We start from the raw sequence: 274593 nt of genomic DNA on the forward strand, positions 1-274593 counted from the left end.
TTATGTGCACTTCTACATATATTTACTGTTGGAAAAAAAAATCAGTATATTGTTGTCATTTTTAAACTTTTTAATACAAATTCTTTTAAAAAATATTTTCCTCACTTTATTTTAAAAAGTCTTTATTAACAGTGAGGTGAAAAGTCACACAATGGAATAGAGAATCAAAAAAGGGACAGCACAATGTTGTATGACATTTTAGCGCACTTCGGTGCCACCATTTTTTATCCCCATAGAAATGCAGCAAATAATGAAGAATGCTGCTTCATTGATTTCAAACATTTATATTTTAGATTGAAGTGACAAACATATGATCACTGTTCCTACAGATGAAAATGGGCATTTGCATCTTCAGAGAGACGTAATTGTTTTATTCTACAAATCTACAGACGTTCATTCAACAAAATCCATATATCTTTTCCCTCTTAGAATCCTTCACAAAATAAAATGCCTTAAAAGAAGACTTTGAATGAAATAATATGCCACTCACACAGGCATTTTTATCCTCCTCCACCTTTTGTAGCTAGTCTGTGAAATAGGAATTTTACTAAGCTTTTCCCTTCCTGTTCCTTTTAAAAATTCTGCGGAACAGGGAAAGAAAATATTCATTTGGAAGAAAACGAACTAAGGGATGAGAATTTTCTCTCCATGAAGACCCACAATAAAACTTTACAAGGCAATAAAACTAAGAGTAAGTGATTGAAAAGTTAGGTTTACATTCTTCCAACTTGTCCTGTTGTGGGTAAACTTTAGGCTTTATTAGATTTATATGAGCAACCCTTATATGAGAGTTAAGATAAAAGATGATCTGTCTTTTATCATTCAATCAAAAATACTTTGGTGTACTATAATCATCGTTTTATAGGTTTTGTCCCACATGGTTCCTGCATCCCACAACAACAGAAATGGAGTTGACTGGGACCCATCCCTGCAGATGGATCTGTTGATGTAAGTGGCACTAAAATGTGGATACCTACATGTCTATAGCAGGAAGGGAAAACCTCCTGAGATGCAGAGGCTTTGGTTGCAGAGAAGTCCATGGAAGGACTCCTCTTGAATTTAATACAATTTAGGTCAGAATCTTGAAAAGGAGTTGTAATTTTCACTTTAAAGTAAGTAGATGAGAAGGTTCAAAGTAGTAAACTTAATAATTCAACTAACTTCTTGCCATGACCCATGTGAGACTTTCACCTCCACCACTTCCCATCCACAAACAGGGTATTTTCATCACGTATTAGGAATAGTCCAATAGTCCAATAGTCTGATCTTCCTAAAGGTGACCTCTCATCATGAAGCAAACTGTATCAAAATCCACAGCATGGATACAGTTCTTGACCCTGGGTCCTCAGCCTGATTTATCTATCACAGATGCAAACTGAATTGCAAAAATGAAAACAAGAAAGCACTACATGTTAATCTGAACAATTTACAGGCACTCAAAAAAGGAAATAAATTGTTCCTAAAAAATAAGTAAACCTGTACAGAAGGAAGGAGAAAGAATGGTAGAATTCTGAAAATAGAAAGTAAAGACTAATGGAAGAAAGTAAGTTTTACATGAAAATATCTGTTGGACATTTATATTTACAATTAGCATTTATGTTTCCATGTCTTTATAATGTTGTTAGGCACCTATGAAAAACATTTTCTACATTTCACAATCTAGGGTCTAGCTTTGATTCTTCGAGTAGAAAAACAATGACTGTTCTCATTGCTTTCAATGGGAGTAGATATAAATAAATTCTGGAAGATATTTCGATTTTAAACCCAAGTCTACAAGGTCACAGAATTCCTGTTTGTTTTCTCAGATCCAAACTCTAGACACCCAGTCATCTGACTGGGGAAAACCGAAAAATGCTTTGTGTGGGTTAGTTACCTAAAAATTATCATCTAATGCCATTTATGATGCCTTCCATCCAATTCCTGTATGTCTCTTCCAAAAGACACATACCTTCTGCAAAATCTGTGACATTCACATCAGGCCACATGGGTATCTCAAATACCCTATAGTGTCTGAAGTGACGTTACAATCTTCTCCTTAGACAACTTAAACCTAGCCTTCAAATTTAACAATTTGTACAACAAAATAGATAGCTTTCATTTACTCTGTCAGCATAGTAAGCACCTGTTTAATTTTGAGTGATGTAATCAGACCTTATCTCACAGAGGTATAGTAGGTACTATTAAGAGTGAAGAACAAACGTGTTCATGTAGCAGACACTGTATAACTTCTGTAACTTAGAACAAATTAGATTTGAGGTCTGGAGCAAATCATAGATACAAGAGCTCCAGAGACTACATCCCAGATAGTGCAGGGAGCATTACTTCTTGACAGAAGCATCATCACTAATTTCCAGGGACAGTAACCTTGATCATATTTTCGTGTTTTCACTCTCGATAAATTAACTATTGTTAGTCTATTACTTGACCTTTCCAAGCATAGGTCTTGCCTTTTTTCCCCTCAATCTTATTCAAAATACCCAGAATGTGCATGAGTCTCTTGGTGCCATCGCCTGACCATAAGTGAAAACCTACTGCAAAAAAGATTTTAAAACATTTCAACCCACTGTACACTCTTCACTTCTGCTAAGCCTGCCAAAAGGAAGGGATAATGACAATTATCAGTCCCAGGGGAAATAAACACAGTTCATTTTGGACGCCAAATGCCATGGCTCACAAGCAGATGCTGACACCAGCCAACAACAGCTCAAAAGGCATTTTCACTTTGAGGAAGTAAGAGGGATCACCATAATGCAGCACAGCAGAATTTCTTTAGTAACACAAAGTATTAGAATCTACCTTTCACCTTGAACAAAAATCATCAATCAAATTTTAAAGAAAAGGATAGGAATAAATTCATAACAATTTTCCCATTCAAAAATCATATTCAGTGTGTACATTAAACTTCAGTTGTAGAAGATCACATTAGAACAGTCGGAAACTACCAACAATGAAATTGGTTACAATATCTAATTCACTGTTACATAAAATGCATTTACGGTATAATAGCTAAGAAATGCATGTAATTTAAAGAGGCCCGCTACAGCAATCACTGAGACTGAACATATTGAGTATAGTAAGTCTCAAATCCATTGCATTTAGAGTAGTGTGCAAGAACTTCTTCTGTCCAGTGAGAGCCTCCCTGGTTTAGCAAGAAAGTCAGACTGTCACATTATTATATTAGATTAAATCAAATCATTAATGACAATCAGAAGAAGTATTCCTTTTGATTTTCATTGGCTGTGTTTTGCATGCTGAGCTCACTTTTCAATGCAGATTCAGCACTGTCTTCATTTTCAGATCCTTTTGCCTCATTTTTTGAGTATATGCCTTTTTTTTTATAAATGCGTATGGCTATGGCCGTGATGCAAAATAGGATGAATATGACAACTGCTATCACACCTACAAGAAGAAAAGAGAAAAAAATAATGAGAAAGGACAGACAAATAGTAGGCCAGAGAGCAGAACAAAGAAGAAATTACTACATCACATAATGGAAGGGTTTACAGGAAAGCCTGAGAGATGAGAAGCCGTTATCTGCTTTCAAATCAGAAACAGCATTGTAGCATAAGCTTCATGCTGATTGTTTTGAAATTTTGCACACTATTAATAATAATAATAATAATTTTTAAAAAGTCCACAGAAAATTATGATTTCTGAAGTTTTTGAATGGAAAACCACTAGCGGCCTTAGAGTATTTTCAATGAGAGGGTTTCTTTTTCTCCTTTACTATCCAGCCCTAGATCTCTGCTGGTCCGGAAACTCAAGCCACTGCAGATAAGGAAGTGTAACGTGAGATACTTCTCAGAGAGATAAGCATGACCTTCCAGACGGCCAGCCCACCTTCTCTCTTCCTCATTCATTCTGTCATAATGGTCTTAGGACCTTAGGTTCATGAGACAAGAGGATGGGCAGGAGAGGAATTTGAGGAGAAGTGAAACAGAAGGGAAATGGATCATGCTTGTCACAGAGGCAGAAAGTAGAACTAGGCTGTTGGGATGAAAAGAGCACTAAGCAGTCTGGAAAACAGTTGTAATGCAGTGGCTCAGCTATACTAGACAAAGGGACAATCTATTGTACAACTTGGTCACCACTGCAAGAAAAATAAAAATACCTAATCCCTTAGCACTCTAGATAAAAACAAAGCATCCAAAATTCAGCAATGTCATTTTTCTTGTTCTCTAATATGAGCAGCCATCCATCATTGTAGGAATATAAAGGTTTTAATACAGTATCCCCTTCTCTGAAATGAACTTTGCAATCTAAGTAAATCTTGTTCTCATTTAGATTCATTAGAACAGTCATTCTTTTCTTTCAATCACAGTAAATGCTCTCTCAAAGGACTTTTCTATAAACATGTTTTGGCTTAAGTAGCTGAACTGGTACGATTTTCAGTTTTACTCATTTAAGGGTACTTAACATTAAACTTTTACTGAATATTGCACTGCTTACTTTGTTTTGACTTTTAAACAAACATAGTTAAGCAGTAGAAAAATGGTGAGTGGATATTCCCAAATGTGTTTAATAACAATAAAATGGTACTGTTATTATTATCTTAAAAGGATTGTAACTATTGTAGCTTGAAGTTAAAAAATGACTTTGTTGTTAGCACACTTAAAAATCCCCACCCACACTAAGTTACCTAGTACATAGTGATCTGTATGTACAGATACTTATGTAAAATAATACTAATCTTTTGAAACAGTAAAGCAAGTTTTGACAAAGCTACATGTGAAAAACTCAGAAAACATATTTTTAAATTCTTACCTTCCTGAAATCAATGGTAAAATTCTCATTTGATGTGTATAAAATTATACAGATGTAAGTATCACTTTAAAAGCAGGGAACCTTCTAGGCTTAATAATCTCTCATTTTAGTATCTTTGGTACTACTCTCTTAAAGGTCACTAGTCATGCAGTGTGCTTTTGGCAGGCACTGACCATAGCAGGTTTCACTGTTTAAATCGAAGACACACAGGTGACTGCAGGTTCTTATCTCAACCATCCATAGCCCTAAACATTTTTAACCTCAATAAGAAACCTGGACAGTTTTATTCTACTAAATTCCAATATTTCATTTGTCTTCTGAGGCTTTAAAACTCTTAGAAAGTAAACCTTCTCAAAATTTAAATTTTAAAAGATAGAGGGGATGACCCATTGCCCTCTTTCTGTCAAAGTATCGATGCAAATTGAAACAGAATTATACTGCCACTACATCATCTTCATGAGTGAAAACAAGTTTTATTTCCTCACCTCCTCCCGAAAGAAATGCTCCTTGAAATTCTCATAGAGGATGATTGTCACAGGAGACAATACTATGCCTTGCAAGAAAATTGGAACTGATAGAGACATATACTTGCTTAAATACTGGTAAAAGGAGTTGAGTTTTTCCCAAGGGTCCCCAATACCAAACTGTCCCTATTAGGCTCACTTGAGTACTTATTTCTGCTGAAGAGACAGAACTGGTAGGTTTCATATGAAGATCCATATGAGATGGATTCTTCACACAGGATTCATATGAGATAGATCTTAAGGACAATCATCCAGAAAGGCAGAGTAATGGAACCTGTATATCCTGATTATCAGTCCTGTACTTTAAGCACAGGCATCTGTCCTAAGCTTTATACTGTATTTGTTCTGACAGTCATAAACAGTAAAGGGACTATCAACATATTCACTTCAGAAGTGACTGAATTTTACATGGTTCTTCCTCTATTCCTCTGATAAAAAAAAATTATTTTGAAAAAAGTTATGAATCATCATTTGTAGTTCTATATGAGCTGATAGAAATGTCCAAAAGAAATAGAAATAAAATGAAGAAGAGATATTTCAAACCAACAGCAATTATTTTTATTATTATTGTTTTAACATGCATTTTAATTTTAAGCTGTAAATCAATGCAAGTGAAAGTCCTTCCAAGAGTACATTGCCTTCCAAATAGGAAACCAGGATGAAATTTCCTCAGACTGTCAGAGGATTGATTCAAGCAGTATTAAATACCATATTCTCAAGAAAAAATCTTTGTTGCTCAGATTTATTAAAGAAGATTTTGAACTTGACTTTGTAGCAAAAGGTAATTTTTGGTAAAGTCAAGAAGAAACAATGGTTCTTTCTTAAATACATGCTTTTTTCACAACAAATCCAGGTACCTTTTAAAGTCAGAGACACCACTATTATGCAGGTTGGAATTCCGTCCTTACTACCTTGTTTTTCAGCAGAATATTTCAATATATGGAAACACTTATGGCATAAATTTATGTAAGAAAATAAAAGAGCAATCAATTGTATTTTAAAACAATGCTTGATTTTTATCTGTCTACCAATTGCAGTAAAAGGAAGATCTTTTACTACTCTCTGTATGCACACAAAGCTAAACTGACTTCACGTCATCATTGACAGATTCATAGTTAGAAAAAAAAGTTTCCTGTAGAGTCCCCATTACCTCCAATAATTGCAGAGTCACTTCTGATTGCATTAGCTAAGGGCTTTCCCTCATCTATTGGTCCAGAGTGATCTGCAGCAGGGAAAAAAAAAAGAAAATTACAGAAAAATAGAAGAGCTTTTTTTAAAGAAATTCTCACACTATTACAGCTCATTTACAATGTGGTACAGTGGCAGTAGTGTGGGTCAGTAAGCATGTATAGAACAACAATGTAGATGACACCTTGCAGAGAAAAAAAGAAAAATGTAAACATTCAGACAAATTGAGAAAGGCTAGAGAGAAGGAAGTAAGTACATATAAAAGAGAATTATTTACAAAGTACTCCTGAGATGTTAACCTGCATGAAATAAAAAGTCAGTTGTGATTCAGGTCATGAGTACTCTATTTAGATTTTGCTTCAGAGATCAGAACAAGTGATAACCATATGCTACCTGCAAATGAATGGGTTGTTTCACTTGATGTTGAGTCAGCTCCAGTTAAAGCACCACAGTTGGATTCAGTGAAACGCCCTTTTACAATGACAGGGGCTGAGCTGCTGTGGTGCAGTGCAGCCTTCAAAGGAGCAATGTGGTTGAACTGCACTGAAGAGAGACAGCCAATAAACCCCTGAGAGTTTGCCTTCATAGTTTCCTCATCTACATCGCTGTTTTCTGTTAATCAAAAGGAACAGAAAACAATTAATCATAGTGCGAATGTACAAAATAAAGTGTCAGAAGAATAAATGAATAATTAACCTGTGTTCCTCTGAGTATATTTGAGTTGCAGCAACATATGTAGATTCACAAAAATCCCTTTCTTGTCTGACTTTAATGAAAAGACAGTCAGATATATTCAAACCCCCCTTTTTTTGAACAGATGACAGTTGCTAATCTGCTGAGGGAAATGCTTTTAAATTACTACAGCAAGTTCCAAAGCAAAAAGTTTCTATTGTAACTAAAGAATTTAAATTAAAATGCAACACTTTTTCATTCTGCAAAAATATAACAATGAAGAATGAATTCTAGAAAAATGCATTTTGTTGGACTTCTTCTCATAAATAAACATTTTTGGAACATATTCATTCCATAGATTCCTATATCTACTCCATTCTAGCACCATCAAGTCTGTCAAAACAAAAAAAATTCTCTGAAGATCTCAGATCCTGGAAATCCATCAAGATATTTTTTGTGACATTTTATAAAATTAATAGTGTTCCAATTTATTATACATTTTAAAACATGATACCATTATTATTACAACAAAGGGGGAGGGAAAAAAAAGAAGATACCTCCTCACTTATTCTCCTGAATTGCCTTTCTGAATACATGATGCATGTACACTGAATGTTAGAACTCTCCATTTATTCACCAGGTAATGCTCACTAATGCACCACTTTTGATGTGGAAAACAAACAGTTTATTTACTCTCACAGTTCTAATTTAAGCACAAACTCTGGAAGTACTAGTTATAAAAAGAGGACTCCTAAGGGAAGTAAACTTGCAAATAAAATGGGAATTTCATCTCATTAATTTTCGCTTCCAATTTATCCTGGAATCCACTAATGATGAACCCGTGATCTTTACAATGGCTACCATAATAATTTTAAGTTTTACAGTACACCCCTTATTAAAATCTAGGTTAATGGCGAAAAATGGGATAATGTGTTCAGGCAGAATGTTGCAAAATAGCAGAGCAGCATTTTCCTCAATTAAACTTTCCTTATTGCAGTGATGATATACTAACATATAGATATATGTCAGCCAAAAGTCTGCTCACCTACACTGATGGACTACATAAAATGTTGGCTGCTTAACTGTCTCTGCTTTGTTTGCAGCTTTTCCCGATATTTGCCTCTATGCACTGAAGGATCTGCTATGACGGGACATCTTAAGAAAAAGATTAATACTGGAGTGGCAAGAAAACATTGTCCCAAACCCCCTGTGATAAAAATATATACCTCTAAATATGAGTAAGATTGAAAACCTCAAGAGGAGAGTGGTTGCTACTATTTTTCAGTTCCTATATGAATCATTTATTAAACTGCATATATGTATAATAGGAAAGGAAATATTTAAAATCCTTTGATTTCACCTGACTCCTTAACGAGAAAATATTTCTGGGATAAAGTAAAGCTTTATATTGGATCAGGCAATCTTGATGATGAAAGTGAAAGGGAAGACCATCATCATCCACTTTCATGCTAAAGTAAAATTTAACTGATTGAAAATGACACTCAAAACCACTCACAAGTTGTTTATTGGAAACTGTAGATTACAGTAAACTGAAGTTACACATCCTTAAGTATCTTAACAGCAATTCATTTGCTAAGTGTATCCAAGTTCACCATAGACAAAATTACTCCACCTACATTGTCTTCTTAAATAAAACAAACAAAAAATCCCTCAAAAGCAAAACACACTCAGTAACTCTCTTTATTTCGATGTCTTGAAGTGGCTACCTGAAAAGAGGCTAGACAAGATTAAGAGAATGAAAGCAGGTATGAACTGAGGGCCCTTCAATAGGTACTTCAATAGTCAAAAGCCTCCAAGGGTCTCCACCCTTTGACACTGAGTCATGGGTTTTTCACACTTTTATAAGTTCGGTCTATTTGCATATCAGGGTTAATTCTCCAATCACAATTTCAGGTAATGATGTAATTACCCCAAGTTTGCTTCCCCCATTCAGAGACTTAGTTTACATATTTCTGGGTCTAGGAACACAAGGTGTCGTTGAGTCCAGGCCCAGAGAGGGTTTGTCATGTCTAACCAGGATATGAGAACAGTAGCTAACATGCTATGGAGTTTCACACTAAAGCAGTACAGGATCTGAATAAAAGCTAAATCCTAAGGCCTCACTTTAACTCTGCTTCAACCATTTGTCCTCATGAAGAAGTCAAGCAGAAAGTCAGCAGACACACAGCTCCTATCAGAACATGTTAAGACAAGAACTGTGATGCTTCCTAATAGCTTTAAGCCTTATATTATGTCACCCAAAACTGCCCCCAGCACTCGAGGTGAGGCTGCCCCAGTGCAGAGCAGAGCGGGACAATCCCCTCCCTTGCCCGGCTGGCAATGCTGTGCCTGATGCACCCCAGGACACAGCTGGCCCTCCTGGCTGCCAGGGCACTGCTGACTCATGTTCAACTTTCCATCAGCCAGGACACCCATGTCCCTTTCTGCAATGCTGCTTTCCAGCAGCTCATTCCCCAGTCTGTCTTTACATCCACTACAGATTCTGGAACTTGTCTTTGTTAAACTTCATATAGTTTGGTAACTGCCAATCCCTCTAATTTGTTGATGTCTCTCTGCAGGGCCTCTCTGCCTTCAACGGAGTCAATAGTTCCTCTTAATTTAGTATAATTCACTGTCAAACTTACTGTACCTTCGAGTGCTGCATCCAAGTAATTTATGAAGATGTTGAAGGGAACACAGCCAAGGATGGGGCCCTGTGGAACCCCAGCAGTGACAGGTCCCCAGTCTGATGTCACTCCATTCACTGTAACCCTTTGTGCCCAACACATCAGTCAGTTGCTCACCCATTACATGATGAGCTTATCCAGCTGTGGGCTGGACATTTTGTCCAGAGAGACAGCTTCAAAAGATTTACTAAAAAAGATTACATCAACTGGCTTCCCTGGATCAACAAGGTGGGTTACATTGTCATGAAAGGAAATCAGGTTTGATAAGCAGGACTTTCCTCTCATGGACCTGTACTGGGTGTGACTGATGACTGCATTGTCCTTCAGCTGTTTTTCAATACCTTCCAGAATAATCTTCTCCAAAATTATACCGGGCACTGAAGTGAGACTGACATGCCTGTAGTTTCCAGGGTCAATCTTCTTGCCCTCCTTGAAACCTGGGACAACATTGCCAGCTTCCAGTCAGCTGGAACTTGTACAGATTCCACCATTCAAAAACAACTGAGAGAGGCCTGGCAGTGACATCAGCCAGCACTTTGAGTATTCTCACTTGAATCCCATCAAGTCCCACAGACTTATAGGGATTCAGGTGGAGCACGAGATTCTCACAACTTTTGTTTGAAGAAAAAAACTGAATCATGTTCAAATGCAGAAGAGCTAAGAAAAGTACTTCTCCAACTGAAGATAATTCTTAAAAAAAACAGAGCTTCCTTGTGTGGTTTTCCTGAACAAAAATTTTCAAGTACATGAAATACATTATTTCATATTTTATTAACTCCTTATGTTTAGACATCTTCACTGCAACAAACACTCATTACTTGTTTCCTCTGCCTTCATGAATTCTTCTTCAGTCTCTGGATAGGACTTCATAGGAATCAGAACCCAAAGCAATCAGATTTCTAAAAGAAATAGGAACTCTCCTTTGAAAGGGTGAGAAACATATGTTCTCCTCAGGACAGTTTCTGAGACAAATTGGGCTGAGTTCCCCACAGGTCATTGTAACTGTGCTTTTCACTGCTGTGTTACTGCAAAGCCATCATATAACCAAAGAAAATTCCACCTCTGAATTTTTTTAAGTGTATGGTTCTTTGGGAGAGACAATATTGGTCCTGGTCAAAAAACACTGTTATTTGTCTAAAAATTTACATTTCCATAAATTTAATCAAATGCATTTTTAAGTAAATTGGTATAAGCCTTGATATGCTATTTTATAATAAAGATAAAAGAAACTTTTATTCTGTACTGGTCATCATGGTATTAACCTTATCTGAGTTTCACTGCAATAAACCACTACACTTCAAAATATTATACATTCCTGATTCAATTTTATCATCAAATTGTAAAGTTTGGAAATATTTGTAATAATTTTCTTGTAGTAGTTTATATTTCAGCTAATATTGCTTTAAATTTACGCTTAAATTTTAAATGATCATTCTCTTTTCCATGTTCTGTGCATTTTCTGTGCATACATACCAGTTCTTTTCTGGAATGTGAGTTCTATATATAAAATTTACATTTCAAAAGTGTATGTTTCTGTTTGTGTCAGAGGTACTTAGTTATTTTTCCAGTCAGAAAACAGATCAGCTACACTGAGATTCTCTGAATTATAACTAAAAAACAATTAAGATTTTTTTATGGTCTATAAACAAGATTTCTAAATTTCTTTAATATATTTTAAGCTACTTAGCATTTGGTAATTGTCCTCATAAAAACAACTACCACTGTATGCATTTTATTACATATTTAAAATTATTCTTCCACCTTTTTTAGATAACACTCTCATAACTGAAAACAACAACCACCTATTTGACAGATAAGAATTAACTGGATCTCCTTATCCAAATAGTTGTATGCAACAGCTCAATGTCTAAATAGGGATTGGTGACAGGTAGTGTTCCTCTGGGGCCCACAGTGGTATCATTGCTGTTCAGTATCTTTGCTAATGACACTGAGACTAGGAGACTGAGTGCATCTGAAGCAAGGCTGTGGATGACACTAAACTGAGTTGTTTAGCTGACATACCTGGGAGATGGAATGCCACCCAGAGGGACACTGACAGGCTTGAGGACTGGGACCAGGTGAATCTCATGAAATTCAAAAATGGCAAGTGCAAAGTTCTGCACCTGGATCTGGGCAATCCCCAGTATCAATACAGACTGGGGGGCAAATGGATTGAGAACACCGTTAAGAGAAAGACTTGGTGATGAAAAATAGGATATGACCCAGCAATGCTTGCACTTCAGACAGCAAGTATTATCTTGGGCTGTACATGAAGATGTGCAGTGAGCAGACTGAGGGAGATTATTTTCCTCCCTCCATTCCACTCTTGTGAGATCCCTCCTCCAAGCATTGTGTCCAGTTCTGGGATTCCCAGCACAGGTCAGAGTGGAACCTGTTAGAGCTGGCACAGGGAAGAAACACAAACATGTTCAGAAGGCTAGAACACTTCTCATATGAAGAAAGTCTGAGAAAATTGGGGCTGTTCAGCATGGAGAAGAGAAGGCTCCAGGGAGGCCTTACAGTAGAGACTTATTGCCTCCCACTCAGTCACATGATGGACTATTTCAGATAATGTTTTTCTTTTCAGTAGAAGATTATTTTGGAAAATGTGTTTTCTACTATTATGACAGTGTCTCTGGGTGTATTATGATGGCAGAAACATTGATTTAACCAAGCTCTTATACTATTCCCAAGGTATATGGGGAAAAAAAGGTAGATTTATATGGTTTCTGGAGGGGCCACCTCTGGTATATAGTAAAGGAATTCCTCTAAACAAAACCACATGCAACTTAATGTGAAGAAAAAACTTCTTTGATGTTCTGATTATATAAAGCATATAAATAGTTCCTATAAGCCTGGAGAAACATTATGAATTAATATATTGCCTATAAAAATTTGACAAGAGAATTCAACATCTTCTATGTCACATACCACATATTTCTTAAGAGGAAACACGAAGGGTGCTGGGCCTGTTTGACCTCAAGAAGAGATGACTGAGAGGGGACCTCATGAATGCCTATAAAGTATCTGAAGGGTGGATAGCAAGAGGATGGATTCTGGCTCTGCTTAGTAGTGGCAAGCAATAGGACAAGAGACAATGGGCACACACTGATGCACAGGAAGTTCCACCTCAGCATGGGGAAGAACTTCTTTACTGTGTGGGTGACTGCACTGGCACAGGTTGCCCAGAGAGGTTGTGGAGACTCCCTCACTGGAGGTATTCAAAAACCATCTGGACACAATCCTGTGCCATGCGCTTCAGGATGACCCTGCTTGAGCAGGGAGGCTGGACCAGATGACCCACTGTGATCCCTTCCAACCTTATTTAGTGATTCTGTAATCAGTTTTCTGCATTTATTTCTACAAAAAAATCTATGTTAACACATTGGTTTACTTCAGGAGATTTTTAAAGAATAGGAAACCGCCATTTCTTTGCAGCAGTTTACTGGCTCAATGTTCAAGTACCAATGAGTTTACTTACCAAATTTTGTTTTGGGACATGGGTCATAATTTCTGCTAAAATTTGTGTTTATTAATAATAGACAGAATTGTTTTCAGTAACAGTGGTAACTTGAGTGCCATATCAAATTATAAAAATTTAAGACCTAGAAACTTAGATGTATTTTTTTTCCAATAATCCATATTTTGATAAATTTTTTAGTCTACACTTCCTCTAAGTCTACTTGTGGAAGGGCTAAAATCATCAGTCTAACTACAATATTGTGGAAAGTTTAGGGCAGCCTTATATATATATATGCCACAACCTATACCCTTCTCGTTTCATATCATTTAATAAAAAGTGTTATTAAAGAATCTTTGCTTGATCTGGGAATTTAAAAACATACTTTAAGTATTTAACATCTTCACTAGTGATATTGACAGCTGGATTGAGTGCACCCTCAGCCAGTTTGCCAATTACCCCAAGCAGTATAATGCAGTCGATGTTGGAAGGAAGAGATGACATTTAGAGGTACCTTGTAAGGCTTGAACGTCTGCAAACCTCATGAACTTCAGCAAGGCAAGTGCAAGGTCCTGCCCTGGGGAAGGGCAATCCCCAGCATAAATACAGGCTGGTTGAAGAATGGACTGAGAGCAGCCCTGAGGAGAAGGACTTGGGGCTGTTGGTGGACAAGAAGCACAGCATGGGCCAGTAATTTGCTCTTGCAGCCCAAAAGCCATTTGTATCCTGGAACTGTTCAGGGCCAGGTTGGATGCAGCTTTGAGAAACCTTGTCTAGGGGAAGGTGTCCCTGCCTATCACAGGGGGATTGGAAGATGTTCTGGCATACAGCAGGGGTGTTGGAACTAGATGATCTTTTAAGTCCTTTCCAACCCAAATGATTCTATGATTCTATGAAATTACTTTAGAAGAATGAGGAATATCCTTTAAATTTGCACCAGCACCAAATCTTCCTCTATCACTGGGTTTTAACAATGCAAAAGGTGTGAAAATAACAAGGTCTTGAGAATTGTATTCCAAGCTATTGCTATATTCTTTCAAGAACATAAAAACAAATGGTCATTGTAGATAGGTAAATTTAATTTTGATCATTATTGCAGAGAAACAGACATATTTTGAAGAATCATCACTAGACAAAGAATCTCCAACAAAGATTTGACTTACATTACCATATTCTTAACTGTTTGCATCAAAAGCTAATCACAGGAAGTTTTTCAAGTACGACACGTGATTAATAGTATTATATCATCTTGTGTATGATTTCAATGTGATGATTTTTTTTCTCCAAAATAAAAAACGAAGTGGTGTTTCTTAATGCTTGATTGCAAAATGAGAAGGAGAGAAGTGTACAATTATTTTTAATGGAACCCACGATCATTATTTCAGGAAGCACTTATTTGTGATTATATCTGTATTTCAACAAGACTGAAGTTTCTACCTTGATTGTGACTCTGTGTCTAAATAAATCCACAGCAACAAATGTCTTTCAATGACATTCAGGTTATTATTTTTCATGCCCCGTGATGACATTTTGATCCGTGTTTTAGAAAACCCTGCAGTGTTCCACTTACCTAAAATCTTGCCAAGTGTGAGAGACTTGATTGCATTGAATTCTGTGCCTGAAGACAGAATAAACGTCATTCTTTCATTCTGGTTAACCTATAGGATGACAGAGTGAGGAACAAAGTAGAATAATGGAAGAGACAGTAGTCAATATTTTCAAAAAAGCAGGTAAGATCAAGGGTAAAAATTAAGAGGGTCTGAGGGAAGCATTTGTTATTTACAGAGTAAAAACTCATCAGGAAATAGATTATCAGCTTCCTCAGATCACTGATTATAACTGATACTTCTTAAGCATCCCACTTAATAAGCCTTTATTTATCTTATTGATTTGGCTGATTCCTTCTTTTTCACCGCTAACATAAATAAAAATAGCAAACCTTTAAGAATATGAATTAGTCTCTTTTCATTTAAAAAAGGCACTCAATATTTAACTTTATAAATATCAAATATTATATTGTAAATACTCTGCCTTCTAGGGTACCTCTAGAACAAATTCAAGCCAAGTACCAACACAAATCCAAGCTCTAGCCTCAAAACATTAAATTGTAACATACAGGTATATAGAATTAAAAAAAAAAAAAAATACTTTTTGCACATTAGTATCAACTATTTTCAAAATAAATATTTCTATTTTATCATGAAATTTCCACAAATATAACAAAAATACCCTCCTTAATAGCAACATTCCTTTGATGATGTGAAAGAGACCAAAGAAAGTTTTAAAAATAAATTATTATCTGGGTAGTACTGTATTTGTACTGTAGCTTAATGCATAATTTAAATTAAAAAAACAAAACTCAAAACCCGAAACAAACAACAGTCATACACATTTAGCAAATTTTGAAAATTTAACCATCAAACAATTAACTGCATTTTCATATAAAATTATGAAGTGATATTGACCTTTTGAAATAAAATTAACACCAAAGAGATTGGCTAACATTAATTTTGATTGCGCATCATGAGAATGTGAACTTTGCTTTTGTTGGAACCTGAAGTGCAGGGAATGTTTTTCTGAGGGACCTATTACCCCAGGGAAACACTTTTTAACCTTCGTCCATGGAGAGAGCTGACAAGGCTTTGGGATGAATTAGAATCTACAAGGGTGTTAGTTAGATGATAGTATAATATGTTGTTTGTTACAGAGTGAAAAATTTAGAGTTTTAGGTTTATTAATGTGGTAAGTAGACGAAGGCAAGATGGAGGATCCCTGTCATTTTTCAGGTCTCTTCCTTCTTCTTCACCTACTCCATTTTCTACAGTGTTGGTAGTACAAAATGATTGGTTAGAAAATGCTGCAGTACAGGACTCCGTGAATAGATAGTTCATTAGGCATTGGTAGAAAAGTCAAAATAATATACATTCCTAGTAACAACTGGGTGATTTATCTTTAAAAGGGCCTTGAGTTTCCTGCATTTTGTCTTTTGGTACTTGCTCTGCTTCATGCTATGTTGGCGGTATGTAAATTACTGACAAGATATAATAAACAATCTGAAGACTGAGAAGATCCAAAAGTCCTGTTCATCTCTTACTCCTGACAAGGACTTTCTCCCCCATCCGGGGAGGACATGTGGGGGTGAAGAACTGCCACAGCTTTGATTACTTGAGATATTAAGGCACATTTTCTTTGGGGGTAACTGCCTTGTTGCAAGTATTTACTTCATTTTTCTTATCTACTTTTTTATGATAATCCACTTTTGTTTCCCCCCTAACTGAATTACCTCTACAGAGAGCATTTCCTCTTCTCTATTAATCTTCACATGCTGCAGTTGTCCATCAGCCATGTTTTTGAAACTGATGCTGAAGACATCAGGATTTTGATGGCTATCTAGCTTGTACCTAATCTGTAAACTTCCTGCAGGGATAAAGAGAGCAAAAGGTGTAGCACACTACATACACAATAAGCAGTGTAGATCATATACTGCTTCACAGGGGTACTTCAAGGGCAAAACAAATGCTTGATTTATTTAAGGACTTAGCCATGAGAAATGGATATAAGTGAGAAATTAAAGGCAACAGAACCAGTAATAGCAATTTTGGAAGTAGGATATAGTGGCAAAAATAGTCATAAGCTGTCTCAATTTTGATTAATGAGTTAAAATTTGGGTAGAAATTTTATAAGTACTTTCAAAATTGACCTGAGAAACACTCGGTCTGGTAGCTCTCATAATTGGGACTTACCAAATATAACTCAGTAATTCAGAAGCACTGTTCTTGAATAATGTTTTCCCTGTACAGTCCTGTAAACCTCTGACCTTTTGAAAATTAAATAGAATGCAGTGTACTAACTCCTAGATCACTTTCCATTCCTCATTGTTAACTCCTAGAACACCATCTGTACACACATAATCACACAAAGTAGAACACAGAGGCAATGTAGTTTCCTTGTCAGAAACTCCTTCTCAGCTGCAGATGGACCACAACTTTCTACTCATGCTCTAGAAATCAAGTCCCATGTCACACACAGGCCAGTCATGAGCAAAACATGTTCCATGTCACATGATGGGGAGCATAATACAGCTATGTGGTAAGCACAGAACCTTCCTTGAGCACAGAACCACTGTAACTACAAAGAGTCTTCGATAAACCCTAAGATTTAACTCAGTCTCTGGGGTTTTTTTACTTAAAAAAAACAAAACCAAACTTAGATCTAGATGAGAGAATGGAAGAGAAAGACCTAACTAATAAATAATGTTCATCTTAAATAGTAACATGAATAATGTTATATGTATTTTTACAGGTATGTGTATATATATGTATTTTCTTAGGTATATAAGTAGCTTATGAAATCATTTGAATGAAATGACCTCTGATTAATTTGGGAATTAGATAATGAACTTTCAAAACTATTTTATTTCATTATTTATTTTGAGGATGGCAACTAATAGGCCTCATGAGTAGAACACAGTTCAGATAAATTTTAATTTTCATTTCCAAATTTTAAACCCCAAAAATTTCCAAAGGATTTTCAGAAATAAACATTTTTGGCAACATGGTAAGATAAAAAAAAACAGTAGTGGAAGTTGAAAGTACAGTAGGAAGAATGTTTTTCATGTGGAAAGAATTGCTTGATGCAGCTGAAAAACAAAGATACCATCTAAAGAAACAACAGGACAATATGTCGTTTGTGATTCAGGTCTGGAAATCAGAGACAATCTGAGCTGACAGTTATGATGTCCATTAGTGTTTCCAGACAGGTAATCTGAAAACTCACCGTTCCTGGTGAGAATGACTGAGAGGTATTCCTTGTAGAAGGAGCTGACATAAAGCAGTAAGCTTGGCGTCCGCGTTGTTCGAAAAGCAAATGTAATTGCTTCCCTGGTCAGTGTCATGTCAGCATAAAAAGAAGAAGCATGAGAACTGGAATTTTTAGCTAATGTGTAGTATTCTTGAAAGTTGTATGTCACAGAAGTGCCAGTCCAAAAATAGGCAGAGATCTCTGAAACAAAAAGTAATTCAATATTTAAATATAATGCAAAATAATATCAGAGAATTGCAAAGATCCTACTTTCTTCTTACAGCAAAAAGTAGATATAAGTTCTTCTGTTTCTTGGTTTGTTTTCCAAACTTAGACTTAGTTTTGAGATTATTATTTGAAAGACAGAAATACAAATGTTTTACCATAAAAATATAGTTCCTGGATTTACTATATTATCAAAGAATCAAAAAAGTTGCATGAAGATGCTGATCCTCTCAGGTAATGTGGTTCCTGCTTAAATGGTATATATTGAAGTTATCTCTGAAAGAACAGTGTTTAGCAAAACTTAGAGATATTGAGAAAATTCAGCTGAATATTTACCTACATTATGTAAACCAAATATTTTGCAAGCATTTAAACATATCTTTAAGGGGATGTGAAAATCTTGATCTGGACTGTATGGTCTTGTTTTCAGTAACTCGTAAAGCTAAAAGACATGCTTGCCTTTCTTACAGAATGGACCAGCATAGGCTGAGAACGTGCAGTCACAGGAGAATCCACTGTATTTCTCTCTACATTTTCCACCATTATGACACAAGTTACCATAGCTGCTACAATGCCCAGGACAGCCTGGTTCAACTCCTGGTGTTATCTTTGCTCTCTCTTCCAGATCAAGAGCCATTCCATTCAACTGTAATGAACGAATGCAACCCAAAAATCCTTTCTGCCTGGATGCTGTTCCACCTGAAAATAAATTCATATGAGCTTTTAAAACTTTAAAATAATAAATATGTAAAACCATCGTTATAGTTTACAGACTATGAACAGTATATTAGGACTTTCTGAGACACAAGCATATTCATGTGAAAATATTTATAAGTAGCTTTAACAGTAAACAGATTTCTGTTTTGTCAAGTAATTGCAGAGAGCCCTTGAAGATTCTATTAATTTACAAAGTAGTAAGGTCCAGAAATTAGGTGGGGTTTTTTTCTTTTTTCTCCATTATTTTTTCATTTAAAGAGAGGAGAGGAGAGGAGAGGAGAGGAGAGGAGAGGAGAGGAGAGGAGAGGAGAGGAGAGGAGAGGAGAGGAGAGGAGAGGAGAGGAGAGGAGAGGAGAGGAGAGGAGAGGAGAGGAGAGGAGAGGAGAGGAGAGGAGAGGAGAGGAGAGGAGAGGAGAGGAGAGGAGAGGAGAGGAGAGGAGAGGAGAGGAGAGGAGAGGAGAGGAGAGGAGAGGAGAGGAGAGGAGAGGAGAGGAGAGGAGAGGAGAGGAGAGGAGAGGAGAGGAGAGGAGAGGAGAGGAGAGGAGAGGGAAAAATGAAATGAGGGCATGAGCTGTACAGTTTCATTATTTCAATATTGTATTGACTATAATAACAATTATTATTATTATAATTATTATCTAATATTCAGACTGATAAACTGACCTCTGTCTGTCTGTCTGTCAGTCTTATGGTATGGACGATGATACCTGGATCATTAAAATTTTCCTGGAGAAGCTGGCAGCTCATGGTTTGGGTAGGTGAACTCACTGCTGTTAAAAGCTGGCAGGATGGCCAAGCTCCGAGAGTGATAGTGAAGGGAATTACACCCAGCTGATGGCCAGTCACGATGGCCAGGAAGGTAAATGACGTGCTGGCCTGTATCAGCAATAGTGTGGGCAGCAGGACCAGGGCAGTGATGGTTCTCCTGCACTTGGCATTGGTGAGGGCACACCACAGGTGCTGTGTCCAGTTCTGGGTCCCTCACTACAAGAAAGACATTGAGGCGCTGGAGCATGCCAGGAGACAGGGAATGGAGCGGGTAAAAAGACAGTCATAATTATAAGAGAGTAAGTCATATGAGAAGCAGCTGAGGGAATTGGGATTGTTTGGCCTGGAGAAACAGGAGGTTCATGGGAGACCTTATCACTCTCTACAACTGCTTGAAAGGAGGGTGTGGCCAGGTGGCAGTTGGCCTCTTCTCCCAGGCAAACAGCAACATGACAAGAGGGCATAATCTCAAACTGTGTCAGGGCATGTTCAAGTTGGACATCAGGGAGATTTCTGCACTGAAAGGGTGATTAAGCATTGGAACAGGCTGCTCAGGGAGGTTGTGAAGTCCCAGTTCCTGGCAGTGTTCAAGAAATAACTGAATGGGGCATTTAGTGCTGTGGTTTAGTTGACAAGGTTGTGTTAATCCAAAGGTTGGGCTTGGTGAACTTGGAGGCTTTTTCCAATCTCAATGGTTCTATGATACCCCTCAGCTGGTGTCTGTTCTGATGTACTTCGTCTCAGAAGGAAGCTGCATCTATTCTTCAATAATAGGAAGATTAATGCCCCTCTCCACAGAGGAATACCAACTGGGGTGTACCTGACTACCAAGCATAGGTGATAACTATTGAGAGCAATCCTAACAAGAGTTGTTGATTCATTTCATTTTCACTGCTCCTTATTTTTAGCACATTTCAAGATAACTAACATTTTATTCATCTGTGTTGCTTAGCAAGGTGTGCAATATACATACCATCTCTCTTGTCCTTTTCTTGCACAATTTACTCTAACATTTCTTGTAATTTGTTCTCTTTTAAAAAGTAAAAGCAGAAAATATTCCACAATGTGTGAGACTGCAAACTATAATTCTCATGCATTTCCAGCTCTCTTTTGGATAAATGCTTCCATGTGATCATCCATTCTGAGGTATTTTTAATTTCAGTTTCTGTAATTCTTGGTGTTACATAGAATATCTTGACATAGCTATTGTTATTTTCAGTTATAATGGAACAAAACCACCTGGTAGTGGCAATTTAATATCATTTCTGTTAAAATGGCAATAAATTGGAACTAGATTAAAGTCCCTTTCAATCCTAACCACTCTACAAGTCTATGATTCTATGGTTTTGGGCGTTGTTTTAACCTCTAGTTCTTCTGGTTTTGGAAAACCAGTGTACAACTTCCCTACTTTACAAGAAGTAAGGAATGTTTTAGCCTGAAGAAATCACAGTCTTCATATGTTACTGACTGAGTGATGGGTGACTAAGGAAGGTACTAGATTTCCAAGATGACATTTAAGTAAAGAGTGCCTCTGCTAATGTCATTCTAAAGACACTCTACATTTCTTTATTCTCTAGATACTTTAGTTAATCGCAGTATCTTCATGAATTTTCAGAGCGAAAAAAAAGCCACAGCACCAGACATAAAACAAAATCACTATTCCAATACAATTATTCACCTGAACATTATATGAAGAAAACAAACTAGACAACTTGCCTGTAGGTAAGTCAAAACAGTTTTTATATTGTCAGCTCCATAAAAGAGATGGACAAGAGTATATAAGCTTACTCAAGTTTGCCAGATTATTTGACAAAAAATATCACTCTATTCAATGGCCAAAAAGTTGCCAGAAAGCGCAGCTGTTAATACATGATAGTATTAGATTTTTTAGGAGAAGGATTAGTAGAACTAGAGACCAACTAATTGTCAAAATAATTAGAAAAGTGTTTAGACTTGATAGTGCCAGAACACCTTGAGAATTAGCGCATTTCACTGATCTAATTTCAGGTATTCATATAATAGCAGTTACATGGCAAGTCAAGTCAGAGAACAGCAATACAATTTACTGTAGTAGAACAAGAAGAAATCTGGTCTTTTGTTTAATAAATCTAGTGCATTACTGTGAATATAAACCAATCTCAAAACTTCTAACTCCACTGTAACTAATATATTGGATATATTTTTTTTTTGGTTATGCAATACTTCTCTATGCTTTTAATGAAAATATAAAATTCTTCAGTGTTTGATCTAGTCTCCATCTTCTACCCTTGATACCTTTTGAGGCACAGGTCAAAATTTTTATCAGAGCATACAAGACTTCTCTCTTCATTTTTTCTAAGCATTCACATTTATTGTAGCTACAGTTTAAGAACACTATTTCCCTTAAATGCATCCCTCCCCAAAGCACAGCTAATAAAACATTCATTTAGTATCATTTTCTCAGAGCAGATCTAAAAAAAAGTATTTTAATTTAAAAGTAGGGCCAACTTTAAATGCTCTTATACTGTACAACGTATATTTACATAAGAAACTTATGAATTCATAATAAGGCAATATTACAGTAAGAACACTACTGTGGATATAACACATAGCTCTATATAGCTTCTTGTAATAGCTAAATAAATACTAATTAATTCTTTTTTACTCCATTTCTAGTTTTTCAGCATTTTATCTAAATGCCTTAATGTTGTATTTCAATCTGAGAAGTTGTGAAAAAAGAGAGACTACAAAATTTCCTTGAAGTTACAGAAATAGCCCAGCTTCCTTCAGCAGATTACATCCTCTCAAAAAAGGGTGCAAACGTAGATCTTTGGATTGTCCTTCAAACAAACCTCAAAAGAAGTAAACTTTATTTGAAATTGTGTCCTGGAGTAACTATTGGCCAAGGCTCTCCATCTATAATCTCAAAATAGTGAACATTTCCACAGATTTTTAACAAAGGCTCTCATGTCATCATACAAAGTATTTTTGAAAGATCTGGTTGCCAACTCTTTTTCTTCCCCTCCTCACCCCAGCATTTTCATATTTTTGTGATGATAATTAGGAAGTATTCTGTGGAGCGCCTACCTACAAAAAGCTGGCTGTTGAGCTGCAAGCGAATATGTCCATCAGGTGGAGCACTGTGAGATCGTTGAGGAAGTTGATCTATTTGTAAGGAAGCCTCTTTGACATTTCGTTCAGCCTTCACATAATGCCATTGGTTGTCATTTAAAGAATTGTGTGATTGCACTATGACTTCGGTAGGTCCATTTCCCACATCAAATGAAAAAACCACTTCATATGGAGCTAGAAGGGGGAATAGTAGTAACAGACATTTAAATTACTTCATAGCTAATTGGGTCACAAAATAATTAATAGCAGAACAAGTTACTTTAAGGTTTAGCCTACTGTTTCATGGAATAAGACTGATTGTTTTAGAGGAAGAGTTTACTTCAGGGGCCTGCAGCTCATTCTTCACAATCAATGACAGCAAGAGCAATGATTTATGCACCACATGGAAACCAATCAGTTTGTGGACCCCTAGAGAGCATAGTTGTCAAGAAACACTGAAACGTGCTAGCTTTGCGATTTTTCAGTTTGGATAAAATGCATCTCTTGATTATACACTAACTGATTGTCATTGTTAACTATATTTAAGTTATCACAACTATAATCCAACCAGCATCTTCTACAGTCTATTTGCCTTTGTTATTTATGCATATAGTCTCTACGAATATCAGAGGGAAAATTTTGATGTAATTTATAAATTTATGATCTAAATTGAGTTTTTCTCTAAGCAACTTTCAGTTTATAAAGTTTTATTAAACTATACTCAGTTTTATAGTTTGCCTAGAAAAACATAACTCAATCTTTGCAGGTCAAAATAAAAAGATGAGGAATATGCCAGACAGCTGAAGATCTGAAAATTGTGAATATTCTCTCTGAAAGTCTTTCTTTCGTATATTCAAATACAATCATGAATGAAAAAAAGTAATCCCTAAACAATGGATAGCCACAATTTTGAATTTTAAAGGATTTCATTAAAGGATTATAGGTCTGAAAAAATTCCATGGATCCAAAAAAATGTTTCCCCATTTATGTCATTGAATTCTGACAGAAAAGCAAAAAAATTAGGAGTCAAGGGAATTAGATGAGCTTCAAACAACATTTTAAAAGGAATTTACTGACCTAGAAAAAATATTCCATGCAGTATTTTTACTTTCTTTTTTTACTCTTTAAAAATATATTAGGCCTTTTAAAACGTTTAAATCCACTTTGGCCAGCCTTTAGACTGAATAATACCACACATTTGCAATCCCTTAAGCCCTAACTCTTGTTGATATAAAGTATTTTACTATAGCAGTTGAACCTGAGAGAGAAAAGCAAAATGGGAAATACATAAATTATTTCACTTACCAAATAAAATAAAGTGTGTTGTGCAGTCAATTTATGAACAGAATGACTTTTGTGATAAATTACCTCTTCTGCTTAAAAATCAACAGTTTTACATAATAGTAAGAAATAATTAATATCTAAAAACAGTTCCTCAGTAAAATAAATGAATTTTAGGATAAATTTCCTTTAGTTAGATAAAGCTGAGATCTCACTCTCCCTTTATAGAGGGATAAAAGGAAAAAAAAAGCCAAACCCACACAGTAGGAGAACAAAAGCAACTGAAAGTCCATGTGACTGGCTAAAAAGAATTTCTACTGAATGTTACCTTCTGCAGAGAGGTCTTTGTAATCTTCAGGATACTGTTGGAGTTAAGCCTGAAAGTTCTGCTTTGAACTCATTGAATGGGACTATTAAATAGCATATCAGAATGACAGATCTGATAAATAATGTTACTGTTTAGATTTAAAGGCAAGAAAACACATAATAAAGATTTTGAAATAACACTGAAATAATGACTTATGTTAGTACCACTAAAAAATTAATACAGTCTTGAAAAAGGGAACCAGTCCCTGAAGTTCTACATATGAAGGCCAAAATAACAATGAGTGTATGGTCATCCATTGTATTGTCTGAAGCCTAACCAGAATATGTCAGAAAATGTGAAAATATAATCACTTAACATTCTAAAATGTTATAAATATTTTTGCTAATAGCAATGGCACTGCAAATTTGAAAGAATTTTTGGATTTATAAGAAAATATGCCAAGGGATGTAGAAGGATGAAAATGGGTTCTAAAATTTGTTATCTTGCAACGAAGGATACAGGCAAAGAGTACTTTGGTCATTTCTTAGGCAGCAGAAGAGAATGCATCTGAAGGAGATCACTTCCAGCACAAGAATATTTTTTTGGGTCCTATCTACATTGGTGTTACTTAAAAACTATCCAAGCATTGCAGGAACTCTTGTAACCCTGGTGCATTCAAACATAGGCAGATCACAGCTACAGATTTTTCAAAATGGCGTGGCAGATGTAGTTGCCGGTAATCACGGAGAGTGGTCAGTGGCTAGCTGTGGCTAAAATGACTAACAGAAAGAACAGCCATAGAGAACCATCCAGAGTATTCAGTGTGAGCATCATGTGAAGAAGCAGAAAGTCATTACCAACTAATATGCTACAGAATCCTAGCATTTTCCATAAAGGAAACAGTTGAATTCCACTCATCCTGAACAGTAAGTTACAAATCTGGGCAAAGGCCACCAGCAGTTGCATACTGGACTGTACTTAACTACTTCCAAAGCAACTGCAGAAGCCCAACCAAATCAATACATCATAGTGTTTCCAACCCTACTTTATACTTCTGTTTAACTCATTGGAAATAAACCCTCAGTGAGCACTCAATATAAAATACCCAGACCTTTGGCTAGAGCATATAACCTTTGGTCCTATCAGTAAGTAGCAGTGTTCTCTTCAGAGCTGAATTGTCCTTGTTGCTTTCAACCACTACTTCTGCAGGAAATCAGGAAAAACTTCAACGAGTGTTTTATAACTCAGTGCAAAACAAAAAAAAGGGACCAGATATCTTCTTTGAGACAATTCACTTAATCTCTGTTTTAAAATACAGTTAGGATGCACACATCCATTTTTGCAACAATGTTCTATAATACATACAAAGATGCACTGCAGTGTTTATAACTTCATAAAACCAACCGAACAGCTCTAAGCTTCACATTTCCTATTAAGTTTTTGGACCTGAAATTTTTCGTTTGAAGTTAGACTTCAATGTCTAAAGATCACTACCCCATAAATAAAAGAATTAGATATAAAGTTTGAGAATAATCAATAAAGTATTACAAAAAAATCAGTCACCCCAAGTACTGAATGTCAAATGTTAATGACATAATAAGTTTTAAACATTTTCTTACATCATCATCTTACACAGTGGCATCTGACGTTTACATGATTTTTATTTATGATTACACAAATAAAATACATTAATTTATGTGAAACTAAATATTAATAGAACATCAAGTGTACATTGGGAATTTACATTCACAATTATTATAAAGGATGTGTGTTTTTATATGATGATGAAATCTAAATCATCTTATAGCATATGAAATGCTCAAGCTGAATTTTTTTTGAGAAAGGTACCCTTGATGGAAATATATATTGCTTATTTCTGGTTGATACTTCCCTCAATAAGAAAAGGCAATCCTGGGTCCACCACAAACAACCCTCCATAAAATTTACACATCGCATACAAAAAATAATAGGTCGGTCTACTCAACGTATTAGGGTGTTTATGGAAGTGAAGAAATATCTCTATATGCTAAGCAATAATGAGATAACTTTGCTTTTTTAGATGCTGAAATTACAGACCAATTCAGCCTTTTGCTTTCTCTCATACCTCCCTACTCATAGAAAGCCATTTAAAACCCATAAGTATGCAGTAGTTTGTGTTTATGAATGAATGGGACAAGTGACATGAGTCTGTCTGCATACAATTATTCTGAAGAAAGACTTATGGTATTCTGACAAATGTCTGAATAAATTTAGTTCTCAGAAGCATTCGTTTAATGCTTCCATGATTTAACTGTTTATTTTGAAAATGGAAAATCATTTATCAGACAAGGCTATCATCATTGCTTCAGAGAGCCTTCACTGAAGTGCTGATCCAGTATACTTTCTGTATTGTATGACACGGAGTTTACAATGCTGCTGTCCTTTAAACTGTTCACAGAACTTTAACACAAGGCAGTTCATACTGCCAAAAAACATGGCAAAAACAATGTTGAAAACAGGGTGGTTTTCAAATACAGCACTATAATTTGAGATGACGAAAAACAAATTCATTAAACATTACACAATATTCTATTATTAAACTACCTATGGAACAACACAATAGATGTTTTCCTGTTTGTTTCATTAACATAAGACATTAACATGGACAAAAAACTGAGAAAGCATAATATTTTAATTTTTGTTAAAATATAAAAAATGTTTATATAGCAATATTTTGCAATATAACATACATATCTACTTGTACTCTTCTCTGGAAAATACTGGAGTCTGATAACAAAACTGATTTGGAAAATAATGAGGAACTGTCTAATCCCAAGGTAAAAAGTATCCTAAAGAACTCTCAGAGGCACCAGGCAAGCATAAGACTTTTCAATTAATGTGACATTTCAAATTAATTCAAAAGCCTAATGAAAAAGTGCTTCACCCTTTGAAATACTCTCCCTTTTAATAATGAGCAATGTAAGAGTAATACATTGAGTCAACTAAAATAAAGGCTTCATTTTACATTAGTCATTTTATGTTGGATTTAGTGGGATATTTAATTCTCTCTTACGCAACAAAAAATTATTTCTGCTTGTAAGTCTAAGAATTTGTGTCTGCACAAATAAAATGAAACGAAATTGAAAAAAAAAGATGAGAATGTGGGACTTAGGATACTGTGCCACAGAAGGTCTGAGTCACTCATGATGACTGAGTGATCTCCCAGCAGCCACCTATACTGCCTGGTCTTAAAATTTGAAGGGAAAGAATTTGGCAGCAGAGATGCACTGAACACAAGAAGCAGAAACAGTCTGAGCAGTCAGGGGCTGATTGCTGTGCTCTTAGATTAAGAAACCTCTGAGGCAGAAAATTTCTTCAAATGGATACTTGTACAGTCTTAGTGCTGTGATTTTTCTGGATAATGATAAAGACCTGGTAGTAGAAGTAATAAAAATAGAGAACATTTTTCAAATAGTCCCCCTTTAAATTAAATAAAATCTGATTTTTTTAATAATAATAATAATAATAACAAAAATGCCATCAGTCTTGTTACTTACAGTGTAACTCTATCCTTATGAAGTCTTGAATTCCCAGGTTCTCTAAAAACACTCCTGAGGAAGAAGTAGTTTTAAAGAAAAATGAGACGTCTGCACTGAGTTCTCCATGGAAGGTGGGGAAATGCAGGTAGGATGTCTCTGTGTTGAAGGAAGCTGAATTCCAAAATGTTCCTGGTTATCAGAAGGAAAGGATGATACCGTGTTATCTAACATTGCCAGCGTAAGTTTTATAACTGATAAACAAAGGAAAGTGCCCAGGTCTAAGAAGGGGTTGCAGTGTTCAGAGTCTAACATCCACAGAAGCTTCCCAATTAGCTCATAACACAAAAAAGTAGGCATTATTGGGAATGCAAAATAATGTTTCATCAAGAATTAAGGTCCTCAGCTCAGGCAATGAAAAATCAATAAACAGGAAACAAAATTAATTTCATGTCAGCTGGAAAGTTCAGTTTTGGCCAGATGCATCATCTCATGAAGTAAACAAACATAGCAGCTATGGATGAAGTACACCTACATTATAATAGTACTGGCTGAGGGAGCTGTGGTTGTTCAGCCTGGAGAAAAGGAGAACTGGGGGGACGTTATTGCTCTCTACGACTGCCTGAAAAGAAGGTGTCGCAAGGTAGGGTCCAGTCTCTTTTCCCAGGTTACGAGTGACAGGATGAGAGGAAGTGGCCTCGAGTTTAGATTAAATATTACAATTTTTTTTTTCACTGAAAGGGTTGTAAAGCATTGTAACAGACTTTCCAGTGTGGAGTCACAATGCATGAAAGCGTACAAAAAAAGCTTGTGGATATGGCACTTGAGGTCATGGTTCAGTGGTGAATGCGGGAGTGGTGCAAGGCTGACAGACTTTTTTATCGTAAAGGTCTTTTCCAACCTTAGCAACTCTAGGATTAGTTATAGTTTAAACTAGAACTATCAGAGTTGTTAAATACAATTCTACATAACAAGGAAAAGAGTCTTGTTATCATTGTAATACAGTGTAATTCACCAGGTATCTCAAAGAATGTAGGACAAATATCCTTGTAATTACTGTAGAAGAAATCAAAGAAATAAATCACAAAACTGAATAAACTAGCATAGATATTTTCCTGGTTTTATATATTTTTAAGCTGCCATTCAATCATAATTTGCTAGATTTTGTTATTGATTATTAAAATGCTGATGTAACATCTGTAATATCACCCTCTTCTAATGAGGACATAATCTTCATTTACAGTGTTCAACTAGAAGTACCTTGTTATTATTGCTGAATCCTTACAGATGTACCTGTATTTCTTTATTAAGCTATATTGCTTTCTAAACCAAATGAGGCATTTAATATTTTCATCTACTTGATCAAGCCCATTGCACATTCTCCTGATAATGTTATGGTCTGGGTCTAACAGTTATGCAAAACTGTAATTTTTGCTCCAGCCACGCTCTGCTTTTAGGATGGGAAGGCAGAAGAAAATAAAAAGAAAATTTCTCTCTTCCCTGCAAAATCAAACCCTATAATACACTGTATACAGAGGCCTAGTCCACGGCCAGTGAAGTAACATTAAAGTCCATTCCCTCATTCCAGTAGGGTTTTAACAGTTTTAGTAAGGATTTGGATCCCATACCTAGAAGAGCAGCATGACAGGATTTTCACACAAATTCTGGTAATTGCTCATTGTGACTTTTGACACTTAGGAGTACTGCCAGCTATCACAAATTAAAGCAGCCATCGGGACAATTTTACATGGTTAGGCAGCTGTGAACAGATGGCTCAGGCTGGGAGGGGAATGCGTAGATTTGCACCTCACTCTCCCGTGCTGCCTTATGGGCTTCTTGAAGTTACCAACCTGTGAAAAGCACCACTAGCCAAAAGCAGCAGCCTTACATATTGGGATCAGTTTTCAGCCCATGTTCCTCAACTGTTTCAGGTCATGGCTCCCAGAGAGCAAACTTCACAACAGTTATGACTCAAGTATATCACAGCTATTTAAAAATAATGGGCTGGCTGTTACCACTAATTCAAACACAATAGGAAGTTTAATACCCTAATTTATACAAAATTGGTACAACATTGCCAGCAATTAGAAGAGAGACAGTAGTGGTGGTAACAGTCCAGTAAAATAATGGTACAATTAGCTTCAATGAAGCATTTGAATGATCTTTGTAAATCAAAATGGAGTCCTTGGGAGGGTAGGGATAGGAAGTTTTATTCTTCCTCTCTTAATTTACTGCCTTCTCTTATCTAGCTTTTCTTTTTGTTAGCGCTGAGAACTGTGTGATTTATGAATGTAAAGATACTGTATCAATAAAGAAGGTTAAATACAGACTTAGGGAAAGTATATTACAAAGTATCTTACACTGTTGTAAATCAGGTTGGGAAGAGAATTTCTTTACTTTGTGACATCTGGCTCACAGTCTCCCATTTAGTTTTCTGGAACTGCCAAACACCATGCAATTAGGAAATCAATATTATTTAGCATTTTATCTAAGCAGTAAGACTGCAGTCTTCCTATGCGTAAAAAAAAGGAGGATCCTATTTGTTATAAATGATACATAAAGTAATTTTTATGAATAAATTACATAATTTTTTGGCATATATCAAGTCGTCTTACCAACTTGAAACTATAAAATGTAAAAGGGACAATAATAACAAGATAGATAAATTAGCCCTCTCAAAACAATTGCGCAAATTGCAATTTGTAGCACTCTTCAAGTTCCTACTCAAAACTGAAATGTTCGTCATTTGTATCAGTTCCTTGTGATATTTCTAATTGTTACATTGTTAATTCTTTCAGCAGGGACAATGAGCGCTGAGGCAGAGAATATAAAGAACTTATGTTGCCGAACAATATATTTTGTACTTTGGGGTTTTTTTTAACTGTAAGATCCATAGATAAAAGACCACAAGGGACAATGGTGATCATCTAGTTCAGCCTCTGGTATGACACAGACTATATAAACTCCCTGAATCAATTCTTGTCCAAAAAAGAGAATTTAGTCTAGGAAAAATATTCAATTGATTCCATTAAAAAATGTCAATTTATGGAAAATTCACAAATGCTTTTACTGTCAGTTTGTGCATATATATGTATCCATATACAGTCTAGCTTCAAATCCCAAACATTAAATAATTTTCTGATTTTATTTCCTGCTTTCAAGAACATTATTTGAATTTTCTTCCTCTAGGAAACTCCATTAAGTTTAACATCTCACCTCAGATTATGCCCAAATTCGGCAAAGAGATTTAAAGGCTTTCACTAAAAAATGAACCTCAACTTCTTTAATGCTATCCTTTAACCTTATATTCTCTTCATATATTGTAAAACTGTAATGACAGACTTGTATTAAATTTCTTAATTATGCAGGAAGCTGCAAAGAGGACCAAAACAAGGTTGACTGGACTGCAGTTAGGACAAATATGAATTAATAATTTATATAAAGCTAAATAAGGCGGAAGAAGTGAACAGACAGTTTACAGATATTTGTGCTATTGAGAGTAAAAGACATGTCCTGATTTCTCAGGGTACTGAAGAGAGATGAAACAGACTATTTTTGCTAAATTAGAAATTTACTGTGCCGCTTTAATGAAGGTATCACTTACGATTGGCTAATACAGTTAGTCTCTATTACATGCAAAGCTCATACTATTTGGTTTTTTTTTTTTTTCATTTAAATGTCAAACAGAGAACTCACACTGAATGGATTATCTACTTGCAAATACATGCTTGCACTGTCATTTTGCAGTTGAATTTACCTTTTTTTAATTCAGCCAAGTATATGATACTCTATCAAATACCTTACTAGAGTCTATCAGTCTCCCTTCACCACTATTACATTTACCTGTATTTAATGTAAATTCATGCTGAATGATATATTATCTTTACAATGCATTGTAGTATCCTTGTATTATTTTTTATTAAGATCTATATCATCAATTTTATTTTTGGCCCAAGAATCAGTCTGATACTGACAGATTATAATTACCCATTTAATACACATAATTTTAGCACATTAGCTATCTTTCAGTATTTTGGATTTATTTATATGTCCTAATAATTACTGGAAATTCATAGTAATAAATCAGAATATGTCCACTCAACTCTTGTAATGAAAAGAACAAGAACAAAAAACACCCAACAGAGAAGGGTCGGGCTTTTTCACCCTACTCATACTAACTCACTCTACTAGAATTTATTCAACATCTAGCTTTTACTTCAGTAAGGACAAAAATAATGGAGATAAGTCTTTCTTTTTTGATGAAGGCCATAGAATTTCTATCTATTAATGTACCAAAGACTTCATTCATCCTCATATGCTTCAAAACCTTTCCTGCAACCCTGCTCAGTTGATATACGTTAATGTTAATCTTAACTTTCACTATATTTAGATATATTTTCCAATGTGATAACAGCAGTCCTACCATACAATTTATTAAACATATTGTACTGTAGAGCAGGAAAGGGATTATAGAAATGCATCAGTAATAAATCGGTGCTGGATTTTGAAGGTGAGTGCTACTCATATGCATGGTGCTCAGTGTCACCAAAAACTACTAACTTTTTGTTTGAAATGGCCATATTCTTCTAGAATATCTTTAGTATTTTAATTGTACCTTAGCATCTTATAAATATAGTTACGTAACTATCTCAAATGATGAAAAAAAAATCAGTAACATCTGAATTTAACTTTAAAACTTCATAAAATAAACTATATTTATATTTATATTGCTTTTGCTTTTTTTATTACAGAAGGCTACACCTTCCTTCCTTGCTCTGACAAATATGGTTTGGTTTTCTTGTAAATAGCATACTTCATTGAAGAGATCAATCCTTAAAACCTAAAATAAAGAAGCCAAGTACCGTAATGGAATGTTAAATAAAAGAGTGAAAAAAAAAAAAAAATGCAACAATGAATAGGCAACTTCTGCTGGACTGCATTTGATACATGACTTTTTAGTCATGTACCCAAATAAGTAACTCTGACCTGGAAACTCAGTCAGCAGAGCGCATGGTTTATGACAATTCAATTCAACAAATTATTCATGGCTCTACTTTATTTTGCTGAGGGCATAAACAATTTTCTTTTCCTCCAAGTAAATGTCCTACAAGGAATAGATTATTGATGCAATGAGAATTTATGATCTTTTAGATTCGAGTCAGTTAATGAAGTACTGAATGTATTATAAATACCAGTAAACCTTCTCCCCCATGCTTTTACATGGTATGTTAGTCAGTTATTCTGAAAAACTTAGGTCTGTCACATAGAACAAAAACCTATTTAATAAAGGATATCCCCTGTGAAATACAAGTGTATAATTTAGTTCTGGAGAGCGACAGAAGCAAAAATAAGCAATAATCTCTTTGAAGAGTATTCAAATCACACTGTGAATCCAAGAATATCTATTCTTCCTTGTTTGACAGCATTTCTGAAAAATGGGTATTTGCCACTAGACAATTTTTTTGCATTCTTCACCTATCCCAAAGTAAACATCATTAAAATTATACTTAATTGGACCCTCATGGGTGTCAGCAACCTCAACTTAGAAAAAAAGTCTTAATAATGGTCTGCTTTCTTTCTGCAGCTTCAAATTGCTGCTTCAAATTTGGCCTGGCAAGAGAGTTTAAACTTCATCAGTTTTGTCTAAAGTAAAATTAATATGTAGAACTCAGAAACTACTGCAAGTCATAGCTCTTTACAATTACTGTAAAACTGAATATTAAAGAAAATGTTCATTATAAAAACCACTGCTGATGCATAAAGACCATTGGGAAAAAATCTAGTAAGTCAAACACTCTTTATTGTAATACATAACATATAATATATACGGGGAAATAATAAATTTTAATACAGTCTACACATTATATATACCTAGTTTCCTATGTAGGACCTATCACAGAATCAAGTACATTACAAAAAACCTCTGAGATCATCAAGTCCAGCTTTTGGCTGGACACCACCTTGTGAAGTAACCATAGCACTGACTGCCCTGTCCAGTCTTTTCTTAAACACCTCCAGGGGCGATGACTTCACAGCTTCCCTGAGCAGCTCACTCCAATGCTTAACAACACTTTCTGTGAGGAAATTCCCGTTGATGTCCAGCCTAAATCTCCCCTGGTGCAGCTTGAGACTGTGTCCTCCTGTCCTGTTGCTGGTTGCCTGGGAAAGAGGACGACCCCCACCTGGCTACACCTCCTTTCAGGTGTTTGTAGGGAGTGGTAAGGTCAGCCCTGAGCCTCCTTTTCTCCAGGCTAAACAACCCCAGCTCGCTCAGCCACACCTCACTGGACTTACCCTCTAGACCCTTCATCAGCCTCATTGCCCTTCTCTGGACTTCATTATATATCATGGTATAAAATATTTATATGATAATTTCATAATATGGGTAATATTTTCTATCTTATACACTATATAAAATATAATATATATAACATGCCACAAATTATATAATAACTTATATTTAGATATTTTATTGTATACACTCATACAATTTGTGGTTTTCTTAACAAATTGCACTTTGGGTTTATGCCAAAATTCTATGATACTACTTTTTTTCTTTCAGAAATTCTGTGTTGTTTTCCCAAATTTTAGTTCTTAACTCCTTAAAGACATCTTCTCTTACTGTCTTTATGATGTAAATGACTGAGAAAAATTGCATTATTTAACAATCAAAAGCAATGTTCTCTTTTCAAGCTTTTTGCTGTGTTATGACCAATAACTATTATATTCTGGAACCTTTTCACTGAGCTTATTTCGGTTCAAAATTGCTTCTTTTTGAAGTCAAATACTGTAATGTTGTATGACATTACAAGAATATTTCTCTGACATTCAGACTGACTTCTATGCTTGTTCTCATGATATTTTAGAATTCTCTATCACAGCTTGTCTAGAAATACTCTGATCCTTCATCAACAGTGTGAAATATTGCAGCAATTCAATCACTCAGACTAAGCAAACATCAAATGAAGTCAGGGAGGTCAATGGGTGTCAGAACTGTCTGCTTGTTTTAGAGATTACTCTGGGGAAGCCAGCTGACTTCCATATTTTAAGATCTGTCACATCTGTAATTAATAGTAGTTGGGAACTTGGTGAGCACTGGAATTCAAATTCCTCCCCCAGTTATTAGTACTACACAAGCTCTAAGCGTTTCTGTTTCACTGCTGTCTTTGTCACTGGCTTCATTGCCCATGGCCACAATGGAGGTCTGCTGCATCACAGGCTGAGTGAGAGTGGCCAGTCAACCGAGGGAGGTGGTTACCCCATCTATTCAACACTTGTAAGAGACCATCTACACTGGGCTTCCAATTTCCTTTCCCCTAGCAAATGAAAACACTGATAAACAGGATCAAATACTGTGGAGGCCACCAGAATGTTCAGGTCTGGAGCACTTTTCCTGCCCTTCAGGCTGAAGGAACAGGGCTGCTCCAGCCTGGGGAAGGGTTTTTCTGGGAAACATGATAGTGGACTCCAAAACCTAAGGGGAAACCATCAAAAAGACAGATACAGGGTCTTTGCATTGGTGTAATATGTGAGTATCAAAGACAGTGGATATGTTGAAAACACAGAGTTTCAGGCTTGATATAAGTAAAAAGAAATTCTCACTGGGGACAGCCAAGCAGCAGAACAGGCTGCTCAGAGAAGCAGCACAGGCTCCATCCTTTGGTGCTTCAAGCACCAGTTTGACAAAGCACTGAGACCAGATTTGAACTCTCAGCTAATCCTGCTGATCTCCTTAGGTCCTTTCACTCTGAATTATACCATAATACTACATCATAGTCCCATGGTATGTAGGACAATTGATCAGTCCACAATCAGATGTCAGACTCATGAAATGAAAGAACCCAATGGGATTTTTAAGTCTTATAAATTTTCATAAGAAAACTAGAATGCAGTGCTGAAAGACACATCCATTAACAAACCTTCCAGGCATAATTATCCTGAGAAGACAGAGATGAAATAAAAATAAATACATGCTAATTTATATTTATTTATCTATGTCGTTTCCTGAGTGAGCTTAAAAGTATAAATCGGTACTTTACCAGTATTTCTCTTATTCATATATGCTGAAAAAATTTGAAAACCAAACACAACATCATATGATGAAGGAGGAAAATCACATAAAGAATAAAAATATTTACCAATATTATAATAAATAATAATATATTAAAAATAATAATATAATGCTTATTATATAATATATATATAAAATATAGTAATTATTATAAATAACAGGTACATTCATGAAAATTCATAAGGTAGTATGGCATTTAAAGAAATTAACCTAATTGAATATTGTAATAAATTACTCAATTGTATATCAAATATGGCTCCTTCATTTCTTCAGTTGAGTTCTTTGGGTAGTTTATAGCATTTCTTCTACTAATTCCTAATTTTTGACTACAAAGAGCAGCAGACATAGAATTTTGTGTAATACCTTACTACTGAACAGAAGCCAAACATGTTTTCTTTTCCACTGAATAGGGAAATTATTGAAGACAGAAGTATCATCATAAATCTTCAATAAAGTGTCAGTTTTGCACAAACATATTATTCTGGTTACCACATATATGTATTCAGAATGTAAACCTAGAATTATTGTGTAAATTTATAAAATTTGAATTCTTACATGTAGTTGAAATTTTGCATGTAGATATTGCATACACTGAATTACTCTCCCATGGTATAGTTTTCCTAGCTGCATAAAAATTCAGAGGGGATATAATATGCATAATGTTTTGTGATGGAAACATGCATAGCTAGTGAAGGGTAAGCTCCCAAGACATGGTAACCAGCTATGAATTCCCCTTCATGTAATGCTTTATTCATAACTTAATTACAATTGCATAAACCAAAATATCTGTATGAAAACTATTATAACACTTTTTGTTTTTACTATTGATGTGTGTCATGAAAAATACATTTTTACAATTTCAGTGATTCGCACTGGATGATGGTGTTTTTTCTTTCTAATTCCAAAAGGAACTGGATGAAATTTTCAGAAAAGTCTACCTTAGGCTTGTAACAAACAACATTTAAAAGTTATTGCAGAAAAAATGCATCGTTGTTTAGCAAAACTCTACAGCAGTTACTTACTATCACCACGGCAAAGCAAAGGCCCCAGTTTGTAAGCTGCTTCCGAGTTTGGTCTGCCAGTATCCGTGATCACAATTTCAGTTACTGGTAGATGGTCCTTGTAGGAGAGGAACCCAGTATCATTAGTCCTGAAAAGATAAAATGAAAGCCACAGCTCTCCTAAATGTTTCCCATAAACATTTCATTACATTGACACATTGCTGGGGAAAAGGAAAGAAATTTAGAAAATGTTGCCTAAATATGTATGTGTGTATATGTGCGTGTGTATATGTGTGTTTGTATAGGTGTGATAGAAAAAACTGTGACTAGAAACATATGCTTTGGAGTTGATATTGGGCTCATTTGACAGGACTGAAAGAATTTCATTGGAAGTGGGTAGATTTATGGTTGGCCTGGTTCACATAAACATGAGAAAAATACTTTTGAATAAATGGGCACCTAACTGGCTGCTTAAGTCAATGAGTTTGCTCAAGTCAGTAATTTTATGTTGCTGAGGACATACTGTATCTGTAATTGACTCTGTCATCAATATCAAACATTTAATGGCTTAATATGACTTTCAAGTAAGTCTTTTTTTTTTTATTTTTCCACCTTGAAGTATAAAAAATCAAATAGAAATGTACAAAGTCATGCTGACTACAGGAAAAGCAGTATATGCTACAAGTATGAAACTTGCAGAAAAGAAAATATGCAACTTTGCACTCAGAGCACACAGCCAGTACTTGTAATCTTAGACCTAGTTCCCTGTTTCAAATCATTGTTGACTTAGTGCCAGAAATGATATTTAAATTTCATAAGCACCAGTTTTGGCCCTAAAATTTCTTCCCCTAAACCCATTGAAATGTTCAGTTACTCATGACCATTTGGAAAACTCAATCTGTCCATTCAATCCATTCATGGTTGAGTACTTCCTTTAAAGGGCAAAGCAAACAGTTCAGAAAAAACATCAGAAACTCAGCGAGGAGAGGTAATCTAGAAGTCCTACTGCTCAGAGATTAAACATGAGACACACCTCAGCAAGAAAGCCATGTTTCTCTGAGAATGTTGTTGGGCTTAGCAATCTTGTCTTTTAGTACACAGTGCACAGGAACTAAGACAACAGGGAGAGATTCCACTCTTGTGCTGAATAAAATTAATGACTTTTTTCTCCTCTCCTCTCTCCCTTTCCTAAAATCATCATCTTTCTCCTGCATACAATTCTGTTTATCTGTTTTGGAGCACGGTGCAAACAAATGGACTTTTTTTTTTTAGTAAACTATTTTGCTTAAGTGAAGAATGGAAAACATATTTTTTTTAAATGGTAATTTTTCATGAGATATTGCAGGTTTCTAATTTAGAATTGAAAAAAAATCCATCAAAACACCATATATGTTTGCTTCAGTACAATGATGCTGTAAACAAAAGGAAACTGAATAGAAACTATCTTCTGTGGGGAGGATTTGCAATTTTTATATTTTTAGGACCAGATTTTTTAAAAAGCAATCTTTCTGTTTTAGAATTCTAGAGACTTGAAGTTTTTGATTAGTCAAACAAAGAGTTTAGTTAAATCTATGTCCAATCTATGACATAAGATAGATTTCACTATAAAAATAGACTGTCAAAAACAGTGTTTCAAAACTACAGTTCTCTATGCTCAAAATGCATCTCAAGCAAGCATAGCTTCTACGTACTTTTTCCACCCAGTGAACAGTATCTAGTCAACTGATCCAAAACAGTAGTTTCTAGGGAACCAAATATAATGTTAATCACAAGTTCCAGAATGAGTGTACACATATTCACTGTAACACTGGGGTCACTGGGAAGAATTTCCACTTATAAATGTCAAAAGTGGATAAAAACAGAAATATAAACCCAGAGCCATTATACTTTCAATTTAATACACTCATAAACATCTCAGCAACTTACTCAAAGTGAATGTACATGTGAAGACACGAACATCAACCCCTTATCTGCTGTATTTACAAATACGTTACCATTATAAATTAAACTATATATGTGAGCATGGATTAAATGAATGACAAAAATGAGCAAGAATATATTACATGTGTGAGCAACTATGCTAATTTTTTTCTCAAAATGCATTCATCTTCTAACACTTATTTTCATGTTAGAAATGAAATACTGGTTTTATTTTCATCAGCATAACAATAGGGAATTTTTTAATGTTCTGTGTGTTTCTTTAATCTCTTTATTGGAACAAATATTGCAGATATCACCCTGTGAATTTTACTGCAATAGCAAATTCTTTTCTCCAGAAATCTTTGAAGTTTGTGAAGAATTGTTCTTTGACTACCATTTTCTTGTACGTTCATTTCTGTGTCTGCTGAATTCACTGATCATGTTGAGGGAACAAGCATTTTTCAACCTAACCCACTAGTCACTCCTTTAAAGGAAGGATGGACCTTCAGAAATAAAAATGGTGTATTGCTTGATTTTGCACACATCAAGATGTTCCGAAGTACCTTTCTTATATATTTCTACTTTCAAAAAAAAAGATGCTGATGCATTTTTTAAAATGCATATATTAATGTGCTCACTGAACTTGATTTATATAAGTTAAATAGACTTCACAATTTTAAGACCATAAAAGTTTCTTCAACAGAAGAACTTTCACTTGAAAAGTCCCTCTGCTTTATCAAGTCCTGTACCGCACTGGAGCTCTTGTTGAGAAAGTTGTATCTGGTCCTTTTAAATGAAAAGTCAGGTTTAGATTTGACATTGTAACAAGAACTCATCCATCATATTATTTACTTGAAAGTTATCATAAATTACACCAGAGAATTTTAGGCACAAGTGGCAGATGTACATCCTGGAAATCCATTCATTCTCTTTGAATAGGACTCCATATGAGTGCTTTGCTTCGTTGATAGCAAGGGATCAATTTTAATTATCTATGTTGTAGATGAAAAAAAGTGTGTAAAAAGTCTAACCTTAAAAGTGTAGTTAAAAATTATGCTAAAATTAACTTTTTTCCCAGAACTTTTTATTTTAACTTTAATTACTTTCAGTAGTCTAAAACTAACTGAAGTTGTGGTAAAGAACAATTATCTAAATCTATAACATGCAATATACTAAAAAGACTAGAAGTAAAGTAAACCCTCCCCAAAATTCAGAGTGAAAGAATTAGCAGTAATACTTAATATATATAGCAATATCTTTGTGAAAAATTATGCTCTAAAGCAAAGAATCAGATGACATGATGGCAACTTAGATTTCCAACTGCCCTGGTATTATAAATGTCCTAAGGCCTGTATATTTTCTTCATCTACTTTGAACAGAAAAAAGTATTTTGAATAAGCAGCAGTAAAAAGTCACCATTCATCCCTGTCTGCATCACAGTTGCAGTAATGCTGGGAATCAATACAGTTTCCCTCCAATCCACAAGCACATTTTTGTACAGCAGGCAAGGAACCTCCCCAGTAAGTATGAGTTTCATTGGTTCTTCCAATCCACCAGCTCAAGGGCATCCCATCTAAAAAGCAGATTAGAGAAAATCAGTGCCCAGTCTTGTCTCCTACTTCTCTCAAGTTTCCCATCCAAATAATATTCCAAAAGATTAAGAAGACAAAAAATCCCTGCTCAAATCTAAAACCTTTAAATGACTGGCAAAAAATAAATTACCACCTTTGCTTGGTAAGTGATTATTCATTTTAATACTTCGTTATCATGTATTAAATGATTGTCACAGATTTCTGCTTGCATTAGTAGAAAAGGGAACTCATGGTACCTAGTTCAGCCAGCCATGATATTAGAATCATTTATCTTAAGCTGTCCATTTATATAATTCATTCTAAAATGGTCCATGAAAGAGGAGATATATTCATCCTGAAAATCAGGATAGTTTATATTCCCAAGTAAAGATTAATTTCAGACGTTGGAACTACCAGAAATAGAATGAGGAAAGTCACAGAAATGGTCTCATCCCACTACCAAGAGTACTACAGAGTACTACTACCCACATCTGTGATGAACGTTAAGCAGCTGAATAGTGGTGTTAATCAGAAATGCCCAAAGACAGCTGTTAGGTCATGGACAGCAGATTCAGAATTTATATACTCAGAGATAGCAGAAATCATGGTAATGGTGCTCCCGTAAGCAAGTTGATATATCTGGTGAGCAGAGGTGAGGTTTCCCAGGACTATTACATCTCTCTGTGGTGCCTCCAGTCAGCATTGTTTCTAGCAAAATGATAAAACTGGATGTTTCCTTAATGTTACAGTACTGCAGAATAAGCTTAAAGGTATTGCCAAGCAAGCATAGCAACAGAAGAAATATCTACAGAATACATAATAGCAAAATGATATGAAGCATAAAGATAAGCCATCTCAAATGAGATGGAAGAAGGGTGATAGATGCATGAAAGTCAAGGCATGAGAATTAATGTTAAATTATAGAGTTTCTTATAGGTGCACTTCTTTTTGCTTCTGCTGGAGCTCCATTTTCAGCACCCAGCCCCCACAAAGAAGCTGGAATTTATTCTACTCTCAACTTTACTTACAACTGCTACTGCTTATTAAACCTCACTGTTAGATAAGACCTCTGTTGCACTGACAGTCTTTCAGATCGCTAACATATTGACTGCATTCATTACCACACAACTGTCAGCCCAGCAGGCCAAAAAACAGTGTGAGCAGTTTTTCGAAAAGTCAAGCTTGCATAATGGCATCAATGTCCAATATCAGTGTTTGTGTTTGCAAACCATCACAGGAGGAAGAAAACCCAGAGACCACGTATAAATAATTTATCAGACAACACTTTAAAAAGGTTCTAACAACTAAGAATGTAAAAAGAAGAATATTTCTGCTGCTTTAGCAGCATGCCTTAGGTTTATACTGTAGTCATGAATTAGCATTCCCAGTGTTTCACTAGGGATATTGGGGCATGTTTAAAAGCTGGTCTCAGTTACTTGTTCATACAGCCGGGTGAGGAGAAAGTATTTACTGAAATGCTGCAAGTTCATACTGATTAGCCCAGATTTTTTTTCCCTGCGTTGGCAGAAAGTACTGCCTAAGCAAAATAAAGCCATTAATTAAAACGGTTAGAGATTTCCTCATAATGATCACATAAAAGTATTAAGAGATGACTTCTTTAATGATATCATTTGCAAATGCTATCCAGGCTGATTGAATACAATGCATTCTTAAAATAGTCAGTTAAGAACTACTATGTGAACTGTATGTTCCAAAAAATGTATCATGTAACCATCATCAAATTTTGTACTTGTCAGGCATACCTAGTGAAGATTATCAATAGCAGAAATAAGAGCGATTAAATTGTTTAAACAAAGAATGATTTTAGAAAATTTGTAGAATAATACTTTCACATAACTTTCACATACCTATTTAGCATTCAAAACTGAATTTTAGATGACTTATCACAACTGACTGGTTGCACACTTTTAAAACATTTATTTTAGCACCTTTATGTGCATATTATAAATATGCACCTATATATAATATAAACAGCATAACCATATAAATAGTGTATTGTTTTAGCACATTTACATGCAATCTCCTTAAAAAAAAATATATAGTCTTTAAAATTTCTGCTTGAGCCAAACCAGGCTTTTGAACATCTACTCATTGCTTTAATTTGGAGCACATGGTAAAAGGAAGGTTCATTGGGACATCTTAAGCAGCACGTTCACTTTTTTTGCTGTGGAGGTGTTTTCAAACAGATATTCTTCCAAGAGCGAACACTTGTCTAAGAAGTCCAGAGATGTTCATGCCATAATTAGGTAGAAAGAATGTGTAAGGAAAGAGCTTAGACATGGAACCAGAAAGTGCTTCACGCAGAGGCCTCCTTTCTGCTTGGTAGGAAAGAATGCCAAGGAATCAATTTTTAGCATCCTAAGAGTTTCTGGTGCACAAGTCGAAAAATTTCACTAGTTTTACAAAAAACAGTAAAGAATGAGGGTTTTACCACCACATTATTTGGAATACTTACAACACTTGTTCAGAGTAAAGTCTTTTAACACCAGCTCTGTGCTAGTGACAGTTAAGAATTAAATAGACTACATAACTTCAGTTTTCTTTAAGTAGATAAGATGTCTCTTTATTTCTTAAAGCAATTATAATTTTGTCAATAATCCACATGTAAACTACTGAACTTTTTATGAATGTTTTATTGGACAGTGGAAATTCAATGTTATTGATGTTTTTTGTCAAGTACAATATGCACATTAAGTGCACACATTAACTTCTGCTGGTATTTATGCACTAATTTGTGTTCTTTTAAAAAGATATTTCCTCAGTAGCTCCTTCATTAAAATTAAAAAAATCATGGAAGACCAAACAAGAAGAGATCTGTTAATAACAATCTCTGTTAATTTAAAAGTCTTATGAGAGAAATTAACTTGGGAACTTAATTCTCTGAAAGAAGATCATTATAAATTGACATTTGTATTTTCCTGGTTCAAGTATCTCTTGGCAACCTACAGAAATCTGAGTACTTGATATTTGAAGTAATTCAAACTCCATAGCAGCAAAATGCCGTAGCCTTGTTAGAAATAAATAACTTTAGTAGCCAGTAAAACAAAAGGCACTATGCAACATAAGAGGCTTTGTCTGCTTTACTTACCTGACTTATCTAAAAGCCTTGATTTTTTGCAGTAGTAAGCAAGCTCCTGTTCACAGTGATCTGCAAGGTTTATTGTAGCCTGAAGCTGGTCTAGGCTGGCAGAATACTTGAAAAACACGGTGTGTGGGTTCTCTCGATTAGCACTTTTAACTCTGGTTAGGTTGGTGCTGTTATGCTGTATAATTGTCCACGTTGCATCTTTCAAAACACACATGAAAAGTAATAAAGAATGAGAAAGAGTTGCGTAAGTTAGTAATGGAAAGAACATGTATGATGAAATTAGACAAACTTCAAGATAACTTCTTTGATCATAGAAAGCCTTTTGGGGCTCATGAAACACAGAGATAAAATCACTGAGCAAAAATGAAAACAATTATTTGTTGTTTCTATTAATAGGTAGATTATTGTACCATGACTGTAAAAGTATTCAGCTTATTGAATAAGGAAAGAATATGCGATGACACCCAAATATTTGTATTAGAAATAAAATGCTCTTTACTTCGCAAATTCCAATGAAAGACTGGAAAGAAAAAACACTTACTGTTGTTACTTTCCCCTGACATAAATAATACATAAAATAACACTAATTCTACCCTAAAATCTACCTACATTACATACATCGTTACAGCCTGAATTAATTTATTCTGTATGAGAAAATGGCCTACAGGCCTTTTCTATTATACACAGAAGCAGAAGTATCTTGCATATACTGTATTTACTACAAAACTAAGATTACATGTAGGTGAATTATTATTGCCACCTAAAATTAAATAGTAGTTATGGTGAAGGCTTGTATCATTCTTCTGTTTTATACTTTTGCCAGCCCCTTCACCTGTGAACAGGAAAGAAATGAGCTTATTCTGTTTCAACTCCCACTTGCAAAACTTTGAAGTCTCACTCCTGACCAAAATCCCTTTCAAGGTAGGGGTGAGCAGGCTCCCAGTTAAAGCCAGTCTGGGACAGTCAAGTCAAGTTTAGATTCATGGTTACTGTATTCTTCCATCTTAATGGTCAATGTAATTTGAAAAAAACATGAGAAATATTACTTTCTCTAAATTTTAGTATTGATACAGTATTTCTAACATTGTAATAGTAGTACTCCAACTAGACTTCTATTTTATTTCATCAGCTGCCTATAGGCTACACATGGCAGATATCATAAAATATTCATAAAGAGGAAAGGACTCATGGTCACTTAAAGATAACTACTAGACAGAAAAACTAAATGAAATATTTTTTATCTAATTATAAAGTTTTATTAAGGATGTGATTAGAGTATCAAAAACCAGATAGCTAGATATAAAAATTTAAATTTTGGTTGTTTTCTTTGTTTTGGGTGCTGTTTTCCATGGTTGTGGGGATTTTTTGGTAGATGAACATACACACAGACAAAAATAGACCTAAACATTACACTAAACTTAAAAATGAAGACAAGCAGTTTGGATATTCAACTCACGGTCACACTCCTAAAATTATAAAGAAAAAAGGAAAAAAGACAACTGCAATTTTTGTAGCATTTTAATTGACAGTGTCGACTGTAGGCTTTTGATTCTGAAACTGACCTCCAGGAATAAAATCAGGGAATGGCACCTCCCTCCCAGCTGCCTGAAAATAGAGCCCCATGAATGTTAAAGACAAGGCAGTGCAGTATGAAATGTGGGCATCTGCCTTCCCTGCCACTGGTGGGAAAAGGGAATACCAGTCATGAGGAAACTGGGAACAAAACAAATATAGAAGATTCATCCTGTCACAATGCATCTTGAGATGAAAAACTGATCAATGATGTTTGCTTAATGTGGTGAATAAGGAGTGACTGAGGAAAACAGTAACAGCTGTTCATGGACACACAAGGATAAATCAGACACTGCACTGTACCTTGGAGAGTTATACCCACTTAGAAAAATTGTCATCTTTCTGCCATGATTCCTTGGTGTCTTTCAGTCTCACAGGACACTAGAATATTTCTTTCTAAGAGCCTGTGCCAATCTGAAGTGTGCTTATTGTGAGCTAGCACAGTTCACTGTAGAAGTCAAAGTCAGGAGCTGACATGGTGAGACTAGGTAAATTGCTCAAGTCCATTATCACACTCTTACTGTAAGGTTTCTAAGTCAAGTTCTCAACAGCGCATATCTAAATCAGTTCAAACCTAGCTTATTCATGTATTCTTTTAAACAGTTATAAATGTGTAAAGATATATTTTTGTCAAACAAAACAATAAAATGTTTCTGTGATTTTGGCTGGAAAGCAATTCAAATAAAAGGGGCTAAATAAAAAGAAAAGGAGACAGCCACAAATCCAGCAATATTAAATTCCAAAGCCATTTAAATTTAAGCTTTTTAGAAAGGATTTATACCAATATACCGTACACCACACAGAGTGTCAACAAAACATCAACTGTTTTGTTAAAAAGCAAATCAAACTCCGACAGCTAAAACTTCTAGTTATATACATGATCAGATTCAAAGAACTGATTGCAGAAGGCGAACAGGGTGTCCAAAAGTGAGGCTGCAAGGATCCCACTGGTTGCATTTGTATTCTCCAAAAGATCACCTTGCAGCTTGAGAAATGAAGTTTAGTATCTATATTCCTCTCAACAAAGGCCAGATCTAAATTACAATTTTTCAGAAGGCTATCGAGAAAAATCTGCAAATTTCTCATAAAACATAACTTCTCATTTTCTTAAGTCTGCTGCAACTTCAGTGAGAACAAAGCTGCTTCCCAAAAATGAACTAGTATGACATTGTCTCCATATGGAACATATGCCCCATTTATGCAAAGCATAACAGGAATGCTGTGTTAGCTTCACAGCCTGTTATTGTTCTAATTTTCTGCCTAACTCTTTGCCCAATATCCTGACCTAAGGAGTCACCTTCATTTTGTTGTGCATGTTTACATTAAATTCAGGAACTTCAGAGACTTCTCCCTTGGTAACCCATGTTTCAATATAATGAGCATGCATACAGTCCCAGCTGTAAGTTAAGGAAGTTTATCACCTCACCTGTCATATTGCAGTATACGAGAAATGGTCCCAAGGGGCCACTTCCATCTGAATCAATATTGTAAAAGCCTGAAGTATTCCCTCTGTGCTTATAGGCTTCACATGATTGCTCATAGATAGCTGTAAAAGAACACATTCCATCACAAATGTAATGGCATGATTTTACATTTTTATTCAGGGAATTAAAAAAAAAAGTGCATGAACTGTGACATTGGGAAAAGCAGTTGGGTGTGTTATCTCTGCTAAAGAATGAAGAAAATTCATGTAGTCAAAACTATGCCTTTATTAGAAATTGTTTAGCATATTTGGTTTTATTTATCATGGACATCACAAGGTGCATTTTTAAGCATTTTAATCTGTATTTCCAGTTCAAGACCTCTGGGAGGAAAACATGAAATATGGGTAAGTAAATGGTTGTAAAAACTGCTGAATAATGGTAGAATGCCAAGAATATTACTTAGACCCTGGTAATAAGATTTTGAGGAAACCCCTACTAACTACCTCAACCAAATCAGATTTTTGTTGCTGCTGTTGTTGTAAAGTAAAGCAGAAGGTAACCATTTTTTGGCTTTCACACTTCTTATTTTCTTCCCATTTTAAATGGAAAAGCAAGTGACTTGTCAGAGACTTCAGTAAAAGAACTAAATAAGCAAAGACAAAATGACAACTCCTTGGTTCCTTGTTGTGTATGCTTTATTTCAGTCTAGGTCTGAAAAAAAAATCAGTGATACCTGCTCTATATCAAGTATCTGAGAAAAAAGAAGATGTATGAGTACACCTCTGTAACTGTATCTCAGGAAGCATGATGATAATGCCACAGCTGGACACACTAGTCTAAATTCTCCTTTAACCATTAAGTTTCTTTTGAGCAGTCATAATGTTTTGATCTTTCATTTCAAAATTAAACTGTGAGCTATATCAGTATAAAAACTTAAAAAAAAAAAAATCTGCCAAAAGAATGAGCCATTAGATTACAAAAGTAGTTACAAGTGCTATACAAATGTTTTTTTAAAATAAGCTATTTTTCTTAAGAATGTGATCCTTCTGTTTCTTTGCCTGATGGTTACTGACATTGTAGGGCAACAACTATAAAAGAGACAAACCATTGATTTTACTTACTCTATGAAATATCCATAATAAACAATTTATGCAATTTTCAAATGGAATTTTATGGTTCTTTACAGTAAATGCCCTTAGCTAAATTTAGAAATGAAAAAAGAAGTTCAATTATTCATTATTATTTTTGACAAGGAAAAAATTTGGTAACTTGTAATATTACATTTCTCACTGAGTCCTAATCATCAGGAAACCATAGCCTCCCTCTGTCCTCATAGATATCACCAGATGATTCAATTTATGACTTTTCAAATTGTAATGAAGCAAATCACCTTCATCTTCACTCTGGGCTCATCAGAGTTGAATGGTATACACTGTGGTATTCAAAAGCATCTATACTATTGGCATGTATGACTCTTGTTGACTTTGTATGAGCAAGATTTAAATAGGCCATCTTCTAAAATCAGTGATTTCTCAAAAAATCCCACCTGGGTATACATACATTCTTTTTGTAAAAGCTGCCAAAAAGGACTGTACAGATTTATAAAGATGATTTGTAAGGATAGATATGGGGAGAAATAAGAGAGAATTGGGTTGTGAGCTGTAAAACCTGCCTGCAGAGGCAGCTGGCAGCACAAAAGAGCACATGGTGGCACACAGAGGTTTGTCTCCTCCGGACCCTGGGGGCAGGAGGTGTCACAGGGCAGAGCCCTACGGAGAGGAGCTGACGGACGGGTGAACAGCGAGTGATCATCCCATAGGAGGACACTGAGAAAGTGGGTTGCTGATGTGGCAACATGGGATAGGTCACACCCTATAAGGAAATACTGTGCCTTGGAAAAGTGTATAAAACCAACTCACTCCTTTGAATAAACGATTCAGATTCCCTGCCGGTCTGGGTCCGTGCCTCAATCGCTGACAGATAGAATTATTTATCTGATGATTAAGGCAATCTTTCTATTTAAAAACAAACAAACAAAACAAACAAACAAACAAACAAAAAACACACAAAAAAAGAAAAAACCAAAACCCCAAAAAACCCCAGTAAACTCACAGTAAACTTTCATGTGGATTTTTACTTATTAGAAGCATGTAATAAAAGCCAGTGTACTTACTGTCTTCCCAGAACATGCTGAAAGCAGTACCAAAGTAAAGCATCTCCTGTGAAATTACCTAAGTTACTTTCGATTAGGTTTTTAAAGTTAATTTATTTTATTTTCTCCTAATCTACTTCCTGATCCAGCAAACTAGAAAAACACGTGTATGAGGTTTAGCACAGGATTACCTTTGGACATGCGTGTAGTCCCACTGTCTCAGAAATAATGAGTATTAGTTGTTGTGATGAATAAAGATGAATGAAACATATTTCTAAATGATCCATTGATTCAGAAAGTGGAATTATATGGATGGGAGAGGATACTACTATCTCATGTAAAATACAAAAAACATGAAAGAAAAACACAAACTTTCAATCCATTTTTTTGTTACATATTTTGAGCTCCCAAGGCCTTTCCTCAAACCAGATCATGAGTATTTTTATGACTGAAAATAATTTATGAATGATATGTTCAAATGTTTTTTGGTTTGGTTTGGGTTGGGTTTTTGTTTGGTTTTTTTTTTGTGGTGAAGAAATTCAATCAGAAGTAAAAGCATAGTCAGAAATCAGAAAACATCTTAGACTTACGATAGTGGCAAGTAGCTCCCTTGTAACCAGTATTGGCACAGTTACAGTGGAAACTGTTCCAGGACTGTGAGCACTCACCACCATGTTCACAGTAATTAGGCAAACACCTAAAACAAAAAACAATGTGCATTTTCACTCTTCACTTACATGCTACTTGTACTTAGCAAGAAAAGCAAATCCTGGAAAAGAAGTATAATGTGAAGGAAGTGATCAAGGTCATTGGTGAAGATGTCAATGTAAGTAAAAGAAAATGAAGAATTTCTTCCTTGGTATTCCTTTTGCTTATAGAAAATATCTTCATTATGTAATAAGCTTGTGAGAACAGAAATAAAGTGTAAGATGAAGAATTGTTATTACTGTTCAACTGGCCGCAATTCAATACAGGCTGATAAACCAATGAAAGGTTTATGTGTTGATAATTCGATGGCAAGTTTTGCAATGACTGGAATTTCTTCAACAAGATTTATCAAAACAAAGCAACATCAGAGCAGATTTCTTTCTGTTCTTGTAAAAATAATAATAAAAAATCACCTAACAAATAAATCTGACCACAGCACCTGAGATCTATTTCTCATTCCAAAATTGTATTTAGTTTCTATCCTAGAAAGAGTTCAGTATGTCAGTTTCAACGCAACTACCTATAAAGCCAGTTTCCATTCTGGTAATACAATTAATATCCTGAAGGGTTTGATTACTTTCTTCTATGTATACAATGGTTGACTGAAAAACTGATTTACCTGTATCTTCTTAGTGTTTCAGACTGCAGCACTGTACCAAAGTATAAAATAGTCATGAGATGAAAAAACAGAAATTCTCTTTTTTTATAAACACAGCTGAAAATATGTTGAAGTATACTGGCACACTTCAACCAATTATTAACTAGCTTTTAACCAATTCTTAACTAGCTTTTCACATTAGAAATTAGTAAACATTCTAACTGCACTGAGTATATATGTATGATACAGCTCAGAAAGTGTAAAATAACTTTACTGTTGACATTAGCCACAGTAAAAAAAAACCCCAAACAAAAACAATAGGTCCACTAATATTCACAGGATCTTGAAATACCTTTTAATTCATTCAAGAAATGTTAGGAGGATATTAAATTAGGATCGCAGAAGTCCAAAATTTCACACATCTGCCCTATGAATAATTCAGGGTTTTCATGCATTCAGTCCTCATGGCACTCAAAGAATTTTATCTTCCTTTCATGTTTATAAACAAAAATAAGTGGTTTTCACAGAAGTAAATTAAAAAAAGAAGTAGCAGGTGAAGTGTAGGTAAAGTAAATAAACTGAGAGATGTCACCTATTTACAAGGAAATCTGTGACATTTTTTGGTAGTGAAAGAGCTGATCTTGTATCTATTCTCTTACTCACAAAATGTATTCCTAAGACTAAGTCTATAAAGGATATATGTCTCAATGAGCTCTGTTTAGGCACCAGGCTTACAATTATTTTGATTTTAAATACTTAGATGGAATTACATAAATTTGCTAATGTTTCTTAGGTAAATGTTTTATTTTACTATGGATATAACTAATCATCAGTTATTATAAATACAAATCTCTAACAAAACTGCCATTCAAGACCTTCAGTGCATCCACTGACAGCTGCTCTGCTGTCACAACATTTTGTGTCTGATGCCTTTTTGATAAAGACATCATTATCCAAAAATTGTGCTCTACATGGTCTTTACTGGTATTGACTCCCTGTCCCTACTAATTAATCTTACTAATAGTGTTCACAAATTAAAAAGCGTAGATGAAATTGATGATGATTGAACCAACCTCAATGAAAGTGAAAACAAGAGTGTAATTTAAATCTTTTAACATTAAATTTTACATCTTTCCTCTGCTTCAGAACGTATAATAGAAAGTAGCCACTAGCTACGTCAAAGTAAATGTATAACTAAATTATACAATGACCCTATGCCACAGAAAGATTTAGAACAGAGTTTTCTGTGAAAAAACAAATCTTCTAAAAAATATTTCTCGTATTTGAAACAGTATTTCTAGTTCTTCGTCTGTAAAAATTAATTTTTTGTATTCATCACCATGTCTGCTAAAACCAGAAAAGCAACAGCTGATTAAACATTTACCACATATTTCTTGATAATATGCTTTTAAGTGTAGGGCATCTGAAAATGATATAATATTTTATACTGAGGCAGCAGGCTATTAATAATTATAAACTAATATTGAGAGGAGAATACTGATCCAGAATATGAATATAATTTTGATAAGGGGAAAATAAGGACTTTGTATGTGAAGTTTCAGCTAGACTTTTTTTGTACACTGTTTCTTTATCACTATTCTAAATTATGGTTAAAAGATACTTTAAAAAGAGCAAATAACTGCTGCATTTTTAATCCCTATTATTTCTTCATTCTTCAGTTTATTTAAAAAAAAAGAGAGAAAAAATTTTCAGAACTGTGCAGTTATTTTTGGCTTTTTTTAAAAGACATAAACCCATTTAATTTTTTTTTTTTTTTTTTTTTTTTTTTTTTTTTTTTTTTTTTTTTTTTTTTTTTTTTTTTTTTTTTTTTGTACAAAACACTGCTGCCAGGACAAAAACATGAGAACTCCTGGTAGGAAATTGTATGTTTCTGTGTAGGGCTCAATGTAATTAGGACAGAGTCATCTGGTACTCAGAGACTAAATATGCTTACATTGTAAGGTATTTAAATGACACTGTGTCCTTTAAAGTGATTTTGTGAATGGTTCATACATAATTAGGAGTTATTGAACTGATATATATTTATAAAGGAGCTGAGAGAAAATATATTAAGGAGAAATGTATGAAGGGAATTGTTTGCATTCCTAAGAGAAACATGAGCAATAGAACAATATAAATGTATCATGTAATGAAATGGCTAAATGAAAGATCATGGGAAGACTGGTGACTGGAAACAGTCATAACAATTTAAGACTAGGATAAGGAATTAGAAAGTTTACGGAATTGAGAAAACTGAAAATAGGAAAATGGTATGACATTTATTTGTATAAAAAGAATAAAAAGTTAATAATTTATATTCAGAAAAATTAATTATTAATAAACCATCTCTCCAAAAAGACTGTATATCTCATAAAGAATACTCTTCATATGTTAAATGTGTATATATGAGGTAAAGAATGGATTAAATGGCATTATTTTCAGTTTATTTACTATTGCATATAAATCCAGGTTTCTACTCAAAGAATAAATTTTATTTGTTTTCATGCACTTTAAATGTGTAAAACTACTACATTTAGGTGTCCATCACTTCTGTTCCAAAAGCCATCAATAACTCCAGAATGTGGGTCATGTTTCACTATCTGGAACCGGAGATGTAAAGACTCCCCTAAAGACTCCAAGACAAAGAAGGGATTTGTTTGTGCTCATCTGTAGGGAGATATTTACCATCAGGAACACAGTGGCAAAAATGCTTATTAGCTTAGGGCATTCAAAGACATTTATAAATTATGGTAAGAAGAAAACAGTTTTTCTCAAAAAATATGGTACACAGGATGATACAAGCTACCTATCAAAAATTGTTTAAAACATGTAAGCAGTTTTAATTTTACCAAAGAAGAATGTGCTTTATCACCTGGATTTATGGTGAGACGTAGAATTAGTTTATAAAGAGAGACATGAAGCTTCAAAACGATGAGCTGCAAATATTAAATTAAATGAGATCCTGTGAGGAAACGGGAAAGAAACAGTCCCAGAAGCAAGACTAGCACAAGACCAGACAGGATTTTTAAAAGTAGTCTATTTTGAAATAAAATACAATGAGGGTAATGGAATTTATAAAAATGAGTGGGTGGATTAAACTTCTATGTTGATAAATTAGGAAGACATGCTAAGCCTGCTGGGAGCTGAAAACTAAATCTGGAAGAGCCATGCAAGAAAGGTACAATAGTCAAGGTAGAAGAGACATAAATTAACACTAGCAAATATTAGAGAAAACAAAACCAACCAACCAAAAATCTCCCATGAAGATGTTCTTTTCCTTTTGTACCATTGATCTTGAGAAAAAATACTTAATTTTGATGAAGTATGAAAGCAATATAAGCTCAAGCCCAGAAAGTGCAAGAAAGTAATAAAACACTTTGAAAACCACTGTGGCTTGGAGGTTTAAGTGTCTTACACATGTCCTCATTGGAAAAAAACCCCAACCAAACCCAGAAACTAATGATATTGACATAAAATGAAGGTGGTAACTACTTTCCTTCATAGGCTGTAAAAATTCAGCAAGATAAAACTATGATAAGGGCATATATAAAAAACTTTGCCCTTTGCTGCAATGCTTAAAAGCAACAACAAAAAAGTAATTGAAAAGGAAGGGTGCAGTTCTAAATAAATTGAGCTGCACCAAGTAAGAGTTAAGTGTTATGACACTTGTATACTCTAAATATTGCTGGATTTCTATATACTGTGATTTACATAGTGGCTTTATGCATCATATATTGTTTATTTATACACAAACCATCTTTTTAAAACCTACATGTAAAACTTAAATCTTATGGTCATTCAAAACTGAAAATAGCTGGAATCACTACATATAAAAATGTACCGTCTTCCTTTAAAAATTGTGGTAAGATATGTCTGTGTTCATGAAGCAGGAGACGGCTTCTAAACTGCAACTCTAAGATGAGGATTTTAGGAGGTCCACAGTTGTAGGGGTCCCTTCCCCCCCACCATGTAGCCCTGGGAGAGGGGCCCTGAGGGGACAGAGACAAGGGTTTCCCGAGCCCCTGGTCAGCGTTGTTTGCCATTGGTTGGTTTGTGTTTCACTGTGCAGGCAAGGACTCTCAGTCCCATAATTGCCACAGTTCCTCGGCAGAGCCCCAGCCATGCGGCTGGAGAAATAAACATCTCTCTGAAACATCTACCAAGAATCTGTCCATATATATTTCTTTCCCACGGGACTCCTGGTTTGATATATGCGTGTTGCAGTATCCCCGCTGCAACAAAATGGTAGAGAATTGCAGGCAGAACGATCCCCGATCCCTAAGCGACTGATGTGTGAGCAAACCCTAGAAACTTTTGATTCCTCTTCTCGTTTTTGTTTTGCTATTCCATATCTAAACTATGGAGGAACCGTGGGAAGACTCTTGGCTCTCCAAGCTGCATATGGACATTTATCTTAAACTTGAAAAGATTCTTGAACAACAATTTGTAAATTTTAGCTTAATTCAAGCTCAAAAGGAACTGAAACATTTCCTGGCATGGTTGTTTAAGAACTTTTTCTATGTTTCTATGTTTAATTCTTACCAAAGACTTCTGGAAGACCGTTTGGACACAGTTAATTTCTGAGTCAAAATATATGCCGATGAAAGAATATTTTTGTGAATATTATTTAATTACCGAGACTGTTGAGCAATGTCAGCTGTTTCTTGGCAAAGGGAAGCCTGCCTCAGGGATTGTGGGACCCAGGCCACATGCACCAAGCCCTTTGCGAGCAGCAGTGAGGCAGTTCCCAGGTGCAGGCGGAGCCACGCGAGCCGCAGTGTTGGCAGCAGAGCGAGGCGCGGCGGGACCGGGGCGACCCGGCAGTGCCCACCCAGCCCCACGCAGCGCGTGGTGGAGTGAGCCCCGTGAACGCCCGACCGAGAGGGGCAGTGGCGGTGGAGCAGAGCCGCACCCAGCTGAAACACGCGCCAGAGCAGGGCACAGGGGGGGTCATTGCTCAGGGGCCCAGCCAAGACATGGGTGCAGCGCCTGGCAGCGGCAGCAAAGCTGCGACCAGAGGAGGCGACACGCGAAGAACTGAGCGGCACGGCCCGGCCCGACCCGCGCAGCCCCGAATGCGAACCCAGGAAGAGCTCACAGGCACGAGCAGCTCCGGCGGCCCCGGCAGCCCCAGCAGCTCCAGCAATTCCAATGCAACGAGACAGAAAACAGCAGCCACTCAGAAAAAGGAAAATACCACAGTAGCTAAGGTTTTAGGAACAGTAAAGTGTTATAATGTTAAACAAAATTATGTTTTTATAACAAGATGTGACAACCAGCAAGACATATTCGTTCATAGAACTGCTATTAAAAAGAATAACCCTGAAAAACACATCCCAAGCTTGGGAGATGGAGAGGTGGTATAATTCAAAATTATACAAGATAGAAAAGGGTTACAGGCATCGCAGGTCACTGGGCCTGATGGTGTTCCTGTAAAAGGCAGTATATATGCTAAAAATCGTAGTCATATTAGACAGTATCTCCATTGTATGCCCCCCCTACAGTCTCCCTTTCCTGATCCCACCTTTCCCTTTTATCGTATGTCCTATTACCCCCAGTGTATTCCCAATCCGTTTTTTCATCCATGGTTTCCCTGACAAAACCATGCCTTTGCCAATTGTTTCCCCAAAAATCCCTTTCCAATGCCGAGTGGGGGATGAAAAGGGGGAGGGAAGAAATTAAACCCCACAAAGCATGCTCAGAGAGTCATGTCTCCTTTCTGTCAGCCTTAATATGTTCCAGAGAATCTGTTTGGACATTCAAAGACTCAGGAGGGTGGCTTGTTTTGTTTCGAAACTGTCCTTGTTGTTTTCAATGTTAAGTTTTACATCTCTTTTGTTAAAATGCCGGGGTCTCCTCCCCTGCCGTGCAGCCCTGGCAGAGGGGCCCTGAGGGCACAGACACGGGGTTTCCCTGCCCCTGCTCAGCCTCGTTCCCATGGGTTGGTTTGTGTTCCCTGCACGGGCAGAAGGACCCTCGGGTCCCGTGACTGGAACAGTTCCTGGGCAGAGCCCCGGCCATGCAGCTGGAAAAATAAACATCTCTGAAACATCTACCAAGAATCTGTCCATATATATTTCCTTTCCCTGGGACTCCTTGTTTGATACATCGTGTTACAGTATCCCTGCTGTAACACGCAGTTACTGTGAACATTGAAAAATTCATGGTAAATCAGACAGAAATTGGTATCGATTATATTGTGAGCCAGCTGGGTGATATTTTCCACTCATAATCTTGCTTAGATATCCTTTCATGTGTTTGACTTAAGAATATGCAGATTCCCACATTAGATTATTTTGACCTGATTCTCTTCCTGGTTTTGTCTTTTTACAATCAAGAAAGCAAGCAGTGTAACGGAAGTAAGTTCAGTTGGAGAGTTGAAAAAACAGCAGTGATGCAATGGATTAGAAGCTGGAAGGAAGTGTCATGAGGTCCATCAAAGAGGAGAGGAAGGAGACAGTTATGAGTGAAAAGCAAGAAAATAAGTCAAAGGCAGTAGTATGAAAGAAAGGCAATGAGAAACATCAATGTATGTGGCATCCCAGATATAAGTCCCTAGTAAATCATACAGTAAAGTTTTGACTGAGGACAAACTGTGTTTTGGCATATATCTATCACACTTAGTGCCTATTGCAAAGTCAGTATTAATTCAGTAAGGGATAAATTAGCACAATTACATATATATATGTATATATATATATAGGAACTGCATATGTTTTTAATGAATTATAGGTGTAGAAATACTAATGAGAATACACATTACAAACACAATTGAAAGGATCACATTGTAGGCAGAACTTTTATCCTCCCCTTGGACGTTTCTCTCCTTAAACTTTTATGAAAAATTAGGAAAAGAGCTAGTATTTTTTCTATCTGTCATCTACAAGGAGTAGTGACTGTCTCCAAAATAAGGACTGGGATAGCTGTACACTGTGTTATCTCTAGGAATGGATAGCAGGTCACAGAAATAGGTTTGTGTTACAACCTCAAATTGGCTATGGTCTTGAAGCAGATCTCTGCCTACAGTGTTTTTCCAAAAAGATAAATTTTTGGAAGTCTTATGATTCAAAAGCCAGACTTTTTGAAATCAAAGGCACTTTATGAGGACTAGAAATACAGAAAGTGAGGGAGAAGCGTTTAAAACCACAGCATACCCCTCTGCCTGCTGTGTCCTCTCAGTACAGCCTTTCACCGGATCCAAGTAAACCACTTCTGGATTAAAGACAGAATAGCTGTCTGTGACTGCATTCTTCAGAGTCTGCAGAATAAAACTTCTTCTTCCATTGCCTGTCTGTGTCTTTGCTCCCTCTCTTCTCAGCAGCCTGTGTTGTTCTGCAACAGACCCTCTGCTTTCACCACATTGAAGTCCAGCAATCTCTTTCCATCAAGCATTTCTATTTCTGGGAACGTATACAGTCTTCCCTCTTTGGGGAGGGAGACACTTCAGCTAGGCATTCTTGTAGATAGATGCTAATTGTGAGCTATGAGATTAGTTCCGACCATGGTCTGAAAGAAAACTGCTTACTCACTTCATGGATACTATTGTATTGTGTTTCTGGATAGGTAGAATATAGGAAACAGCAGTAACTTGTAAAAAACACAGTATTTTTAAGTGTGGATGGGACTACAGGTCGCAGTAGGGGATTTGTATCTGCCACTTTACAAAAAAAGAAAAGAAAGTAAGATATTGAAAAGAAAGTAAGATATTTAAAATTTTTCAGAAACATAAAATAATTTTAGGCAAAGTTAATTTTATTTGCAGTTAAAGGAAGTCTACTTGCTATATGCTACATACACTGCATTTATTCTAGACTTCTAAATTCTTACAAAAGAAACAGCATGTCATTTTGTAAGTGTTCTGTTCTTTGTCATCAAGTCACTATCAGAAACAAAAAATAGACATAAATAAATAAACGAGTAAACATTATTTCCTTACCTGTCTGTAATGCCACATAAATCTATCTGAAGACCACTGAAATTGCCAAAAACATTTTGCTGAACAGAGATCATATCCACTGCTTTGTTACCAATGGAAATAAGTCGCATGCATCCTTGAAAACCACCAAATGAGGTATTACATTCAGAAATGTTTCCACTGCTAGGACAACCTGAAAGACAAATAAAAACTGGAGCTGAAAATAAATATTTTATTGAAAAAATGTTATATAACAAAACTAGATTGAACTTCAATAACCTCCACGTTTTAAACTTTGTGGTTGGAGAACTACCGCCAGAAGCTCTTCTGATAAGCCATGACTGTATGACTACAAAGAAATACTTCTCTGCAGTCTTACTGTTTCTAAAGCAGATGCAAAAACATCACTAAAAGTTTTGGTAAAGGATAACCTAAGCAAAAGTTCCAAAGCAATGAATGCAGTCGAAATATGAGCACGTTGACTGGGAGACCTCAGTCCCAGAATGTTCGGTTACAATACAAGGTCACATGATTTGAACAAGTTTTAAGAACAATTGAAGTCAAATAAGAAAAAAAGTTACTAAGTACAGTGATTTTACTCTATCAGCTGTCAAGAAGATTTTGTAAAGTACTGAAACTTCTTGTTGCAGACCATCAATGACTCAACTAGGAGAGATGCTCCATTGAACCTGCTACTCATGGACAAGGAAGAAATGGTTGAAAATGTAAAGATCAAGGACAGTCTTGGTTACAGCAAACATGAAGTTGTAGAGTTTACAAGCCACAGAGAAGAGAGCAAGAAATAAAAGCCCAGAATTACAACCCTGGATTTCAGAAGAGCCAAATTTTTTTTGTTCAGGATCTGTTTTGAGGATACTGCTAGAAATTGCCTTGGAGAGCAAAACAGCTGGATAGCTTTCAACAAGAAAGCTCTTCAGAGCATAAGAGAAGTCCATAGCAATATCAGAATAGTTAAGCAAGTGTGGCATAAGGCCTGCAAACATAAACATGGAGCTCCTGAGTGAGTACAAACACAAAAACAAAGTATACAAAATGTGGTAGCAGGGACATACAACGTAGAGGGGATTACAAAGACATTACCTGCATGTCTAGGAATGCACTTAGGAAACCAAGAGAAGCTAAAACTTGCCAAGGAAGCTGAAGTGCAACAAATAGGTTTCTGTCGGTACAACAGTAGGAAAAGGAAGGCTTTTAGGGTAGGAAACTTAGTGACAAGGGTCTAGAAAAGAATTGTTTCCTTCAAAGTCTTTTTCTTCACTAGTAAAACTGATCCTTAGACTTCCCATATCTTAGCAGAGCATGAAAAAAGAATGTAGTATCCACAGCAAAGAACAATGAGCCCAAGGTGTACCTGAGGGTGCTGCAGGAGCTGGTCAATGCCATTTTAACAATTGCCATTGTCATTGTGAATTCATTAACATTTTAATCCTCAAAGGGTCTCGGCATTTTGCTGAACTTCTTTATAATTGGAAAAGGCCGATGTTACACCCATCTTCAAGAAACTAGAGGGCAGTTAAGTCTTATGGCAGTCCCTGGCAAATTCACAGAGTGAAACTGCTTAAAGCCATTTCTAAACATGCAAAGGACAAGAAGTTAACTGGCTAACTTTAGCTTCGAGGTTAAATCATGCCTGACCAAGGCCTTTGTTTTCTGTGCTGAAGTGATGAGCAGTATAGATAAAGGGAGAGCAGTGAGCATTGCATACCATGACTTTAGAAGACTTAAGAGTCTTTTATAGTCTCCCTATCACCAGATTCATGATATATGGGTGGGATAAACAGGCAGTCGATGACGCAAAGTCCAGCTGATGCTCACTGAGCAGAAGATTCTTCAGAGATCAGAAGTGGTACCTATAATGTCTTCATTAATGACCTGGATGATGACACAGCACACACTTTCAGCAAGCCTGCAACTGATACCAACCAGGTCAGGTACCAAATGTTGGAGAGGAGGGCTACAACTTAAAGGGGCTTGGACAGGAATGCCGTGAAATTCACTAAGAGCAGGATCAAGATTTTTAATCTGAGATAGAACAAGTCCACGTAATAATCCAAACTGGAGGATAACTGTCCAGAGAGAGGCCTGAGATCCTAGTGTCCATCAAGTGGAGCCTGAGCTGGGAAAGTGCTCTTGCAGCACAGAAGGCCAATGCCTTTCTGGGATGTATTATTAAGAGCACAGTCAGCAAATCTTGAGAAGTGGTCCTTCCTGCTACAGGGCACTTGTGAGGCCATATCTGGAGTGCCGTAGTTCTGGGCTCCCCAGTACAGGACATCAGCGTCCTAGAGTGAGGCCAGAGGAGGTCTCCAAGATGGTTAGGAAGCTGAATGCAGTTATGAGGAGAGGCTGAGAGATATGGGCCTACTCAGACTTAAGAAGGGAAGATAAAGCTATCTGATAAGATAGCACAGAGAAGATGGAGCAAGACTACTTCCAGCAGTGCACGATGATAGGCCAAGAGGCAAGGGACAAAACTAAAAACCTGCAAATTTGGATCATAAGTCGCAAGACACAAGCAACAAGTGTTTTTACTGTGACAGTCGTCCATAGGGGAACAGTTTGCCCCAAGAAGTTGTAGTATTTCCATCTTTGCAGCTGTTCAAGCCTTGAGTGGTCACATCCCCGTACATGTTGATCTAATCAGACTTGTTTAGAACAGAGGCTTAGACTACATACTATCTGAGTGTTCACACTCTGTAAGAATCTAGTATTGTGGTTTATCTATTGTCTTGCTGATCCTGAAATGCCTTGTTCACTGATTACCAATTAATTAAATATTTGTAGTAAATAAATAAATAGTTTTAATCCTGATTTGATTTAAACCACATCCATTGAGTAGTTTTTCCCAGTGGCAACTCAGCACTGCACTACAATGCTTAAATGGTTTTTATTTTGGCTCTCTTCCAAGGAGTATTATTGCTTCTGGAAGGATGCACAAGGGTCATCCTTTGATCTTAGACAAACAATACTGCATTCTGGTTCACAGCATTTGAAGACCTTCTTATTTCAGGATGCTAGGAATAAACAGTGAGTTTTAAGACACTTCTCTGTTCCGCAGAGCTAATGGGTACTTCTGAAGTCCTATAAAGACAGTGGACAGGCTTATGATACAGGAAAAGCAAAATGACAGTGGAAAGTACTAAATATATTCAAATGAGTGTGCAACAACATAAATAGTATATATACGTTTTTGAGAAATATAGATTAGAAAATGAATTAAAACTGAAATTTAACAAGTTAATAAAATTTCAGTGTGTATAACTCTGTTTAGGAACTAAACTGTTCAAAATTGTTATCATGTTTCTAAAGGCAAATGTTTATTACCTACTTGGCATGTTTCTTGAAGAACAACGTGTGGACTTGAAAAAGTCCAAACCGGAGCACAGTAAGTTTTCAGCAACACACACAGACAAATCAATTATAGGTATAACCACATGCTTTACAGCATTCTACAATTGAACAGTAACACAAGTTCTGTCATTTCTGGTGAAAAATATGATGCTCATTTGAGAATAAGATATTTATTTATTTATTTGAACTCCACTGGAAGTAAATAAATAATAGATAAACAAACAAATAAATAAAGGCCAGAGAAAGCAGGAAAAGTTAACAATTTTTAGACTTAGGCATTTTACAAAATTTTTTCTCAGGTATTTTCCTTGGTGTCTCTTTTTAAAAAATTGTCTTCTGTTAGAGAAAAGACAATACCATTAACATTAATTAAATTGTGTTTCCTTATAATTGTAGACTGGTTATTAAAGATAAGAAGAAATCATTTAATCATTAAATTTACATTATGTGCTTATTGCAATATTAAATAATCTCATTTTCTCTTAGAGTTGCAGTGAGTTATTATTACAAGAACTGAGAGAGGTTATAGATCCTTGATGATGGCATGACTAGAAATTGTGCTGACATAACACTAAAATATTTTCACGTTTATTACACATTTTTCTAGTTAAGCATACACATTTTCTACATAATTTGTATTCATTAAAACAAGTAAACCAATCACCAAGTCCCCAGGACATCTCCCCTGAAAGGCTGATACTCATATTTTAACAACCAGCACAAACACAGTAAATATTCATATAAACTTGGAAAGAAAGTAAAAATGCATTGTCTGCATTTTGACACTGGTATATAACACAAAAATTTAATAAAGAATTTTCTAAACTCAGAAACCCACTTCTAGCATTCCTTAACTTTGCATGACATGCATGAGCTGCAGATTTCAGCTATAAGGCTTAGATCAGAGAATCTGAAGGATGGATACACAGTTGGTACTTTCAGTGTGCCTGGAATTATTTTGTCCCCTCCACATTGCAAAAGACAAATAGAAATGTCCTTGTACACTTTAATCAAATATGCTGCATCTTTTAACTGCCCACATCCCTTCTGAACTGTTCATCTATGTCATCAAACCTGCAATGATGAAAATCACCTAATCAGAGGTCTGGGTATCTGAAGCAACAAAGAAAGGATTATTCAAGATCCTTGCATCTTTGTCTGATTTTGCTCATTATTAGCCAAGTCAAGGGGTATTTTTAGTAGAAAAGAGTAGATACCAGATGTGAAAATTCATGTAACCACTCATGTAGCAGTTACTGTACTTAAGAGTATGCTTGTGAGCATAAAATTTATTTAAAACCTATTGTTTCAAGGGAAGTGATCTGTGGATAATGACTTGACCCATACTCATTTAGTGCTTTTTACGCAACCTTATCAGTTTTCTCAGAAATTTGAGAATTATTAATAAATAGTTCAACCATTAATGTTTAAAAGAGAGGAAACATTAGGCTAATAATGCACTCAGATGATTTTTATCATTGCTATTATGCAGTCCCTTCCCAACGGAATTATATGAATAACAGATCAACCTGTTCTACTCTGTCAGTAAAAATACATGTTATTAATGACATAATCTCTTGATGACAGACGACTGTTGATATTCTTAGAGAAATGAAGATACATAAATGTAGGTTTTAGGTACAAATTATATTTGTCAAACATTGAAAAGTTGTATCACTGTGGTAAAAGAAAAAATCTGTGTATCATACAAAGAGGGTATTTACACTGGTAAGCATACATGTAAGGTGAAAACTTGAAGTCATTCCAGCGGAAGATTCTCCAAAGTATTAATTTAGCAAAAGAGTAAGTCTGCACCAATATAAACCTTTGCATGTCTGTTTGATTTCCAGCCAGGCTATATTCAATTATTAGAGCACAACACAAGTTATGATGATCTAAAATGTGACCAAAGATTTAGGGTGGTGATTTATTCTACCCAACATGGTAAAATTCGAAGGAAACTGAAACGAAAAGCATCATAACAGTGCCTGAACCAAGCCATGCAAAGAAGACTTGAAGCAAGCCAAACAGTTCATTTGATTAGATATGTCAGGAAAAATTGGTGTGTAACTGTTGTATATTGCCAACATAAACAAACAACATATTTCACCTCCAAAGTAGAAAACATCTCCTGAAAAAATCTGCAGAGGTATGGAGACATGAGCAGACGAGGTCCCATCATTGTCCACTCTTACACTGATACGATTCCTTTTGACAGAGAGAGATACAGAATGCCACTGGCCATTATTTAATCCAGCACCTGAAAGAAAAATAAACCACCAAAATTTAGTATAAACTTCCTCTAATTGTCATACAATCTAAATGTTTTAGAGTAGAAAGGAGAAGGGACTAACAGAACAATCATAGCCCACACAAGATCTCCAAGTGATAGTGAAATGAAGAAGAACTTAATAAGTACAAGCATCTTTTGTGAAGACAGAACTTGCTTCACATCTGATAAATAAAAAGGTACTTCAGTGAATAAGTATTAGTGTTGTAGTACTATTGTTGTAGCCTAATTATCTGTAATACATCATTTAACATGACTGCGAAGAGTATCCTCCCAATCTGTGGAGGTTATCATTAAGACATCATTGTGATGGTTGATACACTATTTTACACATAATACATATTTTTACTACACTGTACCAAAGGATTTTTTCGTATTTTAAAATAAAAAGTAGTCATTACAGTACAACATGACAAAACAGCAAAATACTGTAGATGCTAAAAGCTTCAGTAATCATCATGTCAATCTCACAAAAAAATTTTTCTTTCAGCTGATTCTTTTATTGGATGTGTATGGGAAAATATTCTGAGAGTTTAGCCACCACCACAAATTTACATTACCTCTGGCTGTGTAGGTGTAAGGTGCCACAAAACAATGAACCTATAGTCCTGATTCTGGAAAGCACTTATGTATACATAAAAAAATTCTTCACAGGGTAGCATGTAACCACTTTGTTATCTTTAAAAAGTGCTTAAAGTCAATCATGTTCTTGAGTGTTCTTCAGAACAGAGATACTTATTCAGTGAATACAACCTTTAAATTAGCCAAAGCCTTTTCTTGACTGCAGAGTGCCTATGATTTGTGATCTGTGATTTCCCTCTTGAAATGTCATGTATTTATGTACTTCTCTCTAGAACATGTTGTATATGCTACAGTAACAGTCCATGAGTTAAGAGACTCATTCAAACAGAAAGAAAAGAAATAAAAAGAGAAGGATGAGAAGGTTAAAATAGCTAAATTACAGCGTAACTAGGATTCATAGATTGTTGACTACCATAATCTAAATACAAGATTGTCATACAATGAAGAGATAAACCCTAGAAAAACATTGCAAACTCAGATGAACTATAACCTAGATAGTATCTCCAATATGTTAAGATAATATTAGTCCTATATACCTTTTCTCTCATTTTTTCCTTACTCCGATCAGTATATTTATTAGGGAACACATAACAAGAAATCTTAAACATTTTGCTTTATCCCCAGCCTCTCACAGGTACTTCAAGTGATTGATGTTTTCCTCAGTCACATCTCTTCAATACATTATCTTTTCCTTTAGAAATCAAAGAGTCATAGAATCATAAAGCATTTTGTGCTGCAACTGACCTCTAAAACCAGTTAGTCCAATGTCCCTTTTTGCAGGGACTTTTTTCCTAGATCAGGTTGCCAAAACCCCCATACAAGATAACCTTGAACCTTTCCAGGAGTGGAACATGTAAATATAACCTGTTTCACTTTAAAATTACTACCTCTTTTTCTGACACTACAGATCCTTGGAGGAAAAAAGAATAAAAATCTCCATTACAGGCCTTCTCTTAAGTGTTGACAGGCTACAGTAAGGTCTCCCTAAGCTTTTTCTTTTTATTCTCCAGGCTGAAAAACATCGATTCTCTCAGCCTGTCTTAATAGAGATGTGCTCCAGCCCTCTGATTATTTTCATGGCCCTCCTCTAGTCTCCCTCTAGAAGGACCATGTTTTTCTTGTGTTGGGGACCCCAGAGCTTGACACAGTTCTTGAGGTGGGGTCTCATCTACCAGCACCACCAAGTTCTTTTTGGCAGGCCTGCTCTCTATCCCCTCCTACCCCAAGCCTGTGCTGATACTGGGAGGCACTCAACCCCAGGTGCAGGAACTTGCATTTGGCTTTGTTGAGCTTCATGAGGTTCACGTGGGTCCATTCTTCAAGTATATCAAGTGTTGCATCCCTTCCCTAAAGCAAATCAACTGCACCACTTAGGTTGATGTCAACAGCAAGCTTGTTGAGGATGCACTTGATCTCACTACCTATGTCATTACTGAAAATATTAAATCTAGCAATTAACTCTGTCACTTTATTTGAATTGTTACAAGGATAACTGATTTTAATTTTTAGTTGTGCATTCTGCTTCAGTAGCTCCTTGTTCTGGTGGGTAAATCATATTCAAAACCTTGCAATATTTGACTGTGAAGGTAGGTAAGAGACTGTCCTAACATAAAGAATAGTATTTCAGACTATCAAAAGTTTTGGTTACTGGAAAATTAATAATATTAATTTTGCACTTTTTGGTTTGGTAAATGTAGTTTATCTTACTGACCTACGATATGATTTTGCAATGGATATTCTATCTCCCCTTCTTAGAGGTTGGCATGATTAGAGATATTCAACAATATTCACGTAGCTCAAGTTAAGGCTTCCTAGAAGTCCCTTTTATTAAGTCTGGGAACTGGGGAATGCCATTGTGGGAGCACAAGACATTCTGAAGAAAACAGTTTATTTTAGCCCTTGAATTGAGAACCTTGACTAAATTCACATTTGCTTGTGTGGAGCCACTGAGTGGTACAACATCTCAGTGGAAGAGGCCAGTGGACTACTAACACATTCCATCTAAAAATTATACTGTCTGCTGCTCTACTACAAGTTAGAAAAATGCTTAACTACAAACAAGTAGGAAAAAACAAAGCAGTTAATTTTTTTAGTACATAATAAGGTAGCTATTAAACAAGATGTCCATTTATTCCCATTAGTTCCATCACTTTAAATCTAAGTATTAAAATAGGGCCTATGGGATGTCTTGCAGAAAAATGACACCCGACCTCGGGAACACATATATAAAAATACCGTATATATAAATTATTAAGAGATCAGTGAGAAACAAAAAAAAGCTTAGAGGAAGTAATTTATAGATTACTCTGAAGTACAACAATCAAATCCCATGATTATTAACATCACTTAATTAAAAGCTGCATGGAAATTAAAAGCTGTGTAGAAATAGAGGGTCATAGAAGAAACTGAGTAGTAAGATCTAACATTTACACATACTGTAATTTAATTTGGTCTCATCATTCAAAACAAATTAACTTTGTGTTGATTTCTCTTTTTTTAAAATCTATGTTACTTCTTTGTGATTATTTGATGTATGACTTGGAAAAGAGGCTACAAATGAAAGCTATTAAGCAACTATTCTGCAAAAGAACTTACTATAACTTAATTATTTATGAATTAACATGCCATTCTCCTCGGTTTTATATGGTTGAAGAAATTCTTAAAAAACACAGGATAATTAATTAAAGAGTTGTGCACAGAGAAATATGCTCCGATTTAATTATCAAATACTACGTGTGTGTGTGTGTATGAGAAAGTCAGGTCATAAGTCCCTGCCTGTAAGGGAGCAAACCTGTCCAACCATCTATAATTTAATTACTCAATCTCCAAATGCAGACTTGAATTGCTTCAGTGATTGCTACAACAAACCCTTCAAACACTTAAGGAAAAGTTTCCCATATGGTTTTGTTAGATAAATTCTTTCTCCGAAGAGAATAAGATCATTTTGCTGTAGCTTTTGCCTTCACAAAGACAAACACAATTCCTCCTGTTAGACTTTATGAACAGAAAGCTTAACCTAGCATGGGAGCATTAAATTCTGTTTCAGCATAGAAAGGCAAGATTTATTTTAGGATGCTTACACTAATATTTTATGTATTGTGTTGCAGCTTTGAAACTGAATAAATTGCTCCATGTGCAAGTCTACCTACAGCTGTTAAAGTGCCACCACAGTCAGCTGGTCTGTTAAAATGACAGTGCATGACAACAGTTTCTTTAACATACATCATCTAATTGAACAGCAATTGAAATAGCTCCTAAAAAGCCAAATTCATCACTGCTAACTACGTAGCACTGACGTTCTTACTAAGAAATTGACATTTTCAAATGACAAGCCTGGGGAAATTTCTTGTCATTAAAGTGGTACTCTTTGTGCATCAGTTATTTTAGATTATAAAAAATACCAAGGCCATTTCTATTATCACCCACAGGAACAGGATCAAAGTATTTATGTAACTTTCAACATTATTTGTGATCATTAGAGGCTTATAGTCATTTCCTGAGTTAAAATAAGCAACAGTTTAAAATTTTACTTGTAATCATTATACACCTGTAGAAACATAATGAACTTTGCAGTTTCTTTCTCTTTCCCCTCCCCTCCCCTCCCCTCCCCTCCCCTCCCCTCCCCTCCCCTCCCCTCCCCTCCCCTCCCCTCCCCTCCCCTCCCCTCCCCCCCATGCATTTTAATTTTTTAAGAGGAATTAAAGTAAGGAATCAATCTAAAAGAAACAGGGTCATGGAACAAAGATTAAGAAGATCTCATCTTCAAATCCTGTGGCTGTTTCTTTGCCCTGCTTGGTTCTCTTTGGTCTGCCTTAAACTGCCTAATAAGTTTAGTGAAAAATTTAGATCAATTGATTCTTATTTTGTCTTCATACTGATTATAACTTGTTTGGGGGTTTCTCACTTCTTTTGCATTATATAATTGGAACTTTGCTTCTTTCACACTGATAATATTCTGCTTTGTGAATATGACATGGAAAATACATGCTTGTGTATGGGTCAAAATAAATCAAAGATCAAGTGATATTCTGGACATCATAAATGTGTTTTCTGCATCCAAATTTACCATTGCTTCTACAATATATTCCTCCAGCTAGTGGACTCTGGTTATCTTTGTCCATACAGAAACCACTCCAACCCAGCCTCATTTCCTCATCTTCATATATTCCTTGTAATCCCATTTATCCACTAGTCTCTATTGTGCAGTTTTTCCTGTCTTAGAACTCATCATATCATATCACATCATATAATCCATCTACAAGTAAAGGGCAAAATTCAATTTGTTTGCATAAATGATGAGAAGCTCTAGGGCAGCTGTGATACATGGAATGTCAGAAAATAGTACAATACTGATGAAGTGCTGCTAGGTGAAGGTGATGATATTATTGCATGATGAAGCTACTGAATCTCAGCATTTTATGAGTAAGTCTTAGAAGGTGGAGATGATGTTGTTTCTGTTCTGCTCTCATATTTCCTGAAAGATGGAGATTCCTGACTGGGCCAACAGTCTTCTTGTTCTCACATCAAGTGCTAACAGTACTCAGAAAAACTGAGGAGACTCTTTGTGAAAGACTTAGTCCCATTCCTGCCAGGGAGGAGAGAGAAAGTTAAAGCTGGAATCTGCTTCTTAGAATCCCATCTGAATACTCTGTAACATGACTAAACATTACTATAGTTGCTTCATTCTCTTGTCTTGACATACTTGTTTGCCAAGGGTGAAATTACTCATCAGAAAACTAGATGGTACTAGCTTTCTGAAAATCTAACTTTCACCCTGTGGGATGCCTAGCAGTGCACTACAAAAAGTAAATGATCTAGTCTCAATTCAGTGTTTAACGACAAAACAAAACCCTTTAGCTCTCAGGTATTCATTTTCCTCAAGCTCCTTTTTATTTTTATCATAGACTCAAACTTGCCCTGGTTTTCTGAAACACAATCTGGAATTGGCATCCACTGTTCCAATTTAATGGACATCTCTGCAACTGAGAACTCTAAAAAATAACAGACATGATATTTATAAGGATATATAACTTTATAAAACAATTAGTTATTTGATACCTGTTGAAAGCACTGACAAATGGTGAAAAACATCTTAATGACTTAGCTTGACAGAGTAAGAAACTAAATTTCTTACACTTCACAACTGAAAAAGCTGCTTAGATTTCCCAGATTATACACATGAGCTGTACCTACTGTATGCATGTTAAATTAAGGACTCCATTTTTCAGTCTGTATTACTGCAAGTAATTTCTACTCACTCATGGGGAAAAAAGAATAGGTATGTTTGTGAGAAAAGAAAGAATTTAGAAATAATTGGGTGTAAAATTCCCACAAGTAAAGCATGGTTGCACACATACCACTCATAAAAGTAAGTCAAGAAAGCAGGTACTAAGTGTAATAACTTTTAATTTTTTTTTTATGCAGAGGAGTCTTGGAATCTTTTTTCTTCATTTCTGTTACCTGCAGTGATGTCACTCAGTACTCTTCCTGTTTTATGAAGATTGATTTTGACTCTCCCATCACTCAGATATAAGAGGAAACCACCTGAAGAATGGTGCCGTTTACTGGATAACAGAAGTCCTTCCTTGTTCCAAGTGCGAAACTGAAAACTGACAAATACTTCATCTTGCCCTGATGTGCCTGGCAGTGCCAGGTAACTGCTGGAGCTCAGAAATGTTACTGGAACCACCTGTGGCTCTAAACATGAGAAAGACACATTGCCCTAGAAAGAAATGAAACAATTATGTTATTAGGAAGAGTCCTGAGAATTTCTCCATGGAAACTGCAGTTTCAAAACATGGTGCATAGTACTTGAATGTATTACTCTAAAAATCAACCATGAACATCATCAGTTTGAGAAATGTTAACATAGTTTTCTGACCAGAATAGATTCATCTGCCTGAGCAAAGAGTGGCAAGGACCTTTGAGGGAATGAGGTAAGTTCCTAAATTATGAGGCTGATTTAATGTTACCTCAGGAGCTGGAAAGACCAACTTTGTTCCTAGTTTGGCTCAGCCTCAGTAAGCATTAGGGACTTGACAAATCCTTGAATGTCAAATAAAATGCCACTGAATGCATGTAAACACTTACGTGGGTCTAAATGCTTGGATACAGAGAAGTGTTGAGCTTGGCACTGATTGTGTAAGACAATGTTAAGAAAAAACTATTTCCAAATTAATGCAGTTGGAGATGTGCACCAACTCCGATATTTGTTTTCACAAACAGAAAATTTCCACATATAAACTCTTGCTAATTACAAATGCAAAACACATACTTCTTAAATCAAGAGGGAATGTGGTTTTGAGCAGGCCCATATGGACTAGATGATGAGTTGGATTTATGCATCTAGCATTTATTTTGTGCTTACCTTTTTCTGAAATAACTGTTTCTTAGGTAAACTTGTGGTTGAATTCATTGAGAAACTCTGAGAGTAACCTGCATCTGTACTTGTACTGAGTGATGCAGATAAGAAATCTGGAATGGGAATAATGCATTTTTTGCATCTGGTGTCAGAGTTAGTTAATACTTTATGGTGCTTGATAGTAGTACACTGTGCACTCTGATCTAATGGCTTGCTGACACCATTTGAACTATAAATAATTTGTTCTGAACAAAGGATTACTAAAGATTAATGTCCTTGGAATTTAAAGTACATTTAATTTCTGTTCAACACAAAGAGGTTTTAAACTTTTAAATATACATAAAACTTTGACCTCAGTAAAAAGTTTCAAAATTAGTTTAAGAAAAATACTCGCTAGTCTCTGGTGTGGCAAGGTATTAAAGTTTATGGGTTTTAATTTTCTTCAAAGAAAATATATAAGTAAGTAAAAGCATTGTCTTATGAAGTCAGCTGTACAGAAGTGAATAGTCAGCTAAACCTGACACATAGCAAAAAGGCACTCATCAGATTAATAAACCTTGTTAAATGCTAAAAGCTGGCCATTTGCAGATTCCCCCAGTAAAGTGCAAATTTAACAGGGATTCTATGGTCACAGAGATACTTTCTATAATATTTACATTTTGAATCATCTCCTATATTGTTTTGAAAGTAGCACAACAATTTAAAACATTTGACCTGAAAATAATGAAATTTCCTATTACAAATAATTTCATAGTTCCCCTTCCACTAGTCCACCCAGACCCTACTGTAATTGTCCACTCCACAATATTCATAAGCATCATGGACAGAATACTATGCAGAGGTACCAGTTTAGTTAATTTTGGAATATTTCAGGCGAGTTTCACATGAGAAGAGATGCCTCTCATCCATTTTTTCTATGACAGAGAACCAAATTTGACTCTTCATATTCTGAACAGAAATCCACGTTAAAATACTTGGATCATGAAAGCATTTAATATATTTTAAATTATTCTGAGCTGATTCCTATGGTATCTCTGCATTTCCTGCTATTAAATAAGTACATGTTTCAAATACAGATGACCTTTGTTGTACTGGGGAAAAAAAATCTGAGACCAACAACAAAGGACTTAGTAAAATTTCTAGAAAGCCTTTTGTAACACAGAAGACATTTGTTTGGTTGTTGGAACTGTTTCTCTAAAAGGTAGGAGTTTGGATAATATGACTCTTGGCCATGTCACAATAAATTCATTAAACCCATCAACCTAAACTACAGGTCTTCAGACAAAGGTCAGTAGAAATTGAAAACCATAACTTATCTATCCAAATTATAATGCTCTGGACAAAGCAAAGCAGATCAGTGTCCTCAGCAACCAAGACCTTTAAAAATGTACTGCTGGTGTTCTTATCAGCCAGGCACATACTCTTATTACTCTGGTAAAAAGCCACAGATTCAATGGTTTCTGATGCATCTGGTTACTCACAGACTTCTGTCATGCAGTTAGATACCACACAACACTGTGATATCAGATATATCTAAATATCAGCTAAACACCTCATGAATAAAACACATCTGCCTTTTCTATTAGGATGACTCTATACAGTGTAAAATGAAAAACAGCCCAACTTGGTAATTACTTTATTTTTCTTTCATTACCTAACATAGATTTTACTAAACTGTGTACTAACAGGTTGGATTTGAAAGTGGTTATGGTCTTTTTCTCTATTTTACTTATTTCTTCTTTCTTAACTAGAAATCTCTTACCACAATGTAGATCTGAGACTTATGCCTTCTGGCCAGGTCAATAATGTTCACTCCATTATAATAAATATTTTCAAAACACCCATGAAAGTTCCTGTGTGAAAATGTCCCTGATTTTCCAGGCACTGGGATCCCTCCAAAGCTGAGCTTAGAAAGAGAAGAGAAACCAATAATACTATTAAGTAATTTTCTAAGGAAAGAAGTCGAGAATAATGTAAGAGCAGAAGTCAAACACTGGCCTATAGTGAATCTGCTACTGTATTTCACTGTATCACATCAACGTATTAAAAGAATAGGCTAAAAAAAATTAGGCCATATCAAGTCAAATTTATGTAGTAAATTATTCTGACATTTTGGGTTTTTTTTCTTCTTCTGATGTCTCTTAGAAGTGTCTTGAATCAGTTTTCAGGGTCCGTTACAGCTGCCAAACCAAGGAGAAGAAGGACAAGGCCAAGTACATGCAGACTACGCAAAACAGTGTGAAAAGGGAAAATAAAATTAGCAACAATTTCTTTAGAAACTTGAGCCTAAGTTCTCCACTCTGTGCACACGATAACTACCATAATAAAGAACAAGAGTGCATCAAATTACATTATTCTAGGACACATTCGAAACAAACTAAAGGAGGTGCCTTTTCCCTTTCAAAATGCTTAGGCTGTGCAGTTCCTTTGTATGGTGCTGTAAAATTACTTAGTTTCAGAAAGAGATTGGAAGATTTAATAAAAATAAAAATCCATTGAGAGCTACTAAATTCAAGAATATCATTCTGTCTAAGTAAGTCCCTGCCCTAAGGCAAAAGCTGTTAGAAAGCAGTAAATTATTTTAGAAAACCACTGCCACAAGGGTGACCTTATTTCTGCTCTAGTCCACGTTTTAACTCTTGGACACCATCAGAAATAGGATGGCAGTACAAGTGCACTTCTGAGCTCACATATTTCAAAGCTATTCTGAACAACATTGTATAAAAGGTCAGTCTAAACTATTAACCTTTTAATTTTTAACTTTTCCTTAAGGTTTAAAATATCTTACCAAAGAATAGCAACCAAAGTAAAATGCACCATATTTCATTGAGTTATTAATTATTAAATTAAGAGAATTTTATAGTCAAAAATGCAATTCTAGATACAGTATTTTGGGTTTTTTTGAAAGTTTTTATGCTTTCTTTTTAGTTGTTCTGGCAACGTGTACTTCAAATTATAGTATGTGGCAGAGAGGAAAATTTAATTTGCAATATTGATTGATTTAGTAAAAGACATCTATTTGTCAAACAGTTATTTTCTCTCTCTCTTTTCTTTTTTTTAATTGGTATGATCCTCCTAACTTTGATATTATAATTTACATTCAGAAATTCCGAGCATATATTTTTGAAATTGAGTAATGCAGACACAGAACAGCATGAAAACTCACTCTAAAATGCTTAAAAATTGGAACGAGTACAATAAAGTCTCCAGGTTCCAGACATTCTGCTCTATCACTCATTGTCTTATCCAACAAACAGTATAGGGGAAACATAAAGCAGCCAGTCATCACATTACAACTGTGAAATAGTGGTATTTTTAACCACAGGCAGGAAAATTTCACAGCATATTACATCTACTACTTCTCATGACTCCAGCACTTGTGCAAGCAAGATTTTTTCACAGTATAATTTTCAGATCTAACAGGGATTTAAGTCATGATATAAACACTTCTAAAATGGTTTTATGCTGATTTATTGAAATTTTATCTAGTTTTATATTGATAACATTAATATTCATTTAATAATAGCCTTGAGTTGGCTCTCATTCATTATGTTTACAATATTGTTTATCACATTTGCAGCTCTACTGAAACAAAGGTATTAAAATAATGAATTCTGAGATGAAAAAGACGGTCTTTTGAAAATACTGAGTTGAGAGTCTAGTGGAAGATTAGTACTCCAAGAACATCTCTTTTTCTTTGATTCATTCCCTTAACAGACAGAAAATCCCCAAGGTCTTAAGGACTACAAACTTCCTTAAGTTCTGTTTCCTTTGCCTGTTTCAGTGCATTTGCATAACAAAGGTAATAAATGTAATAAAGGAAAGGTAATTTTCACACCTCATAATCAAGGTCCAAATAACTGAATTCTCCTTTTGCATGAAAATGATGAGTGTGTTTATCCACTGTAAAGTTTACTTGATTGTTAAAATGCTCAATGAGAACAGAATGCCAGTGTTGATCATCCAAAAGGCTGCCCAGCGTAATATTAATTTGGGCATTAGAAGGATGAGTTTTAGTATCACCTTGAAAGAAAAAAAAAAAAAACTATTAATTTCATTAAAAAATATAATTATTCAAAAATATACTGCTAGTTTATCATACTTTATACATTTAAATACACTTAACAGTTTAAGAGAAGTTTTAGTCAAATAACGCCTAATAGCTATATTAGACTTCATGAGACTGTAGCTGTTACCTAAATTAATGAGTAGGGACAGCTTCCCTTTAGTTAATTCCAGGGTGATGTGGTCTCCATTTTTTCCTTCTCTGTGGAGGAGAATTCCATCACTTTGCATTGTCTTAAACTTCAGAGAAATCACATCTTTCAGTGCATTAATGAGTTTTTTATTTAATGTGTAAATTAGACAACTTTTCCCATCAAAGCCAACCACCTCAGACCCTAGAAGTAAAGAAATGAAAGATAATGCACAATGCTATGTCTAAAAGAAACAGTTGCATGTTACTTCAATATGATATGAAGTCCCATCACTAACATCTGTAGATCCACTTGTGCACAGTAAGTCATACTTTATTTTTTCTCCATACATTAAGACTGCCATGTTCTAACGATGATGGTATAACTAGATAATAAAAACCACATGAGAAGAGATCAGGCCTCTATTCAAATCTAATACTGTTCTCGTATGCTGAAAGGTAGGTCTTCCTTTCCTAGGAGCTATAAAGTACTTTGACCATTTCTGTTCTTGTATTCTTAGGCTGAAAATCTCTAATAATTTACCTGAAATTCATTCAATTAACAAAATCAAGACCAAAAAAAAAAAAAAAAAAAAGCCAAGGTTGCTATCGATGGGAGGGAAGAGAAGGAAAGGGAAAGGAAGGGAAGGGAACAGGGCTAACTGATTTTATCCCAATAGTAGAAGAGAATATCTGCCATAATCAGTACAGATTGAACAAGACACACACAAATGAAACTGATAACACTATAAAAAGCTCACAGAGTATTCAAAGTTCATATGTAAAGAAGAAAAAAAAGTAATTACCCTTGAAAAATACATTTTTGAAGTGAATGAAGATGTAAAGGACACTCAATAAAATATGAAGTTATTTTTCAACTGACTGGTTGACTTCTTGCAAGTCAAGGGAAATCCATTATCTATTTACTAACTTTATATAACTTCACTAAAAATATTTCTCCATATTGACAGCATGGAAATGAAATTAATTCAAATTAACTCTTGTACTTAAAGTAATTTATATTCCATTTGCAAAAAGCTCTTGTCAAGTGAATGCAGCTATGTTTTTAAATGTAGTTTCTTGATGTTCTTTATATCTTGATAATGAAGAATTCATTTACCAAATGTACAATGAATAAATATGACATTCTACCTAACTATGAATCTTAGATTGATTATTTTACTTAATTTTGTCATTGAATGAATGTGGACAGAAAAAGCATCAATTAACGTAGAATTAAAGTAATGAATGTGATGTAGAATAGCTTCAATAAAGACTTCAATAAGACCACTTGTACATTTACATGCATCTATCAAACCAGCTACCTAGAGACATTCTTAGTAGGCACTGGTAACAGTAGGATTGGGAACATACTCTTCTTACTAGTTGTTGGGACAAGAGTATAAACAACATTAACATGGCTCTCCAAAATCCCTTACACTATTCTGCAGCAGTAGCTCCAAAGAAACAAAATCTCCTCTGTGTAAATTTGGAAAAGAAACAAAATTAAACTTTCCCCCACTCTCACCCCATGAACTAATGAAGACTGTGGAAGGGCTGCAGACGGCAATCAAAATTGTTGTAACATTTCTCACAAGTCTGGCCTTCACCATCTATGCATTACCCCTAAAATACATTTAAAGAGTTGTGAGAGGGAGAGCTTGAGTGTCCTACAGGGTTATAAGGATAAATAAAATGTGGGCAAATACCCAGGGTGCCATAAGGTTTTCCTCTCATACTTACCAACTACTTGCAACTTCTAGTAGCTGCTGGACTTCAAAATGCCTCTACATGGTTTTCTCTACCCTACTGTTGTAAATAAGGAAAATAAAACAGGTGGACTTGTTTTATGAGCACTCATCTTTCGTTTTCAGAATTTGCAATATGTCTTCCTTAAATTAATGTAATCTAGATCCTTAGTACACTATAAAAATATTTTTGGAAATCATGAAATGTCCCTGAGAAACTGGAAATTCTGGAAGCTTCACAGACCACAGGACCAATAATCCTAGTGACCCTCGGCAAAAGTTTTAGTTGAAATATCTTTCTTTGAAAAAATACTTGATTTTTTCATCTTTATATCCATTGAAATCAATGCTAATGTTCTATAAAGAAAAAAAACAATGCAGACTGTTTGGCCATTATTTCAGCTATGACAAGGATATGAAGTCCTTTCTTTGACTGATGTAACTGTGATATTGACTTTAAGCATTGCAGCCGGGAAGGAAATACAATTAGCAGTGTTCTCAAACAGTCCGAAAGGGTTTGAGCAGTATCTGCAGTGCTTATTGTTAGGCAGACACAGCTAACAATTTTTAATGTGCAGTATGCATTTAGTTTCCAGTTATCCTTCTTCCACATTTGTCATTTTTAAATTTAAACCTATCTTTCTGCCTGCCATGTCAAAAAAAATCCCCACCTTTTTGTTGTTTCTTCATTTTCTATTTTTAGACTACTGGTTTTCAGGGGATGAAATGAGAAAGAGATTGTTGTAATGAAGAGGGGAAATTGTAAGTGAAACACATGTCTAATATCCCTGGGTTTTTTTAGTGTCACAGTATAGCTTAACCTGAACTGTTCTACATGGCTTAATTGTCACAATCTGACATTTCAGGAATGAGACACCGGAAATGTCGGTAGAGATTCATTGTTCTCTTTCTTACACACTAAATATATTGGAAGAAAAGTCAGGCAGAGGCTTAAGACAGATTTTGGGCTGAGGTTCAGCACAGAGTATTTGTGGTGTAGTCATAGCACAAGCAGATACTTTAACAGTCCACACGAAGGCAGGTTGAACATCTGGGGGTACAAAACATCTTTCTTTCTCTCTTTCTTTTTCTCCTTCTGCCTTGCCTTGCCTTTCCTTGCTTTGCCTTGCCTCTCCTGACTGTAGAACACAAGCAGAAAAACTAAGGAACATTGTGACGACAGCAGAGAGAGGAAGGAGAAGAACTCAACAAGAAAAAAACTGCAGGGGAACTCTTAATGTTTCATGTAAGTTCATAATTGACTACCCTTATTTGGCCTTTGTACTCCATAAATGCTGAGGCAAAAAGGAAGGACTCATCTCGATGACTGCTTTACAAACATCTAAAATGTGACAGTCCTTGACCTAAAAAGTTTATAGGAAAAAAGGAGTTGTGTGGAAAAAAACCAACAAAAATAAAACAAAACCCATAATAATCTGCTACATCCTACAGGAATCTATCATGCATATTACCAAACCTCACTGAGACTGTAACTAAAGGGTAAATACTATTTTTGAGAATACTAGGCAAAGTTATTCACGCATTTGGCCGGAAGACAGCAGAGCACCAAATTTTAAGTAGTGTCAAAATCTGCCCTGTAAGTATGACTTCACTAAGATAGAAATGCCTTCTTTAGGACATAGCAGACATGCATTTTTTCACATCACTTTACAGAGTAGGGAGATCTACTTCCTGTACTCTTGCAAGTTTAGTTTTAGTTGTGTAATTTCTAACAGGTAAGACTGAAGAATGAAATTAGTGCATTTGCACTTGAATACAGAACACAGCTCACATACTTGGTGGTAAATGAAAAGAGAGTTGTTTACTCTTAAAATATAGTACCCAGTGAGATCTCCCTGAAGGAAAGGATGTGGGAAATGTAAAATGTGAATCAAAGCTAAAAAAGCTAAAAAAATCAAAGCTAAAGTAGATATTATTGGCATTTATGCTTTTCTTTATTTTCTGATCCCATTTTGAAACAGTCATTCAAAAAGAGCCAGGCATAATTACTGTAACAGTAACTACATGTCCTCATTGTGCCTGATAAATAGAGAAAAAGACTGGAGAGAAAGAATTAAACATTTACTTTTTAAAATATTTTCTAGAACTGTAAACCTATAATCACCTGGTTTGTCTTCATTGGCAACCACTGAATTTAACTAGTAAAAGCACTTGGTAATCAGCAGACGTTCAAAATAAATACAGAGATGATAAGAAGCCAGCAATTCATTTGGAATGATAGCATTTATATATAGGAAAAATAAGCATTTCTAGAACACCCAATATCACTAATTCAGAGAAAATCTTAACCAGCTTAAAAAAAAAAATACATCCATTTAACTCCATCATGTTCTTCCCATACTGCATTATAGTAAATAATGGATGAAGTAAATATTCATTTTAAATTCATCCTAATCTTAGAAGACAACTATAGTTGATTTACTTCCATAAGCTATCTATAGGATCAATCCTGTGCCAAGTAAGTAAAATACAAAAAAATAAATAATCTTCCTCAAAAGTAGCTAATGACCACACAAAAATGTTTTAATTTAATAACTGCATACACTAAATGTTTTGGGTTTTTTTTAGTTGCACGGACACTGTCCTTTATTTGTCCTTTAGACTCATAGTTTTCCACTGCTGGGCAATAGGCATTACACAGAAGAAAGACATAATATGTATCTTGCAAGCTGTGGCAGAGAAAATTATGATAGTGAAAATCTGGATTTTAGGCATGTTCAAAAGACAGCTCTTCAGTCTGGAATTGTTTGAGAACAAAACTGAGTAAGGATTTAAGTATTATCAAATGCACAAGGTAAAGGACTGTGAAGAAGCAAAATTGATGACTTTCAATGAATTTTAAAGTGAAGCTTAAAGACAAGAAAAACTATTCTCCCATCAAATACCACAGAAATGAGGTTTCAAATGGAAGGAAGACTCAGATGAGCTTTTAGCTGGGAAAGATAAATGCATCTGTTCAGCCTCCGTTTTTAAACTTTAGTTGTTCTGGTACTTAAAAGAGTTGAGGGTAAGTTGAATCTTGGTCATATTTCTCAGTTACTCAGTTTTCCAGGCCATTTTCTCAGATTGTTCTTGGAATCTTAAGTCATGTTCAAGGCAGCTGTCACTGAGGAATTTTGTGTGAGCCTTTCATGCCCTTCTCCTGGCATGAGATGTCTGTTTTCTGGGATGGGGAAGTTTACCCAATTTCTGAGGTGACCTAATCTCTTGCATCCAGGTTGAGATTTTCAATATCCTTAGTTCACGACCTTTTGCCAATTTTACAAAGTTAAGTTTAAGGCAGAAAGCCCAGAGATATGTCTTACTGATATGCACTTATAGTCAGATACAAATGCATGGCAACAGAAAACAGATATATGGAGACCATCCAAAAGAGATCAACCATACAAAATATAGCTTAAGTACAGAAGTTCATAAAAAAAAAATAAAAATTAAAGAACAATAGATCAAAGTATGCAAAAAAAGCAATTAAAGAAGTTGCTTAAAATAAAATCTGTTTCCATCATGGAAAAAAGATGTGAAGAATAAAAAGCAGTAAACAACTTACTGAGAAGAATTTTTTTTTAAAAGTCCAGGGATGAAAAACTGTAACAGGAAGACATCAGGAATATTTACACTGTCCAACAGATCAATAAAACCACAAAACTTATGCAATCTTCTTCCAAAGGCTTATGTCAGTTGTTAAGGGCACAAAAACTATTCTAAAACTATCCCTTAAATATATAAAACCTTTGAAGTATCCTTCACTTGTTTATTTGTGGATCTATCTAGTTGTACTCTTATTAGCTCAGGATCAAGAACATATAGATTTAAAACTGTAAACGTTTTCCATATTTTGGCCTTCAGATAGCAACTATACCATGTTAACATGCAATTTTTAGGACTATAAAGAAAAAAAAGAGTTTGCATTAAATCAGTTATTGGATTAGGTCCAATAAAGAAAGGACTGGAAAATAAGCATCGCATATTGATAGTTGATGTAGAAGTATCTACAGTGAAGTCAGCATATAAACTTACTGAATCAGTTTTATTCAAGATTAAATTTAGTCTTAGAAATCTACTTTCAAGTGCTATTTAGGTAGCAAAAGACAATCATGAAGATTCATTTCATTTAGCTAATTCAGAAATAAACTTACTGTATGTGCATCCATACACTTCAATGCGCATTCCAATCCTGCCATTTGGATTCCAGTCCAAAGGCACAAAACGGAGAAATCTTGCTTTAATAGAATGCTGAAGTTTATAGTATACGACACTGTCCGCATTTGTGTTTCCAGGAAAGGCCTAGAAGAAAATGAGAAAGAGATCAGCATCCACATTGAATGCAGAAGTACATGGAAGTACCGCTGATTTTTTCATTTTACAACCTCATCTGGCAAACAGTCAAGAACAGGAATAAAATGGAATTGTCAGTGAATTGCACAGGAACAACTGATGAATCAATCTTGACTATTCTTCCGGATGAGGTGTTGACTCATCTGTGTATTTAGCACTGATGCCCCACTCAACAAAATATCTAACATCTTCTAAAATTTCAGTGAACAAAACCCTTCAAACCCAAGTAAATCCTGTCAAAAACATGTAGAATATCCTCCCATTTCAGTGTATGGCTCTATGTAACCCTTAAGCATAAGAAAACACAGTGATCTCTACAAAGTCCTTCAACTGAAAGTTTAGACGAATTTCATTGCAAGCCTGTATTTTAAATGCATAGTAAGCTGCATTTAAAATGGTCTTATTCTGACAGATCATGGAAATAAAAGACTGGTTTCCAACTAAAGAATCCAATGTATTGTAAAAGGAATTTGTTTTAGTGTCCTGTCAAAAAAGAAGAATCTACATTTCAATTTTTTACCCAGGTGAAAGAAAAAAGTAAACTTATTTTGCAGTATTTAACTGATAAAACTACTTTCCCTTTCTCTTACATAAAGGAAACAGAAAGACAAAGAAATGTAAAGAAGAAAGTTTAAAAAAATGAGCTGTAATAATAAACTTTAGAATTCTAAAAACTGGAGAATATATTTTGATTTCACTGTGTTGTGTGGTGGGTTTTGTATCATTACCTGTTTATGGTATGTAAAGCAGAAAGTATTTGTTCAGACATTTTGAATCTAAATATCTGATAGCTCTCTGAAATATTCAGATGAACACTATTTAAAACATTACCCATTTCTGGCTGTATGAACAGTGCTGTTGCCATAGGTATAAGCCACAGATGTTGCAACTGGAGAATACATAGCAACCAACATCTTTAGGTATGCAGCTTCTCTTTCCATAAGTTTTAGAAGCAGAGATGAGCGTCACTGCATTCATTATTTACCTTTCTATACACAGATCTTTGAACCTTATCTCCCCTGTAATAGTAAAATCTCAATACATTCTAGTCTCTGAACATTCAATGGAAAAAAAAAGAAATTAAATAAAAAGACCCCAAACCAAACCAAGCAACCAACCAAAACAAAAACCAGAACAGTTAGTGCATTGGCTTATTTAAGCTAACCTATTAATAAGCAATGAGAGTCAGTGACTTTGAATGTCCACTTTCAGCTTCGTGGTTTGTAATTCCATTAACACAGCAGGTAAAAGTGGAAATACATTATAACAAAAACCAGAGAAGAGCTACTCTTTGGAGGGTGAGACCCTTCCAGACCTCTTGTCCCTTCAAATCCTATTTGCAGTCTGTAACAAATATAACTGCTCTTGAAAGTGCCAGTTAGTTTGTTGACTGAACCAGAACCAGGCCCCAGAAGTTTAAGTACTGCGAGCAAATGAAGTGTTCAATTAAGATTTAAATTTTTGCAAAATTGTTTTTGGAGAGCAGCCACCTCATAGAAATTAATTTAAGTTTTGAAAACAGAATGTATATGGCTTCATTTTTTTTACTGTAGGGTATATTTAAACACTTACGTTTTTAATTTAAAATTTGTTTTTTGGCTTCAGCAATAACCTAAAAATACTTCTGACTACTCCTTTAGCACCATTCAGAATGGCCAGTTAAGAAATCAGTTTTTTTTTTGCTGTAATTTTACAAAGCTTTTATCTGGGAAAACCACATTTTAGAGTGTATCAACTGTGTTGAGTATTAAATGGGTCTTTATTGCCTGTTTTCAACAGTCTAAAGGTTAAAATATGTATTTTCAGGCTTTTTCAGTCTAAGTCCTCTTCAAAAAAAAGAGAGGACAAAATCAGACTGCTTTTTCTCCAGGCTACAGTACTAAAGGCGTACCCGAAACCAGCTTGTATGAGAGCAGCTTGTAAGCTTTTTAGAGGAGAATTATATTTGAGGTGACAGACAGTCCTGTCTTTACAGTAGAACATGATTACTGTTTCATGGTCCCATCCAGCAACCTTCAAAACATAGAATTATAACCATATAATGAGCTTCTTTCCTCCTGTCCCTCCTTCTCCAGACTGTTCAGATCACTTCATTCATATGCCAAATCATGTATCGGGAACATGCCATTATTTTAGATTATGCAGAGTCTTCACAACCTACACAGGCATCTAATGGTTAAAAAGATGTAATGCGGTCCTCAGTTAATAGGAATAATACACTTAATAATTGCACCTAATAAACACTGTTTGCATAAATTTTAATAGAGTCACACAGCTAACCCAATACAACTGCTTGTTGAATCTAGTTGATGTATTTACAGGTACTGTATTTTTAATATACTGCTATATTTTTAATAATACTGCTTTTTAATAGCTTGAAAACTAACCATCTTCCTCAAAGAATGCGGTTTTTGAAACACTGAAATACTATATTGCAGTATAGCTGTAAACAGTAGCAGGGCCACTTAGCAGCATAGATACCTAAGTAGAAAACTCTCCATAGCGTGTTTTATTCCATGAAGTGAAAGTATTCTGGTCTGTGCTGAAGCCTGAACTGAGAGCCTGCTCTCAAACTTGGTTTAACCCTCCTACTCAGCTTCTAACCTAGTAATTTCTTTACCTCAAGCTACTTTAGCCCTGTTGTCAAGACAGAATTATTCAGTTCACTGTGGTGTCAGAAAGCACAAATATGTTCTGGACTGCGCTGGTAAAGTTAAGTCTGTCCATAGAAGGGCATTGGAAAGCTCAGAATGATTGTGAAGGTGAGCTTGCATCAAGAGAAGATGAAAAAAAAAAGTCCTTGGTTTCTCTGTCCATCATCTGTGTAGAAAGCACATGTGGATTTAGATCAGGGATAACACAGGCATCCTGTCCAAAACTTTCTCACCAATCAAAAATTCCCCCAGAAATGAAGCTGTGTAGAACCCATACTTTAGGTAACTTAGAGTGATGCCTTGATGGTGATACCATGATGGTTTTTTGCCTTTTCTTTTATACTTATACCTTTTTACAACTTCTGTATTCTTAGTGCTTTTTGCCTACATTCTTGGACTTGTTTGTTAAGCTAAGAGACTAAACACTTTAGAAGCTTTGTAGCTGGGATCAGTGAGCCCCAGACCCCAAGGTCCTCTCCAGAACACATTCTGTAAACCAAGATAGAACCATCCAGGGGAAGGTTCCTTGAGGGATGGGGGGGAGGGCTCATTCAAGCCCCTCATTGGGGAATTTTTGACAGATATGCTAATAAATAAGACCTATAATGTTATACAAGATCTTTTGAGTGGTGTACATTGCAGTGTGCATTGAGATGCCTGCAACCTAGACATAGTGCACCTAAGGATCCTTAAAATAAATACAAAGGTAAAATCCCTTTTTCCTTTCTAACCACGACTCTTGATTTTAAGACCAAGAAGAGGCATCAATAGGACTACCTAAAAACAGAGGCTAGACAAAACCAAGGGAATAAAAAGCAGGTATATTTATTGAAGGGCCTTCAGGTACACTTTGGGGAGCCAAAGCCCCAGGGGCTACACCCAAAATGGATGACTGGGTCACTGGGTCGGGTTTTCATACTTTTATAAGTCTGGTCCATTTTCATATTGGGGTTAATTCTCTAATTGAAGCTTCAGGTAATGAAGTCATTTACCCCAAGTTTGCTCCCTCCATAACCCACTGTTTACACTTCTCGGGGCCTGAGACGGTAAGGTGTTGAGTTTCAGGCCTAGACAGGATTGGTTTTGTCTGACCTAAAATGGGAGAACACTAGTTAACAGGTTATATGGAGTTTTTAGAATTATACATTAAAGAATTACAGGATATGAAAATATAAAAGCTAAAATCCTAAGGCATCAACAGGACATGACACTTACTTACAAATATAACTTTTACTGTATAATACACTATATATACATTGTTAAACATAATATTAAGTAATATGCACAATTTTTTTAATGTATATTGTGTACCTATTGCAATAAATATATTTATTACAAATACTACTCAAATAAATACACACATATAAATAGATGTAAGTACACCTAGCTACAAATCCCCATTCGGCGTTTAATGACAAGTACAGGAACAGGACCTGAATAATTTTGTTGGAAGAGAAGCTTAGCAATGTGGTACTAGCGTAACTGAAGATGGGTCTAACTCCATCATGTGGTTTACGAATTCTAGTACCAGCAACAGAAAAAGCAGTTGAAAAAATCATTATGAAGTAACTTGGAACTGTTAAAATATATTTTACTGCATAAAAATAATGCTGCAGGATTAACCCATCTCTCCCATTTTCTCCCAATACTTCTAAGCTACATCCAAGTTCATATAGCAGTTTAAATTATTTACATCTCAATAAAAAAATTAATGCCTATTCCAGATAACTTAGTACACAGTACAATGAAAATGAATTGATATATTTTCTGAACAAGAATCCAAACACTCAGATTCATCCTTCTCATCCTATTACTGCCGTGGTTATCATTAGTCTATTGAAATTGGTTCTGGAAGTTAACAGGTTTGAACTGTCCAGTTAAAGTGAAAAAATGTGAAAGTCCTTCACTCTGACCAGAAAATACTGTACCAGAAAATTGCCTCCTTTCCTAAATGTCCACACTGCAGTTGTGGCTAGGACAAAATGATCACAGAGATTAAATTAACAGATTGTTAAGACTTCATTGGTTATGAAGAATATATGCAAAAGCTGGCAGATATGTTTCATATAAATACTAACAGTGGCATTATAGTGAGGAGCCCTGCCCCATAGGTTATTCACTGTATTTTTCACTAGATCTTGTCTCTGAATTGTTTGAAGATGCAGCTGAGATATACCAGAGTTACCTTAAATTGATCAAAACACACAATACTCAAATTTGAATGATCATGTCTTTTGTAAAGCAGGATAGCAGATATTAATGACAACCAGATTAACATAGACCAGATAGAAAAAAAAACTTGGCAGAAAACCATCATAAATTCTTGTTCCAGTCAATGTCCACTGCTTGTAACACCTAAATCTCCACTACTGCACTACTGTACTTACAGATATCCATCACTGTCACTCAGAGACAGGATAGTGGGGTAAATTGTATCCATACTCTTTCAGGCTATCTCTTCTGTTATTTCTTTACATTTCATGAGGGTTTTATTCACTGTCATGGTTCTTTCTCTTTTTTTGTCTTTTACTATGTGAATGGAATATTAGCATAACTTTACATAAGAGAACAGCTCCAGAATTAGGAGATGAAGAGAGGATGATACCATACTTGCCAGTTAATTTATCAAAGTGGCAACTGATAGTTGTGAATGAACTCTAGAGATTCCTTCTGCCTTTCTGTTTTGTTTGGGGTTTATGTTTGGGGAGTTCTTTGTTTGTTTTTCTGTTTTTGTTGTGGTTGTTGTTCTTTTTGAGAAAAAATTGAAACAATTTGCTTTCATACTAACATAGAAGAGGGAGATTTCAATATCTAAAATTAAGCTAACAGAAGAAGGTTGTGGGGTTTGTTTCTTGTTACAATAGTAGCAGTTGGATATAGCATTGCAAGGGTGCATAAAAGGGTATGAATCCAGGGCTCTTGAACAGCTACTGCTAGCCAAAAGAGGTTTATCAACAGCTAACCAAGCTCATTTGGAAATGTGCTTAATAAAATGTACTTTCTGTCTCTCTTTTGTTTCCCCCCTTTTTTGTTCAGCATAGCTGAAATGAAAAGGTACTTAATTTTCCAGATGACATGGTATAAGGACTAATAAATAAAATAAAAATAAAAATATCTTACTGTAAACCACCAGTCACAACAGGTGTTTTGAATTCTTCCATCTACCTTATTTCCTTTCATTCATTCACACATAGTAAAAAATTTTATGTGAAGTAACTTGTCACCATCGGAGGGAGCTCTTGTATTGACACAACTAGGCACAACATTCTCCCTTAAAAAATTATCATAACAATTCTTCTTTATAAAATCCCAATATATAATTATGAATCCACTATGTTTTATTTATTAATACCTAAGCACATGGACCTCAGAGTATTCCTGAAAACTGAAAATGTGAACGTGTTTCATAATAGTATTACAGGAATTTTACATAATCTTTTACAACTCTCAAAGATTAGCTAACCCTTTATCTGAAATGAATATAGATAAAGTTTTTATAATATGGATCTGTAGTCAATGAGTTGGATTCTGATATTCCAAAGGTAACTCTGATGATCTCAGAAGGTAATAACCAAAGTAGTTAGGTAGTTTTATTTTCACTTTTTTCCCCCGTTTTTTAATAAATCTGTAAAATATTAATATATTGAATTTTGAATCTGAGCTACAGTGCAACTGTCCTTTCTACTTTCAAATTAATTTAAAGTTTAATCACCACTCTTCTGAGTAAATGAATTTCTTTACTAGTGGTATTTAATCTGAAGTGCAAAATTGAATTTATACACCTAGAAATAATTTACTCCCTAAGTGTTATGAAATATTTTCAAAGAGCAGCAACATGTTTAACCAGTTTATTCCATATAATTTCTTGTTAAAACTTAAAAAAAAAAAAAAAAGTGCAGATGGTATATTTCTCATTGTATGAAATTTAGGTAGGAATCAGAATTCACTACTGTACTTCTGTAACACATGACATAACTCAGACACTACCAGAAAGATAATTCATATAACTAAAATACCTTTAGTGTAACAGCAGTATGTGAAATCCACTGAAATGTCAAAACAATACATGGGTATTCTCTTTACTCAAAGCAATATTTAAAAAAAACTTATTATAATATTAATTTTCTTTTCCTACAATTTCACACCTTGCTTTGAAATGAAATCAAACTATCAGAAAGAAAGGAAAGAAACCTCATAAACTATGCAACATAGAAATGGCACAGCAAATACTTTTATGTCCTGAGGATTATAAACAATAAAATAGTTCAATAAGAAGGTTTCCTATTAAATTATTTTTGTTGCTTTTCTTATATGATGTCTCATGATTTCTACCTTTAGAGAAATTTCTGCATATTAATTCCTTTTCAACTCATCGTTATGGACTTAGACCAGTGTATAACACCAAGTTAACATGACAATCCATTTCTTAGGTTGCTACAACATTAGCCAAATATTTCACCCATTTCACCAAAAACCTTAGTGGCAAAATTTCGCTTTTCTTTTAACATAGGGCTCGCCATGCTGATTATTAGAAAACCTTTCAAAAGCAATTAGCTTTCATATTTTTAGCTTTACTCTGATGAAAGATACTATGAAATGAAAAGCCAGAAAAACTCACTGAGATTAAATGTTTTGGATATGATGTGAACAATAAGGCCCTAAGACTGTTCTGTATACTAATATGAATTCTGTGCAAAAGTGTTCAACAAATGTATATTAAGGTTGCATTCAGTAGTAATCAGGGACTAGTAAAAATATGTGCAAAATATTTCCTGTTAAGAACATTTGGAATACAAAAGTAGAGCTTCAGTTTTTCAGAAATATCAGCATTCATGGTGGAGCCTACTGCTCTAGTAGGCATCTGATGCCTCAGAAATGTAATGCAGAGAGCAAAGGCTGCACTGTAAACATACTACTAGATGACTTAGGAATATTGACTAGAGTGCTCTCTTTGAGCCCAAGGGATGTGTCTTAAAATCCACACAATGCAATAAAAACAAGTTCCTAGTTATTTGTCGTATGGATAATTTGTTTCTGACACAGAGTTGAGATATTTGGATAACCTAAGCAGCAAAGTAATGGTAGTTCTGGTACTGCTGTGCATTTAAATACAAATAAATGACTAGCAAATACCAGTGACCAGCAAATCTGGCCTGCAATGAGAGCAATCTAGAACACATGATGGGCAGCCAACAGAATGGACACACCTGCAAGCCTCAGCAAATGGGTACATTTGTGGAAGGGAAAGAACTGGCTGATATTGTTGTGCCCATGAGTTACAGGAAGGACAAGCAGAGAGTGGGTTGGGTGCATACACAGAAGGAGTCAATAAAGAAAGACTTTGAAGAAACAACATTAAGTTAAATCTTCAAATGGAGATGGGAGAAGACAATTTAAGATGACAAAGTTTCTTTCCAGGTACAAATTTGAATAACTCCATGGCTCACAGGGAAAATAGGACACATGGTTTGTAGCACGAAGACACATCAGTGATGGTCAACAGCTTTCTTCATAAAGCTATCTGGTGGAAAGTAAAAGGAAACTCAGGTACCAATACAGTATTAATAATAATTCTGATACATCACTTTCTATATGAAAGCTAAAATGATCAGGCCCCTCGACCACTTATGCCATATCCTGCACAGAATATTTTACTTCAACTTCTCAGTTTGCTAAGGTAGAAAGACAGAAGAAAAACCCCCCAAAACCATAAATTGCATCAGAAACTGACAATGCTTTAATTTCAGCTGTCCCAGCTCCTGTATCCCAAGTTTAAAACCACAAGTCCAAGTTACACTAGTATTGATTTACCTCAGAGATAGGCAGAGTGCCTAGTGTTTACTTTAGAGTCCCTAGTTTTACTGTATGTATCACTCAGATCTAGCTCCACGCTAATGCTGTTATAGCATGTGAGAAATATATCACCCAGCAGTAAAAACCCAAAAGTATATTTCTTCATGATACAACAGGATGAAGATAGCATTGAAAGGTCTTTTATGGTTTTTCAACTATAATAATTAGGAATCATACTTTACATGGGAAAAATGGGAAAAAATTTCACTTGGTGCACATGACATCACTAACAATACCTCTGCTTCTTCAGAGGTGGTGACTGAATATATGGTAATAATGCTGGTAATTTGTGATGCTAATCTCTTTAATTCATGTAAACATAACAAACGTTTAATTGTATATCTATGTGTACATCTGTCAATATGGGTTAAAGCAAAAATACAAACCAGAGAAAATGGGCCGGAGCTTGCACAGATTGTGAAGTTCACACTGCAAGACATTTACTCTTAAACAATCAACCTCTTTCTTTCAATAATTAACTGTTTTCTGGATAAACTGTCATTGAATAGGCATGATCAATATGAAGGATGTTTCTTTATATTAAAAATGATCCTTCTTAAATGAAAGAACAAACAAATTTTGTTTTCACTTGCTCAACATCGTATTCCTAGAAGGAGGCTCTCATGCCAGCAACAAGCTTGTGAGATAAAAATGAAGCCACACAAGTCTGATGAAGTAAAAGTGTTGCCAGCTTCTAATATAATAATTTTCAGAATATTGAATAACTTTCATGTCTAACACTAATGACAATGCTTGAAGGATGAGAGACCATGAAAGCCATTTGTACATTGCATTGGAAATTATGATCAAATGACTACAGGTACATGGGTGGTCATTTCTCTCAAACTAAATTATTCTTTGCTCAAATGCAGTCTTGAAATTAATTTTTATTTAATTAGCTTTGATACTCAAAAGAGACCATATGGGAATAGCTTTTCTAAGAGAAACAATAGCACTCCAGAGTGGAATGAAGCTGGACCTAAACCCATTTTTTAAACCAAAACTGTGGATGGATAGCCTATCATGGCTTTCTGTAGGGTAGGAGAAGAAAATAACTAAACAGTAAGATTTTTTTTTTTTAATGTAGACATTGCTTGTGGAACTTAGAGCTCCATAAAATACTATTTTCTTTTACAGTACTCTTAAAAATAAGAATGTGAGTTCTTTGACTAAATGTTTGTGACATGAGATTTAATTTCAAACAAATTTTTAGATGATTTTTGATGTATAGAAAACTGCAGAAGTCTGTAGGAAAGAGTGTGATAGATTGATTTTTACTACTTTAGGTTTCTTGTAGTATTTCACCGTAAAGGATCTTGCTTACATTGTAACATCTTTAAGTGCCTTTGGTGCACACTGGTGCTGCAGAATGGTTATAAATTAAGCTATTTCAAGTGGATAGTTTTAGTTTTCCAGTAATCACTACCTACTTGGTGCATCTAGAAAAAAGCGAAGTGCAAGGAGGAAGAAAATGGAGAATTGTCCTCTTACATCTTGAGAAAACAACGCATCTGAAGAGATGAACTGATTCTGAAATGTTTTTGAAAAGCATCCAAACTGAGATCTAACTACGTAAGAACTTGAAACAATTCAGAGGTACATCTAAATTTGAACTCTAGTAGTAGGTTCCTCTTTAATTTTTTACTTTTTTATTTAGTCTCCTGTAGGGGCTCTTGGGGAAAAAAAAGAAATTATTGTGTGACTCCTGTAACAAACACAAAAGTCTATCTCAATTCCCCAGTTGAATTAAGGACACATAAAGTTGCAGGAATGCATATTTGTAAAAATTTTCTTACTCCACTCTGTAAATACAGATTGCATCAGAAGAAAGTAATTCTACTGAGGAGTGTTTTCTCTTTCATTTACAACCAACATTTAAGTGCACACAGTTTAACTCATAATCCACTCTTAAGGACATAATCCACTCTTAAGGACAGCAAGTACCTCAGGTGCTATCATATTTTATACATAAAAAGCAAAAAGAAATAATAAGAGTGCTGCTGACATCTGACCATGGGGACACTCCTTTGAAGCCAGTTTAAAAAACATGGTGCCACTACGTTGAAGAACAGCTTATTCCTTCCCTTTGAGAAGTGCATTTCAGTATGTTTGTGCTACAGTAGGAACTCCGTTCTATTTCCTAAGTAAGGCCCAAATCTGGAGACAAATAAATCAAGACAAATATCAAGCACGAAGTTTCCTGACCACAATTCAACAAGGAGTGATTTCCTTGTTGAACTGAGAGAGCAAAGGTTAAAAACAAATTCTAGATAGCAATATAATATAATTAACTGAACAATTACAGAGTAATTCACCAGTGTCTTTTACAAGTATGATGGGCAGAAGACATGTTGGGAAAGGCAGAAGGTGAAACGCTCCATCAGTTCATACAGTCCCTCTGTGTGATAGTGAGTGGTCCACCCAAAGAAGTAGGAAGTGCCCACAGAAATCAACTCAGTCATTCTCAAGACCATTCTCACATTTATAGTTCTTGAGATTTAATTTATTTTAAAAGCTGGTAAGTTCATACTTCATGACAGCTACATAAATACTTTAATTTTTTTTTAACATATGTTGAAAGCTATGAATTAAATCAATACTGATTTTACTCTGTCTTATAATGTTCTTTGTAACAGGCACCTTCTCTTTGAAACAAGGAATTATTTGCTCCCAAAAATCTTTGTCATCATGGAATAAATCAATGATCAGGGTAATTATAAAAGAAGTCTGCTTCTGCTTCTGTTTGGGAAATTACCAGCTTGACATCAGAAGTAATGTCAAAAAGAGCACAGGAAAAGGACACCAGAATTTAATATGGTATAATTTGTACATGCTTTTAGATCTGTCAGAAAATGGAAATCATTCTTCAACGGTCAAACAACATTTGAAATTATCTTCATATAACACAGGGAGACTAAAAGATTTCTAATATTTTCAAAATGAAAATGTCATTCACATTGTAATTTAAATATTAATAAATGTCACATTTCGTTATCTCATTTTTTCAAACAACAAAGTAGGAAGCTTTGTATATATTTATAAAGAGTATCACACTGCTTGGTAAATGTATTAAAAATACAAACAATTCCACACAAACATTTGAAATAAATACACATTTTAAAAACCCAACATCAACAAACACACAATGCAATAATGGATTATCAGAACCATTAATTTATTAGCTATTACATAATCTCTTCATGTAATTCTTAGAATAAGTTATGATTATTTTAATACTTTTGCAATTTTAAGCTACTTATGATAGCTTAAAACATGGGTTTTCTTAAGATATGTGTGACTACTATTATATTTTTTAATTCTAAAATATTATTAACTGAAATTCAGAACTGAAAAATAAAAAAAAACCAAAAAAAAACCCAGCCAGCCATCAAATTTCTCAGACTCTGCTTTCAGTACATATGCTCACTCAGTTTCTTATTAAGTCTGTGTGAAATTTTACCTGTCATTAGGTCTGTGTGAAGTCCGTCCTAAGGGCATTCTTACCAGGACAGTAAGCACTAGGAATGCACAAAACTTCCTCACACCTCTGTCGTATCTGAAAAGGCATGTGCTCATGATGCCTGCCGGTCTGCCTGGTCTTTTCTCATTAGTTGGTAAAGAACAAGATTTAAATTACCATCTCTCACAGAAAGAGGGCAATTCCAGAAGCTGGTACTCTGTGTAGTGATCAGCTATTAACATACACAGAACTGTAAACCAAGAATCATGCGCATCTTGCCAAAGAGGTAGAAAACACTGAAAGGAAATTGAGGGGAAAATGGTTCTGCCACAGGTAATAAATTCTAGGACCATAATTAGGAGCTGGAATGATTGAAGCTGATAAATGAATATGAAACACAAACTTACAGGCATTACTCTGCAGGTTTCTGCTCTTTACAAATGAAGACTATGAAAGTTGGTTTTGGAACATTAACCATCTGTGAGTTTATGTGCTGAATTGTGTATGTTGTTGGAGTGACTGGATATTTTGACAATGCTAAATAATAAAAAAAGACTATCTATTTCAGACTGAATTTACAAATTTACCCGTATTCTAAAAGAGGAAAAAAGAAATCCAACAGAAGTAATTAAACATGATCCCCACTTGTACACCTGGCTTTCCCTCCTGTAACCTTATTAGACAGCACCCCAAAATAATTACTCATCCATCATATTAGATGGATAAATCAAGTCTTTCCATTTGACATTTGCCTCTAAGGTCTGAGGTGGCTTTAACAACTTTTAGCTGCTAAAGATCTAGACAGAAAATTCTACAACACGTCTATCCATCTACATCTGTCTGTGCATGTACATGTGCGCAACACAACAGAGACTCAAGAGTACCATAAAAAATAGCAAAGTTATTCTAAAAAATGAAAGTATTTAGTTGTTAATCATTGAAAATAAGAGAAAATTTCCATTGCTTTGTAAAGGATGTTGTCACTGACTCCAGTCTAGTTCCCTCTTACTACTCAATCCAAAATGCTGAATGCTTGACTCTGTTCTTGGGATGAAATCCCCACTTATTAGACCTACTGTGCAGAAGATTCAGAACATCTTTAAGCAATAATTATTAAAAAAATAAAATCATACAATCTTACTTAATTTTTAACAGTTTTTCATGAACTTTGTAGCTTTTTTGCTTGCACAACAGAGGTAAGCTGTTGCTGCATTATGGATCTACTACATGTTTGCTTTAGAGACACAAAACTAAAGAAAGGCTATTTTAGCAAGGTTTCTTCCAGGAACAGACCCTTCTATATAAAGCAAAGAGCTGCTGTCACTTGAATTTGCAGACACAGAGGAGAAGGCTCCTACCTAACTTTTAAAAGTTCCCTTTTTTCCAGGCTCTTTTTTTGACCAGGACCTCCTAAGAAGTCTTTTGGCAGCTTATATCCTTGTTGCTTTCTGCACCTTACCAGATTGAGGACCAACATTCAGAAATTGTATGTCTCATCAAATTCTGTTCTAGGATTATTCCATGGTTTTACAGCATAGCTTTTATCATGCTCACAGAGGAGTAAATTACCCCACCCAACTTGTTCTGAGATCTCTGACAGATGGTCCCTGACTGCCATAAAAAGAGAACCATCAATTTCTATTTTGTCCTGGTCATAACCTTTCTAATCACTTAGCCAAACCTACAAACAGCATTATAAACCTAAAGATTAGCTTGAATCTAGAGATTTCTGTAGTTTTTTTTCTAATTGTGGCCCAAGAAAGAGATACCAGTTCCATCTCAGCAAAGCTAAATTAACAGAAAAACGCATCAGAGCTGTGCAAGCAGGGTAACAGATCTTCACCTGGGTAAGAAGGCTTGAGTATATGGCCGACCAAGCTACACACATACTGAGACAAAAACTTGTCCTACACAAGTAAATTGTACTTCTGTCTTGGGGTGACTTTATGATGTGCATGCCATATCGCTGCCCCATGCCCAGAAATTAATTCTTGTGCCTTTCTATGCCTCTAAACTGAGCTTGAGAGGGCGAAGGAAAAACTGAGCAAAACTTTTTCAAAGCAGTTTGCAGCTTGTTCAAGGTCACACAGAGATAGCAATTTTATTTTTCCCAGCTGTGCCAGGGGAGCGAGGAAGCACCCGGCTTGCTGCTCCCTGGTCAGTTTTTGGCCAGTTGTTCAGCTTCTTTTTCTCTGGAGAGAGACTGAGAGTTGAACTTTTTTCCTTCCCTGGAATTTCGGATTTTCTCCCTTTTCTACTGGACTGCTTCAATATCAGAGCACATCAGGAGGACTTTCCACGGCACAGAGGGCCTGGCCCTGGGCCAAGCCCCAGCTCTAAGGAGACCAAAGGGAGGACTCTAACACTTTCCCAGGTTTTTTCTCCACAGCAAGAGATTTTATTATTTAGCATTATTTTCCTTTTCCTATGTGTTTGTTAAAAAACCAGTTTTTATCTCTTTCACTTTCCTTTGAGGAAACCTGGTGGGGGAGGAGTAGTGACCTGCCTTCTCTCAGAGGATATCTTTCTAAATTTGGCCAAACCGGATCAACTTCAAACATGACCTTCAAATCTTAGTATTACTTGTATTATTGAAAATACAGGGAAGTTTGGGAAAAAAGTCCGGTTGTTATGAATGGAATTTCAATCCATGCTACCAAAAATCAGTTAGAATTGACTCATTGCTTCAGAAAATCCTAAAATAGGACTGTATTAGAGACATTCCTTCCATGTCAAAAATAACCTCCCAAGGATGATCAAAATTAAGCTGGAAAATTAATGATAGGCTTTATCTAGGACATCTAGGGCAGAAAACATAGTAAGTGGAAGAATTTTTCCATGGTATATTCACTTTGGAGTGTGAAAAAGAGGAAAAACGCCAGAAAAAAACCTACTTGTTAAATTCAGAATACTTAATATTCTCATAATTGTCTAAGAAAACACTTTTTCTCAGCTATAATACTGCTTCATAATTCCACAGTTATCACCAAAACTGACTACATTTTTAACAAAGCAAAGTTCTAATCTCATGTGAAGAAAAGACTAAGAAAACATTTTAAAATAATTCCTTTGAGGAGAGTATTTTCAGTTAAAATAATAAAGTTTAATTTTTCATTAGAGAAAATAGAAAAAAAAGAAAGAAAAACACGTCAGATGAAAGAACAAAGTATGTGGAAAATGTGCCGTAACAAACCAATAATGCAAGTTAGAATAATTTCAGTGTGCTTTATTTAGACTGAGGAATGCATGCATGATGAATCAACCACTCAAGCCCTCCTTAAGTAAAATCTGTTTGTCAGAAAATTAGCTATGGATACTTAATCCAATTAAGAATTTAGCTCTTTCTTACTATTTCGCTCCATCAAACTAGAATTTGGCCTTCTTAATTATTTCTCATTTTCATATGTTCAGAAAGTTGGTTTGTGTTTTTGGAGATTTGTTTTTCTGTTGGTTTTTTATTCTTTTTATCTCCTCTGGGTTTGTTTTTTTTTTATAATTTTATATATTTGTATTTCCTTTTTTAAAAGTCAGTTTACTAACTGCATGTATTTCCATTATTTTTGAAAGGGAAAAAAAGCATATGCTACAGACAAACTAAAAATAATTAATCTTTAAGCAATTAATACACTGCAAGTGCCTTTGTGGTTTGTGTTTTTATTTATTTCTTAAGAAATTCTTTTAAATAGGCCACCTTAGGATGCAAAAGAATGGAAACCAAGTGAAAGTCAAACTTAAAAATATTCATGTTTCATACTGTTCCTGGCAACTTTAAATATATTTAAAATAATGAGTTAGCTTAACATTCAGTAAAAAAAGGTATGATTGGTTTTCTTTTTCTTTACATTAAATCTCTTTTTATATGAATTTGAGGTTGAATTTGAGGGCTTGGTTGATCCATTCTTAAAAAAAATTTAATCATGTTAGTGGATTCAGCTTTTCATCATTAAGAGATAAGTTTATCATTAAACCAAACTACAGCAGTGTTTTGCACTAATAAAGTTCTCCTAGCTTCAACAACAAAAAGTATTATTTTTGCCATGTAATTTATTTATATTATGTACACTATATTTACATATACCTTTTATATTTTCCTGCACCTGAGACCACATAGATTTTGCAGTCTTGCAGAAGCTACCACTAAGAGCTCGGATTTTTCCTGCTGACACTCATGACTGTATCTTTCAAGCTTTCAAATTCTCTTGCCTACATTGCCAGAGGCAAGGTACTTCTTGTTCCTAAGGCTCACCATCACAAATAGAATTGGAGTGGTCGCAGTTGTTCAAAAGATTAGATCCTGCCCTAAAATAATTCTGACAGAGGATTTTTTTTTCAAGTTTTTTAGTTTATATCTTAGCTCTTTCTTATATGGAAGATAATAACTGCACCAAATATCTGGATCTAACAAATACACACCTCTTTTTTTTAAAGAATATGTTCTTCTAGCCTTACTAAACAAAAGTTGTTACAGGTTCTTTACTATTCCAGACTAATTTCTATTCTAATTTCTATTCTGTGTTAGATATTTTCTATGTAGGATTTTTTGGCTTGAGTAATATTTGTTTTCTAAGATAACATAGTGGAATGCAAACGTAATTTCAACTCCACAAAACACTAATTAACCAAACTGTAATGCAGACTCCATATGAACAACAAAATCTGTCTTCAAACAAATTATAATAGCATTATGATAAATATTGTCTAAACAGATAAGAGCCACAGAAAATACCACAGTGTGATTATCCATTATTCAAACATCCCAAACTTAATATCAAGGATGTGTTTGCCATATGATACAGACCCTTGGTACAATTAATTTTTAGAAAGAATGAGTGAAATTTTCAGTATTTGGCAATATTATAAAACATAGAATGTTTATTTCATCACAGCAAGCATTCCTAATTATTTGCACGTACAAGATTTTTTCTTTTATGAAATACATAAACTGTGATATGAAATATTCTTATTTTAGTGACAATATTCACCATTACTTTTATCCCTATAAAGATACTCCTGTAATTAATGGAGTTATTTTTTGAAAGCAATTTAAACAAGGAACAGTTAGACATGCTACAGTGTAAGATCTGTCTCTCATTTAGTCTTCAAAGGACCAGTTTAAGCAGTCTACTTAGAACAAACATCCCCAAAGGGACGAATTTTGTTGAGTCATGAGCAGGGTATGTTATTTGCACTATGCTGTACTAGTAGAGGCAATGAACAACTGACTTTCTTTTTCTTCAACTCACTGTGCTTACAGATTTCCATCACCTTCATACTCAATATTCTCTTTTCCAGGCCAAAGAATTCCAGTCTATTCAGTCATTTCTTCCATGCCATCTTTTTAATCTTTTAAAACATAATTTTCTGAATCTTTTCCAGTTCTACTATATCATATTGAAATGAATTATCAGGTCTGCACTGAAGACATGAACAACATGTACACATCCACAGTGGAATTACAAGGTTTTCTTACTCATTCACTAATAATTCTAACATTCTGTTTTCACCTTTGTTCCAGAGGACTAATCTGATAATTAAAAATGGTTTTGTTACCAGGTCTTATCCTGTAGCATCCTACAGTCACTCATTTAACATGGAAGGACAGAAGAGTTTTTTGGGGGATAATTTGGGGGATTTTTTTGCCATGTACATTTTGTTAGCAATGAAGAAAGAATATTGTATTTCTGCTTAAATACAGTACTTTAAATGCAAATATTATAAAAGCTTTTAAACGCTCCAGGCCAAAAGCTAAGTCTTACTTTTTCTGGGAATATTTTTTTCTTTTTCTTTTTTTTTTTTTTTAAAGAAGGCAAGAAGAAACTTCTTACCGTATCAGAGAAAATTTAAAATGGCAAGGTCATATGCAAGACCATGGAAGAGACCAATATGTTAAATATTTCATGAGTTTTGAGTTATGCACTTGTTACTGGAACACATTTTTTCCTACCTCTGATAAAGAGATGCCTTCAGTTAATTAATTTGGTATGTTTGCTTCAAAGAAAATGTGAATTTTCTCTCACATAAAAAGTTATAGTATTGTTTGGTCTAATTAAAAAAACAAACTAAACAAAACCCACATGATTTTCAGGAACACACTTTCAAAATTACATGCACACCTTGAAACACAATATTTTGAGCTGACGTTTCTATGTCTGTGTGAGAAAGAAACAGGAAACAGTGAACATTTAAGAAAACCTGTATAGTTTCATAATTTTCACTGAAGGAATCTTTTCAAATTATGTGCATATTTTATGGAAGAATGCTACATTTATTAATTTGCATGATATTTGAATATGAACCTGTGATAATTCTGCACGGATAAGGATAAGAATTTTATGAGAGTTCAACAGCTTGTGTAATGTTACAATCATCCTGCTTCTACCAAAACTAAATGAAACATTAACAATTTTTTCATTGCTTCCATATCATGTGAATAGTTTTCATTTCCAGGAGTATAGAAACATATAAAATAAAAAGAGGAGAAGGTGAATTGCTAAAATAAACTTCAAGGAATACTTCAACAGAATACCATTTCATTCCATCATAGGGTAATTTGGGTTGGAAAGGTAATTTATTCCAAATTCTTGCTTGAACAAAGGTCAGCTGTTAGGTCAGAAAAGGTTACTCAGGGCTTTCCCAGTACCTGTCTTTATATTTTGCTGTGCATGCTTACGTGTTTCATATGAACTGTCACCAGTTTTTAAGAAAATTCTCTTTTCGTCCCTTTTCTCATTTTTACAACAGGGTAGAAAAGAAATGAGACAACCATGATCAGGCACTCATTCTGTTTATGTCAGATTATTAAGGGTGTGATTCTTCCGTGATGCAAAGTATATCATATCCTGATGAAGTCACTGACATGAGACACTACCTCTGGTGATAGTTCTCCAGACACCACACAAAGTAGATCAGGGTTAACAGAGCAATTTCATTTCAAATTGCAGAAAACGTGCCTGAAGAGAGATGAAATATCATAGATATTCCACGATCTGAATAATCATATGCAAGTGTTGGGATGTGTTTTGCACTTTTGTTTTTTTTAAAGATTGCATGATGCTGACTGTTACAAAGGAAACAGCTTGGGTGATACCCTGAGGATCCCATTTTATTTGCCTGACTCCTGAAAATAAAAATGGGTTATTAATCCAATTTTACTTGGATTTTATGACCTTTAATTCCCAAATGCCATTTACAAACAGTGAAGAAAAAATGAGAGAATGTGATTCTATTTGCTTATTATGTATTAACAAATAGATAGTATAGAACACCAAGAAATGGTATTATCTTTCTAATTTTAAGATTTAAAATATATATGTTAATTAAAAATGCATAAAATATATTAACTATTCACCAATTTTTGCCTTATGTTTATTTTATCACCTCAACTTCCACAGTACAGGTGCTCAGGTTTTGACATTGTGTCACTGCACTCTCAGAAAATACAAATGACTGACTATTGTACGTAATTTACCACACAGTATCTTGTAAGCCTCTAAAAGCTTCCCTGCATCCAAAGTATTTGCACCTCAGGAGAATGGAGATACATTTCCCATCAGGTATCCCTTAAAGAGTGTGAAAAAAAATACCAGCAGAACCACTGATAATAAAAGATGACCTGTTTGTTTTCATTACTTCAGTATATCCAAAAGTTAATGTCTTGTATATAAACTTACAGACTTTTTCCTACAGCATGCTACTAATCTGAAAGCCTAAGACCAAATAAAATAATGGAAGAATATCATTATTCTCAACTCACCTAATTCTTCAACTGTATCTATTTTCACTCATTTCATCAGACTGGTGTTCTCCTTGATCTCAAATCAACAAGGAGAAACTGAAAATTATCATCTCATTGAGGGAAGAAAAATCATTGAGGACAATTCAGATCTTTTTCATCACTATGGAGTCAAGTTTTCTCACATCAACACTGAAACAAGAATCATTACCTTTGTTTGCAATTTTGTGAATTCGTAGTGTCAGAGTTAAAGACACACTGCAAAAACTAAGTAACATCCAACACAATTACGCATTTTGCGTAGTTGTTTGGGTTTACCCTTCAGAACTAAAAGGTCACAAATCAGCATAATATCATACTAACAATGTCAGGTGACATTTTTAATAATGCAAATTAACTGGGAACTTAATCAAGGTGAAAAAAAAAAAAAATGGAAACGTTAACATCCAGATCCTGGTAAGGCTTTTTCAAGATCTTATCTTCACCAGTTTTTATTGTTCCTTTAATATTAGTGTATGTAAGGCTAGAATTTCCTCTGTCCAGAAGAGGACCATGAAGATGTCAGAGGGCTGGAGCATCTCTCCTATGAAGACAGGCTGAGAGAGCTGGGCTGTTCAGTCTGAAGAAGAGAAGGCTTTAGGGAGACCTTAGCACAGCCTTACAGTAAAAAGGGACCTACAGGCAAGATGGAGACAGACTATTTACAGGGGCATGAAGTGACAGGACAAGAGAGAATGCCTTTAAACTGAAAGAGGATAGAATTAGATTAGGTATTAATTAAGATTTACATTTTTAATGTGAGGGTGGTGAGGCACTGAAATAGTTTGCTCAGAGAAGTTGTGGATGCACCATCTCTGGAAATATCTGGAAATTGAAATATAGTTATACACTCTATAAAATATTGTATGAAATGTAGAAAAATCTGTATTAATGTATAAATACCTACAATGCCATGTTGCCAATAGTACTGCTAATGACTGCTTTTAACTGTCTTCATTACTTCATTCAAGAGTTTTATCTCATAATTTCAGGTCAGTACTTTTCAAGTCCTTGTTAAAAAAACCCTTGAAATTACAGGTTTTTCACCTATATCTGCAATAAAAAGTAAAATGCAACAAAATTATTTCAAGCATTCTTTTAACTTATTTTTGTAGAGAATGTTGATGAAGTATAATTCTATTTTTTTTTTTCAGAATCTCTGAATATTCTTTTAATCACGATAATAAATTAAGAAATGGTAACGGTACTAAATTAAATTTCTCAGGCACATGTTGTGGCTCTTGGGGATGGTGTTTTGCAGGGTCAGGAGTTGGACTCAACGATCCTTGTCAGTCCCTTCCAACTCAGATTATTCTGTGATTCTGTAAAATTTGTTTAATGATATATTTTTGAATGTCTAATTTCTGAATAAGAGACAATTTTATCTTCCATACCCTTTGCCAGTCTGTAGATATAGAAAAGAACACGTAAAACTATACAGATTTCCACCACAGAATAAGTAGCAAATCTTCACTGCCATCAGATTGGGTTTTGGTGGTTGTTTCATTGTTGTTTTGGTTGGTTGGCTTTGTGGACTTTTTGGTTTTGGGTTTTCTTTTTTGTTTGTTTCTAATATTGGCTGGATTCATGTAAAATATGGACTCAAGCAGGTTCTTAAGAAATATCAAAACTCATCATGCTGAAAAATATCCTAAGAGGTAAATTCCTAAAATTTTATTACCATAAACTGGACAATGGTTAATTTACTTATTGCATAATTTGGTGCTAAATTTTCATTTCTCTATCTTGGGGAGAAATCCACCAGTGGAGAATCAAGGGAATAAATACTGGGGGTTTTTTCACCAGGTGCTACTGCAAATAAAAGGAAAGTCTCTGGGAATAAGTGCAGATACAATACTATCTGAGGCACATGAAAAGATGAGCCTACAAGGTTCCTTTGGGAAATTAAGTGAAGAGGCGTTATGTCAGAATTATTTGACATAATGAAATACAAACAAACCATACAGGCAATGTGAAAAGTATTAATCCCTCAGCTGTTTTTCTGGATTTTCCAGAATGCATTATATTTTTGGGGGAGAGGCAGGAGGAAGATAGTTATGGAGAAGATAAAGATAAGAAGAGAAAGACATCTGAACTGCAAAAATGATGATATAACAGGAATGGCAGATGTTGGAAAATATAAGAGGATATTTAAAATCTAAGAAGTAATGAAAAACTATGACAATATGTAATTACTATCTTTAATAACTTATTCAAATTAATATTTACAAACACATTAATATGAGATAGCGTTAAAAGCTCCATTTCCAATATTTATTTATTTATATATTTCATTATTGATCTAAGAGTTTTCAATGTCAGCTATATTTCTAGCATACCTCAGAATTGTGGTGGTCAACAACCTTCACCATGGAAAGATGACTGAATCAAGTTAAAAAAAGTAGTTTTTCTGAAGGACTGGAATATACAGAGAAAAGCAACAGTGTAAGCTGTTGTAATGAATTTCAGGCAGAAAATAATGTTATCTGTAATGAAATTCAGACAGGATAGTAGATGAAAAAAACATCAAGGGATGTAATTCAAATAAAAGTAGAATTGATTTAAAAATAAATCATAATTTATATTTTTCAATATGAGAATTTCAGGAACCTACTGAAAAAATCAATCTAATATTGACAAGTAAGGGAATATACATTAGGGTGGCTTTTAAATGTCTAAGTAGATGAAGATTTTTTTAAATGAAAAAACCTGGGTTTTTTTGGTTTTTTGTTTTTTGGTTTTTTTAAATTTTGTGAGTCCATATGTATACATTGCTGTGGCCCAAAGGGATCCATAAACAACAACAGCAGAAATAATAGTGTACCTACTGCAGCTAGATTTTCTGATGATTTTGGTATTTGAACTTTTCATGAGAACTGTATTTCATAAAGTGGGTTAAAGTAACCTAAATTTTAAGTATGAGGAAAACTGAACATACAAAACCTTTAATCTGCACACTATGCAGGACAAGTGCCTTCAATGTAAGAGTATGAAATGTTCTGTAGGATGAGCAGATGTCATACCATTGTTTCAAATTATTATTGAATGTTATTTTTGTGGCTTGAGTAGAAAGGAAGATTCTCAGCATTCCTACCAAAAAGGACAGAATTCTGATTTAATTCCTCTTACGATTTAAAACTTGCTGTGAGCAATATCAGAAAGATTAATCATCTCATCCGTCTCAAGAGCGGTGAGTTAAGCAGTGTAAGTTAAGTACAGACCTACACAGAAGAATGAGGAACAACTGTCAACAATGAATAATGAATATTAAATGTTACACGTACTCTTAATAATGAGGAAACACTCTTGAAATGTTAGAACTTCTTAATATGCAAACTTAACCTGCAACAATATCAAATACAGAAATATCATAAATAAAACACTGCTGTTATTTTACCTTCATTTTTTAAAAACTGAATTAAAGAAATCTTTCCAATTGATTATTTAATCAAAAGAGTTAATTCTCTGTACTTCATCTAAGATATATTCACAATATTCCACAACAATTTCTTTGCTATTCACAATTAATTCTGAATCGACAGAATTGTAGTGCTAACTTCTCTCAAGTACTTGAAGGTAGAATATTAAGAAAATCCAAGCCTGTAGATATCAACTACACCTTATTGATTACTATTCTGTACTTGCAACTCCACATATTTCATAGACATTTCCATTGCAAAGCAAAAATTACAAAAATTAGTCTTACAAGGTGGGTGACATTTTCCTTTAAAGACATTTATATAAATTAGAAACTTGATTTCAATGCTGTTGAATCAGAGAAAATCCTTTTCACCTGGATGTAAACTGTCCCTGAAGAATCAGTTATCTCAGAATTGTTTTGTTATTGCAAAAGGAAATTAAATGGAAGTTCTTACAAATGCCTTAGCTTTTCACTTTTGCAATGACACAAAAATACTGGTATTTTTCCAGTGCAAAAGAAAGTTTCTATTAATGGTAATGACATAAAGTTTTAGAACTGGATGACATCTGTTCTGATGCTGAATGCTACAGATCCTGAAACAGCAGTTCTGAAAAGTACACTTCTAGGTAGCAAAGCTACTTTCTTTTCCTATCAGAAATAAACAGATTTATTTGAAAATCTTTCTCCAATCCCAGAGAGTTCTCTGGCACAGAAAACTTCAGATTACGTACCTCAGGTTGGCAGATATAACCTTAACATACACTTGAGCTTTCTAAGGGAATCTTATTTAGGTCTTGCACTGCAACCATTATCCTAACATTATTTTAACAAAATAACCTTAAAGTACAAGTAATTTTCCCTAGGATACACACTGTTGTGTAGCATATGATCTAAGAAACTAAACAAGAGCTATCAGAGGTTCCCTTAAAGAATTCTAGGGACAAACTGATCCTATGATATAAAGCACAAACAAAATCAAAGGCAGGCCACAAAGAGAAAACACAATATAAAATACAGTGCAGAGCAGTTTCCATCTTGACTGCAGTTGAAGAATAACTGTTGCTACACAATATATCATTTTTATTGTAGAACTCTTTCAGCTTCTAGCACATCTCTGAGGAATATCTTGAACCACTACTCAAGTAAATCAACAAAAATGAACTATAACTTGATAAAAGTGCCTTTTAGAGATTTAAAATTATTTCCATACCATTTAAGTCATTGTCATCACTGTAATTGTAACTGTCAGGAGCCCAATTAATTCATATATTGAAGCCATCACTCTTTGATACACCTGACCAAGATAGAGATATTACACCCGTGTATGAATTCAGATACTGAAGTGAGAAAAAAATGGGAAAAGCAGCTTTTTATTTCTAGGTGACCAGTTTAGATTCATTCCAACTCAGCAGTGATTGAATAACACAAAGATTGCATGTTGATCTATGTGGAAGATTTTGTTGATCTTAATCCAGTTTCTAGTGGAAAGGTTCAGCATTCTGTCATTCTGTACACCACGAATCTGGCACTAGTTTTTGTGTTTCGAGTCTCACCAGCTTCCGTTTAAGACTGGAAATCGCAATACAGTGTCCTTTGGTGGAAGTGACACTTTTAGGTTAGGAATGAGGAGCTCTGCTAGAACAAAGGTAGATTCTCTACTTTGTGGTGTGTTGTAATAAAGTCACTAAAAACTGACTTGTTTCTCTGCATGAATACATGCTATATTAAAAATATACGTTCTTACACTACCTGCAGGATATTGGTAATAGCATTGTAAAAGTTATCAATTTTCAGAGGAATTGGTGAACTTAAAAATCCAGAGTAAGACACATATCTGCTGTAGATTACTACTTCTGTTTTTTTCATCCAAGCAATATACAATGGGAATAATGGAATATTTATTTTTTCCAGATTGTTTTTCTTTGCTTTATGTAAATATGAAATATAGAGGTAAAAAAAGCTTTCTCAAATATATTGAGAAATAACCCACCCTTTGGGGTTTTTTTTTAATACATTAGTGGTACATTTGCTTGGTTTCTTTCTTCTAGGTTACTGAAGTTCAGTTGACTTGAGCATACAAATAAAAGTATCTCACTTTGAATAATTCTCTTCCATTTAAAAAAAATATAAGACAAACTGTAGAAAGCATAAAATAAAACAAAATAAAATAAAATAAAATAAATTTTCTTTTTAAATCTAAACAACTTTAAGATCAATTAATCAGCTCAGATGAGAACTTTACTGTTTTTCCGTTCAACACAAGCAGATTTTTCCAGTTAAAAAGTGTGTTTTGCTTTACTACTTAGTTGAAAAACACTCCCCACTCTATATATGATAATGACTGTCTTGGGAATACTCTCACAGTTTCTGCACTACACCTTACTGTTCTTTATGTAAGTTCTATCCTAAGAACCACTTCTATTGCATCCCTGGACTCCTTTTTTTCTTATTTATCTTTTAGAATGTTTGTGTATTTCATTCTTCTTCTCAGAATGCAGCAGTCATATATTATTAAGCGCTTTACCAAGAGAAACCTATTTTAGCAAAGAAGGAAAAAATCTCCTTAGCTAATACCAAGAACATCTTTGATATTATGATCCTGGAAGACTTTGGATATAAAGAGATCACCTCAAGTTTAATTTCAATTTTCCTCATTATCAGAGTTTCGGAACTAAACGTCGTTATCATCCTACAGAATTTTTTAATTCTGCTCTTAGATTTTTTTTTTTTCTCATCAGTTTTAGGATTTTTAGGTAAAATTGATCTTGGTTAAGAAGACAGTAGGAGTAGAAATATATGACACCCCACAGTATCAGTAACCCAGTACTGCTATAAAAAGTAATAAATACAGCTTAAAAGCTAACCTGACCAAAAGAAATTTAAGTGGCTCATAAAGCTCTTGAACAGTGGAATGCTGTTTATAGCAAAACTTTCCATATGCCCTTCTCATATATAATACCTTTTTCTTTCCATTAATGTCTTTTGAGAATTAAAATGGTTTTACTAAAAAGAGTTTTACTGCAGTTCCTTTTTAAATAGCACTCTGTAGGATGGTATATTTATGCACTAATTTGGTACTCCTGAAAATTTATTATCAGGAATTAAGTCAAATAATTTACATCCCCTTCCAGGAGCACAACAGTAATAGAATGGTAATTTCTTCCCTCCCCCTCCTGAAGTCTGCATTACGAGGCTTTAAATCTGCTAAGAAGGCAGTGGACTGATTTGTGGAAAGTGTTCAGAAGAGGATTATGTCCTCAAGTATGTGAATGTAACTGGGATGGAAATATTTTCTAATAGGAGACATCTATTTTTCTCTCTTTTTTAATGGGACAAGACAAAGCCTTTTTATTTCACTGTCAAATCTAAAATACTGCCACACAAAACAGAAACATTTGCTTTTAATGAAATCACAGAACATTATACACACAATTTCTTAATGTTCATTAATTGAGTCTGTTTTAAAAAGTGAGGTGAATTCAAGACATGGCTCTAAAAGTCGCGCACATTCATCTGAGAATGAGAAATTATGATGGGGCTGATCAGGGCTGCCCATGATTATATTAAACTGTAATAAACTTAAATGATGTTGAAACAATAACCCACAAAAAACCTCTAATTTCAACAGACTAGCCTCACTGCTCATTGTTTTTTGCTTTGAGACATTGTTCCGTGAAATCAAAAATGGATATGGGTCAATCCTGAGGGCTACTAGTTTCTTCCCAGTAGGATGGCAAATTCTGTGCATGAGTGACTTTCCAGAAATCCATGATACCAGACAGTCAGGCAGCTGAGCTCACTGGAGTGGCAGGCAAAACAGAACTAGGTGGGGGTTGCTCCAGTCCTGCCTGTCTTAGTCCAGCATTGCCTGACTTTTCCTTTTTTAGCGTATGAATAATAGCAAAAATATCATGTAAAAAAATGACTACCAATCCAAGGTCATCAACCACAAAATGCTGAAACTGATATCTATGTCAGGAATTAATTTTCTTCTTCTTTTTTGTTTTTTGTTGGTGATTTTTTGGGTTTCTTTAATTGTTTTTAATTTAGTAACTCAGTGAAAATATTTGAATACTTTTATGTTTCAAAAAATGCTTAGAATAATTTCTGATGGTAAAATATATACTCCTTGCAAGAATGGAGAAAAAATGCCATGAAATGCAAGTATTTTCTATGAATGGAATTTAAATTTTGAAAATCTGAAAATATTTCTAGGAATGAAAACTGTTGTTTTGGGTTTTTTGAGTACACAGCTGGAAATATGTAATAGCTGTTCTCAGGACCAGATAATTTACTTTCTTATTTAGCAGTTATAAGATGTCTCTTCTGGTAGCCTGAAAAGGTTAGATTTCTTTTTAGTGCAATGTTTGTTTGAGGAAAAAATCAACTCCATATAAGGCAACTAGATCCTTGTTGATTTGAAATAGCATCATATGTAAAATATGAATAAAACTATTTCCTTGTAACCTGGATTTTTCCACCAATATTTCACATATTGAAGTTTATTTAAAACATGTTTTTAAAAAAATTTTACTAAGCCTGAATATATATAAGACTAGAAGATTCAGGATATTTATCTAGACTGAAATGCATTCTAATGTCAGCACTACTTTTATGGAGAAATTGTGTCATAACAAAGATGTTTCGTGCTCTTCACAGAAATTAATAATTTTCTTTCTTGGCAATGTTTAATGCAACTAGAAGAACAAATTAACATTTGGGAGTAAAGAAAATTCTCACCCTGCCTCAAGAAGGGCATACATTTTAGACAAAACACTTAATTATGTAAAATACTTTTTTTCTGGAACTTATGTATTTACCATATAAATGACACTATATATACCTATAGAAATATTATCTGTGAGCTAATCAAATTTTATCCTTTGTTCAGTTGTTTTCAAAATGTGATTTCTGGAATCCATTATGTTCTTCTTTCATGTGAGATTTTATATCTTAGACAGTAGAAAACTAGAAGGTCAAATTTACGAAAGAGGATGCTAGAGAAATCCATATAGTTTTCTATGACTTGAGTGAGTGTGCTTGACCCACATTTCCTGAGAAACAAAGAAACATAAAATTCATACTAAAACAAATACATGTTTTTAATTTCTTTAGTCTCTGTTCACCTTGGAAATCATATGAATAATAGATGGGTGAAAATGTCTTTTACGTTTCAATTCTTATTTTTACTAGAGATATACAAAGCAAAAAATTGTGGCTTTTTTTTCACTTTACACCCTGATTACACCCTGATGAAATCCCACTACTGATTATTTACATTATACCTGAATTAATCCAGTATAATAATTTTCATGTCCTTAAAATGACTTTGGCACCAACAGAATGACTACCACATTCTAAATTCAAGGTGAGATATTGTAACAGCAATGAAATAAATGTTCTCATACCATGAAGATGCATTCACAAAATCCTAATTTGTAATTGCATAGAATCTTGTGCTTAAATGACATACGCTGAGACACAGTAACAACAAAAAAATTCATTTAATTTTAATCATAAATCATTAGTGATGCTTCACATTAAATTAAAGCCCAAATCAATTTTTACAGTAACAAACAAAAAGTTTCAAAATACTTCAGAAAAAAACCAAAATCCTGATAAGCCCTTTATAAAATATTAAAAAATTCCATTCTGTTCAAGATACTTATAACAGTAGGATAATCAAGCAACTCATAGGAAACAAAAGATATTATCCAGAGCTACATTCTATCCCACAGAATTGATACATGAACTCTACAGTCTGAAACAACATGTGGCTACAAGAGCAATGATACAGGGTTTTTTAAGACTATTTCATAGTACTAAGTACAACTTCCACCCCTCTTATTCTATTTTCTATATAGTTCAACCCACTGACTGGAAAAAGGGGAATAAAATATGAAAGTGTCTTTTTTGAGAGTAGGAAACAAAAAAAAAAATTGCTTTTTTTTCCCTATTCATTGTCTGCAATATAAATGATCCCTTAATGCTCATTGCACACTCTAATGACTATGTTGTATATCCAGTACACAAAAGGAAAAAACTGGAAATACTATGTGCTCTCTTATGACATTAAGAGAGAAAGATGCCCTACAAAGTATATATCACGTAAAACATAATGTAAGTCAGTTTCAGAACAGCTGTTGATTTGCTGTTTTTTGATTGTTACACTCCTTCAATAGCATCTTACGTCTCAGAAAAATTGTGCAGTTCCATTTATTTTATTGGAAGTCTGAAACATGTCTAATTTTCCCATTGAAACTGTCATATCCAGTCAAAACTTGTTTTTCTTTTATAATGACACAAAATAATTTTGAAATGTATACTTCTCACACATGAGGTTCTTTCTCACATTTCTATTAGAAGCAGTTCTCAATCAGCAGCATGAAAAAAGAAATCCTTTCCATCTAATTGAATACACATGGCTAAGTATCATGACACAGCTTCATACACACTGGATTAAACTACTTCTATCTCAATGGCAGCAAGCCAATCCCTCTGAATAGTCAGAAAAACCATGAGAGGCTACACAGTCTGCTTCAGAATAATATTTAAAATATGCAACTTTTCTGACTGTGGTAAGGAATACAAAGAAAATTGAAGAAGAAAACTGTTTCACAGTGAAGTTTCCCCAGAATAAATCCCTTCTTAATAGATATGCCATACCCTTCCTGAGAGATATTTGCAGTGTCAACCACACCCAGTTTCAACTTTCTGTTTCTGCTTTTCCCTAAGGAACTGTTGAGTTCAAAACCACTATGGTCTTTCCTAAGGCTGGAACTGTAACTCTGCCACTATTCAGACAATATTCCTAAATGTAAATGGACAATCAACTACAAAGACAAGTATTGGAGTTAAATGGGATATTTATGTGATTGATGAAAACCACAAAGCTGGATGATAATTCTTGTAGGTGCTGTGTAACAACTTCTTATTTGTATTTTTTTTCACTGACTCCAAAGTATTATTATTATCTATGTAGAAGAAAGCAAAATAGAAAAATAAATTTATCTAGATTCAAAATTACTTTTACATTTAAGATCAGAAATATCTAAATATATTAATATTCACAGCAGGAAATGCATGAAGCCTCTACAGCAGTACTAACCTGCCATGGCTGTCAAAACTTACAAAATTAAAAAATACGTAAATTAAGGAAGATTAACCAATTTTTCAGATTCTTCCAGAGAATGTAAAGTACTTTAGTGTGCTTTCTCAGGTTTTTCTTGACTACTGTGAGAATGAGAGTGAGACAGAGGAAAAGAAAGGGAGGAAATCAGGCAGAGGGAGTGGGGACAAGGCGAAGAAGAGGGTGAGGTAATTAATTTCTTGAAATAGACAAGCTAGAGAAGTAGTTTGGAACATGAATTTGACTTTAGAATTATGAAGATTGTGTAGCCTTCTTATCAGTCTGTCTGCTTATATTTTCGAGGAGTATGTAAGAGGATTTTAGTCTTGAGCATCCAGTTGACCCTACCAAGGATTCTAAAATTTGCTAGCTACTCATCACGTGTGCATGTATATGGCAAAGGCATCTTCCACTTACTGACTGAATTTTGAGGAAAAGGAAAAGGCATAATAAGAACTGTATTTTTCATCCTACCAAGGGAACAAATTGCACCTGCAATGGGAAAAAGTGCTAACATAACATGTAATGAAAGACAAAACCAAAAAAGTAGTTTTCAGCGTTGTGCTGATGGTCGTAAGAGTCACGTATCTTGCTGCTCATTTATACCCTCTGAACAAGTGTCATCACTCAAGAATGTTGTGTAAGTAAGTGGGGTATTTAGGGCAGGGCCTGTATGCAATCGGTACCAGTGCCCTAATGATTTGAAGAAACTCCATGCTGAAATGAGGTGCTCTTGCTTTCAAGAAGCACATTTGCTGTTTGAGATACAGACAGTCAGAGGGATTTAACAGGTAATATAAATTTGTCAAAAAAAAACACAAATAGAAAAAAAAATGTAAAAAATAAATCAAGAACAAATACTTTGAACTATCTCTAAAAGAAAAGGTGAACATGTTTCTGCTGAAAACTATGAACAAAATAAAAAGATATTCTGAGCCATGTTCATGTGCTGCAATTTCTCATTTTTATGTTCTCTATCTTTACACCAAATTAAACTCTATTTTTATAAGGAAAATCCAGGAAATGTTTGATTATGATATGTAACACAGCCAATACACTTGTACAACAGTAAAAACCTTGGCTTACACTATGTAAAAATCCTCTGTTTGAGGACTTTCTGAGACATTCACTCAATATCTGTGAATGCTGGCTTTATACATTGTAAGTAATTTATTGTACCTAATCAAGGTATTTGGTATGTTTGCTGTCATTAAGAAGAAAACATTCCTTCTACAATTTTTTCTCTTACTAACAGTTCTGTGATTTTCATTTCCATGAAGTGTTTTAAATGTAATGAATGATTTTCTGTAGTAATAATTTTTGTGTTTCAGTTATTATAGCATTTAGTATGTTATCAGTTGCATCAGTACCATTATAAAGGAAATGCTACAGTACATTTAAAGAACATTAACATATAGATTAAAAACAATTTAGTCTTTTCAAAATGTGTGTAATGTGCATTTATTCACAGCTACACACTTTCAGCTACCAGAAAATTTAGCAAGAATATAAAGCTAAACCGCACAAGCAACCTGTGAAGTGTTTCATGAAACTTTTCATTACAAACTGTTTCTGAAAGCCATTAGGTTCCTGACCTGTGCAGAGTCATTATTTTACTAACTTTGTAAACACTAATATATAACAGTTTGGAGAAACTGGAATTACAAATTCTCTAGTTGCAAGCTGTAGCTTTTCCTGTCTGCAAAGTTATATTCATGAGTAGTTCAATATTTACTTGAATTCAGGAAGTATAGGCAGATAAGATTTTTTTTCCTAAGTACCTTTGTATACATAATACATAACTTAAAAATTCTATAATAAAAACTGACAGGAATAACACTTTAAATACTTTCTCCCCAAAGCAATCATACTTTTTTTGTAAATATAAAATAAAATAATGCCTTTTTAGAAACACAGAGTGAGTTGAACAAGAGGAATAATTATAATTTGGTAGGATCTATTATCTGCAAAGGCCTATATTACTTAATTTTCTTCAGGCTTTCTCTCTTGTGCACAAAAATTTCAAGGAGAAATACAAAAATAAAAACCTCTGTTGCTATAGCGTATTTTTATATGTTAGCACATGATCAACTAAGTATTAGGCCGGTGTGGTTGAAGCACTTACTGATGCACATGTCTGACTGTGCTAGAATTTACTCATTTATTAGTCTCAGCTTGCAGACACTTAGGCAATTATGCACAATTTCCTGACTTGAGTTTTTATATTGATTTCATGTGAACAATATTATTAACACTAGGGCCCCATGAGTCAGAAAGGCAAGTCACAAACAACAATGTCATGTCATTTCCACATTAATAATCCTAATCAAATAATCCCTAACATTTTAGCATCTCTCTTTGAAAGAGAAAAGCCTTTGTTTAATTTGTTTTGTTAATTATGAAAAGAAAGGGAAACTACTCTCAGAAGAGGGTATGCAGACGAATGCATGCAAAACTACCTCAAGAAATTAAATCATCTGAATAAGATCATAAAAAAACCCCAACAGAAATTAAAAAAAATAGATTAAGAGTTCATGAGTTCCTGGAAACAGAATAATCAAAAAAACCCAGAGAACTAGACAGAAAAAATATTTAATACCTGCTTTCCTACTTTGTGAAAGAATAGATCAGCAGATATCCAAATAAAATGCTTAATTGTATAGACTAGATACAAATAAGCATAGCTGAAGGTTTTATCACTTTGATGAAGTTCTCACTGTGTACCTATTTGTACCCTGGTGCATGTAAATATGAAGCTCTCCCCATATTTTCCAGTGGTTTTGAATGGTTTCCGGAACCGTAGGGTGTTAATGGTGCTAGATCCCAGTAAACCTAAGTAAATTCCTGGTGCGAACCATGTATCATAGGCTAAAATACTTTTCCTGGTGCTATAAAAATAAGTAAAAAGAAGCTGTATCAGTGTTTATGTCCCAAAGGCATCTAGCAGAATGAGGAAGAATAATAACAGAATTGGATGGCATTTACATTAGGTCAATCTTACCAGGGGAAAAAAAAAAGGAAAAAAAGAAAAAAGAAAAAAGAAGCAAACAAACAAAATCCACAAACAAACACCAAACACAAAAACCAACCAACCAAACAAAAAAAACCCCAAACCAAAAAATAAAAACAAACAACAGGAACAAAAAAAGCCCAAACAACAACAACAAAGAAAAAGCCTTAATGGTTCCTCCAAATGATGAACTCTCTGCTGCTCCTGATTGGTCCATCATTCTTACTGCCTTAATATTCGGTGTTAACTACTTTTGTTAATAAGCTGCTCTATTCTTAGCATTGTTTTGTTTTGGGGCAGGCACTTTTTCATTTTGTAGGGGAGTGTGTATATGTGTGTGTGTGTGTGTGTGTATGTGTACAACAAAATTAATTAACACCTTCCAGACATTTTTGGTATCCCAATATTATTTACAAACTATTAAGTAAATATTGTATCAAGACCAACCTTCAAAGAAGGGTTGATCTAGCATACACCTTCCTCCTTATTTTCTTCTTTCACAAGTCAGAGAAAAAAATTCTTTAGTCACTTTCTTGAATTAATTTGAATTCACATCTTTTGCTTCTTTACTGTGAGGGTCACCAAGAATTGGAACAGGCTATCCAAAGAGGTTGAGGAGTCTCCTTTCCTGGAGATACGCAAAAGCCATCTGGACACAATCTTCAATAACGTTTTCTAGGGGACTCTGCTGAAGCAGTGAGATCGGACTAGATGACCTCCAGTGGACCCTTCCAACTTTACTCCTTCTGAGATTCTGGATTCAGTGATTAATGAGTTGTGAAAACACATGAAAGGTTAAAAGAAAGCTTTTTTTATTTATCAATACTTTGTTATATAGAGCTGCAATTTGCACTGCAGTATAGAAGAGAAATATATACAAGGAAAGAAATCAATTTTGATGACAGGTTAGTTTAATAGAGTGTGCTTTCCTATAGGTGAAAAAGAATTTGAAAATGAGAATACAGATCTGCAATCCATCTCCTGTTCATTTTATCTGACTATTCTTTGCCTATGATGGAGGATAATACCATACTTATATTCCCATGGATAGGAAATCCATAAAAAAATTCCTTAGCATTTTTTAGAACATAGGAATAAAAAAGCCCAAAACAACCCGACAACAAAAAAAATCCACAACCAACCTAACAAACCCCCCTACAAACAAAATCCCCTAAACAAACAAAAAAAGCAAAAAAAAACCGCAAAACACATACAAACAAAATAAATTCTTAAAATGTACAATGTGACTCAGTCCAGTAAGGTAAGAGGAAATATGGACATCAAGAAAAGACAATTCTTGATGAATTAATAGATCCACAGAAGAGGAATTGATGGAGGGAAGGAGTAGATTTCAATATTCTGTCAGTGGAGAATCAGAAACCATGAAAATTTTATTTCAGCCTACGTACAGGGCTTTGTAGCAATGCTTTGTCACTGGCATTCAAATTTTAACATTTTGCTGAAACTACCACGTTAGGGCAATGAAACAGTAAGCAGCTCTGGCCAAGTATGTTCCACTGTGTCTAATAATATAAGAATAGCATTGGATTTTGAGCAGACAATTGGCTTTGGAAAGACATTTGGTAAAGCAAGAAATTCAACTGTCAAAAACATTTTTCTTTCCACTTAGAGTAAATTTTTACTTCCCAATTTAAACTATGCCTCTGACCTGTCCATTCCACTACCTTGATGATGTTCTCTGTTGAACCAGTGATTGCCATCAGATATGTTGGCTGTCTAGAGATTTGTAGCAAAGAAGGATGTGGCTTTATGTATGGTCTTGTATATGTCCTGTTTTACATCATGTTAACTGTAAAACTAACCCTAGGTGCAATTCTATCATGCAAGAAATAGAGATTAACAGAACCAGAATGGAATTAGTATTCTTATCATTCATATTGCATTAAAAAGGTAAGGAAAAATCCTATCTGCCTGTTTCTCATACTACAAAGGTTGCAGAACTAAAAGAAGGTATATTGAGGATCAGAGGAAAACATTTACATGCAGCACAATGTAAAAAATCTATAAATATGCTCAAGACAATACATTCATTCAAGAAAAAAATGGAAGGCATTTGTGGTCTCAAACAAAGAAATAAAATTCTGTTAAAGTTAAGTGAAGAAAAAGTTCAAATTCACATATGGAAAGTATTTACTTAATGACACGCATAAAAAGAAAACATTATTGTGGTCAAACACCCTTAAGAAACAAATAAAGAAAGTGGATTACAGGCTTGAGTCCACTAGTCTAAGGTTTCTCAGAATTCCAGAAAGGCAATCATAGTTCAAGTTTATTTCTGGACTGTGGAAAGCTTCTTGATCACTATGAGTACCAAAAAGAAAAAAAAAAAAAAAAGAAAAAAAAAAAAATCAAAAATCAAATCTATTTTCAAAAGACCATAGCAGCAAGAGGTTTCAAGGGGTCGTGTACTACTTTTCTTCATGCCATCATTTGTAGTATGATTTCATTGCTATAGTCTTACATTCCAGAGCTTGAACAATTATTTAAATACCAATATCAATACCAGTATCAATATGCATTTTGCAGTTTAGGTAGTTTAGGTAGAGTTCCTGAAAAGAAACAGAAATAACCCAAAGCTGTTCCTTTATTTCAGTTTAAATTAAATTAGTATAACTGATAAAAAAGAAAGCTTTGTGCCAAGTCTTATAGTTAAATATCAGGGATCAAAAATCTTTGATCTCCTACTGGATTTGAAGATCCATAATAAAATGTCTATATAGATTAACCCTGGAAATATAAAATTAAATTTAACAGCTCATCTTCAGCAAAGATTACAAAACAATAAACTTGGGTCCACTTTATCTCCTGTTATTCAGTCTGCTTTTCATAAAGGGTTAATAAATCTGACAGCTCAAATGGCTTCAATGTAAAATATTTTCAAAACGAGAAAAGAAAGCATAATTTGCTTTCTTTGGAATTGCAAGTTCCTGTTCAAGTCTGATACTTCTCAAAGAGATGAAAAGTAGAATGCAAATCTTTTTAAGCATACTTTTATTTACCAGACTCACAACCTCACTTCTGCATAGACGCTGATAAACACTTCTTTTTATGAACCATTTTGAGCAAGCTTTCCAATTCAACATATTTTTAAAAAATAATAGTAAAGACATGCTCCTAACAATAAGATAGAAATTTGTTGTTGCCATGAGTGAACTGAAAGGAAATAGCTAAACAAATGTCAAGCTATGGCAGTTCTCCTAGTAATTTTTAATATGCCTTAAACATCTGTTAATAGAATTATCTCACAGCTACATGCCATCAGTTTTATGTGGTGATCATTGGTTTTTGAGAAAAAAACCAAAAAGCCTACGTGAACTACCCATGGATTTTTTCTAAACATATTTGAGGTTTTGTCCATTTTAATTATTACTCACAAACAGTCTGACCCATATACAGACCTGAGAAAAAGGCACAAATCCACACAAATTTTTCAAGAAGACACAAAAAGTCAGTAAAGAATTCTTCATGTGCACATTTTTCTATATAACATGGGGGTTTTTACTTTCTTTTGATAGCTAAAGATGTAAGACCAATATAGAGGGTTCATAAAAGACAGTGTTCAACACTGTTAAACATAATACATGAACATAAATCACAGGCTCTTTTTTAGGCTGAACATTTGACAGGCAATAGAGCTGTTTTTCTTATGTCAAAACTTATCTTCTGCACATATGTCTGTCTCTTGTCCCCTCTCACTATTGAAAGACATTATTGTCCATGTGACCTTTCCTTCAAAACAAGGACTAAACTAATGAAGACTGGGTAGATTTCCGTATTATTACCAGCTGGCCAGAAACTATTTTTTTCCAGTAGTATGTTTCAACTAACTGTATTTCCAGTTACAACATTTGAGCATAAAATTCCTCCTAACTATTTGTCTGGCATCATAATAATACTATTATCACAGGCCAAACCCAAATATGGTAACTTATACTGAGACCAGCTTTTAACAAGAAAATGTTGTTGCCAATACCTTCTGTATTCTAACATTTTTATAATAGTGATTTTAAGTTTTCAAGATAGCTTACTTTTATTTCAAAAGGAAAACTATTATAAAGTGAAAGAAAAGAATCATTAATATGGAACTAAACTAGTATGGCTTTCTAGAATTAATTTTGGAATAAACATATTGATGTTGTTCCCAAGAAATATTATGACAGGAGGTACACTCCTACAAAGATCATTTGTTCTGGGGATACTCAGGCCCCTGAGGTGGAAGGCAGGGATGAGGAGAGGAATGATGGGCCCGAAATTAAAGGGGAAATAGTCAATTGCTACACCCCTTAGTCACACCCAGGTCTACCAAGCCAGGTGTAACTCACCCACAGGTACTGAGGGAGCTGGTAGAAGTGCTTACTGAGAGACTTCCAATCATTTGTCAGCAGTCCTGGTTAATCGGAGAGGTCTCAGGTGATTCATAGTTAGCAAACGTGACCCCCATCTACAAGAAGACCCAGTAAGAAGATCCAGGTCAGCCTTGGAGCTGGTGAAGGTCATGGAGCAGATCCTCTCGAGTGCCATCCTGTAACATGTGCAGGACAACCAGGGGATCAGATCAGAAAGCTTGCCTTTGTGAAAGGCTGGCCCTGATTGACTAACCTGATCTCCCTGTATGACACGGTGGCCCACTTACTAGATGAGGGTGCATCTGTGGATGTTGTCTATGTAGACTTCAGTAAATAAAGCCTTTGACATAATTTCCCATAGCATTTTCCTGGAGAAATTGGCTCCTCATATCTTGGTTAGGTGTAGACTTCTCCCAGGTAAGAAGCAACAGCACAAGAAGAAAGGGCATCAAGTTGTGCCATGGGAGGTTCAGATGGGATCTTAGGAAAAATTTCTTCAGCAAAACTGTTGTCAGACTCTAGAACAGGCTGCCCAGGGAACTGGTTGAGTCACCATCCCTAGAGCTCTCTAAAGGTGTGTACATGTAGTGCCTAGTGAAGTAGTACTCTTGGCAGTATCTGGTTTACAGTTAGGCTCAATGTTCTTAGAGGTGTTTTCGAACCAAAATTATAGATTCTATGACTCTATAAATGTTACAGAGAATTAGGGGGTAAAATTTTGAATTGGTTACTCAGGAACACTTACTTACTCTGTGTATGAGAACAAGGTGTTCTTGTCTGGCAGCCAGACCCCACAGGTAGTTGTACTGTTTTCCAAGTTTACTGTTTCCCTAATGTAAAAACATTATTTGCACAGGCATAATGGCTCAATACAGGGTTCTCAAACTACTACTTACGTTAAGGTTTAATAATATCATGGCCAGTGACAGAATAGAGACAAGAGATGTATAGAGATCTCTAGTTTTAGACAGAAGCAATTTTTTTTTCAGTTAACATTCTCAGTTTTTGTCATGTTAGCAAAAGAGATTATTTATTATCAACAATGTTAAATTATAGGAATTGCCTAAATTACTTCACAGGTATCTTCAGGAATGGTGACATTTTCTGGGAAATGTTATTCTGCCCCAGATTCAAGATTTCCACCTTTAGGCATTCCACTAAGTCTAATTTAAGGGTCCTGTAAAAGGAGAAAAAAAGAGACACATGGGTACATGAAGACAGTGTTTCAGACCCTGGTAAGATTAGATATGTATTTTCACTTCACTAAGTTGCTAATTTTAGTTCTTTACTGCTCTACTATTGATAAAAAATAAGACAATTGGGACAATTGAGTTTATGATGGCAATTTTTTCAGTCTGAGAAAAATTAAGGATAAAACTGCTGTCCTGAATCTGAAATTCTTTCAACTCTCACCACCAACTCTGTGTGCCAGAATGTGATGAAGATTGATGGACAGCCAGGAAGAGAAACCAGAATGCTTGCAATTTTCAGCAATGCAAAGAAGAGAGGGAAAATTTCTGCTGTCGAGATCACCACAAATCCCTCCTTCTACAACTCTTACTGCCCTGAGTAGAACATTGCACCTGCTCAAATTCAAAAGAAAACTTTTATAACTCCATAAGCTAAAATAGAGAAGGAAACTGTGCAGAAAGAAAAATGTCTGACATCTAACAGGAAAAAAGGGTCCCCCAAAAAACAACAACAAAATTTACCACTTCTTTTGCTCATTCGCCAGTATACAAAAATAACAACTTTCCATAAGAGAATCTAAGTAGTGAAGACATCATAAGACCAATCTAAGCACTTATTTGAATATTAAATCAAGCCACACAGTTTTATAGATTAAACTCCAGATATGCAACTCATCATCTCTTATCTGTGACTTACTTCAGTCTGGTTTTATAAAAAGCAAAACAAAATTAAGATATGAAGAAGAGATTAAATGGGTGAATTTTCAAGTGGAAGATTCCAAATTTTCTCACAGTCAACTTTCATGGCTATCATAACCCTCTGAAACCTAGACTCAGCCTTAAAAAAGCAAAACCTGAAGAAGTCATGTGTGTCCAGTGCTAATTAAATATGCTCTAGGCAATATACATCAAAAACAAGGTGTAAATCCTGCAAGAAGAGTCTGCCCAACTTGTTGATTTTGCTGGGTGAAAAAGCATGAAAAATATCCACTTTAAATCTCAGTCTTTCCCCTGCATTAAGTAAAGCCTGTCTTTGGGTCTCTCATTTTAAAATTCAAATGATTCGGGGTCTTACAGGGTCATAACTTTGCAGCAAGCACATTCTCGTAAACTCATCACATAAACTCACCACTTTAATTCCCTATACATTATCAATTCATTAAATCTTGACAAAAAATTGCACTGGACAATTTTCCTTATGACATTTGTGTGATGACTGGTAGTGGTTAAGACATCTCTGTCTTAATAATATTCTTCTGGTGTCTTAATAATACCCTTCTGTAGCTTTAGACATGATTCTGCATGTTTCTGGGGACTCATTCACTGAAGGGGAAAAAAAAGATAAATCCTTTGTTTTCACAAATAAACAAAGAGTTTGAAATACAGTAAGTTTTCACTGTCCCTCACTTCTCAAAATAAACTACTGTGTATTTTCCTAGGGATCAGAGGTGAAGTCTGACCTTTCTACTTTTCTTTTTAACTCCACCACATACAACAATACAGTAGCAAAAAACACTAAGACCAAACAGCTATTAAAACATAATCAGCAACAACTGAGGATATGTTCAATGCTAAAACTCTTTTGGACATATCTGATAAATTTTGCATTCCACTGATTAAAATTTTCAAGGTCATTTGTCATTGCCGATTTGAATTGTGAGAGACTGAAGTGCATGACAGTTAATGGCTCTTAACAAGAATAAATTCCCAAATATTTCTGTCTGGAGGTGAATAATGCATTCTAAGTTTTGAAAGATGGAGTTGTTTGAAAGGGTAATATAGTGTATGTTTGACTGTGATGAACAGATTCATAAAAGTAACTGATACAGCTGTTAAAACTTGCCATGACAAGGCTAATATAGATATATGTATCTCTTTGTGGCAAAACAAACAGTTAAATCAGCAAAACCATGCATAAAAGCTCAAAACACTTTTCCAGTCTTTTTCTCTTTTCCCATCACTAAAAAAATGGAACATAATTCATACTGCTTGCACTCAGTGAACTTGTGCTAATGTACCTCACTTTCACCTGTAGTTATGTCAGTGACCTTAGGTGCCTAGGTAATCTGCATTGCATACTGTTGAAAAAAATTTTTTTTTTTTATTTTTCAGTAGAATATTTTCTCATACAGAGTTGTTTTATTCTCCTCAGATGATTGGTTAGAATTGCATAGTGCTTCATAAATATGTGAAAGAATAACAAAGTAACTGTTTTGAATATTTCATAATATGGAGCAAAAGATTTTTCTCTCCATAAACTAACTGCCTCTTTTTCCAACTGATGCCTTTAAGGTAGAGCCTTTGTTTAGAATATGTTTGTCTGAATGTTTTTTATGAATGTTGGCAGCTTTTTATGATTTCTCAGCAATTGGAAACACCTGACCATTCACAAAGCTAAGGTTTTCTAATAGGACAAGGTTAGCTAAACTAGATAGACTCTTTGTTTTCCTTCAGAGGGCAAGGATTCACTTACCAAAGGGGAAGAGGAAGCAGGAAGAGACTGTTTTGTTTGTATTAGATCTTTTTATTTTGTTTTTGCAGACTGCATCCTGCTATGGAACTGATGTGAATTAAGCTCAGAATTAAGCTTCTCATCCACAGTTTTCTTTGAAAGTGATTGAGACATTAGGCCACCCGCACACCAGCCTAGACTCAGACTAATACTGCACAGTACCTTTTGTGAGATCAAATCGTAATGCAGTGAAGCAGTGGTCCTGTAAGTACAACAGCTGAAATGATCATATAATCACAGAACCATAGAATGGTGTTGGGATGGAAGAGACCTTCAAGATCATCTAGTTCTTGACATGGGCAGGGTTGCCACTCACTAGATCAGGTTACTCAGGGCCCCATCCAGCCTGCCCTTGAACATGTCCAGGGATAAGGCACCCACAACCTCTCTGAGCAACTAAGAGAGCTATAGATAACAAAAGCCCTGAAGTCTTTGAAAAATAATAATAATCCACTAATACCACACAGTCCTTCAAAGAATTTGAAAAATAAATTAAAAACTAATCTATTAAATCACTAAATATAAAGAAGTTACCAAACACCTATACAACTACTCTACCTCTCCTACAAGAAAAAATGTCCTTATTGCTTTCTCCAGAACTATGCTTTTTCCAAGGCAAGCCAACTTCTATTACTGTATTTTCTGTTCTTTATTCATCTTAGTAATCTTAAGAAAAGGGGGTGTGTTGGGAAACAGAAATTCCCAAAATACGTAACAAGCCTAACACAGTAAGCATAATGCAGAAAACATGTGTCTAAAAAAAGGTTGGTATCAGTATGTTTCCGTAACTGAATGGAAGGGTCAGCAAGAATAAGAACACTGGGTTTTTAACATAGTGAGTATAGATCTACGTTTCAATGAATGATCTGATATGGCCAAAGTTTATCACCTCAAACAGAACAACATGGATAAATCAATTCGGCTTTCTTAAGAGGTCAGAAGTGATAAGAAAAAAAATACAAAATAACAACATTTCAAAAAAAGTGCTTAACTTGGATAATTTTAGTCAACATCATTAATTTCTTCTCAGCATGCTTTGCATACTTCATCTATTAAAAACCCAAACAAACCTACTAACTCCATTGAATTAGAAACTGAGTTACTCTTCTTCCATTTACATTATTTTACCTGTTTAATATTTCTAGATGCTGCATTTGCCATGTGATTAAATTGCCTGGAAATCAATTAATAATAAATTCTCAAGGATGGTGCATATACATCATCAGTTTTCTGATGACATTGGTATGCCACTGAAAAGGTCTTTAACATCCTTCTCACTGTATCAGCCAAAATACTATTAACACTTCTCATGTTTATGTAAATAATATAAAAGCTTAGGGAAAAGACTTTATGATTAACATTCCCTTAAAAGAAAATAAAATCAAATCTGAATGGTAGCATTAATGTGCACTACATACTCTGAAATTTAACAAGCAAGGATCCATTACAGCATTGTAACCTTTAAAGATTTACCTCAGTAATGTAAGTACAAGTAAAGTCCTTTTTGTTAACACCAAGATTTTAATAAAGAAACTAAACAGATTTTTTTTTCTCATCATGATTTAGCTTAGAGCATCTTTCACTTAAAATATTGTATGTAGTCAACACCAACAAAAAGTATCAATGTCCAAATTGAAGACATCAGACAATCAGTATGTTGTGTACTACACTGGAAAACAGTGAGGGAACAGACCATATATTGACAACTGAAACAGCGTGGTAGTTTTCTTTTTTGTCCACAGAAACTTCGATAATGATATTATCAGAAAAATCAGGCAGGGAACAAGAGGAAAAAGAATAAATTATTTTTGTATCACCCACAAAAGTGCAGTCTAGCTTCTCCAGTCCCACTAATGCTTATCCTTCCTCTTTCAATTTTATTTCTTAATTCACCTCCCTCTATCCTAGATACAATCAAGTAAAATATCTTCTTTAAAATAGAGTTAAACATTTTCCCATTAGGTATTGTGCATAGTTACATATTACTTTTTACAGTGTGGCATTCATATCACAGTTGCAAGTAGTTAAAGATACTGAATAACTATATACTTGCAAAATATTTGATTATACTGCCACCTAGACAGGAAGTGATGCATTCAACCTTAGCCCACAAACCATGAACAGAAAACAGATCTTGTCATTAACAGTCATGCACCTCTCACAGTAGAATACAGTTCCTTACTAAAGAAATATTTCATATTTCAATTTACACTGCATCATGTAACTACTATGATTCTTTAATAAAACACAGAAAACTGAGGAAAGGGAATATGGTAATGAACTTATCAAGCTGGTTATTTTTAATGCAATCCATTTGAAATATGAAATAATGGTGGTTCATAGAAGAGCAACCTGTCAATAAGGCTTAAAAAGATGTATTTCTAGAAGTGTATAAATCTGTAACAAAGGTAAATTAATACCTCACAAATACGAAGAAAAGTTCCATGCTGACTCCAGTTTCTAGCTATGACTAGACACTAACACCACTTAGTTCTTAGTATTCCATAAAGAACATAGAAGCCTTTAACTAAGGGCTTAGCACATCTACAACTACCTGATACAGATTCATGATATTATGCAGTTAAGTTACTATAATTTGTCCTAAAATGTTCTGTCAGTTACCCTAATAAATAACAATGAATGTTGGGATTATAGGAAAAATCTGCACAGCCAGCTAGTTAAAAAATATGATTATTGCAAATGCCGTGGAATCCCATAGGAAATTCTCTGATGTCTTCTACAACCTAGAATAGAATGTCATAGTAAGACTGACAAATATATACAGAATCCATGACCTGTCTACTAACCCAAATAAAACTTTATCTAACAGGTAGAAATAAAACTCAGATGTTTTCACTGAAAATTATGGAAGTTACTGAAGTGTACCCAAAAAAGTCTCTATGCTCAATTCCTGTTTAAAGATGTGAGCTTTACACAAGGAAATCTGCTGAAAAACGTGCAGATAAATAACAGATATAGGAAATAAAAACTTCTGATAAACTTTTGTTTAAAATAAGTTAAATGCTGTAAGTTAGAATGTTCTGATACTTTGACTGAGTTCTGAAGATCAAAAACTCATGAAATTCCAGCTAGCATCTTCACAGATAACTACACAGAAAAATAGAGGAAAGGGCTCCTTGAGGCACACTCAGGTAGTTCTTGTCAGTAATATTTTAATTAGGGCTACTTGACCTTGAAAAAATAAGGCAATTTAAGAAGTGGGAAAGAATAAGGTATTAACTAAATTTTCAAAGTATAGAACTGATCACACAGTAGACATGAATAGTGTTGCTATAGGTGCCGAATCACCTATTTAAAACACACTGAAATATTCCTTACACAGTTTAAATCTAGCAAGTTTTGTACAAGAGATGAAATATGCTATAAGGTTCATTCAAACCTACTTACCAATGACCTTTAAAACAAGTGGTAGCAAATGTCACTGTCTGGCAACAGAAAATGTAGATTTAAATGGATTAAACACCAGTCTACTAGAGGATAAAACCTAGTTCCATGTTCAGCATATAAATGCAAGATGCTAAAGATTTAAGTACATGTCCAGTAGAGAAGTAACAATCCTTTCCATTTATGAAAACGCCCTAAAATACAGAAACGAGAAAGTACACAGTATTGATATACAGGTTACTAATCTTGTTTGTCCTTACATGATTCAAGTTTCCAATAATGAAACAAAAATATAAAAAGTACAAGCTTGTAAAGCTTTAGCAAATTCTATGCCATTACCAAGGCTACGTAGATATGATGATCACATGGAATCTTAGACAACTAAAAAAATACACACAGTGGAGTTTTTTACCAAGCTACTGGTCAGGTCAGTATCAGTTGAAGGTGATGTTGACAAAATAAGACACTTACACTAAGAGGTATATGAACATTTTACCTCAAAAATCAACAGAAATTGTGTTCATTGTCCCAAAAAAGGTCTTTTTGTGTAACTGTCTGTCTTAAACATAGAGATTTCATTTTCAGAGGGTGCAGGAATGTGACAAGGAAGGTTAAGGTCTATTTGGAATTAAATCTGGCAAGGCATGTCAAGGACATTGGTAGTAAAAGGAAGACTAGGGAAAATGTGTGTCTGATGCAGAATGAGGTAGGTGTCCTGGTGACAAAAGACACAGAGAAGGAGCAGATACTCTTCAGTTTAGTCTGTGCTGCTAAGGGCAGGCCTCGGGGATCCCAGACCTCTGGAAGCAAGTGCACTAAAACAGGTTGCCCAGAGAGGCTGTGGTTCCTTCTCTAAGGAGACATTCAAAATCCACCTATTCTGTGCAACCTGTTCTAGCTGCGTCTGCTTTAGCAGGGGGGTTGGAAGAGATGACTTCCAGAGGTCCTGTCTAACCCCAACCATTCTGTGATTCACCCTATATTTAAGCTATATTTGTGCATTAAGAAAAATACCTTGGGAATAGGTTTCAACTTTTTTCCCAAAAAGTCTCTGTATTCTAACAGTGTTCAGAAGATAATTCTCCCCCATTATTTACAACCTTAACTACATAAACAAATTACAACACAGAGGTTATGTAGGTTTCCAGGGAATGCTTAGGCATGGGTCCACAATGCAAGTGTGATGTTGCACACTGAACAGCTCATGTTGGATCATACAGCAGGGTGGCAATTTCTTATTCCACATTAGGTCACACAGCACAAGACATAAAAGGGACTTCTGCTGTGTTCATGCAACAGAACAGCTACAAAAGATCTACAGTAGCCTGAAAACTGTCATTCAGTTATGGAAGAGAAGTAGATTACTAGCCATGGCATCTGTTTTATAGAAATGCAGATACAGAGAAAGAGCAGTAACAGATGAAGTTTGGCTTGAAAACAATAAAATACTATGGACAAAAATCAGATTCCTAAAAGCTGAACTAGGAATTTGGGCATCTAAGTGTATGTTGGAGCTCCCAAGTTCAAGAAACACTTAGATCTCCAAATTCCTATTTCTACTTTTAGGACTCTGTAATTTCAATGTTTAAAAAGTTTTCTAAAGGAAATTTAAGTGTCTAAAAGGGAAATGGGAAAATGATACAAATATGACTACGTTGTAAACATAATATACTATTAAGTCATAAACTATTAAAATGGCATGACCATCACAATACTAGGGCTAAGATATTATATATTCAAAATAATTTGAGGTTTTCTCTGAAGTTCAATGACCAAAGTTTTTATAAAAAATCAGTTCTTTCACTTTGGTTAAATTTAAACCTCAGGAATTATACTAGGCATAAAAAAAAAGTCCATGTATGACAGAGGGATTCTTCCAAATTAGGTCTGAATTCCATTTCTGAAAGTATTTTTGCTATATTTAAAGAGAGTGGCTGGAATAAACAAGAGAGAAGTTGAATGTGTGGCGTGCTACTACTTACTTGCCCAATAAGTTTTGAGCACACTGAACACACTCCATTCTGATTATGAAGATGAAATGCTTTCTTCAAAGACAGCTTAATTTCTTCAAGCTCACAATCTGTCTGTTGCAGAAAATAGGGACAATATTTTCCCAGCCATAGCACAATTTTCCTCATCCATCATAAGTAATTTTCAGGCAGGCATATGTGTTCAAGCACAAGCTTCTCATATTAGAATGAGAATGATAGGGATCAGTGCAATATCACTCTAGAGCAGCCAACACCTGAGAGGAGAGATGAAGAATTAATTTTTTTCTTTTTTTGTAGTTCTAATACTTTCTGTGGCATTTTCCATATGCATATGAATATTATATTGTTATTGTTTAAAAGATAACCAATAAGTAAAGGCAATACAAAATAATTCATCATCTATCACAGTGAATTATTTTCATGGAAAAATGATGCGCTAGCATCAATATATTTAGAGTACAGATAATCATAGGTCTAAAAAAATAATTACCTTAATGAAAAAGCACTATTTTTAACTTAAAACAACTCCAGATAATAGCACTGTCATTTACAGGATTTCTGCATCTTAGAAGTGCAAAGTCATTTATAGCACAAACTCACTAACTAAACGTGCAGAAAAGGCAGAAGCAAAGAACTGGCTGCTTGTTGTTTCTCTTGCTTCTCTTGTTTCTCTTGCAAATACAGGAAGTTGTTGCTGCTTTTCTATTGCTTATGATGCATCTGGCAACTTCCAAAAAACAGTTCTGATCAAGATCAGTCCCAGAAACCAAGTCCAGTACATAGGTAATAGTTTACATAGCAGAAATCTTTATAAAAACAAAGTATCATCCCAACATATTTATATTTCTTTCCCAAAGCTGATGTTAATTTAATGACTGCAACATTAACACACACATTTAAAATAACCTGTGAATATCTAAATCTGCAGAATATTTACTTCTGCATGCTTCTGGATTTGTGTATTTTCAAAGCATCTTGCTGTCCTTGTTTAAATACACACTTCTTAAATGTGCGTGTGGAATTTTTTTTCACATATGGTCTGCCATAATATATATAGTGACAATATATATTTCACCCATTATGGCATTAACAATTCCTTTAATGTTTACCCACAAGAATTATATAGATTTTATTTAAGGCACTGCATTTTTTGCTGATGTTTCAACCTTTTTTTCTTCCTTTTAACTTATCTTAAACATTCTGGGACAGGTTAACCTTGATGCATGCATTCATCTCTTAAACTAATACAAGTTACTTTAATACAGAACATTAATCATTGTGACTGCAAAATTAGCCCTATTAGATTGCCATTGAAGTGTCTAAAAATAGCACTGTGGTCAGAGTGCTTTTAAAACAGAAGTAGATAGAGAAATGCAAAAGCTCAGAAGGTAAGTTGAGAAATTTTTAATGTTTTAAATAAATATTAAAATGTCCTCATCATAAGTGGAAGTTTATGCATGCAACCAGTTTCACAAAGGCATTCGCACAGTAGTCTCCTGTCTGCATTATTCCACCCAAGATTCCTTGTATCTCTGACTTTCTTCATACTTATTTTTTATATTTCCCTTCAAGCTCCTTTTACCCCAAGTTAAGAATATTTTCCTCCTTTGTTTTTTCTTGCCTCTTGCATTCCCCAGCATCTCTCCCCAATCAACAGACACCATCAAGAGCCCCCTTAATCAGTTCAGAGACAACACCAAGCTGGGCAGACGTGTTGATCTGCTGGAGGGTAGAGAGCTCTACAGAGGGATACAGACAGGCTGGATTCATGGGCTGGGGCCAGTTGGATGAAGAGACCTTAAGGTTTATCTCCTAGTCCTTACACACCTGCCATGGGCAGGGATACCTTCCATGAGAAGTTGTTTCTGCCACACCTTTTCTCTTTAAGGGAGGTGGCTCCTCACACTCTCCTGTACTTCAGCATATGCCCTTTCCATGGTGTGTAGTCCTTCAGCTACACAGTGGTCCAGCACGGGTCCCCCATGCGGGTCATTACTATATGCCCTACTTTAACTCATAGATAAAGAGGTTCTCTCTTTCCTCTGAGTAACAGAAAAAGTGTCAGGCAGTCTGAAGTCACAATATTTCGAAAGTGTACCTATGGAAAATATAGTGATAGAGTACCCAAAGAAATTATCTTTGCCTTGGCTTGCAGAGGGAATCAACAGAAAAACCTTTTGGGTTCAAAAAATAATTAGCAGAAGTCCAAAAAAGTAACATATTTGTACAGTCTTTTGCTTTTAAAGTGAAGCAAATTATGATCAAGAATAATGACTCTGCTCTCTAAGGACGAGGATCATAGCAAATATGAATCACTGAGTCTAAGAAAGAGTCACCAGCTTTATCAAAACAGCGCACTCTTGAAACATATAATGTGATTATCATAGAACATTTGTGATTCGGTATTTCTTAACCTGTAAATTTGCATAATTTTGAGTTACTTTACACCATGTAAATAAGATATACATCTTCAGTAAAATATAAAACCCCAATTCCTTTAGAAATGAAGCTGCAAATGTGTGTAGCAATGCATACACAATTAATTCTTCACCATTCATGACATTATGCTACATACTGTTAGAATAGTAACTGTTACAGTGAAAATACTTCTATGTGAACTCATGGAGTAGAGGATATTATGATAAAACAAACCTCCAGTTTTAACTTCAGCTAAGTTAAATAAAACGACTGATAGACGTCAGAACTCACATATATGTACAAAAACAAACAGAAATAAACAAATTTGTCTTCTGAAAGAGAATTTACTAAAATGGCCATAATTTCCCCAACTTTTAGCTAAGTTTTTCTATTAGTTTTAATTTCTCTCTTTGGAAATAATTTTTAAAAGGAAGATTCAAAACAAATGAAAGTGAAAACTCGACTGAAGCTGTGGAATGGACAAATCATTATTCTTGCAGGAAAAAAAAATCCACAAAACTGAAGGTTGAATATATGTGTATTTCCATAAGTGTGTTAGAGAAGAAGTAGTCAACATTAAATCAAAGAGAAATTGCATTTCTTTTGTTCTTCAAAACTCCTGCTAATGAATAACATTCAGATGCATTTCTCCATAAGTTAGATCACTCATGTTTTTACTGAAATTATCAGCCATGGGAAATTTGTTATTTAAACTGTGAATTGCTATCCTTCTTCCCCCTCTTAACTCCTACCTTTTAATCTCTTTACCTTATTACTCTCCTTTTAAAAGAGCAATTAGCAATGTTAAGGAGAGAGTACATAGCACAAAAACTTTTCTCATACAAAACTATGAATTTAGTTAAACCCAGAAACTACACTAGTGAACAGGATCAGTAAACATGGCCCCAAATAGATAAATATAATTACAATAGGAGATTCTTCACAAATAAAATACAGGTGATGATATCTAGAATTATGAGGAAAAATACAAATACAAATTAGAAAGAAGAATGAATAGCAGTACCTCTATTAAAGGTAGTATTCAAAGACATAAAGTTTCCTAGCACTTCTTGACCAAAATGTAACATACATTTTTATGATGTTTTACTGTAAACCTCCTGAAGCCTGAAAGAAGAAAACTGAAAAGAATCATTATTTCCAGACAAAAACAGCTGATACCTTAATTAACAAAGAGATCTGAGGCCTCTGCTCATTTTAAAGTTAAAAAAGAACCATGCAAAAGATTGGGCTTGGGAGTTTGAACTTTACTGCATCAGAAACTACATTCTAAGGAATAGGAACACAATAAAAAAAATTGAAGAATATAAAATGACACAACATGTCTTATTCAAACACTTTTATATTTATGGTAAAATTAGAGAAAATATAAAATAGTGTTGAATTAATTTCTTTCCAAGATTAAACTAACCATTATCAAAGGGAATTATTTCTGTGCAAAAACATGTGTTTTACCACTAATAACAGCTACTTCACTCGAGAATTATATCTTGACCAGAACCGTATCAATTCCTAAAAGAGATGTAAATATTAATCCTAATAACATCTGACTGAAAAAATCTTACAATATGTATCAAGAACAGGCCAGAAAATATTTACAGTTAACGTTAAAAAGACAGTAACAGTAATATCTCTGAGGACAAAAATCAAAATGTATTGTTGAAAGAAGAAAAACTCTATCTTAGAACCTATACCTAACAATACTTAACAATACTTTATCTACAGTGACAGGAGTCCAAAAAATTAAATATAATGGAGTTAGTCTTTCAAAACCACCTTACTTTAATAAATTAATGGATTTTACACAATAAATAAAATCCACATAAAATAGAAACTTCCTACAGCTATGGGACAGCAAGTAAGGCATACATTTAGGTCATCAGTACAACCAGAAGACTAGGACACTGAGACCAAAATATATTGCATGAGTACAGACTACAGTCACCATGATTCCTTCTAAACTAATTCCCAATACACAGAAAAATGAAAAAAAAAATTAATATTTAGCAGCAGGGAAGGGAGAGAGGCTAATCTCACTTAACTTCAGAATTTTTACGCGCAAATTCAGCACCAGCAGGTGATGAAGTGTTTTATAGGTGGGGGAAGGTGAAATAGTCGTACATGGTTCACTTCAACCTAAGAAAGAAACCTAGGGTCAGAGGAACCAGCCTTAGAAAAAAATACCCTCGCCACAGACTTTTAAGAGAGTTCTGATAACTAGATCATTTGCAGATGTCTAGATAGTACACTTTCATCTCAGTTGCTACAAAAATTTTACAATGCGCAAAAAAGCTGTCATAGCTGCACAGTGACAGGAGTTTCAGAACCTTAAGATAAACCATAAGGAAACAAAGACAATTCAAAACTAACTTCTGAAAAGAAAAACAGTAGGAAGTGGTAAATTTGCAGACAGGAGAAGTATCTTACTTCAGTCCACAAAGAGTGGTTACAAAGTAAAAATCCTTACATCTAGTAAAGATTTCAACACAAGGTCCTCAGAACTGGACATCTTCCATCATTCTAATGCAGAGTAGTACTAAAGAAACCCCAAAAAGTACTTCTGGTAAATAGTCTTTTAACAGGCCATTTACTCAGTTAAAAACAGGATAGAAATAACACAGTAACACAGTAGATATTATTAAATGTTGGATGTCCTTGCCTTAATGAACTTGAGAACTTCATTTAAGAAGACAGCATAAAGAGATAACAGTCAGAGAAAATCTATAAAATAAATAGGGATTTAAGAGTTTCACTCCAAGACTACATCTGTGTATTAGTTTAGAAAAGAGGAAATATATTCCCCTAGAAGCAGAACTCCTAAATAAAGATACATAAAAAAGATCAATAGACTGTCCCCGAATTTGATGGTTTGTATCCTTGAATTATGCATTACTGCCTGCAAGCCATACCTTCAATCTGCATTGCAATCATTAAAATAATCACTTTTTATTGAGTTTGAGATGATGGAATTGAAGCTCCACTTTTTCCCCCCTAAAGATCTAAAAACCCCCTTATCCAATGTCTGCATCAGCATTTAACTATTTCTCAAAACTTCTGTTTGATATTTTACTGGTGGCAATATTCAAGAAATAATGATCTGCATCATTGTTTGCAATGCCAATATCGAATTTCAGAAGAGTCGTCATTAAAGAGATCAAGCTGCCCTACCTCTCAGATATCTTTTTATCAGTCTGTCTTAAGATGAGCAAAGACAACATTGTTGCGGCTTATGCTCATTTAACATTTGGAAAGTTGACTGATTTTCTTACTCCCCACAGCCATATAGATTAGAAACTCATTTATTTCTCTTTGTTATGAAAACACAGTCTGAAGCGGAAGTATGTAGCAAATTCAAAAAGCAGGATAATTATGCAACAAGTAAAACACTGCATAATCTCATTATACCATAGATGGGTTTTGACAGTAAGAATGACAAGAACATTTTGAATTAAAAGTCAACAAAATCAAAACGCATAAAATGAAATACATTTTAACATAATGTTTAACTGCAGCAAGAAATAAATGAAGTCTAAGGCTTAGAAAAATTTAGAAATTAATCAGCTCTGTTCAAAAAGAACAGAATTCACTTGACAGAATACAATAATATAACACAAGATCCAATATTCTTCCACTAGTCCAAGCTGCTAAACACTGGGGATCAAGGAAAGATGCAACCCTTTTCTAAAACCATTTAATTCACTTTTTCATGTAGACTTTGGACATCATCTCTCTGGTATTGTATCCTTTGCTCTCATTAAAACACATGCAAAAGGAAGGTGATGATCTTATTAATGGCTTATTAATTATCATTACTAGTTACAAAGCTAGTCAGAGATAAAAGGGTTAGAGCATCAGAAACTAGATTCTGAATTTGATGACCAAAACTTAAATATTGCTTAGTTTGGTCCTTTTTTAAATAGATTGGGATTTGCTGGGTTCAGATTTTAATTTCTTTGGTTGTTTCATTTTATTCTTACATTCTAGTTTAAATGTTCTAGAAAAAATAAAGGAAGTGCTTTGTTTTGTTTTGTTTTGTTTTCCTTTGTTTCAACTTGCTTTGCTTCTTTTTGTTTTGTTTTTTTACTGCAACTAAAAGCCAAGTTTCATGCACTGGGATCAATACTTTTGGGAAAACAAGTTTGCCATACACAGCAAGACAAAAGACGTTTTGTAGTACATTTTTAATCTTCAGAATAATTCCTTGTGTCTTAATGGAGTACTGTTAAGACCAGATTTTTGATATTTGTTTGCTTTTTACTGTCTTTCATCTTTTCAAGAGCTAAACTGCTTTGTATAGTTAATTATCTAAACACTTTTAGTGCTGTTGTTTATATTCTACAGCTTTGCTCAGATTTGCAACAGTGTGTAGTAAGTCGCCTTTAAGTCTTCTGCAGAAACTTAATTCTCAACTTTGAAAGAACATACCCAAATGCTTTCTTCTTGACGATACTGCTTCCAGTTTCGACCACTGTCACTGAACATCAGAAGGTAGCTTGTTACCCAGTCTGAGCTCCCGTAACCACCTTGAGTAGCAACAGCAGTAATCTCAGTTCTTTCACCAAGATCAATCTGAAGCCATTGATATTTATTGGACACAAGTGGAGACCAGCCACCAGCACCTTAAAAAGAATGAAAAAGAGTGAAATGTATTTCTAAAAATAAGCAAGGTAACACAAAACTTGTATATGCAAAAATAAATTAGTTCATTTGAGCAGCATTATCTAATGAAAAATATTCTTCTCCAAGGCAGGGGTTTCAAACTAGATGATCATTACAAGTCCTTTCCAACGCAAACCATTCTATGATTCTCTGATACTAATTCAAGATATAGTTGCATCAAAACTCTTATGGTGTTATTTAGCAAGTATTCTGAAAATTTACACAGATTACTAAATATCTGTAACCAAATATAACTATTAAAAATGATTATCAATTGACTCACACCCTTTTCTCTCTCTCTACAATAAATTTTATAGAGTAATTTTTATCAATTAGACTGTTCAAGTCAAAAATCTGAATTTTGACTTTTTGTTATATACATCTCAATTTCATTTTATGTAAACTAGAAAATCTCCAGATGTCCTGTCTAACCTCGATGATTCCCCTGATTCTGTTCTGTGAGGCCTGGATATATAAATTTGCATATGAAGCAATAAAGCACAGTTAGATGACAAATTTGCATGTGCCTCTTAAAATGACCAAGAAATTTGTCAGCAAAATGGTAAGACAGTATGAGGTATACACATGCAGTTTCAATCACAGGCATGCTGGTCTGCAAAGAAAAAATTTCACCCGAAACGTAGAGCTACACTCCTCCAGTATTTTAACTAATCAGAAAGATGTTAAAAGGAAGAAATCGTATCAATTCAGTGCTCCTTTGTCTTCCTTTGCTTTTATTTAAAGCTGGTTGGAAGAGGTCAAGGGTAGGTATCAAATAATCTCATAAGAAAAAGCATTGGTTTATGGAACTACATTGCAAAATATGCAAGTATTCAGACACAGCATCTGGTGAGCTTTATTAGAGAATGGTGGGATAAAAATTAAAAAATATCCATTATTTAAGGATGGATTTAGATCTAACTCAGCAAAACACAATGCAAGAGGCACCTTGAAAAGTTCTTAAAGCATACATACACAGAACCAGAACAGATATATCTAGTTTCCACAACAATCAGTTAGCTACAATCCAATTTTATGCTTGTATAAGCTCCAAGATGTAGAAAAATTCATAGCTAAATATTACATGTTGCTTAATTCTGTTTAGAGTCACGAGTCAAGTTCTTAACATTACCTCCTCCAGGAACGAAAAAGAAAAAAGAATTTTAATTAAAGAATGTAAACTGTCAAATATAAAATGGTGGAAAATCATATAGATACGCATAAATCACAAAAAGTTAGGTCCATTCTAGACAGCCATGTAGAAAGAACTGCGAGAAAAATATAAAGTTCCACATATGTAACAATTCCTTGTACACACACTTATGAGCTATTTAAAATATAACAGAATCAAACTATGGAGTTAAATACTGGGCATATTTTTTTCCCTCTTTATCTAAATCAGGATTTAGAATTTTATGTAAATATGTGATTTCAGTGGCTGCATCTCAATTAACTCACATGCAGATTCCAAAGCCCAACCTTATGACCACATCATTTCATCTTTTAGTTGCTGTGCAGGACAGTGTGGTGGCATGAAAAAAGAAAACTCTGTTAACAGCCAGCATGAGAGGTTAAACAAAGGTCCTCGCAGCCATAAGCAGAGTGGTCTATGATCAGTTCATATACTGTATCTGTGACACACCACACATAAGACTTAACTGCCAAATTGACTACCATCCTCAGCTGATGCATGTACACTTACAGCAACATTCTGCAGTGCTGTGGTATTCAAAGCCTTCTTAGAATTATGTGTTGCTGTGCTAAGTTTGGTGGCATTTTTGAACTTTTCACTTGAAAGGCAGGGTTGAATTGAAGTCAACAGGAGCAGTCTGGCAGACTCTGCTGAGTACATAATTTGTAAAACCCTTCTGTGACAAAACATCTTCACTTGGTGACTGCAGAACGTTTTTCAGAATGAAGTAATGGAAGTCAGAAAGATGTAAACCAAAATGCCCGAAAAGCATCCTGTTACGGCCGAACTACTTGCTGCCAGCCTGAGGTAAGTACTCCTGTCTTTAGTTCTGTGTTTTCCAGAAGTTTTTGCAAGGCATACCACCACATAGTCTATACCCCCTCATCATGCTGCACTACACCCTATGGAAAGAAGAGAAAGAGACACAGATACACAGTGACATTCACAGAATGTCAGGGCTATTTGATTTGAGAGATGACAATAAATATGCAGCGCCAGAAGTAATCTATCAGCCCTGTTCTGAACAATGCAACATAAGATCCATAAAGAATAACCACCAAACAGATGCAGCATGATGTCTCCAACAGCCTGTATGAAGCCAAAGCCTGGACCACTAGGCCGAAGCTGCAACATGTTTCCTGAAACACCATGACACTGGTTCACACAATGCCTTCATCTGTTAAAGGCTCTTCATGAGCTCTCCTGTCTGCCTGTCCAGCAGCCAGCTGACATCCCAGCATCTGCCACCCAAAGCATCACAGATATGAAACATTAGCCCTGTCCTGGAGGAAACACTAATAGAGCATGTTAGGTTCTCATGCTGCACTCTTCACAGTGTGTCCTGTCCTTGCAGCAAGATTAATGAGTGTACCAAACTGTAGTCACTTTTGGCTGTAGCATATAGCTGGCCAAGGTGATGCACAGAAGTTGGCTGCATAACAGATGCCAAAAGGGTCTTGTTTGTTAGATTTCATGCTGCATGGTGTGGATGTTTCTGGGAAGATCCTAAAGAGCTTCTCACAGGGATGCAGACACCGTGTATATTCAAGGCTGTGCCAAAATCTATGAACACAGAGGTAGAGAATAATATATACAGGGGCATAATTTTGTCATCTCTAAACTTCTAGCATTATTGACTTTGAAGTCTTCACCTTATTTCTCTATCTTTTCTTTTTTTTCTGTGTCTTTTATGTAAAGCATATGCTTTCTTCAATTACATCTGAATATAAGTTTTAACAGAGACTGATGAAACATCTTTTGTTGTGAACTAACAGCAAATCAGAAAAATATTTTTCAAAGGGGAGACAATCTGTATCTAGAGTTCCTTTTTTTGAACTTTATCTCAGGAGGTGCATAACCCTTTTTATTTTCCACTGTCTCTTGCCAATATTGAAATTGTTTGTATGCAACATACCAAAAAATCTACATTCAAGTTGCCCAAGCATGCAAGTTTCATGCTTTATTTCTGTTTAAAACCCCAAGCTTTACACAGTTCCTTTTTATGAAGAACATGCTGACTTGAAGTTGAACACACAGATAATACATAAAATCTTTTTACTTCACTTATCATTTCTATTATATTTTTTTTAATACCAGTGCTTGTGAAGTGTTTGTACACATGTGTAACTTTTTAAAAGTACATTACTTTATTGAACATATTTAGTAACCTCATAATTTTTCTGAAGTACTAACTCTTTTTCTTAACTTACGAACATCTGTCTTCCAATTATAAGATCTTGCCAGCTTTATTTGTTGGCTTATAAGTAAATGAAGGATCGGTACCTAATAGGAGGCTTGGTTCATTCAACCTAGCAGCAATTAAATCAAAGTTTACAGTTTCCATCAGTCACTTTTACATACTATTTGATAAACAGCCTCCTTCATTTTATGTGATATTCATCAATGAAGTGACTGTTAAATGATGGAAAAAATTACTAAGCTTTTGATATTTTTAATGCATTAAAATCGATTAATTTGGTTAGATTTAAAATCTAAGAAATCATGCAGCTCTCATATTTCAAATTTTGCCTATGAAATTCTGTTATTCTTGATTTCTGTTTCTACAACATTATAACATTTATTTTCAAGTCAGCTAAATGAAATATACTGGGGTTTACTCAAACATTTACTCCAAGCAATGCACAGTGCTCTTCTGCGGAAGTTAGACAAGGAGGTGCCATTCATTAGTTTAGTCAGCAATTTCTTTGTCACTACAACTGCTAACTATAAAAAAGATTGCAGCCTATAATCTACCCTGGATTTATGCACTGAACTTCTAGGATAAGACTTGCTTCCCTTCAGACACCCTGTATTTCTAGACTTCCATTTTTATGCTCTTCATATGTCGTTTGAATTCTATTATATTACCTTTGTTGCTTCTGGAGGTTAAATAATCCTCTGCCCTCTCCCATGACCATCAATATGAACAAATCACAGCACTGAATGGGTATTATTTCATTATCCTGGTTCCTGTCTGCTAGGATATGTGTTTAAAGAGCTTGTATTTTCTTATTTCCTTAGCTTCACTGGGGTGACAGTATAATTACCACTAACATTGAAAATAGAAAAAAAAATCAGCAAAGTTAGCAAATAGCTGCAAGATAAAAAAATTAGAAATTACTGAAGAGAAGGTACAAAAAACTCAAATCCAGGTTAGAAAACACTTGAGTATTGCTACAGTGGACTTGGAGTGCTATATCAGGTTTAAAACTTTTAATCCTGCTGGCAGAAAATTTATTAGGTGATGATCAAGCTTTTCGGACTTTCTCTCCGTAGTTATCAGTCTGCCAGGCTATTTTTGCTTCATTTGAAAAACTCTGAACTACATAGAATAGAAACTGATTTAAAGATTGCCCCTTTGTATGAACACCACCTCACTTTTTCCGTATCTGGCTCTGACTATCATCACGTACATTGTTACCTAAAGCACAAAACAGTTCACACTCATACATGCCTTAACATCTGCTTCTTCACACACAGTTCATTAGACAATTTAGCCAGCACCTGAATTTATACCACGTTTAAATTCTGTCAATTTTTTGCATATTTAATTGCAATGATTGCAAGAAGTGTATATTAGCAAAAGTTCAGGCTTAAAACTAACACACATCAGAAAAGATGCTTTCCTTTGATTAATCAAACTGTGTATTTCCCATATGGATCATTTAACAGAAGCTGATTTTAATTTCAAGTCAATAAAGTTGCACCAGGGATGAATTTGCCTGCACTTATTACAAAGCAGATTTTCTGCATGCACATTTAATTCACAACTCAGTCTTCTAAGGTTTTAAAAAATCAAATGAACTGCTTTACAGCATTCAAAACCCCTAAAATACCAAAGTACAACACTATTTCATTTCTCAAGCTGAAATTCATCCTCTTTCACAAACTGAGAATTACAAAACTGTAGGCTTATATTTAGATAAACAGAACAAGGCTTCTGTTAAGTTTATTGAAAAATAAAGGAGGTGTGGATTGGGGGGCAATAAATGGTGTTGATGCATTTCTAGCAGCACCTAATGTTGGCACCTTAAAAAAGTGTCCAGAGTAGCAGTGCCTCTAATAAAACCCTAGTCTTTTACATTTTAGTTCTATGTTTGAATGAGGCAATTCAAGAAATAGAGCTCATACAATTAGAAATTCCCGCTTATAGCCCAGCAAAGTGCAAGAAAAGTAATTATAAAGAAGAACCTAAATAGCCAAAGATGCCAAGGAGCATAAATCATAGCTTGGCCCATTTTTCAGAAAGGTCATGCAAAAGTTATCACAGTAATGCTGTTCTGAGCCATATTTCAGTGATAAAAGACACGGATATAAGCCTCAAAATTTGAAACCAGGGATAATCTGTGGCAAGTAAACCTGAGAAGAGATGAGGGACCTTGAGCTGTGAATAAGAAATACTGGACACAGAATCATTTTTTTTTACACGGATTGAAGGAGGCTGAGAGGGACAGTTAGATCAGAACCCAGTTCTGCAGTCACTGCTTCATCTATAAAATTTCTGCACAGTAATTTTCAACCACATTTTTGATAGCTGTTCAGTTTTTGCCTTTGATCTGTAGCATGATCCTCTGCCTAAGTGGGGATAAAACAGCTTGAACTTTACCATATTTGCAAAAGTTATTGATTACAGATGGAGAGAAGGGGTTACACTCTTTTTGTTGTTAAAGAACAGTGAAGCCAGCCTAACACATCAATCACAAAGCTAAACATTCTGAGGATGCGAAGAACAACATATCCCTAGAGAAACTTGCACCACCAAGGATGCAGCATACAGACATCCTTATAAAGGAAACAGCAACTGATAATACTCGTAATTTATCTAAAGTTGCTGAACTGAAGGCTGCTGAGCTGACACAGCTGGCTTGAAACATATGAACAGCAGCCAATGACTTTATACTATGAAAGCCCAGTCCCTCTTCTTACAGCAGGGACTTGCAACATGCTCCTTCTAGGAGTGTATGTGGAGATTCCTCCCTTGAGTGGGGATACCCCCTCAAGGTTACTCCTTGAGGCTGAAAGAGTTGCCCAGGGTCAATAGTATGGTTGAGTAACATAAAGCTCCTGTTAATAATTATTTTGCTGGTTTTAATATAATTTCTTCAATATTGCTTAAAAAGAGTAATGCACTATAATAGTAGTTACAAATATACTGTGCAGGAAGTAAATCTGATTGAAGATTTTTAGTCTAATCATTATCGTCATCAGTTTCAACAAATAACATACTTTATTCATATAAATATGTTTGGTTTGATGTCCTTAACCCTATTGGACAAAGTTACATAAAGGCTGATTATACCCCCATAAACCATTAGACACAAACTTTCGACTAAGTCTGGGACTAGGACGGATCCTGCCGTACCTAGACTCCTCTCTGAGAAGGAGTTCACAAAGCAAAGTGTTTCTTTCTGAACTTTGTGACTCCTCAGGAGAATCTCCCTGACAAACTATCTGAAGCTTCCATTCTGTCTGCTGTGATCTAAGCAAAATCCTGTTGTTTACTATGAGATTATTTTCAGGACTAAAAAGTCTTTCTCATACTGACATATTACCTATATTTAAAACTATCATACAAAACAATCAATCTTAACACCTAAAAAAACCAAAGGAGCATTCAGTGCAGGAAAGCTCAGCTGTTCAAAAAGAGTTGTTATTGCCTGAAGAAAGACCCTTGTCTACCTGGTCTCAAACTGTATAACCTTGGAAACAGAATCACAGAATATTCCAAACTGGAAGAGACCCACAAGGATCATCGAGTCCACCTCTTATGTGGATGGTACATACAGGGACCAAACATCCTTGGTGTTATTAGCACCATGCTCTAACCAACTGGTGTTTTCATCTCCACAGTCTCCTCTCGTCCTGATTTTAAGATTGCAAGTTAGTAGGATATAGTGTGTTCAGCCAAAGTGTAAGATCAGAGAAATACCTCTTTAAAGATTACTAAAACAAGAGGCCATTTAAATAGCCTGGGAATCTTAAGACTTCTAGTATGCAGTTACTTTCTGCAGGAAGGAGAGATACTACTGATTTGGAGGAGACTAAAAGCAGTTGTGCCCTGTCACTTTATCTGTGTATAAAAAGACTCCATGGCTGTCCTTCAAGACAGTGTCACAGTTTAGTTTCCTTCCATAACTAGATTTCATAGGAAATCATTCAATGTCTTCACAATTTTCCTTCTATTTTAGTACGGTTAAATAATGTTAGTTGTATATAAAAAACCAAGTATTAGCTGAAGCTGTCTGAAGTACTAAGATGAACTGATGAAAACTAAGAAATACTCTTACATAACACAACTTCATGTATAGCTTCTTAGCTATTTTCTGGTCTTGTCTTCTTACTTTACAGACTGACAGAGGTTAAGCCCAATACTGAAAAAAAAAAAAAAAAAAAAGTAGAGAAACAGAATGGAATCTTGGAGATATTTCAAGGAATCCAAAACAAGATTTCCCCTTCAAAGAACGTTTCTGAATTTTTTTGTCTTCTTGGAAAACAATACTTATCTCCACATATTACAACAAAAACCAAATTTGTTGCACTATATAAACTCTGAAGGTCTTCAGTACCAGCCCTTCATTCTGAACATATAAGCCATCATTTTCTGGATTATTAGGGAAGCTCTTGGCCAGGTTTCTGAAAATACTGTGAGAGAACAACTAAGAGGCATTTTTGAGGGCCTGATACCAGAACTTCTCAGTCACAGGAATGTATCATGAGATGTACTGTTTGAATGCAGACTGAAAAGTCCCATAAACAGCATCTGATTCTGAAACCTGTAAGTTACTCTTGCTGTCAAAAAATGAATGAAGAAGTCCTGCCTCTTAGTATCTGAAGAATGAGATTAATTTATCTGAGTAATTTTCTGAGAAATAATAGACATAACAAGCATGTTTTGGCTTATCCATGCAGAGAAGTTAAGTTTTCTGAGGAGTATTTCACAGGTGGCATGCAGAGCTTTGTCAATGGAAATCAGAACTACTAAAAAGAAATTCATCAACTTTTGAGGTGGAACATAAAAAGAGCTATATAAATGCTTCAGTCAGATAGAACTTTCTAAGGGAGGTGGGTGTAGTAACTAGTTCAGCGGCCTCAAAGGTAGAAAAAGTTTAATTTTATAGGAAGGTCTAACCTTATTTTAAGATATTCTGAAACTGAATATCAATAATGAAAACATGTACGATCTTAGAAGAGAAAGACCAATTGCATTTATTTTTTCAACTGTCAGAATATTTAATATTTAAGGAACTTAAATTTCCAAATTCTGACAGGTACTATAAAATTAATACTATGTTTTAATAATAATTTGTGACGCGTAGTAGTTACTATGTCAAGAGGAGTTTCAGAGGCATCTTGAATTTGAATCAGTGCAACACAAAGGCACTAAGAAATGGTATTAATAGTGACAAAGTTTGATCTACCTTTCATCATTCAAACAGAAGACGGTAGGTAAGTTTATTTCACCCCCCTTCTGCATTAACAGTAACTTAGGGGAATGAGTCAGTGAATCCCATTTTACTTTTCTTCAGAAAGCTCAGAAGACATTTCTCCTCAATTAATCATATGTAAATATATCAAGGGAGATATTTTGATAAACTGACATAGTTTATCAAAAGGAAAACATACTGACAGTGGTTCGAAGACCTATCAAAGCCACTACTTTTTGCTCTGATTTTTCATCACCAGCATACCACACAGTGCTAGGAACCAGTGCCCTACAGCAGGCAACATCTTTTGTGTGCACTGGAAAGCCCAGGTTTGACTAAAAAACTTTTATATAGGTAATGAAGCTGTAATTGTGTAGGATATAATCTGAGCCACTTCTGCACTGTACTAAAAAGGTGGTTTTTTTCTTCCTCCAGCAGGAGACAGGTATTAAATAAATGTCATTCTAAGAGATTTGTGCTGAAGAAAAGCTCTTGTTCTTCACAATGTTTCTTAGGAAAAAAATGTTTTGGAAATATGCCAGTTCGTTGCAAGATTTACATCATTCTTGGCTATTACCATCCACTTTTACTTGATGCTAAGCAAACTATCTCCCTTACTATGAACTAGGAATTTCACATAGCAGTTGTACCCCTTTTTGGCACATATTCTGACAAAAATCCAAGACTAAAGTAAAACAGGACTTAATTTGGGAGATTGTTTCCTTCTTGGGAGAGTGTATTCTTGCAATAGTGCTGTTCTCTTACTCTGTCTAGACTACCCAGGTTTAGGATGCTCTATTAGAAAATCCTGCTCTGCGTGAAGTGTGGTTCACTACTTTCAATATTTAAACTTCTCTCTCTTTTTCTCCATCAGTGAAGTGAGGATCACTTATATCTCATCATTGTAAATTTTCCTGAGGAACTTACTTTGTTCACAGAAAGTTTCATGGGGAAAACAAAAATAAAGAAATTTGATTGCCACCATCTTTCGCTACACCACTGAGTTTAAGCAGCATTCTCATTTGAATTTCTGTATTGATGTAATTTCTATTTGTATATACATCATTATGTCATGAAATACAAACTAGCAGGAGTGGAAATGGAAAATATGTATTTATTGTATAAATATTTGTTACAGTGAAAAAAAAATAACATAGGTAGCTCAAATATACTGTTCATTGCAGTTTTATAAAGTTACACAACTTCTTTCAACCTACTAAATTTTGTCACGTTGTTTACTTAGCAGCTGCTTTCACTGAGCCACCTATATTTGTTTTCCTTGCTCAGCAGTCTTGCCCAACATGTTACACTCCTGTCTTCCAATTTTAAGCTAGAAGTGATAATTAGCCATAGTTTTCATGGCCAAAAATATTTTTATATTGCGAAAGATTTTTTACAGTTGAACATCTGCAATTCACTCACTTGTAGACATTTTAGTATTCTTCTTTCTTTCTTGGTTGTTTTGCTTTCATTCATTCCAGTGTGTAACGACCAGGAAAACCCAAAGTCTGAAACCAAATTATCCTGGTTCTTTAGCATTTACTCCTGTTCACTTCAAGCTAGCGTGCCATCCCAGTATTTTATTGACTATGGCCACAGAATTCAAAGAAAAAGAAATCAAGCTTAAAATATTTTGCATTGATGAGTTGACATTCATATATGTGATGCAAGAAGACTGTAAGTATTTTAAACATTTGCTACTATGACAGCATTCTGATGAGGTTTCCCAGGGTAATTAAATTAAATTTCCTAACACCAGCTGCAATCTCCAGTGATGTGAATTACACCAAAACATACAAAATATGTGTATCTAAATCATATTTTTCTGATACAATCATTCATTTATGATTTGTGTTCCTGTCTCCTCAAATATAAATCCACCACTGGCATTTTAATAGGAAATAGTGACATTTATTAAGAACAGATTGACACAGGTATGGATTAACTATTTTTTTCCTAAAATGCACTGAAAAAAAAAAAAAAAAAAAAAAAATCAAACCTGGTAGATGAGTATTTCAGATATTGCATTTTCCTTGAGGATTTGCCTACTACTTGGAAGAGTGTTGAACATCAGTATCAGTGAACTGTAAAAGGATCAGCAAGTTCAAAATACAATCAAACTAAATCTTAAACCCCTCTGATATTTATCAACCAGTTATAATATATAACTAGATGTATCATCTCCAGTTTTACTTATCAGAGTGATATGTATGTATACTTTACAACAAAATGAGCAGGACAGTACCTTTGAGCAGATGAACATGTTTGTATCTTTCGTTTTTATCACTACTTTAATCTCAATCCTCAATAATCCACTTTCTGATGGTGGCACTTCGGCAAATTCTATTTCAGCCTTCAAAATGCTGATTCACTGACTTTGGCACCTGTTTCAGTAAACACGATGCCTTCAGTATAGCAAAGCAAACAGAAAAAATATTGACACCTGCAGTTTCCAAGCAAAAATACTCTAAGTATACATATTTAAGACAGAAAAGCTCTATTTTATTTCCATTATTATCAGTGTAAATTACTACAGCTAGCATCAGGGAGACACTGGCCAGCTCCATCTGGTTATGGCCCTGCACAAAGAAAACATGATTTTTCAAGAAAACATGTGCAGTATCAGTCTTCTGGTCCTTTAAGTCTGTTTGTGATTATGTGCACAAGAATACGAATATTCCGCAATAGAATGAGAGATACTCTGTTAGTCAACAGAATTGTCTAGTCTGATTACAGTTTGACTTTGTGTAAGGTGCAAGTGTCACAGTACGCATGTACATGCGCAGTCGCACTGCTGTAGACTTGTGAGCAACTTGACCTGACAAGAACATAAAAGGATGAGGTAAAACTGGAACATGCAATATCCCCTACGTATACAGTATTTCCCTAATTTGGTGCTCTAGTCATGACTCCCAGCATTCTGTTCACTTACAAATACACGTCACATGACACTTACCACTTTATTAATTGGTATCTATAGATGACACACTATACCAGATCCTCAGCTGGGAAGTTAGTATAACTCTCCTGTATTTAGTTTCCAATAATATTTTTCACATTGACCTGAATGCTAAAATTTTGCTGGAGAAATTTATTATGAAGTTTTCACAAAGTTGAGATTCGACCAATCATTTACCTTCCATGGTTTAAGATTCCTATTCTTATAAAAAGAACTAAAGAAAAAAAAAAAACTGTACACTGCTCATCTTCAAGTCAATTTTTGGTTTTGAGTATTTGTGTAATATCTGTGTTTTTCAGAATTCATGGATTATGACATCATTATTTTCCCACATAATTTAGAAAGAAGCACTCACAAATACGAAGAGGATTGAACATTTTAAGTTTGAGGTCTCAACATTTTGCACAGCATTGACTCCTGACTCAGATTTGTTGGCATAAAGCCTGAGAGTATAATAATGATGACTAGAAAAATAACAGAGAGAAAATGGAATTGAGCCAGACTAATGGAATTTCATGATCAAGAAATATAATCACATCTGGTTTGACTGTCAGAAGAAAACATCTTTGTTGGTTAAATATTTAAATTGTAGGAGGTACACTATAAATAACAGAGCTTTATTATTGTTTCATACAGTATTGAAGGACAACACTTATTAATTGAGGTACCTAATAATGAAGAAAAACTGCAGTTCCATTCACTTAAGTTTTGTCCCTGGAGAAAGCTTCATTTTTCAGCATTCTGGATCTTTTTTTTCAGAGTATTATAATAATATTAGTCCTCATTTGTGATGTTCAAGAATAGCATTATAATGTTTATGAAACTAAATCAGCCGACCTCAACAGCCAAATGAGTAATTCAGGGATTTTTTATTTGCATCAGTTTTAAAACAACTGGTGTATAACTAATGCAGAACTAAGCTGTATTATTTATAAAATCATGTTTAACTTAAAAACTCTTCTCAGACTAAAAATGGTGTATTTCTGCATATTCAGATCCCATCTTTTCAGATCATCACAGCTTCTAACTTTTAATGACAGCCATTACAGACAGCAGAGCCACTGGAATCAGACCACTAATAATACTATATAACAATAATATATGTCATAATAAATAAATCATAGTAGTGATTGTGTAGAAAAGTTTCTATAGCTTTCAGAAAAGTAGTATTACTGTTAAAAACCTTGATACAGTGAACAGTACAACTTCCGCAGGCTACCATGATCCAACTTTATTTTTTTCTTCGTAAGTATTATATTACATAAAATATTGCAGAGAATTTAAGTAACAGTCAAAACACAACTTCATGCCATCCAGGACAACTTATTAATGGTTATACTGTCTTTTCTTGCCCTTAGGAATTCATTTTGTGAACTGAACATCCTTTAGCATCATCCTGATGAACTGTAAATTCATCTGATATCAGGAATTATTAATCAAATTATTGTATTTTTAGGTATAAAATCACTTATTTGCCAATTATTTTCAACTTCTTGCAACACACAGGTAAATCAAATGTTACTTAATAAAATAAAAACTCCTTTAGGACACAGTAAAAGGCAAAATATAGATATTAGTAGAATGCGACCAGACAATATTTGTCCCTCATTTAAATCTATATTTATGTAATTATGTATTCCAAACTGCAAGCTAATGTCTAACAGCGTTATTGTTGTGGTACTGTTCTTTAAGCAAAAATGTTCATATACCAGTTTAACTAAATCTATATACTGAAACATTATCCTGGATCATAGGATATCCAAGATTTGCTAGATTGATATTCAATAAAAAAATTTTATTATTCTCTCTGTTTTTTGGTTTTTGGTTTTTTTTTTTTTTTTAATGTGTAATGTGTTAAGGAACTGTAGACTGCTTTGAGTTGAAGTTTTAGCTCTCTACTTTTAAAAGATCTTTAGAAGTAGATTATGATGATAAACATCACAGATGTGTATATGTATACACATTATATATAGACATACGTTATACATAAATACATCATATATTATATGTGTGTGTGTGTGTGTATATATGTGTACTAGAAAAAGAGAAGCTGACTGTATCCATCAGATAATCATATATACACACACAGAGATCCCTTAATGTCCCTCAAATAGTAAAAGCATACTACTTATTTGACATAGCAATCTAAGGTGGCTAAAAATTGTACATTACTAACTGGATTGCAAATGGATTTAGGAATTCAAGAACTCACTTCTACTTACTCCTGGATAGTCCAAAGAGATTTAGTCAAGGATTGAAGCCAAATTGACTAAAATCTGCCCAAAGAACAAAAACTCACTCTCTGCCTCTTAAGAGATGTGGATTTAGAGCTTTAAACTCATAACTGAGATGTTATGTATATTATACTTCTGCCCACATGATAAGACTTAATTTTCTTGGTTTTGCAAGTTTTGGTTCTTATGAGAAATTTTATCTACTTACACAGGGGAATGAAGATGTATTACAGTAAAGATTTCTTCACATTGAAAACTAGTATTTAGAGAATATTGATCTTTGGTATTAAATAAGTAGATGGTAGTGGAACTTAATTAATAGTTAAAGCTGAATAGTTCATTAATTATTCGTTTGTATTTGAATCTTATTTTGTTGTTGTTATCATTTGTAGAAAGAAATAACTTTTTTTGTGTTAGCTGTCTCCTTTTTTACTGGGCTACAACAAAATCACAAGCTAAACAACAGGAAATAATTTCCAATTGCTTTTGCCAGAATGTTAGTCTTATAGTTGTGCAGTAATAATGATGTTGACTGAGTGTAGAAATTGTCAAATACTGCAGTTTGTTGAAAAGGTTATATTCTGTCTACCAAGTCTAAACCAGTCTCATATCTTAAGAAAAGACCAAAATAGAAGCCGAAATCTCACAAAAAGCCTATGACGCTTCAAAAATTATGCCAACAAATGAAAAGTAATGCAGATATAGCACATAAAATTTGGATAGGAAGGTCAACATGATCTTAATTCTGATAATTAAATTTAACTGGAGTTCTCAGTAAAAAGGCAATTTTGAACAGAAATAAACCTGCTCTCCTAGTCAAGACCAGAATGCTATAGTAATGTAGCAGATGTTAGATTAAAATAGGGTGTTAAAAAAGTCAAATTTTTCACAAAGGTATTTTTTTGGAAAGCAGTGTAATAAGCTTTTTCTTTTTTGTCATCAGAAAAATTTTATCCCACATCTCTCATCTTCCACCTACTACAGGCAGTCACAAAACAACACACAACACCAGGTTGCCCAAGTTCTTCTAGCTGTAAAATTTTTATGCGTTTTGCACTTTAAAGTGTCATAGAGGAGCTTTTCTTCTGAAAGTTAATCAGGATTTTTGGAGAGCTACTAACACGTAACTACTTAAAAAATAAGACAACCAAGAATGTTCTATTCCCCAACATTGTTACAGGGTAGATCCACAGTATCACAGACTTACCTGGGGGTGAAAGGGAGGAAATTAAATGGAATACTTTTTTAAAGTACACTAGCGCAGAATGAATTTGTGTAATTTTAAAATGGTTAAATCCAATATACAAACATATGATGCTCCCTAAAAAGACATTACACTCTTACCAGAAAGTAAATATCTACTCTTAGGTAACAAAGTATTGGTAGTTCAGAGGTCAAAGTACAGTCTCTAGGAAAAAACCCAAAACCAAAAAACCCCCACAAATATTATGTCGCTGGTTTTTTTTTTTTTTTCTTACTCAGTATCTGACAATCTACTATATGAGCTACCAGAGAAATAAGAGATCAGATAGCTAAAATTCCACTTTCAGCTCCTATTCCTTTAGTAATTAAGCATTAACAAATATGTTGTATTTTACTGAATAGGATACTATACAAAAGGGCTCAGAATGGGCCACAAATCAGTCACAAACCTGCCCTCAGCTGATCATATTATGGGAGCCTTTCACAGCTAGATGTCAGCTCTGAATGTTGATTGCCCAACCATAGCTTGCCAAGAGCTACATGTTCTTCCTCCCTTATTAAGTTACATGAAATTGAAAAGATATAGATCTGGATTTCAAATCCACTGATCTGTAAAAACCGTAGGAAGAATTACATTATAGGAAATCTTGGTAGTATGGTTTATTATTAAGGTTATCCATTATTTTCAGGTATTTCAAATTCTGTCAGACTTACAAGTTGACTGAAAACTTGAGTCTTTCAGGCTTATTTTCTCTTTATATTTTGTTTTGTTTTTTCTTATCTGAGAAATGCCTTTAGCAATTCTAAGATTCATATAAGGAGTTTGTTTGTTATTAGGTGATGAGTATGTGCCAAGAATATGCTTTTTTTTTAATCCCCTTTTCTTATCAACCACTACATTTGGCTCATAGATAAAGCAGAAACATAATCAAGATATTATTAGGTTATTAGTTAACTCTGAAAGGTCTGCCTGCATTACTCCACTGAAGTACTGGTGGTGCTGAGATTTATGAGCTAACACCAGGTACCAGAAATGAAATTAGGAAATTTATTTTGCAGTTCATTTCCCTCTGCTTTCTTTAGGTGATGAGAAGCCAGAACATTACATACAGGAAGACAAGAATTTGATCAAAAATGAGAAGTATAGATTGGTACAAAGAATGCTGTGACTTTAAGTGGACTTCACTTATAGCAGTTTAAAATAACTGCACCAGATTCATCATAAATACTGAATGTGTGAGTATAGGAAGAAATTATTAAATAGACTGAAAAAGGGAATGGTAATGAATGACGCTCAGAAAAAATAAACTGTGATATTGGAAAGAACACATTCTCTTACTGTTGGTATGGGGTTTGTTTTTGTTTGTTTCTTTTGTTTTTTTGGAGGGTTGTATTGTTTTGTTTTGGTTTTTTTCTGTTTGTTTTTTTTTTTCCCCCTATAAATATGGATGGTGTGAGATAAATAAAAAAAAAGGTCAAACATGTTGAACAAATGGAATATATTGTCAGTAGTCAACTTTTTTACATGGATGAGATTACTAAGATACTATTTGTTCTTTATTCAGTGAGAAGTCAAAGGCTTATTGGTACCAAAACACGAATCAGTTGCAGGTAACATTCAATTTCCATAGGGATTTTGAGGTGGAAGATGTATTCTGATAACTATTTTCATGTTATATGGGATATCCGGTATCTGTAAGATCAGGTCTTACCTGTGACAGTCAGCCAGGAGCACTGCCTTCATATGTGGTCTGAATGTCTGGTAGTTCAACTGTGAAATTGAGTCCAGGCAGTCTGGAACTGGGACGAAAGGCCAGAAGGACATTTGCAACTACATAAGCCAAAACTACCTCAGAAAGCACTAAGCCACAAAAATAATTGTGTCTTTATCTCTTCTGATCTTAGAAATTGTGTAAAGGTTAGGGAAATGAGTGTAAAAGGCTCATGAAAGGACTTGAGAGCTACTGCAGATGGAATACAGCCCAAAACTGTACTGGGAATACGGTTTCTCTCAAGCAAAATTTTGGCATTTAGAAAAACCTTCTTGTTTGTTATTATGTATGCCCTCCCAGGATGAGGCTCCAGCTGCTTCACATCCTGGCACTAGGTCAAACAGTACAGCAGTATTCATACTGACATTCCTGGTGTTATAGTTTTGTATGACAGAAATCCCAGTTCAGTCTCAATTTTACCAAATTTTTCCTGTTTTCTCTGCAACCCTCAGTCCCAGAAAATGATGAACACCTGAGGGAGAACAGCTTAATAGCGGCTCACAAAATTTTACTCTAGCTGAAAATACTGTCTTTGAGACTACAGTGAGAGACATGGATCAGTCACATAGATGAATCTGGAAACAAGTTTTTAAGAATTCTGGGAAACATGAACACGGAAAACTGTTCTGGATTTGTGAGAGAAAAAAATATCTTGCATGCTCTTAAGAAATGAGAACAAAGCTGTGGTGGGTTTTTTGCTTTCTCATTTGAGTGTGAAGAATCCTACACACATCTCTCCCTGTAACAGTCTGATTATGTTAATCTTTGTTTCCATGTAAACATATCAGAAAACTTTAAGGACCCAATTATGATCACATTATTAATTTTATGTGACAAATACTCATATACCAACAAAAATAAGAGATTCTTTGTTGCAGTTATAAACAGAAGGCGAGGTGGGGTTTTTTTCTTTGTTTTCTTTTGCTTTTTTAATCAGGAAATAAGCTGAAATTACTTTTTTTTTTTTGGTACGTATATATACTTATGTCTCTAGCACTTGCATTTTGAAAAAGATTAAATGATAAAAGCTTTTCCATATTTCTGCAGGCTAGAAAAATAATCAAGGTTTCTTAGTTATCCAAAACGCAAAACAATCCCTTGAGGAAACACAGTAAACAATGTAATGACTTGTGAAATCTATGATTTCAATGGATCGTTTCATTTTTGCCTGAACTGCTCTTTCATGACTACTCTTCTAAGCTTACCAATTTCAAGGTCGACTTTTTGCTAAATGTAGACAGCTGGCCTTCTGCATCAAATTAGAATCTAGTCCTGTGAGTATATACAGATATTACTTATTATACACTGACTTCCCTACAAAATGTATTTTAAAATTATTATTGCTATTAGAGGGTGTGAAAAAGGTAATAGAGAATGAAGCCTTGGTAAGTAAAAAAAAACCTATTTTTCAATATATGAGAAAGACCTTATACCTAAGTATGTCCACAGAGCTAGATGGTAAGTGCAAAAAGCAGAGGCACACAGAAAAAAAACCTATTGAACTATTCCTTTAAAATAAAAGAATCCTGATTCATCATTAAAAATAAATAGCAAAACTAAATTCTGTTCTGGCTTATTGTATTTTAGATTAGGTATGAGGCACACATAGTTAATGATCAAAGAGCTTTTACTCTTTTTCTACTGAATATTTGCTTCTTAGCAAAATGCAAATGTATACAGCTGTGGATGGGTTAAACTTTGCAAAACAGTCAGAATATTTACATTTTAGTATTCAGAATACCTCTAATAACTGTATCTTGAAAAACTGTAAAGCATTCACTTTTAAAGGAAATTGAAGATCTTTTCTAGTACCAGATACATTCAGGAGCAATTATTTCTAAAACGGAAGAGGTGTCTCTTTTGCAAACTAGTGTACACTTCAGAATGCAATACTCTATTTTACAATGCAATGAGTCACACATGTAATATTAAAAAAAAAGCCAGAAGGATATTCAGTTAACAAGGTGATTATTTGTGACAACACGTGGAAGATCTAAAGAGATAAAACAATACCATAAAAAAGGAATGAACAAAACAAAATTGCATGCGTTGTTCAGAATTCTTACAATGAATGAAGTTAAATATCTATTTAAACTCTCATGGTTTATTAATCAAAACATATTTGAAATATCTCTTGAAGCCTTTGCATATAAATATTGTAAAAATACATTGAAAGACATGAGAATGGTCCACTGAATATCTTACTAAAAACCTTTTGTGTAAAATGAGCTGGAATAAAAGGAGAGAAATCAAAATTATTTAAAAAAAATAGATGTATTTTTCCAGTTCTTTCTCATGCCAAACCAGCCCTGATCTTGTTTGATTTAAGGTACTTCTACAATATTTAGGCTCCTGAATTCAAGATTAATACATCTTTGGCTACAGTTAACATTTTGTGCTCTATTTTTTTTTGGTTTGTTTATTTTCGAGATTAATAAAACACATTAGTGATTTTATAAATGCCCTTAAACTGCAGACATCCTATTTTAGAATTAAAGACATACAATAACTGCGAACAAAAGGTTCTGCTTGCCAGATGTAAATCTACTATCCCTCTCCACAACAGCAAAAGTGAAGATCCCACTTCATCCCTTCATTCTATATTTAGAAACCAGGTGCACTTCAACATGAGACAGCTTAATCCCTTTTAAAATGTTAGAAGTCAAAATATCAAGGCTGTCTGAAAACTGATTTATCAGTGAGCTCCTGCCAGTGTGTTTTTGACAACTGACGCTTTGGAATCAATAGACACTTTTGATTTCCCATCAGAAAGACATTCATCTTTCTATAGCTCAAGGATCTAATATTAAAGGAAGACTTCAGCTGCTTTATGTCTAAAAATAATGAACACAACTTCTACTCATCAATCACAAAACAAGTAAACTATAATGCTGAAAAGATTTTTGATGGAATCTATTTATAGATTTTCTTAATATTATTATTCAATTATTACAATTATTCTAATATTCCCTTTTAAAAATTCAGAATTTTCAATTTTATTTCACAGCATTACTGAAATAAACAGCTATCATCTGAAATAATGCTAAAAGCACAAAGCGTTCTGTATTGTGTCTGTGTTAAAATTCCCACCTTTGTGTTTCTCTTCTTGCAGCTGGCAACGCTGGAGATCTCAGTTGTAGATATTTTTAAATCAATGCCTGATCAAAGACAGTAATTATGTACTTAAAACCCCATCTGCATTTCAAAACTGTATTAGCTATACATGTAGTATCCTGCTCATACAGGATATTCAGTAATATATCTATTTTGTTACATTTGAGAAAATTTAACAGAGATCATTTCAACTTATCAACAAAAAATAAATGATGATAAAATGGGGACAATATTTCTCCTATTGTGTTACCCACAATTCTTGGCCCCTATTGAGAAAAACATGTTTTTTCAGCCTTCAAAGTACTTTTTTAAAAAATTGAACCCTGCAGTAAAATACTAGCATAGGACAGATACAAATGATCTTAACTAAGTCTTTCTTATTTTCCTGGAGATTTAGTTTCTCATGGCTTTTTAAAAAAAATTATTTTTCACAAAATTCCTGGGTAGTGGACTCAAAATTCTGTTTTGGGTTTAAAATCTTCCGAAGTCTTGAAGATCCCTACTGAACTTTCAGGTTCATTGTATTTTCAGAAGTAATAATTAGTTTTGAACACAATGAATTACCTGTCCTGAGACACATTTTTTAATGTAGGCAATAATTTTGTAATTTGGATTTTACTTTGGATTTTTACTTTGGTTTTTCCTTTCAACCTACTTCCTCAAACAGGATTATTTGGGGTTACATTTCTCTTTGCTTATCTTTCTGTCTCAATACAGGGAAATTAGCCTTGTGGCAATGATTTTGTGAAATATATTCATAGCACTGTAGAATTACCATGAATTGCAAAATGTAATCTTTTTTTTTTTTTTTTTTCCTTTGCAGGTCATACCATTTATCAATGACCTCTTTATGTTGTCATGCAAATGGTACAGGGAATAATCTGTTAGTGAGACATCCTGCAATCCATGCATGCTTCAGGCAGACAGCAACCTTAGCGTGAATTGATACACAGGTATGTCTGATAGCAGCACCATTTTTACTCAAGCTAATTGTCTACTGAAGGATTAGAGAATACCTCGGACAGAAAGTTTGATAAATTCATAACAAACACTCAGTTTCTAACCTCAGAGTGTTTGCAGATTCAATTTTTGCAATGGCTATTGCTGCATACCTGCAATTCTAGCCTGTTAAGGCCCTGGAAAATAAAACTCCCAAACCACCTCTTACAAAAAGTCTGAACTGAGACGTAAATAGAGTACCCCTCATTTTCTTTCTTGACACAGTCACAATGAGTCTAATGCACAATCGCATTTCATTTCTCAAACACAGAATGAAAGCCACATTAATACGTAGAATAAATAACTGTATAAAATGAAGAACCTTCTACCCCCAAAACCTACACACACCTCCAAAAACAAAACAACAACCCCAAAAACAACTCGCCAAGAACAACACAAAATGTAATGTTCTTATTCTTAAGACAAACAAAACAGCTGTAGTGCTGGTAATCTAGATAAGCCCACATACTATATAAAGGAAGATGATCTTTTATACCCCAAGGTACTGAAGACTGACCAGCTTAACTTACTGATAACCTTTTCGCTTGATTAACATGGTTTATAAGCTATAATCTACAATTACCAATGTGACACTAGGAAGAGACCACAACAACAGAAAGAACATTAAAGAAATTATTTCAATTCTAGAATCTTCACGACACTGTAATTTGGGTCCCTAATATTTAAAACTGAAGAAACGTAGAACATCATACAAAGCACCTGGCATGCCATATTCATGGGAATTTTAAAACCCACAGATGAAGGCTTTTTGGAACATCCACAGGAGATGTTAATAAATGATTTATGAATTATTTATAGATTCATTAATTATTTAGCTGTAGAAATTACAAATAGAAATACCTTTGATCCTGCAAAAAAAATTATTTTTAAGATGTATTATAATCTATTGATTCTTCAATGGCATTAATGTATGAACTGAAGTTTGTGTTAATAAACTTACAAAAGAATTCTTAGTTTTAAAAAATAATGACAAAGGAAATGAAGAGGCAGACAAAAAAGTCTCCAAAAAAGGGTGCTTCCATAAAGGACTTAAAAATATTTATAAAAATTTCTACTGATTTCATCCAAATCAATTCTGCTCACTCTACCCCACAGTCAATCATCATGACACGAATTAAAATAAAAATCAAACTAAAAGTACATTATCATTCCTATTTGTACAGCAAAATCCTGCTGCTGTAGTTATTTGACGTTTTTCTACTGCTTTAGGCCATTGGGAGGAGTTATGGAAACAAGTCCCTTGAGAGTGAAGGAAATCTTAAAGTCAAGTACACAAAGTTGTCTTGCAAGTTCATATGGCCAAAGATTCACCATTGTAGTTTTGTGTGATATTTATACCAGCAGCAATGACTGGAAAATTCCAACATGGACAAGGATGTTAGTGCGCTGTTATATTCTTCTCTGTAGAGCTCAAACCTTTGTTACACCCTTGTTCAATTATCTGCATCAAAATAATTTGTTACAACCTCTCTGGTTATCTGTCAAAGTACTGCAGGAATAAAAATTTATTGAAGAATGATGGATAAATTTCATTGCTCAGTGAAAATCTGAAGAAAATAGAGGAACAAGTATATACTGGGTTTATTTTACACGAATTTTCATGACCTAGCACTAATTTCTCTAACTCTCTATATGCAACAGGTGGTAACTGAAAATTATTCTTCTAGAATATAAATTATTCCCTTTTTGGAAGTAATAAAAAGGGATATAAGACTGCTAGACAAAGACTGCTGTTTTTCATCTGGCCCCAAGAGCAGTGAAATTCATTCAAAACATCTCCTTTCACTTCAAAAGTCCAGAGTAGGAGCAGTTTTTGGCAGAAAGTTTAAAATTACAAATGAAAATGGTATTATGTACACAAAAATGCATTTTGCATACATAATGTGATTATCTAATAAAGCTGCGTATTTCACTTAATCTTTATTATTACATCTATCCTTTAAAATAAAATCCTATTGATGGATAGAAATCAAAAAACTGAGACAGAGACAAGTCAAAGCCACTTTTTGCCAGCAATTCTACTTTATATATTAGTCAACTAAATATGGTGATGCCTTCTAAAGACATGTTTCAAGAGTGCCTGATGTACTTTCAGCTCTTATCTCTTACCTGCAGAGGCTAAGTTCATGATTTTCTGTATCTCTGAGATACCTAAAGGTGTAGATTAGAATGTAATATATAAATTTAACATAATTTTATAAAGATTATGACAATATTTATATGAATTATCTGCCTATATGACACTGAGAGAAATAGTGGCTAGGATATTCATCAGAATAACATCATTTTGTAAAGCCTTGCGATTAATTTAGTCTAGGGATCCTGAGTTCTCCATTCAGCCAGTCTGGTATGGCACTAACATCACAGTATGAGCAGGATGATAAAAAGGAAAAAAAAAAAAAAAATCGTATCTTCTATGCCAGAAAGTTGGTCCTTAAGAAGCTAAGGAAAACTACTATAAATAAGATGTCAAGAGAAAGACCCTTTGTATAAGTAAAATCTCAGAACTTTTTGCAGGGGTGTGGCAGGAAGAATGTTCTATATTTTTATATCATTCTCCTTTAGAACTAAAAATTTCATAATTGTCTCAAAATTGGAATTTATGACATTCAAACTTATTTTGCACTACAGCTGAAATTAGTCATTATTACACGACACAGAAAATTTTGTACTTTTTTAATTTAGGAAATTTTCCAAAATCTGGGTTCGTCCAATCTAGCAATTGGTGAGTGCTTTTAAGTGCTTTTCATTTTTCAGCAAAAAAGAATTTAAGCTCCTTTACCCCTGCCTCAAACATACAAGAGAAAAATGAAGTAACACAGATGCATCATCACATATGATATATTTTTCCATCCATCAAAACATTAAAGAAGGCATGATCTTAAATATTTTGTTACTGAAAAGCAGTCCTGGGCGTCAAATTCTATTTTGACTCTCTAAATAATATCATGATGATTCACATTTTGGATAAAATTCAGCCTTTATCTAAGATTTCAAAAATATATTATTTAAAACTATCTAAACCCAGAATAACAAAATTGCTATATCCAGATTTCTATTTTTATTATACTAACTTTAAAAAAAAAGGTAGTAGACATGGGTTGTAGCAAATTTTATTTTTGAAGTAAATTTTTATTTGATCTTGCTCTCAAGCCTGTTCAAGGTTGCGTGTAAGGGTATTTGAGTACTGTAGTTCAACATGATTTTTTGCAAAAAGATTTTTCTTATTTTTTCTATCCCCATAGCTATATTTCAAGTAGAAAAACAGTCACAAACAATTTCGACAATAATGTACCCTTATTACCATTTTTTTTACTACTTCTGGGTATTTCATCATGGATTTTGCTATTCCAATGATGAAACACATGAAATAGAGGGTTGAAACCTTTTGTTATGCTTTGTTATGCTTGAATGAATTTTGATGACAAGGCTGGAATTAGGTTTCTTGAAATAACTGTACAAATATTCCTAACTCCTCATAAATGTTCATGAAAGCACAATGGGCTGTAAATATTTAAAATATTAGTGAATCTTTGATCCCATTTACTCACTCTGCTTAAGAGTAGTTTAGTTCCTTCTTTATTTCTCTCTTGCTCTTTCTTCCTTTCTTTCTCACTTTGTTTCTAACCTTTTGCAAATCAGAATCAAACCATATACACATATGAAGAGATGATATAGCAAAACAAAAAATAGCATTAATTCAAATTTAGACATTAATGCAATAATACTGCTTCAAATTCTACCTTTAATGAGGCTGGTGTACTCCTGAGAATTTCTTAAAATTTTGTGCATGCAACATATGCATGTGCAATGCCATATGCAACTTTCCTATGTGCCCATATAGTTTTTTAAGGTGTTTAATACACATATTAAAAACATTTTCTACAAAAAAAGTGAAGCTCTACAATGGCATTAAAAAACATTCATCATTAATATGCTGAGAGATCCATGGTAATGTTCTCACTGAAAGCCGTAATTACTGCATTAACTACAGAAAAAACCCAAACAAACAAAACCAAATTGATTTCTTCCTCAGAAACTGAATGGTCCTGGACTTTCACTGGACAGCAGTACATAATTTCGGTTTTTTTGCAGAAATCACTGTGGAAGTGCTTATTGGTTTTTGTTTGAAAGCAAAAGATTTAGATTGTTATTTCTGCCATTTTCCTAACACATAGACATACATTAAACACAGGTAAGTCATAAAAATATGTCATCACGTTAGTTCAACTTAGATTTGCTGTTAATTTATAAAAACATTATTATTACTGTCAGATTTGATCTTCTTTGCTCTAGTTTCCTTTTCCTATTCCTTTTATTAGAGCAAAATATCAGCTTTAATGAACTTTATTTGCATACTACTGAAATGGAGCTAGTAAGCTCTTCCTAATTATCCTTTCGTGACATACAATCCTAGCTGCAATTAAGTTTTCTAATTTGTCTGCCATTTTAATTGTTAGCATTACATTATGAAGGTTGAACTGCTTCTTATAAAAATGATGAAAATAGACCTTATTGTCTAAGAAATGGTATTTTCTTTAACTGCTGGCTTGATGTTTTTTTAACTACTGATTGCTCGAATTTATTTATCCATTTTGACCTACTTAGTGTGAGTTCTCAAAAAGTGATTAAAGTATACTGTTTTATAAAAAAAAAAAAATGAAGTTTACAGTACCATATTGAATAACTATCCTTTAAATACTCTTTGTAACAAAAAGAATGTGATAAAGTGTATGACATTCAGTGTAATGGTAAAGATTAATGAAAAAAACAAAGAAGTTCCCTATAAACACCAGAGGAAAAATAAAACAAATAGACATGGTAGCTGTTAACGCATTCAAAATTTCAGGCTGCTCTTGAAAAACTGGCAGGGTAAGCTGACAGCATAATTAAAATACATGGGTTTCTTCCCACTTCAGGGAAAGAGAAAGCTATAAGCCAGGTTTTTTTGGCTATTTAACAACTTTTATATTCAATTTTCTTCTGTCATATTTTTGATTAATTAATTGTGAGTGAATATGGGTCAAGATAATCACAGCCAAATTCTTATTCAGCTTATTTAGCTATCCAAATATTAAGGCTATTCCAATGGTATGTTCACTCTTTAAGAACAACTGTCTTCTGAATTTTTTTCTTGCAAGGTTTCAAAAGTTCATTAATTCAAAAGAATGCCTGCGTTCTTGGGTATAAAGGCTTATAGTATGATGACTCACAGTGCAATTAACGTATCTTTTCCAATGGGACTGAATGGTGAATTAGAGTGTGTGTACAACCAGCTTGACAGCCCACTGCAGACAAAACCAGAAGATGCTGAACTCAACAATGACACAGCCTTCTCTCCATGTGGTAAAGAGCTCTTTCGCAGATCATGGTTGGGAGATAATACATCAAGAATTTGCAGACTGAGCAAACCCTCCATAGTTCCAGACTACAGCTGACTACTCATCATGTAAACTATTGGCAACAAGTGGACAGAAACACATCCTTGATGGACCGAGTTAGGTATTGGTATTTAAATTCCTATCACTATCCCAGGCAGATATGCTCTGAATGCTGGCTGCTTTTTCCCTTCTTTTAGGATGCCTCATTTCACCCTCTAAGGATAAAGTGCACTTTACCTTTGCTCTTTTTCCCTTTTGTTTCACTTACTCTTATGCGGATAGATACGTAAAAATGGAGGACCTTCCCTGAACATTTTTTGTGTCACCTATTCCCACTGGCATAGGAAAACAGCCTAGAATTTCAACTGGACTTTCAGGATACAGAATTTTTATAACACCTCAGTGGTAAAGTATGAAGCTATATTAAGAGTAAGAACTTCTTTCTTCTGTTTGCTTAGGCGCAAGCTTAATTTATATTTTTTGTTTGTTTGTTTGTTTTCTTTTTTTAGTTGCTAGAGAGCAAGCTAAGGAGAACTGCCAGTTTAGCTCAATTCCCACATTAATCTCAGTCACAGCTTTGTAGAATACAGTTCCTATTTGATAAGTATGATCTCTACTCTTTCCTCTAAATACTTTATAACTCACCCTGTTAAAGTGTTTATTTCACTAGGTACATTGATTACCATATCTCTGCATAATTGCTTTGCCATGATTATTCACTATTTCACCAATCTTCATGCCATTACGCATTTCATGACAAATGATTTGTGCTTACTTCTATATAATCAACATAAGTATTGAATAAAGTTGGCCTTAGAGTTTCCTTTGAATTTCTGTCAAAGTACCTTTATATAGTAATGATAAATGCATTTTGAGGTTCACCAGCTAGATTTTAATATATTTAATTTGAACTGCATTGATATGGTGCTATTATTTTAAATTAAAAATTCATACAACATTAGGCCAAAGGTCAAACTCTACTTATATTAAATTCCTGCATTTTATGTCTGCTAACCTCAAATAATTAAATCAGGGGTTTAAAAAATTTACTTCTCCATTAAAAACATTTAACTGCTATTAGTGTTTGGGGTTTTTTACTTAGTTCTTGTTACTTAATTCTTCTATCTACTTTTCCATTATTTCCAGCAAAGCTGATGTCACAGTAACTAATTTAGCAGTTAGCAAGAATATTCGCTAGCTTTGCTTGAGTATTGAATATCTGAAAACTTCAGGAAATCAATGAACTAGTAATAATTAAAAGTCTGAAGAACATTTAATGAGTTATTCCTGGATGTTACCACTTTCCCTAACTGTTAATGGACTGGAAAATTTTTTTTTTTAATAATGGAGTTCAACCACATTACCTTTTTACTTTACAGAAAGAGAGTTGAAACATATTCTCAGTTAGCTGTTTTACTAATCATTCTCTGCTGTTATCATTTTTACTATGTCTTCATGTAAAGTATATATTTTCCTTTTATTTTTTAGCCTAAAGTTTTCTCTCCTCAATTCTTTTAACTTTTCCTACTGATTTTCAATATAAATTTAGTAAACACAAATCAACATGATTAAAGAACTATTTCAGTGCAACTTCCCACATTTCTGACAAATTTCCTGCTATTTTTTAACTTTCCATTACCAACTGAAACCGTGTAGGTGTATATTACATATTTAATTTCTTTATTGATGAATGACATTTTGACTCCTGTGTAATCTGTGTAAAAACACTCAACTTTTTCCTGTCTAAAATGCATTTTATTTCCCCTAACACTGGCATTTTAAGAACCAAGCACATTATTGAATTAGAACCACAATCTGCCTGTCTGAAATGAATCTTAGAAGGTCACAATCACTCCCAACCAGTAACTTTGGCCAAAAAAAGAGTTTTTATTCAAAGTAGAGAATTATCTATATTAAAGGTAAACCTGCATTCAGTTATCACACAATTTCTTTTAAAACTGTGATGATGTCTTCATTGCTTCCATAAAATTAGACACACAAGTCATATTTTCCTAGTAGCAGATTTTTTTTACGGTCTGTATGGTTTAGCAATCATCTCTTGAGTGGCTCAATGTTTTTGTTTATAACCATGTATGTACAATGACTAGCTTTTTTCCATCCAAATAAAACTTTCATGTATATATACCTACAAATGGGTTTTGCATGGGAAATCCACAGAAAAGAGTTAAATACAAATTCAGTGTAGAAAAATCTATTCGTGGTTACATAGCAAGTACTGAGTCTCTACTCTCACTGAAAAATAAGGAATAAAATATAAGTTAAAACTAATTTTATTAAGATTAATTTCCTGAAGACTGAAGAAATTTTCATGTCACCTCATCTACATCATTCCATAAAATTATGTCTGAATTAACCAAAAGGTATCCAGCCAAACAATCTGGTCATATTATTAAACAATGACAAAAGAATAAGACATTCAAACCTGTGCTCTGTTGAGTACTGTGAACCTGAGGTACACAGAATGAGAAGGTAGACAGTCACGATCTTCTAATTAGGCTACCTGCTGTTTTGTGTCTACTTGAGTTCAAATGACACCAGATGTAAGGTTAGAAGCATTTCTAATGTGTGCATACAGTACAGGGCAATGTGAAGGAAATTATAAATCTAAAAAATGCATTTTAGCATGGCACAAACAACTTCACAGCACATGAAGAGAGCCAAATAGAAAAAGTTGTCAAGCCTACATTTTTAGGGAAGACCAGTATAAAGATGCTAACTTTTGATACGTGTTATTTATAACATGTATTTATAAATACATGTGTTATTTAAAATTCTAAGACCATATATTACTCAAACTAAAGGAAATCCTTCCAGGATATATATTTTCCATTGATATCACAATTTCATTCAAAACAGAAGCTCATGCTTAACAAATTTGCACACCAGGTTAATAAAATAGATTAGGACATTCCCTTTTCAATAAGCCCACAGAGCAGCCCCAGCCACTGAGTGCTCATGTTGTCCAACAACTTACTGTAGGGTGGGAAGTTGAGATTCATAACCTCTTTGAGCTGAGACTACACTGCCGTTCATGGCTGGTATACAAACACCAGACAAAAATTATTTGGAACGGTAACACATGCTCTTGGATATCTAAACTGTTTTCATTTCAACCCAGAATTAACAACTGACCAAAAAAATTCACTCACCCTCTCTTCGATTAAGCCTTGCAAATCCAGGGCTGTGACTGTTAGACAGCTCTGATGAACTACTGAATGATGACTGAGGCAAAGAAGACACCAGCTGATCATCACAATTATCTGCCAATGAAAAATATCACATTTAGGTTAATCCAACAGACACCACTTACTGGAACTGTAACAGAATCAACCCTCTGAGAGCAGCACATCTCTAAATATTTCTTCTTGCTGTATTATGTGTAAAAGTATCAGTACTGAAGCAGATGTTTTGGGTTTTTTAACCCAATATTTCATAAGACTACCACACAATAATTTATTATGCTCTTTAACTGGCTCTTCTTACCCACTTCTAACTTAACTTCTGAGATCATACCAAGAAATTCTTCAGTGCTCACTCGCTATGATTTAGATGAAAAGCAAGTGACATATTCTAGTCTCTGTTGCAGCATCAAGCTACAACCTCAGCTCATGCTTCTTATTTACTTTTGACCTGATGCCAGCACAGGTCTTTGCAATCACTTTTAATGTGCAATCACATTAAATACAGCTGTTTCTTAAAAAAAAAAAAAAAAAAAAAAAAAAAAAAAAAAGCCAAGGAAACTGAACCAAATCTCATCCCTTTTAAGAACAGTAAGCATGACAAAACAGAAAGTCTTTATTTTGTCAATGGTATATGTGTTTGATAAAGACACAGCAAAAAAAACATTATCTCACAATTATTATTATGCAAATCCTAACATCATACAGAATAAAACCTGAGTGTTTCAGAAAAAGCAGACTTAACTGCAGTTCACAATCAATCATGCAGAAACAAGCAAATGCTAATCAATTCTCTAGCTTTAAATGCCTCTTCAGCTGAATTACTATATAGGATATATGTTCATTCTCTATTTGAATTTGAAATGTATCAATTGAGAATCAATATCTGATCTAGTTTAGCTAAAAGAAGATTAACTTTAAAAAACTCAAAAGAAGTGCAGCAAGTGCTTCCCTAACTGCACTGGACCTGGCACCTGTTCTTTAGAAAAAGAGGAAATTATCTTAACTTTTAGTCTTTATTAAGTGTTTCTTTTCAGGACAATCACATTATCTGGATGCAGCTGATAACTGACAACTCATAGGTGAATTCTTCTTGTTCTTCCAACCTTTCTAATTGTCTACCAGGTTTCACTGTCAAAAATCGTAAATATTAATTAATACAAAACCTTTTCTTGCCAGTAATAATTAAGCGTTTCTGCTAAGTAACTACAGATATTTCTAATTAGCAGCAAGACTTTTATACGAATGTCCCAAGGAGATTTTTTGATCACATTCCAAAATTTTTTTTCTGACGTTGTTTAATTTGGTTGAGGGAAGTTTTTTCTAAATGAAAGGGTTAGTACTGGCCTTGACTGTTAGAAGAGTTAGAAGTACTCTCCTAAATCCCATAAATAATATCCATTCACAACAAAAGATAGGTTTTATTAGTTGCTCTTGATAAAGTCACATATGCCATATTCTACCAAATTTAGAGTACTTCACTAATGAAAAAAAAAAAAAATTCTTAGTTTCGTAACTTCATTTCCTGTTCTAGGTTTATACAATAAAAAAGGGTAAAATTTTATAACTACTCTTTATTGTCGAACTGCAAACTCATTTTTTCACTTCATTATCCACAGATTAGATTTGCAATGGTGAAATAAGCTGTTCTACTTGGGACAAACTGTCCAACTGGTAAGCACAAAAGAAGAAAAAAATGGCAATCTTATGAGTAAATGCATTGCACTGCCAAGTCTCAGAAAAGTATCTCATTAGTGAACGGCTTCTTTACAGCACAGAAAGATTTAGGAAAAGGAAAATTGTTAGTCATAAATTGCATGAGCAAGAGAAGAATATGATGATGCTGTGTTTCAGAGAGCCACTTATGCTGCTGATGCAAGGGAACACTTCAAGTGTCACTGATCCTTTTTTGTCTGCCAAAGCCTACACTGTAAATCTAGATACCAAGATGAATATTAAGGGAGGAAAATAAAAAGGCACTTTTACTCAAATCTATGTACATGATACAAAATCACAGAACCACAGAATCACAGAACAGTTTGAGTTGGAAAGGACCTTTAAAGGTCATCTAGTCCAACCCCCCTGCCACAAGCTGGGGTTATAGAGCCCCATCCAACCTGACCTTTAATGTTTCCAGGTCCGGGTCATCTACAGCCTCTCTGGGCAAACGGCTCCAATGTTTTAACACCCCCATCATAACAAAATCCTACTTGTATTTCATCTAAATTTACCCTCTCTTGGTTCAAAACCATTAGCCCTTGTTCTATTGCTACACACTTTCTTATTAAGTACTGAAAAGGCCACAGTAAGGTCTTGTAGTGTTTCTGTTCAAATTATCACTTACTTATTTACTTTCTGTGAGATAAGAATTAGGAGAAAGCAAAGCAGGCACAAAACTTAAAAGAATATAAAGACGTTTATTAACAGACCTAAAAGGAAGGAAAAAAAAATCATACCACACCTGCAGAACACTTCTCCTCCCCTAACCTTTCCCCCTTCTCCCACTGTAAAAAGACAACCCTTGAGAAGCTCAGTCTGTTTACGACTTCCATAATAACCTTGTTCAGTTCATTTAGGGAGAGGAGTCTCTCTTGCTCATGCTGTGGAGACATCTCCACAAGAAGTTCTCTCATGGCTTCAATATCACAACGAGACAGCTGCCCAGGTTGGTTCTCTGCTCGCATATGAGAGTCCCTTCCCCCGACTTACAGCTTGTCCCACAACTGCTTTCAAGGGTCCAATCTTGAGCTACTGGGGTACCATTTTAAGGTTGAGCTGTTCAAAAACAAAAGTTCTCTTCACCTGTCTCTGGGAGCATCTTCATTTCTAAGAATAGAGGCCCTCCTCCTTCCCTGGGAGAAAAAGCATCTTCATCTGTAAGACTATCTCTGGGAGTATTTCTAGGAACAGAGGTCTTCTCCTTCCGATTGGAGCAAGAGTCCTCATCGCTTCCATCTCTCCCTGTTCAAATTTCTCCTCAAATTACAGCTGCTTCAGCATTTGCTTATTCCAGCACAGGTGCTTTAGCTCACAAGTACAAGTTGAACGCTCCACCCACCATGCTTTCATGAAATTACAATGGGTATTCTGATATATCACAGTCTATCACCACCATAGCTTTACAACAGAATTTCAGCTTTAAGCATCTCCTCTTTCTCCTCCCTCAGGATTTCAGCTCTTCTTTCTTAATGTCTGCAGACTTCATCTGTTCTGGAAGAAACTTACAGCACTAAAAGGGTTAATCTCACCCAGGCCTTGCAGCTGGAATTTCACTTATTGCTGTTGGTCACATGATCTTTGCCAGGCAGCAGGGAAGCTTCAGCTGAATCTTTGGCTGCACTGGGGAGGGGGAAGCCAGGCCACACTGTCTGCACATAGCAGGGCTGGGGGGCAGCTGCGGGTGGAACAGGGCCGCACAACTCCAGGATGGCTGTGTCCCAGCCTGGACCCAGCAGGGCCCAGCCCAGGCCCGCTGGACCCTGTACAGGCCCAGCCCAGTTACCTGTCCCCCAGCCGGAAGCAAGAGAAACCTTTCCTGGGGTTTGTCCATTCTTAAATGTGGACCACAGAGGCAGTCAAAATTTTAAGTGGCTTAAAAAATTGTCCATTGTCAATATTCAAACTAGCCAGCTGATAGATTGGTAGGTCACAGAGGAAGCTGTAAGCACCTCTTTGCAAGAAAATCACTTCCGGGACTATGCTTGCTAACCCATGACAGGTCTCCATGGAGGCTTCTCTTCTTTGGGCTGAATAATTCCAACTCTCTCAGCCTTTCCTTATAGGAGAGGTCCTGCTCCATCCCTCTGAATGTTTTTTCAGCCCTCCTCTGGACCTGCTCCACAGGTCCATGTCTCTCCTGCACTGAAAATTACAGAGCTAGTTGCAGCAGAATGTTTCATCTCTTTCAAATGCCTCATATTTTAAATGTTGATCTTCTGGTGAAAGGTGGCATGCGTTACGTAATGATTCCGCAGGAATGAGACCATGCCACTAATACATAGAAGCACTAGTAGATAAACAGCAGGCACATTACTTTAACAACACCCCTGGGTGTAAGTCTTCACAAATTTCAATTCAAAACCAAAAAAAAGGCATATTTCCACTGGATGGATGATACATTTGCCTTTGTAATGCTTGCTTCTGCCAACTACATTTTTCACCTTTTTTCCTTTTAATATACATGTTGGAAAGGAATCAATGGTACTGAATTATTCTACCCAGATGGTCTAATACATGTGTACTTGTGAAACACACATATTGCTTTGAGATATTCCCAGAAGAATTCTATGAGCACTGAGCATTTATCATATAATTTATGTCAAACTCTTTTTATAATAGAAAGGCACATAAAATTTTGAATATTACTGAAAGGTGTTATCCAAAATCCAAAAGTCCATGATATGGCTTTTTGCCTTTGTACAATGTAAGAAATGAGCAATGCATCACAAATAGATATACCCTGAATAATTATACATTTCTTTTACAACAACTGCTATGCTTTATTTCAGGAAAATGACTTCATATGAACTTCTGCTTTACTGCTTAGCACATATAGCTTAAAACATATTCTTGTGGCAACTTCCAGTGTGCAATTTAAATCAGAATTTAGTATGAATTCCAGATTGAAATCAAAACACTTTGTAGAAATTGTCAAGAACCAGATGGTCAGTATCAACTTGCTTCTCAAAGTAAATAAAAACAAATGAAAGAATAGTCTCTACAGAGTGACAATTCTGTATGCTTTCACTTATATTGGAAGACATTCTACAGAATGGAAACACAGTTTGAATTCAGTGCTTTCTCACATGCTACTAGTGACTCTTCATTTCTCTTGGACAGCCTTCCACTGTGCAATGAAACACATCTCGCTGCTGAAGGCAATGTAGGGCTTTCTAGTATATTTCACACAGCTTCTCTAGGCTAAAGGAATACTTAAGTAGTCTATTCTAACATGAGATTTCAAAGCAAGGAGTTTTAGCTAAAAGTTGTCCATGATATGGCATTTATTACATTTTTTGTGATAAATATTTATTTTTTAAACAATACCTAAGGATACCAAAAACATAAAGAAACCCTAGGTTTCTGTAATATGCACAAAAATCTGGTAACAAATAAGGTTTCGTGAAGGAAAAAAAAATATATAAACAAAATACATCTTACCTGTTATTCAAGAAAAATTATTCAAGTTACATAAGGTATGCTTTTCCATATATTGTAATTCCAGTGCAAGTTTAATCAAATTTATAAAGCAACCGAGGCATTTTATAGGAATAAAATTCTTAAGTGATGCAAGAATAAAGTATGCCTATAATTTCTCTTCCAGCTCCAAATACTATCTCATTATGCATACTCAGAGTAAACCAAGAGATTTTTAATACACAGGTACTATGAATTACATAGATCATCCCATATGAACTACAACAAAGGAGTTCAAACAGGATATCTTCCTGTAATAATAACAATTACTATAACAATATTAACAGTTATCATGACTATGTTTATAACATTACGGTTGATCAAATAAATTTTGTTCCTTCCACCAAGGCAAATGCTCGCTGAAATAAAAATAGTAATAAAAATAGAAGAATACTGGGACAACCTGAGATTTATTTATTCAGAACGCATAATTGTATATTTTAATTCCCACCTAGTGAAAAAAACCTTATTTAATTTACAGGCACAAACCTTCTCTTTTCTGCGAAAACATCAAGAATATACAGCACTGATTTTATTTTGAATGAAACAGTTTCTTTATGTAAATTATCAGCCTGGTCCCTAATAAAGACTAACAGATTTTAATGTTTTTCAGTTGGAGTCCAAATTTACTCTAAATAAGCAAATGTTGACATATAGTGCTTAGTTACTGTAAGTTGATGTGCAATAATGATATTCTGTTCATAATTATCTAGAAAGTACATGCATTACATTGACACATTGACTTTACTCATGACATACCTTAACTCAAACTAAAACATCCCAAACCAGGAGCTTACACAAATTAACATATTACAATTCCACTTATTTAGTTTTTAAATGAAATTATTTTCAGCTATTATATTGTTGCATACACCTCTTTTTTCTTAAAACTCAATTTACTCAAAACTCCCTCTAACAAGAACTACAATTCCTTAATAAACTATTAAACTTCTCATAAGGCAGGACAGAAATAGAATAGAAGGAAGAAAAAGATTATGATGTTTGACTTCCCAAAAAACCTGTCAAGTTCTTTGGTTTTATCAAGGACTCAAAGAAAATATTGAGTACCTAAAGAGCAAAGCAACACTTTAACATTAAACAAACAAAAAAAAATTGTTCCAGTAAGCCATATGAAAAAAACCCAACAGTAACAAAATCAAATCAAAGAAAGTTCTGCAATCTTTCCCAAGTAGGGAAAACTAAATATTTAATCATCAGACAAGTAGAATAGCTAAAAACAACTAGAAATTCAGTCACACACGAACAGAAGAGAAGAGGCAATATCTCTGGAAGTCTCCCAGAAGTGTAATAATGTTCATCTTTCCCAGGCAGGTAAGCCCTAGGAAGGATCAACTTTACTATCAAATTTTAATAAGTGAATAACTATGATGAAAAACTTTGTGAAAAGGAATGAGACTGATAAAAATAAAGGACATATCATACTGTATCAACAAGACTGGTGCTTGCTGATACCTAAAAAGAGGTGCTGTAAAACCTACCTTCCAACAGGAATTTATTAAATCTTTGGTTCTGTCACGTGCACTTCAGAGTTACTTTTCCCAACACTGTGAAGACCAAATATTCTGTAGCCCATTTACTCTTTTCAACAAAAGATGCTTTCTTTTCCCCAGGAGTGAGCATCTATGTCATTTTACCTAACAGATTTTTAAAATATGTTAATTGTGGTAATTTAGTCTTTGGTCAGTGTGCACGCTTGTAATTAGTTTCAAAAGATTCACTGAATTCAATGAGATTCCTGTGACATAGATAAAAAGAGATTTCGCTCTCCTTGTTTTCCTGACGGGTACTGACCATTATGCTGGTCCCAATCTTAGTGAAATCTTCATCAGTAAGAGAAATGAGGAGAATTTGACAGATTACAGACAATTAGACCATCATAGTTTCAGGCCTTCTAGCTACAAAATATACAGTGTCACTTATTATGAACCCAGCCTGTCATTACTGCTGCTACTATATGATTATGCTTCCATTTGCTTCCTGAACAGGGATAAGTTATCCTTGTTCAGAGAGCCCAAGAACATTTTATCTCATGTCTGCTGCTGCCTATTTGTAGCTCAAATTTTAAAAACAGAGAAGTTGCACTGTTTCATTCATGCCCCTTGAAGCCTTTCATAGCCACCAGGGTTTTCTATTCTTCAGTTCAGTTAATGGAATATATTAGGCATTTCCACGTACTACATTTCAACTGCATGTAGTAGCCAATTAAGTTCCTAATGCTTTGCTTCACTGAGGTCTTCTGCTGCTTACTTCTCAGAAAGACGAAATTTTACTGGTGAGTAGCTCAGACTGGTTTTCTTATTTTTTATTTAAACAGAAGTTTTCATTAATAGATTTCAACTATTTCTTGGAGGTGGTGGAGGGACAAGGCAGGGAGCTGACTGCACAAGATAAAAAAAGGTGGTTTTACGATTTTTAATAGTATCTCTGCAAATGTAAAGACTTTATCAAGGAGATAACCTGCATGACAGGGCCAGTGATTTTCTTGAATTTGAAACAAACTCTTCCAGTCTTCTGATAAAATTTTTATCTTTTCCAGACAGCAGTTAACAAAATTCAGCACAGAATTCTGACACTTAGCAGTCATTTGTTCCTTTAATATTCACATTAGGCATGTGATTTTTATCTTAACAAAATGCATGCAATGCTATCTTTCCTTCCTTTCAAGGAGCCATCCCTTTTTCACAACTGCAGCTATTTCATGCCAACAAGAAGTCAAGAACGGCTCGTAAGTACAAAAAGCCAAATTTCCTCTGTGTTCACAGACAACCTTGTTGTTCTCCGGGGACATGAAAGACTTTTTGTGACTGAACGCAGAGAACTTAAAAAGAAAAACCAGAAGGAATAAGATAAATGCTGCAGTTATATAGATCTGAATTAAATTATACAGGAATGGAAGGGATACAAAAAAAATGTTTCCCTACAGACATTTGCAAAGATTCAAACCCTTCAATGTATATTCAATAGTTGGCATGGTTGGTATATAGCTGGAAATGATGTTTTCCTTAGGTTTTTATTTATTTTTATCTGATTATATAAACTATTTTTGTTCCATGCACTAGGGAAAAGGAGCATGAAAATCAGAGTTTGAAAATCCATAAGAAAGTGAAATAAAGGACTTCCTTGTTCCTAGTACCCAGAAATCAGCCACAAGCCAGCAACTCTAGTGTTAGCTGACATAAAAGAAACATTAGAATTAACTGAGTTAACTCACTCCTGTTTCTCTTGGTCATTTCCAGAAACCTTAAGACTACAATTCAATGCAAGGGAAGTAGAGTCACTAAAACTTAACTCGTAATTTCTACTACTATTTGAAACCAAACAAGCTTTTATAATAATTTCCAAGATTATTGGATAATGTCTGTATTTTTTCATAGATTCCAATTACATTTTTTATTTGTGAATTCAGTGGTGAAAGAATGTATGATACAATAAAACATTAGACTAGGACAAATTAGACCTGAGAGGTGATGGCAGAAACAGGTGATTTACAGTTAGGATCTTCTTATTCACGCAAAGAAATATTGCAAAATTTATTAATTAAGCAAATACACTGCAGTAACACTTCTAGATCAGCTTCTTCAAGATGTATCCTACAGCAAATCAAGTAGAAGGGCACAACTCCTACTAGTTAGGCAAGTTTTTTGTCTTTCGACTTAATGGCCTACTTCTTCTCAAACAAGCATCAGAATGGCAGAATTATGATAAACACATTCCAACACATTACAGAATCACAACTTTGTGGGTTCTTATGGGCCTTATTTAGCTGTATAAACTCAAACTCTAATATTTAGTTAGTATTTCTATTATTGAAATATCATGCATTTTCATTGAGTTTTGGTGGGGATCTTGGCAACACGCACTACAGGTCAAAACAAGCTTTTAGTATAAAAAGATAGTAATATATTAAATGTTAATAAATATGATCTTACAGATAAATTATTTAATTCAGTAAGTCTAATGGGGTTTTTTCTGTGAAAAGCTATGAAAGACTAATGCAATTTATAATGTCAGTTGGAAGCTTCTTAAGCATGTGTGGTAGGAAAAAAGACAAGGTTTTTAGAGAGAATGAAAACAGATACATATACTGTAAAGGAGTTGAAAAAACTAGTTACAATTCAGAATTAAAATATTTTGTATTGATCAAAAGCACATAAACTTTACTATCAGCATTCGTTTTTTCCCATGTCATCGTGCAGTATCTGAAAACTCATTTTGTAGCATCCTTAAATTTTTGTTCTCATGAAGTATGGCTTAAGCTTTCTCACCGGATGATTAAATTTTCACCATCTTAGGGCTATGGCAAAATGGTTTTTTTTTTTAAGTCTGGAATATTTTATTACAAACTAAATTCTTTTCAGCCAGGATAACATAATCAGATAACATATACATGTTTCTTGAGATCAATAAAAGCCTCTTTACCAAAAGAGAGAATGTTTTACACAGCTTGTTACCAGAACTATGTAGAAATCATTTTTCTTTTTCCTAAACCAGCAGACACAGAGTGAATTCAGACAAAAGGGGGAAAGAACTGTTTTCTTGTTTCACACTTTGACTGTGATTTAATTACCTCAAACTTTGCTCAAAGGTAGAGGGTTTCAGTTAGATTACATTTCACCTAAGGAACAAACTTTCCATTCTTAAAGATAAAAAAGAACAGTTTCCTTCTACTGAAAAAAAAAAAAAAAAAGGTAAAATTTCATAGGGAAACAAGCAATGAAATTCAGTGCATAAAAAAAAATTTCAATTCAATTCAATTCAATTCAATTCCCCCCCCACCCCTGGATTAAATCTTTAACTCTGGCAACAGGCTCCTCACTCCAAAGGCATGTGCTAGTTCTGCTCCGCTTGAAAGTACCTAACAAGCAATGAATCTCATGAGGCCCAAGAATGCTGAGGGCAGTGTAGCTAAAATCCTATGGCACTGTAGGAAAAGAGGAAAAAAGTGTATGTACTTACTCATTTCAGGATTAAAAAGGTCAATACCAAACTGACTCCTCTTAGAGTCTAAGAATTTTCCCCGAAACTAAACAGAAAGCCAGGAATTCATATATATACACACACTGTGTAATTGTGTTTTACAGTTTTTGCACTCTCTTTTTTTTCCCCATAATTTTATAAATTTAAATATCTTTACTGCTAAGGAATAGTATCTTTTTTCGGACGTAGGATTTCCAAGAAAAGATCTTAAATTTACCTTCAGCTGTAAACCTTTGGATCTTGCTGTCTTGTCTCCGTATGAAGGAAATAATCTTCTTTCTTCGCTACCAATCATGTTATTTCAAGTGAAAATTTACACCAGTGGTGATAAAGTTACCTCAAGAATTCTTTAACAAGACAAATTCTTTAAGTCTTATCCTGTAAGCCTTATTTTCCAGATCCTGTACCACTTTGTAGGCATATTTTGAACAGTCAGCATCTGCAGCTTTTTCCTGAAGAGAAGCTACAAGCACAAAAACTGGTAGCAGGGGTCAATGCCCTGGGCTGAAAGCAAATTTTGATCGATTACGTTCATATACTGTATTTGAAAACCTTGCTTCTCGAGGCCCAGGATGGTGTTCCAGGCAGTGGCATGAGACACAAGGTACACCTCCAGCCATCCTGTGGTTGTTACCACCATTGTGAGCATGTAGCACTTGCCTTGGCAGGTCTGCAGGAGTGTGATGTAACCGATATACCAGGCCTTCCCCTATTTGTATTTTGACCTGAGCTGAGCTCAGCTGGCTAGAGCATGGTGCTGACAATGCCAAGGTTGTAGGATTCAACCCCTATATGGAGCATTCAGTTAAGAGCTGGACTCAGTGATCCTCATGGGTCCCTTCTAGCTCTGAATATTCAGTGATTCTGTGACCATTGTCTACCATACCACAGGGGCTTTACCTGTTTGGCCTTGATCCCAGCACATGTTTCCCAGTTATGGATAACCTGGGATATAGAGTCCATGGGTAAGACCATCCACTGACCACGAGCCCAGCTGGGTGTTGCATTTCTTTCCTGATGACCTGAGGCATCATGGGCCCACCAAGTCAGAAAAAATTCACCCTTATGTTGCCAGTCCAGATCTTCTTGAGACGCTTTAATTTTGGCAGCTCGATCCACCATCCATTGTTGCGATGTCCTTCAGTAGCCTGACTCTTGGGCACGTGTGCATCTCATGATCTACTTTTGCAGCCAACTTCTCTACCCAGGCAGTGACGTCCTGCTGCAGTTCAGCAGCTCAGATGGGTTTATCTCTGCACTGCCAGTTGGTCTTTTTCCATCATTCCAGCCACCTCCACACCATCTATGAGTCAGTGTAGAGATAGAGTGCTGACCATTTCTCTTTCAGCATTATCTGAAGCCAGGCTTTCAGCTCTGACTTGATCCATCTTGTCTCTCAATAGCTTCTGCAACTCATCATGTAGGGCATCCATTTTCTACTGTATCCCTACAATATGGCAAGAGCCATCAGTTCTAAGTGTGTATCACTTTTCATTTCCAGGTAGCTGATTGTATGGTGGAGCCTCCTTAGCAAGTGTCATCTTCCCCTCCTCCTCCTCCTCCTCTGATGGTCTGAAATTTTTGCCTTCAGGCCAGCTAGCGATGACTTCCAAGATCACTGGGAGACTGGGTTTCCTATTTGAGCTCACTGTGTGAACAGCACAACCCACTTACTTCACACCGCATCAGTCTCATGGTATGTGCACCCAGTCCAGCAGCAGCACTCGGGCTGCCAGGAGGAGCTGTGCTTCAGTGCCAATCACTTCTGAAGCAGCTCAAACCCCTTCAAAAGCTGCCATTATCTCTTCTTCCTCTGGGGTGTAACAGGCCTCAGATCTTTTGTATCCACAAACCCAGAACCTCAGGAGTTGTACTGGATTCTCCCTGGGTAATTTTTGCCAGAATCTCCAGGAAGGACAATTCTCTCCAACTGCAGTGCAGAGCACATTTTTCATATCTTGTCCTGTCCTGACTGGCCCAAGGGCTACTGCATGAACAATTCCCCATTTAATTTGCTCAACACTTGTTGTTGTTCAGGACCTCACTTAAAATTATTCTTCCATGTCACATGAGAGACAGAGTTTACAATCTGACTGTAATCTGGAATATGCATGCTCCAAAACCCCACAACACCTAGGAAAGTCTGCATTTCCTTTTTGCTCATCGGGGAGGACATAGGTGCTCTTTTGTTGACCACATCCACTGCAATCTGATGTCCATCTTGCCATTTGTACTGGTTCCCTCCAGTACAGGGTTAATTTTTGCAGTAGCCAGAAAGGGGCACAGCTAGGACATTCAGGTTATTCTGTACCATCTCATGTCATTACTGGGGGCAGGGCAAAGGATTCTCTTCTTGGGAGAAGGGCTTAAGCACTGAGAGGTGGGGCAGCTGTGCTTTCATGCCAGAGGGAGTGGTTTGGGTGGCACCAGTTCTGAGCCAGAGGGAGCAATGCGGGTAGTATGGCAGAAGGGGCAGGTGGGTTCCTTGGTGAGCAGTAACATTTCTTTTCTTGTACACTCTGTTGTTAGTGTTGCTGCTGTTATTGTTTATTTCCTTGTCTCATTGCTGCTTCTCATAAATTGTTCTTATCTCAACCGTGATCTTTACTTTTTGTGCCTCCAATTCTCCTCTGCAGCCTGCTACAGGGCTACAGGGATGGAAGAGAGTGAGTGAGCAGAAGAGTGGTTTAGAGAGTCTCAGTGAGACCACTGAATTGAGGAGTACTATTCCTAAACCATGACACCAGTTTACTCCTAAAAACTGCATTTACTGGGCAGGTCCCTTGACCTTACTTTCTTTTATGGCAAAACCAGCCTTCAGGAGGATTTTAATTGTCTTCTCCCCCTTCTCAAAACCTTCCTCTGCTGTGCTACCCCAAACAGTGATGTCATCAATGTACTGCAAGTGTTCTGGAGCCTCACCCTTTTGCAGTGCAGTCTGGATCAGTCCATGGCAAATAGTGGGGCTGTGCTTCCAGCTCTGGGGCAGTCACTTCCAGCTTTACTCCATGCCCCAGGTGAAAGCAGACTTCATTCAGGCCATGATAGTCCGTCACTTTCCATTTTCTACTAGCTTACACACTGGCCATATAGGACTGTTAAAGGGTGAGCGAGTCATGCTGACCACTCCTTGGGTCTCCAGCTCATGAATCATCTCATGGGTGGGGACAACAGAGTCCCAGCTGGTGTGGTTTTGCTGACAGTGCAGTGATGTGGCAGCAATCAGTATCTGTTGTTCTTAGACCCTCAGCAGCCCCACAGCAGAAGGGTCCTCTGAGAGACCAGGCAAGATGTTCAGCTGTCTAATTTTCTCTGTCTCCGCAGCTCCAACAGTGCCCTTTTGGGTCCTTGAAATACCCTTTCCTGAGGTAATCTATGCCAAGGGTTCACGTCGCCTCTGGGCCAGTCACAGTGGGGTGGTTTTGCCATCCATTCCCAGCCAGGCTCACTCCAGCTTCCAGTACAGTCGGCTGTTGGGATCCCCAGAAATAGAGATGGATTCTGCCCCTACATATCTTGATGGCATCAGGGTCCCTTGTCCACTGGTGTCAACTGAAGCCTTATACCCTTGTGTGTCTGATGTGCCAGGGCACAGGATCCACACAGGCCAATAGATCCAACTGCCCCTTTCCTCCACCTGGGTGGAGTCAGGGCCCCCCTAGTCCTGGTCATAGCACTCATTGCTCACTCCTTGTAAGTATGAACTGAGGTCCCTTCAAGAGGACCAGAAGTGACATCAGCCCTGCTATTCTGTCTGAGGGAGGTCTTGCCCACTGGAAACTGGAGTGGCATTTATCCCTGAAGAATTTCCTGTGGTACCTGTTCTTCCTTTCAGGTCACACACCCATGCTGTTAGTGCAGAGACGGGTTTCCACCCCACTTCCTCATGTCCTCTCTGTTGTCATGCAGGTGAAACCTCAGGTTATCTCGTGGCACGGACCTTCTCTCAGGCATGGGGTGCTTGCTCCCAACAGCAGAGCCACTGGTCCATACTGGCAGGGCATGGGACATTTCCTCTCTCATTCGCTTGAGTCTTTCTGTCCACAGTCTTGGACAGTCCTTCCATGGCCAAGGCACAATTTGGTAGGGAGGAGAAAAGATGATCTTCACATTCCCAGAGTCAGGTAGTCACCTGAAGCACTGTTTGTTCTCCTTCTTTCACTGACATCAAAGCCAATGGGTTGGTTTACAACAATGGCACACTGTACAAAATTCTGCCACATGGATTGTGTACATTGGTCCCCACTGGATCTACAGAGATTTACAGCTTGTTATTTGAATTCTTATAGCTTAACTCCAGCGCAACTAATTCTCTCAAGATACTAGGTACCTTTCTTCATTGTGTTCCAACCGCTTGGGTGCATTATTAGATCATCCCTTGATCGCCTCTTTCCTTCATGCTTGACAGGAGTCACCTCAAGAGGCTGAAAGTTTCTGTCCTCTAGCCAATCCCCTTGTCAATGCCCACATCCCAGGACAGGGATCCATCACTTGGCTTCACTACCATCTAGTTTCATATAGTGGGCCACAATATCCCAGTATCAGAGCAGCCAGGTCACTCAGGGCTCATTCAGCCAGCAGCTGAAATTCATTTATATATCTCTCAGCTCACCCAAGAACTGAGATGGAGTGATTATCTCTGGCCCTGCCTCTTCCTCTTGTTCTGAGGGCGCTGCTTCCTCTTCATCCCTCTCTAAGCAAACTGATTTGTTCTTGGATTTCTTCTGTGTAGAGGCAGCTGCTACTGGCATGGGTTGTTCCTCTGGTTCAGCTGCAGTTTGAGTGGCCTTGGTGCCTGTTGGTCTGCTTTCCTCTTCTCCCCGAGACTGCTGTGCAGTAACAAGTAGTGTCTGATTAGTAGTAGCCAGGGCCCAGCATGTTGCATAACTTCGTGCCTCTCTGGAGCTGTCACAGCATTTCTTTCAAATATTCTGCCACTTAATCAGGGTCCTGCAGTTTTTCAGGGGTGAACTTCCACACCATTGGAGCAGAACAGTCCTGCAAAAGACGGCCCATTTTCTTCTACCTTCCATGCCACTCATCCACCCTCAAGGGCAGATCTCTGAAAGACCCTCCTAAAAATCTCTTTTGTCACTCTAAACATGGGTGTGAACCACACTCAGGAGACCCTAGAGACGTAGCAAGAAGAACATGTTTTCTTTAACATCAAAAAGAAATCCAAAATTCTCAAAAGCTGTTGTAATAGGCTTGAAGGAGGAGAAAAGGGTGAAAGGCTGTGGAAATTCATCCTCCCCTGTTCTTTCCAATGGGTACAGTTATTAATGGACTCCCAGAGGTAACACCCAAGGTAAGGATAGCAGAGCAACACTGAATACACATTCCAAATTACCTTCACTGCCCTTCATGTTATCATGTCACAAGCTGGTACCATACAGTACAGCATAAAAACAACCGTGATCCCTCTCCCTGCCCTGAAAAAGAACCTCATGAGGAGAACATACTGCACATATGGGAATATATACAGCATTAGGTACCACGATCACATAAACAAACCAAGCGACACTGTGACCAGTGACTCCAGACCTAAACCAACAAATGTTTAGATCAAATTGGTTTCCAATCTGCTCTGGAAACAGAAACAAAACAATGTACAGTAACAATAAAGTGTTAGTATTGTTACTGTACATTGTTGAAAAGAGAGGAACGATTCACATGCCATTGCTCACCCCTCGTGGAAGCCCCTAACAACACCCAAAAACTCCCTTTGCCAGGCTACCTAATGTGGAAGGGAGCCCTTCCCCCATAGCCTGAAGATGATGTGAGGTGGTATAGAACAACCTCTGGGTCCTGGTTATGTCACCTCCCAGCAAAAAATTAATTCTGCCTGGCCAGAACAAGGACACCTCATAAGAGAGATGTTCGGTTCCCTAATCAGCTTAATAGCCCTCTGCTGGACTTGTTCCAGGAGCTCCATGTCTTTCTTGTCCTGGGGAGCCCAGAACTGGACACAGCACTCCAGATGTGTGCCTCACCATGCAGAGACAAGATCACCTGCCATGACCTGCTGGCAGTCCTCTTCCTAATGGACCCCAGGATCCCATTGGCTCTCCTGGCCTCAAGGGGCACACTTATGGCTCATGGATAATTTGTTGTCCAACAGGATCCCCAGGTCCTTCTCCAGAGAACTGCTTGCCAGCAGGTCAGCCCCCAGCCTGTACAGGTGTCCAGATTTATTCTGCCCCAGCTGCACTCGTCCCACTGTTGTATCATCAGCAAACTTGCTGTGGAGGCAGTTTATCTCTTCATCCAAGCAATGTTATTATTAGCAGCATGCAATTTTTATCCCAGCATATGTTGTAGACAAAACAGGACTAGGTGAAGTACCTGTCTCTTAGGCATCCTTCCAAACAAAGCTCAATCCAGTGACCTCACCTTAGTTACACCTACATACTTTGAGATTGGCATTGAGACAGCTTTTATGGAATTTAAGCTTTCCTATATGAATAACACAGAAGGCAATTCTTTAAGCAAAATTTACCCAGCAATAACTCATGTTTAAGAGTTATTCAAGTATATAATATAAGAAGTGCTTTTATCGTTGGTTTTCAATTAATATGCAATTTACTCCTTCGGATTATTTTGAGAGTTATTATTATTATGAATTTTAAGAACTGATCTGAATGCTAAAGCCTGAGCTAATTTCCTGCAGCAGACCAAACACATACAATGTTACACCAGTTTGTCTTACATCATATGCAGACCTTTATGAAGGTAGTTTCTGCCACTAAAAACTTTCATTACAACTTCATCAAACTCCAAATACAACTCCTTTTCACTGGCAAGTTTTTTAAACACTTTCTAATTTGCAAATGCCAGTAAGGAATACCGGGATTAAGAGCTTTTCAGAATGCATGGACATGCACGGAGTAATACTTTCTTTTTATGTAATATTTGGGATCTACTGAGATCTGGTATCATCATGTATAGTAAACAATGTAATAGCCTGTCAGCTTCACTGGAATGTATGATTAAATCTGGTAAAATTGAACACACAACAGAAACCGAAAAAAATATAAAATAGGAAGACCAATGAGAAAAGCATGTTTAGAATTTATTTAGAATATTTATTTATTTAGAAATATAGAGATTGCTCTATTTCAAAGGCATTCCCATGCAAGCTTACTGTACTGGTTTTCTGTAGGTATGCCCAGCTACTGCCCTGGAGGGATGTCTGCTGAGATTGCATAATCATCCAGCAGGACTCCCTAGGGAAGGCAACTAACCTTTTTACTCACGGCAAGAGAAGTCAGACCCAGAATCCTCTGGGAGACCCTATGCAGATCCCGTGTAACCCACTGGCCTTTACCCTCTGGCACCCACCCCCTGTATCCCGAGAAAAGCTAGCCCTCAGCCCCTGCGAGATGAAGATGCTCGTCCCTGGCTCCCCTTCGCTGGAGTACGGATCAATAAAGCTGCCTTCGTGCAGAACCAGCTACTCGAGCCTCTCGTCTCTCCCTGGTCTGGCCTGGAGGCTGCCCTGCAGAGCTGAGCTGGAATCACGAGCTGATATCACTAAAGAGCTGACAGCCTCTGCAAGGGCTCCTCTGCCAGCAGCTGAGGGAAGACATCGGGCCTCGGGAAGGCGATTCCTTTTGGGACCATCTCTCTGGATCGGTCACCTCTTCCTCGGTCAGAGCTACTGACCTATCACCAGCTGTAATAGTTTTCTAATAAAAATGAGAAGTACTTTGAAAATAGGAAGTTTTAAGCAGAGGTAATACCTCCATATAAATTTCATATTTAGCTATCATGTTGTAAAAGTGTACAACTAAAAAGAAAAGAAGTATAAATACTTACAGCAAAAATGTTACTCCTTACAAATCTTGAAGCTTAGCCTTGCATCCCTCATTGCATGTCACTACATGCTACGATGCATTCTCAATTATTATGTTTTGCTGAAACATACTTCTCTTTCATTTTTAGTGACATTTTCCCACTTGTCCCTTCAGCTAGAGTGAAACCACACACTATTACCTTTTGCATACTTTGGACGAAATATTCTGAGAGCTAACATTCCAAACTACCTGCATAAACATAGAATGCCTAGTTCTTACCTAGGCACCTTCAATCTCATTAAATTCACTTTTAATTAAGACAAATGATAAAAAAAGAATTAGAAAAAATTCTTCTTCTGAAAAAATGAAAGCATATAACATCAGAAAACAATCACTATTTTTTTATTTCCTTTTGTCTCTCAATTTTTTGCTCAATTACGTTGCTGTTCAGTCCTTGTAAGCCATAGTTGCCTGTTTGGGACTGTTTGTCACAGAAAACATCAGCTGGGGAGAGCTCCTCCATTAATGAACATGCTGTGGTGCCCCCTTTCGAGTGCTTCACTAACTCTCACAGACAAACTCATCTACCAAGTCTCCTAGAGATTCAGAAAGATTTAATTTTTCCTCCCATATTTCCTCCTATTCCCTTCTTGAGATGACCACTCTTCATAAGCAAAACAATCTTTGTTCCATTCCCTCAAATATAGAGTTGTATCTTTCCTAGGCTGGCTGACATATCTACTTTGCTAGACAAGTGAACAGCTCCTTGCTCCAAAGGGACAAAACCCCCTCCAATCTCTTGGATTGGAGTGTGCTACCACATATGGTTTTTTCACTGAATGTGTTATTCAGTTCACTAGGGAAGATTAAAAACACCTATGTGTGACTATCCATTTAATCTGTTTGGGGAGGAAGAGAATTTGAGATGACCTACATTATGCTACATCACAAGCACACTCTAAAATGTCCTGCAGATTTTGGCTGTCCAGTAAATAGAGAAGACTGAGTTCTTTGTTTAGATGAAAAATGCTTGAGTAAGTGATGTCTTTTCCATGTTTCCAAAGAGAAAATATTCTACCATAATATAACAAATGTTAAAATACCAGGGTGGATTCCACAAATAAAAACCCTTAAAATGCACACTTCACAAGGACAAAACATACCATTTTCATCTGTGAGTGGAGATCCTGAATAGATACAACATTTCTCTAGGAGTTATACAGAAGTTTCTCTTAAATACCTCAACAATTACTTCCTCCGTAAAATAAAACAAATCAGTATTTTATGTGAAACCCAACAGACCCTGGTCAAATCTAAGAGGAGTAAAGATTAGAAGGAATAGGAAAATTATCAGGGGGCAAATTTCCAGTCCTGGTTCCCAGAGCACAACTCTGCCCCAGGAAGAGAGACAACAAAATATTTTCCTTTCCAAAACCCATTAGTTTTGCAAATTTACTCCACCTGGCTCAATGCTAAGCAGTGGAAGTTTCACTTCATGCCATATTTCTTTGGGACATTTCCCTGAAAATCCTCCCAAATAATTTTCTCTGTTAAACTGTACTTTGGCACAACTCTACCCGATTAACCAGATACTACTGCAACTGCTATACTGCTAATAATAACAACATGAAAGAAATATAGAGACAAACTTATTAGTAAGACTTTTGGGTAAGTGTTCACATAGCAACCATAATTGCAAAGTCTCTTATAAAACTGGTGGCATTATTGCCTGTAATAAAACAAAGTGGAGGGAACTACACCACACATGTAAGTAAAAAAGTGGACTGTAGACCATTTTAAATCATGATATCTAAGCTTTATGACTTCAACAGTGATTTGGGTAATAATAACAGTAATATTAATAATAATAATAAGGAAGGCCTCTTACAATAAAGACTTTAATTTCTTCACAATTTTAGTTGAAACTGCCTGTGTATCTGGCACAGCACTAAAATGTAGCCTGAGAACAGCAGCACCACGTTTTGCCAAGTCAGCCCAGCCCAGAGAAAGGACCTTAACCACTGCTTTATGTTATATGCATTTTTCCATGGCTTTAGCAGCGTAAATTGAATTGAATAAGGGAATCCCCTAATATATGTCCAAACCACTGAACAGTGCATCTCAAAACAATACTTGTTCTATGGTGTGTAGGAATACATTGAAATTAGACCTTAAGTTTATGAGGATAATATTAGTACAACAGGGCACAGAGGTAAAGGAAGAAAAGAGTACCATCAGTGTTATACACGGTTAATTCTACATTTTTCCAAGGATTACTTGTACTAAATAGGGCAATAATTTCCTCTTCCTTTTCTTCTCTTTTTTTCCCCCTTAATAAACACTTCTAATAACTAAATATTAAGCAAACCTTTCAGAGATTTTTTGAAACCTCATTCCCAACCAACTTAAGTGACTTAAAGCATGACAGTTTACTTTGAAAGAACAAATCCATAATGTACAAAACATGCCGTTTTTCCTTTTGTTTTCTTTTTTAAACTGTATTTCTAGGAATGGATGTCAGAGAGATACCATGTTGAATAGAATTAGGTTTCAGGGTATTGTTTTGTAAACATTTTATTAATAATTTTTGACATGACTTGAAGAACATGTACCCTAGATACGAAAATTCTTTGTCTCAGGAAGGAATGAACAAAGGATTCTGACTACAATAAAGTTTTATTGTTCACATTCAAATAGAAGCCACACAACACCACACAGGGCAGAAAAGCAGTGGATGGCAGCCCATTTTAAATTATGGTGTATTTTCACATGACTTCTACTGTGATTTGGTAAAGAACTGCCTTACAATAAGGAACTTTTTGGTTGGTTGGTTGGTTGGTTGGTTGGTTGGTTGGTTGGTTGGTTGGTTTTTGTTGCAAGTTCATTGGAAGCTAGCTGTGTACCTTGAACCTCATTTAAACTGAAGACTAGGAAGCACAGTGGCATAATGGTATTCCAGATCAGCCTAGTCACCATTAAATTTAGGAAAATTTTAACAAGACCACTAAAATTATATGTCATTATATTCTTAAGAGCTTCACATGATTTAAAATGAAAGTAACATCTCAAGACGTTTATTTTCTGTTAGTACGTTATTTACTGCTTTTTCTTGATCACAACACGGTATTTGCAGATTTGTACACCCTGGAACGTATAATTTTCCAACTAAGTTAACTCTCACCCAATCTTGTTACAATGAAATAACTAGAAATAACTGCCTCAGGTGATACAGTTACATAGCTACATCTGTGTTGATTAAAGGTAAGCAAAATAATCCAATAGCATTGCTAATTTTTGTTAATTTACTCTGTCTGCAAAAACTTTCAGTGTCAAAAATCATGTAGGCTTTCATTTAACATTCATACCAGGAGTGCAAGGCTAGAACTGACATGATTTAGGACCTTCTATAACAGCTCAAAGTCATGTAGATCCCCCTAAACGGGATGAATTTCAGGTCATCAATTCACCAGCTTCATGACTGCTTTAAATTTTGAAAGCAAGAATAGTTATCTGGTCTAAAGCATTACAGATTTTGGTTTTGTCCCTCAGTAGAGATGAAAAGTGGGAGAAAAAAAATAAAAGCCTTATGACCTCACTGACTTTTCAATAAATCACATCTTCCTTTCAATCAACACTCCGCCTTCTGCAACCATATTTCTGACTGTATTTTCCATAGGATAGGTCTTGCAGTCCTTTATTGCTAGATTACTCATAACATTAATATATGTTATATATTTTATTTTTTCTTAAAAGCACTCAACATCAAAACTCAAATAAAACACTGGAACAGTCCTTTGATTTCAGAAATTTAAGGTGAGACTTTGTAGAGCTCAAAGTTAACAAGCCTTCACTGATAATTACGTTAGCATACAAGATTAAAGCATTCAGGATGCAAAATTAAGTTATGCACCACTATATGGGGGAAGATTGACTTTATTGATCTCACAACAATTTTTTCTTCCTTAAGATTACACTTACATTAACTGTGGGATCAATACAGGACTTCCAAAACATAGGAATACTTTCTTTTAAGTATGAAAACACAGTATGTGCTGATAAAATCCCACTGAAGGAAGCAACATTATTTCACTAAATCATTATAGCTGAATTTCTTCGCTGAATAGTAAGCTTCACTCATCTTAGTATATTTAAGTAAATATGGGATATATTACAGTTTCTTGGCATTAATACATGATGCACTTTACCACAGGGAAAATGGATCCAAGACCCATATTAATGATATAAAACATGTAGAAAGCCAAGCAGTAAAGGAGATACTCAGCTACAAAACTCATTTTCCCTCTCAGCTGCAGTACTTGGTTGAAATTCTTCAGTTTATTTTTTCTTTTTTTTGGAGTATTTCTATGTGAACACTGCAAATATGTTCCCTTTTTCAGAAAGTTTAAAATAAAAATTCTTATATTATGAACATCTTCTACAGTGACTCAAAGGAAAGAATTTCATGCTTGATTTTGAGGAATTTCACAATTTTCAGACACAAAATAAATTTGACGCTAGCACATGGCTTATCTTACCTACATTTCCTATATCACCTTATACTTTAACATAATTTGAGGCCTCTTTTTATTTAGTTGGTGTGGAAAAAGGTTGCATTTAAAAAAAAAAGGTTCCAGCAGTTATGAAAGGTTACACAGACAGTAAGGAGTAAGCCTCCAAACATTTCACTAAAGAGGGATTGTAAATCTTCACAAGAAACTACTCAAAGCTGAAGCACTACATCGAGTATGAATACTAAAATTTACTGAAAAACAGGAAAAAAATCAAAGGGTAGAAGTGGTATGAAGAAAATGAAAGCAAACTTTCACAAGTTTTTAAATTAACTGAAAGAAATTATTTGATGTATCAATTAATTAGATCCACAGTAAAGTCCTCTAGAAAAGAGATAATTCTGTAATTAATGACAACAAAAAATGATCTGTTAATACAGCACATATGAAAACCTTCATTTTACTTTTTTTTTTTCATTAAAATGTGGGTGGAGCAAAAAAGAAGTCACAAGGCAAAAATTAAGACCAGGAGGTGGTAAAGAAATCCTAGAAGAGTATGTATTTGATTAAATAAAGTAGTATCAGTCACCAAACTACTAATCTGCACCAACCTGGTACCTTCAGGAATTGCAAATAACACAGTTAACTGATGCTGAAAAACCTCTTCACTACCATACCATGTGGTGCCATGCTCAGTGTAGAAAGCTGGGAGAAGAAACAGGAAGGAAGGGCCTTTGGAGCAATGCTCTTTTATCTTTCCAAATCACCATTACACATGGTGGAACCCTGTCTTCCTGGAGATGACTGAAGAGCTGCCTGCCAATGGGAAGTACTGAATGAAATCCTTGTTTTGCTTTGCTTGCGTGCATGGCTTTTGTCTTACCTCTTCAACGGTCTTTATCTCGACCCATGAGATAAGCACTCAAGAAACCACAAGTTTACCTTCCTTTCATTTTCTATCAAAGAGTATGGCTAAATTGAAGAGAATAGCTAAGTTTTTCTCTCTTAGAAACAATGACAATCCTACAAACCTCTCTATGCAAACAAATGAACTGAGTTTTCAGAACAACTTGAAATTTGGTAAGCTGCCAGATAAAAGTGATAAAATCGAACAAGAGATGCATAATTTGACAGTGGAAATTCTATACTGTCATCAAGCACTGAAAAGAAAGAAAAAACTTTGTTTGTTTAAGCCACAATTTCCTCCACAGCATATGCATTGTCACAGACTGATGCAGAAGTATCAGAAAGGTTCAAATAGTTTAACAGTTTACATCATGTTTTATCTTCCTTTAGCTATACACAGACTAAAAATACTCGATTCTACGGATAATAACTTTGAATATATTAAATAATTAGAAGATTAACACCCAAATATTGAGGTTGCTTTTGGAAGCAAAGTGTGTTTGTATTTAGTCTGATACGTAATTGCTTTATTATAAATGCCTGCTCATTTTTTTCATAAAAAACAATTTTTTTCTTTTCCATAGAAGACAATTCTAATGTTTGCATTACAATAAAATATGATTTTTAAACTTCATAAATAGGTAGCAAATCATTCTTAAAAACTGAAAGGGAATTTTTATTATTACTAATTTAACTCTATGATTTACAGAAAGAATTTTTTATTGAACCACACACAATTCAGTGGAATTAGTTATTCACTGCAGATTTGTTTTCTAACTGATATTATGAGATACTTGTCAAGTGTTTAATTCTGCAGAAAGGCCACTTAAAAGTTCGTTTCAGAAAGAGGGTCTGCTATAAACAGACTTCAGAAGAGTTTGTAATAAATTCACAGTTATTCCCAAAGGCAAAAATTCCACTATTTCTAGGTTTATAAAGACTAAAAATATTCACTTAGAATTCATTTACCATTTCTATTGTTGGTAAAGCTGGCTTTAATTTTAAAAGGTATGACTGGTTGTCAGCATTTAGGAAGTGAACAGAGCACAAAATTGCTCTTCCTTTTCCTATGGAACAGCTAAAGGACTGTTTTATATGTCAAGAACTCTGAGGAAAACACACAAGTTTTAGTTTGCTATTCTTTTTTTTTTAACTTTAAAATTGACTTGAATTGAAATCACACCTAAAATTCATAGTATTCTTGGAAGCATTCTGTTTTGGACACAGCTGACTTTCAGAGAAATAATACTTCAGAAGTACAGATTGTAACATTATAAAGAAATTATTTGCATGATAAAGTTTAGAGTCACTGCAATTACAGAATAAATCAACTGCACTTCCAATACGCTTAATGCAGAGGTTGTTCTGCAACAAAATTCTTCTATTCATATTGCTAAAAATAAATCAGTTTAGCACAGGGGTCTTATCTCAACTTTGTCTTCTGCATTCATTATTATCCTTACCCTTTCCTACCCCTGCACTTTTCTGCCTCTCCCAATATGTTTGGGGCTGATTCTGGTTTTGGTTCATTGATTTTAGAATTTAGTTTGCTTTCCTCAGTGTGTCTCAAGCATCTAGCAAATAGTAGAGTGAACTCTACCAACGAATTTTGCCATGATTTTGCTTTTACATTATTTGCTCATATTCGCTGATATCTTTGCTGGTGATTCTTTAAGTGACCGTAAAACATTCAGTCATGACATAAGTGTTCACCCAAATCTTATCTAAATGAACTGTCTTGCTCTACACATCAAGAAGAATTTATTTGGTTAACACAATGAATGAAGAAAGAAATGGGAATATTCCTCTTTCTGGCCCATTGACTTTTTTTCCTTTCTGACTGTGGATGGAATTCTGTAATTCAGAATCTCTGTGAAACAGGAATCTAGAATAATTAATTTATATTCTGTTTTAAATTTAAAAAAAGATTCAAGAAGCAGTAGTATACACATCCATGTTTTCTTCTGTCAGATTTTCTTATTAATCTACTTCTATCAGATGCTCAGCTAGCATCTCAGAATACAGGGCTTTACAAGGATATACACTTCCACTACAAAACAAGGCTCTAAGCAAGAGCATGAAGAGACTTTAGAAGGGCTGGGAATTAAGAAAATTATCTTTATGTCATGTGATTAAAATATTTCTTTCCATCAGTAAAGGGAATTTGAGTCAAGTTTAATTGATTTAAAAGTCAGATATATTTTAAACAATACCAATTTTACAATTACATAATATTTTTTGAAAGGTAAAAAAATATAAATTTTCAATCAGATCCAAGAATGGTCTATTTAAAGTGAAGTTGTACTTAATACTTTTGCCACACTAAACCTAATGGTCTCAAATGGGGGGTAGTGCACAACCTTATTGTCCTTGTTCAGTCTGCAAGTTCATGATGTTCTCCTTCAGAGCAAGCTCATAATATTTACAATAAAAACAAGTAACAGCAAATAAGAAAAAAAACACAGACATATTTATTTACCTAATTTGAAGCAAAACTAGCCAGCAAAGTGTCTGCCCATCATCATGTTTTGTTTAAGACATTTGCTTCAGATAGATGTATTACATACTGCTAAAGGTTTGATGCTTCCTTTCTGAACTTAAGACGTGTACCAGGAGCTTATCCTTTCCATCATGTTCTGGTGGAACACAGACCAAAACTGAAAGAAATTTATCTCTCTCCTACTCAGCTCACAATACCCATTGCGTATGCCATCTGAGTGTGTAAAATTTTCAAGATAATTACCTTCACAAAACTTCTGAGACGTACTGGATGGCGTGAATAAACAAAGAAAAGGCTTAGTGGCTGTCTCACAAGCAATATGCAACAGGACAGTTATTTTCTCACATTTCATACAAGAACTTAAAAAATCTATATGAAGAAAGACTTTTAACATTTAACTTGACTTCCTACAGGAAGAAGACATAATAACAACTCTGTAACTATATATTTCTACAGTGTATTTATGTCTCTCCTTTTTCCTGTTGACCAACTTTTCTTTATGTTTCCTTATTTCAATTTAATTTTAAGAACAGGTGAGATTGTAAAAAGACTAAAGTTCATAAAAAATTTGAGATCACAATGGAAAGGGATTTTATTAATATCAGATGCTAGATGGACTTTCTTCTTATAAGGCACCAGAGAAATCACACAATCAACTGCAAATAATCACAAATACTGGTAAATGCTTACAGTGGTATTCAAAATGCCTTTTATCTCTCAACTGAGTTTATATACACTGAATTTTATACTGCCAAATGGAAATCCATGGAAAAATGTAAATCCGTATCAGCTTATATATATTCAATTTTACACTACAAAATGTAAATCCATAGAAAGGTGGCTTGTTAAGTGCTGTCATTTTCTCTTTCCTCCTCAAGAAGAAACAAAATTAATTAATTCAAACAATATTTCACATGCAATTTACTGAATTTAAAAAACCCTAGGTATATGAAGCAAAAATATTTTGCATTTTTAATAAAAATTTAAAATAAAATTTTAATCAAAGTTTTAAATAAAAATTTTAGACATAAAAAATATTTTTAAAAACTATTATATATGAAATACAAACCCCTAGAAATACAATTCCACCTTTTCTTATTTCATCTTCATTCATTACTCTCAAACCCATATATTTATTAGAGACAGGACCAAGCTACACTATGACTTATATCTGCAAGCAAACATTTCCAGCTTTGAAGCGTTGAAATCTTTAATCAGCCACTGCCAAGCTCTTCCCCTTACAGAAATTCTTATTTGTAGAATTATAATGATTTTATTATAATTATGTCAGATCTGCTAGTTTTTCTTTTTGTTAATTATTCTACTTATAAGTTTCAGGTTTTAATGTGAGGGAGAAATAAAAAGAGTAGAAAGAAAAGAGAATTTTTTTCTGCTACATTAGAGAATAGTATATGTGCACACGGGCACGTGTGCACACAGACATGCAGACATGTAAAATCAGTGTGTGTGGCAACTGAAGAAATGTGCTGATGATGTCTTAAATATTCGTGGGAAAAACCAAAGCTGGAGAGGCCTCTAGTAAGATTGAGAGCTTTCAAAAGCTTTGACTGCCTATGAATATGATTTACAATTATCATTTCAAAGAGTCCTAATTACCTTGACCTTTAACAGGAGAGTTCATGGTGAGCCTGTCAGGAAATAAAATTTAAAAAAACAAACCAACACAAAACCTGAACGAAACAGAGATATACATGGGAGGTGGATAACTAACCCTTATTCCCCAGTATTTTTTTATAATTATCAATATTTAGTGCACTCTGCTGAAACTCACTCTAAAGTGGGTCAAAAATATTCTTCAGGTGTTTTTAGCATTTTAACGTTGAAATAAAAATACTAGGCTTTCTCCTTATAAAAGTCATAAATGTTTACAGTCTGAAAGCTTATAAAAGCTCAAGTCAATTACACAATATCAAGTTTACTTTCTTGCTTCCTCTATTTTTATTCAGGGTTGAGAAGGCACACTGTTACTACAGAGTATTAATCTTTTTCTTTAGATAAATGAACAACCAAGCATACAAAGCCTTCGGTCAAGCAGATAAATGCCCACCACCCTGATGATATTATCAAAGGAATATATAATAAATATCGAAGAAAGCATATCTTATGTAAGTTATCTTATGGGACTGAGTGGCCTATAAAGACAGATTGTAATATAACTCATTAGCAATTCTTTTCCACCTTAAGTCAATAAAGTACTATTATAATACTCACACTGTTGTCTAAAGTAACAGTTAGCTAAAGGTTGTTTAAATTTACATGGTAAAAGTACCCTAAAATTGGGAATGAGCCAAAGTAATTTTCAGAAAACTATCATTACACTTAACTGCTTGTACTTATTCAAAATGATGGGCCATTACTGTTATAATGCAGCACAATTTAATCATTTTCTTTTAAGTTTATACACACTGAGAGAAGTTAAAAACTTGGTAACTCCAGACAAATGACAAGCATAGTATTTTCCCCTACTTCATCTAGAAAAATGTCTCTGTACTATATTTTAACTATTTAAAGTTATTAATGTATGTTATTTCAAGATCTACAAATGCAGATACTTACAATCAAGTTTCACACTTTATGAGATCTATGCAAGATTTTGAAAAGACTTGATTAGCTGAATGACAGAAATTAATAACTCTTACCACAAAATCAAAGGGTTCAAAAAAATTTCTATGCAGGAACTTGAAAGGGAGACGTATTTTCAAGTATTTAAAAAAAAGGTGTTTAAACAACATACTGCACAACTAAAACATTTCTACTGGGCACAACACATTTAGGAGATTAAACAGAACTTACTGCTATTAGATCTGTGTTTGTTTGGTGAGGGTCTAAATTTTACTAGGTATTTTTATTAAATGCAAACCATTAATTCACTTGCAGCAGCTCAGATACATTACTTGGCCTAACCAGATTAAGAAAAGCAAAAGAAAAGCCAACAGTACAAAATAAATTAGATTGTTCCCACATAATATAATAAAAAGCAAATATAAAATACATGCAAAGTATTTTAGAAGCAATAATCCCAGAAAAATTTCCAATATTCACATTACTTAAACATTTATTGGCTGTTACCTTCTTACTGTATGATGAAATTAAAGAATTAATTCTGAGTATATGTGTATCTTCTAATATTCATGCTTCTGTATATCAGTATGTCTACGAAGTATAGAGTGCCTGTGTTTATTGATAAGACATTCTACTTTCCACTACACACATCTCATTTCCTCTTGAAGTATGAAAACAGCTAGGTTTAAATGTGAAATTTCCTTGCTCCCCCACAAATATAATCTTAGCTACTAAGTTATACAAAAACTTCTCTCAAAGGATTTTAGAAATGCGACTGACGACCAAAGATACTGAAGCACAATGCATAATGTGAACAAATGAGAAACAAACAAAAAAAGTCAACAGCAGTGTATTGTAACACCCCAGCTCTGTTCAGAAGTCTGTATCTCTGAATTCCGAAAACCTGATACATGTTATTACAGACACAGATAAAAGCAGTATAAACTCAACTAACAAGGTGAGTTAGAAGTGAATAAATGGACAAAATTCTGTAGTATAAGCACACAAAAGAGAGGATAAGAAAGGTAGAACAGGTACAAAACTGGCAGTAAAAAAAATCTGTAAATCTGACTTCAAAAATATGGGAGACTTTAGAAAAATAGTGAAAGGACAGAATATTTTTAAAAATGGAGGTAAATCAAAAGCTAGACCAGATGGAACAAAGGTTACTTCATGTATACATGTCAAAGTAATCTGTGGTTTTCTGTGACAGGCAATTTTTAGATTGAAAAGCTGTGGCTGATTTTATCTATTGTTATATAGGAAATTGCTAGTCATTCATGAGTACTTGAGAAAAGGAACTACATGCTGCAAAAAGACAGGAAAATGCTAATATGAGGTACCAAGAAGGGAAGAATCAAACCACCCATGAGTTAATGATCACCAAATCAAGGAATTCCTTAATTTCATTAAGACCATGAAATAAAAATTATAGATATGTTTATAAATTCACCTCCCTGTACAATTAGGTGTCATCAATACAGAGCAGAATCAAGATATCAAAAGAAAGAACTAAATGATGGCAGTGTAACAGAGACAGAACGAAGTCTGGCATCAGAAAACACAAGACCATGTACTAGACAGGAAATAACAAGAATTTCAGCTCAAGTCAGAAGCCTATTAGACATGACTGAAGTGTACTAGTTAGTCATAAGATGACATAAAATTACCTACAAATATGAACAACTGTGAAAAAGCATGTGGATGCTTAAAATTTATCACATTCAACTGCTGTCTCAACATGAAGAATTACAAATCCATGCCCCAGCCCCAAAGTATGGATATAAACAATTTACTGTAGGCCAGTCCAAGTGGGTAACATCTCATCCACAACCCTCAGTCATCTGGACAGACAAGAAAGAAAAAGAGAGCAGAAAATAAATCAAGATTTTATTCACTCTGGATTAAGAGACTTATACAAAGTTTAAAAACTTCCTTTTTCAGGAAGTTTTTAAAGGGGTCATTTACACATTTTTCATTACACATTAACAAGAAAGAATACAGTAGTGGGACAGAAAACAACATCCAGTATTACTGATTGTTAGCTCTCAGATGAATGACAGAGTTCTATTGAAGTAATGACACACTAAAAAGCAGCAAAATATACTGAGGAAGCTAAGTCTCATCTTATAAAACAGATAAACCAAATTTTAAAAAATGGACCTTTTAATGAAGACCAACATCTTACACCTGAAGTTTATTTAAAGTTCGCAACTTATTCCTGGAAGTAGAATACTGCAAATTATGATGGGATCTTTCAAAGAAGAAACAGAAATATAAGAAAGGAAAAATATCTTTATTACACTCCCTCATATTTCAGTAGCACTGAAATACTGCATTAACATAACATTGCAAAAGAATCATCATAAATACCACATTTTAAAAATTGGTTTTAAAGTATTAATAAGGCCTTTGAGCTATAATTAAATTTTCAATTTACTTGCAAAATAAATCTTGCAGTGCGACAACTTTTTTTTCAACAAGAAAGATTAGTTTGAAGAAAATTTGCCTTCATGGTTGTAAGACCAGCCTGCTTTGTTAGCTTAACTATCACACTTCTTATCATTATGTTAATTTTTCAGTAGAATGAAAAATTTTTATGAGATATCTACTGTTGTGCTTACTTAAACTATAAATAAACGGATCATTTTAGGCTGAAGATGGTATCTTAATCTCTTGGCAAACACTGAAATCTCAAAGATACAGTAGATAAAAAAAACTATGGGTTCTTTTTTTTTCTGAAGAGTATGCATTGTTTGACAGAATTAATTAATTGCTTTCTCTTGGCTGTAGTTTCTCAAGCCTTTTTTCACCCTCTTCAACGAAAGCAGTCTTTGGGAGGTAAGGAAATCCCTTGCTGGACATTTCTATTTAGGACTGCCTTCTCACATTTCTATACACAGCTGTGAAAATCACTGTGAAGACAAAAAGTCTGTGCTGAGCTGCTTCTCTAATCTTGTTGGTCTGCTTGAAGAAACGTGATTCACCTTCAGAGAAAACAAACTGAATGATCTAGTAACATACCACAGCACCTAGAAAAACACTGCATTTCATTATTGCTTAATGAATTTACCTACGATCAAAATAAAACTCATCTTGTCATTGCACAGACTTCTCCTGCGTTAATTACTAAAGTATTATCTATCCATTTTCTCTTCAAAATAGTGCCTCATTATAGTATCAAATCAAGTATTTCTTACAGTTAGATCAGTAATTTAAGCTTATGGCAGGGGCAGGTGGAGTGATGAGGGAAGCAGCTGTTTTGAGGGGCTTGACTGAATACAGCACTATCAGAGACACTCTTATCTAGAAAAAGTCATGGTTGTTTATCTCATCTTTTGACATAAACCAGTGTTTTCACTTTGTTCAATGGTGTTGCATAAAATAGTTAAAACTGCTACCAGTGAGAGAAAACGGCATATTAATATGAAGTTTTCTGTTGTTGGAAATGCATCCCTTCTTACAGATGCAAGCTCAACACACAGCAGCTGTGAATGACGCACTTAAAAAAAAACAGAAAATGTTTGTGTGGGATATTTGGCATTTTTATTTTTACTGTGAATGCGTATCAGAATTAACTCTAAAACTCACTCTGAGGGGTAACAATAGGTATTTTCCTGATCATCCTTAGGCAGGGTCTGCATTGATATCTGCAATTCAATTGCTTGTGTCCTGTGTTAAATTCACTAATCTGAATATAAACACATAAACATCAATAGAAAAACCATGTCAAAACTGAGCACAAAATAAAAGTCAAAGAGAGTCCTGCAGCATGTAAAAAAAAAAATACAAATGTATGTTAGCCATTTCATTAAAAGAGATTTTAAAATCACGATTTTAAAAATAACAGCAAAAAACTCCACTGGTATGTAAAGTAATTCTTTACATATAGATTTGTGAGTACACTTACAAGTGCTATCTTGCCACACTAAAGAATTCATTGATATTATGTATAAAAATATTATGAAGTTTAAGTCCTGCCAATTAAATGATGAAAAGTTCTTTCTTAGCGGTTTGATGGTTTTGTGGCTTTCTTTTCCCCAGATTTTAAGTTACCTGACAATACAATCAACATTACCTGAAGTTTCCCAACAATAGAACCAATTCTCAAATCAAAACCAAAAAATAGCTAAGATGCATAATCATTGTGAAATTCAAAATAAGAGAAAAATCAGCCCAGAATGGGACTTAGAGTCGCATGCAGAGATTTCATGCCTTCACTGAGATAACTCATTAAGTGGTTTTAGTCTCTTCCACAATTAGAAAGATTAATTCTCTAAAAAATCATTGGAAAGCCTTCATTTGGTGCAACTGTTTGAATACTGGAGTTACAGAGAAGTTGTACAATATCAAAATAGCATAAAAGCTATATGAGGTAGCAACACTGTACGTGCAGTGCCGATATGCACAACAAACTGTTCTGAGTAAACTATTTGCTAACACATAGAAGATGATGTTTTACAGATGGGCTAATCAGTACACAGTTTAAGTGACTATTAGGCTCCTCTTCTTTTTATGAGTTGTTGCTTCAAATATTCAAATATATGCACAACTTCCAAGCTCGAAGGATCCCCAACTCATATCCCTATAAAAACTGCACATTTCTCAGTAACAGTAAGAAACAGTAATGAGCAGAGTAGCCAAGGCCCGTCTTGGCAGCCAAGTCACATGTCAGAAATAGAGATAATTCCAACTCCTGGAAAACTTGCCAGGGAAGAAAATTAGGTCATGGTAAAATGAAACAATCAAGCATCTGAATTTCTGATTCCGTCAAAAGGGAATTGAGGGAGTTTACAAAATAAGAGTGTCCCTGACAGTCTGGTTCCACAAACCTTTGTTTTGACTGATCATGTAACATTATTTCATTCTACAGCAAACTTCAGCATTGTAAAAAACCTAAAACTGAGTCAATTTTAAAATATTCAACACACACACACACAAAATATTTCTTGCATATAAGTGTAAATATTTCTAAGTAAATTAATGAATGTTCAAGTCCTAAATAAATCTGGGCCAGGCATCGTTCTCCAATTTTAATATTCTTTGAAAACATAGTAGACTAAGACATGGGTATCTGTGTTTTGCCCATGCCCACATTCAACACCTTCAAACATAGCTAGAGTAAGTTGGGTACAAATTCTATTTCAACATGTGAGCCACAAAATCAAACTTCTCAACTACAATCAAAAAAAGCAATTTTCTACAAAGCTACACAAGTACTAAAGTTGAAAGGGGAAATTAAAATTCTAGCTGGTAATCAGCAGTAAATTTGTGATTAAGAAATAATTTGGCATAGAGGGCAACAAGGCCTCAGAGAGGATTAAATGGTCTAGGAGCAAGGTTGCCAGGTACACGACTCCCTATTGTGTTGTAGCAATCCTGCAATACCAGCAAGGTGTCTGGGTCCACATTTGGGCAGCAGACCTAGGAGAAGGTGTGGACTCAAGGGTGGGCTGAGGTGCATCTTGTGACCACGCACAGGGCTGGTACTGGGACAAGCGGTTAGAAGGCATCTGCTCAAGAGGCATCTATGCAACTTTTTTTAAAACCACTTACTGAAGTGGGATTCTGATCACTGTGCTGTTCATTAATTATATTTTTATACATATATTTAAGCACAAATATGTGTTTTAATTGCCTTGACAGATACAATAAAAATTCTGCAACAGTAGTTTAAACAGAAGACCACTTACTATTTTACAAAATGTTTTGTTTTCTTCTGAGTCGTGCAAAGTTAGGCTTTGAAAACAAAATTTGTTTAGTCTGAAGGAATTACACAATTCTTCTTTCATAAAAACTTTATGTTCCAATACAGATAATATTGATCTGGCATCGGATTTCTTCTCTCAATGATGATAGATTAATTGCTGGAAAAATGACAATGAATTATTTGATTAGAAGAAATTTAAGTGGATCAAGACACTATCTGTCAAATATTTTTAGCTAGATATTAAAAGATGGTATAAAATAGACCACTATTTATACTCCAAGAAGGTAACACACTGAGTATTTTCTACCCACTGCTGTTTACCACCTATTTACCTGGTTATGTTTTATGAAAAATTACAGTTTAAGAAACATCCAATATTTTACAATCTCCTAGTCTGAAAAAAGATTTTATACCAAACAATAGCTGATTTTCTGACTGAAATTATCCATTACTGCAAAAGTGGTTCTAACATATTTTTAGCAGTGTGATTCCAAAGTCAGAGGAACACAGTCTTTATCACCACTTTCTCCTACACACAGCTCTTTCTGGCAAGTGGAAGGGTAGGAAGGATGACAGACACATTTAAAAATTCTCAAGAGTATGGGTCTTCCAGGTTTGAGATTAAATTTATTACATTTATCCATTGTGAATTACTGAGAAAAGGACACATGTCCAGTCTGGGATGCTGTTTTCCAAAGGTACCCCTACATTAACTAAAGCCGCAAAATAATATAAGTAATTAAATATCTATTAAATGACTAAATTAAATGATTACACATTAACTACAACTCAGGTGTGAAAGATGAATCATCAAAAATAAATCTGTTGAGAAGGGATTAAAGCATTCAAAAAGATACGGATACATATAACTATAAAAGCTGACATGTAAATATGAACATCATATTCATAGTACTGGTAGATTTTTTAGTAATACCTTTGAATCTGCAATATTCAAGTATGTACAACCATGCACTGAAACTTGATATAATTTGATTCCACTCAACATACGTTTTCAACACCTGCAGCATTATCTTAGCAACACTTCCACTGATACGTTACAAAAATTTATTAGAAACATCAAAACAGAGACTACTCTCTTCAGTACCTCCATCACATGTACACATTTTACTAGGCTGAGAGTTAGATCAGAGAATTCTCTGTTAGAATTTCTCAATCTGTCCTTGTGTAGAATATCTACAGATAATATACTACCATCCTTCCCAAGAAGCAGAATAATGTCAATTTCTATGTAGTCACTGCCGAGATATAAGAAGAAAAGACTTATTTGCCATGGTAGATTCCCCACCTCCACCCACTCTCCCACCCTGCCCCAACATGACACAAGATAGTGAAAAAAAGCTTGTTTTCTACTGCAGTTTCCTAAGTGTAAGAGAGAAGGTTTAGCGTAACTGTGAATCCATCACTCACCCATCACTCTAAATTTGGGGCAGTCTGACTGGATATCTACCACTTCTGGGCTACAAAGAGCAAACCAGCAAAGAGATGTAGACAATTTGCAAAGGGCTCAAAAATAACAACACTTCATTGCAGACAGCACAAAAACGTACCTATGGGTACTTGCACATCAGCCTTCCTTTTCCCCAGTCTCTACCTCTTAAAGTCTTTATTTTCCTGTCCACGGAGAATGAATCAGAACACAGTAAAGCACAGCTATACGGCATAAGTATGATCTATGAGATAATGAATGTTCACAAAAATTAAAACAAGTTGAGCAGAGATGGGGGGTTTTGAGCCCTTGGGAAAGAAAAACAAGAAAGAAGTCATCATACCCCAAACACATTAACAGTATACAAGGAGTAAATGCTACAAAGTGATATTCCATAAAAGAAACTTACCATTTCCTATCATAACTGAAAGGATTCTTCAGGAAAATGCTACAGTTACCTTTCATTTCATCTGTCATCTGTGTCTAGGACATCGCAGAGTTTTATACGTAATTATTTTTATACAATGCAAATTTCACCCAGATATAAAAGAACACTGATAGTCTCTTACAGTAACAGTTGATCTATCAAAATTTAACAAAGGTTTTGTAGCTGATTGTTCTATCACTGAATTCCTCCTGTATTTTATTTTACTTGAAGTCTAAATAACATTTTTACAGAACTGTGCCCTGAGAAAAACCCTATCACAGTCTTCTCTTGTGCTAGACTAACCACTGTTATCTAGATCTCCCAAAAGTGCATTAGAAAATGAGATTACAAAGTACCATGGATCTGTTTCTCCTGTTTTGCAGGGAAAGAAACATACATATATGTTTACAAATATGTTTTATGTAAGAGCAAGTATGTTAGGAGTAAAATTATAGGTTAGTATTTGCAAACAAGTTTTATGATAATCCCTCCTTTCTCCAAGAGGTTGGTTCATTCAGTCTTAATTACTGGAGGACATGTCTACTCTCTTGAAAAGTAGTCTCTGAGAAAGACTTTGCTTGAGGACAGAAATGTAATCTCTGAAGAGTATGGTGATGCTCCAGAGCCTGCTGGCATGGTACAACTGAAAAATGGCCCTAAAAATTTCACACTCAGGCTGATAAAACTAAGAGTTTTCTCCAAAACACTTTATCAATTGGAGGGCAGAGCTCAGCAACTGCCAGTGAGCTCCACTGCATCCAGATAGTCCTGAAAGAATTTAGTTTTAAGGGCTATTTCACCCTTGAAAATTAAAATCAATCATCTTGGTAGTTTTTTAAAGAGTTACCATTGGCTCAGAAAAACAGCAGTAGTTTTTTGCTACAGGCATAGAAATTCCCTAACCACAGGAACTAGCTAAAATTCAAAATGTCTCTTTCTTCTCATATTTATTTTTTGTCAAGTCGGACAAATGAGTAATTCTTGTTTGTTATACAGTTGTGTATCTGAGTCCTCCAAACAAGGCATAATGAAAGGACTTGTACTTAGGAAGGAAATAAAAGAGACCAGTTATATTCAAACTATGCAGCATATCACTGTTGAATGAATATTCAGCTCATTCTTTCTAAAGCTTTTATTCAATATTTACTTAGGCAAAGCTCCCACTGATTTCCCTGTGAGCTTTAGTTATAAAGAACAAAGACAACGAGATTCAGTACTATTTTTAATTAAAACAAAAACAAACAAACACCCTCCCACCCCCGCCAAAAAAAAAACAAAAACCCAGTTACTAAAGATTGCTTATTCTTCTAGAAAAAGAAGGGTAAGTAAATTTCACCATGATTAAAAAACTATTGCAAACTAGATTGCTGCTTAGCAGATAGGCATCCTGTCATCAACTGGAAATTACAGTGAGAGCCATAGTTTGCTGGCTTGAAGCTTAAAAAAGCTTCCTGATCTGAGTAACAGTCAGTCTATAGTCATCACTAGATGCCGGATGGTAGAAAGGCTTTAAGTAACCGTGAAAGTACCAGGATACTTGTATCTGTTTTATTATTGTTTTATGAAAAGAAATGCTGCAGGGTTCTAGTATTTTTTTTTCATAATAGAATCTTTCACTCTATGCTTTCTTTAGAAGAAAAAAAAAAAAAAAACCCTACAGTTTTTCACAAGACTGGGGTTAAAATGGAGCTTTAATCATGGTTTATCAAAGGGGTGGAAAGATCAGACTGTCTCAGGTGGATAGAACAGTCAGCTTCAGCTTATTTAATTTAATGAGATTTCCCTTTACCAGAACACTGTGTATGGTCACAATATCTCTTTATTTCACACTTTCAGGAATAAAAGACAGTCTCACTGGTAGGATATTTCCAGCTCTCCACTAAGTCGCTATATTTTGTCTAGGACTAGCTTTAACCCCCAGACAATCAAGGAGAACCCATGTTAGCAAACACAGAAGAGGGAGACTCAGGGAGTCTTAACAGCAAATATGAATGAGTCACCAGGTATAGCTGGTGATTATTGTACAAGATAATCAATACAGCTTGGTACACTTTTTTCTAACACTTATTTTCAGTAGGATATTTTGATGGAACTGGAACCCATCTCATGTAGATGTCTACGAAGTGTACAGATGACCTAGTTACTTAAACTCAGTCATAGTCAGTAGTGAGACAAATGGCATCTTTATACTGCAAATCGCCTTTGCATATGATTTCTTCCTTCCATCTTTGTCATGACTTCTTCATATCATATACAATTTTTTCTTTCATATGACTAAAAAGGAACTTAGCCAGCTGAGATGCAAATATCAAAGTTTCAGATATTTAATTTCAGCCAGATAAATCCCAATTTTCCTGTCTCTGCAGAAGACAGAAGCTAGTCATGTATCTCAAAAGTAAGTCACATTTGCAAATAAATGAAACAATTAAAATCTCCCTTCTTCTGCTCCTCTATAATTTTATTTCTAATTCCAGATGTCTTTCAGCTTCAAATTGGTATTTTCTTATTGGCACTCCATAGCAGTAAACATCTGACCTCTACCATAATTAGTAATCCTGAAGAAAATTACTTTACCCCTCCCCTCAAAATTTTCAGATAATTATAGAATAACCATGTTGAGCATATCCAGTCTAATATAACTTGGGACGCAGCAGAATGCTGCAGGTGAATTAAACCAGTGTTTCGTGCTCCCTGCATGCAACTCAGATTGTCTAGAGCATCACTCTTATAGTGCATGTTCCCCTCAAAAGGTTTTATTCTTGTTGTCTTGTTCAGAAACTCTGCTCCAGGCCTTCTTTAATAACAATGTATTCTGTTTTCTCTCCTGGTGAGGTTTATTAGGTTATATGGCACCTGAGTAATAATATTTTTGTATCCTGTTTAACCAATATTTCATGAGACTTTTCTTTTGTTCTTTAGAGTTTTCTTTAAAGGTATTCTTTCACAATAACTGAACAGGTCAAGCAAATACAGATGGGGATTTCTTGCAACAAGTATTAAACATAATCAGAAAAAATAATTTATAAAATCTTATTTTTAGAAACAACTAAGGCTTTGAAAAACACTTTCTACTTAGATTTAGAAGTGGACAGAGAAACACCTGAAAAAGTGCAAGATCTTCTTCAGCTATTGGCTGAAAAAAGAATGATATTAAGTAATAAAAATAAATTCAATTATTCCAACATGCTGTTTCTAATCTACTTTTCCCTCAAGACCCTAAAATATGTAAATATTTTAATTGCTAAAATAATTTTATAGAAATAAACAGGCACTCTAACAGCAAGGAACAAGGAATAACTTATTTTTGAGCACAACTACATAATAATATCTACTTAATAAAAAGTTATTAGACCCGCTACCCAGCTGGATAGATTTTCTAACCATATTTTTTCTCTATCCTTTGAGATTTAAAACCCTTGAGGCAGTTTTCTTCGCTTGTTTATTAAGTGAGTACGATATTTAAATAATAATTCTGTTGTTCCTAATTTTAATCTACTTAAAATGAAGTTTCCAGGATTTCAATCACTTTTCAAATTATTGCACTGAAAATTCTCATTAAGTAGATTACAGACAGCATAGTTTTTACCTCCAAGTCAACACAATGTTTTGTTTACTAAAAAATAGTGTACCAATTTGTAGTAAACACTTAAAAACTTCTTCTGAAAACCAAAGTAGTTGGACACCAACCCTCCACTGTGTTTTACAGGTTTAACTCGAAGTTACTGGCCTAGACTTCAACTGGTAACAAATGACCTACAGAGTATTCTATAGAGTATAACATTAGCCTGTAATGGTACACTCTCACATATATAAAACATAAACACATGACATATAAGTAAGAATGATAAAATACGTAAGATATAAAACATTGCAGAGGTAAAATTTCAGTAAACCACAGTTGGTTAAACCCTACCGCTAAAGCTGCATCATTTTTTACAAACAAATAGAGCAAAACATTTTCATCTTGACAGCATGCTGTTTCTCATATATGTTTTACGTTATTTCTCACATTTAGAAAGACAGCTCTTGTTATAATGATATTAATCTAATATATACTAGTATACTGAGAAGGACATCTCTTCCTCAATTTTTAATCTAGAAGTCATACATAGGCCCTGACTGCCAAAACAAGTTATTAGTTACAAAGAAATTTTATATTCAAGAACTACCAGATCAATTTACCAAAACAATTAACGGTGCAAAATACAAGCAATTGTACAGAAACTTGTCAAGATCAATGTTACCACTATTGTTTTGGCCTTTCCATCCCTCTTCATAAAACAACTGAAAGCTCAGAGAGAAAAGCAAATTTTAACTTTTCACTGCAGAAACATCTTAAATAAAGATAGTATGTGCTTCTGGAGTCAGTGACAGACATAGACATGATTATTTTAGTACTTGTTATTTCTTTACAATTTTTAAAAAATTGCCTGGAGTGTTCTATGAAGAAAAGCCCTTTGAATTAGTCATGGCACTCACAGCTCCTACCTCTGTTATCACCTTGTTAGTTGAGAGCAACTAACATTAAACATTAAAAGTACTGTGAAGCAGGTCAAGTTTAGTGTGATACAGCACACTAAACTCTCAGATCTACAAGAAGCACCAATGCACAGGTTCACTTGGGGGAGAAAGAAAAGAAGTATTTGAAAGATTTAATTTTTCTTGACTATTTGATTGTTCTTTGATTTGCTTGTTTGGAGTGTGGAGTTAGCAGGATTGAGAAGGGATGGGGGGGCATATATGGCCTATTTTTTCTCATCAAAACTTGTTACAAAGTGAGATTGTTGAAGTTCTTTCAGAAGATGAATCAGTAGACAGAATACTGGCAAATATATTAGATATTGTGCTGGTTTGGGCTGGGGTAGAGTTAATTTTCACCACAATGCCTAGTATGGGTCTGTGTTCTGGATTTGTGCTGAACACAGGGTTGATAACACAGAGATGTTTTTGTTGTTGCTGAGCAGGGCTTGCACAGGGACAAGGCCTTTTCTGCTTTTCACACTGCCATGCTGGTGAGGACACTAGGGGTGCAGGAGAGGTTGGGAGGAGACACAGCCAGGACAGGTGACCCCAACTGAACAAAGGGATATGCCAGACCATATGCGATCATGCTCAGCATATAAATAAACTGGGTGAAGGTGGAGGAAGGGGGGGACATTTGGAGTGATGGCATTTGTCTTCCCGAGTCATCGTTACGTGTGATGGGGCCCTGCTCTCCTGGTGATGGAAGAACACCTGCGTGCCCACGGGAAGTGGTGAAAGCATTCCTTGTTTTACTTTGCTTATGTATGTGACTTTTGCTTTTTCTATGCACAGAACTACAGAATTCCAGAACATTCTGAGTTGGAAGAGACCTACAAGGACCATCAAGTTCAACTCTTTTCCGTCCACAAGTTTACTATCTTTTACCTTTCCTCATCTTTACCTGCTGGTGGGGGAATCACAGAGTGGCTGTGTTGGGCACAGTTGCTGGCTGGGGTTAAAACACCACAGTCCTACAAATATATGACAAAATATTGGTTTGTGGATTTTCTCTAAGATACCAGAGAAATGTCCAGAAAGAATATTAAACTTGAGCTTTGTACTCACATACAATGACAGAAGCACATTTTATTTTACGAGACTTTGGCAAACCATCCTAGTCAAAAGCTGTCTTTCTTGTGGATGAATATAGATGTACGCTTGCGTCCTCTTATGTAAGAAAGAAAGCAAGCAGAATGGCCATGACTGAATATTTATGAAGACAGGAAGAAGTTAATGCTTCCTTTGGAACTCCTGACTGACATCTAATCAAAATACAGTATATCCCAACCTACACAGAAAATGTTATTACTACTACTTATGACATAATAACATAGAACCAAGTGCATTTTCTTCTTCTGGTTGATTCAATCATACTTCGAGAATGTCATTACTTGTCTCTCACTTTCCTCCAATCAAGACTCCTCCAATCATGACCAAGTTTGCTCCATCCATCCTGCTGACTGGGCTCAGGGACAAGTGTATTCATGAGAATTTTAAAGCCTAGAGCAATGGGATGTGAATTGTTTATTATACTCAGTGTAATCAGCCTGAGGCTTTTCCGTGAATTCTATGCCTTTAAAGTCTGAAAAAAAAAATTCCATAGATTTTTCTTCTGATATTAGTTTAGATTTGATGTTGATACAAGTTTTTGATGTTACTGTACAAACAACATGCCAAATATACCAGAGATGCCTATAATGTTTTATTCATGGGAATAATTGCCCAGAGATGGCCTGATCTCTGATGAGGTCTCTATTGCTCTCTCATAGAAGAGATAGATTATAATAAACAGAAAATAAATATTAATGAGACTAAAAGAAAATTAAGGAAGTAAGTACTTTCTCCTCCCCTCCAGTTCACATCAACCACAAACTAACAGTAAAAGAATTGTATTTTAAAATAAATTTGTTTTGATAAACAGGACTTCAGTATATTTTTAATGTGATTCCATAAAATTGTCAGTTATTCTACAGAACTGTTTGGTACCAGTGATTAACATCAGAATGATATTAAGTTCAAAATTAACACACAATGTTTTCCTTGTAGCAAGTAATCCCTTCCCTGGGGATAATACTTGTACAATGACTTGCATCTGATGGTATAATCAAGGTATGCATTCACTTAGTCCTCTATTTGAAAACTTCAGCTTCATTAAAAGTCATTTTCTGTCAGCTTTAGAGAGGTTGTCTAATCTAGCATTAACAAGAAATTCCTGATATATAAAATAAAATCAACAGCAATCACAGTATTATTAGAAGTGGTAATAATAATAATAACAATATTTATGCATTTATAGAAATTGTGATCATCATAGTACATATATGAAAATCTGAATTCGTAAAAGCTTCTGTAAAAATGGGGAGCTTTAACACAGAGAAGTAGGTATACAGAAGTGAGAATTTGCATGGAAACTCCCCAATTCCTCTTTATTTCCATTCACTGTAAAAATTACCCTTAATAATTTGAGTCACAGCTGACTTGATGCGTATAAAGGGTTTAATTATGTTTTCTGCAACACTTCAGTTTCAGAGAGTTTAAAAAAAAACACTGCACCTATTGGGAGTACCAATTTCTGGCAGGTTCTCAAGGGATGATTTAGAAACTTGCTGATTTACAACAGTAGAGACAGTTACCAATAAAATAAAAATGTCTCATAGCTCCAGTGCAAAAAACTTACAGCGGTACTTGCTTTAATCTTTCATTTAAAACTCACACTTGACCTTATACAATTACTTACTAAGTCTGTGCACTTCAAACTTCTTTCAACTACATTGGAAGTGCAATTCTTTGGGAGAAACAAAGCATAGGAAAGCTCTAAGCAGCACTACTACAGAACTTCTTAAAATATTTGAATTTTCAGCAGCAATTATTACTTCTGTTGGTTGGAAGTATCAGTGTTAATTTTCAGGGGAAACAAACAAACTACAAAATAAGATCCTAGAAATAAAATTTCATATTTTAGATGACAGGGTCTGTTAGCTCCAGACAACCTAAGAACTTCAAAATCATTTTACTCTAAAGAGGAATATTGTGATTTCTTTTAGACCGAAGTAATTTTGAACACATCAATTTTTCATCCAAGAAATTTTCTTTGGACAACTGACTCAGTAATATTACCAATGACACTTCAAGATGAATTTTAAAGGTCTTTACTTTTGTCCTTTCTTACTGGCCACTGGCCTTAAGGACAAAGCAAAACTTGGGTATTCGGCATCCATTACTACAGAAAGAACCATAAAATTAAAGCAAGAAAAATATATTCATATAGAAGAAAAATTAAAAACCCATCCTATTCTCTTTGATGATTGGCAGCCAACTGGAAAATCTAGCCATCAAAATTCATTCAAGAAAACCAAACTTTACTTGGTTTTGTAAATGTGTTTAAATGCATTAACACCAATAGTACAAGCACCTACTGAAAAGGATTTCAATTCCTGGTTAACATCACAAGAAGAAAGAAGTAAAGTAAGTTAAAGTAGGTAAATAAAGGCTCCTGCACGGATCTATCATAATCAGTAATCATCAGTAATCACCTTTCTCCTAAGGTGATTTTATGAATTGTAACACACTAACAAAAGTCATACCATAATATTTCAGACATAAACTGTCACTTCTAAAACAAAGTCTCCTACAGAAATTTTCACTTCCAAAACAATATATAATGGGATTTTTTTTTTTCAAATTAGATATTGAAAATGAACAATATGCATTAGGCTGGCCAAGTTCTCTCTACAGGTTATTGTATTGCTTAATTTAAATAATTTAATTTATTCTTCCCACAATAAGTTCCCTTGCTTGTAGCATGGGCAGAGTTCTTGTACTTTCAATTCAGATGAGTGTTTTGACATAGTAGTTAGGACTTACTCCTAAATAAAAATATTTCACAATAATAAATAGTAGCACATATGTGAAAAAATCTGTTCAAGCAATTCAATCATTTGACACTGTAATCTATTTTGCCCTGTTTTAGAGATGTATGTGAGAAAGCCAGTAGTAAATGTATTTCATACTTGATTTGTTTTATCCTTCAGAATCCTGTATTCGAAAGAAGCTTGAGCCTCTTCCTCAAACCTTTCTTCCTAAATTGTAAGAGTGACCTCTAGTGCTTTACTGCTTTGCTGTGTGATGCAAGTCTTTTTGCAATGGTTTTAATATGCCTCCCTGTAAGCAACTGATTTCGTTTTGTGCACAGTGCCAAATGCTATTAATGTGCAATTCAATTATCATGGTCTTGTGAAAATGGATGTATTCATAAACTGTACAATGCAGAATGATGAAGAGAATTAAAGCTGTGACTGGATTGCAGCAGGGTGTTTAACAAGAGGAACTTAGTATTCATGTTTAGGGCTACACTATGCACTTAAGTATCAAATGAGATATCATTACTGAATGACAGCACAAGATCATTTTGGTGCTGCAATGTGAATGTCTGGCTCATGGGAGCATGTTTAGTTTACAAAGCATCCATATGCAAAACCCTAGGCTGTAGATCCATTGAGCGCTTCAAACTTCTCTGCCATTGCTTAAATATTTCCAGGGAGCTGTCCCCTGCCACTGGGCTGTAAGGTTATTCCTGAACATTCCTCCTTGCTTTGGCATGCACTTTCTTCCCACAGAAGCATTACTTCTGCCCTTCCCATTCCTGTGATGCACAACCAGTGCCTTAACAGGAAGGGGAGAAAATATGTTCAGTTCAGGTTATGAGCATCTGGCATTTAGGCTACTGCACTACCACAGAACACAAAATGAAATCCTTCAGCTTGTTGAAGCTGAATCAAATGGAACAAGAATAACTGTTCTACTACTGAATTATAAATGCCCTGAAAATTAGTTTCTTAATATGTTTTTTTTTATTTTTTAATTTAAAGATCATTAACATAACTCTGAAAACAGATTTTCAGATACATATATATATGTGTGTGCATGTGTTTATATCTATCTCTCTACATACATATATATGATTTGCCTCCTAGAGATCAGATTGTCTTTAAAACTGTAATCACAGTCTTTATTTTGTGATACCACCCTACTAGCTAACTCATTTTAAAAAAAAACTTTCTATTGGAACTGTTATCATTCTCTTCTGTAGTCATGCATGAACAATACTCCCTAAGCAATCAATGAAGAGACCGTAAAGTCTTCCTATCCACATTTTCCTTGTTACATTTCTACTGCTTTTGAACTGCACTGTGATTGCCATTAAAGTTGAGTGCCAGCTTAATCCAGGATATGCAGATACTAGGCTTTCCAAATTTTCAAATGCTAAAACCCACTACATGATAGAAACATTGCACAATAGAAGTCTGCCAGTAATTTCCATGCAAGACACAATTCCTTGGAAAATGCTGCACTTAAAAGGAGAAAACAAAAATGAAAATACAGCTGAACATGCATCCCTTAGCAAAATGCTGCTTTCATATACTCTTATACAGGAAGCTTTATAAACAACATTCTGTACATAGATGGGTGACAAGAATCTATAGAAGGATTTTAGAAAATTTTCAGACTAGCAGCTTGCTGTCACGATTTCAAAGCATAAATACTTGTCTCAAAAATTATATTTATTCTAAAAGCAAATAAAATATCCCAGAAGTTTTCAACACACTCTGGATTGAGTTTTAAATCATATGGAATACTTACATTTATTCCCCACCACTGCCATGTGCCAGTGATGAACAGACAGGAGAAAGAGCAGCTTCAAGAAGATTTCAGTGACAGAATCCATGTTCACATTCATTGAGGCACCCAAAAGAACCAGAGTATTCGGAAACAGCTGCTCTGTACTTCAGTTCTGCTCCTGCCTCTTCCCACTGCCTCTCTCTGCCTCTTCTCGCAGTGCTTCCCAGGGGCCAGACACCTCAGCCAAACGCGCTCCGCATCTCCTGGCACATGCACGCACACCTCCGGATCTGCTTCTCCCTCTCGCAGCAGCAATCCCTGAAGAGCAGGAGCAAGGCTCTCCCCCCCCCCTCGCCGCCACAGAAGCACTCAAGGCTGCGCTGCCCGGCTCCCTCCGCACCTGCTCCCCGGCAGCGCGCCCGGCGCGGCGCTGGACACCCCTGGCGGCGGCAGGCGGGAACCGCGGGCCCCGCCGGCGACAGACAATGGGCGGCGCGGCCAAGGCGTGAGCGAGCGCCGCCGGCCGCGCTCTGCTCTGCCCTGCCCTGCCCTGCCCTGCCCTGCCCGCTGCGCCTGGCGTGGGCACCGCCGGCTCTGCCTGCTGCCCAGCCTTTCACAGCGTGGTGTTTCTTCTTCCTTTTTTTTTTTTTTTTTTTTTCTTACTCTCTCAGCTGCAAAAGCGTTGCAAGTTCTGCTCTCGTGAAGGAAAGCGTTTTGCCTGTAGTCGAGAGCTGAAGCTAAGCCGGCGAGTAAAATGAGCAGCCTGCCTGTGGTTGAGGAGTGAGCGCTGAACTGAATGATTGACTGCCCCTCAGAAAAAGGCACCACCACTGTCCCTGGAGGGCTTTATCGCTATTAATACTGGCATTAAAGAATTACATCCTCTACTCCTGAGGGTAAACTCCTAAACAGAATATAAACATATTGCACCTGGCTTTCCCAAATACCACGTAAAGCATTTTGCTTTCTATACTTTCACAAAGGGCAAGCTCTGTTTAAACTGTCCTATTGCTTGTGCTTGGTAAACAGTTTCATTTGGGAAAGAGCTTCAGAGGAATTTTAACTCATTATATTTAAACTATATCCTAAAAGTGTGTGGTTTTGGTTTGGAGTTTGGTTTGAGTTTTTGGTTTGTTGCTTTGTAGTTTTTTTGCAAAAGAGGCTGAATTACTGTATGCTAACTCTAGAGACATTATTTCTGAAGTGTGAGAAATTTAACTGCCTGTTAGCAAACTCATGACATTAATGAGGGTAAAAGCTGTGTTAAAGGACCACATTGATGGCCCCATCACTGCTGCTTCTGCAGTGCTTACTCTGTATGAACTGTTTTGTTTTGGCAGAAATTACTGCAACAATACACAACAAAATGATGTGCCTTGTGAGTGTGAGGTGTATAAAAAGCAGACTTGGCATTTGTATATTCAGGCCAGTGGTCCAAACTTTGTCTTCCTACTTCATGTGAACTATCTAGCAGCTGCTATATACCAAAGGGATCTTCCATTCAAAGTGATACTGGTGTCTGTGGGTTAGACACTAGGTAGAATGTTGCCGAGTGTCCCTCTTGCATGTTGCAAAGACTATAGAATTTTCTGCAAATTGCTATGTAGAACTGTTTGGTGTCAAGAATAACTGTGGGATAGAGATGAAATGTGAATTAAGCTCCCAAAGCTTCTGAACTTTTGTTGCTTATTTAAATCAACTTCTTCAGCCCTCGAAGGATGCTCTTATTTATCTACAGAAGTAAGAGTAAAATGTGTTCTGGTTTCATGCTACCTAAGCTAGACTATGTTAGGTGTTACAATATGTATTTCAGCTCAGCCAAAACAACTAAAAATAAAAAAAATTGAAAGGCGATTAATGCAGGTTTTTCTTACATTCTTTTAAAAATAGCAAATCAGCATGATTAAGAAAAAAAGGCCTATTTCTAAATTGCTGTATTAAGTAGAAAGCTTCAAGTGAAGTTAATAATCTGTTATGCAGCTGGTCTTCCACTTCTCCATGTCAACTTTTATTTGAATGAAAATGCATGGAGGAACTGTATTAAATATTATGTGAATCATAACCTGCCTTCTAGCTCTCCTAAATCATCCTTTAAATTCTAAATTCTGTTTCCCAAGTTTAGTGCAACTATAGAGTCACTTGTCCAGAAGCTGGATTTCTTTGCTATATAGTTCCTTGAGTTAATATTGACCTTCTAACTAAATTAATATGAGCATAAAAATGTTCCTTGTGCTGCATGCCATCTCTAAAGAATATCCCATGAGATGGTCCTTGACTCTGCAGCTAGACAAAATTTCATGCTTAAAAATAGGACAGATTTCTCATAAAATCTTGGCAAGGACTTTCAATGTAATGATGTTCTTTAGGATTAGCTCTAAGATCCCCGGGGCTTTGAATCAGGAAGAATTATTATTCTGGTAATGTAATGCAAATTCAGTAAAAAGGCCAATGCCATTGTGGGTAAATATTTGTCTTATAAAATAGCTTAGAGTCACCAAAAAGGAACATCTAACTGACAAAGGTCATCGGATTTTGTGCTCTTTTTTTTTGACAGAATTGCATGCAAATATACACATGGGTATAACGTACTTTTATAATTATGAAAACACCAGTCTTAGAATAAAATTGTATGCCAAAATATGTACATATGTTTCTGTTTGGACAGACAGTATTACAGAAGTCTATACAGTATGTATCTGGAATATCAAAATAATAATCTTTTTTATCCAGGGATGAATCTATGGTGTCTATAAAGTGCATAAAATGGCATAACTTGACTCAGCCAGAATATTGCAACCTCCTCTCTGCTGCTGCATCATATCTCTCTCCTGCATCCGTGAAATATTTCTGCTCACATAATCTTATCTCTATATGCCAGCATCTCGTTTGCCATTTCTCTTCCATACAGTGTCCAGATTTTTCACTAACTTCTGAGCTCCTCTTTGTGGAACCCAGACAAGTCTTTCTGTTTCTTAGAAGCCTCTTTTTCTATTGTAATTTTTAAATTTCCCCCACTCTTACAGTGTTTTGTTTTTCTTCTCATATCTTGCTTTTGAAATTTCCCCCAAATGCAAAAAATCTTATTCATTTTATTTGCCTTTTAAATGTAACATTATGACCACTTGATTTGATAGATGATCCTTCCCAGTTGATCTTCATATATGTATTCTTTAGAAAGGGAGCTAGTTCCCCAGAACAACTGTGTCTTGTTACAGATTAATCCTTACAGCTACAACATCTGCAAAATTTGTTTGTTCAAAACTTGAATTAGTTGATCTGGGTATTTCCAGCCTTCATTTATGAATGAAGGACCTTGTAATGAAGTCCTTTTTCTTAGCAGACAAAAACTAATAGAAATTATTCCCCTTTAAAATTATTTACACTGTGACTTTTTGTCTATAAAGAAGAATCACTTTTAAATTCATGCTAACCATACTCCTGGTACTCTTGTAATCTGCTTATTAATTGTAAACAAATTTTAAAAGGACAGATGCAAGCACTTTCTTCTGCTTCTGGTACAAAGTCAACTTTGCAACAGGACAATTGTTTTCTGTGTATCACAGTTATTCGCTACCTGTTATTTAATAACAAAAAAATAATAATTTGCTTGCAAAGCTAAAAAATAGAAGTATAAGAAGTCAACAGCATCCATACTGGCTGACTGAGAATATTTGCTTTATTCCTTGCCAGTAAATTCCTCATTCAAAGACATCAACCAAATTAGAAATAGCTATTCATTTACTACCTTCTTCACCTCACTTTTTGCTAATTCAGCTCCATCAAGCCCACATTTACTCTCCAACCAGCAGTGAAACTGCAACGTTATTTCAGGAGACTAGAAAGAAAGATAAAATTTTTAAAGCTTTATGTTTGTCTTTTCATATTTACCTCTTTCTTGGTCCTCTCATCTGCCTCATGGCCTTGGTTAACCCTCCTTCTAGTGCCACCTGCTGCAGTTGTCTTGGTATTACAGGTTTCTCTTCACAGCATCTAGTAATGTAAGTCACACAGCTGGAGAATGTATCTTTTTAATGCAATTGAATTCTTTCATGATCGTGTAAAATCTGCTTCCCAGTACTATTCCCAACCCTTCAGAAAAACAGTGCTGTAATTGTCTGCAGAGACTGCAGAGAGCAGAAATGCTCAAAGACAAAAAAAAATAAAAAATAAATGAAGAGCGCCATATAATGCCAGGTACACTAATAATGATATTTGTAATGTTTTTGAGACATCTTTTAAAGAAAAAATAAATTTCATATTCACCTAATACTGCTACATGTTTTTTTTTTTTAATCATAGATCTCTATAGTAGGTATGGCATAGAGCAAAAAATTATTTTCAGAAATAAGGGTAGCATAGCTGCTAGTCTTAACAATGTTTTGGGGTTTTGGTTTTTTATTTTGTTTTTTTTATTTTCCAGTAGGGTCAGGATAGCACAATTTGTCTTTTTGCAAAACTGCAAATTTCCTTTCAGGCTTTATTTGTTAAAAGGGGAGGGGATGGAAGCCATCTGTGTACGGCTCATTTTACCGCTTATTACACCTACACGTGACTTCATTAAGGATTTAAAACCTATTTTTCTTCTCAGATGAGACACAGAACACAAACCAGAGCAGACATGCCTCCATGTACCTACAGAAGAATTCATGCCTTTAACACTGTTGTAAATCTGTGTTTGAAGGTTGTAACAAGATGTGTGGCTGCACAGACAGTTCATTTGCTGCTGCTGTCTGAGCATTCAAGTTTTTCACATGAAAGGATGCCACAAAAATCCTGAGGACAACTTTTTTCCAGGGTTTGTAAAAATACCTCCTCTTAGCCCTTGTGAATCTTCTCATTTCACAGTCAAGAGTTTTATTATTTCCATTTTAATCACTCTGTGTATTGTGGCTCCCAACACAGGAAATAAATACAGAGCACTGGAAAATGAATTTATACATAGAGTCATAGAATCTTTAAGGTTGGAAAAGACGTTTAAGATGGTTGTGTCCAACCATTACCTCAGCACTGACATCTGTGCCATTAAATCATGTCCACAAGTGCCACATCCACATGCCTTCTGAATTCTTTCAGGTATGGTCACTCCATCATTTCCCTAGAAAGCCTGTTCCAGTGCCTGAACACCCTTTCAGTCAATAAATTATTTTTAATACCCAATCTGAGGCCATTTCCTCTTGTTCTGTCACTGGTTGCCTGGGAGAAGAGGCTGACCCCCACCTGGCTGCACCCTCCTTTCAGGAAGTTGTAGAGAGGGATAAGGCCAGCCCTGAGCCTTGTTTTCTCCAGGCTAAACAACCCCAGCTCTCTGAGCCACTCCTCACAGGACTTGTGCTCCAGACTCTTCACCAGCTCCATTGCCCTTCTCTGGACACACTTCAGCACTTCAATGTCTTGTTGAATCAAGGGGCCCAGAACTGAGCACTTGAGGTGTGGCCTCCCCAGTGCTGAGTACAGGGGGACAATCACTGCCCTGGTCCTGCTGGCCACACTATTGCTGATACACACCAGGGTGACATTGGCCTTCTTGGCCACCTGGGTGCAGCTGGATCCTGTTCAGCCACTGTCGACCAGCACCCCCAGGACCTTTTCTGTCAGGCAGATTTCCATCCTCTCTGTTCTCAGCCTGTAGCATTGTGTGGGGTTGGTGAGATCCAAATGCAAGATGCATCACTTCACCATGTTGAACCTCATGCTGTTGTCTTCATTCCATTGATCCAGCCTGCCCACATCTTCTGCAGGGCATTCCCACACTCCAGCAGAGCCACACTCCTGCCCAACTTGGTATAATCTGAATTTACAAAGGATGTATTTCTTTCCCCAGTCCAGGTCATTGATAAAGGTATTAAACAGAACTGGCCTCAAATATTTTTCTAAATATTAAATATTTAATAGTGACAATACTAAGAATTGTAATAACAGTAATAGTAATAATAATAATAATAAACAGTGTTCAGTAAGTATTTTTAACATGTCTCACATGTGACATGGGTATTTTTTAAAAGGATATTGTACAAAGTAATATGTAGAAATAAATGTGTGAATAATAAAAAGAAGCAAAAAAACGGATTGAAGGACTTGATGCTAAGGTGCTTTGGTGATTTTGTTCGTAATTAGACCATGTCTTGAAGGATAGAATATCTAAAGACATGGAGATTAGAAAGGCACAGTGAAGGCATAAAATATAATATGGATTTATCGAAGGAAGATCATTGTACACAAAGCTCATAGTTCTCTTCGATATCTGAGTCCTTCCTAAAGGAAGAATATAAATTCTTGACATATGATGTTTCTTTGATAATGTAAAAAAAGATGGAGGATAGCAAAGCATATGTGCAAGCAATCAGAAGGAAAAGCAGTAATGGAAGGGGAAAAAATTGTCATTTAAGCCTTGCTTAATGTGTTCATTCATGGCTACAGTGCAAATAGCAGGAAATGGCTTGTGGGGCTTATGATTTGGGAGATTTTTAGGAAAATACAGTCAGTGTAGGAAAGGTATCACACAGATGACCTTCCCGAAGAGTAAAAGAGAGAATAGGCAATAGTAAAACAAGATGCAAGAATGTGCATTATCTCGGGCTCATATTGATGACACCAGCTATAAGTTAGTTCTTTAGTTGGAAGCATGTGATCCTAGCTGAATCGGCCAACTCTGAGCTGAATAAAAGCTTAGCTTGAGCCACCCAAAAAAAAAAAAAAAAAAAAAAAAAAAATCAATTGTAACCTGCACCAGGAAGGTACCTGAGCTGGGAAAGGAGTGAGAGCCAAAGGGTCTGGGCAGAAATGAACAAGGGGTCCAGAGACTCCCTGCCCCATACTGTGTACCAGTGTTAGAAACATGGATTTGAAAATCTAAAGAGTGATAAAGAGCCAAGCACCCAAGACCCATGGCCTGTATGGCAACACCAAACCCCAGATGTTCTGCAAATCTTTTCAAATATTGGAGTAACTCTTGCTTCCTTTGCCAAAAGAGTCAAGTAAATCTTGAAGAAGACTCTGGGCTGTGATTTCTATTTGATATAGATTCCTTCAATATTTACAGGGTATTCAATTATTCTCTTACTTCAGTGTTTTATGAAGACTGACAGATCATTGCTCACTGAGTGTTTGGGTTGATATAATTCTCATTCACAACTAGCATTCTCTGGGCATCAGATAGGGATCTTAGTTGCCTGGCTGAAATCTGGAGATTTCAGGCACCTAAAAGTCAGGTGAAGCTGCTTGCTGCAAAGTTGTTTGCTGTCATCATGCCCAAGGATATGGCTACAAACACAAGTGCAAATAAGACTGCAAAGCATCTGGCCTGGAGCTTTCTTACATCTGCCTACCCGATGTATGAAAAATGAAGCTCAGCTCTGTATTACTATGTTTAAGAAAATATTGCTTGTATTTCCTTGTATATCAAGCCTAGATTTCATTGCCAAGAAAGCAAGAGTCATGAAACTATTATTCCATAATGAGCCTGGGTTTATTTCTCTATGCAAATTACAGGTCTCCTTGAAGTAGGAATATCCTCTTCTGGAAGAAGGAATATTAGGAAGGTAAACATGAGTAAGTTATTAATGTATCATTGTATAAAAAAATCAGCACTACAAGACTTTAGTTCTATGTAATTATTTCATGTTCAAAATCTATCAATTCAGTGGAAAGCAGGTAAGTGTTCAGCTGTTATACAACAGAAGATGTAACTTACGCAAGCCTTATTTCCACTATGTTAGGAGAAAAAGGCATGTAGTATGTCTTCTCTGTCTTAATTTGTGTGAAATTTTTCATTTGACAACAGAATTAGGATACAAATCTAGTGCTTTTTTGAAGCAATGTGTAACAGAGAGATAATATGAAAGAAGAAAGGTAGTAAACAGGTTTCTGCAAGTTGAACAAGATCAAAAATATGGGACTCAGCTTTTTCAAAAATGTGACTATTTCTGAATTGAATGGGCAGGTCTCACCTGCATTGTCAGCAGTAAGAGTAAGCTGTAAATAGCCAATGTTTCATTGATCTGGACTGGATTTTACAAACCAGGGTCAGACTTTACATACTGTAGGTTAACTGTTGTTGACATTGCTCAATGCATTGAAACATACACACAATTCTCTGAAGGGAAATTATTTAATTATTTAATTCCCTTTTTGTCCCCCTGTTTAGATATTATTTTCAGGCATCAGAAAAGGGAAAATTGCTTTACTCTGTATGTTCTTATTTCCCTTTCCTTTATTATATGCCTATGGGGATTATATGCAAAGCATCCAGCCTGAGTATTTTTCATATATATATATATATATATATGTTAGTAATAGAAACATCACATGATACAATGAGCAACTCTTAATATACCAGTGCCTAGCTGGTAAATATGATCATTATCTCTTCAAGGTGTAAGATTGCTTTGGAGGTGTTTTTCAGGTAGGTAGTCTTTATTTAATTGTGAAACAGACACTGAGAGGAAGAGACATTGGGGATATGAGCAGTGACAGAAAGATTAGCAACCACATGAGTAGTTCTCCCTATCCATATCAGGGAACAATCAAGCTCTTGCAAAGGCAGTTTCTTTCTGAATGTAAAATGAGCAATTGTCTTGTCTGATGCTCTTTAATATAAAACCAAAAAGAAAAAACTTATTCTTGTGCTTCTTTATTATTATAGACTTGACTGGACAAATTCACTCACTCATTTAGACTGCCTTTTTTGCTGAATAATGCATTAAGAACCCAGACCAACTCTTGTCTGAGAATGAGAAATCCTTGCGAATTATGTTTTTCTGTGTTTTATCTCTGGGGAAATCTCATGAGATACAATATCTCAAAGTCCTGGAATGACAAACAAGATGCAAATGAATCAGAGGTGCCTAGCTTTTCCCAGATTTTATTCCATCTTTACTGCCAGCAAGACTTTTCACACAAGATTAGAAAAAAAACCTAAGAAAAGTTAGTAACCAGTAGTTTTAATACACAGTGTTATATAGTATTGCCCTGTTTGCCCTTGCGCTCAATACTTCCCCTCTGCACACTCATCTTTCTCCTCTTTCTGCGGGCAGCACCTGTCTTTATAAACAAATTGCTCATGCCATGCTGCCACTGCAGTTTGCTTAAAACAACGTTACTTCTGAGTCCAGACCTGGTGTGTTTTGAAGCAAGAACTAATACTCAACCAGAAAGCAGCAGAGCACCCACTAAACCTTGTACTTTGCAAAGCAGAGGAATGTCTTGAAAGGAGTACTGCAGAGGCTAAGCATCTGTATCTTTGCATTAGGAATCAAGATTCCCTTCAGATCCTCACACTTGATGCAATTACAGGGAAGCTTATGTTCTTTAGGCCTGCCATTCTGCCATTTATCCCTCCTGAAACAGTAGATAATGCCCTGGGTTTTTCACAAATCAAGCTTTAATATTGATCTTTCTCTGTGCTTTTCCCATAGAAGGGAACGATTTGTCTCTAATATAACCTTGATTGAGCTTTTTGTGCCCCTGTTGATATCAGCAGTACTGCTAGTGCAGTGAAAAACTAAACAGAGTTAGGAAACACACAGATTTTATGGAAATGTAGAAGAAAGTAAGCAAATAACAGACAACCTGACAAGCATAAACATTAATTATGTCATGCTGGAGAGAAATGCAAGGGATTTACAAAATTGGCTACAATCAGTCACAATTTTGTTCTCATTTATTGTAATCTCAGAAGTACATGTTGGCGAACACTGGAGATACATTTCTGAGATTAAAAAACCAAGTGGACATACAGTAAAAGTTGAGAGCACTTCTAGGTTTACTCCTATTTACTCATAATTTGACATCACTAGAGTCTCTGCAGAACTCTCCAACTTCAATGAAAATTAACAGAAAGAGGCTCTATACTCTCTTTAATCCCCTGTCCTGTTTTCTTATATACAGTGAAAGTCTTACCTTTCTTCTGAAACCTCTTTAAAAACTTTAAATGCATAGGCAGTGTAATACTAGTCACTATATGTTGAATATCTGACAGAGAGATTATAAAAGGATAGGGTTTTTAACTTTTATAAAGTCTTCTTGGTTAAAAAGTCCCAATGTTGTATACTGACAAATCTGCTTATTCATTTGTATGTTGTACATGATCAGACATTAATCTCATATATGTCATATTCAATATTTTTTATAGTTGTTCTCTTCTTTTGCTATTTCATGCTTTAATAATAAGGAAGAAACAAATTAAATATTCAACTGGCTTTTTTGTCTTTTAGAATGCAACTTCATCATGCACATTCTGAATGCAAATGATAATAAGCTATTCTTATATAACCTATATGGGAAACAGGGATAGTTATAACCTGGGACTTTATATTGAGGACAGAGTAATGAGATTTAACTGATTTATAACTTCATCTGAATAACACTTACTCTTTGCATTTAATATGTAAATAGAAAACAGCTAGCTAGTTGATAACTAATGACACCTTTATATGGATCTGGTTTCAAAATTTAAAATGAAGTCATATTTCAAGAATGTATTCATTTTCACCTCACTTAATTTACTTGCCAGAACTTCAGAATATTTGCAAACAACAAAAACAATACAAAACTGTCTCTCTTATGTCTGTACACAGGACTGTATTTCCAGTGTGCCAGTCTCAATAACAAAGCTATCAATGGGAGTTTTATTAAAGCAGAAAACAGACTGAAAGCAGAGTAATAATAGAAAGCATAACCTTTTAAACCTAAATTAACATATTCAGAACTGGTGCCTATGATTTTATTTCTGTTACCACATATGACATTTAATTATTATTAGTCTTGGATATCAAGGAATTGATAGATTCTTGGTATTTTGACTAATTGAAATAAATAACTTCATCTTGATATTGGCTTTATGGGTGATTTCTCAGCCTTTGCAATTTAGTTACCTTGGAAATTTCAGTCATCTTTAATAAGAGAGGAAGCACAAGCCAATAATTTTGGTACTAGTCTAATTCAGGCTATTGAGTATTCTTTGTTGGTACAGCTTTTCTGAATAATTCTGAGCCATTTATGGCAAGATCTAAAGAAAGCCAGCAAAGACTTATGAGTTAGGTGTTCCATCCCAAACTGAAGAGCCACCTACTAGTCCTGAAATCACCTTTAATCACAAAACTGCATCTGTCTTCCTGTGCTGAGCAGCAAAGCATTTTTCTCAAACCTGGCTGACCTCCAAAATTACAGCATTGACCCTGCTGCATCTTTCACAGCACAGTTACAGCCACTGTCTGGTGAATATGTAAAGATTTTAATTATTTCATATATTACTGGTAAAAACACCCAGCTGTCATGGAATTCTATCTTTCCTCTTTCGCAATGACCTAAATATTGCCCCATGAGTGGCAAACACCATGCACCCTCAAGAGAAATTGAAGCCATGTCTCTCAGCTTCTTGAAGGATAGATTTTCAATGGCAGAAGGCAGTCTTTCCCGTTTTCTGAAGCTATTCTATTGTCAAAAAATGTGGTTTAAGATTCCCTGGCCCATTAAAAATGAGGGAAAAAAGCAAGCTAGCAAACATGGTGTTACAGCCTAGGAGTCAGGAGAATGCATCCGAACTCCCCTCAGCATCATGGATTTGGTCTGTCTTATGGGAAGGGCCTACTGTATGCAGAATGCAGAAACAATCCCCAGGGTAAGGCTGCAGGTTTGTTAATTAGCTCTCATATTATGTCAGCAGTGGAATTGGGCATTACGCCTTCCCTAATTCTCCCCCTTTTTAAATATATAGATAACTGGTATTTTCTCATGTCTGCAACACATATAAAAAGAAAATGTTGTTAATTATGAAGTGCATGAACCATGCAGTAATGAAACCATTTAAATGTCAAATATAATTAAATTTAGTAATGCAGTTTTCAGACAAAATGCTTCTTATATTTTTTGTTGTAAAATAGATTTGGATTTTTTGGGGTTTTGTTTTGTGGTTGTATTTTAGGCATAGTTATAAAAAAATAGAGAAGCTGATAAGAGGATTAACTAATCAGAAATATATACGTGTGAGAAGTTGCCTCATGTTTATGGGACACAGTACTTATAAATAAAAATTCATGTCTCTTGAAGCAACCTCTTTGCAAACTTACACCTTAAGAAGCCCCAAGCTATGTTTTATGTTGGGTTTTCTTAATCTGTTCACTTTTCCGTCTTTTACAGGTTCTTTCTATGAACAGTAAGAGAAGTTGCTAATTTTTCTTTATTACTTTTGTTGTTTTCTCCTGTGTTTCGGAATTATCTTCAAGGGAATTGAGCTCAGTAAATAGTGTAGTAATGCATGCAGTAGTACTATCATATGGAAAAGCCATATGATACAGAGCCAGAAAAAAACCCAAAAACCAAAAAAGCAAATGAACAAAAAAAAAAAAAAAAAAAACACCAACAAAACAAAAAACCCACCAAAAGAGAGCAAAGCTCTGCAAACAAGACTGCAAAAGCCTGCAAAATGTAAATTTCTTCTCACTTATTAAAAAAAATTAATACAGTAATAGTACATAATATAGTAAATATATACATTTATTATATATATGATCTCATTCTGCTTTTCCAATAGTTTTTTAGACCAAAATATTTATAAAAGCAAAACATTTCTATTTCTATTTCTATTTCTGTTTTGAGGATAGAAAGCCCTACTTGATTTTACATGTAAAAAATATGCATAATTAATCCACTTCCAGAAGCAGACTTGTTCCAGACTTAGATGATTTGACTGGAAAACCTTATAACATTTCCATTGCGGTTTTCGGTGAGACCTCAATGGGGTTAATAATGCAACAAGTTGATAGTGGTTAGAGCCAACAAATTGTGTTTCCATTTTAAGAATGAAGCAATTGGAGCTGTTACAGCACTACTAAAATCAAAATCTAAGTACAGAAAAGTTTATGTAAGATCTTAGGTAAATAATTACTCAAACCACTGGAGTTTGAGAAGTAAAGTAAGTAACAAGTAGTATTCATGGCCTCTCATTTTAATTTAAATCCCATTCTAGAATATTTTCAAGTAATATAAACACAACAGCTTGAACCATCTAGTGTAGGTGAATTTTCAGGACTTGTAGTTCAGATTCACAGGTGACTTCAATTCGTCAAAGAAAGGCTGGCCGACAACACAGAAAAATCATGGTTGCAAAATGTCACTCTTACATTCTACAGTAGAAGCAGAGTAGAGGCTTCTCAGGGAAGGAAGGCTGGCAAGTAAGTGAGATTGAAAAGGAGTCTGGATAGAATACAGTTGAATTATAGAATACCAGAATACCAGGTTGGGAGGGGAGCTTGAGGATCATCTGCTGCAGCCTTTCTTGGCAAAAGCATTATCTAGACTACATGGCCCAGCACCCTGTCCAGCTGAATCTTAAAACTGTCCAATATTGGGAATAGTTCACTGTTCTCATTTTAAAATATTTTTCTTTCTAATCAGAATCTTCCCACGTTTAACTTGTGCCTATTACCCTCTGGTTTTTCCATGTGATTCCTTGTAACAAAAGGATTCCCGGTCTTCTCTGTAGTCACCCTTTTAAATACTGAAATATGGTCATAACAGTTCCCCTGAATCTTCTTTTCTGAAGGCTGAACAAAGCCAGTCCTCTCAGTCCTTCCTCACATGGCAAGTTCCCCAGTCTTTTAGTCATCTTTGTGACCTTTGTCTGGAACCTCTCCAGCCTGTTCATATCTGCTTTGTATAGCAGAGATCAAAATTGAACACAATATTCCAGGTATGGCCCGACAAGCACTGAGTGGAGCATGGTAATATCTTCTTTATCTCTGCTGCTGTTGCAGACCAGCTTCCCGTTGGCTTTCTTTGCCGCTGCAGCATACTCTTCACTTATGTTGAGCTTTTTGTCTAGCAGGTCACTTTCCACAGAGCTGCTGCCCAGCTGGATAGATCCCAGCCTGTGCTGGACTCCTGTATTGTGTTTTCCCAGGTGCAAGACCCTATACTTGTCCTTGTTGAACTTCATAAGGTTCTTGTTAGCCCACTCTTTCAGCCTATTCAGATGTCCCTGCAGGCACCAAAATATCCACTTCCCCATTCAATTTTGTAGCAGCACCAAGCTTCATCACCGTACATTTGATCCCATGATCTAGATCTCTTACTAAGATATTAAAAAGCTTTGGTCTCAGTTTTGATCCTTAGGAGATTCACTCAGGACAGGTTGCCAGTGTGAAAAAGAGCTGCTTACCTTTGTTGAGGGATTACTGAGCAACAAGACCAGCACCGTTTTCAAAAAACTGTCTCCTCTGTCACATGGTCTGTTCTACTCATTTACTGACATTTTTTGCACATGCAATCTGTATAGAAAGCACAGTTACACTTAGCATCTTGAAAAAAAACATGCAGGGAACTATTGTGGGGGGTATGAATAAAAAAAAAAAAGGAAAATGAAAAATAGTGTGAAATGTCACAAATTAAATATGAACCAAATTGATACTTGTATCATGATGCCTAATGTTACCAACGTATCTTCTTCTAGAAACAGCCATTACCAGAATTTCAGAAGAATCATATTACAAACATGCACAAACTAGAAATGTCTGAAAGGACTAAATAGCACAATTTCCCTCTCTTTCTTGAATTTAAATCTGTTAGAATAACTCCTCTGATTTGAGAATGTAAAATTTGTGAGGATTGTTTTTGTATTATCCATTTCATAAAACAGATCCTTTCATCTTCAGTTTCTAACATCCACAAACATCCATAGCCAAAGATAATTCTCTTGTTCTAGCTGACTCTCTGTATCAAATTTCAGTCTCCGGAGGCTTTAAGACATTTTAATTCTCCAAAATCTATAAGAGACCTCATCTGTGAGATTACTCAGGAAGTCACAGGGCCAGAAAGTGCTGTGCAATGAGTTAAGAGCTAGCACTGTCTTAGATTAGTAAAGGCAAAGCCTATTCTCCAACACAGACTGAATATAATGAGAAGTGGGGAAGGGATAAATTTCCACAATAAATTGCAGAAGGTTAAAGACCAAGATACAAAGAGGTATATGAGAAAGGCATCTGGAACAAGCAGAAGCAGAAGCAGATTTTATCAAAGTCATCCCAAAGAAACTGAAAAACTTTGTAACTGGTAGGAAATCTCTAAACTTGGAAACAAGTTTTCCATGTGTCAGGGCTCCTCTGTGAGAGTTTGTGAAGCTCATTGCAGAAAATTTCTCTTTGTTTTGGCAGCACTAGTGCCAATAGTTGCTGCACTCATTTGTACAGCACAGGCTACAGTGGATTTAAAGACAGCCCCAGCTTTTGAGATTTCATCAGTTTTTGGTGATTATGATTCAGTACTAACAATATTGTCCTAACTACTGCTAAGGTGTATGCATGAATATAAAAATGTAAAGGTGAGAACGTTCCAATTAACCAAAGAAACATTTCACAGAAGTTTAATTTCATATTCCAGAGCAGTTATTTTGCTTGTGGAGCAAAAACCCCATTTTACAAGAGCAGCACAATGTATAAAGTGTGATTATCCACAGAAGAGTGACATTATTGTGACAGTAATCTTCAGGTGACAAAATACATTGTTTCCCCAGTTTAACACATTCAGAAATTAAACAAATTAACAGTATTACTGAAGAATTCTAGCTATACTTTCTTACCCTTAAATTTAAAAAAAAACAATAAAAAAGATCTTACTTGTTTTTAAGAACCTGTTTTCTCTACAACATCTTTATTATTTCCTAACTGACTTTGTTTAATCTCCAGTAACTATCCAAATTATATTATCCATTCACAAGAAAGGTAGGAAGGAAGATCCTAGTAATTATAGGCCAGTTAGTTTGACCTTGGTACCCGGCAAGGTAATGGAGCAGTTTATATTGGGTTCCATCCCCCAGCACTTACAGGATGTCCAGGGGATCAGACCCAGCCAGCATGGGTTTAGGAGGGGTACGTTGTGTTTGACCAATCTGATCTCCTTCTATGACCAGGTGACTTGACTGGTGGATGCAGAAAGGGCTGTGGATGTTGTCTATTTGGACTTCAGCAAGGCCTTTGACACTGTCCCCCACAGCATACTCCCGGAAACGCTGGCAGCCCACGGCTTGGACAGGGGCTCTCTTTGCTGGATTAAGAACTGGCTGGATGGTTGGGCCCAGAGAGTGGTGGTGAATGGTGTTGCATCCAGCTGGCGGCCAGTCACCAGTGGTATCCCTCAGGGGTCTGTACTGGGACCACTTCTGTTCAATATTTTTATTGACAACATGGATGAGGGTATTGAGTCTTTCATTAGTAAATTTGCAGATGACACTAAGCTGGGAGCTTGTGTCAGTCTGTTGGAAGGTAGGAGAGCTCTGCAGAGAGACCTGGAATGGTTGGATGGATGGGCGGAGTCCAATAGGATGAAGTTTAATAAGTCCAAGTGCTGAGTCCTTCATTTTGGCCACAGTAGCCCCCTGTAACATTATAAGCTGGAGGCAGTGTTGCTGGACAGTGCCCAGGCAGAAAGGGACCTGGGGGTCCTGGTCAACAGCCGATTGAACGTGAGCCAGCAGTGTGCCCTGGTGGCCAAGAAGGCCAATGGCATCCTGGCCTGTATCCAGTGTGGCCAGCAGGACAAGAAGTCATTCTTCCCTTGTACTCGGCACTGGTGAGGCTGCACCTTGAGTACTGTGTCCAGTTCTGGGCCCTTCAGTTCAGAAAGGACGTTGAGATGCTCAAATGCATCCAGAGGAGGGCAACAAGGGTGATGAGGGGCTTGGAACACAAGCCCTGTGAGGAATGATTGAGGGAGCTGGAGAAAAGGAGACTCAGAGGTGACCTTATCACTCTCTTCAGCTGCCTGAAAAGTGGTTGTAATCAGGTGGCGGTTGGTCTCTTTCTCCAGGTAGCAGCTGACAGAACTGGAAGACACAGTCTTAAGCTGTGCCAAGAGAAATCTAAGTTGGATATTAGGAAAAGTTTTTCATGGAAAGAGTGGTGAAGTACTGGAATTGTCTGCCGAGGGAGGTGGTAGAATCACCATCCCTGAATGTGTTTAAAAAAAGATTGGATGTGGCACTGGGTGCCATGGTTTAGTTGAGGTGTTAGGGCATGGGTTGGATTCGATGATCTTAGAGGTCTCTTCCAACCTGGTGATTCTGTGATTCTGTGATCCCTCAGCACTAAATGAGGGCCAGGAAAAAGTAACTAAAACAGAGTTTTGGAGAGATGAAAATTCATGGAGCAAAAGTGTAACCAAGCATTCGAAGTATTGTTTCCAGAAATAAGGAAAGGTTTGCACATCCTCTTATGTTTTTGAATAATCCTGTCATCATTAATTCAAATGTGCATAGCCCTCTGTAGAAAAATATTCCCAAACTGAAGGCAGCAAATTATGCCCAGAAAATAACACACTGAATTCATGTAAGCATATCCTGACTTTATAGAGAAATTGTGAGTATAAATTTCTAAAGCACTGGTCACTACTGCTGCAAGTGGTCATTCAAATACTGCAAGATGAAGATCTTGCGCAAGAGCCATCCACCCTTGGCAGTGCCTAGTATGTTCTGTACAGTTTTTATGCCCTGTACTCCATCTTGGGTACGGACTTCTCTAGTTTCTGAATACAACCTGCAGTGATTCAGAAAACAGATGCTGTAAAAGTGATGTGTCTGTTTTTATATGATAGCCCAACAATGAGACAATTGTCTTGCCAGTGATCTGTGCTTAACTCTTTGCTTAAACTGGGAAATGGTTCCCTATTCTTCATCTTCCCAGAGATTTCTGCTTCTAACCTTACAAAAGAATACTTAATGTGGTATTCAGGCTCCACAACAGGTATCAGATACCTCATTTTTGAAAGTCCTAAGCGGTGTTTGTTTTCTTTGAATTTATCCTATTTTTCACACTGTGAAACTTTTATTTTTGCTGGAGTTACTCAAATTGCAGTGAAGGAGCACTCAGATTTCTGCTTTTGAGATAGCATTACAGTTAAGGCACAATCCTATGCAGTTAGAAGATAGTAACCTGCAGTTAGAAGTGGTACTCTGTCAGGTGACAAATGACAGAGAAAAATAGTTTTTTTATCCCCTAGGACAACAGTTCTATTAAACTTGGTGGTCATGGCATCATACCACGTCAGAAGAAATACTAGAGGTGTGATATCTAATGTTTTCTAATAAACACAAAAATCTCTGGAGGAAAAAGATAAAATTAAACAGTTCTTTTGTGATCTAGCTAGGTTTGATAAACAGATTGTCTTCCTTGAACATTTTGATTTGTGCTGCGCAGCATATAAATACAGATTTTCAAATTAAAACAAACAAGCAAGCAAAACCATCTTCATGTTTAGCATTTTTTAGTTAACAGTTTGCACATGTTAGGTTTATTCAGACTTGATGTTCTGGGTGGCCATTTGGAAGACAAATGCTTAAAATTAGGCACAGAATGTGCTTCTTTGTTGACACCTACATCATTAATTGACCTAGTTTCTAAGTCTTGTGAAAGTAATTCTGAGACTTGGAACTGAAGTTGGAATTTTCAGAAAAAAAAACCCAAAACAAAAACAAACACCACTGACTTGACGTAATTTCATTTAACAACAAGAGTAAAGTTCTGCTTTCTTATTAGTAGATATCAAAATCCACTATCCAGCATGATTCAAGAGAAGGAAATACATTCTAGCTAGATTTATAATGTTTTCTGCATTTCTTGTACCAGTGACTGGTGTACACATATTACACAGAAATAGTGAACATAGACTATAGACATAGAATATTGAACTCAGAATAGTTGTAAGGGAACTTTTGAAGGTCCTCTAGTCCAACCCCATATTCATGATGAAAATTACTTCATGCTGTTTGACATCAAAATTCATATTATGATACTTATGATAAAAAAATATTAAAGAAGGCTGTGAAAGCAACCTACTCTGCTTCTAATTGCAAACCTGCATTACTGGAAATGTCACCATACTAAAGAGCCAAATGATACATAAATATATCCATATGACAGAAATGAGACATTAATTGGAGGAAGGAAAGAAGAAATTCTTTTCTGGGCCTTAAATACTTCCTGATAAAACACTATGTATCACATACATTGATTTTCTTTGCTTTTATCCTGAAGGAGCTCCAGATACTTGATATGATCTGGAGTCTAACCCTCGAGTCTCAGCCATTGCCTTCATTTCCCATACAATTTTGTGCCATAGAATGATAATCTGCTGAATGAGTGCCTGTTGAGAAGAGAGTCAGAGATACAGGTAATATTCCTGCAGTTCCTATGTCTCCTGCAAGTATGCTTTCATAACTGAAATAGTAAGGGGCACTTACCTAAAGCCCCTTCACTTGTATTCTCAGTTTTTTCATATTGGCAGTCAAAACTGACACTTGGTTTCTTTACAGAAGGTGTTCTTTTGATAAATTGTTCCTTAGTGAAAATGGAAAGAGCAGCAGAAGAGGAGGGATTGTAAAATGCATTAACCAGGCATTTTGATTGAAGTTCTAAAGCCATCAAAACCTGCAGGGTGCAAAGCCATAGCTTGCTTGGTTTTCTTTTCCAACTTTGCAGTCTCTTACAGACTGCTAGCTTGTCACTCCAAGTCTGGCAAAGAGAGGTGTAGTAACAGAATGCAGAAGGTAAACAAACACAAAGAGAAAAAAACCCCATCAACCAAAAACCACAAAACAAAACATTGTTATGTGCAAGGTAACAATGTTAGCCTTATGCTGATTGCAAAGAATAAACTGATTTATTGTACAGAAATATCCTAACCCCATTCACTGGTCATAAAGCAGATGCTACAGTCTAGAGTATTCCTTGTCATTTTTCCTTTATTTGTATTCTCTGCCTTTTGCCTTTCTTTTTGTTTAAATTCTTGCTTCACCACTAGCTTTCTCTCTGTCTCTTCCACCTCCTTGTCCTTTATCCCACCCCTGCTGGATTTGGTAATGAATTTACCACTATAAGATACAGTCTCTGCTCCACTTCAGAAATATATGCAATATAGAATACAGAACATAAAGCTAACTAACCATGAAATACAGGGGTAAGCAGCCAATATGGTGGCAAGAGATATGCAGTGTTAAAGTAATACTAAAAAAGACATCTAAGGTGATTTTAAGAAAGCAAAAACCCTGCTGAGGTAAAGAGATGTCTCAGACCTAAACATTCATCACCATGAAAGTAATGAAGGTCCTTTAAAGGATAATTACAGATCCTTTTGAATACTTAAAGCCCTGTTAAGAGTCTGAAAAACATTTAAATGGCTTAGTGGAATCATTACAAGACAAAGTATATGGATAGAAAGAAACACACCACAAAGATGATGTGCATTAAAGCTAATAACACATCACTTTTTCATAGGATATGTATCAAAATTATTTACATATTAAGATATGTATTGATAAAGTTTGGCCATGAAGGAAATGCCACCTAACCCAATTACTCCAAAGGTAAATTCTGTGGAACTAGGATGTAAAATTACTATATATTCTTCACAGGCCTATGTAAAACAGTTCTAACATATTTGGTAGACTGATTGTGGATGCTTATAGTCCTTGTTCTGTCCTGTTGTGCATGCTTAAGAGAGTTCCCAGAGTATTAGGATTCTCTAATTACTCTTCTCAGAACAGAAGCTCCAATCAAGTAAACAAGGTTTGCTTTCTTTTTTTATTTCCCCCCAAAATACAAAAGAAAAGAGCTTCATTATGACTACATGTATACCATTGGTAAACCTGCGTACAACTAGAAGTAGTTTGTCCAAAATCTATACTCAGGCATAATCCCCTGAAATTTGTGATGTAAGATACTATGTGCGCAGCTTCTGTAAATCTATTTATGTATCATTTTGCTGCTCAAAAACTGAAAGAGAAACAGAGGTATGCTACAGATTTTAATCTTGCTGTTAATTTTGCACTCTAAATATGTGGTCAAATTCTTTATTTTGTGGAAACTCATCTTTGTAAAAGGAAAAAGACAAATTCAGCCAGCTGGATCTGATCTCTGGTGACATGGTGATACCCTTATTCGTATTTGCAATACCCGATTCATATTACAGAATGGCTCTACTGTACAGTTTCATGAAGTCACATCCTCTGAAACTGGTAATAATTAGGATTTGAAGATTGGTGTTGGAATAGATATTAATATTACATACAAAAAGGTTGTAGTTTTGTTTTTCAGTAAGCAAAATATCTACAAGGACCTCCTTTTTTGTCCTGATTTGCTCAGCAGTGATTACCTCTAGTATTAATGTAGCAAACAAAATTGTCAAGTAAAGTAACTTGCGAACTGAAAATGAAATGTCTAAAAAAAATTATTCATTGCTATATTACTTTAGAAATCCACATATTGATCCATTCTTTCACATCAGAATGTTCTAAAACTTACATTTTGAACCATAAAAACACAAACGTGTTTCTTCTGTTGTGGAATGCTAGTGGATTTGTACTCTTTGTTTCATTTCTATTGGTCATTTCATGGAACAAGGTAAATAACATTTGAAAAACTCAAGGAGCATGCCTGAATTTGTTTCTGAAATTAGGAAATAAACATCTGAATATATAGATTCTAACTTGTATGGACACAGATTTGCAGCTAGCCCCAAAATACTTTTCACAGTATATAACCAAATGAGTAAGTAACGTCATCAAAAATTTTCTCTATTTCTCTATTTGATAATAACTGTATGTACACCAGGCACAGTAACAACAGGCTTCCTTATGTATAAAAGTTTGTTTGAACTGTCTTTGCAATAGAGGTAGAGCTTCTGTAAGGAGCATAATAAAGAGCAAAGCAGAAACAACTCCTGGAGGGTGCAGACACGTAACCAATCTTGGCTGCGTTAGTAGCCTGGGGAGTCACGGGCTAAGCACAGCACACTTGTGCCAGAAGCCTCGATGCAGTACAGCTTCACAATAACAGAAGTACAAAGATGTCTTTATATTCCTCTCTCCTCAGCTACAGCCAGGAATTTCTTCCACCCTGCTCAATACGCTCCAGATCCATAATAAAGGTGAAGGGCAAAACAATTCTGAGACCCCAACTGCTGTATTTATTTTGAAGATATGCATGCTCAAAAATGCTTTATAGTCACAAACACAAATCAATACTTGACAGATTCACAGCATTTCTGGAAGGTGTACAAGAAGAAAAGCTGAAATTTCTCCTGGTAGGGGTAGCTGTACATAAATAAGTAGATAGAAACTACTGTTAAATAGTAAATACTGTTACTGTGCAATGTAAGTTATAGCTGGGTGTGAGTCGAAGAGCAGCACAGACATGGTTGCCTTGCAACAGTCACTATTAAAAAGCACATAGCACAGCTGAAACTAACCTACCCAAGTAAAAAGATGGTGTAAAATGAATGATCTTTAATTCATGTATGTATTTTATGAGGATTTTAGGTTGAGTTTTTGATTATTTTTACAAGACTGGTTTTCCAGATCAGATCTTGATTCAGTAAAGGAGAAATTATTTTTTAAAAAAGTTATTGGTGACTGCAATATGAATTTACATCACAGAAAAAATCTGTATACAAAAAATAGGACCACCCAGTTCTCTTAAAGCACCAAATTACAACTTCTAGTTACGTACGACATAGCCTAGGAAAATGGAGACATGTTATTCTTCTGTAAGAATTAAACATTTTCTCTAAGAAAAAAAAAAAAAAGCTGTCAACCTTCACTTGTTTCATACATGACAAATCGTGGATTATCTGTGCTATGAAGATTCATACCACAAAAATTAAGTGATAATGCTTTAGAAAACAGCAAGTAAAAAGCCCTACACATCCCCAGGATTATCAGAATATATGTCTAGAAAGCAAGTCACACTCTTAAATATTTGAACATTGCACTATAAACTGGGGATTTTTTAAGGAAAAGTAGCTGTCACATACAAAAATTCAGCGTGGGTGTTTACTCCCCTAACTCCCTGTCAAGGTGAAGATAAGCTGATGTGTATTTCACCTTAATGACTGTATGTAGCTCCTATTAACTTTAACTGCCTAATGTATTTGTCAAGAAGAATGAGGCCCTGGAGTCAATTTGCAAAATTTTCATGAATTTCACTAGTCGGTTGAAGATAAAATACAAAAATAACATATTTACTTTGCTTAGAGAAAAATTAAATAATGCTAGGTGCTACAAGAAAACAGGAAAAACTTAATCCTTTTATGTTGTTCCATGTTTTATCAGACCATACTTATATTTAAAATCAATTCACAGTCTGCTGAAATAAGTAGCGTTCATTTAAATGGGAACAATTAGTCAAATGGAGCTTCAAGCTACAGATGTGCTAAGATATCTGCTGGTAATTTCATCTAAAGATGCATCAGGATGGAAGACTGACTTCTGAGCTTTATTTTTTGAGTCAGTTAAAATCTGTTCCCAGAAGATCATAGCAAAGTATATATCCACAGCTGTGCACAACAACTCGTATTTCTGTTCCTATGTTTTGTGAATGAGAATTCCTTCTCTGATTACTTCAGTAAATGTAAAGGTGTCCTCCATCATCTTCATGCTTATTTCAGTTATGAAGTTCTTAACCTGGTTAAGCAAGGAGGTCCCACAACACTGGGACCTATAGTTAATCACTGATTACCCAATGTGAGGGCCCATCTACAAGGGCAGGACGGAGGATCTGGTAAATTATAGGACTGTCAGCCTGGTCTTGTTGCTAGGGAAGGTCATGAAACAGATTGTCCAGAGTGCAATCATGTGGCATACAGAGGACAACCAGGGCATCAGGTCAGCCATAATGAGTTTGTGAAAGGCAGGTCCATCCTGACTAACCTGATCTCCTTCTATAACTAGGTGACCTTAAGCGGGTGGGATGTGGATGAGCAAAAGGATATGGATGTTGTCTGTGCACTTCAGTAAAGCCTTTAACACCATATAAAACATTTAACACCAAAATACAGTGGGTACACTGTATGCTTCTGGAGAAACTGGTTTTCCATGGTGTGATGGGTGCACTCTTCACTGACTAGAAAACTGGCTGAATGGCCAGGCAGAGAAAGTGGTGGCAGAACGAGGCAGGGAAAAGGAAAGCAACCAATGGGGTACAGTCAAAGGGGAGGATACAATTTTACTAGAACCAATGGGGAAAACAGGGAAGCAGGAGTCGCAACAGGGAACCAATGAACAACCAAACAATGAAGAACTTTCTAGAATGAGGGAGGTAACTTGAACCTGGGAACCACCCAGGGGGAGGCAGCCTGGACTTCAGTGACATCCTCTGATGCGCCCTCCCACCCACTGTCTTGGGTGGGGAAATCCACCCAGTGGATGGCCCTGGTTTGATTGGCATTCCATGGCCTCATCCCAAGAGTGGGCTGAGCCACCCCATCAGTGGGCGTCAGCCTCTTCTCCAAGATAACAGTGATAAGGCAAGAAGAAACAGTCTAAAGTTGTGCCAGGGGAAGGTTAGATTGGATATTAGGAAAAAATTCTTCAGTAAAGGGTTGGTCAGGCATTGGAATTCACCCAGACAAATGATGGAATCACCATCCCTGGAAGCGTTCAAAACAACATGTGACTATGATATTTTTGACTGCCATTTAGTGACAAACACAGCAGTGCTGGGTTAATGGCTGGACTTCATCATCTTAGAGGGCTTTTCCAACATTAATGATTCTATCATTCTAAGTTCCTAAAAAAGGAGGAATTGTCCTGCTCTATTCTGCACTGATGGAGCCTCATCTTGCTTGCCCAGTTTTGGGGACTTCAATATATGAAGCCTATAAAGCTACTAGAGAGTGTCAAAAGCAGGGCAGCAGAAATGGTGAAGGAGCAGCTGAGGTCACTTGGTCTGTTCAGCCTGGAGGAGACTGAGGACAGACCTCATTGCAGTTACAACTTCCTTGTGAGGGAAAGACAGGGGCAGGCACTGATCTCTTCTCTGTGGTCACCAGTGACAGGACCCAAGAGAATGGCCTGATTGTATCTGTTGTATCAGATGAAGTTTAGGTTGGATATTAGAAAAAGTTTCTTCACCCAGAGGGTGGTTGGGCACGGGAACAGGATCCCCAGGGAAGTGGTTGCAGCATCAAGCCTGAGAGAGTTCAAAAGTGTTTAGACAAGGCACTCAGGTACATGGTGTGATTCTTGGGGTTGTCCTGTGTAGGGACAGAACTTGGACATTATGAACCTTGTGGATCCCTTCACACTCAGAATATTCTATCATTCTATGATTCTATGCACTGATGGTGTCAAACTTCAGTATGTTGTGTTGTAAAGGTTCAATCAGAGCTTATTTAGGCTACCCTGACAGTCTTCACATCGCATTACCTCAGACTTACAAAGTTAACATGGAGATCTTGACCTTTTTCTTCAAAATCTTTGAAAGCTCTCTTTTTTATTTCTCTCTTTTTTTTTTTCCTTTTCTCTTTTTTTTCCCCCTATGGACTATCCCATTGCTTTGTCTGTCACCTTTTACTAACATCTGAATACAATATTGAATGAAGATCTTACTCTAGATCCTCGCCCCTTTATGTTCTAATACCCTTCTGCAGAAGAATATCACATGAAAACATCTCTTATCTAGCTGTGTAAATAAAAGTATTGTGCCAATTCATTTCTCACAATTGCATTTCTAAGATATGTTTTTAAAGGCCTTGCTAAATTTGTCTTGGCACCGCATGAAAAATTCATCTTAGCAACCATTTATTAGCCCTTTTCTTTTAATCATGTTTCCTCATGGAGCAGTCACTTTCCATCCCACCACTTGACGTCACATTCCTTCATTGAAACAGTACTATAGTTATTGCTCAAATTAAACTCTTTGATAAAAATATTAATATTGTAGTTTTTTTGGCTAAAGGAACTAGTGTCTGAACACATGCCACTTCAAACCTAGATGAATATACAAACCCAATTCACATAGACTCAGACCAACGAGGATTTTTAGTCATTGTTGGTAACATTCATCCCAGCAATCTAGAGAAAAAAAATACAGAATCAGTCTTTTTCATATCAAACCACCCTAAATACAGTATTTTTAGTATTTTACATCATACTCATTGATTTCTAAAAGAAATTTTTGGGGTTTATTTTTGCATAGCTGTAGACAATAATATTTATTAAGCATCAACATTTTCTAAATGTGTAACATCAATAGTTATCTATGAAATTGCATTACTGTATTACACTATTTTTTTTTACTTTATAAATATAGTGCTGTTCCTTGCACAAAACACACTTGTAAGACAAATCCTGTTGCTTCAAAATAGAAAGGAGATGTATGATAAGTTCAGAAAAAACAGATTTTTCAGTCTGTGAGGTGCAAGACATAGGCCTTCTTAAGTGTTTTTTTCTTCCCGACAGCACGGAGGACAGCACAGGAGCTTTTTAAATGACAGATGGGATCATGGTTACTCAGTTAGGAAGTTGATGTGTCTTCTTAGATACCATTCTGCCAGATGTTATATTAAAAGTGGTGTAATTTTAACTTACTGCCTGCTAAGAAATAAATTCTCTTGTACAGCCAGGTCACAATAAGCCCCTTAAAACCCACTTGGAAATAGAAAGGAACAGAGTGGATCTTCAAATTTATGGATTCATTTGACAGTTGACAGTCCCCATGAAAGCTAAAACAGCAAACTTGCTGTTAATTATGGATATGAACTGTCCACAGACAGGGCAAAAAAAAGACCTTCCACTTTCTTATACATTTACATGCTTATTAGTCAAACACTCCAAATATAAATAAGTTTGGGGTTTTTTTCCTCCAAACTCTCATTGTTTTTTCCATCTGTAGTCCTGATTTCTGTAGTTAACAATTGTGTAGGTGATTTGTGAATGTGTGAGTGCACAGTATGTTATACACATGCTCTCACAGTAGGGATGGAATAAGATCACTTGACTACATTTAATACATTGCCAATGTAGATTTTTTGTTGCTGCTGTTGTTGGGTTTTGGGGATTTTATCTTTTATGGGGTATGTCTCCAAGTATAAGAAAATTCTGACTGGAATTTGCTTTGCAAAACATTAAATAAAACATTGTAAATTATTCTAATAGACAGGTATTAGAGTTTTCTTAATTCTTAATTTTTTTTTTTTAATTAAAAAAGAAACCCTGTAAATGAGAAAATGCTGTAAGTAACTAAAGAAATCCATAATTTCACTGAAGTTACAACATTAAAAATCGAAAATTCATTCTTTTCTGAGGAACAATATTTGGAATTAATAAGAGGTTTGGGGTTTTTAAAAATAATTAAACAATAAAAATTTTTAATAAGCAGATTTAATTACATTACAAAGCACTTGATAGATTCTCTCACAGTCTGTTGGAATACATAGTATTTAGTTAGAAATGAACAATGAGGCAAATGGTGTTCCAAAAAGAAATGACAAACTACCAGAGAGCAACATAAGTCCTTTTCTTGGAATGTGAAGTTATACTTACTGTCACCTACAAGGTATTTTTGCTTTTAGGTAACTTCTGTGTACAGAAGTTATCCAAACTTATCCATTATGCTGAAATATGCTGTACATTGTCTGGAGACGCAGATCCTTTTCCACATGGAACCAGCAAATTTTATCACATATAAAAGAACAAAATGATATTTAACTGGGTATGATGTCAAATCTCCATCCAAGCCAGCCACAGCTTTTAATTGGACCAGGATATTCACTTTTAAAACATGGAATAATCTTCCTGTTAAAATACAGTCTTTAGCTCTTTGTTCATACAGGTTTAATTTCACAGATAAGGGGACAAGGGAGCATCCAAAATCATTCAGGGTAAAATTACCTCAACAATTTACTGTATAGATACACCATGGTACCAGTTTACAGAATGTCCTCCTTCAGCTGTAAATACAACCAAATTACCCCATTTTAAAGGCCTGAAGAAAACAGCTACAGAATTCAGACAGCTATGAGAAAGAAAGAAGTGAGAGACTTCCCCAAATTCCTTTAAAAAAAGCAGCACTTATGCATTTCCATATCTTCTACAGTAATATATAAACTTTTTACCTTACAAAGGGGCTTTATACAGGACTATCAGGTGCATCTGCTACTGTTACACGGTAATCTTCCCCCAGGGACCCCCAGTGTGGAAAGCCAAATTGGATACAGCTGCTTAGGTCAACCCACCACTAATTCAGTGACTGCCAGCACAGGCGGCAGAGGCAAAGACCACACCCACACATTCCTTTCTCATACTTTCTAGCAGCAGCAGGACAGCCTGCCATAAAATGGAATTCAAAGTGTTTATTTTAAACCTTTAGACATTGAATCTAGCATCCCTTCAGACCTGTGCTATAATATTTGTTCCAATTATCGAATATTCCTCTTCTATCTCAGCCTCACGAGAAGCTTAGAGCTAAAACTGACAGTTTAAATTAAACCACATTATTTGCTCACTACCACACGCATGGAAGAAAAGTACATGTAAAAAAATCTCCACATGTCAAAAATGATGGATTTATTTTCAAAGATAAAAAATTCACAAAATCTAACTTCTATGGAATAGTGTGACAGGCAGAATCCTCAGTCATTACTATTCCAGGCATATGCAACCCCCATCAGAAATAGATATAGCTCATCACTGTTAATAAAATTTTCAGACAAAAGAAAATAAAGTTACCAGGCAAAGCTGATTCATGGCATAAATCCAGTAGGTGTATTAGTATAAGGAATCAAAAGGTTACACTATGCTTTAAGTCAATGTTGTCAATCAAAGAGGGAGTAGAAATCAAGGGGAAAGTTGCAAGTCAAGTCAGATTTTATTGCCATCTGTTGCCAAAAGAAAATTTTTCTTCCTGATTCACACTATTCATTTGGTCTTCAGAACAGTCTAAGCCAACTGAGAAGGCAGACACAGAAGAATGTTGCAAATTTATTGGCTTCTCATGCTTACCCTGCAAAATAAAGGGAGGGAATGAGAGTAAAATAATAAATAGCAATCTGTCAAAGATTAGAAAAGTAGGCCAGGCGAGAGTGGGGCAGGAAATCATCCTTTTATGCCATAACAGGTTGATATTTCAGTATAGGAAACTTGTACATGAATTCAAGAAAAAAGAAAGTGTGAATAATCACAGCACCTCTGGAATGTGAGAGGACTGGGCTGAAATCCAGCTACTGTATTTTACAGAGTTGCCACTGATTTAAGCCTCTATTTCAGCAGAAAAAAATTTGGTAAACTCTAGGCACCCTGAAGAGCACAGCGAGTTATGGAGACCCATGTGATGGGTGATGGAAAGCCATGGTTCTTCTTGAAATCTTTCATATACAGGAAATGCATACTTTCTTCCAGTTTCTTTCAGGGTTATCACAAGTCTCCTTACATTGAACTTTAAATCCTTGGAGCAGACAGAAATGCCATTATAGTTGCAATGTAGAAGCAAGATCCAAGAAGAAAGCTTTTTGCATCTGGAAAGCAAAAGTTTACATACTGCTATGTGACTTAGAAACTCTAAAAAACATGTATCAAGCACTACAAAAACTTATTTCTTTCTAAGATATCTAAAAAGAGTAGATGAAAGATTATTTGCCTACATGTGGTGTTTTTCATATGATATTTGAAAAATTATATATATAATTTATATTTATAAAACTGGAAAAAATGCATTTAATTTTTTGTCAAAACAATCAGGGGAATCACCTAAATGCAGTAGTATATGCATAGTAGTAAATAAACCTCTTTGAGAAGCTCCTGATGAAAGAATTTTGGTAAAAACAGTTTGGGTGTAGCTAGTACAGGGTGAAGGATGAACAGATTTGTATTGTGCCTTTTAATGATATTATTATGAGTTAAGTATATTTACTTTTCAGAAGTTACCAGTAACTTGAATCTCACAAATCTCATTATTAATGATGGAATTATGAAGCTCTAGTACTCAGTTTTTATTATAATTTTTGCCATGGTTTAATTGATTATCTATTAACTCTGATGAATTAAGGGTGTGGAAACTATGCTCTTGCTGCAGCTATGGAAAAATGTATTCATGTTAAACTAAAGCTCTGTTCTCTTTAGATCAGTAAATGTTGTCACTCATTCTCAAATTTAATTTTTGTATATTCTTATTTTATACCTGTATCATGATGTTTTTAATCTTGGCTGAGAGTGAATCTACAGAGAAATGTAGGAATGTGATGTGAAAGGAGTACAGTTTCCCATTTTTTAATGAACAATTGACAGACTAGATTATAAAGTTTTGACACCTTCTGGGAGGAGAAGCCTCATCTGTCTTTTATCCCTGTCTACTATATCTAAAATCTACAGTATTCCAAATTACAGGAAGAGTCCCTTGGCCATGTGTACTCATTTTATCACTACCCTAACACTACCCTAACAGTAAAGGAGAATGGAGAACAAATCTAGTCCTAAACTACAACTGCACATATTGCTCAAGGACACTAAGCAGGATCCTGGACACTGCAAGGACTCAGCCCTCATGTTCACTGTATGATCTGACAGATTTCAGGATTTTACTGCAGACTGAGTAAACCTCAAAGGTTCCTGTTGGAATCCTAGATGTTGGTAATATTTCACTACCTTAATATATATTAAATTCACTTTCCACCAAGGGAAACATTTTTATTGTGCCAGTAGAACTAGGACGAGGTGGGTAACCACAACTGATTGGATTTGAAACATTGGGATTTTTACGCAAATCTTATGACTTGTTTTGTCTGCTGTTTCATCAGGTCAACCCAGGTACCTAAGGTTAACGAGATTGAATTATGTTTTCTTTATAACACTGCCTTTATGGTAGAACGTTTATTACTAGAGAAACAACAGAGAGACTGTAGTGAAGAAGAGACCCAGTACAGAACATTACATAGCTATTTTACTGTGCTTTTTAATTTTGTTCCAGAAAAGTTTAATAACTTGGTGCAGGTGTGCAAAGAGGTATTTGTATCAATAAGTAGTTTGCTTCTGGAAAGGCTTTAATTGAAATTTATGTAATCATTTTCTTTAATGGGCAGTCGGAAAACACAATTTCAGTTGTTCCTAACCCATATGAATTTAAGATAAATTTGATAAAAGTTTTAACTGCAGTTTCCATCACTACATTAATAAAATTTTGGTTCCTGTTCAGTTTTGTGCAATTATCTTTTGGCTAATGCATTTCTCCAATAAATATGTGACTTATTTCTTTCCCTTCCTGTAGGTTTTGTTCCTCTCATTTCATCTTGCCAAAAGAATACTGTATCTGTCAGGCCACCTGGTATTCTGAGGTGAATTTTACTCTTAATTTTTCATATAAAGAAAATGAATGTGGATTGCTTAAAAAATAACAAACACAGTGAATTATGATGGTTTTTTGCCTGGTAAGTGAATTATCATGTGAGAGATTACTCTTATTTATTATGATCCTTAATTTCAGTTTGACAAACTCCTTGAAAAATGTGTTATTCACAGAGCCCTACTTTCAGACCACATCCTTCCTTATGATAAGCTACACCTAGCAGACACAACTTACTTTTAAGAGTCAAATCAGACAGTCACCCAATGTTGCTATTGTTTCTGCTCTACTAATTTTTAAGATATTCTTTCCTATAGATAGAAGATTGCATAGCTCCACAGAAATCGCAAATCTTTACTAGATTTATGGGTCCTAAATGACAGTCAGACCATCTCATGGTGGAAGGGCCAACCAGGGTGCAGAACACTGAAAAGATCACAGTTCTGCCACCGTAATCTATAAATTTTATCAGTCTTATTCAAGACAGCTCACTCTCCTGACAAATCAGAAGAAAAAAGGGGAGAGATTAATCAAGTTATGCACTAAACATCATAATGAGCCTTGTAAACTGTAGAATGATTAATTCCCGTCAAATATAAAATTAACCCATTTTCAATGTTTACAGGTTCCATAGACTAGAATATATCTTCTACCTCATAGAAATCACTGAACAGATGAGATTTGCTGGACCAGAATGTAATTCTCATCACACCAGTGAGAAATCCAGACAAAAGAGCATAAAATTTTGTATCTTCATTCTGTTGCCTACTGGAGTCTTTGAAACAAAGCCATACTTCATAGATTTAACATCTTCGTATGGCCTCACATTTCAAGAAACAAAACCTGATAGATTTGAAGTCAGCAAATTCAAGCAATTTCACATGTACATATTTCTTCAGTTTCAAGATTATTTTATGGCAGAAATAAAATACCATAATAATTCATTCTTAAAGAATAAGAGGCAGAGACACCTACTCCACATTTTGATTAATTAACTTATATTGCACAATTTAAAAATCTTGGCTTTAAATATCAAAATGTTGACACTGATCACCTTGAACAAGTTTGATAGAAGCATTTTTACTGTCAGGATGCCTATCTTAATTATATCAACCTTCATAAATTTAGAACCATAAATTTGTACCATTAACATAATTCCTAATTTTAATAGACCATGATTGTCAGATGAATACTTAGTTCAGAATATACATAGCACTGCTAAAAGAGGATCTTGCTAATGAAATATATGCTTTGATTAATAAAAATGACATTTTCTATCACAATTGTGAACTTCAAAAAAATAAATGCCTTTTTTTTATTTAACATACTTTAAAATTAGAATGTCAGTTTCAGGGTTAGTTATGATCCTACACAAATATCTTTTTTTTATTAATTTTTTTATTAAAAATTTCAACTTTTATTTTCAAATGCTGGTTATCCTTCTACAAATGACCATCTTTTACTCTTATTACTTTCCTAGTCAAATACAATTCACTGAAAGAAGAGGCCTTATTTTTACAGAGCTACTTTTAAAGTGGTCACAATTCAAAACTAGTAAGAAGGCAAAAGTGGAAACATTTGTGCTTTATTTTTAGATGCTTGGAAGAGTTGATGTTGAACCTGTAACCTTCACCAAGACATACCCAGGCAAGAAAGACTTGATATATCTCCTTTTACAGATTCTTGTGTGCTAAAGGGTGGTGAGCAGACTCACACAAACAATCAAGTAACTAAAGAAATTATCTCAGTACCATATGCATTAGTATCTCTCACAGTAAGAGATAGCGTACAAAAAAATTCACTTCATGGGATTCAGATGTCTCAGAAGCTCGCTCATACAAAAAGCTTAGATACTGGTATAAATACATTTACGTATTTATTAGTGCTACCACTTGGCTTTTAGGTGTAATCAGTTGAGAAAGGTGCAGGTCAGAGTAAAATCTTTGACATCAAACTTACACAACCAAAAAATATATTTGACTTTGAGAATCTTCAAGGCCAAAAGTAGCAGAGCTGTTCGTGCATAAAGTGATTTTGCTCAGTCAACCATTATTATGAAATGGAATCTCTCAGAGCATAATTTTTTTTCAGCCACTGCTACAAAAAAATCCATGAGAACATTGCTCAGAATTTTCCTCTCACTGCCCCCCAACATTTATTTCCATGTTTTGGGGTAGAAATGTTATAAAAGTAAAAGAAAGACATCAGTTAAGAAGGAATAAAAGGGGATTTAATACATGTTTCCTGTGGATGTACAGAAGTCTGTCTCAAGATCTGTGGATTCAGAGAAATACTGCAGTTCTTGGAGACTGGTAATATGCAATTTGAAATGCCATTCTGTGATATGTCAAATTGTCCAGGAATGCTTATAAGTATTAATGATGGTGAATATGAAATAACCTACAAGTATTACTGATCCAGGAGAATTAGTTTTTAAGAATTTAACACTAAATTAAATAGCCAAAATTCTACACTAGTTTGTAAGTATCAGAACAACCCCATATTTGCCTGCTCACACCAATGCCTTCATTTGTCTCAAATGGAGTATGAGACAAACCAAAAGATTCCCTAATAATGTACTCAAATATGCACACTGTTCCCCTTTATTTAAAATGTTAAATCTGATTCCACACTAAAGATGTCTAGGACAGTCAGAGAATTATCATCATTTGGATATTTGCCAAAAATGAATGGTACCTGCAAAGGCAAAAAAAGTCTCTGTTGTTTCCTAAAATAACCTCTTAAATTTTCCTTAGCCTTTTTTGACAATGAGGAAAATTGTCAAAAAATTTTGACACTGGACCAACACTCAAAGAAATTGGCAGTATAGCACAAGCTAAGGCAGACCTTAAAAATTGCTTTCTTAAATTGCCTGTGGGCTTAAGAAAAATAAAGTAATTCAGTTTGTAGATTTTCTATACAGAAATGAATGTGTGCGTTGCTATTCAGATATGTCATAGTTGTTTCATGTCAGTATGGCTTTTTTTAATGTGTATTGTTTCTTTTTTGTTGTTGATTTATTATAGAGAGGTATTGATATTTTACTCAAATTATACAGACCCTGAATTTGAATTCATTCCATTAATGTCTTAAAATACTCCATATTTGAGCAGATTCTGAGGAAGAAAAGGAAAAATCCTTTGATTACATGGTTATTTGAAATTGGGTAAATGTCTTTAACTTTCAATTATTTATCTACTTTTGAACCTGATTGTACTGCAAGTACATTATATGAAGTGGTGGTTTTTAACTTTTTTGCGTATCTCAATGCCTAGAAAAGGGATCTGTTAAGGGGAAGCTTCACAAAGATGTCTAACCTATTGCTTCTATCTTGCTTGCCTAGTAATTACATTCCTATTCCCATCATCAAATACTCATCATTTTCCCTGCTTCCTTTGGAATACGAAGCCAGTCTAACTAATGTGTTTATATGCTGGTTTTCTATATTTCACCCTTATTTTCAGGGGCTTTTTTTTTCCTTGACTTAATCTAAAAAGCTGCCAGGCCTTTATTCAAGAAAGTGTCAATGGAAAGAATAGCCATACCTCCATGACAGTACAGGGTATATGAAACCACATTTATGTAATTCAGAAAGTATATGCCAGTTAAAATTCAAGCCTATTAAGAAAGAAATATGTTTTTCTGCAATAAATGAATGCATTAAGTTTGAATTAGGATATATGATGTATAGACCCCTCCTTACTAGAACTTCAGAGAAATTAAGTACAGAAATAATATTCAGGTGCTTCAAAGTTGCTACTGAAGTTCCTGAAAAATTTGGATAATATATTCTCTCATCAGCTATGCTGTGCATGATCACATGGATTTAGGAAGTTACATTATCTTTTATAGTATTTTCTTAGGTTACAATGTAAGATGTAACCAAAAGTATGTATTCTATCACCATCTGCTAAAACCAGGTAGGGCAGTGTTCCTTCTCTCTTCTGTGACAGATCCCTGATAACTCCTTCCAGAGAGGTATCTTCTGTTAATGGGCCATCTAGGCTCACTGCATGACTCATAAAATTACATCATCCCATTGTGAGATGCTCCACCCAGAGGGAGGAACCAAGCATTCCTACCTGGATATAATCTGAGGTTTGGAATGCCATAGGCAGCCCTTACCTACTGGATTCCCAGAGGACAAGAGCTACATAAACATCACTGGACCTTCAGAGGAAGACCAGACCCTTCTACAGGATCACCAATTCAATAGAACCACTTCAAAGAGGACTGCAGCCACCACTTAATCAGACTGCTACCACCACCCTGCCTGGCAGGGCGTCATGTTGTATGCTGACTGTCAGGTTAAGCCAGGGTTTCTGTATTATTGCCTTGTTATATATACTAGTAAGGAACTATTATTCCTATTTCTCATATCTTTGCCTGAAAGCCCCTTAACTTCAAAATTATAATAATTCAGAGGGAAGGGGGGTACATTTTCCATTCCAAGGCGGGCTCCTGCCTTCCTCAGCAGACACCTGTTTTTCAAACCAAGACAAGTATCTATAACAAAAAAAGATATTCAGAATATATATAAGATTTTTTTTTCTTGAGGGTAGACAAGCAAAAAAAGTAGGTTATCCATAGAGGCTATTTAGGCACCATGTCCAGAGGTTCTCAAGCCCAACTGAATGAAGCCTTGAGCAACCCGGTGTCTGATACTTCTGCAAGAAGGAAGGAAGTTCCCAAAGTTCTTCTCAGCTTGAATTGTCCTAAAATTTTATTCTCATTGAAGGGCAAAACCAGAAGAAAAAGATATATAAAAAGAAAACCAAACCTTGTTTTAAATGATCTTAAAGAAGAGGTTCAAAATTCAGTATTTGCAGATAACAAATCTATTCTTAGTGGACAGGGTCACCAAATAGGTCCTGAATTTTTTTCCCCTTTTTCTTGTAAATGTATTTCATTACATGAAATTTTATTTAAATGCATTTGTCCACCAACCTTTTAATTACTGATGATCCATTAATTTCTTAATTCAGCAAACACTCAAAAAATTAAATAGACGAAAAAAGCAAAAGTGATGAGTTTCTACTTTTTAAAATACTTTTATTTTCATTTCTGTGATACCTTTAAAAAATAAAGAATCATTACATAATCTTTAATATTTCTTAATATTTACATAATGTATTAAGAAATAATTTAATGCATTTAACCCCCCCCAAAAAAAACTGTAAAAATACTATTTCAGTCAGCAGCCATCCTATCCTAAATTCTTACTAAGCAGTACGCTCTACTCTTTTTTCTAGAAACTGACTAAAAAGCATGAATGTAAAACAAGACTAAAATAAATTATTTAAATGTAAACATCTTTCTTGGTGATTTAAATCACAATTAAATTTGATGATTTAAATTACTACATATAAATAAACTCATGGAGTACAAAACATGCAATATCAGTAGTGACATCTTCAACTAAAATTTGAAAATGCAGTCTCATTCGGAGATCACACTGTGACACAGGAGAGGAAGGTTAACTAGCAGATTAATTGGTACATGGAGTACAATGAGAAAAACTGAAACAGTTGTGCAGAAAAGGTAACATTCATCTCAAATAAGTTCATATTTCAATGACTTCTAAAACAATAACAAAAATTTAGTACATTATATTTCTTGTCATGATTATGTACTACATTTCATTTCCTTCTGTTAAACTACATTTTCCACATTTATAGGAGGAATAAAAGGATACTTTGAAAAAATACACTGAAATACACTATTAACATTTAAAAAAACCCCAAAGACCAATAATTTGTTCAAAAGAGCCAGATATTATCAACAATTATTAAAAGCAAGCATAAGCTAGAGTTACATAATAATGGCTTAGATAACATGAGGACATATTAATTTTCCCAGGTATTAATCTAATTTCATACAGTCAGTTTCTCTCCACTGCCAGCTATGTCAGTTGATGCATATCTTGTCCCAGTTTTCCTGGTTACTGATGGCTACACAAAGACATTTTTTCCTTCTCGACCGCAGCATTATCCGTTTCCAAGTTAATCCATCAAATTAAGTGGAAAGAAAGTTTATTTTGCTGTGGATGTACTGTGAAATGCACAGTGGAGGTGAAATAGGGCATGCTATAGGTATCCTCAGGATAAATTTCTGAGGAGCGATATCTAAAGACAACAGTGAAAGTCATTCCCTGGAACCACTCCTGCCACAGACTAGTTTAGACTAAGAGTTGCAAAAAGTAAATATTTATAAACAAAATGCAAAATATTCTTATAAATTACACCAATCATTTTGTACTGGCACAGAAGAAAATAAAAGAGAAAAAGAATAATTATAATTCATTTCCTTCCATCCTTATTACCGGCAAGCAGACTGTCAGCCCTTTTAAATGCAGAGGACTGTACACTCTGCCATGATGGTAGCTAGTAACAAAGTCAGGACAATTTCCAATAGTGATATCAGCTATTGATCTACTGTATTATTTACAGTGGCTGTAGGCACAGTTTAAAACACAGTATATTGCAGGGACTTAATTTCTTAATTTACTAGTAAACTTTATTGGTGACATTGATATTACAGCACTGGAAGAACTTACTTCACTTTTTGTAAAATTTACACGTCAGTGAAACACGAACAAAGTATTTCCATGTTGTAAATCAGGTGCATATGTAACAGTCAACTAGGCTTGGGTTTACACAAGAAAAAATCTAAGTGTAATCAGGCTGTAAAATTGAGTCAATATTTTTAAGAATAAACAGAATTGATAAAAGTACATAAAGCAGTCAAACTACTAAAATATTTGTCTTAGTAACTTGATGACTTTGCTGTTTCTCACACATCAAATTCAGTGAAAGAAGCAGTGAATGTTTTAACTTCAAAGCTTAAAGAGCTGCCTGATGGAACAAACTTTTGGCTATTTAAATTAAGAAGCACTTCCAATGACCTTCAGGGTTTTTATGAGACCATGTCCTGGCAAAATAGCTGTACTCAAAATAACAAATATGTACAATACTTTAGACCAATATTTAGGGACACTTCTGTACATTATGAAAATAAGTTTCTGAATATAGAGGCAAAATTTACAAAGAACTTAGGAGAAACACAAGAAGGTAGCTGTTATATATTACAGCTGGTGGTGGGGTCCGAGGCTGTGACCCAGGAAGAGATGACCGGTCCGGAGAGATGGTCCCGAAAGGAATCGCCTTCCCGGGGTCCAGTGTCTTCCTCTCAGCTGCTGGCAGAGGAGCCCTTGCAGAGGCTGTCAGCTCTTTAGTGATATCAGCTCGTGATTCCAGCTCAGCTCTGCAGGGCAGCCTCCAGGCCAAACCAGACCAAAGAGAGAGACGAGAAGGCCCGTGTGGCTGGTTCCGCACGAAGGGAGCTTTATTGTGGGTCCCCTCCGGCAAAGGGGAAGCCAGGGATTGCCTCTCTCTCGAGGGGCTCGAGGGAGCTTGCCTTTATAGGGATACAGGGGATCAGCAAGGGGACCAATGGATTACAGAGGGTCTGAGATAGACAAATGGGTTACAGAACGATCTGCACAGGGTCCCCCAAAGGATTGTGGGTCTACCTTTCCTCACCATGACTCAAAAGTCCTTTCCAGGGAGTCCTGCTGGGCAATTGCAAAATCTTTTATCTCAGCAGACATCCCTCCAGGGCAGTGGCTGGGCATATCCCACAGTTATAGGAGACATTAAGAGATCTAAACCCTTTTCAAAGTATACCATAGGCATTCAATAAATATCCCCATTATTTTGTACAACTTTTCTTCTTTTCAAGTCCCTTGACTTCCATTGTGCAGACCTGAAAAACATTTGTCCCACTTTAAAGACCTGTTGACTTTGTCGAGAAGGCTGTTCCTCATGGTCTTCTCAATCTCACATTGTTCTGTGCAAGAAATTTAGGAATGTCTGACGACTGTGATAAGGACCATCTTTTTTGAACCTGAAAAGTGAAATACTACCATTTTAACTCTGCCTTCAATGAAGCAGGATGAGTGTTTAACTCATTTTGCATGAAAGGACTTCTAAAAAATATAATTATTGTCTCTTGGGTTTTGTTTATTACCTAATATAACTTCTGAACAGGTAGATAGGATTTTTTTTAAAAAAAGTCACATAGCACTACAGGTGGCACAGAAGTGATCTATCTTAGTCTAGCTGGTGCTGCAATAGTTAAGGAACTGATAAATTGTCAGTAATCTTTTTTTGGACTTTATTTCTACTACACACATTAACTCTCTTATCTCCTTTTAACTGAAAACAGAAAACTACACAGTAACAATTTTATTCAGATTACCTTTACCCAGATACTGCTTTACAGCTGTGTGATGGTCGCCCTTGCCTTACCCTAAGGTCCCACTTTAGTATGATTAACCTAAAAAATGTGATCTTCTGAACAAAGAAGACTTAACTTGCTCTAAGGAGGAGGAAAGAGGAGTTGGCAATGTAAAAGAAGATTGTTTCATTCTTTAGCTTTCTACTAGGCATGTCTACCAAAGATATTTCTGTTCAGAGATATGTGATGTTATATTTACATCATTTTTCCATGACAAAAGCATTTTTTGTCTTGGTTAAACTCAATTGCCTACTTTTAATGTAACAACAAAAAAACCATTTCTCTTTAACAAGTTTAATACAGAATGACTCTACAGAGACAGTCTACATAATTTTAATTCTTGGAGGTCAATTTTACCAAATTCATAGACAAGTTACCTCCTTTTATGCATTCACCTCCCACTAAATCTTGTTCTTAGGACTTACTTTAAATCCATTTTTTTCTAATGTATGTCACCTGTAACCCCTAAACACCATGATTTTCAAGTTTTCTGTAATAATTATTTTCTTCAAAGTGCTAGCAGAAATGCATTCTCTTCATTGCGTGCTTAGGGGAGCATTATCTCATCGTTCCCATTGCTGAATCTCCACAGTGTGTAACCATACATATGTGGTAACTTAAGAAAGGGTACTTCAGTGCAAAAAAATGCTGATTCACTGGCAGCAAAATGACAAATTTTACAAAAATTTCACATTCTCAAAGGCATTAACTAGTGTTCTTTCATTTCCTTCTTGTACTATACATAGTCTATATGAAGGGTAGGTACTACGCAGCAAGCAGCAGCATAAATGTAACGATGAGGTTATCTCAAAGTTTGAGAAAATAACACAGTCAATTTGAAAAAGGAAAACAATAAAACAATCAAAGCAAAATGAGAACAAAAGACCAATTCATTACTTTGAATTGAATTATTCTTCTGTTAATGTGCCATTTATCCAGTGATCTGATAGGATTGTGCATTTTTATATATGCTGCCTAATTTAACAATGGTTTCAACTTTAACAATCAGAACTGTATGGTAGAAGGTGGACTTACAGAGAAGTATAATAATTTTCAGCTGATCAAGAACTGTGATAATGTATTTTAAAATTTTTAAAATTGTTTCATGGAATCACAGATCATAAACTCATAGAATATCCTGAATTTAAAGGAACACCCAAGGATCATCGAGTCCAACTCTTGGCCCTGCATAGGACAACCCAAAAATCACACTGTGTTCCTGAGAGCCTAGTCCAAACACTTCTTGAAGTCTGGCAGGCTTGGTGGATTTTAAAATGCCATAATTTAGAAAACAGGGGTCACCTATTTCTAAATACTTTCACTGTTATCTGATACAAGGAAAAAAATGCATCATTTCTCAGCTAGAAAAAACTCTCTTCAGCTTTAGCAATAACTCAGTTCAAAAAAAAGTTCAGCCTAAGAAAAAATGTCTGATTTTGAAACCATTTTGTACAATTTTTGGAAAACTTAAGTATATTTTTTGTCCATAATTCTCCTTTTTGTTTTTTTTTTTGTTGTTGTTGTTGTTGTTTGTTTGTTTTTTTGGGGTTTTTTTCCAAGAAGAGGGTGTGCTCCTGAAATAAATGCAAGAACATCTTGCCATCTACTTTGCAGCCAAAGTTAAGTCTGTCTTAGGGATTCTACATTGTAAAGGAAGATGATACAAATAAAGTTAATTGCATCTAGTCCTGGTTCACAAATTGTTAATTAATTTCTCTCACTAAATTTTCTATTTTCAGCATCACTGTTCTGCTGTTTGGCCACTGTCAGGCTGCATGTGGTGCCTCATCCTGGGGTCTTTGCAATTTCACATCCTGTGAAATCTATTGAACTTAGTCTAATTACTCCCATGGCACAAGAAGCCTACTAAAGGCTGGAGCTGAATTCATTGCAAATTACGGTTCACAGAATTTTAAACTTATGACTGACACCAAATTTTCTGAAGTATAAGCCTCTATTTAGAGGCAAAATAAGTAAAATGTCTTTTTCTGATTAGGACTTTAGCCTAAGTAGCTTATGAAATATTATCGTATTGTATTATGCGATGGTTTCCTAGAACATTAAACTGTGCCATTACCTAGAAGCTCAAGTATTCTTTTCTGTCTACCCAACATGCATACTAAACTGTCATTTGTTCCCAAAATAAAAAGCAAATCGTTAATAATAGAAAAGTACAGGTATTAGTCAGGCATTTTACTTCTTTAGCAGTAGGGTAAATCTGGCACCATCCAAGCTTTGTTCTATATTATACTGCACAATTTACAGTAGTAATACATTTCTAATGCATACACTGTGCACTGTAGTACCTTAGAAAGTCATTGTTCATAACATTATGGTAAGTTTCCATGCTATACTTAAGTATTAATGGATCTCATTCAAGAACCATTTGAACCAAATCTTCTATTTTTACATTTTAACACATTTGTAATTTTTTGTCAAATGGGCAGTACAGAATAGAATTCTGCTAGAATTCATTATTTGTTTTACAAAAAGTGAAATTACTCTAAAGTAAAATATGTCTGCAATTTTAGGTTTTAAGATTGTTACTGACAGTGACAGAAAACCTGGCAAGTGAAGAAATATTTCTACATTTATTAATTTCTTAACATTTCTTTGGAGTCTGTTGTAGAACCTTTTCTTAATGTTCACTGAAATGATTCATTGGCAGCTGTATCTATTTGTAGCTATGCTAAAACTGACCATTATCTTATACAGAACTTGTATACATTTTTGTTATTTCTGCTCTCTATACCCTGGTATATCCATAGTTCAACAGTCTCATCAATTTTTGACCTTTATTTTGCTAAGCAGTGGTAGACTCATCTAAACACTGGAAAAATTTTAACTGAAAGAACCAGAAACACAAACTCTATCTCAGTCTCTATTAGCCTGAAAGAGTTCCTATAAATGGGGACATCCAAGAAAAATATCCTCATCATTATTCATATTTCTGAAATTAGGTTGTAAGTTTCAGTTAATTGTTTTTATTGAGTTCAGTTTAGGTAGTTAGCTAAGGAGTCACAAAGGCCTAGTATTTAAAAGACAAACTAGAAGACATACTGTCCTACCAATAAGTCATTGGAAATTCTTTTCCGGAGGAGCACTGCAATGTCCTATTTTGTTAAACACCATTTAAATGCAGGCAGCTTCTCTTCTGTCACTTATTAACTGTTCTTAATATGTGGAGAACAATCTTGGACAGTTGTGGGTAACTATAACCAAAAAAAAAAAAAAAAAGCTACAAATTTAATCACTGAGCAGATACAAAATTACAGATTAAGAAATATTTTGATATTTTGATTGCTACAAATCTTAGTTGGAAGCACAAAAAAGAAAATTCTGGAGGGGAAAAAAAGCCATGAAAAATCACTTACTTTATGTAAAATCACTTCTGTTGAAAATTTGATGTATTTTCAAGGGAGTTTTAGTAACTCCACCTGTATCTCTAGCTTTCAAGAGCTACTTTCTAAAAACATTATATCTGTCACCACATATATAAATATAAAAAATTAAGCTGTCAGTTGAATAGAAAGAAAACATTGTCTTAATTACCATTTTTGAGTTTCATAGGAAAATCATTAATTTGTAATCTGTACACACATAAGAAATATAACAAAATCATTACTTATAAATTTTACAACTGCTTATTTTTATTTGCTTCCTGAAACTTTTGTTTACACCCTCTACCTAAGGGAAAGAAAAAAAAAATGTAAATCCAAACATCTGACTGATCTGTGTATCTTAAACAAACAACAGCAGATTTACATGTCTCAATATTTTAGCACTTATGAGGTTAAGAAAAAGTTGCCAAGAAAGTAACAAAAAACCCCTTCTATTTCTTCACTCAGTTTTGAAGGATTGGAGTGTAAAATACATAAAATGAAAGCTGTTGCTTTTTGCCTGAGAAAATGAAAATGATCACCTCCCCCTCTCCAGAAAGAATAAAAAATATTTTTGTAAGATAGAAATTAGGTTAGATATTTCTGCCATCTTTATTCAGTGCCTGCTTGTCCTCCATTCTTTCTCAAAAGTTCTTAAAAATTGAGATTCACATGAATGTCATGGGTAACAGGAGACTCATTCCCTTAGCAAGAGAAGCAGTGCCAAAATTCTTCATTGTCAAAATTTAGTTATTATTGGATATTTGTGTGTTTTAGATAAAGCATATTAATTAATATCTGGTCTGGAAGATGTTGCTCTGCAGTAATGTGCCACTTTAACAAATAACTATGGCTGGATTCAGCCTGGCACTATAAGTTTTGAAGCTCTATGGAAAATGTTGCATACAGAACACTTCCATTTTTTGACAAGTGTGGAATAAATACAGAAAGATCTCTTTAGGCCATTCAGTAAGAACAACCTGTAATAAGAAATTTTTCATATATGCTTTGTTTCATTTTGCTTCATGGAAGGGGAAATGTCCTGGGGTGAAAGAGTAGAAAAGGAATAATTTTCCTGGCATCCCCCTGCCATAAATCTCTGTAAGGTGATGCCTCTCCTGTAGGGATAATGAGGGTGCAATAGACAGAAAAGGCAATTACTTAGTTTGAAATAAATCAACAGTACAGAATATGAATACTGCATTTAAGTCATCTTATTTCAGAAGAGAAGGAGTATGATTTTGTTACCCTAATTCATAGCGATAAAACTACTACAGATTTCTTGCTTCCAGTTTACAGGGGCATTATTGTAATATTTCTCACAAATACATAGCAGTGTTTGCACTTAATTCCAACAGGCTAAAAAGTTCGCAGCTGTACTAATTGGATCATAGCTTTCTTTCCCTGCTAGTACCTTGCTAACATTCATCCTCTTCAAAGGAGTCATTCAGGTTCAGGGAAGGCTCTGCATTAGAGACTGCAGTCATCTGTATGCAACACCAAAACTTTAGTCTGACTTTCTGCTTACATGAGTATCCAGAGTATTTACATTTTTATCTTTCCACTTTTCATTTGCTATTCATATTCATCGTATATTTATACCCATGTTTGGAGGAGTAGGAATTTCTCTTACAAGTTTAATTTTCCCTCTAGGCTACTGATTTGTTTTTCATTACTGGAGACTTGCTGATGCAACTTATATCAGCTGCAACTGCAGCCTATCTTTCCTCCAAAGACACTGCAGCTTGCAGTTTATCAGCTTTGAGCAGCATCTTAACATCTGTTTTGCACCAGAATCTGCTGGTTTGTTGTGATTCCAGTAAGAAAGGCACTCAGACTCTGCAAAGTATCAATTCAAATACCTTTTATTAAAGATAACACTACACAGAAAGAGTAATCTTAAGTGTCTCAGATGCTGGGAATCTCAAGCTGTGCAACATAAAATGTGTCTTCAATCTTTGATCAGCACACAGTGCAGCTTCTGTCTGTGGTAGAATACCCCATTTTAATAATTCACCAAAAAAAGAATTTTTTTCCGCTGCCAAACACTAATAATTTTCCCCCAAAACTTCTTTCTGAACTTTTAGATGATCTAAAAAACAAGATAACACATGTGTCATAATTACTGGTATCAAGTGGACATTGCAGTTCAATGTCGACAGGCTGCAGCCTCGACCTCTGCCATCCCAGTCATGTGGAGAAAGCCAATGCTGGGAAACCCAGAGGTCACTGCAGATCTTCATCATCAGTCTGTGCTGGTGACTCGGAGCACTGCAGCTGCACTAGAATTGGTGTCATGAAGTGCTCCGACATCCCCACCATGGCTGAGCTGATTGCATTCCTGATGCACATGCTGGAGATCCACTGGCTCAATGCACAGTTGCAGGCCAAGTGTTTATGGGCCAGTGGCCACTGCATGGCACTGTAGCATGGAGTTGGGTGGTTTGGGGCTCACATGGAATGGTATTGCATGGTGTTGAGAGGTATGAGGGGCTGCAGGATGGCACCAGAAGCTGCTCCCCTTTTACCCACCTCCTGTGGATTTTGCAGAGCACTGGATGTGCTGCTGAAGCATGGCAAAAGCCCATAGACAGGAGCAGAGTTGTGAGTGGCCCTGGCACCCAGTACCCCACTAACAACCAACACCTCATGGCAGCAATAACCCAGGAGAGATTATTGTGCCAGGGGCTGTCCTCCCTTGACAGCTTCTCTCCAGTCAGGTACAGAAGTGCAGGAACCCACACTGACCTCAGAGATGCAGTGAATGCTGAGGGAGAACACCAGATCCTGCCCCAGTCTCTCACCCTATGTCCTGCCTCTGCCTATGCAGGGCAGTGCTGTCCAATAGCCAAGGAGGGCTGCTGTCCACAGGTCCTGACAAAGCGGCCAGGGTCTCTTCCCTCTTCTCTGCATGGTGAATGTGGAGGTTTCAAGAAAGGAATGCCTGCCATCCCTTGGAGCCATGAGGACCTATGTGTCATAATGTTACTCCATTTCCACAGACTCCTTCCAACCCCATGCCATTATTGACCTGACCATTCCCAGCCACTTGGAACAATGCCAGTTCTGCAAGTTTTTCCTGAGGACAGTAATGAAGCTGGGGATGGTCCTTCACCAGGATCCCCATTGAAGCTTCTATCAGGAACAGACACAAAGCAAGGGTGCTTGCTGGAAGCAGCAAGGACAGGGCACAGAGCCCTGTGATGTGGAGGTGCACCCCAGCAGCCTCCCAGACACGGCTGTAGACAATGATGTGCTACTCCTGGAGATTATCCATACCCTCCCATAGACCCAGGTGCTGTCCGAGTGGAACTGAGAGCCACTGCAGGATGAGCTAGTCCAGTGGAGAGAGGTATTGTGGGCCTGCAGAGGTGGCCGTACCAAGGTACAGTCGAGCTGTGGATACTGAGGGACAGTGTCCCCTCAAAGCTGCCATGGGTGGATGGTGAGTAGGCTGCAGATGGGGGCATGACCCCACTGTGTCCCCTTCTGTAAGCTCCTGTGCTGGCAGAGCTGGACCCAGAAGAAGATTAATAGAACCTGAATTTCATTAATCCTGAGCATCCAGTGAATGTGGGATCAGGAACCACCTGGGCTGCCCCAACCTGATCCAAAATGTTAAATTTTTTTTTTTTTTTCTCTATCTCTGGTGTTATGATGTCCATCCCACAGATGGGGGTGCAACACCCTCTGTGCCTGACCCCAGTGGGGACTGAGCAGTGCTGAAACCCACCAAAATGGGGGGGCTGGGGTATCTGGTACTCCAATGGATGTGCTGGAAAGTTAGACAGGCTGGAGAACTGGGTGGTGGGTACCACCATGAGCAGTGACATCAGTTCAGGGCAGTGCTGGTTTCATGGTTGGATTTGGTGGGGCATGAGACTCCTTGAAGGGGTAATTCCAATCATAAGTGCTCAGCAGTAGTAACTGGAGCTGAGGACATGGGAATGTGAGGGGATAAGAAGCTCAACATGGCTCAGAAGTGTACACACACAGCCCAGAAAGCCAGTAACATCCTGGGCTGCATCCAAAGCAGCATAGGCAGCAGGTCAAGGGAGGTAGTTCTTTCCCTCTGCACTGTCCTCCTGAGATCCCCACCTGGAGTACTGCATTCAGACCGGATTGTTAGAAGTAAAAGTCCTGAATTCAAAAAATAGGATAACCTATCCTGTGCAGATGCTTGGAGTTCTGTTCCTTTACATTGGGATTTAGTTTAGCTAATCTCAGGTAGAGTGAAAGTGAAAAACATTTTTCCATTTGTTTCCACCAGCCACTTAGCTTACCTTTGCAATTATATAAAAATGCAACAAGACCACTACGTATTTGGGAGATGAAAAATCATCATGGCATGAGTATTTAGAAGGGTGTACTTCTGAAGAGTTAAGGAAACTCAGAATATATGAGTGAAAGAGAGAAAGAGAGACAGAGAGAGAGAGGAGAAATCATTGGCTAGTGGGATGAGTTCATCTTCATTGTTACTGATGAAAACCTAGCAGAGAGTGACTAAGTCTGTTTTTTACTAAGATGATTCATAACTCCTTTTATCATTTGCATAGAAATAAGTGGTGATTAGGATCTTGTTCAAGATCTATATTAGGAAATTAACAGCTTTGCCAATTATCCTGTTACAAATTTCTTACTTTTCTATAAGCACTCTCATGAGATGGCAACAGATTCCTTTCAATATGAGAGTTTTTACCAACGGCATGTCAATCTGGAGGCGTTAGTAATGTCTTCTCCTGTTTAATGGTGTATCAATGTTTCCTTCTTAAAGAATAGTATTGTAGCAGTCAAAGAAGAGTTATGCTACTTAGCTGCTGAGGCAATTTTCTCACATGATACCTGTTAAAATCACCCTCTAAATATTCCCTTCTGATGAATGTGTACAAAGAAATAGTTCAATTCCCTGTCTGTGAAAAGTCTCTTCTTTTGAAAGAAGGCTAGGTAAGCTATGAGTGATGATCAGTGCAAAGTGAGTTGTCTAATAAATACAGACTACTAAATCTACTGAGTGCCAAATAGAAAACACCTTAGTTTGTCAAAATATCAAATACTGGTTTAATTCAATGCACTGAGTTCTGTAACAACAGCAGCCTCTATTAGCTATTTCTGACAGATTTCATCACACTCTTTTTAGGGAATATTTAACATATATAACATAACAACTAAAACCAAGTCCCACAACCATTGCCTGTAAAGGAGAGGAAATAAGTAGAATATTTCACAAAAGAGGACAGAATATAACAGGTAATTGTGGCATTCCTGAAAGGACCAAATTTTATGAATTACTGTACTCAGTCACTAAACAAATATCTGTAGTGAGTTGACCTTGGCTGGCTGCCAGATCCCCATCCAGCTGCTTTTTCACTCCCATTCCTATATAGGACAGCCAGACAAAATAAGATGGAAGAGCTTTATAAAAATGGGGAGATTGCTCACCTGCTACTGTCACAGGCAAAACATGGCTGCAGCATGGGGCTGTCCATGGGCTGAAGTGTGGATAACTGCTCTGGCTTAATCCTCTGCACTGGCTGCAGGGATTACTTCTTTCTCTGGGGCCTCTCCAGTGGGGAGAGGGACAACTCTTTCATTTTGGTCTTCTCCATGAACTGTAAAATAATCTATGTTCTTTTGCCTGGAGCTTCTCCTTTCCTTCCTATGATGTTGGTGTTTACCAGGGTTGTTTTACTCAAATTTTTCTAATTTCTCTGTGTCACAACTCCTTCAAAATACTTTTTATCCATTCATAAATATGTTTCCCTGGAGACACTGTCAGCTGTGCAGTGAGCTCAGATATTTCTTGTGGCAATTCCTTTCCTAACCAAGCTGGAATTGGCTCTGTCAGCATGAGGCAACCCCTGGTTGAGACTGCACCTCTCCCTACCAAAATTTTAGCATGTAAGTTCAATATAATTTTATTAATAGAAGACTTTCTTTTTTTTATATTATTTTTAATGGATATTACTTAGTTTTAAATATACCAACACGGTCTGTGGCCTGAATGACTGCTTCATCGACTTTATCAGAAACTCCTCATTTATTTATTTCTTGTGATGAAAATATTTTATTTCTTTTCAAACCTTACTTTTAGACAGGTATTTTTCATCTCCGTATTCAAAATTGTATACATTTTATTGCATTTCTTACGTATTTTAATGGAAAAACCCTAATTTTTTGAATAATTAGCTTTCTTACTGGTGTGCATACATAAGCAAGAAGAGGTAACCAGGGTTGCAACATACATATAACAAAAACTGAATCTATCACAGGTAACATCTCATTGCAATAAAAAACCCCACTTCTTTTCAAGACTGAATCACACAGTTGTGGAGGTTAGAAGGGACCTCTGGAAGTCATCTCATCCAATGTGCCTGCTTAAAGAGGTTGAGCTACACACTTTGCTCAGGGCCATGGCCAGATGACTTTTGGAGCTCTCCAAGGATGGAGACTTCACAATCTCTCTGGCCAACTTGTTCCAGTGTTCAGTCATTCTCACAATAAAAAATTTTTTCATGATGTTCAGAAGAAACTCTGCATATTTAAGTTTGGCAAGAATGTCTCAGGTCATGTCACTAGGCAGCACTGAAGTAAGTTTTTTTTGTATATTTTCCCTTCAGGCATTTGTACACGTGAATTATATATCCCCTCAGACCTCTTCTCCATGTTGAACCATCTCAGTTCTCCCTGTCTTTCTTTCCATAAGAGACGCACAAGTTCTTTAGTGGAAAACTTAGCGGCTCTTGTCTGAATTCTTTCTGGTAGCTCTTTTTGTCTCTTGTACTAGGGTCCTCAGAACTTCCTACAATACTCCAGAGATCATTTCCTTGACCTGCTGGAAACACACCTCTTAATGCAGCCCAGGATACCTTTTGCCTTCTTTGACACACAGGGCACTAAGCTGGCCAACTTGGTATTTACCAGGACCTCCAGGTAATTTTCTGCATAGCTTCTTTCCACCTAGGCCAGCCCCATGTTTAACAGTTCATGGGGGTTATTCCTCCCCAGATGTGAGACTTTGCACATCCCTGTGTTGAATTCTGTGACATTCCTGTTCCAGCCTCTTGAGATCCCCTCTGGTTGGTAGAACAACTTTGTGCCCTACCATCCAGATCATTCATCAGAGGATCATAGAATGGCTTGGGCTAGAAGGGACTTTTAAGATCATCTAGTTCCATCCCTTGTCATGGACAGGGATGCCACCCACTAGACCAGGTTGCTCATCTGCCAGCCATTCAGCCTGGCCTTTAACACTTCCTGGGATGGGGCATCCACTTCTCTGAGGAACCCATTCCAGTGCCTCACCACCCACTGAGTACAGAACTTCTTCCTGACAACTAACCTAATCTGTCCTCTTTTCATTTAAAACTGTCTCCCCTTGTCCTCTCAGTACCCCTCCATGTAAAAAGTTACTGTTCCTGTTTTTTATAAGGCCAGTTTACGTACTGGAAGGTCTCAATAAAGTCCCCCAGAGCCTTCTCTTTTCCAGGCTAAACTACCCCAATTCTCTCACCCTGCCTTCATAGGAAAGGTCCATCTCACTGTCTGCTTATCCAGCTGTACTAGTTTGAAAACTAGTGGAAGGCACCAAGTTAGAATAACAATTTAATAGGAAAATAAAGGAAAAAAAAATAAAGGCAGAAAATACTGTGCTAAACTGACAGAGTCAGGATACAACCGGACACCCTGTTAGTCAGGGTGGCAGTAGTAGTCTGATAAGATGGTGGTAGCAATCCTCCTGAAGTGATGGATGTGATTCTTTCAAAGCAGTGATCCTGTAGAAAGGGCCTGCTCTTCCTCGGAAGGTTCAGTGGTGGCTATGTAGCTCCTGTCCTCTGGGAATCCAGTGGAAAGGTTGTCTCTGGTGGTCAGAGTCCCAGATTATATCCACGATGGGATGCTTGGTTCCTCCCTCTGGGTGGAGCATCTCACAATGGGGTAATGAGTCATGAGGCCAGGTGTTGATTGGGCTCATTAACAGATGATAGTCCGGAGGGAGTTATCTATGAGTCATGTGGCAGGACAATGATGGGCAATTAACAGCAAGATAGTCTGGGGGGAGGAGGCAAGGAAACACTGCCCCACCTGATTTCAACGGCTGATGGGGATGGTAATAGAATACACTGCAACCCAGGACACCAGCCCATACTTCAACAACTGGTCTATGAAGATCGGAAACTGATGTTTTGTTTTTAAAAGAAGGCTAATACTCTGTTTTGCTTGTAGCCCATTAGTGGCCTTGAACATTTAAGGGGACAGAAGCAATTAACTGGCACAGATTTTACCCTGTGTTCTTGTTAATATAGTATATGCTGTGTAAATCATCTCCTATACCGTAAATGGCCCAGTAGTTTGTATTTTCTATAATTTTTTGAATTTTTTGACTGCTGTAGTACACCAGACAGTCGCAAGCCAGAAAGTGAATCATGATACAAAGGGATGCCAACTGTTAGTAATCTATTGCTGTGCATGCTTTTCAATAAAACAGATGCATTTGTTTGTACTTTTAACTTCTAGGAGCAAAAACAGACACTAGAATTAATATTACTAGCTTAAACAAAGACAAGAAAATATTCCAATATTGTTCACTCCTCATATTAGTTCTATTATATAATGAAATTCTCAAATTAAGCTGTAATGCTTCATAAAAGAACAATAAAAGAGTTAAAGGAAAAGTTCTTTCTCTTTCTCTGTCATGTTGCTCTACGTTTCCCCTTTTAAAGTGAATCAACTTGTCTAATGACCTTTTTCTTCACCAAAATGTCTCTTTTCTGTATAGTCTATAAATAGATCTTGAAAAATATACCAATTATCTTAAGACCTGTTTGTGCTCTTGTCAGCTCCTCTGAGATTGGATTAAATGTCTTGCACGTAATGGAAGAGGAAAGAAATACTGTCATGAAAGAAGTTTATTGGGGAGTACTCCTGGATCTCCCATTTCTGTAGGCTAGAAGATGCTACTGTCTCTACTGCTACAAATTGAATTGCAGAAGGTAAGTGTGCCAGCACTTAAAAATAATAAAGTAGAAGTAACTGGAGAAAATGTATCTTCAATACAAGCAGTACATAATAGGTCACCTTTTGCCTAAGTACTTTAAATCCTTTAGGATCCCTTTTCACCTTGCTTAGATTATTTACTGAGGGTGTTATTTTTAGTAGTGTTATATTTGCTGACAGTCAGCTTCGGACACACAGCATTAGACCTAATATCTACAAATTTTTAGAGATCAATCAAAGTGATAAGTGCCATGTGCACTTTTATGAACTCTTCCTTTAGCTCAGCTGAAGTTCTTCCCTGTATCAATTCTTTGCCCCTACTCACATTTGCATAGAAACTTCGGCATCATTTCATATTTGGAGGAAAAGGACAGGGAAAAGGAGAAATGTTACCCCAAAAAATTTAGATTTGGTATGCTGAGAAAGAAGAGAAAATTGGGTTTGTGCTCCTTCTCACCTCCTATTCAAATGATGGAAGTTCTAAAACGGAAGTGTTTATTAGATTAAAACTTAAGCTCCCTAACTCCATGTGTGCACTGCAGAATCACATAAAATACTATCCAACAACATTTGAAGCAGCAATTTATAACAAAAGCTTTATTTAACCAATTTATCACTAGCTAGAGTTTAATGTGTACTCTATTGGAAGTGAGGGTGGCTGGGGGGAGAGTCAACTCCCTTAAGGCTCTCTTTTAAAGTAGAAAAGGATAATAATTAAAGCAGGAAGCCATAAGCAGTAAGACACAGGCACAAATCTGACCAATACTATAAGGAAAATAGTAATGAACTCATTGATAAGGGTGCACTGGAACACGGGAATGTTCATTTCAGTAAGATTATGTGATCAAGTACCTTGTGACAGGGGATGGCAAGGAAAATGGAGAAGCCATTAACAAATTATACAGGGACACAAAAGTGACAAGTAAACATAATGGAAGCAGAGTCAAGAAGCAAGCCTGGTGAACACACTGACTGATGGGCTACCTAGAAACTGCAGCAAAAGAGGGGCTTTGTAGTGACAGGTATGAAAACCTGAGGATCCAAGAGGTTGGGAGGCTAGTGGGACTGTGCAAACTGATGGAGAACTGCTCAGATGAAGGGGACTGGGAAGGAACAAAGGAAAGGTAGGCAAAAACATTATAAAATGGGCTAGTCAAATGTAAAATCGGACAGTCAATAAGCTTTTCTGACTAAAACCTGCATGTGATCACTGCAGGCCATCTTATCTTCTTCTTAAATTAATTTTTAACTACGCCTCTGTGTAATCTCATTTATCCTGTGGGTGTTAGTGCTGCAAGGGCTAACTAACAGCTTCTTGTCAGACTGTGTGAATGAGGAGCTCGGCGTCAGCAGCTGGAGCAGGACTACAGTACACAGTGCATGTGCTTGGTGTTGGCTGCTGGAAGGGCCTGAGTGTCTGGTACAGCTCCCCAAGTGGTGTGTGTCTGCATCATCTGTCTGTGTCATTTGATTGCAAACCATAAACATGTGGGCCCTTAACACTATGTCCATTGTGAAGCGTTCTATTCATTCTTCCCAGGACATCAGAACCTCAGTATTTAGTTACTATTGGAATGGTTCATGCTAATAAAATCTTCTTCCAGGTAAGTGTGAATTATTGAGTGCTCCCTTGCTTACCACCATTCTTATAATTCTCTAAGCATGCCTGTCTTTGTATGAAGAACACCATTTGATTGTATTTGAGGTGACAGAAGTTATTTTACAAATTTGTTTTAGTGATATTTTAGTATAACATGGGAACAAATTTCAGGTGGATTGAGTGAGGACAGACATGACCTTTTTTTAGTATGCTTCACCTTTATGAACTACAAATCCAGGCAAATATAATTACCTTCATGGATGACTGTAGTGAGTTTTCTGTGTATTAAAGAATTTTATCATGCACTGGTGCCAAATCAAACTGCTATGTTTGCCAACCATAATTCACACTGGACTTCTTAATTTCTGGTGGCTACACAAATAGCTGAGTTTTGGTCTGTAAAAGAAATAGGACTTCTTCTGAGCTCAGCTGTATGGTTCAAAAATAATATGGTAACACTAAATTTACATATTATGTGAAATTAATTTCTAGGAGTATCATTAAGATAACAAGGACCAAATTTTAAACCTAAGATGGTGGCCTGAAATTAAGGAAACTTCTTTTTTAAATCTAACTTGATGTTTTACTCCAAATTCTAATAGATATATCATGAAACAATGTAATTCTTTAGCTTTTGTGAAAAAACCATCCATATTAATGGTTTTCCATAGCAACATTTGAATTTGAAAAGTAGATAAGTAAATGGGAAGGATTACTTCACCCTCATCTAAGAGGTATACCTAAGAGTATATTGTTCCTCTCCTTGAGCCTCTCTTAATATGCAGTTCTTCCTGAATCCATAGTACAGAATGTATTTACTTGGGCTTTACTGGGAGTGAAAAATACTGGACCCTGCTGACCCTAATCCTAACTTCACTTAACCCATGAATGGGTTCTTATCTCAGACATAAATCCTGGTGGTGCTTTTAACTTAAAAAGTAGACAGTGATGAGAGATTAGCTGTATCAGTATTTACGTTGTTCTTTAGAGGAGCAAAAGTTTTAATTTTCAAATAAAATTTTGTTTGTTGGAGTTTTGGCTTAAGCCAATGAATGAGATCCTTTTCATTTTTTGGCTTGTTTTGCAGATGGAAACTGGTCTCTGTAGCTTTTACACCAACAGAGTTAATTTTCAGTGTTGGAATTTTCTATGGATTATGGAAAATATTATTCTATGAGTACATTTTTTCCTACTGTAGTAAGTTTTCTAGAAGGAGTCTGTATTATGCACTGAATTGGGTGGTGAAACCAATCTATTTTGCCTATATGCATATACATATATATCCTCAGACACAGATGTAAAAATGTATACATCTAAAAATTAGAAGTATATCTGTTATAGGCATAGTAGGAATATATATAACCACATATATTTTTATATAACCATTGTGAATACTCCTGAGTTAAAAATACTGATAACATAAACATGCCACACTGTTTCAGGGTGTGCTTGTTGTTAATTTAGTAGGTATTTTATTTTAAGACTCACAAAGAGAATTTGTTTCTGCGCATTTCATGTTATGGCCAAAACCGCCTACCAACAGGAAACAGAGATACCCCTTATTTTTCTATACTGTCAACAGCAGTGCAACACATACACGCTTACTATCACAAATAAACACTATTCTGCATATATGAAATTCACCTAAAATCATTTTGGTACTATCTTATCAAAGGAAACAGCCTATTTATTCAGAAAACAAAATACAATGTTTAGTATCATTTGATATTTTTGATGGGCTTGCATATTTTTCTTCTCCTTCAGACTGTAAAACAGTATGCAGTGACTGGAGCTGGAATGCAAATGTTTTGTTTATTCCTTCATATATAAGCTTTTTTAATAGTGAGCTTTGTATTTTATGACCCTTTTAGGCTTAAAGCTTTATGCTGAGTCATGGAGTCCTTGTTGTTATTTATGTTCAGTTGGAGATTAAATTTCCTGTTTGTAATGATTAAAAAGTAAAAAGCATTTCAAATCTTTCACAGACAGTTCCAGTTGCCAATCTGTACTCTTTTCCCTAGTTTCTAAATAGAATATGTTCACTTACAACCAAGTCTGAATATGGATTTTAAAAATAATGGTAATCAAAAATTTTTTGGAACATAAATGAAATCCATCTTTATAGATTTATAATAAGAAAATCCATGTATGTCTTAAAGATCATGTAAAAACACATATCTTCTCAAAATACAAAGCAACATGGAAGGGTATGTTTCATACCTCCCTCACCGAATTTTGTATGGTAAAAACCTAGGGTTATATATGCTTATTGTAGTTAATAACTATAATTTATAATAGCTTAAATTATTTTAAATATATCTTCAGAACCAATTCAGTGAATTTCAGGCTAAAAATATTGCTAATTTTATTTTATACCCTTGCCTCTGCATTTTTATAATACTGATAAAAGAGAGAAAACAAGTACTACTTTCAGGTGTAAAGAGGTGCTGACCCCAAACTAGTATGCTATTCTGACAGAGAACCTCTGCTCTTTTATGCTAAATTTTATTCCAAAAGAGAAAAAAACCTCAAAAAATTAAAGCTGCATTCAGCCAAAAACTTTGAAAAATTAAATCGTCATTTAAAACTGCATCTAAAAAAATTCCATTGTAAATAACAGAAGAAAACCTAGATTTAGGAGTAATTGGCAGACTAAAAATGCTCAACTGCTCCTGAGAAAATGAGTCTCAGGTTACTTCAAAGTCAGTTGCAACAACCTGATTTGTTATCCTATAAAAATTAAAGCAGAGCATGCCTTCTCTGAAGACTTCTATCCTGATCCCAATTCCATATCAGATAATTTGAATCAACTTTACATATATCTGCACTGTTGTCAGACAAGAGGAACAAGACTTGTTGGAACAAGACCTGTGAGGCTTCTGAACCAGCCGTGCCACCACATGAACACAGAGGGAAGAAGTCAAGTGTTTGTTCTGTACTGCTGAAGCCCCCATTGGTGTTCAAGGAAGACCAATCGACAAACCCCAAGTACATCCCACATGAGATCCTGTCACACCTTTAAATTGCACTGTAAAAACAACCTTAGCCTCTTAGTGCCCCAGTTACAGACACAGTAGCTTTTCTGTATAGGTAAGTAGAATAGTACAGAGTAGCCGACTTTAACACGAATGTTCACTGCAAAAGCAAACTGCATCAATCACTCCTGGCAGAACTTTTAACCTCTGTTAGCACAGTTTAATCATTGACTTTTCCAGTTTCAGATTTAATTTGGAAGCATGCCATATCAGGGAGCAGAGCTGAACTTACATGGAAAAGTTGTTTTTTTAAAAAATAAATAACATGGAAATCACATTTGAGTTAATTGTGCAAGTAAGTTACCAATACTAAGAGTAAAATTCATTAGATCACAGCTATGGAGGGGATTAAAAAAAAAAAAGTAATATTAACAAGGGACAACACAGAAAATAATTTCTGGTTATTTCTTGATTTTTCCTATCGTGATGTGCCTTTATAAATAATACTTGCATTTTGGCCTGAAGTGGGAGGTGAGTTCATTAACAGTGCTCATGTAAGCAACTATGCAGAATACAGAAGGAGAAAAAAAGTCGTAACATTGACAGGACAGTTTATAGAGAAATAATAAATCTTCATCAGAACATTGTAAAGTTGAAACTTCTAAAGTTGAAAGACTTTATAACAGTTGAATTATAGATGCATCACAAATTAAGAGTGGTTTTGTCAATAAAATTTTGTTTTTATGTAAATTTCTTATTCTGATTTTTTAAATTAACTTTTCATTCTTGTTTTCAGTCAACCAAACCCTTTCTGTTTCAAGATTATTATTTTCATTAAAAGAGATAATAAAATAAATTAAAGAATTTACTTCCATGTGATCACTGGGTAAAAATATTCAATACATTGTTTCTGAAAAAAACCCCAAGCCTCAAATAGAAGACTGCGAATTTAGGGGGGAAAAAAAAAAAAGACTGTATGAAGTAAAGTGAGATATAATAATCATAAGTAACTTAAACCTCAAATAAAAAGGGCAAATTCAATATTCACACAAAGAGCCAAGTAACTTGCTGTAGCGGGTTGAGTTTGAAACCGGGCAGAAACACCAATTAAATGGTGTTTGGTTAAGTGGTTTTGGTTCAAAATATTCATTACTTACTTATTTTCCTTCTGTGAGATAAGAATTAGGAGAAAAGCAAAGCAGGCACAACCTTAAACAGTTGCAGTACAATGAAAGAGCTTTATTACTAATAGAATTAAAAGTAAAGAGAAAATAACAAAACAAAATTAAAGCAAATTCCCGCCCCCCCCCCCCCTTTCCAGCACTTCTCTCCTTTTACCGAGCTCACACAAGGATAACAGAACATGGGATGTTAGTCAGTGTTGCAGTTCTTGAAAAGTCTCTCTCTTATGCTTAAGGAAAAAAGGGTTTTCCTTCAGTTGCACGTGGTTCCCAAACTGCCACCAACAGCAGATCCGCCCGGAAACAAACAATCTGCTGTGTGTAGAACATCTCTCCCATGAAAAAGTTCACAGTTCCTTCACACTGCAAAACATGGGCCATCACATGGGGTTATTCATCTTTTTAAGGATAAGTTATTTTGGCCTGCACACAAAGGCTTTTCTTCGCCACAAGTCTCTAACAGCCTCTTACTACTTCTATATAGCTTGGCATAGGCACTCTTCATAATCTTTATCGGCCACACAAGGATTCTCCATCCCCCCATGTTCTTCAAATGGATTAAAGAGACAAACAGTTTGTGGTATTACACTTTCTTACCACGGCATGCAAGAAGGTTTCTTTTAAGCTGCGCGCCAGAATCGTGGCACCGCCCTCTTTTCTCCCGTCGCCATTTCCAGCTCCGTCCCACGGGACTCACTTCTCTTTCTCTCTGACTGAAGCCGCCATGTTGAAGGCTGTTCTTGTTCAGGCTTTATGGTGAGGAAAGCCTCGCTCCCTCTGTGCTGCTGGCTGCGTGGTGTCCTCTTCAGTTCAGCACGAAGTGTGCTGGCTGCAGACAGGAGGCTCTGCCGGCTCCCGTTGACTCCGCCGGCTCCGCATGGAGAGGAGAGGGACCCGCCGGTCCCCAGAAGCCGCGCTGGATGGGTTTAGCTGTGAGCAGTCCCTGGCTGGGTTTAGCTGTGAGCAGTCCCTGGCTGGGTTTAGCTGTGAGCAGTCCATGGCTGGTTTTAGCTGCCTGTGGCTCTGAGGCAGTCCCCCCCCCAGCCACCCAGGGTCCGTGCCGCAGCATTGGGAAAGGGGGAAAGGGGCAGTGGCCCCGGCCCGGCCCGGCGGGGCCGGGAGGCTCGGAGCCCCCCCACCTTCCAGCCGGCGAGCTCCTACAAAAGGGGGAAGTCCCGCCTTTCTGTGCGGTTTAAATATGTAAATTGTGAGAAGCGTAATTGGTCTTAAAGACTGTCCATCAACTCAGGGTCAACCCAATACACTTGCTTTAGAGGCAATATGTTCATGAAAGCCTGAAAAATGTATTGTCACTGATAAAATCAAGATGAGATATTTTTTTGCCAGTTTGAGGACGTCATATAGCTTTGCAGCTACACTTTCACAATTTGCTCATTTTATGTGCAAGAGATTAAAGAAGCAGCAGAAGTGTTGCAAATCAGCATTCCCAGTAGTATGATAATAATACGCAATCTTTTAGCAATAATTTTGCAAAGAATATGTATAGAATACCAGAAATTCTTGTCTAATGCATGCTTTATATGCATGGATATAAATGCATATGGTTGTGTTTCACCAAAAATTCACAAGTATCTCTAACAATCACAAGACTCTCTAGTAATCCTATCCTATAAATAAATGCAAATTTGGAACTGTGCTGCTGCTTTTTAAGAGGACTATTGATATATTCTTCTATCATTTCAAATGTCAATCAAAAAGAAAATTTATCCTCAATTACACATGAAAACTAATGTTTCAGTTGGTAGATGGATCAAAGAACTAGTTTTTTAGGACTGCTTAATTTCAATAAAACAGATGTCAAAAGCATAATGTATCAGGTATTTAATAAATGAAACTTTGCAAGTAACATCTGAAATTACCTTGGAATTTTACCATGATTAATTTGATATTTTCTCTAAGGAAAAAAATATATTTCGCCCTCCAATCCGGGCACATGATTTTAGCACCTAATCCCTTCTTTTTCTTGAATTCAGGCTGGTGTTTTGGTAGGGTATTTCTGCAATTTTTCTTTCCCAGGAAAAAAAGGAAAACGTTCTACGAACACCAATTGTAAGACATACCACAGGGAAAGTATTTCCCTAAAATTGCAGTCAGTAGTTATCAAGCTGATTAACAGTCACAACTCCCAGCTGTTTGTAGGCATGAATGAAGGCATCACATACACTGATAGGCAAACAAGGTGCCTCTATGTGCACCATTAATTATAAGTAAATACAGATGGTATGAATGTCATCTCGTTTGTACAACACAGATCGTAGACATTTAGTACAAAGGAAGGTTTGAATGTAAGGCTAGTAATGAACATGGAATATAGGGTGCAACGAGGGAAGCTTAAGATGCCAGGCTGAATTTCAGGGAAGTTGATCTTTCATCTATCTAGTCACTAGTTTTTAGGCTCCACAGCTTTAAAGCCACTTTGACTATCTCAGCACTATAGTGAACCCTTAGCTGGGGCGTGGCAAGGCTATGTTCACATCTGTGCCAAAAGATAATTGCTAAGGGAGAAAGAAACAAAAGAAAACCCAAATGAAACTTACAAGCAGAAGCAGAAGGATGATGACTAATGGGAGACCATGACAAAAAATTTTCAAAGAGCTGGATTTCAAGAATGATTTTGAACCAGGAAACAGAACAACTATTGTGAGTACAAGTGTTCAATATGTGTTGGGTAAAGGCAAATAAGGGAAGAATCATCACAATTAACGGTGATTCTTACTTCAGCAAAACACACTCAAAGATTTCTGAACTACAAAGCAATGTATCATATATTCAGTGAGAAACAAAATCCAGAGACATAATTGTACACAGATGTATCCTCTTCCTCTAGTGGAGAAAGTTATCTAGCAGCTGGTGCTGATGGATGAAGTAGGATACATTATAATATCCCTACATGTAGTTTGCCACAGCTTCTGAATATCTTGGCTTAGTAATTAGGTGAAATAAATTGAGCTTTGTTGTTGAGGCCAAAGACACATACACCAAACACTACTTTAGGGATTGTGTTCCATTTTGTTTCCAGTACAAACCTCCACATCTGCCCTGTCAGCTAGGAAAGGAAAGGAGTCTGACAACAATTCATTCTACACAGGAAGGTACGGGACTGATACATAAGTGTAACAAAATATTATAGCCAAGGTTGCTAGGCTGTTCATCAGATTAGTTGTTAATATACTCTGTAATATTACTTATGTCAATGGTTCTGAATAAGGTGAAATTCAGATTTTAAATGAATTTGTGCTTCAGGATGCCCTTTATACTTAGGCTATTAGTATGCGATTTCTGTTACTGTATGTTCCCTGCACCCATAATATTTGTTACATTATAGGAAATGTTCACCTGCACTGTATCTCAGTAATTAATTTATGTCAACAACATTGTTTACTGAACATGAAGTACTGGCCCTTGCTTTTGAAAAATTATGTATTACATAATTACTTAAAAACTGATGATTTTCTTCCTTTTATCTGAGTTTTTGGCACTTAATCTTCTATTGGTAAGTTGTTTTATCCCTGACTTTCTTTAGTCTTCAAAAACATGTACTGACATGTACTGACCACCCCAGCAATGTGCCACAGTTTAAATTGTCATTTTCCGTATGTTTTTAATAGATCATTTGACTCTAATTTATCTTCAGGAATTTTTCTGCACTGACCTGTTACACCAAGTCCCTGCACTGTTATTTTTGGGGCTTTCATTTCCATTTATCTTTGCTAGCCTCATCACTGTTGATGCTTGTTTTGTTATGTTAGTCAGACCAGACGGTGTACCATCTTGAAGGATCCACCCTGTATGCCATCTACCTAATTAGAGAGGCTCAATTTCTAAGGCAACAGCTTGCAGTGTCTGAGGGATCTTCTGTTACAGATACCACCACAAATCATTATTCAGAGTGGCATTAATTAATTGGTCTCTTCCCAGGATTTAGTCTACTTTGGCAAAGATATCACAGCATTTTATTTATATTAGCTCCCCCTCCTCTCCTGTCTATTATCAGCTTGACTTAAGGATCCTAAACTTTTATTATTCATATTAAAGAAAAATAATTTTGTTCCTTGCTTCTGAAATGTCAGTCAAAGCTTTGTCATGGGCTTGTGGCCCTTTAGTTGTTTAGCTGACTGGCTGCTTCCCCAAATCCACTCATCACTGTTCATAACATATCTGGAAAGCTTTGGGATTTCCCCAGTGGAGCATTTCCTCATTTTATGGTTGAATTATTTCTTTCTTGGAAGAGAGACAAAGAACTTGTAACATAAACAAGTTTCCTCCTTACTTTACAATGGAAGTGATGGTGAATGTCAGCCTAATCACTAAATCTTTTCAGTACACTTCTTTTCAAGTGTTCATTTTCAAAACTGCTCCAGCAATCACTATTTGCTTCTTAATATTAAAAGCGCCACGCAAAAGTGAATATGTAACTCCTGCTTTAGAACAGTAGCATTCTGTGATTTAATGTAACAGTTTATGCATTGAAGAAGCACACATGAGCCTTCTCCACATCCAAGTCCTACTCTTCCTTCCCCCACTCCAAAAAGAAAAAAAAAATTTTACATTAGCAATAAGAAGTGTATTAAGAGGGAAAAAAGGAGGGAAAAGTGCCAAAACATGTTGCAACATAGAAATTTATGCCAATTGAGGGGAAGTATGATACCGAAGCATCTCAGTTTGCAATGGACAAACCTAATTTGTCAATTTTATTGCATAAATTTAATGTTAGATTTAATCTGTTCACTGGAAATTATTGCAACTTTCTGGTTAATTTTTAAAGCAACCTTCGGAAAAACACACCTTGTGTCATGTTCCAGATGCAAGGTTACTGTGAGAGACACAAAAATACACTATTTCAGTAGGAAGTAGAAAAATATTATAGGATGTATCAGTGGTCATGGTGTCTATAATCTGAGTTCTGCTTCTGATGCATTGCTTATGGTGTGGGTTTTTTCACCCTCATCATTGATAGTGTAGATACAGTTTGCCACCATGGTAGCTGCACGTGCAAATATCAGGATATAATCGTAGGCCTTTATCCTGAGCGCAATTACTGACTGACTAGGCAATGATGCAAGTGTAGTTTAGAAAGTAATCTTATTTCTAAAATGCAAAAATTATTATTTAATTGGGTTTATTTTAACCTGGACATTTAATTTATGCTATATGAATAGTTAACAGTGATAGTGGAACCAATAGCATTTATTTACATCCACTTGGTTCATACAATCAGTTTCACAGAAAGATAAATTTTGCTGTACAACAGCAATAAAACTTTCCCAAATAGGCTTTTATGCATTAAATTCTCTAACAAACAAATTTTGCTTAAATATTTTAACATATATTTATTTTCAATTCATGCTTAATATGTTGAAAGCTTTATTTTTTTTTCTGATTTCATCAACTGTCATAAAGTAAGGACTTTAAAGTGGCAACTCCCCTCACTCTGTCTTTTCTCCAGAATTTTTTGTGACTTTGAAAAGGCCATCCCTATTAATATCATCAAAACAAAAAAAATTATTACTGTTTTTAACATTATTATCAAGCTAATAATAAGTATTGTTTATTAATATTAACAATAACTTTTAACCTACACCTTTAAAAAAAAGTGCCTATGAAGTATTTTGATGTGTAGTAGCATAGGCAGAAAAAACTAGTCATGGTATTTTGATTTAAATAATTAAATTGGGAAATAGGAAGTTCAAATTTAAACATGAATCTGAAGATTTCCAGTATCTGAAGGCTTGTTTCATGGTGTAGGTGTTCAATATATAATAAACCTGACCATTAGGAAACCTTGAGGGCAAAGTTTAACCAGAGTTTCCTTGATGACCTTTAAAATGCATGGAGACTATTTAACTGCATGGAGATGTCTCCTGTGAGTTGATACACATAACAGAGATTCTCCTCAGTGTCCATGGCACTTGATCAGACCTCTAAATGCCGTTCCTTTTTCAAGGGGCAAAAATAAGGATTTTTTTCCACACAGACCAGGTTTCTCAAGAGGTGAGAAAGTTCTCCTCTGTATCCCTTCCCCAGAGTGGCTCAAGCACCAAGCGACAGGCTGGCTGAAAACACCCATCTTTCCCTTCTTGAAATGCATCACTATGCAGAACGTACTGTGAAAAAGAGTAAAAAGAGCAAGACTAATCCAGTAGGAGATTGAAACTTTGGTAGCAAGTCCTGCATATTCTTTGGTCACCATCCCTAATGATTAGTTTTTACCTGTGCTGTTCTATTACTTAAAATCTTTCACCTAATTTATTTACTGCATACTTACATACAAATTAAATGACAAATTACTCCAAAATCTAGCGGCTATAGTGAAAATCATTTAAGGCATAAGGGTCATAAATATCTAAATTTCATATAACTGGATAAGCAAGGCATTTTTTCTAAGTACTGAATTATCAGTCCATGAGTATAGAGGAGTATGAGAGCATATTAATAATCTGGTAGATGATAAAACATGCTAATTAAATAAGCTGTAGTAAAAATATAAAGGTCTGCTTCAAAATACTAACCTCTGAAATTGATCCAGATATGAAAAA

At 35.5% G+C, this 274593-nt stretch overlaps 1 protein-coding gene across 1 annotated transcript; it reads right to left on the reverse strand.

The window, feature by feature from the left end:
* Positions 1–3205: 3205 nt before the first annotated feature.
* On the reverse strand, positions 3206–210632 carry CNTNAP4 (contactin associated protein family member 4; the record flags this gene model as incomplete). The annotated part of the gene is made up of 24 exons (XM_082301928.1): positions 3206–3399; positions 6439–6510; positions 6870–7088; positions 14866–14953; positions 16579–16712; positions 18072–18296; positions 18780–19019; positions 22872–23090; positions 28020–28190; positions 37092–37219; positions 40407–40563; positions 43671–43868; positions 46669–46788; positions 49409–49515; positions 58061–58232; positions 63522–63671; positions 69744–70005; positions 72407–72550; positions 74483–74667; positions 74841–75044; positions 80745–80892; positions 134568–134761; positions 164271–164381; positions 210536–210632. 24 exons carry the CDS (start codon positions 210630–210632, stop codon positions 3206–3208), a joined length of 3939 nt encoding a protein of 1312 aa, XP_082158054.1.
* Positions 210633–274593: the final 63961 nt, after the last annotated feature.

The sequence above is a fragment of the Coloeus monedula genome (genome assembly GCF_965178545.1).
Source record: "Coloeus monedula genome assembly, chromosome: Z".
NCBI classification, from domain to species: domain Eukaryota; kingdom Metazoa; phylum Chordata; class Aves; order Passeriformes; family Corvidae; genus Coloeus; species Coloeus monedula.